The sequence below is a fragment of the Amblyomma americanum genome, chromosome 4, assembly GCF_052857255.1.
Source record: "Amblyomma americanum isolate KBUSLIRL-KWMA chromosome 4, ASM5285725v1, whole genome shotgun sequence".
NCBI lineage: Eukaryota > Metazoa > Arthropoda > Arachnida > Ixodida > Ixodidae > Amblyomma > Amblyomma americanum.
In genome coordinates, this window is record NC_135500.1 from 180,175,667 (window position 1) to 180,428,419 (window position 252,753).

Genomic DNA, 252,753 nt, shown 5'->3' on the forward strand with positions numbered 1-252,753 from the left:
CATCTCGGCGGACACCTGAACCGCGCCGAAAGGAAAGACATAAAGGGGGGACTGAGAGAAGAAACGAAGAGAGGGGTGCCGTAGTGGAGGGCTCCGGAATAATTTGGACCACATGGGGATCTTTAGCGTGCACTGCATCGCACAGCACACGGGCGCTTTTGTGTTTCGCCTCCATCGAAACGCAGGCGCCGCGGTCGAGTTCGAACCTGGGAACTCCGGATCAGTAGCCGAGCGCTCTAACCACTGAACCACCGCGGCGAATAAACGGCCACGTGAAGAATTTGATTTCAGGTTGATTCGATTAGAGAGGAGCAAGCAGCGGCGAACACTCGTCAGAGACCGATAACAACGAGAGCTATCTGCCTTGTTGTTGACGTGAATCATATTTTTTGTGTGTTTTACACCTCCCGCCTTCTTATATGCAGCCGTATTTTCTCATTTTAGGGAAGGCTAGAGCATAAGTCGCAACGCCGTATAAAGCACCGCTCAGATTATAATCTCCGGTTTATAGCTGCCCATGCTGCTGACGGCAGCTCTTTGGGTTCGAAACCGGTCTCTGCCGGCCAAAAAAAAAACATTAATCATCGCAGGCCAAATGGAATACAAGGAGGAAGTTGCGCTCGCCCATTGCCTGTCAACATCTCGTGGCACGCCATGGTCGCGCCGCGGGCATGGGCGCCCACCAGAGCGCAGAATCATTTCTGCGACTGAGAATTTTCCCTCAGCCTTGACGCCGGACGCCTGAGTGTGATCGCATTAGCTCAGGCCAACGCACTGTACAATGTCCATCTCGACAGATAGCTTTGTTCATCGCTTCACGGTCGATCTCATCAAAGCTGCACTCTAGGATATCGTGGCCTTCTTTTACCTTTTTACTCCTTACTTTACATTCTATGTGCCATCGTATTTCAGGCAACAATAACAACTTTGCATTCATTTGCATGAATTTTTGTTCATAATGTGCCATCGTCATCATCATCATCAGCAGCAGCAGCATGACTACGCCCACTGAGAAGCAAACGCCTCTCCCGTATCTGTCTAACTAACCGTTTCCTGTGCCAGCCGCGGCCACCTTATCCCTGCCAACTTCTTAATCTCACCCTCCAACTTAACATTCTGCCGCCCGCTGCTACGCTTGCCTTCTGGAATTCAGTTCGTTACCCTTAACGGCCATCGGTTACGTTGCCTTCAAATTAATTGGTTTAGTCATATAGGAATGAGCACTTGATTATAAACAAAAAGAAGTCGTAAGCTCGAGACATTGTCTTCTTTTTCTTTATTGCCTGGCTTTGGCTCATAACATTTAACCAAAAAAAAACATTCAACAAAAAACACACAAAACACTATGTACATAAGACACTGTCGTGGTCAGCCAGCATGAGTCTTGTCTTCTGAAACACTACATCTGTTGCTCGCATCCGACGCTTACTCCGAACGCTTGTCTACTGAGCCGGAGTACCTGGGTTCGAAGCCAACCGCGGCGGCCGCGTTTCGATTTAGGCGAAACACAAAAAGCGCCCGTGTGCTGTGCGATGTCAGTGCACGTTAAATATCCTCAGGTGGTCGAAATTATTTCTAACTCCACTACGGAACCTCTTTATTCATTTTTTTCTTTTATTCCCTCCTTTATCTCTTCCCCTGCGGCGCGGTTCAGGTGTCCACAGAGATATGTGAGACAGTTACTCGTCATTTTCTTTCTTCAAAAACTTTTTTTCCCTAATTTTAACAAATTATTAATCAGCGCTTATGTTCGGGTGATTGTAGCATATCGAGCGCTCATGCTCATACTTAGCTCACTTTCTGCATTCCAGGTACGCGTGCATCAAACCTGAAAGTAAACTGTATTGAACGGATTTGCTGTAGTTCTACTTGTGCTGTTTCGAAGCCTCAGACAAGTCAATTTTTTTGTTTGCATGCAAGATCACCGTAGCGTGATGCGTGCTAAACAATTGTGCTTACTCAAAGAAAACTAACGATGAGACAACCATAGCAGGTAGCAAACTTTCTCTTGCCTCATCGGGATATCACAATGAAGCGACAATTTTGGTGATCAGGAACTCCTTAGGCCTGAAAACTGTTCGGGTGGTTTTTAGTGTGAAAGCACTTTGGCCGCACTCCCCAGATTTCGGCGTCGTGTGTATGTGTCAAACCTCTGAGTAGCAAGAGTAACGGGCTCAATTGGTCATTGGACACCTCAATCGTGCTTTAAATTAAGGTGTGTGCTGGCGGTGCCCACATGCAAAAAAAAAACAGCGTTCTCGCGCAATATCTTATGCTTAGCAACGCTAAACCGCCATCCATTTTTTGTCTCAGCTCATTGCGAAGGGTGCATAAAATTTTATCTCCTCGATTTACAAATACCACAGCAAGACCATAGCGAAAAGATGTAAACGACGTCCGGAACACATCGTCAATATTCGTCATCCAGCTTCTTTTAGGACCGAAATAACAGCCATTTTTTCTAATTACTGACGCGTCAATAACTATTGTATAATGATGTTCTTACTGTTTAATGAGTACTAACAGTCAATCAGCATTATATAATCATGTCATTCATGCTCATTCATGATCCAGCTTCTTTTAGGACCGAAATAACAGCCATTTTTTCTAATTACTGACGCGTCAATAACTATTGTATAATGATGTTCTTACTGTTTAATGAGTACTAACAGTCAATCAGCATTATATAATCATGTCATTCATGCTCCTGTTATTACCCCTATTTATGTAATCCCCCCCTCACACAATACTCCATGCTTGGAGCCTGTGAGGCAACGTGAATAAATAAATAAATAAAAAGCAGTGCTAGAAACGGCGGCACTGCATCACTATATGAAGTACCAGAAGTCATATATTACCAGACCTATATTTTTTCTCAGCAGGGTGACCTGCGGTGCAGGTCGAAAGGTTGCCAAAGAATAATGACTGATTCTGTGAGTTCATTGTCCACATTGTAGCGCACTTGGTTTGTTCTTTGCATTATTCATCTCTCTGTGACATTTGCATACAGAGCGCCTAAAAGCTAACAAACGTTCGATGATGATATAATTTAACCCCGTACAGATCGACCAAATATATTTGCCTTGATACGTGTAGCATAGTCATGTATTTTAGTCAGCAGTAAACAAGATTTTTGACGAGCTGTCAACGGGAAAAGTCAGTCTGCATAAGATCCTCCCTCTATATATAGGTGCCAGAGTGCACACTGCACACGACTGTTGAGTCTATGCCTTTTATTAAGCTATTCTTACTATAGCGAATATGACTTGGTTACAACCTTGCGCGTTAATCATGAAGTCAAAGAAAACTTCAGGACCGAGCAGCCCGGTCGGCTATTAAGCAGTGCATAGCAATCATGACTAGTTTTCATTGACCTACACAAATTAAATGAAAATTGGTTGTTGTAAAAACAAAATGGCGCAGTATAATAATAATAATTGGCTTTTGGGGAAAGGAAATGGCACAATATTTGTCTGATATATCGTTGGATACCTGAACCGCGCCGTACAGGAAGGGATAAAGGACGGAATGAAAGAAGAAAGGAAGAAAGAGGTGCCGTAGTGGAGGGCTCCGGAATAATTTCGACCACCTGGGTATCTTTAACGTGCACTGACATCGCACAGCACACGGGCGCCTTAGCGTTTTGCCTCCATAAAAACGCGGCCACCGCGGTCGCGTTCGAACCCGGGTACTCTGGATCAGTAGCCGAGCGTTCTAACCACTGTGCCACCGCGGCGGGTATCTAAAAAAGCAAGAAACAAGTCTCAAGGGCTGAGTAAAATGTGATGGGTACATCATTCAAGCATCCGTAATTCGCGTGATAAATTTTTGATTTCACATCGACCTCGTATAAATTCGAGGGGTCTCGCTCAACGCGAACTAGTCATGTGGCATTCATGCCTACTCATTTGACCTTATCCGCCGCTTTAACGCCCGCCAATGAACCTCATCAGTGCGGACGTATTTTTTTTGGGGGGGGGGGAGGGGGGGGGCTAGGCTAACTTCATGACGATTACACAACGCTGTCGCGGTCTACGCAATAGCAACGTTTTAGTGTTTTGTAGACTTACTGCAAGATGTCCTAGATCATAAGCGCGTTCAAGAAAATTTGTGTAAACAGTAAGCCTGCAGCGCTTTGCGATGTTTTGGCGGTTCTTAAAAATCTTTATTCACATCATGTACGAGTACTTCTTGCTTGAGGCATATAAATTTCAATTCATTTCACCCGAGCACACAAAGCGTGGTTTGAAGGCTGCAGCCGCCAATTTCACATTTGTCAACGCTGCTGCGTTTTGCGCCATAGTAACGTTCTGGGTGTTTTATAAGCACCCCGTAAGATGTCGTGCATCACAGGCGCGTTCAAGAAAATTCATTTGCATACTAAGTATATAGCTGCTGCGATGTTCTAGCAGCCCTTGGAAATCTTTGTTTAATGTGAAAGTTGTTCCTAATAACTACTTTTATTTGTGGAAAAGAGACGACTTAGACGCTTAATAGGAATTCATAAGAAAGAAGCCCTATCGGCGATTTTAAATCGAGATATTATAGTCAAAATATGCCGTCTATTGCTGAGCTGAATTAATTATGCAGGCTTAAAACGGGTAGCAGACTGTGGGTACATGTCACCATGAATACATACTTCGTACTTCAGATATGATTGTTTTAAAATATACAGGGTGTTCAAAATTAGTCTTTACGAATTTAAAAAAATGCGAAGAATAATAATGCACAAAAGTCATTATTGTAATTGGGCTAAAATTTATTAATTGATTAATTACCTTTTTCCTGCAGTTAGCACGCATGTTTATACTGTAATGTTAAGAGGCAGTGCCACTCAAAAACTATTCTATTTTGTGCCATTTTAGTAACGCGCCTTTGTCCTGAGATATGCACGTCTAAAATCCATCCCAAGCCGTCTAGTTACGCAAGCGAGACAGCGACACCCAGCATGAGGCTCCTCCCTTGTGCGACGCAGCTGTTGCACAAGGCGCTCCTCTTCACAAGAATGTGGAGCTGTAGGCGACGGTGATTGCTTTTCGTGCTTGGACAGGGAAATCGAAAAATCACTGTGCCGATGGCGTGGAGTGAGATCTGTTCCTTTAAGCGATTTCTTTTAGAGTAAATGTGATGGTTAAACGATTTGAACGATGAACGCCGACATTTTGAGAGCTTCCTAGCGCCATCTGTTGAACCCGGAGATGAGCACAACTGTTGGGTTGCCATTCGGGGCTACACGACACATGGTGCTTATGGGCGCAGCGGCCAAACAGCCCTTTGCAAACGCTGCACGATGCCGTAATTAAATACGTAACTTTTATTGACCGAGTTTATTGTCCTGCGACTTTCAGCGAGGTCACTGTGTCCACTGGCCGTGGGTTTTGCCGGCCCCTTCTCCACTGTCCCCCACCGGCGCAAATGCCTCCGATGGGTGCAAGGACTTCGCATGCGATTTTCTAAAACCGCGTGTTGTTAGAAGTCCACGAAACGATGAGGCAGGTTTCAATGATGCAGCGATCATTCCTACAAAATGTTCATCTGCATGCCTGCCCTTTGCGCTGTAATGCGGGAATACCAGTAGAGATAGCAAGTCTGATATAGTCTGATAGTGAGCGTTGATTTGCTCTCCGAGGCAGAAAAGGATGCTGCATTCGTCAACAGCATCATTGCCGAAGACAAAACATGGTGTTTTCAAAACGATCTTCAAACAAAGATGCAGAGCGCCGAATGGCGGTCCACAAGCTCTCCGGAGTCGAGAATGGCGCGGCGTCAGAAGACCAAAACAAAGACGATGCTGATAGTTTTTTTTTCGATGCCAGAGGTGTCATACACCACGAGTCCGTCCCACAAGGGCAGACGGTGGTTTAGGGGTTTTGCATCCGCGTGCTCCAACACATGCGTGATGCTCTGCGACGCCGTCGCCCTGACTTATGGGCATCTTGACAATGGAGCCTTCCCCACGATAACGCAAGGCCGCACACTGCTCTCGGTGTGAAAAAATTTCTCGCCAAGCACAGCATTACCGTACTTCTCCATCCGCCATACTCGCCTGACTTCTCCCCACGCGATTTTTCCCTGTTTCCTCTTGTGAAGAGAGCCCTAAAAGGTCGCTGGACGGGGAGCGTGGAGGCCATTCAAGACGCCGCGACAAAGGAGCTGACAGCCCTGCTAAAAGAAGCGTTTTCCAACTGCTTCCAAGAACTGAAGGAGTGTTGGAAGCTGTGTATAGACTGCAAGGGAGACTATTTCGAAGGGGTGCTGAACAAATGATTTCAATGTACTACGCATTTTTTTAATGAGCTCCGTCTCGGAACTTTATGGACAAAGGCTGTATTTTCCACACCCTTTAACGAGCCGAAAATGGCTTCTAGTACCGCAAATTTGCACTCGCTGCCGGCCATATGCAATGTGTCGACTTTTGCTGCTGATTTGTTCCTTCGTGCATCAACTTGAGATTGCCTTCGGCATTCCGTTGTGGCTGCACCACCACCCTTTGCAACGAGTCATTTTGAGGCCCCTCACCTTCCCGTCTAGAAAGGTGTCAAGCTTGTAAAAATTTCGTTTAACTCCATATTGTACATAAAGTAGAGTGGCCCATAAAAAGAATTAAAAATAATAGTGCCCAGCCCGCACCGCCATTGAGGCACAACGGGCTCAAACCAATATAAAATAAAATATTGTAGTAAATAAGAATTTGGCATTGCAGAAAAAAGGGGGGAGGGGGGATCTACCATCAGCGGCCCCGCAGCCAGTGGGCGAGCCTGGGTCAGCGGCATTTATTTTTATGTGATTTGTATATTACAAATACTATTGACAATGATTGCTTCTTCACTACTGGCTAACAACTCTTCCTTCATTTTGACGAACATTGTCTTCAGGTTGCCTTATCCTACTGAAGTGCTGGCCTTCCTGGTGAACGTCTGTTCAGGGACGCCTTCCCTGTCCTGTCCCAGATTCAGATGGAGTTATCTCCTTGGGCATCTAGTTGAGCTTGCCCTTATTCTCGATGACCGCACGTATCTGCAAACTCGTGAAAAGAAACTCACAACAAGGATAATTAGTAGAGTGATAGATATACACTTATTACAGTATTTTTACATTAGTTGTTTTTCTTTCCTTCTCGGTCCTCTACCGCATTCTGCCTTCTGTACTGTTTCCTTCCTCCTCGTCTCTCCATCTGGACTTTTATTCTCTTCCTATCTTTCCTGTCCCACGCTCCCTTCCTGTTCTCTTCCTCCTCATCCTTTATTTTCCTCCTCCGTTTTCTTTTACTCTTCCTCGTCTAAGAAAGGTATGCTAGTCTGCCTAACTTGTCGAGGGCTCCTGGGTTTTATCTGGCTCGTTACGCAGCAAGAGCTGAGGTTGCTCCTTTGTTTTTACTATTGTATTTCGGGGCTGTTGTATTGTGAGGGTGTGGTCAAAAAATGGAACTATGTCGTTTTCTTCTTAGTCTATGATTACTCCTGTCATGTTCTGAGTTTGCTCCACTCTGCTTTTTTCCATGTGGTCGAGACTGACACCTGATGCTATATTGCGCTACCTAAGGCGACATTTAGTCTTCTGGTCTAACGAAGAGAATTATAGATATGCATTGTGTCACGGAGGATGATTCCACAAGGCAACAATGAAGTAAAATGTATTAAAGCCAATTAGGGCTCCTAACCGAGAAACATGCCTGTCTAGGGGGTGTTAGCATAATCCACTGGTTAGCCCAGTTTAGATTATGGGCTGAGTACGGTGCCTATGTCCTAGTGCTCAACCATAAGGGAGCTGCTCATGATGAAAATCCGTGATATGGCTCGGGAATGAAGGTGCCATAACATATTTATTTCTTAAGAGTGTTCTAAGTGCCTGTAGGGCTCTCGTGAGGGGCTGGTAGGTGCCACTCTCACTGTTTTGAAGCGTTCCATCTAGGCAAACAGTAAGTTTCTAATGGTGCAGTCAGTCCACTCAACCCGTAGGGAGGACTGTGAGTGCCGCTCTCACTGTGTTTTGGAACGTGTCCCATCCAGACAGACTGGGCAGTTTCTGATTATGTACTCAGTCAACTCAACCCATAGGGAGGACTGTAAATGCTCTCTACAGTAGAGAGGCATAACAAAGAGCTCAACCCTTGGAGAGCACAGTGGGTCAATACCCCTCTGATTCATGTGCTGTACCACATTTTCCTATGACACCCTGTAGGTACGTCATGCCCCAAAACGGCAGTCTTTATGCGTCTCCCCCGTCCAGCGACAAAATGCCAGGTTAGGGCCTGTCAGTTCGAAGTATGTTATCATTAATTATTTGAACTATTTCCTCTAAAACTTTCATTGAATCTTTTGTTTTTATTATTTCTGACTCGTGCCTTGTAATATCTCCTCCAAGACTATTCTTTAGTTGAGCTACTTGGTCCCTAGTTGCCGAGCATTCTCCCAGGTAATGATCAAAATTATTTGCCATTTTTCCACAAAAACACTCTGTTGTGTCTACGATTCCGAATCTCCTAATATAGAATGGGAACCTACCGTGTCCACTTATTGCTTGCGATGAGAGGTGCGTAGTTGGGAATAATTTAGGTATTGTATTGATACTTCTTATCCAGTCATAGCTGTATGTCTGGATCCCTTCCTCCTGCCACAGCTCGTTCCATTTCCTTTTTGCCTCTTGAAACAGTTCCGTTTTAATAAACTGTTTAGTGGCTGGAACGTATGTTGGGATTCCCTGAGTTCTCGCAAAATTGGCTAATTTGTCAGCCAGTTCATTTCCAATTGTACCCCTATGGGCTTTGACGTAAGTGAAGGATATTTGTGCCTTATTTGTGTAGGCTGTTAACTTAGTCTTTTATGGCATGAATGAAGTGCTTACTGTTATTGGCGTTCTCTAGACCCTGAAGTGTGGACAGACTATCAGTTAAGGTTTGGTAGTGACTTGCCTCATTACGCTCTTTAATATATTTTAGGGCTTCTGCAATTGTGATGGTTTCTGTGATGAAATTATCACTATGTTTGGGCAACTGAAACTAAGCCTAGTGGAGACAATTCCCAGTCTTATCAAAGATAATAAAAGCTTCTCCAACAGTGTTTTAATTTGCAAATCCGTCAGTAAAAATTTGATAATCTAATTGAATAATTGTCTTGTTATATTTTATCCCTAATATTTTGGCCGGATGTACTTTCCATTTATCGACTCTTTGAACTATATCTTCAGCTGTACAAGTTCGCTGTTCCCATTGAAATGTATCTAGACAGTGTAGAATTGATATGAGTTTATTCTCATTTTCTATTGTAAACCGGATGGGCGGAATGTTACACATTGCGCTTAAAGCTAAGTTCGGTGTGGTTCTATATGATTTTGCTATATTGATTAGTGCTATTATCTGTATGACCTTTAGTTTCCTGAGTAAATGAGTATGGGTGGAGTACCAAATAGGTGAGCTATAATATATTATTCTTTCCAATCCTCTAATATATAATTGACGTAATTGCCCTGCTGTCATGCCCCAATTTTTTCCTGAAAACTGAAATAACCCGATCGTGATATTTGTGATTTTATCTTGGATGTATCTTAGATGGGGTAGAAAAGATAACTGCTCATCAAAAATTACGCCTAGAATCTTAATTTCATTGACTCTCTGAATGTTGTTTCCATTCATCCTAATAATTGGGGGACGTTCTTGGTAATGGTTACCTATAAGCATATACTGACTTTTCGTCAGGTTGAAACTTTTGTATTTCCGCCCAGTTCAGAATATGACTTAAAACTTGTCCATTGTTGCGTTCTAACTCAACTCTTGAAGAGCCATTGATAAGAACTGTTATGTCATCTGCGAATGCCTGTATTTCACAGCCTGGAGGTGGATTAAGGACCAGGAGCTCAGACATCATGAAGTTCCACAATAGGGGACTGAGTGGTGAGCCCTGCGGTGATCCCTGTCTTAGTACATAATCCTTGCAAAAATTTAACGATTCATATCTTATGATCCTATCGGTCAATGTATCTACTGTTAACTTAAGGATATTTCCCGGAACTTTAGCCTTGTTTAGTAGTTCTGCCACGATATCTCTATTGATATGGTTGAATGCCTTTTTATATATAATGAGATCACAAGGAGTTTCTTTTGATTACTTCATTTAGTATTAATGTTTTCTTTTAAATAACTTAGAGCCATAGTCGCAGAGGTCCTTTGTCTAAAGCCGAATTGTTTTGCTGGGCGGAGATTATTATCTACTAGATGAAAATAAATTCAATTATTAGGTAGTTTTTCTAAGATTTTACCAAAAATTGAATTGATGGCTATTGGTCTAAAATTTCCAACTTGTATATCTCCCGTTTTCTTTTGCCTTTGCAATTAAAATAACCTTAGAAGTATTTCAGCTCTGCGGGAAGTGCCCAAGTCTAAGCGCTGAATTGAAAATATTGAGAAAAAAATTTTTATGTCTGTTATGTATTGCTTGAATGAAGAGAGTCCCCAGCCCGTCTGGGCCCGGTGCTATGTACCTCTTTAAAGAGGACACGATAGTGTCAACCTCTTGCTCTGCAAAGTCCAGGTCATCATTTTCATTCTCACATTGTTGAGGATTGATGTCGTTTTTTCCAGTTTCGATCCTATTCCCGTCTTCATTAGAAATGCTGTAAAGGCTTTGAAGTATGTACTCTACTGACTCCTCTTCAGAACTCGTTCTTTTACCAGACTCCATCGTTATATTGGGTATAATAATTGTTTTCTTAACCTTATTCGCAGCCAGTCTTTACGGAAGACTGAATGGGTTCCCCTTCTCTATCACTCCGCAGTAGTCTTGCCATGACTTCTTTTTAAGCTTTTGACAGGTGCTCGTCCTAATTCTGTACTGCTTGTTTATATCATTCCTTATATCTGTTCCTCACTGGACTGTTTGCTCGCTGATATCTTCTCCGATGAGCATTTACCTGTTTGCGTTCTATCTCTAATAAAGGTGTCCACCAAGAATTCTTTTTGTCCGTTTTATTCTTAACTTTGTTGGTATATTTTTGAAATAATTTTTTTATTTTTTCGTAGAAGTGACTATCTACGTAGTCTAAATGTTTCTTGGTTCTAATATAAGTGGTAGATGTCTCCCTAATCCACCTATCTTCTCCTAATTCTTCAAGAGATTTATGCTTGCCCATTTGGGCAAGTCTCTTGTCCTCGTGGGACTGTTGACGGAATAGGTCTATCCTTAAGTACCTATGATCACTGTGTGAAAAATCCTCCAAGACCTCCCAGCTGTGTGGGTGGGGGGTCGAAAGATCCGAGATCAGTGTTAAGTCGATCCAACTTTTCGCATTACTTGATTCGAATGTGGGAAAGGTGTCTGAGTGATTCAGCAAATTTAGATGAAAACTCCCATTGAATTGTCCCTCCCCAAATGGTATTTTTTGCTTTAATGTCCCCAGCTGTGATAATTGGTTCTAATCTGTGAATTTCAATTAATTTCTCTAATTCTCTAAAGTTGGGATCTAAATCCTGTGTTGGCGGGAAATAATTAATACAAATTAAATACTGTTAATGCCATTTAATTTTTACTGCAACTACATTTTGTCATTTGGTCATATTTTGACATTTTGTGTCAATAATAGAGGGAAAACACCAATCCCTTCATTGCGGAAACTATTGCATACTTAGGATTATTGTGACCTGCTAAGACTCTATGTTTCAGAGGGAACCCTATTGCAACGTTTTGCAAGACGTACGGTTCTTTGATGAACGTAATATCTTGTCGGGTTGCAACTTGAAAGTTGCTTTAATATTGAGTAGCTTTATGAGCCTTCTCTAAATTAATCTGAATGATTCTTAATCCGGAATTATCCATGTTTCAGCTACTCTTCCCTTTCTTTTTTTCTCTCTCTCTTTCCTCTTCTCCTTTTCTTCCTTCCTCTTTTCCTACCAGTCAGCCTACAGCTGCGCCACAAGCCGCTTTATCGTGCGCAGCTGAGCGGTTTTAAAGGTCGGGCATCCAAAGCTCCAAAATGAGTGTCTCCGTTTCTCTGGTGCCACACCGTCTTTTTCACATGCCTTACAGCATTTTGAGGAGCTTCTGCACTGTCGAACGTGGTGCGATTCGCCACAGTCCACACACCTAGGTTCATTGGAGCAGAACCTTTCAGTGTGGCCAAATTGGGCGCAGTGCTTACACCTAGGCACAAAGGTATTATCATAGAAGCGGCAGCGATTCCACATTATGTTCAACTTTGTCCTGCCCCTTAGGACTTCAAGGGCTTGTTTTCTCACCTCCAGAAAGGCGGTCTTTCCTTCTCTTCTCTTCCACGTCTTTACCAGAGTGAAATCCTCCTCGTCGCAGGGGAGATCATTTTGCGCGATGATCCTGTCTACAATCTCATCATCTAAAACATCCTCCGAAATGCCCACCACTTTCATCTCAGGGAACTTTTTCGTTGGCCTTTTAGTTTGGACCTTGTCTCTGTGGCCACGTTCTCTTCTAGTTCCTTCTGAAGCTTAGAAATTGTCTCAATGAATGATGAAGTGATGACCACTTTCTCGCAGGACGGCCGCATCTCAACATCCTTCAATCCCAAAGAATAGGGATCGACACTAGTTTGAATTAGCTTTGCTAATTTGTCTTTGCCATGAGTATCTGAAGTCGTACAGGGAGAGCTCAACGCGCTGTGTCCCCTTCTCCCCGACCGGGCTGTGTGTTACCCCCTTCCCTTCTCCCTCCGCCCTCCCAGTGCGCCGAGATGTGTCCATGATATTCTAGGCTCATGTCCTAATGGTTTCAGTGCCGAGAAGAATGATAGAGAGACAGTTTTGTGGTTTAGAAACACGAAGGTAATGAACACACGTAAAGATAACGGTACTGAAACACATGTAATTCAGGCAACGTGACCGACAAAACGCATTAAGTATTCTGAATGACCTTGTTTACTTTAACATCACACTTCTTATAGTTAGTAAGACTTATTAACGCTAAATCTTCTGGCACGTTTAAAGCGTGCGCAACAGACATACAGAATTTCTCTGAATAAAAGAGGGACTTGCACATGGTAGCTCCGAAATATATATAAGTAGCAGCTGATCATCTACTCTGATTCTCTAAAGCTGTCGAGATTTTGGCGCCGAGATTATCAGGTAAGAAAACACTCGTGACCAAAGGGCACGAAAAAAATTCAGTTAAAAGCATTGCGCCGTTTTGTATTCCTTTTAATTCATTTCGAACAACTTCTTCAGAAGCAGCAGAGTGTGCATTCTTTGCTGGTGAAGGGAACACCTGCAGCTATTCGAACTTGGGCGGAAGCGGAAAGATGTCCTTGATGCAGACCAGAATTTGAGGAAAGTAATTTTTACGCCTGCGGCATACGCAGTTTGGTGCACATGGTTTCCCGTAGTCGTTGGGTCTACACTGTAAGAACAGACATTGATATAAAATAAAGCGCTAACAACTTCTACATATTTATTGCGCTATAATTACTCTAAATCTTGGCAATCGCTGCATCAGTAATGCTTACGTGTCTTGTGCAACTTTTCACACCTTCTTGGACCACACTGAAGGCATTGTTGCAAAATATCTCTCTTCGCTCAAGCAACGTCTGCCTGCTACACGTTATAGCAATACGACAAGTTCAGTAATGAGAAGTATTTTTGTTAAGAATTCTATTTTTTCTAAGCCCTGTATTTCCGTGCTCTGTCACTTTATGGGAGAGGTTCCTCTTCACTCAATATCGAATGGAATAGTTTCTTGCGACGTTTATAAATAAAATTGTCAAAATTATTTGTTACCTACTCTTGTATTTTGTGTGGTTCCAGTTAGCTGAGGAAATAACAGCTGAAGCATTTTTTTATACCGTTGGGACATACGCACTTGTTTTTCGGTCACTAACTTTGTCCTTGGCTGCAAGAGGCTGTTCGCGCGACAAAATATCGTCATACCATCAATCGAGCGTGTATTCACAGACCATGGTCAAATTTTGACATAGTTTGACGGATCATTTTGTGTGTACACGACTCTTCTAATTATCATCAGCGCCAAAAATGCAGCAAAATGTCAACAGTTTACATTGTTTAAGCAAGCGAGAAGAAACGTGTGTTATGTAGCGATGGGCACACTTTGGCGATGATACAAATTCTCCGTAGGCAGTAGCCGGGGTCTTCGTCGTGCCTGTCTAATTAGTTGGCAAAATGTTTTTTGCAGCATAGATTTTACACTTAGTGAGCTGAGGAAAATGGACCAAAGGAAAAGAGAAACCAGTTGCTTTAAACTTCCAATAGAAGAAAGAAATGTATCTGAAGTTCCGGCTAAAGCGGTAGGAGAAGATACCCTTCGTTCGGGAATCACTTGATCGTAATGTCATGTATATGCACACTCGTTTCGCTGTCGCGCAAAATGTAATAATGTCGTCAAGGGCAGCTGCTTAAGCACCTTGTTCTGATTTTCTCAGGAAACAGGTTGAAAAGTCCCAATTGAAACGGGTCCAAGTACAATTCATGTCTCAGACATACTGCAACCCCTCCAGCAGCGCAAGATGCCTTCGCCACCCTAGCTGCATTTAAATACCTTGTGTCACTACGGCATGCGACGTGTCTTTTCCGCGTCTTCGTTGAAAGGTTGCTTTTGCACGCACCCGTTTTCCTCAGCATCGAAGTTGATTCACATGTCGCAATAGGAAGTAGTGAACAAAAAGATGATATTTTCAACTTTTTCCCATAAATACAAAATATCATGGATACAAAGGTCTATTTGCTATAATACCCTCTTCTTGCGTCTGGAGTTTTTTGGGGGCGTAACTGTTTAACTTCAGTTGGTTTTCCGTTTTGTTCTTTCGTGTGCGCTTCTCACTGCGTTCAGTTTCAGTCTGTTCTAAATTATTAAGTTGCTGTCACTTTCAGGTTACATATTCAGCGGTTACACGTATTACTGCATATTTTGATAAGCAATGGACAGAGTCTGAGGTTAATTAACATAACGCCATCAGGACTCCTCAGATAGCAGTTATCTAGAGCAGCAACGATGTGATGAAACACCAATAAATTTCACTGGATTTCAGAGCAGCGAAGCCCACGCCTACAGAAGTTTTGAAGAGATATGGGTTCAGGGGATGTTTGGTTTCTCGATCTGCGCAGGAGACACGTCAGAACGATCAACCAAGTTCTTGAGAAAGGCATTGTTCACGTGAGCATAAAAAAACTCGATACTAACTTTTATCGACATTTCAGAATATATGACCCTGTTATCAGGCTCTACAGTAACTCTACGGACTATGAGACCGACTGTGAGACGACAAGAGCCCAGATCAAACCCCGCTTATCTATGAAAAGAATTGGTTTCCAGGATGATGTAGGTAAAATAGCACCCGGTGTGACTAGGTCACGAGTGAAAAAGAGTGATTTAATTACATGAATCGATGTTCTTGTCATGCGGAAATAATGAAAATCCCTTGTATACGTCACTTTTAACGCAATTTATATGGACCTCGCTGTCAGCTTACCACAATAAACCACATAGGCGGGAACTTAATGGCACAAGGCTGATTCTCCGCTCGTGGAATTTGTCTCCTTGAGTATACTCAAGGTACCATGAGTGAAGAGGAAGATCAAGGCATACTTGAAAAGGTGATGGTTCTATAGGCAGGAAAGATTCTGGGATTTGGATATGTGTTTCAAAAGAATTACGACCTGAAGCAGTTTTATACGCTTGTGAATGATTGAATGAAGAAAAAGACAGTGGACCTTATGGAGTAGTCAAGCCATCCTACTGAGATTATTTCAGTTTAATATATTTGGATAAGCATGGTGCGTCGTCTGAACGAGAAAAAAGACATCAGAGCATAGCATAAAGTTGAGACGCTGCTGCAAGAGTCAGAACCCTGAGCTAGACGTTCACTGACAGCTTCCCGGATTTAGTGCTTCGGCGGGATCAAGCAGTGATCGCCGAAAAATGGTTGCGTGTGAAGTATTGATGCAATAGGTTATTGTGAAAAGGCATTCTTGAAATTGTTACCTCATTTCTAATAACTTATAATCGCCTGTACTTTCGCTCAGCGGACAAAGCAGTTCAATAAATTTGCTGTGGGGACAAATTGTTGCATAATATTATGATAAAAATTGGTTGCTATTGTGTAAAATGTCTTTTATTATCATCCCACCAACCTCGTGGGAAAATTTTGGTTTGCTAAAAAAAAGTCAAATTCGAAAAACCGAAATATCATATCTACTTGTTCACTACTTTGTATATATGAAAACGAACCATATATTATCAATTATATCGTATCAGGGCGCATAATATAAATATCTTCATTTTACAGTCTGCACCGGTCTTCCCTGGCGCGCACATATTGGCGTCGCACCATCTGCAAATGAGCTTAATTATTAATGTAACCTCATCTTCGTCATGCTCACAAACACGTGAAACTGCCGGCATACAAAACACTTATCAGATCAAAGCTTAAGTACGCCACTGCTATCTGAATGTACCTAGCACTAAATATTAGCAAAATATAGATTCAAAAGTCAAAAAACGTGCCGTTTTTATTTTTTAGTCCGCGTATTCATATACCATCACAGTGTTATTTATAAAAACAAAACCTTCCCTTCGAAGCCATCGTCACATCACCAGCCTTTGCTTTATAATTTTTTTCCTCAGTTCACGACGTCAAATCACTTTGCTCATCTCTCTTGCGTATATCACCACATTGCGCATATATTCCTGATGACCCGGTCACTTGCTCGCGCTACAACTTTTTCAGCTTGGTTTTTCCCCAACAGTCGTAGAGTGGAGTACCCTTCTCATGTCACCGCCGCCATCACGTGTCTGGATGCTGTGACCGCTCATATTTCCAAACAGTGACTAGTAATAACTGTTCTCAGTCTGTATTCTGCCCCATGTGCAATAGCCCTTGCAGAAAGTTTTAATGAAAAATAATGAGAAAAGTCACGGGGCATGACAGCTAAAGTATTTCTATGAAATATTTCCTAAGTTCAAGACCAAAAATTATACATACAACTGCAGGACATTCGAGCCTTATGGATGGTGTCAGTCCTGGTGGGTACCCTCCCCTGTAGCAAACAAAAATAATATTAAAACACTGGTCGTCAGGAACGTAACAGTGCTGTATTTATCATTTCTCGATGGACTCCTGAACTACTGCGTAAGGAAACAGATGAACAAAGCAGTGAAAAGAAAGAAGAGAGAAAGATGAGCAGTTATGGAGGGTTCAGTATTGATTTCAACCATTTTGTGTTGTTTAATGTGCGGTGAAACCGCACAGAACACGGGCCTCTTCTCTGTTTCCCCTAGATCAAAATTTGGCCAGAACTGAAGTCTCATCCTCGGGCTCAGCAACCGAGCCGCCTAGCCCCTGAGCGATGAGTTACAAGTGCATAGTTACAGTGATGACCCATGCAGTGCCTATTTCGTGCGTGTAAAGAGTTTTAAACTATGGGCATTTACGCATAAAAACATTGTCGCCAGTTGGTAGTTACTAATAAAAAGCGAAACTTTCTAGGAAGCTTACATTTACTATTTAACACAATATTCCGCTATCTCAATCAGTGCTGCTAGAGTAGCAACGAAATGAAAGAAAAACTACCTAGAACGAAGGTTTCCATCTGTGCGTCAGCACCCGTTGTTGATATTTCGTGCTTACAGCAAGCATAGAAAAAATTAATCTTCGACTGGCTCAGAGTAACTTTGAACTAATTTGTTGCACTCTGCATACTTATCCGCACACCTTGCTTAGGACCGCCTGCAGTGCTGGTTCGCGCAAGTAAAAACACGTGGACAAGCAGTGAATCTCTGAACGTGTTTATTGTAGTAAATCAGTCTGCGGAGTTTCTCTTTACAGCGGTCAAGGATTCTTTCTAGAGCTCCGCTCTTAGGCGCTCGTTCCCGGGTCGAACGCCGTACCTCGCCGTTGGCGTAACTGATCACAGAGCGCAGCGAAGGATGGAACACTGCGATAGCGAAGAATGCGCGAGGAGGAAATCGGTTGAGGAGGGTATGCGGTAGCGTGAAGGAAAGATGGGCGGCGGCGACCTGCGGCACCAGAGTGGCGCGCGTCATCGTCTTCTCGCCAATGACGTCATCGGTGAAGCAGGCACCGCTCGGCAGAGTAGAGCGGTCTGGCCGTTCGCCCTATGGGGAACTTGCGCTGAAGTTTGCGGTGCCGATTGCAGCGCCATAACACACTGCCTATCGAGAAGAGCAAGCAGTTTTCGATAGTACTCTTAGTACTTTTCAGCGCCACCTTCAGGCGCTTATTGGCGTGAGCCTCCGCGCTCTGTCGAAGGCGCACGTGCCGTGCGTCAGCTATCTGGGCTACGCCGATAGAAGCTAGGCAATGAATGCTGTCAGCCAAACGCGGGTATCTAATCGCGCAGAATGTGTTCTCGCGTTTGCAGCAGCCCAAGCGGCTGACAAAAGCAGTTTTAAGTCACCGAATGGAACAACTGCAGTGCTACCTTGGCAGCGCAGGTTCCCCATAGGCGAGGCTAGGCTCATCGGCGGCGCAACGCCGCGGGCGCGCTGCCCAACTCGAAACGCAGAGCACCCTCCGTTCGGCACTGCGCCTGTTACGTATGCGATCGCCTACGGCTCTAGTACCGCTGCAGCTGCGCTCAAAAGTCGTGTTAGCGAGGAGCGTAATCGTCGGCTAATTTTTTTTCTTTTCTTGTGGAAAAATATGCCGTTGGCTCAAAACCAGCAAACTGCGGTCATACTTACTCAGAGTTTGCAGTCGTACTTACTCAGAGACAAAAAACAGTGTGACCAAAAGCAACAAGCGTATTCCTTGCGGCGTCATTTATATTATCAGTGCTTCACTTCTAAAATGCAGAAGCAGCTCTAGCGATACGGAGCTGTTCCATTTGCGTGAAAGGCTCAACATTGTCCCCATTTACGAATTCTTTATAAAGCCTGCGCCACCATTTATTTCATTCGAATGTAAGACCACGCTGACAGGTTCTCCATCAATATCCGAGGCGGGAATGCTTATGATCTTGTTAAACATGGATGATAAAAAATTTGATGGACCAGATGGAATCCCGAACAATATTCCCAAGCGGTATGCCGAGCCTGTAAGTAAGTACCTCTGCCTGATATATCAAAAAACAATCCGAGAGTGTATAGCCTTCCCGCTGAGTGGAAAGTAGCGAAAGTAATTGCGGTGCATAAATCGGGCAATATTTCATCTACAGCTGATTATCGACCGATATCACTGAGACGTACATGCTTCAAATTACTAGAGCACATTATTTTGAAATATCTGAAAAACTTTGTCGAAGCCAATAACATACTCCACAGAAGCCAACGCGGATTTCGAGGTGCCTTGTCAACGGCTACGCAACTAGCAGAAATTATTCATGATTTTGGTCAACATCTCAACAATCAGCCACAAATCGATGCCCTTTTCCTAGACCTATTGAAGGCTTTTGAACGAGTCTCTCATATTAAACTCCAGTTTAAACTTAAACCTATATTTGGTGGTGGACCACTGGTACGATGGATTTATAGTTACCTCTCTGACCGTTATCAATTTGTGCAATATGACCATCATGCCTCCAAGTTAGTACCTGTTCTTTCAGGAGTACATCAAGGTACCGTGCAGTTTTAGCCCCGCTGTTGTTTCTACTTTTTATTAATGACAGTTCAAATGAAATTGAAGGAAAAATGCGACTATTCGCGGACGACTGCGTGCAATACCAAGAAACCAATAACTCTAATGACCAGGAAAAATTTACAGTGCTCTAAGAAAAATTGCAGAGCGGTGTAATAATTGGCAGATGGGGATTATTTTCGAAAAAAACGGTCTCTATGTCCATTAGAAGGAAAAAGTGTAAATTAGAGTATGAATACGCTTGGAATAACCGGAATATCCATAGTGTGACTGAATATCGATACTTGGGTGTAGTTATCACTTCTTACTTAAACTGGACTACGCATATTCAAAGCATAGCTAGCAAAGCAATAAACAAGTTATTTTTCTTTCAAAGGGCCCTTCGTCCTTCTACATCTGAAACAAAACTTCCTGCTTCTGTCACTTATCCGTCCGGTCTTAGAATACGCTAACATAGCTTGGTTCCCCCACACTAAAAACAGCATTAAAACACTCAGAATGGTACAAAGGAAATCCGTGCACTTTTTAAGCTGCTATGGCCGCATGCATTCAGCCACAGATCTTTTACGCACGGCAGGGCTTCGCACGCTATCCAGCCCTGCCTAATTACGCAGTCTAAAGTTTCTGTACTTACTGCTTAATAACACATTAACGATGTCTCCCACAGACTCTGTTCGTATAAAGACTCCGAGAGGAACACGTCACAAGCATGCACTCATCCTTGAAGAATATTTCTGTCACAGCAATACTTTCCGATTGTCTTTTTTTTCACAAGTTCTCCGAGATTGGAATAATCACTTGCATCTATCAGACACAGCCCAGCGCACCGTAGACAAATTTATTACCCTGGCTGAGAGCTCTGTGCTTACGTTCCTCTCACCATAACCTTGTTCATAATCTTGTAATACAGCGTTCCTCTCAATGTATTTGTTGTATTCAAGGGCCATCATCAGTCTTATGACACGATTGTTTTATTTATTACTACAATGTGTATTGCATGTTTTTCCTTTATTTTTGGCTCCTGAAAAAAATAGCACTGCACCTGTATTTGTATGTTTTGCCCTTTTCTGTAAAAATCCCAAGAAGGGATTGACAGTATTTCGAAATAGATAAATATTCTCTTATGAGTAAGTGCAATGATAGGGTACCTTCCGGACATCGTTAGTAGCAATTACTTGTGTTATATAAATGCTGTATTATAATCTAAAATGGCATATGACATTGTACAAACGAAATGTCACTACAATTCGCCCTTTATGACAAAGTACGTAAAGAAATTATCCTGATTTTAAGGATAATGAAACTTCGCAAGCTCAAATCCACTGATATTGGGCACAGTGCGGTTGAAAAATACCTACGTCAAGGATCTGTTTAATGAGGGCAATAAGCTCCAAGAATGCGGGAATTATAAATTTCCTTGATACACTCAACTGTTGTCAGTACGCATCTTTTCAATGCGGTAAGCAGCGGAGCTAAGGAAAGCCATACGGAGGAGTTATGACTCTGGTGAAAACTTACACGCCAGACACATCTTCTTTGTGTTCATTTCATCTTAATGCTGCATTACATGTAGGACGACTGATAAAAAACAAATCTATGGTTTCCATGGTAGGGTGAGGTCCTATAATGTCATCATCATCGTCGACATCATTAACCAAGTTACGTTCTGTGCAAGACAAAATCTCTCCAATTATTTCTGCTAACCACCTATGGCGGCAAATTTATTCCAGGAAACTTTCAAAGTGCGCCAGGTTACAGCTGCCTCTTAATTATGTGTACCTTATTTTGCCAAGGGCTGAAAGATTTTTGTCTTTTAACGGGCCAAGCACTGTTCCATTTTATTATGGTAAGAGCAAATGGCGGAGACAGGACGTAGTGAGGGCCCGACAAAGCATGACATCACCCCTGCTTGCCCGGCTCCAAAGTATTAAGGCGAAAGCCTTTAATGGCTCATACTCGCGGCGTCCGTTTGTCCCTGCCCTGGAACGGTGCCAGCTTTGGCCTCTCCCTCACGCATCGGTGCACATCCTCCTCCACCTCAGCAAAATAGGTGGCGGCGCAGCCAACCCCCTCTCCTCGCGCGACGCGGAGGCCACCGCCACTCCTTTCTCTCCACCTGCACCCCTACCCCCCCACCTCCCCACCCCCCACAGCGCAGCGACCATCCGACCATCCCCTCAGAAGAGGGAGATTAATGCACGCACTGTGTTCCCCTTTCCACCCCCAACAAAAACAATACCAACTCGCTGCGCTTAGCAACAGTGACGTCACTCGTGTGCCAGATGGAGCCAGTGCGCGCGTCAGTGGCAGGCGCGGCGACGCTGCCAACGCTGCTTCGTCAATCGTCAGACGTCTCCTTGCAGTCGAGTGAGTCGGATGGCTCCCAAGCGGCCCAGTGATCCCACGGCAAGCGGTTCAGAGAAGCGCCACAGGAAGGCGGATTCCCCCAATACCAAAGGCCGGAAAAAATTGAGACACTTTGTAACACAGTGTGTTCGGCGAAAGCCTGTGGCTATTCGACTGGGGGTGCCATTTGCAAAAAAAAAGACATGGGCATAGTCAGTCGAATGGCCACAGGCTTTCGCCCGAAAACGCTTTAGAATTTCCAAAGTGTCTCAATTTTTGTATCTTATACCGTCGCTCGTGAATTCAGGCACACGACAGAGAAAAAGAAACACACGGCTGCAGTGTGCATTGAACAGTTCCATCTCAAATAAAGCTCACTCCCTTATCACACCGTTCACTATGCTCGCAGTAAATTACTTATTTGGGCATGTGATGTCTATGAGTTAATGTGTATGCACCGAAGCCATCGCTGCCAGTGGTGTGCTGCGAGGCGCAGCGTAAATTGTCGCAACACAGAAACAAGATCTGAATATAGTGACTATTTTGAATGAGCATTCGCTGTGTAGCCGGTACCGATGGCATTTTCTCTCGTTATTTCACTTTTATCACCAACAGAGCAGGGTGAAGGCAGTGAATGTTTCTGCAATCAAACTTGTGGCTGCCATTCTGAGCTGCCAAAGCTCTTGCGTACGGAAGGAAGCATCACGCTGCACACTACTTTCAAGATCCAGAGAACACTCGCCTAGCGGAATGTACCACGATGCAACTCTGGCTGTACACACCTACATTTGGCAAAGGCGAAAAACGCGTGGTAGCAAAAGTTATGCAGAGAGTACACAAAACACTCCACTGAACGCAAACGCAGCTCACAGGGCTGGAGAGCTGGGTCAGTCGGGACTGTTTAATTCTGAAAAAGCAAACATGGCGTAGTTCTCGTCGCTAGCTTTAAAGGGACAACCAATACGGATGTCGACTGAAAAAAGAGACTACGCTGGACTGGTAGATCTGAGAACACTACTAACGTTTTTTGTTTCTTCAATGAAATATTAATGCGCTGCAGAGGAAATCGCGAAATGACGTCCCCGAGATGTCCCGGGTGGCAAATTTGTAACTTAAACCGAGAAGCTTCCTTAGCCTGCACCACTGATGTACTGTTTGCTAAAAAAGAACAATAAAGTGTAAATAATACGACGCGGAGAAAGGAATTTTTTGTAAAATAATAAGATAGACAAAAGGGGGGGGGGGGGGGGGAAGGAAGCTAAGGAGACTGAACTAAGAATTGGGCTGTGGTTCGAGCTGTGATCCGGCTGAAACGAGTCCTTGAGGTGTCTGTAATAGATTTCGACCTTGGCGCGTAGGCTTCGTTGTTGGTTTCATTCTCCAAAGTTTATATGCGTTTCATTCATTGAGCGTATTTAGATTTTTTTATTATAATTGCTCAACATTCGCCGTTCCTTTTTAATAGCCTTGAATACTTGTATGGGGCTGCTTTTTGCGCCTTAGTTGTGTGGTTTGTGCAAACTATAGGAGTTTTCGTATGAGTGGAAAGCACTGAACACCGCAGCACACCCTAGAGCTCTCCGAAGAGTATGTGATAAACCTTGTAGTCTATTGCGTTGTAAAAAGTGGGTGCAAGCTTAGAATGCATCGCAGGAAAGGTGTGCATTCCAGGAAGGCATGAGGCGCAAGCCCCAGCTGTCGCCTCCTTCTATTATTCACCGTAGGCAGTGCGCATGGCCTCTCTGGTTGGTTTCGCGTGCCTTGAGTAGCATCCGCCATCAGCGGCTTATGTTAGCTAGACAACTCACTCGGCTTCTTTCGCCGTTTTGAGGGCTGTACGTGACGCCGCATAAAGTCGCTTATCTTTTCGTGCTGGGCGACACGCTCAGCGCCCCTTGCTGCCTTCGCTATATGACGCGCCATAGCACTCGTCCGCTATTCATACCGACATAAGCGAAGCGACGTGCTCGGCCACCTTCTCACCTTTGTATGTCACTACATAAAGCTGCCGTTGCCGACATAAGGTTAGTCTTTCTACCTCTTGACTTATCCAGCCTAATTGCACAACCACGGCGGCAGCTTTACTGGCTCCGGGAATCTGGAAGCTCAAAATTAACGGAAATGAGCGGAGGTTTCGACCTCCAGATGGCGTTGCACGTTCCTGAAGTCGTTCTATGGTTTGACCCCCATTTAATTATGGCTGCTGTGACTGAGATCACACCCTGTAACGTTGGGCTTAGCATTGTAACTGCATTGCGACTTAACTACCTCAGCGGTTATTGGTATAACTTAGTAGTTCAGGGCATTTTTCTTTAATTTTGCAAAATCCTAGTCAAGACGTTGAAGTAGCAAGTGGAATATTAAGGCCTCAGTAAGCGTACCAGTGTCAGATGTTTGCGCAAATATGGCAGGCAAAATTAAATTGACACTGCGGACAAGATTCAGTTATTGTTCGCAGTAAAAATTGATTCTCTGGCTTCTTCTGGGCTCTTTTTCTTTAAAATTCCACAGTCTATCGATACAGGTCAACTGCAGTTTCTCTTCAAGGTTCTTATTTCTATCCTTTTCCGTCCAGGCCTTCTTGTCCTATCGGTATCTTTTAGTTGTTCCTCATGTTCTTTAGCGCTAAGTACCATGTTTCAGAAAATAATTAATCATAAGCACCAACTTGCCAAACTTTCTCATTTAATGACGCTCCTTTTAAATTATGCTGCTGTGCAGTAGCTCAGATAAATCAAGATAAATATGCATAATTCTTCAGAAAGGCTTCATTAAGAGCAAAGATACACAGATTACCACGGATAAGGTCCCCCATCTATCAAAATAAATGAAGCATCTAATGGTGCCCTTAGCGAAAAAAGCCTATGCTAAAAATGCATTTCGAACACATTGTATTAATTTCATATTAATTTTGCATTTTCTGTCCCTATGCTTAAATTGCAATGCGAATGCTTTCTAAGTATGCTAGGAGTAATATTTTGATTATTCTTACAAGTGCGTCAAAAATAATTTTCTGTCTGCTTAGTATATTTATTACAAATTAAAAATATACTCAAATATACATTAAATACATTATATCACAATAAAAATACACTAAAATCTGCAAATAATACATTAAAGAGGTACTCAAAAATACAATTAATACATTAAAATATACAAGTAATAAAATAAAAATATACTATAAATACACAATTATTACAGTAAAAATATATTCACTTCGGCTTAAAAAAAGGTGTACTAGTCGTATTCACCGGATGGTACTGATCAAGATTGTTCACCACAGACAATACAGCAGTGGTAACAAACGAATAAATCACATAAATGGTGATTAACCGCACTGAAATAGGTCAGTGACCGCAGGGCGAAACGTTTTCAGGATTGCTTACGGTAACAACTGAGCCACTGTTCTTACATATTGGTTCTATACATATATTTTTCTCATACATATAAAAATATAGATTTCATAGTTTCATGTTTTGATCAATTTGAAATTATAAGAGTTGGCATTTTTTACCTAAGAGATCATTTGCCAGGAAGCAGAAGAAAAAGCAATCGCATGCCACCCGTGGAGTCCGACCTCATGAGCTCCGAATGTCGCGTGCTGTGCTCCACCAACTGAGTTCTGGAGTGGCCGTGATTTTGTCGAGCGTGCAACAACTGCTGTAAACGCTGCAGCACGAACGGTCAACTTTTGCTCGGGTATAAAACGGCCAGATTAAAATGTCAGCATTACCAGTTTCGAGCTTACAAGCTGCGGTCAGATATATTTGCTTTTAGCAGATTAAATTCAGGAGGCGTCGTTAGTGCGATGCCTTTATTAGGTGCTCTACTGGTAACAAAATGATAGTGAGACCTGTTTCAAACTTCTGATAGCTGTGGAGCCTGCACGCTGTCACTCGCGCGAGACGCTCGGGCTTCTCTCTTTTTTACTGCTGTTGGGTTGCTGGAACACTCTCCCTACTCTGCTCTGTGCTTCACGCTTTACTGCTCCGCAGCTTCTCACCAGCAACAAGCGAATGTCGCGTACGTAACCGGGTCATGGCTATTAGAAAACCTATAATATAAGCGAACGCCGCCAGAGGCCTGGCCATTCTGGTCGTCGCACAGACAGTGCTATCTCAGTTTGCCCTAACAATATGGTGCCATAAATTCACCCCATAAACAGAGCGGAACTTAATGGCACTGCATGCATGCTCGTCCATCGATGTACGCGTGTTCTGCGCCTAATATGCAGATGGCGTCTTTAAAGTTAGATCTGTACCGTTCCATCGAATCGTGGATGCCTTCTCGACGAAGAAATCGCGGAATGGAAGTGAGAGTGTGGACTGGTCAAAATTTAAGTATAGTCCATTCCCGAAATCTGATGTCTGAACATCAATGGTAAAAGGAGGTGATAAGTTGAAGGACACTAGTCGGATCCGCAGAGCATAAAACATCGAACAAACCAAGTAAGCAATTCGTAAATGCATGCAGATTTGAAACGTTGTAGTCCGATTCAGAACTCCCACTGAATCCACCTGTTGCAGAATGCATTCAGGGATTGTCCGCTTAACCGGTCGCTCTGCGAACAAAAGAGTGAAGAGAGATGGAGAAAACGGTAGGCTGAGCAGAAGGAAGAGGGCGGATAACTAGAATGCAAGAGCGTCGCTACGAGCTGCTGGCAGCTTCCGGCATAAATGGACGGAGAAACCCGCGGCGGCGATGTGAGTGCCACTGAAAGCGGCTGAAGCCTCTATACAACTGCGCATCTTAAGAGGTCGCGCCGCCAACCACCGAGCGAGGAGGGATCAAAAAAAAATAAATGAACGTAGATTTATGTATTTAGGCGAAACACGATTTAGGTGCGCTAGTACTTCGGTTTTCACTTTGGTTCGGGTGTTCGGATAGGGATAATGGGTTAATAATGCCCATGTAAGCGGAATTGGCAGTTCTCTACTTTACAATAACAGTTATCCGTACCACTGCTGTCGTAGTGGTGCAGTGGTCAAGCGACGCGCCACTGCTCCGCGATGGCAGGTGCTGCCATATAGGTGGAGCTTGTGAGACACAGGTTGCTCTTCCGCTACCTCTCGAGACCAATCCCTACTTCAACTGCCACCTCCCACGGTTGACAGGTATGTATGTGTGCGTGTGTGTGTCCATGTATGTATGTATGTACTTACGTGCGTGCGTGCGTATGTATGTATGTATGTATGTATGTATGTATGTATGTATGTATGTATGTATGTATGTATGTATGTATGTATGTATGTATGTATGTATGTATGTATGTATGTATGTATGTATGTATGTATGTATGTATGTATGTATGCATGTATGCATGTATGCATGTATGTATGTATGTATGTATGTATGTATGTATGTATGTATGTATGTATGTATGTAGTATGTATGTAGTATGTATGTATGTATGTATGTATGTATGTATGTATGTATGTATGTATGTATGTATGTATGTATGCATGTACACACACCTTGGCAGGTTGCCGGCAAGCCGGTGGGCAGGTGAGCAGCCTGCCATAAAGTAGGCTTGAGACAAACAAACACACAGACAGTGATTTTGGCGGGCCAGTTGGTGCACGAAGTCCAGCGCAAACGGCGCAAAAGACACGACGTGACACGGTGACACAGGCGCGGTGCAGTCGTGTCACATCCTTTCTTTTGCGCTGTTTCCTTCACTTGACAAAAAAGACACAACGGCTAAATGCGGGAAATGGCGACATTAAGTGCTAGCACACTAAAATTAAATGGTTTTGAGGAGATGAAAGGCGTGGCAATTGTCTCACAGTTTTTTATGGCGCACTAAAGGTGAACGGCGGCCTGGGGCCCGTCACCTTTATGAGCGGCCCCGTAGAGCGCTGGTTGTCGACAGACAAGCGATTTTCTGGTCTGGCGTAGAGCCCGCGTTGCGATCCCTATCCAGAAGACGCTTCTAGCTCTCGTGTAAACGGGCTTCATTTTTCAGCTAGAGCTGTTCTGATGCCGACCTCATTCAACATGAGAAGGATCCAAAGGCGCACGTGCTTACGAGTAAACGACACAGGCTTGTCAACTTTCCGCTTCCAGATTCAAGCTGAACCTCGTTTCAAAGCCCCGTCTCTACCGTACGCAACCACACCATCCGCAGCCCATTGCGAAATCCCACTCCGCTTGTCTCTGCCGCCCTCAGCCGTCTTTTATTTTAATGTGAAAGCGTTATGTGTCCCAGTAGCACAAAACCCGTCCTGCTCTAGCCGTCCTCTATGGCACCAAATTCGGATGATGCGGTACGCCAATCTACGATGTCATAACACATGTAAGCCAACAAGTACAGTTGTATACTCATGGAGTATGAAACATAACGCACTATGACCTATGAAGTCATGACGCATAACTGAGCACTTCACAAGTAAAGCAATGTAAGGTGTATAGAGTTTGTACAAAGTATGGGTAGCCATGACTCATAGTATTTCTGCAATGTTGCATGACTCAGCACTTTATTGCTTTCGCATTTCCACAGGTAAGCAGTTCTAACTATCTACATCGATTTTTTTTACAGTACCCTGCGAGTTTTCATTGTTCGGCCACAAGATCGGGCGTGGCGCCTTGCGAGCAATTGCGAGATTAAATGACTAATACACACCGAGCTACCCCCTGACGCCGGCAAGCTCATTCGGACGGAAACTTTCGCCAAGTTCACCTTAAGTTCTTCGTCGTATTCTCCTCCTGTTGTGCGTAGTGATCTCCCTATCGTTGGAGGTCATTGGCTCCTTCCCTTTCGCCGCGCTTCCCGGACGGTGTCCACCTGAGTTTTCCGAGAACAGGGGGCCAAAGCTCCTCATGCTTAAAACTGATCCATGCTGAAAGTATCTGATGAGGCGTAATGAGTGCTTGAGCTGTCAGCGCTGTATAGAGCAGGTTTGAAGGGCGTGATGCTCGCTTTTCGCTCAGGTACCGCAGTGCCGGTACGCACATTCGAAACAGAGTCGAGTAGCATTCGGTGATTTCTGCAGAACCCGCTCGCCAGATTATTTGCTTTTCACAATAGCACCGCATTTACGGCGCGTAGGCTGCAGAAAACTCTACTTATTCACACAGGAACAAAAATATGGCCAGAAAAAGCAACCGACTCCCGTGACGTCTCATCCAGATTACTCGCACAGCAGCCCCTGCAATACGAACCAATAATCATGACCGGAACATGGCAGGGCTTTTCGAGTGGTTTCAGCAGAGTAAAGCTATCAGTTTCTTACGAAAGCTTACTGAGCGTTTCTTTGTTTTATCATTTGCTTAATTTCTAATAACATAGTTACCTGCCTTCATTATTACGAGTTCTTTCCGCACCTCACGCTCTTTCTGCCGCGCTTTAGCTGCTGGCCCGGGTTTATGAAGTCATCATCATCATAAGCCTGACAACACGCACTGCAAAGCAAAGGCCTCTCCCGCATCTCTCCAATTAAATCTTTGGCTGCTCCTTGTATCTGTTGTGCATGCCGTAGTCTCACTCGCCGATTCGGTAGCTATATAGACGACGCCTGTTGCAACGCCATCATTTTGGGACCATCTCTCAGCCTCGAAGACGGTCGCCGACGGAATTTCGTCTAATGGAGCTAGTAGCAAGGCTTTCGCCTTATAGCGCTGATTCGGTCCGTCCGAAGTACCCGGAACAAAAACGTGCGTGGTCCGTCCGACGCATCTTTAGCCACACGCAAGAAAAAAAAATTTTCCTTGACCCCACTTCTAGCAGTTCGAATATTTTAGCCAGGGCGTTAGCCCTGAAGCTCTTTGGCCAAGTTCTCTTGCGTCATTAAAATCAAATGATAATCGCAACACAAACAATTCGCACTCGACGTTGCGTTCGAGGGCCTCGATCTAGAAACGAATCCTCACTAAACAAACATTCCGCAATATCTGTATCGACCACGTCTTCAGTACGCACTGCAGGGCAGCTGAGACCAGCAACAACGTCCCCCCCCCCCCCCCCCCCCCCCACTGAGAAATAAAATTTGGGCTAATTTGTTACGGTATAAAATGGGAGGCTTTCTAGCCAAAGAAGGAAAAAGAAAGAAGTCGGAAAATTATGCGATCTGCGTATGCTGTCAGCCTTACTGCTGCGCTTCAAGTCAATATTCAATGTAAGTCCAGCGTTTTCATCGTCCGTGTCTTTGTGTCATCGTGGATTAACTGCTGGCAAACGCCTCCCATTTCGCCACCACCCACCTCTTCTCCAAGCATGAAGCGGGTTTCATTACCTTGGCATATGGCGGAAACGTCATAAAATAAATATTCAGAGGCCCTTTCAAGATTCTGCTTCCTTGGTTCGCAGTATGTCTTAAGTCGAACGGCTGTAACGACAATGACGATTCATCTACGCGGCAGACGCAGTGTCATCGGTAAGAGCGCTCCTCCTGTTGGGCTTTAACAATAAGTGACTGCCAATTGGCGCTTCTTATTAACTTGTAAATAAGCTTCGTTCCAGCATAATAGTTCCAGAGGCATCAGCTGGCGCTGTCGTTCACTGCAACAAGGAATGAGCGTAGGTTTCTTTTTTTCTTTACTATCGTCTAATCTAGGTTTTCGTCCATCAGTGTTGAGAAATATGCAATGAACTGGAAGCCCGAAACGTAGATTTGACTTTTAGGCCTGCATCCTACACAGAAAAAGCGGCCATAAATAGACGAGGAATGGCTGCTGGCTTGGTAGCCTCAAGGCAATAACACCTTTGTTGAGAAAGCCAAAGCTCTTCCAACCTACTTCGGTAAACCAGCTCTAAAGGAATTCTTCGCGTGCGGGCTGGTTGCTGGCATACTGCCAGCCTTTACTCGAGACACTGACGTAACTGTCGCGCAGCATTGCGCTTTCGAAGTGGTCGCAACAAGAGAAACACGAACTAATTACTTTTTTTATGTCTGCTTTATTGGCGCCACAAAAAGTGCTTGTCTAGTGCGTCACTACGCTTTACGCCGGAGGAATTTGCGTACGCACCGAGAAATAGTACAGTGCTGTTATTGGGGTATTTATAATCAAGCGCGTGATGCTGGCATGTCGGTAATGTCAGCAGAAAATAAATTAAGAATGGAGTCATAATGCCGCTCGGTGTACAAACATGGGTAAGTTACCCTTAAAAGACGGAGCGGCAACTAGCAAAGACTGGTGGCTCTTGGGAACCATGAGAACATGAACCAACGAGATAAACACTGGAAGGAGGATGCTACCTGCATCTCATTTCGAGTGAATAACTTTGCGGTGATCAAACTACTGAAGGTACATTTGCAGAACTACGCAACAGGAACAAAGCATCATAAAATATTCTGCGATAGCAGAAACGCTTCAGGTACGGATGATCAATGCAATACTACTAGGAAAAAGTTAAGGCCTTCGGCTCATCCACTACCGATCTCGCGATTAACGCATCATGTCAAATCCTTCCCTGCTTTTGGTGCTGTCTGTCCTGATTGCCTCGACTGCGGAAGCTAGAGCTGGAAACACGGAATTCGTCCTCGCTAAGCTGCGAGGCCAACACAAAGACCGGGCGAGCAAATTCCCGAATTCGAGCGACTAGTGGGGACCGCCACATGCAACCTCACCGACATCATCGAGCCACTGCTTTCTTCAAATTTCTTAACAGGGCATGTCGGCTGACGTCTGAGCGGCATCTATCAAATTCTTTTCTGCTTTTCGTGCAGGTTAATAGCGACGTTTCTACAGTCAAATCCAATAACCCGCGCTTTATCCAACTGACTTGCCAGCGTAGTGTGTACGGAGCTTATTTCACTGCTCATGACTGTTTTGTCACTGCTCATGCTGTGCGGTTACATTGAGCCTAATCTTGGGCCACCCGCTCAACAGATGCTAGTTGACCTTTTCGGAAGCCAGAAATAGATCCAAGAAGGTTGTGTGAAATGTGTGAAATTGCAAAAAAAAAAGAGATGATCAGTGCGACTGATGCAGCAGAATAATCGTTAGCATTTTTGTTCCGCTTGGTCGGAGCAGCCGCCGCAGCAGACGGGGTTCAGACCGCGCGAGTGAGTGGCGTGATGTGTCAGTCACCGTGCACGCGGCCTTAGCCGCGCTACGCTCTCCAGATCCAATCCAGCAATAAGAGTGAGACACACCATGCCCGTCTCACTTTCCCTCACCCGCCATCCGTCACTTCTCACTCTCTCTTCATCTTCCCTCTCTCACTTACGGAGAGATGATATCTCTCGCTCTCTTTAGTTGGTAACCTGCTAACCGCGGCTTCAGACGGACCGACAGATTTTTCCAACATAATAATAGTAATGATAATAATTGGTTTGGGGGAAAGGAAATGGCGCAGTATCGGACTCATATATCGTTGGACACCTGAACCGCACCGTAAGAGAGGGGATAAAGGAGGGAGTGAACGAAGAAAGGAAGAAAGAGGTGCCGTAGTGGAGGGCTCAGGAATAATTTCGACCAACCGAGGATCGTTAACGTGCACTGACATCGCACAGCACACGGGCGCCTTAGCGTTTTGCCTCCTTAAAAACGCAGCCGCCGCTATCGGGTTCGAACCCGGGAACTCCGGATCAGTAGCCGAGCGCCCTAACCACTGAGCCACCGCGGCGGGTTTCCAACATGGGTGGTTTTAATATTAATGCATTCAAAAGTGGTAGAGTCTGCATCAGCTATAAATTAAGTTAAATATTTACTTATAATCCAAAATCACTAGTCAGGAGCATGGAAAGGCAGCTTGTCAATCTAGAAGATCGTAACAGACGAACTAATTTAATTATATTTGAAGTTCTTGAAAAAATCCCTAGAACTGTCACAATGTGTGCTGAAAGACGTGTTATCATCATTTATTTACTCTTAGGGACCCTTGATGGGGCATTACTTTCAATGACACGTGAGACACGAAAGTAGTTTCCGCCGAAAGAATTGGTGGAAACGGTCGCAAGCATTTTAAAAGCCACAGCCCTTTATCAAACTAATTAGTCATCTTGTTGAAACACTGCTCCCTACTAAAAAACTAAAGAACAACAACAATACGCAAATAAGGCGCGTCAGATTCACAAGAAGCCCTGCGATAGCTCTGCGATAGCTCTGCGTGCGGTGAAGGTGGGGCAGATAGTAAGCTTATCTACAAGATAAAAAGTTAGTAGCGTTCTGTTCGCTTGGGATGACATGCGCAACTAAGAATAAAGAGCGTGAGCGATTATTTGAAAGTGCACTGAATGAATCACTTAGATGCATTCAGTTCAACGCCTGCGGCGGTATAAAAAGGCTTGAGCACTAAGCGAGCATAGCAGTGGTGCAAAACTCTACGTCACAGTAATCACCGAAACTCGGCTGCATTCGTATATCTGTTGCGGCGAAGTTGCACCGCTAGGATGCAGCACTTACCGCAAAGACGCGACTTCCCGCCGTGGCGGTGTCACAATTCTTCTCCAGAAACCTGACAAGTGCTAAGGTTGCTTGGCATATTAGCTACTGAGCGCGTTATTCTTAAAGTAACTCTAAAGCAAGATTCAAGAAGCGGCTGCGTTTTTATGGAGGCAAAACGCTAAGGCACCCGTGCGCTATGTGATGTCAGTGCACGCTAAAGATCCCCAGGTGGTCGAAATTATTCCGGAGCCCTCCACTGCGGCACCTCTTCCTTTCTTATTTCACTCCCTCCTTTATTCCTTCCCTTACGGCGCGGTTCAGGTGTCCAACGATATATCAGACAGATACTGCGCCATTTCCTTTCCCCAAAAACCAATTATTATTATTATTATTTTTATATTATTATTATTATTATTATTATTATTATTATTATTATTATTATTATTATTATTATTATTATTATTATTATTATTATTATTATTATTATTATTATTATTATTATTATTATTATTATTATTATTATTATTATTATTAAGATGGTGAGTTGGGTGAGTTGCACATTATTCATCTCCAAAGGAAAGCGCGAACTAGACAACCACAAAAGGGAAGGAAGAAGACGACGCAAGCGCTATTTCGCAACTAAATTATTTGATTGAAAAAACGCAGTTTTGTACCATGTCAAGTAACAAATAAAAAAGTTCAAACCAAGAACCTCAAGAAAACAACCGATAAAAAAGCAAAATCTAATCAAGCCGTAAACTAGAATAAAAGGTTACAGATGTTAAATCGCAAGAAAGTCAAGTTCTTTCCTATAGAAAATAATCCGAGGCTCACTTAAACAATCGGGTCCTTTGTTTGCTCTGTGGAAAGCTTTGATTATTTCGTGTGAGTGCTTGTCCCTGTGTGTTGCCAAAATAGTCGTGTCTTTCTTCTGTTCTTGCCAGGAAAAATGAAAAGGAAAGTGCACAGGCCTGCCCACTGGCTCAAGCTGAGCCACAATCGCTACCACGTGCTGAAAGTAGGAGAGTTTAAAGATAGGATAGAAAGATAGGATAGAAAAGACGCGCGCTATAATGTCCTAGGCCGATCCTGGAGGCAGTGCAATACCGGGCCAACCGATGGCGGAAGTGAAGCAACCTTCAAGCACACCGCCACATTTCCAAAAATCAGTTTAATATGTTGGGTTCAAATGGGACCCGTATCAGATATTCTATAACCGAAAACGGCCCACGGGGCTTCGAACCCATCCATATTATATAGTCGTGCCATTGAAAATGGGCTCATGATTTACAATCGAAGCAATGATTTGGTAGATGCATATGCTCTGAGTCAGACAAATATATTTCTTGTTCTTTTTATCTATAGTTCATGCAGCGCCCTTCTTGTTAGACATAACACTTGCCACATCTCAAGGGCACGTGATAAACAATTTCAGTTTTGCAACGCACGAGCAAAAACTGATACTTGACGTTGCATCCTTTACAGATTCACCCTTGTGAGAGTCGCTAAACGATCAAGCAATGCTTTGGCGGTTCTTGTGACGGCAGCCATTAAGCCTTATTTATCAAGCATTCTTTCTCCCATCACTGACATACTGTCTCACAGTTTGGGGAACGACGACCCAGCACAACATATTCAAAGTAATAACAGCACCAAAGCGGGCGATTAGACTAATAGCAAACGTATCGTGGCACACCCACACGCATCCATACTTCATTAAATTTGGCATTCTAAAGATCACTTCTTTGTTTCCTTTCAGATTGCTATCAATGTACAAAACTGCGGTTATTACTAACAGTGAAACCACTCTCTCGCTTCTAAAAATATCTCGCTATTCAACGGTGTATGATACCCACTCTCATTTTCTTTAGTCATTGCCTCTTTGTCGCACCAAATACGGTATGCAATCATTGTCTTTTATTCTTTCAAAATACATTAACATTATAGAAAATAACAACATATCGCTAAGAGGTATCACAGTGAAGAGACTAAAAACCATTTTGTACCTTTTTGAAGAAGTTTAGCTTGAACTTGCTCTGAACTGTAAATAAGATTATAACACGGGTAAATTCTGCTTATGTTGCACACTTGGATGATGTAGTGCTTTTGTTTTGTAGTATTTACATTGCTTTTCGTTGATTGTGATGCTAAATGTTTAAATGTTGTATTTAATTCATGTTGATACTTTAGTTTTTGTTTCGACTGCCTCACCTGTAGCTGTCTTGTGAAAAACTGAGGCAATACGCTGCCTCGGAAATGTGGGCGTAGGGTGCCTCTAAAGCTGCATTCAAGCAGGTTTTTTCTCTGCAGCCTCTCTCTCCCAGTGATACCTGTACCATTAAGAGCGAGAAATAAACTTCAACTTCAAAAGAAAAGAGGTAAAACCAGCACTAGTCACTCAGCTGCTAAGATAATCAATTTATTTTTGAGTGAGTGCAAGAGATGACTTGCTCGCGCACTTTTCTTGCTTTTCATGAATCAGGAACGCTTCAACTACTTCCCGCGTGCGCTGGTCTCTATGCCTGTACAAAATTGTTGTCGTACTCTCTCTCTCTCTGAGCGCGGCCTCTGGAGCGAGTCCCAAAGTCCTACCAAAATGCTGCAATGGGCAAAGGCCATTCGGCAGCCGGAGCGGAGCTGTAGCCGAATAATAGTGATTAGTCATGCAGCCTCTCTGTGTTACCTGAGGCGGGGGAAATGAAAAAGAAGCACACCTAGGGGTGCTCCCAGTGGCTGCGAAGAGGCAAAGGCGATATGCCCGAATCGCCATAACTTCGAGAACTGTGACGTTGGTGGTCGTCATCACAGAAGGATTAAGGAAGCGTGAGCTGTCGATTCGTTACCTTGCGCGGTTCGGGTGGTTGGCTGAGGCACTCCTGTGATGATCCGGTCACGCTACCTTCAGCACTGGTCGAAGAAACCTGACCCAACCTGCCTAATCCTTGGAGACTTAGGTCTCCTTCGATGCTGCACTTGTGTAGAAATTCACTCACAGGTATTTAGAACGAAAATATTCATCAGCTTGCAGAACTACCCAAACCTATAAAACACATTACAGTGCTCCTGTCCTTGTATTCTTTCTCAGAAAACGCATGGAGAAGAACTCAGTTTAGTACCGCTGTTCATGTATTTCATCTGAACAGATATGAGAACTTTACTGAAAGCGCAAGTCTGCCATAGACAGAACAGACGACGGGTACGTACTGCAGCCGTCCATGGTACGACGGCTGCACAGCGTAATAAACGGGACTAATACTTGCATTAAGCAAAACCTACAGTTGGCCAAGTTGGTGTACGTTCTTGATGAACACTAGCGCGAAGGTAACACGAAGGACAGACAGGACGACGCAGACAAGCGCTAACTCGCTACTCACATTCTTTGCTTAATACGCACCGCGATCGCCACGATCAGCTGGTCAGTATGCAAGTCTACCGCATTCGGAACTCTCCAGATCAGTGTATATATAGCCAGCACTCAGTCACCATGGCAGATTGTGATTTTCTGTTCTTAGTTACAGCTACCCTTTTTAGTCCAGTGCCAATCAGGGCGGTCGGAACGGGTTCGCGGCTGGGCCCATCTTGTGAGGGTTACAATCGCGAGGAGAGTTGACAGCGTACTCTCCGCGGTCTTGTGAGCGGGCTGCAGCCCACTATGCCCGTTGCCAGATGCGGGGGCAGCTCTGGAGGGGTGCATACTGGACCCGAGGAATACTGCTTCAGAAGGTGACACAAATCCAAAAGTCAAAAATGAGTATGGCGCGCGATCTCCCTCTCGGTGCGAAGGGCGTACCACCCAACCGCGGCGCTTTGGTTTCCGGCTCCAAAGAGCTCGGTGCATCGTGGAGGCTAGCAGCTGGGCGAACCATGCTTGTTTTCTGAGGGACTCACCTTCGGCTTGAATCCGCGAAAAGGGTCCCTACTATCAGTGAGGCCCGGGAACCAGTAAGCTTTGAAGCTCGGAAACGGCCGGCGCAAAAAGATTCAGACTATCTTGTCGTCAAGAGTAGATGTAAACATGAATTGCACAGCAGCAATGGCGTAGCGTATTCTAGGACAGCTCATAGATACCAACAGCCGCACTCGACTCTTGGCGAGCGTCCATATCAGGCACTTTTCTTTCCTAAGGTTTCCTTCGAGAGTGACAGCGCACTCAGCATTCATTGACGCTTTTTAGAATGGCGACCCGCGCGACCAGAGCTGGTTATTGGCCGTGCTGATGGATGGCGCCTCTTAGTGAAAAAAAAAAGGCTGTGGTAACAATGTGTTTCAAACATATTCTATCAATTTCGTATTAATTTTGAATTTTTTGTCCGCATACTTACATACCAAAACGAATGCTTTCTAAGTATGCTAGGAGTAATATTTTGAACATTCTTAGAAATATGTCAAATTACAACTTTTGCCTGTTTAGTATATTTATTATACATTAAAAACAAACTTAAAATGTACATAAAGACGTCCATTACATCAAAATACTCTAGAATATGCACTATAAATACTTTACACTTTATTAAAAAACACTAAAATATGCATTCAATACATTACATTAAAAATATATTAAGTTCGACTTAAAAAAGGAATACTATAGTCGGCTTTATCAGATGAGACTGTCTAAATTTGTCAACGGCAGAAATTATGACTGACCCGCTGACAGAACGGTTTGGTCGATGACCTTTTTAATGCGATAAGTATAAGGAGCCCCATCGCTATGAAAACGCGGCGTTGTCATTACTCAAGCGCTCGATGAAGGTCACGTGATGCCACTTAAACGGTATACATGTCGCTACACCGAAAAATGCCGACAGAAAGGGACGTCAGCAAGCTGGAAGTGCTCCGACAAGCGTAATACTTGGCTTGCCTATATACACCCGAGAGACGACGCATTATATTGCCCGGTGACGCGTTTCTGGCGCAAGATTGTGCTCCCCTAAGTTGTCGCACATGTGCTGCACGCAATTTAGTGCATGCACGATGTACTTTGCAATCGTAGATAGGTGCAAAAAAATGTTTACCATTTATGTAAACGCGTGAAAGCAAACTACTCTCACGCAGTGGCCTTCACTGTCCATGCTGATATAAGCGACACCAATAAAATTCAGTTAACGACCAGTTGAATAATCGGTTTCCACGATGTGCCGACTCTTTGCGGACCAAACCCGATGACTGCTTCGTCAACGAAATTATTGTTCATGACCCACGCTGCAGAAATGAGCGGTGGCTCCCGCGAAAGCGAGTGCAGGTAGCGGTTCCCGTCGTATCCGTGCGGGTCTCGTCGCAATCTTCGCAGTTTCGGAGATCATGACCACGAAACCAAACACCACCGTAGTTGTCGCAGCACCGACATCACTAACACATGAAGGAACACGACGCCAAAGCGTCTGTGACCGGCGCCGTAAAGCAGGCGACAGCGCCTGCGATAACGCGACTTAGAGTTCTTGAAACACGCAAACGATGCGCGGCGGTTAATATGGCCGCGCGGGCCAGAAATTGGAAAGTGATAGAAAAATAGAGAGAGACAGAGATATTTTTCTTCTTTTTTCCTTTCAGAACCTTCTTGAGGTTAGATCTTGTTCTTCACTATAGCGACGATAACGCCCATTCCTCCTTCAATTACGTTCACAACGGATGGTGTGCGGAGTTACGGCTTCAGCGGACGTCTCTCCAATTAGCAGGGACGGAAGTGGATCGCGCTTTCCTCCCCCTCTCTGTACTCTCGCTTATCAAGTGCCACCAGGACTGCGCGTGCGTCTTTCGGGCTGCAAGCACGACTTGTGTTTACCACCACGATTATGTTTACCACCACGGGACCATGGAGGCGCTGTTTTTGACGCATGCGGTGCTCCGGCAGCAGGGCAGCACATAGGCGCCATGGGAGCATAAACTGAAAGTTTCGCCAGTCTTCGTTTAGGTTCTGCTCTGTGCTATGCTCTTTTCTGGCACCAAGGTCACCCGCGATGCGCCGGCAACGGGATCCTAAGTAGTGGCTCGCAATCTCTGTGAAAATATCATCTAAGCGAAGTCCTTCAAACCTGAATAGCCCTTTCGTCATCCATTTAGTGGTGCACACCCAGCGTCATCAAAATTAGGCAGCTCTGTCGTGATCTATAACGAGGCGCGCCACACGTAAGTATCAAGGGCGCACGTGAACGAACGGAGGGGTGATTGCATGAAATGACTGCTGGCAGGGGTTCTTAGCTCTGCGTTACAAGCAGATGTACACGATATCATAGACTGTTGGGCGAGTTGGTGCATGTTGCAAGAGAAGTGCTCCGCAAATACAACAGCAAAAGAAAAAGCACGACACATGCCCTCGCTACCAACTCTTTATTTGACAGAAGAAAGGAATATTTAAGCCGAATTCAGGAACGTGACACATCGCATGATCGCTCCGAACGCAGTCATCAACGCGAAAGCTTTCAAATCCGTAAACAATAATTCTATGGGCGCAGAACCATTCTTATCTCTTGAGCATAGCACTGCTATTGTTGTCTTAGAAAGAGAGAAAATATTTCTTAGAAAAAGTAGAGTCCAGCTTTGGTGGCAAAAGCAGTGTCATACAATCAGATCAAAAGCAGTCAGAATACTACAGAACTTAAAACTCAATAAAAATTCTATTAACCACAAAGTCAGAAGCAGCAACAAACAAAACAACAAGCAACATTTTTTCGGCCCCGCAGCCCAGCAACAGCAAGCGAACATTTCTTAACGGGATTATGTCACCGGAAAAAAGTTTCGCACGAGGTTGAGGCAGGCTCCATGACGGCGAGCACTGTCTAAAGGCGGGTGCAAACTGGGATGGCAGGATAGCTTAATGGACATCAATGATTTTTGCAAACGCTGTTCGCGGCCTGGTAATAGGAAGGCTAGCAAGGGACAGTGCGTCTGGAGTCCGCCTCGGCGGCGGAAGGTTGTTGGTTCGAAGCTAACCGGTAAGAATGACTACAAGGCTCCCCCGGCCAGCGCGGCTTTTAGCGCGATAGCATTACGGGTTCCTTTCAGCGGCTACCCGGGCATTGGCGTGTTACGAAAAGCAGGTGGCCCACTTAACACCTAGGTAACGTGACCTTGTGACATCATCACAACCTGCCCACCACGGCAGATGGCAGTTAAATTAATTATTGGTCGCGAAACGTTGCTCAGCAAGAGCAACCTATAGCTGTGTCTCGCAAGCCCTGCCAGTGGCTGTGCTTGAAACACTCATCTGCCAGTGCAGTGGCACATCGCTTAACCGCTTCACCACCGCGCCAGGAGTGGTATCAGGACTTCCCGTGATCTATGAAACTAGAGTAGACAATGAACAATTCCTCATATATGGGCATGTAGGCAGAACCTAGGCGACAGAGGAGTACTTGAGTGAGATGGATCTCCAATGCTATTGCATTGTACTCTCAACGGCATAAGTTAAGTGTTATGTGATGGTGAAAGAAAACAATGTCCGTTTCTGAGAAGTGATACGCAAAGAGGACCCCAGGTGTCTGAGGGGACCCATTGGCGCTATGACGCCATACCCTTAAATTGGAGCTTAACTGAATGTCCCCAGAGATGTGCGCTTGGAAGGGGCTCCGCAAACCGCGCTGTGCTACTTCGGGCGCGAGCCCAGTTTCGAACGCCACCAGTCTGCAAAGGTGGTTTTCAATTCAGTTGTGATGCAAGCATGGCAAGAGGATATGGCGTATGAGGGGGAGGGGAGTTTACGGGATGGGTCACTGCAACAAACAAATCTGACACTAGAGAGGCTTCTAGCTGCAAGGCTTTTCTTTGACTGCAGTGCTGATTTGTAAATAGCAGAAGTCACAATTCGCAGGGAAAATAGTACCGATATTTTCCATGTACAAGATCTTTCATGTAGGCGTCGCTTCTTTCACTTCTTCGATGCCCCCCCCCCCCCTCCCCACCCTTTCCTCGTGGTTATGCACCATCTTTTCAAAGGCACGTGAATACTGAAAACCTTTCTTATAGCCTGTTGGCATACCCTTCCACTGTACTGTGCAGTTTCTTGTAAAACAGCGTGCAAGGCTGTATTTAATTTTTAGATAAAAACAATAGTGCCCGATTGCCAAATTCAGCAGCGGGTTTCTCAAAAGATTTTGTTGCTCTGTTTTGGTGCGGAACAAACATTTATTTATACCTTGGCGCCATACTCTCAATTGTGATCGTGCACAATTTTCGTTTCTAACAAAATTATCGCTTGATTTCAGTTGCCACGATTTGTCTGAGGCACTCGAAATACCGCGAAGTAGGAACTCTTTTTTCGGCGACGCCAAGCTGTTATGAGGAATAACTTTTTAAAAGAGAAAAGGGGTGGGGGGTCGGAAGAGCTGCGAGTTCACTATGAGGAAAGTTGTGCGCTCACCATCTGAAAGGATTAACATCGCGTCTACGCAGAGCTACCCTATGAGTTTAGTGCATGCATGCTGTCTAATTTTCGCGCGTCGTACACGCATATTCGTTAGAGCCACACTGTGCTGACGCCTATTGTCGTGTCCCATTACCTTCGCACGCCGCCACGCCTTTCATTTCATTCAGTTCCGGGAGCTTTTAGGAGAGGGAGCTAGCAGCGCAAGTCCACGTGCAACGGGTCTTGGCTTTGAGAATTCGGCGCGCGAATGACTGAGGATCTCGGCTCGTGAGGAGTGCGGCCTCGAAGAGCTCTCCCCGGAAGCACCACAGCCGCAGCAAGAACAATGTTGGGACTTCTGCAGAAGAGGAATGAAACAAACTTCACAGTTTCCGTGCTAGCTGCCGATGTGACAACACAAAAAATAAAATGCATGTGTAACGCTAGCGTCCATGCTGCGGCACATACTTTCCCCATTATGGCAAAATGGTTCTGAAAAGTGCGTTCTGGTTGTCCCAGCATCTCCGTAGCACATATCTTCAAGAGTTTTCAAGCAAGTCAGAAAACTTAACACTTAATATTCTTCAAGCGAACTTAATTTAGCAAGTTTGTAGGTAATTTTTGGTACTAAAAATTTTTGTATATTTAACAGGGAATCAATCGAGTACATCGGGAAGTTTTACACGCAGCACTTCTTGAACAAGTCATGAGGAATACAAAAGGGTGAGCATCACAACAGTCTCAGGTCACGCACGGTGTCAGGTATGTGATCTCTCCTACCAATTCCAGCTGTCTTCGTGCCTTAAGAGCGTTTCCACAAGTGTAAAGAATAACCTTTCGCAGTAAAGCATCCAGCAAAAGACAGCACTTCGGGGGTTTCTTTGGGTGCTGCAGTGTTTTTTAGCCTGAAGTGCTCTCGAACTAAAAAGTGCAAAAAGTATCATAGATCGTAGCGGTTTTAAGTCGTTATAGTGTTAAAATCCCACTTACTTCCGCTAAGCAGCCGTCACCTTAGTTTTATACTCACAACATAAACCACAATTTATTTCTTTAATTGGATTCTTCACGGATAAAAACATGGTGTGTCTTCATTATTAGTCTTTATATACTGTGGCTCGCGATTGTTGACAGCCATCAAACGTAAATTTTCGGTTTTTCCTCTTGACTTGCCTAGCGTGGAGCCAGCAGGGTTATGGTTTAATTTATTATTTAATTTACAGTCTCATGGTCCCTACTATGCGCTGCTGATTATGTTTTCACTGTTGTAAAATTTACGACTGTTGAGGAAATTTTTCTGCACATTTTATTTACAGGTGAATGGGCCGTCATGAATTATACATTGATTTATTCTAATTACCATGACTGTTCATTTTTTCGCGTTTCTAACATGCTTCAAGGTGAGTACAACATGCAATGAACAACGCTTGACGAGGTTACAAAAATATTACCCCTGTCATACTACTGCTACTCGATAAGATTTCTTGCGCAAGAAACTTTACTAAAAGTATTTTAGCTGGTTAATATTGCTGTGGTGCCACTAGCCAACTAAAGAGACGTGCGACCAGCACGAAAGAAGCTAAGGAAAACATGCGCTTTCTGTTCTTCGATGACGCAACCTTACACTCCCAATGAGCAGTATGGTGGCATGTAGCGGCATATAGCAAAACGCATAAAAATCACAGACATGATACAACATCGGCCCTTAAAGCAAACGCCGCATCTCTTTCTGCCCCTACAAACCGAAGTCGCAATTCGATGACAGCTCCCGAAATGCCGTGACGAAGCTGGCCCGGATTCTCCTGGAAGTTGAACCCATTGTCCAAATCGGTGGTGTTCCGCGACGACACTCGTGGAAGCCGTGTAATGCGCCTTCAGCGCCTCTATTTCTGTGTCCAACTCGTTTCTGCAAATAGCCTCATCGCCAGAAGCAATCTCCATGGAGTCTTGCGTTGAGAACGTATGGAAAAGACGTTGTCCTTTAACTCCGAGACAACGCAGGAGCGGCGCCTTGCAGTACGCGGGAGATAAGGTATAAAACCCGGAGTCCAGAAAAATGTTTTCGAACATGACCCCCTGTTGCTCCCACAATATAGCCGTCTTGCAGGCGCATCTAAAATTGACGGCGGCGGATGCAGAGTCATTATCGTTTACATTGCAGCCGTTGAACCCGTAGACTCGTTGCAGTCCATCACCCTCGTCGCCAAAATGTAATGGCGTATGCGTCGTCGTCGGGCCACGTGGCAGCGGCGACGCGGGAAACGCAAGTTGAAAAGCATAGCACACATTTTCTGAGCGTCGATGGCGCAATACTACGCCCACGATAATGACAGCATCGTAACATGTAGCGTGATCTAACAACATGTATAACATTCACACGCACCATGTACAACAGGTGGCGTTCATGCACGTTCCTGTTTTACAGAAACATTTCTTTACATTAAAAACATAGAAACATTTATTTTATGGAAACGGCTCTGTGGCACACTTCTTTATGCAGTTAGAGAGCATGCACACAACACAATTACAGCAGGTCATCGCACCGAAAGTCACTACATATCTCACAGCTTAATTTTGGATTTCATTTTCAAGAAAAACTGCAGGGGACGCTTAAGCTCCGCCTTAAGGGCATGACACGATAGAGTAATAGGTTAACTGCCATATATGCAGAAGGTTATTATCTACTTTACGTTCATAGATCCCTGGGAGTCACCATACCCCTCCTGGCGCAGTGGTGCAGCGATTAAGCGATGCGCCACTGCCCTGCGATGGCAGATGCTCCCAGCGATGGGCCTTGTGCGACCCAGGTTGCGACCAACCAATAATTTAACTGTCACCTGCCACAGTCGGCATTTTGCAACATCTGGTGGGCAGGTTGTGATGACGCCGCAAGGTCACGTGACCAAGGCGGCCCACCTGTCTCCTAGGTGACTCTGCGCCACCTGATTTTTCGCTCACAACGACGCTGCCAAATTTTCTGGCTAACGGGGCTTTATCGCTATCGCGTTAAAAAGGATTCAAAATTACTTATTCGAGCGCCGCTAATCTTGAATGGCAGACGCTCAGACTATGTTGACATGACTTCAGGGGTCCCACAGGGATTGGTCCTGAGACCACTGCTCGTCCTAATTTATATAAATGATATCTCACACGATATCTTTTCATTTACGTCTATTTGCAGATGACTGTGTTCTATATAGAAAAATCAACACTGCTATTGATGCTGCTCATCTGAAAACCGACTTAACGCTCATCCATGCTTGGTGTTCAAAAACGGAAAATGTATCTGAATAATTTTGACCCGCCGCGGTGGCTCAGTGGTTAGGGCGCTCGACTACTGATCCGGAGTTCCCGGGTTCGAAACCGACCGCGGCGGCTGCGTTTCGATGGAGGCGAAACGCTAAGGCGCCCGTGTGTTGTGCTATGTCAGTGCACGTTAAAGTTCCTCAGGTGGTCGAAATTATTCCGGAGCCCTCCACTACGCCACCTCTTTCTTCACTTCTTCTTTCACTCCCTCCTTTATCCCTTCCCTAACGGCGCGGTTCAGGTGTCTAACGATATATTAATAATGACAGATACTGCGCCATTTCCTTTCCCCCAAAACCAATTATTATTATTATTATTATTATTATTATTATTATTATTATTATTATTATTATTATTATTATTATTATTATTATTATTATTATTATTATTATTATTATTATTATTATACCTGAATACGGTAAAGTGTGCTCACCTTTGTTTTTTACGAAAAAAAAGCTCAAGCCCAATATCACATAATGAATTGCTTAGCCCGAGATGTACACACAAAAACTTTTATATTGGTTTTATATTGCCGAATGGCTGTTCATGGAGTTGGTATGAGGATTACATCGTTACCAAAGCTGGTAGAGCGCTGAACTTCATACCGCGAAATCGAAGATGTTCACAGCTAAACCTGAAGTAAATTGATTTTCTGTCATGTGTTCGACCTATCATGGAATATGTCTGTATTGTATGACACCCTGCACACCAGATATTAATTGATAAACTGGAGAAAATTTACAACAGAGCAGCAAGGTTCGTCTTGTCTTGGGCGGGTACGAGCGAAGGGGTAGTTGTACAGCAATTAAAAGTGATTTGCAGTGTGAAAATCTTGCTTCTCGTACAAGGAAATTTAGACTACGGTTGTTGTACTTAATATTTCGCGGAGTTTTCTTCTGAAAGTTACTTTAAACAGCCCTTTTGAAGTTTTGGACGACATTACCATTCTTGTAAAATTCGAGTACCGTGCCAGGACCAACTTGTCGGCGAATTCATTTTTTGGTAAGACCGTCCCAAAAGTGGAATCGGCTTTCGGAAATCCAACAGATACTGCGCCATTTCCTTTCCCCAAAAAACCAATTATTATTATTATTATTATTTTCGGAAATGCAAGTGTGTTTTGGTAACGAAGACGTGTTTTTCTTTTTCAATCTGTAACCCCTTTGCTTTAATGACTTCTGATAATGCGGGATAATTCTTGATTAAATTATAAAGAATGAATGTAAAGCAGACTGAACAATTTCGCTGACATGGGCATTAACCCATTATCGCTATCCGAACTTCCGTCCGTGAACAATGAATCCGAACAACGGAACCGATGTGAAAACCGAAGTGCTAGCGCACCGAATTCGCATCTGGCCAAGCCACGCAAGTCGGTCGTGATTTTTTTTTCTAACTTCTTTATATCACATGTTAGTTGTTCTTCGGTAATAATAATAATAATAATTGGTTTTTGGGTAAAGGAAATGGCGCAGTATCTGTCTCGTGTATCGTTGGACACCTGAACCGCGCCATAAGGGAAGAGATAAAGGAGGGAGTGAAAGAAGAAAGTAAGTAAGAGGGGTCGTAGTGGAGGGCTCCGGTATAATTTCGACCACCTGGGGATCTTTTATTATTATTATTATTATTATTATTATTATTATTATTATTATTATTATTATTATTATTATTATTATTATTATTATTATTATTATTATTATCTTTAACGTGCACTGACATCGCACAGCACACGGGCGCCTTAGCGTTTTGCCTCCATAGAAACGCAGCCGCCGCGGTCGGGTTCGAACCCGGGAACTCCGGATCAGTAGACGAGCGCCCTATCCACTCAGCCACCGCGGCGGATCTTGTTCTTCGTTCCCGCTTTCGATTTTGCACTCCTTGAGAACCGGATGGCACTCTTCCGGCCTGCCCTCCAAAGAGTGTTCGGCAAGGTTTTCTTTGTTGTTTTCAAAGTTTTCTGTCACGTTCTCTAAGCCTCTCATTCACAAACCAAAGACGAGCCAACTCGCCCGAACAGCCACGCTGATCGTAGTTGTCGTTTCTGTGCCTTACTTGTGCCAGATTTTACAGGAAGTGGGTGCATGGTTCTTCTCACTAATCCTGCCAATGACTTACCAAAGTGGTGCCAGAGCATATACAACAACTCCTGCGGCAAATACTATGAATTTAAAAAGGTGCATAGTGAGAACTGCGGACTGAAGAATGTTCCAGGCGACTCCACTATTTGAATAAATCTGTACTTGTTTGTGCATTGGCAAAAAATCTCGCGTCTGGAAAAAGGAGCAAAATTATGGAACATCAAATTTGACAGTTGATAACAAGATTACAATGTTCTCAGTCTATCTTTCGGTATGGTAAGAAATAACATATTACACTGTAAGGAATGCGCAGCGCGAAAATTATACAATGTCGGGTTTGGCTCTTACTTAGCTAGCCTAATTACTGATTTACTCTACACGCCTCAGCAATTCCTTGAAACGCGTTGTGAAGGCCCAGTCGTTTGAGCCTGTCCGTTGACGTGCAAAACTGAGGAAGAATGTTCGACAAGGAAGAGAGAGAGAGTGAGTGAGTGAGTGAGTGAGAGAGAGAGAGAGAGAGAGTGTGTGTGTGTGTGTGTGTGTGTGTGTGTGTGTGTGTGTGTGTGTGTGTGTGTGTGTGTGTGTGTGTGTGTGTGTGTGTGTGTGTGTGTGTGTGTGTGTGTGTGTGTGTGTGTGTGTGTGTGTGTGTGTGTGTGTGTGTGTGTGTGTGTGTGTGTGTGTGTGTGTGTGTGTGTGTGTGTGTGTGTGTGCTTGCGTGTGTGTGCGTGCGTGCGCAAAGAAACCTTAGATTTGACTCGCGAGTTTGTGCAGCTTGTGATGACGTGAAGACGTCAATAGCTCAGCAACTGCCAAAAGCCTCGTGTGTCCCGTGGAAGAGGAGGCTATCATGCTACATAACGCTGCACACTTCGTTACCACCAAGAAACAGGAGGCAAGAAATGCTTGGCAGCCTTTCTTTTCTCGCACGGAGTGTCACAATACCAATGGCACTACCCGGGACCAAACTGGAAGAAGACAGAACAATGAGACCCACGAAAAACTGTGCGCACTGACTACGATGGTGCCAGTTGTTTTAACACATTTTCTGTTGGAAGAAATTGCCTAAAGTGTCCAAATTTTATCGTACTTTCTACTTTACCATGTCACGAAAATTCTGTAGCGATAGCTACGTTACGGTAGGATTTCGAGCCTTCAGCGTGACCGCGCCACGGTCACTTGGTGCGGAGCAGCTGCTGCTGCCGGCGGCGCGGCGCGCCGGCGAAACCGAGCTGCAACAGCTGTGCTCATGCACCATTTCAAGTGGGACGAAGATGAAGAAGGAACGCCCAGCGAAACGGAGCGGCGAAAGACTGACTTTTCAATTCAACTGAGCAAGTTCCACTCGGCCAGCTGTAGCTATCGCGTCACTCCTGGTTTAACCAGAGCTAAACCACCACCATATTTTTCCTTTAAGAAAAATAGTCACCCTCCTTGGTATATCTGACGTTTTTCTATATTTTTTTAGTTTCAAATGCATAATAGTTGTTACGCTTTTCGCGTGTCATAACACTTTGTTGCCAAGGCTCAACCCACTGTAAGACAGTATCAACGTACATGTATGATATTGGTGATGTGTATTCGTTATCTCTGAGTTTTGCCAAAGCGGCAAACGTGATAGAGCAAACGGGCAATAGGACACGGTGTCGCGAGTTCATCCACTAGTAGACCCCGAAGCAGGAGAAAAAAACTTCACTGTGATTGCGTCCACCGATTAAGTGGGACTGCACGAGCCCTGCGTCAACGACACACGTCATTATTGCTGTCCATTCATAGATACAGAAAAAAGACCGCCTATTCAAGTCATTTATTGCATCCCGAATGACGTGATGCTTCAAAGGCCGCTGTTTGTTCAAAGGCTGAGTGTCCGTGCCAGGCACGAGATCACGTCGAGGCCGTGAGGAGGTTGCACTGTTCCGTGCCGGTGGAGTGCGTGTACTTGTCGATGAGGTCGGCGAAGAGCGCCACCCGTGTGTGCAGCATCGGGTGCTCGCCCACTCTGCAGCCCTTGGCGCCGCCCGACACCACTCCGTGCAGCGTCCACGCGCCGTCCACTTTGCTCATCACGGGACCACCCACGTCGTGCTACGGAGGGAAGCAGTGTGCGCGAAACGTTTCTTCACATAGGAAGCATCTCACGCATTTAATGGTATTCGTGGTAGAAATTGTAACAGCAAAAAAAAAAGAATGTAGCCAATTTCTGAAGCCAAATACGAAACACGGGTGACCAAAAAGACAACACTATTCAAGCACCTCTTTTTCTTTCCAACTTCCACCAGGAAAATCACTGCAAATCAGGGGTTGATCGGGATATAAATACGAAAGCAGGCAGCAGTGTCAAATCACGAAAACCGTTGTTCCAAAGGCTGTTTCAAAGCCAGTAGCATTTGAAAATGTTCTTTGAAAAATTGTTGGTTTCTTTCGTATAAATATACAAGACAAGTAGTTTTATGCAGGAAAGAAAACTTGACCAAACGCCATTTTTTGTTCGAACGAACCTACATTTCTCTTTCTACAGGCAGCCTTCACATCATTTGTTTGCTTTTTTTTTTTGCTACTGAGTGCTTTCTGGTCAATACTCGCAAGAGGCGATTATAGACGAATTACCATCTTTGCACTCAAAAGCGAGGCGGTGACGCAAGTTTAAATGTTCCGAATTAAAAACTGTATTTGAACAAAAATGGCGAACTTATTACCCTTGAAGTTGACGGATTGCCTAAATAAATATAAGGGAAAAAAACCGAGCATGGTGGAAACAGCCACCATCTAGCTTCAAAGGAGATGCCCCCAAGTTCCATCAATCCTCGGCATGATTCTTTTTTTTTTTGTCTCCTGGCTGTGTGTGCCGTGCTGCTGTCTAGAAGTACCGAACGCCAGGTTCACTTTTAGCGCAATCATTTGTTCTCACCAGATGCGTGCAGCTTTCAACGATTGTACTTAACTTCAAGAGCTCTCACGTCTTAGAAAACGTACAGCGTACGCCAAGAGCTCTCAGGCCACAGGTCTTCCTTTTTGGCAACATATTTCGGCACTTCCATCGCCTATGAATCTACCAAATAAGGCTCTCAGTGGCGAGAATAGCACTTCCATTACCCTCTGCAGAGATTTTGCGGTTCAGGGATGTCGAAATGTCCTACTACAGGGCTCAAAAGCAGTCCCTGCGACCTGAGAACTTTTGGCGTACCCTGTGCATCAGCTAGCTGGGATAAATCGTTGCCGACAGCGCTGGCATTGCATTTAGTGACAAATGTTATCTTAGTTGAGTGGGGGCATTTATATGTTTTTGCCGCCCCTCTGACAACAACTGCAGCGGCATGCATGTCGATGGGTACCCTTCCTTCTAGGTATGAAATATATTTATCAACTCATCGAAGATATACGTGCACAAAAATTGGTGACCATTCGCTATACTTTTGTGGTTTGCACATCGCTTAATGTAATCCGATTTCTAGCATCGAGAGAGCCGCGCTAAAGCTTGTCGACAGCACCGACCTTGCACGGGGATCCATGATCGTAGACAGTGCAGAAGACGCTCTTTGGCACCTCCTCGTCGTTTTCGTCGTAGCACATGTTGTTGGTCACAGTCTTCACACGGGCCTGGCTCAAGCCGCTCACTGGAGAGTCGTGGTCGTCTGTTCAATAAAACAGCGCGCAGATATGAAGAGGCCTGCCGTATGGGGTGAATACTGAACTGTATGACGTGAACGTTCACCGACCTCAATGCGTTCAGCACTGCACAACGTTAACACCAGAGAATAGATTCAATGCAACCGCGCTATAAAATGTTCCTGAATAAATTTTCGACCACCTCCGAAGCACTTCCATTTTAGCAGAAACTCTGCTTCACACCGCTCATTGCGGCTACGAAAACAAGTCGGGAGGACATTGTTTGAATTTATGAGCCATATCCGTCCCAACATAACGTGAACGGGCAGAGGGGTGACAAAAATTTTGGGGGTGCAGAACGCCCGCAGCGAAGAGTGCACTTCTCTTTGCTGTCTGCACGGACTTCACTTCACAAAGCGGTACAGTCCGCTTGCCTCAGTTTCAATGTCGTGGCGTCGGCGATCGTGACATGCGATTTTTTATTAATGTTTCTGCCCGTAAGATGGCGACGAAGAAAGCGCAACGATTTCCTGCGTAGCAAAGAAATAATTCATTTGAAAAATCAATCATTAGCATCAAGTATGCTTCCCTCTGTATACTCGTTCTCGCCGAGGGAGCTCGACAGACAAATGATCTGCACTTTCGCCTACTACAGCAATGCGCGTTCTACGCCTCTCTGCGGAATTCTCTGCAACGTTTCGCAAACGGCAAAACGCAAAATGTCCACTTACGAAGGTTGTCGAGTAGATTTAAAAAAAGAAACCAAGTCTATTGGAATTATCTCGGGACGTTCTACATCAACATCGGCCGCGGCCTACGGCTTAAAGGCATTTGACAGCACAAATAGGCCGCTTTCTTCATGACGTAAGTTTATGTTCCGCAATGTAAATGTCAAAAGCCGTGATACATGATCGATACTCACGGTGTGTGTGTCCGTAGCCGGTGGCGTACACGTTCCATCCTCCGACAACGGGCGCGTTCTTATCAGGAAGGCAGATAGGCTGAACGGTGTCGGTGCGGTTCAGCGGCTGCTTCAGTCTCAGGATGGCGATGTTGTTCTTATCGGGGGAAAAAGTGCAGTTCTTCACTGACATGCCCGTAGAAACGCTATTCATCATGAAAATTTCTTGTCTTTCGAAAGGCACACTATAAAGAAACCATTAGCTGACAGGTCGACCTGATAAGTGCCAATAATCTTGCGACCTCGAGTACGCTTGATAAGCCCAAGAATGATTTGCGTAATCACGCGACCATATTTTCTGCCGTGTGTAGTCAGCTGATTTTGTTATGCTATTCTTCCTTTTATTCCTTTATTACTCTCTTGTTGGTTATCATAGATCAGCGCAATTCAACCCTTGAATATTCGATACAGTTCTTACTTTTAACAGCTGCATTGATCCAGTGTTTGCAAGAGCTGTTTATTCAATTGCTATCCCTTTGTGTTTAATACTATTTTATTACCTCTCAAGGTTTGCTAGATTACTGATTCTCTGTGGTGCGAAGCCGAGACAATGTCAAACAAACGCTTCAGTTCCGTCGCATAGCTTTTGGCGCACAATGCTCACACCGGGATCATAATGCTTTTACGAGGAATGCACGCAAGCTAAACAAGCTCAATTTAGAATTAAATGACTCATTAACGATTTGTTTTAATGTAAGTACGACGGTAGTAAGTAATATTAATGTTGTAAGTTCTCACACTGCGTTTATACTCAAATAAAAAAAGGTAATTCACACCCAATTCCACGTTACAGCGTACACATAAACACTAAAGACATACTTATCTGGATTATAATGTACAACTTTCATTTCTTCCCATTAAGCTTTTTTGAGATCCTTGTCTCTAGATATACACTCTGACATGATCAACAATTCTGGGCCCTTTCAAGCAAACAAGCTACAATTAATAATAAGATGTCTTTCTTTATGAAGCCATGACTGAAAAATCTGCAATACGTAAAAACGATTGTTGAAACCGCTGTACTGTGCCTACTTCTTAAAACAATATTGCACTCCTATAGTAAGGCTTCCGCATAAAAACTTCATTAATATCTATGTGTTTAAATCCAATTGAGTTTCGGAAGATAGGATACCTGATATGTGTTCACGTTGTAGACGACAGTTCGACAGATGAAAGACTTAAAAAGAGAAGACACGCAGACGACGCCTGTTTAAAACCGATGTTCTGGCTTACCACGTGACCGCCTTTGTATCCCTTGTACACACAAGCCTCCGCGACGTCAGCGCTCATCTCTCCCTCGGCGACCGAGTCCCTCGAGTGCGCGCCGGCGAGCACCTTGAGCACTCCGACGTCCTTCAGTTTCCTGAAACCGCAAAGAAGCGTACCCGCTCGTGTGTTCTCGCAGACTCAGCTTGGAATGGTTCGAAACGGCCTGTTAGCTGAAGGTTCCGCGTTGAAAGCAACGGGATCAGTGATGCGCCAAAATGTACCCCTGGACGCTGAATGCAACGCAACGCAGTGTGGGTTTCTAGTTGGTGGTGGTAGCGGTTGTTTCGTTATTTTCTTTATTTAATAAAAATGATAAGAAAAGAGGGTGACGGCAGTTGTAACTGCCATACTGCTGGTGTATAGTAAAAGAAATAAAATGGAGATAAATGCATGGAAAAGGGTGCTAGAAGGACCGAAGATACGAGTGTCTTTACACGATATAAACAAATAGGGATACACACACACAAACACACATGGAAATGGGCTCTAATGTGCAAGACTTATTTCTTGGTTATTTTTTTATTTATGGACAAATAAATGTGTTTTATAACGCCAAACTCTATACTTATTAGTGAACCAATAGTAATTTATGAGACCAACGCTCATAAAGGAAAAAGTTTTTCAAGAGACCTGCCAAGATGCAAAAAATAAATGCTGCAAAGCCAAACAGAACTTTCTTCCACATTAATAACATGCAGGTGCTTATTTATTTATTTATTTATTTATTTATTTATTTATTTATTTATTTATTTATTTATTTATTCTTCAACTTGGGGGCACGGTTGCATGATCTTCAGACGCAAGCAGCAAGTATATGAAGGCAAACCAGTATATAGGGCTGCTACAGTGCGAGTAGGCGTACAGACTGCATTAATATACAATTGGTCTCTAAGCTTCCGAAATATGTGGAGTCCCATGGTCATGCAGTACGGCAGACTGCTAAATTATGGCGTGTTCCAGCAAAAACAAACCAATGAATGTAGCAAAAATAGTTTTTCTGTGGCTGTAATTAAATTTCGCAGCTGCAGTCGCTGTGACGGCAGCGATGAAGGGGAAGCTTTCCGGATGATGCAGCGCACATATCTAGCATGATCGCGCGGGGGCCAGCGAACATCAGAGTACTGAGCAGTGTATACAAGCATCCCACTGACAACGGCTGCCAGAGTTGGATAACAATGCCTTGACTAACCGTTATCTACACGAAAACGACGTTCTATTCACGTGTACATCCATGTAAAAGTTGCGTTCAGGGATCAGTTTACGTGATGAGTTAGGGATGAGTTCACCTTTCCAACCTTAGCATTATACGATTTTCGTACTAAAATATTTTGTTACTACCGAAAATTCTGACTATGGAAAACAGCTAGACAATTGTCTTTCTTACCATAGAACTTTGTAATGATTTGCAGATGTCCATTAAATCGCGACTATCCTGTCCGCATTTAAAAAAGCTTTTCAAGATGCTTATTTTGCAGCAAGTTCCTGTTAATCCCTGTTTGAACCAGGTTTCTACTTATTTTTTTCTTTTCCTTTATGTCACTTTACGAGTAGCTTTTCGTACTTGAATACAGCGAATTTCTCCCTTTTTTATGCTTACTTTCTGCCTCCCTATTTCGCAGTTCGACCACTTCTAGGACGCGATTCGCTGTGTCCTTAAAGAAGCAATAGAAAGAGTTGAGGAAAGCAACCTTTTTTTTTTTTACATGAGCATCACGAAGGACTAAATGGCTGAATTTCAGCCTGGGCTTATAACCGGGACGGCAAATACGCATGATATATGTGAATATTAAAGCAGAGATAGGTATTGTTTGTGCTCATTCATCACCATCATTGCAGTATTTGTTCAATACGAGGCGCGTGCCTTTTCTTCCTTAGATTTGCAAGACGGCAAAGTGAAAAGAAGTCATTGGTTTTATTACACGTTCCCTTCGGAATGTTACCATTTACCCTGCCTTGGTGCATGTCGCCCGGCGACGAACAGTGAGCAGATTTGGCTGGTCTGTAAGAACTGCAAAACACTGAGAGCCTGGTTGACTCCGCCTTAAAGTATTGCACGCTCAGATTAAGGATTGCCGCCTATTGTTTCCTGCTCGAAGTTTCGTGGCTGGCTTCTGTACCCTATCTGACATCATGCTGGTGTTGCATAGCAGAACAGAAGCTCAGTGCAAGTTTCCTTTGGAAAGGTATTTTTCACATTCCTGAGCGGGCACTTAATTAAAAGCACTTGCGCTCCCAATAGGCCCCCATCATTACCAGATGCATTGTGCAGCCGTGACCACATGCTCGTCGTCGACCAGTGCCCCGCTGCAGCGGTGGTGGCCGTCGCGCATGTTGACCTGCACGTGCCAGGGCCAGCTGCCGGGCACCGCCTCCTTGCCGCCCTCGATGCGGTCGCCAGCCTCCAGGGAGGGCTGGATGCGGGGCACGCCGCACTCGCCTGCGTACGTAAGGTTATATGCATGGGCTCAAAACAACACTGTCCACCAGATTCGCACTCTACACGTAGAACCATTTGTAAATCCATCGCAAGCAGACACAGCAGTCAGTTCCAGGCTCCCACGGGTTGCTACCATATGCTAAGCCAGCCGAGCTTCTAGTGTGCAGGGTCGGCGTCCATGGCGCTTCCCTGGCATTCTCGCGAGGCTGTCAAAGGCTAGGAACAATGCTAATGTCGTCGAGAAGCATCACGGGGCGCTTCTGATAAATTTAAACACTATTCAGGTGGGTCTTGCAGTGGGTGCTTTGGGAGTGTTTCCTGCTTGGCATGCGATTAATCTAAGCGTACCTGGCCGAGAACGTCGGAGTGGAAGCTGTCATTATTAAGGAAATCGGCGCTTGTGGGAGGCAGACGTTTTTCGACACTTGACTAACAAGGCTATACTTTCTGCGCCTTTTGTGCGGCGACCCCACAGCGGCCGCCGTCATGTACCTTAGTTGATAGCGTGAGGGGCTTATACATTGAGTTGCTATTGTTGTTCACAAGGGCAGCAACACCCGAATACATGTTATTCCAAAGCATGCATTGCCTTGTTCGTTTACTTGTGTGGCGCATGCCCGTGTTTTGCATATAAGCATGCAAGTTTATTGCTGATGTGAACGAAGTAAGAAACATTTTCATGCATGCTCCACTCAAATGTGACTAATTCACACCATTTTGATTCGCTTTCTTTTATAATTTCAGGCTATTTTTCAAGAGCGTTTTGCCACTTCTATTCACAGCAATTAAAAATGCATTCGTATCCGCCCTTAACGCCGCCCAACCGCTGAGCATTTTACGATTACACCGACCCGTTCAGTGCCGGGAACATCATCAGTATTCATTCTAATTACAAACATGACCAAACATGTGTATATACTGAAGCCAGTTCTTATTTCCACTAGGGTAAGGCTAGGCAAGAAAGATTTTCCATTGTAACAAAAAGCACAATGCTTGGCTCTATATCTAGTTCTCTTTTAAAGCAACGTATACATTATATATAATTATTAGCCGAGATTTAAGATGCTCACACTTAGCGCGCGTGACTTTTGCAAGGGTAGCTTCACGAGAAAGCGTGTATGCTTTTTCTTTTGTGCATGCATCTTGATGTTCGCGTTGATTTCTCATAGCTGCTTCTCTATCGAGCTGCTTCTCGTCCGCTTTCAGCTTAAGTGTGAAGGTCCCACCTCGCATTCCTCAAAGCTGTAATTTCCCACTTTCGTAAAATCCAGTTATTTCGCCTTAATTACACACACTGATGATTTGCTGTCGCTCTACAATCGACATCACAACACTGGATAAGCTATAAGTGCAAACGATTGGGCTTCTCTGTATAACAGCCACGTACGAGGAACGGATGAACGATTTCTTTACCGTTCTACTTCCTCCTCTGTATGTCTTCATCCTGAATAAGATACACCCCACAATACACACACCCTCACGCCCATGTTGCTGAGAGACAGCCACACTATATCGCACTATATTGGGCTGCCAACGCAATCCGGCGGTTTCAGTCATTTACAATGCCACGCCGAAGCAGTGGGAAGCAGCGCTGTATAAGTTGGGAACTCGGAGATCATCTTTCGCTGGTCGAACGGTCGAACGGGCCCAAGCTGCCGCAGCCGCCGTTGGAGTCTCGACGCGGGACTCCACCCATGAAAACTCTCAAAACTTTCGAAGAGTAACGAATAAATGTTTTTTTTTCTCTTTCTCCATAATCTGGGCAGAGATTTCTTCTCTGGTTATTTCATAAAAAGTAGTTCATTGTTCTTTGTAAGTTTTTTTCAGCAACACATCTTTTGTTCCCATCCGTCTCACAGCTTGGTTGTAAAAAATTTCTAGTTGCATCAAACATTTTTCATCGTTTCTGGATTTAAAACTGGCGAGGATTAAGCGAGCAGCTGAGCCAGAGGAGCGGGGAGGCGCGACTTTTTCATTCGTTCAGATGGCCGAACCAACGCCGTCGCGGAGAAATGTTGATGGTCTTACCGACGTGATGCGCGACGGCCGTGCCCACCAGAAGAACCAGGCAGAAAAGAAGAGACTGCATTTTTAAGCCCATCTGTGTATACCGTCAGGACAAGCACTCTGATATGGGCGAGTACTGGTATATATACCGTCGTCTCTTGTTTACTTCCAACTCCGTACCGATAACGGGAATGTCCGGACACGTGCTGCGGCGAGCACAATCGGCTTGCACCACGCTGTCATCATCAATGTCTCTTCTTTTTACTTGCTTCCATTGTGTTCTTCTGCGAGATAGGCTCCCTGAGCCGGCAGTCTATTTAGCTGACGCTGCCCTATTTAGAAATATAGTCGGGGGCGCCAGACAGACAGAGAGGCAGGGATATGAGATAAGGAAATTTCCCAGGATAGGGTGGCGGCGACTGGAACGGCACGCGGCTGGTTGAAGACTGATGAGAGAGGCCTTTTGCCTGTAGTGGGCGTAGCCCGGCTGTTGCTGCTGCTTCTGCTGCTGACGATCGCCTGTAGTACGCTCCTATACTAGCGCGCATGGCGCTGGTAGTATTATCATTTCTATTAGGGCGAACATGGTTACGACATCGTTTTGAGAGGATGGCATGCATCACTTTCGAGCTTTTTTTTTATTTCACACTTCATCATCAATGCCTAGCAAAAGGTTAGCCCCGCAAGTCAGTCTCTTTTGCATCGCTGTGCAGTTGTGTGAGTAGGACAGACAGCTGGTTTTTCCACATTGTTCTCAAAGTCGTCTTCAGTATGCCGTCGCTTGAAGTGTTGCGACTCCGCGGACCCGCGAGTACACACAGGTCAGGTCCACCAGCCCCCCCGGCCGGAGATGTCGAAGCCGTCAAGGACATTTTCATTTATTATTAAAATATGCTTTAAGCTCATTGTACAAAATTCATGTGAGCACAGAAGCTAGTTTTCTTACTTAAATAATGAACACCTCAATATAACTTCTGTCGTGGCATATCGGTATCAAATATTCTTTCTTTCTCCGCCTATATTGATTGTTCGAACTTCAGTCCCGCTCCAGTACCACGATGCCTCATAGTTCATGCGTCAACAGTGCTTGTAAAGAGTTGGAATGCAAAAAGCAGAATATTTTCTTATTTTAGCATATCACACGCACACACTGTCAAGTCATCTTTATTTTACTGCGCATCATATCGCAGTTAACAGAGTACCATCAAGTAGGACATCGGTAACAGCTGGTCGAAATGGTAAATTCCAGCCAGCATAAGTGCGGCTGTATGTACACCCCCGTCAAAAGTCTACAGGCCGCAAGATTTGCTTTTCAGCCGTGTAGTGAAGCAATCAAGGCAGCCGTCAAGCTGTAAACTTCTTTGCGGCGAGAAGGACCGTTGCACTAGCCTTTCAATGCCCTTTGGTCTTTACGGGTGCCATTGATGTTGCGCTACGTGGCTCAAAAGCAGGCAATGTGGCCGAAGGCGTTTTACTAAGACTGTGCTTTCGAACCCCTTCCACTTGCAACTACGCGCTATCATAAGTTTGGGCTTTTCGTGGTCTAATCGCCGCCTGAAAATGTGTATAACTTGTTACAGTACGGTTGGAATATTATCAGAACGCCTCGGGAGAATCCTGATGAGCCTTAAAATGACGCTGAGGATAATTCCGCAAACTTTTTGCTCTTAGTAAAAATCTATTATATGCCTTTTTGTAGTTGTGTTCTTTTCATGTCATTCTCCTGGCGCATGTCTGATTACTTGTGCACATATTCGATCAAAGACAATTAAGAGATGTTCTGGAATACAAATGCGCTCCGAGTTGGAAAATTTAGGAAATGTCAAATCCCTCGAATGTCCAGATCTTCTGGACGCCAGGGCACCTCTCATCTACGGAAAATGAGGTGGGCAACACTGCTGCTCGAGTTCTTTTCCTACAAGCATCTGGCACGCAGCCTCTCTCTGACACCATCAACAACCCTAAATAAGCTGCGCAGACATTGCGGAGTACTATAAGATCATAAGAAGGAAATATCCTCTTCCTCACAAAAGCCTTAGTAAACTTGAACACATCATCCAGCGACTACAAACTATTACTCTGCCCAATCCACACATAATGAATAAGTGGTATCCAGACACATAATCTTCAGCTTGCTCCTTCTGTGGAGCAGTTTGCACATTATTTCAAACAGTTTCGGAATTTCAGTAAAACCCAGACTTGGACAACAATCCCCATCCGACATATGAGCGCTCGCATGCAATTCTTCATAGCCCCAGTCCCCTCGACCAGAAATCTTTGGTTGAGAGGGGCCGGATTATGATGGTGACTAATGCGTTCTGTTCCTGAACCCACCGGTAATTAGTCTCTTAATAAATGTTTTTCCTCCCTCCTCCTTCCCGGCGTTACATTCACGCACGTTACATTACGTTACATTCTTGCTGTAAACACATCGATCTAACTGTAACAAAGCTCTTTGAAGGCTCGGATATTTGCGCCTTACTATGCGCGTGTTCCACTAGATACAAAGTTACTTATATGCATAACCCATATCCGCCTACGCGATCAACGCGAAACTTTTTTTCTTTATAAAAAGACCGATGGTGACGGCACCTGTATTTCATTTCCAGACTTTTTCTAGGTTATAATAATAATAATAATAATAATAATAATAATAATAATAATAATAATAATAATAATAATAATAATAATAATTAGTTTTTATGGAAAGAAAAAGGCGCCGTATCTTTCTCATATATCGTTGGAAACCTGAACCGCGCCGTAGGGGAAGGGATAAAGGAGGGAGTAAAAGAAGAAAGGAAGAAAGAGGTGCTAGTGGAGGCCTCCGGAATAATTTCGACCACCTGGGGATCATTAACGTGCACAGACATCGCACAGCACATGGGCGCCTTATCGTTTTTCCTCCATAAAAACGCAGCCGCCGTGGTTGTGTTCGAACCCGGGTTTCAGGTTATAAGAATTTTGTTTTCAGTGAAAGTAGATGTTTGTCATTAAAATGAAGTAATTTATTGATTCAGGCCAAATTTAATCATCCCCCAGTGTCCCTTTAGGCTGGGCGTTCTTTTTAACTTAACATCGTTAATTAAATAGCGCCTTTCTTTTTACATAGCTGGCTTTATGCGAAAGTGAGACTACTTGTTCTTCGTTTGTATTACCAACAGCTAGCGCTGCTTGTGACGCCAGTGACTGGAATGCAACTATTTAACATCCAAAAGACTAAAACTGCGCAGTGTTGTAGATAGCCTCAGTTATCGCCCGCTGATGGAGAGAGGCATCCTCTCGCGGTATTTACAACCATCATCACTGAAAAACTTCCCAGGTACGGTTGCGCTTCCTGAGGACGTCGTAAACACGTTTGTCAGGTTGTGACTTTGGAGCACAGAAAGCCTTAACGGAAATCCTTGAATCTTGCTTCAACCCTCTCAATCCTTTTCTTCCCTTACACCTCCTCTTTTCTTTCCTCCAAGGTAATGAGGGTTCGTTATGAGTATGACATACATATGAAGGAAGCCTGCAGTCTTTGAAACCAACGAATGCAAGGGGAATGTTCTTATTTTTTAATTTGTGGTGTTGTTCAACGGGAAATTAGTAGAGTGATCATTTTTACCTGAAATATAATTGATTAGAAAGTAGACATAAAAACAACCACAGTATCATATAACAAAGCAGAACGCTCATATAGTTAACCTGGTTGCCTTTCCTGTACCTTTCATCTCCGATACGTAGTTGTCATTGTCGCTGAAACAGCGGTTTTCTCGCTCCGGCCACCGTTTAGATTATGTCGTTTTGTAAACTGACATACCTTGTCATAAGTTTCTTCAATTCCCTCGCTTTAAACGTGTCTTACCCTTTTCTGACCCACGGCATACCATGATTTTGTATCATTTGTTATACGATATTCTTGCAGCTGCCGCGGAAGTGCACAGCTGCCACTCCAGTCTTCTCTAGACCTCTCGACGGCCAATGCCGATCCGCCTGCCGTCGAGAGCTAACAGGTGAAGCTTGCGCTCGAAATAATGCGCAACAACGAGAACGTCGCAAAGGACATCGGGAGGAACCAAAAGGCGAAGCAGCAGCCGTCAATCCCTCCGCCACACCTAAACAACGCTGTGCTGCCACTTGGCATAGAGTGATGAACGAGTTTGACAATCCGTTTTGCTATTATAGCTAAACCACAGAGATCTACAGTACCTAACCCATAAGCAACAGTTTTCGGTGAAATTTGACCATAACCAAAACCGCAGATTAGCTTATCCAGCCTTTTTTTTTCTTTCTTTTTCTTCACCTGCCCCGCCGCGGTGGCTCAGTGGTTAGGGCGCTCGACTACTGATCCGGAGTTCCCGGGTTCGAACCCACCGCGGCGGCTGCGTTTTTATGGAGGAAAAAAGCTAAGGCGCCCGTGTGCTGTGCGATGTCAGTGCACGTTAAAGATCCCCAGGTGGTCGAAATTATTCCGGAGCCCTCCACTACGGCACCTATTCTTCCTTTCTTCTTTCACTCCCTCCTTTATCCCTTCCCTTACGGCGCGGTTCAGGTGTCCAAAGATATATGAGACAGATACTGCGCCATTTCCTTTCCCCAAAAACCAATTATTATTATTATTATTATTCTTCACCTACAGCTTCTGAGTGGGTGCAGCGGGAAAAGTGATCTCACGTGCCACTGGAAAGAACTGCCTCCGTTATTCACTTCGTCGTCTAAAGCAAATACACTATTCTGCAAACCCTACTTCATCGTCCCTGATTTCAAACGTTCCAAATGCATTTTAGTTTGCAGTGAGTTTCACGGCAACATTTATTTGATAAAAGTTAACTGGAAGTCCTCCATAACGTTACTGTGTGGCGCGCGTCGTTTTTTTTGAGCGAGCAAACCTTCCATATCAATTTTAGAGCTAGCTGTAAGAAAGCTGTTCAAAAACCACTACTTTTAAATTTAAAATGCGGCAAAGTAAAACTGCTCAATGCGGTAGCGTCCAGGAGCAGTGTCGCGTGTTTTTTCCACGTGCCCCAAAGATATGGCCCAGCGGGATGTGCAGACACAACCTGACCTCCGCTAGACACTTTGCCTCACTTCGATAGCGTGATTATAGGGCCCTATCACGGCGTCCAGCATAGAATTCGCGACAAAGATTATCTCGGAATTCCCCGTGCGACACCGATACTGACGTCAAGCTGTAACAATCGACAGGTACTCACCAGGGCCAAAGTGCTTGATAACGCGCATTGTGGGCAGCGGCTGATGTAGGATAGGCTTAACTGGAACCAACTACTGTGACTTTGCACAGTGACTTCAATTCCCTGCTACTCTCTTCTCTCCATCTTTTTATTCCCTCACCCCTTTCCCCCGTGCAGGGTAGCGAACCGGTTATTCTTCAAGTTAACCTTTCCTCCTCCTCCTCCTCCTCCTCCTCCTCCTCCTCCTCACAGGAAGATGAGTTAATTGGTTTTTTGGGGAAAGGAAATGGCGCAGTATCTGTCTCATATATCGTTGGACACCTGAACCGCGCCGTTAGGGAAGGGATAAGGGAGGGAGTGAAAGAAGAAAGGAAGAAGGAGGTGCCGTAGTGGAGGGCTCCAGAATAATTTCGACCACCTGGGAATCTGTAACGTGCACTGACATCGCACAGCACACGGGCGCCTTAGCGTTTTTCCTCCATAAAAACGCAGTCTCCGCGGTCGGGTTCGAACCCGGGAACAGGAAGATGAGTTTGTCCTGCGGTATACGTAGTTAGGCAGATGCTTATCATGATGATGATGATAGTGATGGCGATGACGCTGATGATCTTTCTAATAAAAGCGCGCACTTTTTTCAAACGCTTCCGACTTGTACTTCGGTAACCGTGCTGGCTGCTGACTATTTCTTTCATAATAATGTACGTCCGATTCGCTGATGACATTGCCTTGCCGAGTAACCCAGAGGCCGAGTTGCAAAACATTATCGAGGACCTAGACAGGCGAAGTAGTATGGTGAGTCTAAAAATTAAAAAAATGCCTGCCGGTTTAGCTTTGCTAGGCACGAAATGTGCGAAAGCACAGTTTTTGGCAGGTGGCCACCACCGCCACGTACCTCAAAGCGCGATGTCTACAGAGGAACTTATCGGGTGGTGGTGCAAGCATGCTGTGGCAAGGCGACGAGTGCGTGTCACTGGAGCCCCGCGAGGACTTGAGCTGCATTTTGGTGCCGATGGAACGGCAAAAAATTATTTGCCAAGAATATTGGCTCTCGTGGAGTGAGTAATAATAATTCGTCTTGGGGGAAAGGAAATGGCGCAGTATCTGTCTCATATATCGTTGGACACCTGAACCGCGCCGTAAGGGAAAGGATAAAGGAGGGTGTGAAAGAAGAAAGGAAGAAAGAGGTGCCGTAGTGGAGGGCTCCGGAATAATTTCGACCACCTGGGAATCTTTAACGTGCACTGACATCGCATAGCACACGGGCGCCTTCGCGTTTTGCCTCCATAAAAACGCACACTCATGAATATACGCGAAACACGATAGAACCTAGGCAGCATTGTAAACCGCTAAGAATTTCAGTGTATTATTGCTGCAGAGCCGGGCATCTGCCGGAGGTCCTCGAGTATCGCTTAATCATTTATTTGCTTTTACATTCAGCTGGCTCAACGTGCTTAGGTCTTTCCAGAAGAAGTAAGCTCGGCAATGTGCTTATTTAGGTCAGTTGGCAGCCTTGCCGACAGTCGTACTGTAGGCATAAAATCTGCCGGGAGTAGATACAAGTAATGCACCATGGAACGCCATTAGTTAACAGCCAAGATCAGCAGGCTGGTTTATCGCTCAAGGTGGATACTCCCTGCGGGTTTTTCACGATGTTCGCATGTATGATAGCTCCGGTGATTGTTGCTACTGGCATTGCCTTTATGGAGATATTTTCTCTTCGCGTACAACTGTTCACCGAAGAAAATTTGTTTTTTTTCTGTTCCTCCTTTTTGTCGCTGGTGCACATACGATACACATCCTGTCTGCTGCCCTTTTAGTTATTGATTTTTTTTTGCCTACTGTGAATAGAGAAAATGCTCGCGAGATGTTAAAGGAGATGGTTCGACTATCACGCGGTCTCGTCTGTCACGCTGTTTGTCGCAAGGGAAGCCACAGTGTGTGGGGCTCTCGGCCGATTGTTTCTTATACCGTTTTGCAGGTACAAGATGGGCCTTATGCTTGGTTTCTGGTGCCCACTTTACGCACGGCTGTTTCCACGGGAGAAAAAAAGGGCGAGGTGACAGGGGAGGAGGGCAAAAATTTGAATCACAAACGGGTGTTTCTATGTACTTGCAGCTTACGCTGCGATAGCATCCTTTTAAGGTGTTCGACTGAGAGGGTCCACAACGTTGTTGTATAGTTTACGTCACAAGTTCTAGTAATACATGGAAACTACGAGGGCGAGACAACGGCTTTCACGGGACTTGACGCAGAGCATCCTAATTCTTGACGCTGAGAAATCATTCCATTATCCCCAGGATACTCACTGCAGTGGGATGCAAAAGATTAGAGCATGCCATGCATTTTTTTCTAAGAGCGTTAGCTCGTATTCATCACGTTTCTCTATTTCTTGGGGTCTGCTACCACCTCCTTTCGGCGTGAAATTTTTTAAGTCCGAGAAATTCAAGATGGCGGCCTCCATAGTTAATCGATATAGCAACCCAACTGGTGGTTAAATGGTGACGTCATTAGTATATCGAATTAGTGATTGATTGATGAGGTCACTGATTATGTGGTCATAATTAACTAGTGAAGTGGCTATGCTTAATCGCTTATAACTCAGTAATTAATGAGGTCATCATAAAATGAATTGAAACTTTTATTATTATTTTAATAAAACCACTTACATATTTGGAATCCTCTAGATGAGTAGAACACGGTAGGTGCCAGTATTAACTAATGAAGTTAATATTTAGTTATGACTAGCCTTAAAATTAATTGCTTACAATTAATTAACCGATGTCTTCATGATCTAACTAATGGCATATTCGTAACGGGCTCGATGACTATCACACGTCAGACACCAATATCGCCTAATTATATTTATATTTAGTTATGGTTAGGCTTGCCATGGCGGCCGTGACGTCAGCACTCGGCAGCTCACAAGGCGGTAGGCGCCAGCTCGCCGTGACGTGTGGAAAATTAGCCTAATCACGTGGTAATGCATTGCATGGATGCTAAATTGCGCTACCAAACAGCTAACGCTCGTTATTTCAACGTCTTCCAGACGGTGACGGCATAATTTTTTGCGTGTACATTAAATACTAATTGAAAGAACGTCACTTGAACGACCCTTTGCCAAAACCCTTGCCAAAACATCATTGCATACTCTCCAAATAAGTTTCTGTTACGCAAAATTTAGCACACTGCAAATTTCAGTCTAGTGAACACTTTGAAAAGTGCTTGAAGGTCAGAGCGCGTCATTTCGGCAGACGGGCAGCGAAACCGCATACAATGCAGTTCCGAAACTGTGAGAACTTTCGCAGAAACATACTTCCCGTTGAAAAACTGTGGGATGTTATGTCTAATTTAGATTGGCATGGCTACGCTAAGGGATTGTAGCCTGGTCATTAATCAACAAAGAAATCCTTCCTTCGCAACGCTAATAATATTTGTTGACTAGTTCAGTTGCCCTGGTTGTAGTCGCGTGCTGGTGCCTAGTAGAAATCTTGTTTCGTCGAGCGGAGCAATGACTTGTTTTTGAAACGTTTGTTGTGTTTTCATTGTTGGTGTGTATACAAACTTTCAGCAGAAAAATTACTGGATATTATTGAAAATGCTAAGTAAGTTCTCATTATTGTGAAATATGTGCTTTAGAAGACATTTGAATAGGAAAGAAGGAAGGAAGGAAGGAAGGAAGGAAGGAAGGAAGGAAGGAAGGAAGGAAGGAAGGAAGGAAGGAAGGAAGGAAGGAAGGAAGGAAGGAAGGAAAAGGAAGAAAGGAAGGAAAAGGAAGGAAGGAATAGGAAAGAAGGAAGGAAGGAAGGAAGGAAGGAAGGAAGGAAGGAAGGAAGGGAGGAAGGAAAAGGAAGAAAGGACGGAAAAGGAAGGAAGGAAGGAAAAGGAAGAAAGGAAGGAAAAGGAAGGAAGGAAAGGGAAGAAAAGAAGGCAGGAAGGAATAGGAAGGAAGGAAGGAAGATAGGAAGGAAGGGAGGAAGGAAGGAAAAGGAAGAAAGGACGGAAAAGGAAGGAAGGAAGGAAAAGGAAGAAAGGAAGGAAAAGGAAGGAAGGAAAAGGAAGAAAGGAAGGAGGCAGGAAGGAATAGGAAAGAAGGAAGGCAGGAAGGAATAGGAAGGAAGGAAGGAAGGAAGGAAGGAAGGAGGGAAGGAAGGAAGGAAGCAAGGAAGGAAGGAAGGGAGGAAGGAAGGAAGGAAAAGGAAGGAAGGAAGGAAGGAAGGAAAAGGAAGAAAGGAAGGAAAGCAGGAAGGAATAGGAAAGAAGGAAGGAAGGAAGGAAGGAAGGAAGGAAGGGAGGAAGGAAAAGGAAGAAAGGAAGGAAAAGGAAGGAAGGAAGGAAGGAAGGAAGGAAGGAAGGAAGGAAGGAAGGAAGGAAGGAAGGAAGGAAGGAAGGAAGGAAGGAAGGAAGGAAGGAAGGAAGGAAGGGAGCAAAGAAACGGAGAGGGAATATATTAGGTAAAAAATACACACGATTATCAACCAGATGCATGCTGGTGCTTGTCACTGAGCCTTGAATGCGCGCATTCTATTATCACGAGCCAATGGTTACCAAGCTGTCGTCGCCGAGGGTGGTTCAAAGCAAAAAAAAAAAAAGGTCATTCGGGAAATGGCCAACAATTTGTTTGTATATAATCGTAGGTCTAGACAGAAGACTTGGGCTTTGTTCAAGGGGAAATCAACGCAAAGAGATGCTCTTCCGTACGTGAGCCAACCGGTCCAGAAGTTCAGCCGAGGCCAGCCCCGTTAGCTGGTGAGGAGGAGGGCAAATTAAACAAGGATGGGAAGATTTAAATGTCAACGCAAAAGCCCGAACAATTTAAGTGGGCAAAATATGGACCAGTCGTTTTTTTTCTTGCAGTTTGTGACGACCGATATACTCTGGAGAAAAATAAACGTGCCTTCAGTAAACGTCCATGAATCCAGCTCTCTCGTAGCATTTTATATCGTGTCATTAGTGTTTCGTTTCATAGCGGCAGTCTACACATAATGTTATGTCAAGGGCGGATTTATTCATTGCACGCACAGGCTATAGCACCCGTCGTACCCTGAAAGTAAGCGGTTGTTGTTTTTATCATTCCATTTATAACTATGCAAATAGCCCTCTTTTTTTCGTTTGCGCAGTTGACTTAAATAAATAGGCTTGCTATTGCATTTGTCTATATGCAAGTAAATTATGTGTAACGTGTGGCAGTAGTGACTCCGAAAATTTCAACCAGACGCTCTTAACAACTGCCGAAAATTGACCATATCTCTTGTCACACCTGCGCCGAGTGCCAGAGCGTAGACATCAGAGATATTTAAAAATTTACTTTTTGGGGGTAAAAAGTTGATGTTTTCTCGAGCGGCAAAGGACTACAGAATTGAAAGAGACAAGAAGTGTTTTTAGTAATTTTTTTCACTGCAGTCGCTGCCATTCTTCTCACATGTAACTTGCCGGGTCGGCAGCATACTCAGGGCCGAGGCTCGCCACTTCTGCCAGTCCGTTTCAGTGTAACGGCGGAGAACAGCCACCATTCCATGCGCCGCTGCTCCAAGAACAATCGCGCTTTCAAAAATCTATAAGCCCCCGTGACTATTAACAACAGCCAGCTGCTAGGTACAACGACTTGTCTATCTGGAATAATTGGAAAGTTAACAAGTGGGTCTTAGTTAAAACCGAGCTTACTAATTGGCATTCTTTAGCTGCTTGCAGGCGTGCAAAGCCGCTGGTCGCTTCACTACTACGCCGAAACTATTTGTTTACCTCGAAATGCCTATTTTTAAAGCTTACAGAAAGGCTGCGCGCAAACTCGGGGTACAGGCGTAACAGAAAGGTGGTTAAATTTAATGTTTTCACTTTTTTTGTTATTGTAGACTACAAACATGAGGACGAATCAAGGCACGGAGCACAGTCATGTTCCGCCATGTATGTTCTTCATGCTGGGAGGGGGCACCGAGTGCTAGTGACATTATGCCCGTCAAGGCAGAGCTATGTGAATCAACGAGCAAGTAAGCATAATTAGCACAAAGGCAACTCCAGCTCGCTGTTGAGCCATTTCTGTACATTCTGAACTCGGTAGGAGATTTCACTCGCCCCAGGATGTTGCGGAGTGCCAGCCTTTGCTTGCCATGAAACTAGGGTATCAGCTGTGAATAAAGAAGAGTGGAAGAGTTTTAACGTAGCTAAACCGAGTAGACGCGCGAAAGCATGTGTTTAGCTTTTTTTGGCTCATGGTTTTACTTTGCTGAGTCGTCGGCACGTCTGGCGACGATATTAAACTCAGGCTATAAGTTCTGATCGACATGAAGCTTATCTGATCTGTTCGCGCCACAGACCGAAGTTGATGAAGACGACGATGTGCAATGAACAGCGCGGGAGCGTTTTGCAGTTCAACACTGGGAGTCATCGTCTGCGGCGAGAGCATAGTGCCCTCGCGAAGTGGCCAGCGAAGCTGATCTTTTCGCGCCGCCGCTGGTTTGAAGCAATATTTATTTTATTTCTGCACGGGCTGTTGCTATGCTAGATTGTGCCAAGGTCCCCTTCAATGTCAAGCTTCATACAAACTTGGTGAGCCGGTTAGACCTCGTGAAGCACCACTGCTTTCGCACTTAAACGATACCAGAATGATTTCGAGAAGGGGGCTCTGCAAAAAGCATTTATGGAATTTATGTCCTTCCATGCTTTATTGTAGAAAACCCTGACGTTATGTTGTGCGGAGCCGTTTTCCACTGCGTTGCTTGGCACTAAATATGCTAACGCCGTATCCTTCAAACGTTTTCTCCTACGGAGGAACATAGTGACTACACTCTCCCTCTTCATGCATTAAGATAACTGCACTGCAGCCCTCACTCCCTCCTACTCGCTGCTTCAATCACAATCTCAGCCCTGCATCCCGTAGCTACATCTCTCTATGTGGTGGGCTCAGCCACGGTGTAGTCGGTGTGGACGCCTATTGCTGAGTGACATGAAAGATTGCCGCCTTGGCACCGGAGAAGAGCCGGTACTTGTCCTAGAGATAAGGGCTTTCCGGGTAACTTTCACTCAATTATGCAATCATCTTACCTTTGCCCCTCAACGGCAAGAGGTTCTCCGAGATCTTGCTCTCACGGTTGTCGTACTCCGTAATTTGTTTTCCATCTGCCCTACAAATCGTGTTCAGAGTATTACGTGCAAAACGAGACAGGTGAAGAAGAATATGTCAGCTCGCCATGACGGGAGAAATTTCTGAGCTGCTTCCCGCAGAAATAGCGCCTTGAAGCTTTTGCTGTGTGTGTTATGCGCTGTAAGCATGGGTTCATCCTTTGAATGAGAGAGAGTGAGAGACTTAATTTGCAGGGCATATATTTTCAAAGCCGTCGCATTTATTTTTTTTAGCTCCATTATCTCACCAAACGTTTCCAACTTGCGATTCAAACTTATTTCATTGCTGTTTTTGTTGTTGTGTTTTGGGGCTTGTTTTTCTTTCTGCCAGATGCGGGGCATCGCACTTATTTACTGTATGTCTTTGTTACGTTAAACTCAGCGATTCAATGCACGAAGTACTAACTCGCGTTAACTTGACCTGACAGCTAAACGCTATCGTTGTTGTTTATATATCCCACTGGTTTTTAGGTCAGAGAAAAGAAAATTATATGTCTGGCGAAACTCTGAACAAGAATTCTTGATATTCATTTGATGCATATGTTTAAATGCCTGAGAATTTGATTTCAGTAATTGGTGCTCTATTTTGAAGTAGACGCTGTTGTCCGTAGCACGCTGGCAAGTGTTCCAGGTAAGCTTTATAAAATTCTTCGTCGCCCACTATTTATTCTTGCTGAACATTGAACTTGCCGTTCCAGAACACGTACCGTAAAAAAAAAGAAAAAGTACACTCCGTTGGCCCGCTAAGCCGGTTTTACAGTTGAGCCGAGCTTCAAGTGTTTCGCATATCTGCCGAAAGTGGACGACGCGACAGAAAGGCACGAGACACGAGGCAGATATGCATCAGCATCGTATGTCGCCGTTCCCGTTCGGTTGATACAGAAACTCTAATTCAAAACCAAATAGCTGAGTTCTTGCATCTTGTTCACAATGGAGATGTAAAGAACAAAAAAAGCCCGACCTATAGTACTGGGTGATTCCTGGATGAAATGCGGTAGCATGTTTGAGAAGTTTGGTGTTCTCTCTGATTTATTTCGCAAGCTCTGAGAGGCACTTTGTTCTGTAGATGCGTTAGGTTCCTGTCAACTCTTCACCCAATTTATTTACTTATATTCAGAAATGTTTTTGAATTTTATTGCCAAACCACTAATTAACACAGTTCCTACTAAAAATTGTGTGTCAAGCCTCGGAGTAACTTGGGTAAGCTCGGGTTATTAGTTCGGAGGTTCGGGAGTTCGGAGGAACTCCCTTTGCTTTCGCATGTCTGCTTGGTTTAAGTGCACAAAAACCCTACCACTGTTTCATTCCAATGAATTGCCCAACAAGTTTGGTTACAACTTTTCGCTTCACGGATTCACTTTCTTTTAGCGCTTTCTTCTTCAAACAAGTGTCCATGCCACCAAGCTTTTGAAAACTGATCATGAAATGCACCGTAGGAACATAAAACACATACGCATACATTATTCTGCTAGCTGTTCATCGACAATGACACCGGCGAACGGCTACGGGCGTCACTGCCACCGCATCTTCCCGACGTCGCATCGCGAAGCAAGTGCACATGGATTTTCACGACCCTCGGGGCGACCGGTTTTGTGGGCCATGGGGACAGCGTGGGGGAGCTTAATCCTTTACTCTTTCCTGTTCTACGATGGCGTGTAACATGCGCCCATTACAATCATTAGTAATACAGGTTGCGAATGGGCCAGCCGTATTCGATACGGTGTGCCAATGTCATCGACACAGAGGAGGCTGCCCTGGCACTCAACCTCGGCAACCAATCGGGCCACCGCTCACCATCGTAACAGACTCCCAAACGGCGTGCCCAAACTACTCAAGCGGCAGAATTGAACAGACCGCGCAATGCATTGCGCGCAGTCAGCCACCACGGCATACACATTTGGTAATTTGGACGCTAGAACACGAGGGCATTTTGGAGAACGAGAAGGCGGACGCGACGCGATAGCTCGAGGATACACAAACCAAGCCGCGGCCTCTTACCCCAGTCCTCTGTTCGGCCACTACAACGAAATCCTGGACTATTGACGCGCAAGCGCTACCCCCTGCCGCACAAGGGCCCAGCTGACCAAATCAGAGGTCGTGTTGTGACGCAGACTGCAAAGGAACTAATATCAGTGCCCGCACATCGCCAATAAGACACAGCCAACCGTCTTCCGGGGCAACTGCCCTCGTGCGGAGGCAAACCGACGATCTATCATATAACATGGGAGTGCCCAGAAATCACAGTAATCCCGCCCATACGAAACGCAACCACAGAACAGTGGGAAGCAGCAGTTTCGGACCCGGCTCTTGAGACCCAGCGTTAGTTTGTTGACCCGTGCTGTTCTTGTTCTACGAGCACTGCCCGTGTCTAACATGGCGGCATTCTTTAATCTCTTCTTGAAAAGGTTTTCTCCTGCGCCATTATTTCTTGCATTTTCTCACAGGAACAACTTTTGTTTATTTTGTAACTTTTACTGTTTCTGTCTTCCTCTGGCTTCTTTGTGCTCCTCTTTGTCTTTCCTGAACTGGCGAGCAGCATCTCCAATCGAAATGGAACCGCGTATTTTCTATTTTACAGGCGACCGCCAGTTATGGGGACGTCAGAAGACCCGCATACCATATGGGACGTGCGTGGAAGGAACATCACATGACATATACACGGCTAGCTGCCCTCACAAAAATAGTCTATAGACAGTCTATAGACTCCTTACAGCCTCTAATGCCTTCCTATAGATATTACTTTTGTCTATTCATACTCTATATACTGCCTATAGAGAAAAGTCTACTAAAAGTGAACGGCCATAAATATATAGACTGTCTATAGACTGTCTATCGGATTTGTATTGCCTATAGACTGTTCCCTACGGTTTGTCTAGGGAGACTTTATAGACTCTATAGACAAGTCTATGGACTACCTAAAGAAATTTTTGTAAGGGTGGCTGGCTGGTCGTTCGTTCCGTGGGTCGGTACTCGGGCCCTCAGACCAAGTAGCCACATTAACCTTGCAGAATGAAGTCTCGCTGAGAGTTATATCGGGGACTTGCACACACACTGAACGCATTTCGATAAACACGGGCTAGCACATTAATTCAGAAATAGGATGAGGAATTCTAATAGTTATTTCCGTTTTTTTTTTTTGACAGTCTCGCTCGTCCTCCCAACCTAAAATGACTTCACTGCGCGCATTTTTTTTCTGCAGTGAAGCAACTTAATTCACATCGTTTAGTGAGGAGCCGCAGCGTAGCCTAAAAGCCCTTTTCTTTTCCAGCTTTTAATCCCACGCGCTGCTGATCGGAGTCCTGATGATGATGATTGTGGATTTTTATGGCGCAAGGGCATCTACGGCCAAAGAGCGCCATGGCACAAGGTATTCTCCATTTCTCAAGGTGGGGTCAAAGACCCCATTTCCCAAATATTTCACCCTAAAGAAGCCGACCACCAGACCAATGATCGGAGTCCTGTTTTCCCTTTAATACGGTTTCACAACTCAACGGCGCGAAATTTCGTTAGAGTATTGGCATCATCAAAGGAATAATTCGCATCAAAAATTTGAGAGGACCCTTAAGCTTCGCCTTATGGATATGTCGCGATACCGTTAAAGATTCATTTTGGGTAGAAACAGCGTGAACATACTAAGCACCGAGAACAAGGAAAGCACACAGACAAGCGCTGTCTACCCGGCTATCCATTCTACTACAGCGTTAATGAGTTAATGCCCATATACGCTGAAGTGGTCACTCTCAACTTTACATTCATGTGTCCCCTGGAGTCCTCATACCACTCCTTTCGCAATGGTGAGCGGTTAAAGGATGCGCCACTGCTCTGCGATGGCAAGTGCGCTGCCACCAGTGGGTCTTGTGCGACCGAAATCGCTCTTCCCGAGCGACCTCTCGCAATCAGCCGCTAATTTAACTGTCACCTGCCAGTGTGGTTAGTTTTCTCACAATCTGGTGGTCAGGTTGTGATGACCCCACAAGGTCACGTCACCTAGGTTGCCCACCTTGGTTGCTTCTCCAGGGGCGGCTGCCTGGACCACCCTATACGCCACCCTACTTATCGCTCAAAACGCCTCCAACGCCGGCGCCGGACTTTCAGCGCAACGGGGCATTTAATGCTATCGCGTTAAAATTAGGTGCCACGCAAAAAAACGGCCTTATGCAGAACTGTCCCCGATATGTGTGCCAAGCGCTACACGTAACTCAACTATATATCTCAAACGAATTACATATATGTATGGTGGTCTGTTCCCAAAACGTAGTCCTCGCCAACTACTTCTGTTTGTTTTTTGCCATTAGAAAGTAGTATCCGTGAGGATCAGATTTTAGTTCGTCTACTAGTAGATAAGATCCTCAGAATCTGCGCGCTATGCCACTGTATAGAGTTCATAAGGAAATCATCGACGCGCTAGACACAGCTCTTCCACCCTGTTGTGTGTGTGTGTGTGTGCGTGTGCGTGCGTGCGTGCGTGCGTGCGTGTGTGTGTGTGTGTGTGTGTGTGTGTGTGTGTGTGTGTGTGTGTGTGTGCGTGCGTGCGTGCGTGCGTGCGTGCGTGTGTGTGTGTGTGTGCGTGTGTGTGTGTGTGTGCGTGTGCGTGCGTGCGTGTGTGTGTGTGTGTGTGTGTGTGTGTGTGTGTGTGTGTGTGTGTGTGTGTGTGTGTGTGTGTGTGTGTGTGTGTGTGTGTGTGTGTGTGTGTGTGTGTGTGTGTGTGTGTGTGTGTGTGTGTGTGTGTGTGTGTGTGTGTGTGTGTGTGTGTGTGTGTGTGTGTGTGTGTGTGTGTGTGTGTGTGTGTGTGTGTGTGTGTGTGTGTGTGTGTGTGTGTGTGTGTGTGTGTGTGTGTGTGTGTGTGTGTGTGTGTGTGTGTGTGTGTGTGTGTGTGTGTGTGTGTGTGTGTGTGTGTGTGTGTGTGTTTCCAGCCCTGTTATGAAGACGAAGTTGCCACTTATCACCGCACCTTTCGGTCACGTGGATATTTATGGAGTCGTAAGCACGCAAGCATTCCGCGGGAATGATCAGGAACGCCGGCGGCCAGTTCATTTCGCCGCCTACAGAAAAACATCGTTTGTTTCAAGATATAGCCTTTGGCTGCGAGTCGAAGTGACTCAGCTGGGTGTTATTGTTCTCTCGGAAACTACGGATGTATAAGTTATCGTAGAGGCCGCAGTACTCGGCCTACTGCCAGAGCGCTGCACACAATGCTTAACAACAAATAGCACGAAGATAAGAGGCGTATCCGCTGAAAACAGAACACACTTTGGCAATTTCCATGTATCTGTCAATCGCCACGGTGCTGGTACACCTGCTGCATGCTGGGCAGAACTGAGCCCGACTTGTCTTAAGCCTATCGTGTACTAGACGAATGGGACCCGAATGCTTTAAATTAAGTTTCAGCCAGCCTTTCCTGTATGGCTAGGCAGTATTGCTTAACTTGTGCCAGCCGCAACTAATCATTGGATCTTTGTGCGAGCAAATTCTGCACGCTCGCGCTGCCTCATCGTCCCACCATTGAAAACTATTTTGTGTCCGCTGTGAGCAGCGCTCTTCGGAAAGTGCCAAGCTTGCGTGCACATTGGCATTTGCCCGAGAAGGACGCGTACGTGAACTTTCATGTTTATTTTATTCCGTGAACAAATTGCGTAAATGAAAATTGGTTGTTGGGGAAAGGAAATGGCGCAGTATCTGTCTCATATATCATTGGACACCTGAACCGCGCCGTAAGGAAAGGGATTACGGAGGGACTGAGATAAGAAAGGAAGAAAGAGGTGCCGTAGTGGAGGGCTCGGGAATAATTTCGCCTACCTGGGGATCTTTAACGTGCACTGACATCGCACAGCACACGGGCGCTTTTGCGTTTCGCCTCCATAAAAAACAATGTGCACAATGTGCACAACGATCGGCGCACAAGAGAGATAACAGAGGCCTTCCATATCATAAGAAAGACAAGCAGTTGCGTCAGCACACCTTCAGTAACCCTAACCTCCAAGGAAATGAGCCTGTTGCACAGGGGATAGCATATCGGCGATAACTGCACGAGCCTTTGATGCAGTGTGTTTTTATTTGCATTTTTAAATGAGTAAATCTGTGTTTGACCATGCGCATGTGCGCAGTTCTTGTGTACGTATGAATTGACCTGCTTACTTCAAATAAAATTTAGTTGTAAGATCAGCGCCTTTGTGTGTGTTCCCTTCTTTCTTCGTCCTTGTTGCTTAGCGCTTTTTTAAAATTATGGACCATTTCCAACTCGCCCAATCTGTCGTTCTTCTATAGTTGTTATGAGAAGCCCTGTGCCCAGGATCTTGTAAAATGCGGTCGCCCTGTTCTTGGCCGATTATCAAGAGCTTTTACAAACCGATGACCATTTTCTAAGCTATAACGATGTCTTTGAATTAGTGACTGAACGTGAAGGAAAGAAATGTCGTGCCATTTGGAATGGTCATCAAGAATTCGTTTCATTTCTTTATCACTATTTGATATTCTCAGAGAGGTTGATAAAACCATGCAGCGATGAACGTAGTGTCGTAGGATTTCAAAAATCGTCATGTGTCAAATCAAGTGGTTTAGAGCTGTTTTATCAGTACTTAACTTCTAAGCTTTCCTCCTGAAACAATGAAATCTACCTGCAAAAGCAGAGAATATTCATTTGGTCGAACATTACCCCCTTTTTCTGGCTTGACATGGAGAAGCGGGCATATTAGCCCGCTTCGCTGCCTAGTCACTGTAGTAAGCTTTTAGGATACCTGAGTGAGTAAAAGAGGAATAAGAACTTTTAGATTTGAGGACGACTATCAGATAAATCTCTCACGCAGAAGGGAATAGCTTCACCCGAAATTGTGACTGCGTTTCATCCTTGTTCAGTTAGTGAGTAAGACCCATAGTCTCAACGTGAGCAGCCGAAAGAAAATGTTACCGGAGTCCTAGATCCAAAGCCTTTTATTCTGCAAAGATAACGTGTTGGTGTTACGAGCCCAGGGTTTGCAAGGCACCTTCGTCCCTTGATTAGGTCCACTTGTAGCCCGTAAAAACGTGTATGGCGGGCCTTTGCTTTCGTGCTTCGCTTCGGAAGCCTTGCAAACTCGAGGTGGTGCTCAGTTTTTATGCTCCGGCCAGTCTTTCTTGTGACAAAGAGGTTGCTTTCATCGAAGCGGAACCTTCATAAGTTAAAAAAGGGGGAACAATGGCAGTCATTACCATAAGTCTTTTCCCTCGACTGAACTGCGATGACGTCAGAGGAGATCATTCGTTGCGAAGAGAAAACTATGGTTTACGAGCCTGGACATAAAGGTCTTCCCTTTGTGCCCGATCTGTGCAGAACTCGAAACGATCGATCACATTTTGTTGTCCTGCCGCCAGTTACCGTCTTTAAGGAGGCGTGTACTAAAAGACTCGTTTCAACAGCTCGGGGTTTGTCTGCCGGGGTTGTTCGCTTCCCTTGGGGCTTCAAGGCTTGGACGCAGCAGCAGGAATGTGCGTTCCGTCATTCGAAACTTGTTCTTAGAAGCGAAACGAAATAGTTGTGATTTCTGCTCAAGCACAAAATTCGTCCGTAATCAAACCGTCCAACATTCTGCACGTAAAGCCCTCATTCCGTATTTTTTGACCCATCTCCCAGGAATCAATTTGTACTTAATTTTAACCTTCCGGTGTTCACCGAAGCCTTTTCATGAAAAACGCTTTCGCGCTTCTGTCAGTCGCCGCCTGTTCAATCCCCTGTAGTGGATATACGCGCCATTTATCCTCCGAGGACAACAAGTACCTTTTGTTTCGCAACCGCCAAAGGGCTTTAACGGGCAAGGAAGGCGAACAGAAAAACTAAGTGTGGAAAATGAAACAGAGCGAACGCACGACCTTCGACACCATGGCCAAAGCCACGAGTCTGAAACACGTAGTCGCGGGAATAAACACGATTTAACACCATGCAATTTCCTCCGCAGTGAAACCGTATTTTTGCTGGTCTAAAAACGTTAACAGAGGCACGAAAAACTCAGAAATTGGATTTCACAGATTAAAAAGACAATTGTTCCTTTGAGATGCCGCGCGGCGCGGGGGATCGCTGTGACCCGTAACTTCCACAGGAGTTTGACGCGACGGCCGTCGTTACGCACAACCGTGCCATGGTCATGGCGCTGCAGTAGGGCTTGCCTCTATGTCGGCGGTACCTCGCCCGCCGGCTTGCGCGCATTTATACTACTGAACGTGCGAGCCTTGGACAATTCGAATCGAATTTAAACTAATATCCTGCCAACATCGCCTTACTTAGGCATGGATCACCACCCATTTAAGTCCGCCATCATAGATAATATTGAGCTGTTGAACACCGTACTCAGGACCATCTCTTTTTAAGTGCCCTGTAGATCCTTTGAGGTGTAGTAAAAATGAGAGGAAACTATACAACCGCGACCCAAGGCGCTGTCTCAGTCAAGCTGAAACGTAACATGCTCTAGATTGCGCATTTCGCCTGAGCTTCTGAATGCTTAAATCGATCTGAAACGTAGATGCTCTCACAGCCGTAGCTTGCGCAAAGCGCGCTAATGGCTCCAGCATCACGCCGCTGCAACTTTCTAATCCGTGGCTTTTGCCCCGAAAAGCTATCCATAATCATACCGGTATATTTGTGTGTGTGTGTGTGTGTGTGTGTGTGTGTGTGTGTGTGTGTGTGTGTGTGTGTGTGTGTGTGTGTGTGTGTGTGTGTGTGTGTGTGTGTGTGTGTGTGTGTGTGTGTGTGTGTGTGTGTGTGTGTGTGTGTGCGTGCGTGTGCGTGTGCGTGTGCGTGTGCGTGTGCGTGTGTGTGTGTGTGTGTGTGTGTGTGTGTGTGTGTGTGTGTGTGTGTGTGTGTGTGTGTGTGTGCGTGCGCGTCAGTGCGTGCGCGCGCGCGCATTCATGAGTATGTGATGCTGTCAAGCTTCTTGCTCCATTTCCTGCATAATTAAACGCACACAGTTAATTGCAAAACAAATAGCGTGCTAGTTTTATAGCGTGAGCCAAGTCTCAGCTCAGCCTTTCACCTGCGTCTTCATGGATGACTTTTCACGTAATTTTGATCCTACTTAAACCATTAGTGAGCTAACATAGAATCAGTAAGTGTCATTGCCCCTATCGTATGAAGCCCGATGCAAGAATACAAAATCAAACAGCTGTTCAGAACGCCACAATAGAATCCGTGCAAAGCAGCGCAGTGAAACAGGTGCTCGGGAAAGAGACGGAAAAACAAAAACAAAAGATACGAGCGAGTAATGACAGCCCTACGTTTGCGATCCAGCGGACAGCTGCGCGCCCTCTTCGATGCGACAGTCATGAAGCCAGCACAGCTGTTTCGGGCTCATGGCTCCGCTTACGCGTGTTCAAAGAGGAAAACCAACAAACGGGTAAGGAGGAAGGACCGCCCATGAACTCTTGAAGATGCACGAGGAAAGACAACCGTAGATGAGCAGACGACGTCCGCTCTACAGATTTTGCGGTGGTCCTGTGTGCTTGCGCTGTTGTTCGAGCCATCAAAACATATCCTGCCATATAACATAGGCCGCCCAAATCTTCCGTGAATGTTTAAAATGGGAGACACAACAAAGCAAGCTGTGCCTTTTAGACGATTGGTTAGCGAACAGCAAGGCCGGCTGTATATATATATATATATATATATATATATATATATATATATATATATATATATATATATATATATATATATATATATATATATATATATATATATATATATATATATCGTTGGACACCTGAACCGCGCCGTAAGGGATGGTATAAAGGAGGGAGTGAAAGAAGAAAGGAAGAAAGAGGTGCCGTAGTGGAGGGCTTTGGGATTAATTTCGACCCCCTGGGGATCTTTAGCGTGCACTGACATCGCACAGCACACGGGCACCTTAGCGTTTTGCCTCCATAAAAACGCAGCCGCCGCGGTCGGGTTCGAACCCGGGAACTCCGGATCAGTAGCCGAGCGCCCTAACCACTGAGCCACCGCGGCGGGTGGACCGGCTCTCACCTTTCAGAAACTTGAATAACGCAGACAAGTATTTTTCCTAAAAGTAGAAGGCACTCCACTTGTCTTCGACTGTGTCTTACACATAAACAATAAGAATACATAAGGATTATAGCCGGCTCCGAATCAAGGTGCCGAAATATTTTTTTTTTCTTTTTTTACAGTGCTACCGCCTGAAATGTGAGACATCGCTGGGTGGACATGATAATAGTCGAATCACCTGCAATGCAAAAATACACACATTACACACATTATACACAGGCAGTTGTATAGGGCGAAGCCAGGGGCGGCAGGGCCCATGGCTAACAAGAACACTGCTGGGAGGGGAGGTTAAGCATGATTTCGGGAGGTAGGGGGGCGGGCCACATCACATCAGTAGTCACATCAGTCTGCATTTAGTCGAGTTCGTTTCTCTTCTACGTGGCTAGATAACAAAACAAAAGGCGGGAATGAAGTAATCGATCAATAAACTGATTAGTCGTTTCATTTCTCGTATACACATATAAAATTAAAATACATAAAGGAACAATCAAATGAAGCATCTCTGCCTGTTCTCTAATAGCAGACGGTGCAAAGAACTTTTTTTTTGGTTATTTATATACCTAAAAGCCCTTCAATGCTTCGAAGGACTTCATTAACTTAGGCAGTCCTTGTTCAACGCTGTCGTTTCCTGCAACATTAGTCTTATCTCTTCAGTCTGCTTAGAATGCTACGTAAGTAACCGCCAAGTTAGGAAGTTAGTTTATAACCTTTGTTTTAAAACAATAAATATAAACATGGCCATATTGAGAAGCACAGCTTGAGCTGTCAGCGAACTCGTAATGTCACGGAGTGTTATTTTTAAGCAAGTAAGCTTATATGTCAACGGTTTAATACATTTCAGAAAAAAGGAAATGTTGCGATATGTTTCATTTTAAGCACGCCATACTGAAAGGCTCCGGATTAATTTCGACTACCTGGGATTCTTTAACGAGCACTGATAACGTTCAGCACACGAGCGTCTTTGCATTAATTTCGCCGTCGAAATGCGGCCCCCATGACCGCGGTATTTAATTCTGCTACTTTGGGCTTAAACGAACGCTTATGGCCACTCAGCCGCCCATTATTTCATGCGTTAATTGCCAAATAAAACTGCCCTTATTGTTCATCGGCCTTTCAACATATAAAACTTGCTCTAACGGGAGAGCGGACAAAAACTGAGCAGTGGTTTGGAATAACAAAATTTAAATAAAGGCGTTTACAAAGAACGCGTCGATACGTTCAGAAGTTATCTACAGAATACGTACATATAGAGTGCGCAAAAGCCGAAATTATATGTTCCTCCACGAAACCAGTGAACAAAGGTAAGGAGCTAAAGTAAATGCAAACTTCGCTTGGCTAATTTCGAAGCATACTCGGCAAGAATTAAGCTTTCAAAGCACCTTGATTAAGATGCAACAGAGCTAGACGTCAGTAGCAAGTACTTTCTCATATGGATTCTCCACATTGTTAGGTACTTGATAGTATATAATACTGCAGTGGGCACGTATTTCTGGTCTGTCTACGTGGATATTTGAACGATTTGTCAGTTCTGCTCACGTTCAGAACGACAAGCTTTTATTGCCTACTATGGCAGAATAGATTCCTATGTATGTAATATACATTAAGAAAATGAATAAAGTACGTCCAAAAGAAGCTCAAGCTTACTCTTTTCCCAGCTCAGACCAAGTTTAAAACTGGCACCGTACCGTTGCGAAAGCCGCGGTTACGACGGCAAGTTCCCAAATGCTCAGGGGGGCTCGTTTTTTACACAGCGTATCTATAGATGCGTCGTGCACCGACCGCTGCTCGGAGGAAAACGCCGTGTGGAGGTTATACCCTTTCCGCCATTCCGTTTTAGACTCGTTCCTTGCTGGACACAGTATAAATATAGGCCTACAAACAAACCTCCGCTTTCTTCGAAGAGCAGCGTATGGCAAGGAAAAATAACGCAAACTTCACGATCGCAGGCGTCTGTGCGTGCAGACAAGGCTGAAGGTCAGTTCTGGCTCAGCATTCCTACTTTATTTATTTTACGGTGAGTTTGTATTCGGCGCGTAAAAGCCAGTTCTGCAACGCTTGTCATGTGGCGTCATCTGTACCTGACACGAGACACCTCCAGTGGCGTTGCAAAGCGCCTGCCCGGAGTTAAAAAATATTAGCACATCTCACTTACTCATTTACTTACTCAATTACTTACCACCGCCGGTTGTCTAATTCGTGGTTGTGCTGGAAGCTTGCTGACGAGCGTAGTGGTCTAAAAAATTCGTTTACTCGTGAAGCCTGATCGTTGCTGTTGCACATCTAAGGGACTGAAAAATGCGCCTCTTTCTTTAATTTTTTTTTGTGCGTGACTGGCAGGCACTCAGGAACCGGACAGAGTTATGATCCATTGCCATTATACTCAACTTCGTTATCGATCGTCAAAGGGAATAGCACTGGCAAAACGCAGTAAAATATTTTTTCAGAAGCTAGCCAGAGATTCTTATAGCAGCTGGATAATTAGACGAGACGGAAAAAGAAATGTTTTCTTTCTTATATATATAGGCTGCGCCTTCGACTAATGACTGCTTAAACTGATTTTTGTTCAGTATAACTCTTTCCAGCAACACAAGAGATAAATGTCCTTACCGCTAGTAAGACCCACGAAACACAAGAAGGGCTACGCAACGTGTAAGAAACGTACATCTACAAAAGTATACGGTAATGTCCAGAAGAAATCTATTATGAGATGCTCTGCAGACAATGAGGCAAAAAAAGGTGTTATATGCCTGTTCGCCAAAAACGATCTAGAAAACTTCCTCGTAAGAACTCGTTAAGAACATATTTAGACATTTTTATTTTTTGGAAATGGCTGCTTATATGGAGCCTTCAAGATCAGTATGCTATATATTTAGAACCCTCTAAAATCAACCAGTTGGATTTCATTAGGTTTAGTGCTCATGCTTTTTTTTAGAGCTGCAGATTTTGTTTTCTCAGATATGTGCAGTATAGCTCGAACTGCAAAAGGCAGGTAGCTGCCCTTTGCAGCATAAATACACACGCAAATGAGGCAAGAAAACCCGCTTCATCAGAGCATAGTCGTTGAAATTGTCTCGCGCTCTACTAGGTACGGTACGTCCGACACGCACTCTATATTGCTCTTATTACTCTTATTGTATATTGACTTCGAAGAAGAATGCTATTTGCAATGCTCGTTGCGTGGACATTCCTGCTGCCAAAGCGGCCGTGCGAAATTATCCTAAGTTAATTGGCACTGAGTCACGTACATGACTAGCTCAGTCGTCACTGATCACCGAAATAAAAGATGCATAAAAATTCATGATTGGGCTTAGGTTCACTGCGGCGTTAGCTCACATCTACCGACTGTTAGTGTCAAGTACTTGGTCATACATGCGAAGATACGTTCGGAACAAACTGGTGTTAAAAAACCTCGCTAAATCGTTCCCGCGTAAACTTCTCGTCAGAGGAATTTTTAAAACATTGCGTGCAAAACGTATATTTAGAGAAGCTTTTAAAACGTTTGTGAATAAACCTCTTTTGTGAGCATGTTTTTAAAACGTTTGTGAATAAACCTCTTTTGTCAGCATGTTTTTTTGAGACGTTTGTGAATAAACCACTTTGTCAGTATGTTCTTTTAAAACGTTTGTGAATAAACCTCCCATTGCTGAGATGTTTTTTAAACGTTTCAATCTAGAGTTAGACGTTGCTAGATGTTTGGAGTTGTTTCAAGACGTTTTATAGAAGTTATGTGTTTCGCGGGGTGGGCTCCTCTGAAAAAGCCTGCAATATTATTGTTGGTTCTATGGTGTAATTAAAAAATGTTATGATAATAAATTGCAACTGAAGGCTATACGCTCATGTAGGTTGCTGAAATCCGTCAAATCATCATCATAATTTATTGTACCTTTAAACGGCCCGGGTGGGGGATTACATCAACGTACATCAAAGGCGCATTAATACATTAGCGTAAGGTCGTTACTTGTCAATGGCCTTCCATTAGAATATTAAAAGAGAATACAATGCTAAATAAGAGCTCTTTCTGAAGACGCGAACTAATGAGACTATTCGGTGGTGCTGCAGGCTCTTGCGTATGGAATGAAAAAGTCCCATTTCTGGCTGTGTCACTTCGCCCCGTCAGCGCACTCTTCCAGCTGCACCTCTCTGCCTAAGTAGCTTACAGATGAATTTCCAGCGTTGTCTTTAGAGAATACTGAGCTGTCAGAAGCCAGGCTGTATAGTGGGGCCGAAACACGTCCATTCTTCTTATGTACGTGTCGCACACTGACGAAGCAAAACCGCGATGCGTCTATAAAACTTCAAACCAATGCCTCCTGAAGAACATGCCTGAAGCGTCAGGAGTTTTTCTCCCCGCCGTAGAGCGCACGTCCGCCGTATGGCGGCGCTGTCAGATGACCCTCTTGGATGTGGAAGATGGAGTAATTAACCTTTTAAAAGATATATATAAAGGTACCAGAGTGCTTATAAAATGGGGAAAAAATGTATCAGAGCCTGTAGAGATACAGCGGGGGCTTAGGCAAGGATGTCCTCTGTCTCCTTTGTTGTTCATGTTGTACCTACAAGGGTTGGAGACCAAGCTAGAGAGGAGCGGACTAGGCTTCAACCTTTCTTTTTTCAAGCAAGGAGAATGGATTAAACAGTCATCACCGGGACTAATATACGCCGATGATATAGTGCTAATGGCTGACAACAAGGAAGATTTATAGAAGTTGATAGACATATGTGGTACAGAGGGAGATAGATTAGGTTTCAAGTTTAGTAAGGAAAAATCTGCAGTCATGATATTTAATAATGAGGTTGGCGAGCGTAGAATACAGGAGTTCACGCTAGAAGTAGTGGATGAATACGAGTATCTTGGGGTGTGGATAAATAAAGGTGCTGAGTATCTGGCAGAGCATGAAAAATATGTAATGAATAAAGCTAGTAGGAATGCAGCTGTCATGAAAAATAGGGCACTGTGGAATTACAATAGGTATGAAGTGGTAAGAGGGATCTGGAAAAGGGTGACGGTTCCTAGCCTGACTTTCGGTAATGCGGTCCTTTGCATGAGACCAGATGTTCAAGCAAGGTTAGAAATTAAACAGCGTGGCGTAGGGAGGCTAGCTTTGGGAGCACATGGCAATGTGCCAAATCAGGGGGCACAAGGTGATATGGGATGGGCGTCGTTCGAGAGCAGAGAAGCTAGCAGTAAGATAGCATTTGAGGAGTGATTGAGAAAAATTGGGGAAAAGCAGTGGGCTAGAAAAGTTTTCAGATACCTGTATATAAGGAATGTTGATACGAAATGGAGAAAGCGAACTAGAAAATTGACAAGCAAATATCTGGACAGCAGTAAGGGGGGCAAATCAGCAATTATCGGTTAAGAAAAAGGTTAAAGAAACAGAGAGGGCTCTGTGGAAAACAGGAATGCTGACGAAATCAGCACTGAGAACATACAGGATTCTTAAGGTGGAAATTGTCAAAGAAAATATCTATGATAATTGTAGGGGAAGCTCTTTGTTGTTTGAGGCCAGGACGGGAGTTTTGCGGACTAAGACATATAGAGTAAGGTACCACGAGATAGACACGTTGTGCGTTGCGTGCGGAGAGGAGGAGGAAACGGCTGAACACTTGATACTTTTCTGTAGAGGGCTTCACCCGACAGTGGAAAGCAGCGGGGCTGATTTATCCAAGGCATTGGGGTTTAACCTAGGACAGTGAAGGGAAAGTAGATTTTAAGCGGGTAGAAGTAACCAAGCGAAGGTTATCTGATTGGTGGCTAAAATCAAGAGAAAAGTAAAATTTCGTAAGTCATGGCTAGGTGGCTTGAGCCACCGCCCGATTTAAAGGGTTCAGCCGTATCCATCCATCCATCCATCCATCCACCCACCCACCCACCCACCCACCCATCCATCCATCCATCCATCCATCCATCCATCCATCCATCCATCCATCCATCCATCCATCCATCCATCCATCCATCCATCCATCCATCCATCCACCCACCCATCCACCCACCCATCCATCCATCCATCCATCCATCCATCCATCCATCCATCCATCCATCCATCCATCCATCCATCCATCCATCCATCCATCCATCCATCCATCCATCCATCCATCCATCCATCCATCTAGCAGACGACACGCAGGCAGCACAGAATTTTCTTGTGACTGCCGTTGCAGCAAAAAGTATGCCTTCTGGTGCGCTGTTTCTTTATTATTAGTGTGGTGTGTTTAGTGTTACCGTTTGACAAGTGACGCGTCGATCACTGCAGTTGCTGGAGGGAGTAGCGAGCGAAAATGCGTTGCTGTTGCGTTCCGTTTTGCATGTCCTGTCAACGAAACAAGAAGCCCGGCGTTTCGTTCCATAAAATTCCTGCCGACTTAGAACTCCGGGAAAGACGGCTCAAGGTAATTAGAGGAAAAAACTGGCAGCCGTAGTTTGCATTTCTGGCAGCCGCAGCTTGCTTCTGCAGTTCGTAGCTTGCATTTCCAGCCACCTGGAAATGCTACTGTAGACAGTTTGACTGCCCACCAAGACAGGGGTAGACTCTTTTGCCCGACGTCAGCGCTCCGAAAAGTGTTACATGGCCTCAAGAAGTTCGTTGGTATCATGCTCAAAGACCGAACGCATCTTCAAAGGCCACTGGACACATGCTTGCTCTACAATTAGTGTGAATAAAATCGCGGGTTTGCTTGTCCTGACCTGTGAGAACAAGAATAGCAGCCACAGGGAAGCACTGCTGCATATTATATGCAAGAAGTTCACCACCAAACCGTTGCTAACAAACCATGCACTTGACATAACAGACAAGAACGCGGTTGCGAAGATGTACAACAAGAAACCTCTTTCCCGAAAATTCTTGAAACGGCAGTAAGAAACGATTTCAGCCGCCTTCATCACACCGACGCATGCCATTTTTCCTTGTAAGTGCGCATGTGTGTGTGTGCCTTCAAGCGCAGTTTTTTTTTTAATATTCACAAGTTGCTCCCCATGTCTGATACTCCCCTTGTTCCAGTTGCCATTTCATCAACACACGTGCTTGTCATTTGAAGAAATCCGGTCAGTCAGGCGTGCTGTGTTACTCCCAAAGTCACTGTGCGCGTGTGCACCACACAGGAACCTAGTGAGCTGTGTTTCTTGCGTAAAGAATAGAGAAGAGGGGCATGGGTTTATTTGTAATTTCTTAACGTTATTCAAAGAGGTACCACTCGGCGAAAGCTCGTCGAAAAAATGACCAGAAACAGCGCAGGCTGGTCCTTCCAAGAGTGCATCTTGAAACCGCGCAAAGAAGACAAGGGACGAGGAAGTAACCAACAGGACAGAGCGCGCGGTTTGCGCGGTTTCAAGATGCACTCTACTAATAGTCACCAACTAGCCCGTCTCTCTCTATTTCCTTCCAAGATCTGCTTCACCCGATCGAAACATCTCTCGCAATGCTCCGCAGCAAGATTGTAACAGACGCGCGATTCGCTAAGTTCTAAGAATATTAGAAATGAGGGGTGTGCCCCCGCGGGCCACCGACTCCCCAGGCAGGTTACCGCGACGTCTCCGGCTTCCATCCATTGAGCGCCATGCAGTCCTCCTTTCCCACGGGTCACCTCTACATTTGAGAGCTCAGGTAATTCCGGACTTCCTCCTGTCCTTAGTCTAGCTCATGGACTATTTTCCCTTTTTGTATGTACGAAGTAGTTATTGATTTCTTGCCATGGCAGCAGTACAATCTACAACCATGCATCTTGCAGTGTAAATACTTATTTTGCGACATTTCTAGCCACTTCAAGCACTTGCTGCAATATTGATGTTTCTAACATGTTCATTTTGTTGTAAACCGTCCAAAAGTTTCTGGTTATGCAGCAGACAAAAGGTCCTAACGGCATGATAGAACGGCGTGCACAGCACGCTTTCAGATTTCGAAAACGAAACTGATGATCCTCTTTCAGTATTATGGGGAAGTCAGCTCAGACTTCTTAAGCATTTGCTGCACTCTAAGGCCTTGAAAATCATGTTTTTTGTCATTAACAAAATAAAAGTTGTTGCTCAAAGCCTGGAAAAAGGATGAAACAGCATGATCGGACGCCGCGCATCACAGTCTCCCAGCCATTGAAACCGAAATTGAGGGTCATCTTTTAGCGCCGCCTAGCGGCCAGTCTGCGCAATGTTGAGATGATCATGGGGCCCATTGAAATCGAGCAGACGCTTCAGGCATGTTCTTCGGGAGGCACTGTTCAAACTTACCGCCATAGGATCATCTGATCTCAAAGTTATGATCCTGCACTCAAAAACATTTTTATTATTTGAACACGTCATAAATTATTATATGTTTAACAATAAAATTCAGTGCATTTTTATATAACAATTACGAAAAGTTTAAAAAGTTTGTCAAATATTTTCTGCTGAGCTGTCACTTGGGGCCGTATACGGCTGACGCCAAGTTTCACTGTGTGAACTGTAATGTACTCGCTTTTGTGGGCTCCCTGTGAATTTAGTTATCAAAATAACTCATGTGTCTGTGCCGCATTGGTTCAAAGTTAACGCCAACTTATGTAGGCGCGCGTCTCGGCCGCCGGTCGTCTACGCCGATAAAAACATGAACTGGCTGCGCCCGCGCTGCATCTTTGCCGTGTTCCTATTCTCGGAGCTTCTCGGCGGCGTACTCGCTCAAGAGCGCTCGACAAATGCACTCACGAGCGACAAGGATGCATCGGATCCCGCGCAAGGCAGTGCGCCTACGGCCGGCGAAAAAGGTAAACTGGAAAAGTTCACCCCGCTACCTTAGGTCCGCGCACTGGCAAGAGCTGTCCTGCGACATTTGGAGACACCGAGGCTGTGGGTCCGAGGCCCGAGCAAGGACGACTCGCGATACCGTTCTCGGCCTACTCGCGAAGTCAGCCGAGCGTTTCGCCACTTGCTACGTCGCCTGCCGGCCGGTGCGCAAAATTGTCGCGCTTAAAGTCTCTATAAATATTGATATAGCGCACCGCATTGTTCCATGGGGCGCACAAGTCGAACCACTGCTGAATCGCAAGTGTCTGCCGCGCAACGTCAAGTGTGACAAGCGACTTAGCTCCGCGCGGCGCCGCTGATTCTGCTAGCTTAATATGCAGGTTTCAATCCCGATCGAGCCGCTGCGAGAACAGTTTCAGAAATGTAATGCATGCCACGCTATGTGTTAAATTATTTTACACTTGTGTGCTTTGCTAGAGAGCAGCTTGTAGCCACTTTCTCTTTTTTCGTATGTTTATGTGCGTTTGTTCATTGTGAAAATTCGTATCCCAGCTCTCTAAGCAGCGTGTGCAATTTTTTTGAACCACTTTATCAGCGCGCGAGGTATTCGTAGACCATGTCACGGATTTTCGTGGTTAGTTGCGGAACGCTTTCTCACGCCCCCTTCAGCAGCACTGTGGTCTTTAGGCGCTTGTGGTCGGCGCGCCGATTTATAAAGTGCTGCGGGTTGCTCGTGAGTAAATGAACATGACAACCGCACCACCGTCCGAAGCTTCCTTCTACCTGTCGTTTAGTGCGCCAACAACAAACGTGGGAAAGCGCACACGTGTGAACAAAAGCGTGATTCCGGTGCCGCTTCTAAGTTGTAAAAGCGCGATTGAAGGCTGCCCTCGGCGTGTGATGTGAGGGACTTCGGGCAAATGTCGGGGGTCGATAGCGAAAAGAAAGTAAAAGGATGTTCGTGCTGTTTCCGGTATCGGTAGAGAGGTTCAGTGCAGACTATCGGCGACCTTGAAAACCATCTCGCGACGTTTGACGGACCGCGCGGCGGCCGGAGCGCCTTTAGCCGCACCGCGATCGTGTGTGTGTGTGTGTGTGTGTGGGGGTCGAAGGCAGCGTTCCCCGAGCGACGCAACGCATTCCGCCACCGGTCCATTGGCGCGTTACGTCACACTTGAAACAACAGCAATTGAAGAACGGGAAGCCACAGGAGTGACTGTCAGGCCCCGGTCCGCAGCAGACCGAGGCGCGTGCACTTTAGACAGCCTTTATGCGTTTTGAAGGCCAGCCGAGTTGCGGCGCTCATAGTGGGGCTTCAGTTTTATTCCGAGAAGCAATCTTTGATTGGGGTGTGCCGTGATGAGCTTGATTTGTGGCTGGTTTCGTTTTTCTTGAATGGGGCAAGCAGTTGAGATGCATTGCATTGAATGTCTATATTAGAGGTCCACTGTAGTGAAAACAGCTAGGAGTGCTTGAATACGGCAGTTTTAAGGGCAGGATTGCAGTCTGGCTTCGCTGTAGTGTATTGATGATTATCATTTTGTGAATGCTGCAAATGGTTTTCCAAAAGTTGCTTTTGTAACTTTGCATTGCTCGTAGTAACACAAACGTGGGAAATTTTTGTAGGTTACAGCAGTGTTCCAGTGCTGTTACAAAATTAATGAACAGATAATTTTGGGGGGAGGAAAAGTGCCACACATTTGCTGCCTTGTATCTGGCTTTGCTTACAGTGGTGCAGTTGAAAGTTCAGATTTGCTAAGTTCTTTAACCACAGGCTAAACAGATCGGGCGTGGTAGAAAAATTTATCCATATTATCATGTGAAATTTTAAAAGGGTCAGAGATTCTCTTTTTTAGCATATAGATACCTCTTTTGGGATGTAAACTTCATCATGGCATTTTTGGTGGGGTACTCAATGTGTAAACTTGTAGATATGTAGATGTTACTATACATCAGTAATCAGGGCTTTAAAAAAAATTTTGATAAAGAATGGAAACATTTTACCCATACGATTATCTAGGTTACCTGCTTGTATTCGTTCATTGATTGTTTTGCCCTGTGTGCATGGATTCAATTTTTGTACGGCCGCGTATTTAGATGCTTAACCTTTTGAGTAACTGATTCACGAGTCCAACTGTCCGGTATATTGTGTAATTTCATCTTGTAACTGCAGGGAGCGCAACTACTTGTGAGAAAGTGAATGCATGTGACGACCTGCTAGGCTACGAGGCTATCCAAGCGCTACATCAACAGCTGGATGACGATGACAATGGCAGTGTAGACATTGCTGAGACGGATGAGGTTTGTCTTGCCTTCAACTTTTTTCACAGCTGATTGTCATGCTGCATTGGTAGTTGCGTTGAACAGCTGCTACTGTTGCTCAGAAGGTCATGGTTCAAAGGATCTGGCAGCAAATGTGACAATACATGCTACGTGTTGCATTATCAGAAACATTGAAACGTTTGCTTGACCTCATTGACATTTAAATCTTGTACACTTTTTTTTTGCGTGTGTGTGTGTGTTATGCAGTCTGCTTCACGCACAAGAAACAAAAGCTTCACATGAAAACTTCACGTAGCACAAGCAATGCAGTGGCCTATTTCACTTGAGAACTGTCTGTCTATCCACGCCTGATATGAAAGGCCACTCCAGCAGTCTCTCTCAAAAAAGTAGAACAAGTGTGTTCTTTCAGATGTGTTAGTTGAACTTATAAAGGGGCTTGTAAATGTATAATTTTAGCACAGAAAGACAAACGGCATTATACGAAGGTTTTTCTTTTTGTCTGGATGCCTAGTGCAAGTGATATGTTAGAGTGCAGTAATATGGCATTGACCTGCAAAGTCGAAAGAAATGGTAGGACTTTTTTCATTGCATTGATAGAAGCACCAGTAGTGTCCATACCCATTTTATTCATAGTTTATAAGCAAATGGCATCACAAAATTTATTTCATTCTTCCCCAAATGTGGTTATAGCATGCTGCCGAGCCCAAAGACACGGGATCAAATCTCAGTTAAGGTGGTTGTATTTCAGTGGAGGCGATACATGAAAGACACCTGTGTAATGTGCAATGTCAGTGCACTTCAAAAGTTAAACCCCAGGTGTAGGAAATTAATCCGCTGCCCTACACTGTAGCTCCTCTTTCATCTTTCTTCTTTCACTCTCCCCACCAGCCCCCCACCCCTTCCCCCCTTCCGTCATGGCGCATTTATTTGGGCAGTGCATCAAAACTGCACTTCAAACAAGTACCAACATATTAACTCTCCAATTCCTTCTCAATTACTACAACTTTTTTAAAATTTGGAATCAAATTTTTGCTCTCAACTGTATTTCCTTGTTTCTGGTAAATAGAGTTGAATGAATGAACGGACAAACGAAGGAACGAATAAATGAACAAATGAATGTAGTAAGTCAGTTACCGCACCTTTCCTTTCCCGATAACCAGTTTTATTTTTTTTTTTCCGAATGAGTGTTACTTGCAATGAATGGGTGATGAAAGAGAAACAAACTTCTGTATAGTCGGATACAGCAAGTCTGCAGTGAAGCTCCGCCCACATTCATGACCACCGCACAGAATTCCTCCATGACGAAAAAAGTTGTCCGCTGTTAAAGCTTTTCTTTAACTTAAAGAAGAAGCTAATCACAAGAAAAAAAATTATAAGGTCTAGAATTTTGATACCTGTCTTGCTTAGTCAAGTCAAACATTAAAAAGCTGATTTCATTTACTATTGATATTTGCTAGCGGAGTAATACAGGACGCCACATACCGTGGCCCAGTGTTAACAACTGCTGTTTTTTTTTTTAAGTTGTATCCTACTATAGAATGAACTATTTTCATGTTATATCAAATGCACTTGGTTCAAATGAAAAAAGAATGCTTACTCTTCGTTTTTTGCAAATATAATTATATAATTGAATTAGTGATTTCTCTCTGAGTTCAGGTTGCCAAATGCTTGGACCTATTGCGGTATTAGTTTTGGTATAGAGATGGACTACTTACCTTGCATTAGTTGTCCAGCTCCAGGTGTGCCTACCATTTACTGCAGCTTCTCTCGCTCAGAAAACGACAGTTCCCTTGCAGAGCTCATCTATTTTCATACTGTTCCAAGCTGTAACAAATTACTGTGACCCTTTGAAAACTTGTTGCTTTAGGTCAGTGCTAATGATCTTGTTCTTCATTGTCACACCAGTTTTCATCTATGTGAAAAAATTATTCTAGTCCTCAGAGAATTTCTTTTCATGTTATTCAGCTGTACAGTGATTTACAGTGGCCTATAGTAGTTGGGCTTGACTAATTTCTGTCATTGGTTTTCACTGTTTTGTTCACAATATGCACTAAATTATGGGCACTCTTTTGGTATACAGAGCTTGACACTTGTCTAAAATTTCAGGAATTATAAGACTTTGAAAAACAAGGTAATTGCTAAGAACCTACCATACGGTTCAGTGGGTCAACGAAAATTACAAAGGCATCCGTGATGTGCAAGATCATTAGCATGGACTAACTAGTGGACCACTGTGCTTAGTGATGATGCCCGGCATGCATTGGGACTTCTTTTTTTTCATGCTCAGTGGTCATCACTCATCACTGCGATAAGTCATGAAGTGGTCTGTTGCTCGGTTTCATGCAGAGGCTAAGAGACAGTTGTAGATTTGTCTGTCTCTGCAAGTTGTGCTCAAGCAGCCTTTGTTAAACCCCATTTCTTATTTGTATTTCAACTGAAATGAGCAAACACAAAAGTAGTTAATTTGTTGTACACATTGTTCCAGTTAATGTGCAGCTTATTATCACATGATTCGTTCTAGTGTGCAGGTACTGAGGATGAGGAGCTTGTGTTTGTTACAAGTCATTAGTATGCGAGTGCTGTGCCATTATGTATGATAATTGAATAGCTAGATTGTGCTTTACATGGCCATGTAATGTATTTATAGTTTGTGTTGTGTTCTTTGGCTCAAGCTTTTTGTTTGCATTGTATTTCTCTGTGTTTCAGTGCTGTTTTGTGCCTTAATGAAGAATTTTCTGTCATACAAAACATTAGTGGTAGTGCTGTGGGGATATTTGAGCCTGCCCTTATGATAAATAGTTTGATTATAAAGCTCGACGCATGAAGCCACACTAAGAGAATATTTTGTGCTGCTAGTTTTGCTTGCTGTGTGACGTGCTTTGTTGTGCACTGTGCATATAGTAACTGTGTCATTTCCATGTCCAGTTTCTTAGAGATGAGTTGCAATATGAGAATGGCTATGAGCGGCAGAAGAAGTTTCACGGCAATGACAAGTACATATCTCTTGAGGAACTTTGGCAGTCCTGGCAGGTTTCGGAAGGTTAGTTCATGCCTTTTTAGTAAACCTGCATGCAAGTCTCTATTCTTTTTTTTTTTTATTGGGGTATATGGTTGTCAGATGTGGTTTAGGAATGTCTGATACTGTGTAAACACCTGTTGTCCGTATATGAACAGAATTTTGTGCGTGATTGTGCGTAAACTTTTTTTGTGATAGTTTAATGGATTGCATGCTTTATGTGTTTTGGCAGTGAAGTTGTGTGCAGTAGAGCGCAGTGCATACTTGTGGAAGTTCTTGTACATCTGTGTGCTGAATTTTATTGAAGCACAGTTTTTCACACTGTATGAAGAATAAGGTACCTACCCAGCTTCAGCTGTTAAGGCCTCCACTCAGGCACAAACAAACCCAGAGGCGTGCACATTACGAAGTGCTTTGCACCATTTACAGTTTAGCAAGCAGTATATGAAAGTTGTTTTGAGTTTGCTATGTTCATTGCAGAATGATAGCAGGTTGGATGTACGAGTACATATTCATGGCAAAAAAAAGGGGGGGGTTCGTGTGACAGGAGTGAACAGAGGAGACACAGGTTACATTGCTTTCCTTATCACAGGCACATGCACGCACATGGAGCAATCTTGACATTCTGCTGTTGTTCTGTTACATCAAGAACTCATGAAGCTTCAGTAGTTCAGTCTTTGCCAAAAGTAACCAAGCAATGGGGTTTGATTCTTAACTGTGTTGCAAAGCACTTATGGCTTCCCTTGATCTCTAAATCTGTTTAACCCTTTCCGGCGCTGTTTGTTTTGATTGAAAACAAATATTTTTTGCCTTAGTAGTATATTCAAACCTCAAGAAAGGGAATTTGCTAGTTTTCCAGAGTGAGAGACCAATGGGTAAGTTATTACAAGGATATCGTATATTTCGTACAAAGTGTCAGGTTGGTAAGAAATAGTAACATAGAAATGGCAGGATTTGGCAAGTAAGCACCCGACGGATCGTGGAATTACACTTGTTTCGAAGATGCACATTACTCTCGACGTTGAGCAAAAACAGTCAATGTGATCACTGGTGGCAAAAGCTGTCTGCATATAAATGGCGGATGACATACTAAATATTTAGCTCACTGTTTTGTGAAATATTAATTACTGAGTTCCCTAATGGCACAAAGAAAAAAATTTTTTTTTTGCAACAAGAAGGACACCAAATTCAACTGAAACAATAAAATCGCTGCTAGGTGCAGTACGCTCTGTTCAGCTGAAGAAAGAAGCTGGTGTATGTTGACAGAACTTGCTTGGCATGCTTTGCTAGATGGCTGCATATTGGGTTTCAGAAGGAAAGATCAAGTAGTTGAGTATAGGCTGTGTCCTGTTTGACTTCTCTTTCGTGCTCCTTACAGCAAAATGCGTACTGTTTCTACAGCCTTCTCCGATTCACAGTTCTTGTGCAATGTCGTCTTCTCCTCCCTCCTGCCTCACTGTGCAGTGCATAACTGGACGGTGGAAGAGACGATTGAGTGGCTGGTTAGCTGTGTTGAGCTCCCCCAGTACGCAAAGGCCTTCGAAGAGAATGCAGTGGATGGCTCAACTCTTCCCAGGTAATAAACATTTACTTGGGCTCTGTCGCACTGAAGGGAAGGCCCCCTTCTCTTCAGTGCATCCGACGCACTGTTTGATGCGATCTTGTATTTTATGTGTAAAGATGCAGAGTTGTATGGTATGATAATACTTCAGCTGCTTAATTGCTCAGGGTTAACGCTGCACAAAAGAACATGTAGTTTAGCATTGATAACTGAGTGAATTTGGATACAGACAAAAAAAAATCTGTGCTTAACACTTTAAGACCTTTCACAGCGGTTCAGAGCTGAGCTTATGAAAACTAATTCTCAGTAAAGGTAAACAAAAACATATTATACTCAGAAACAGCATTCTGTTGCTATGCAGTGGAAACTACGAGTGCGCTCTGCCAGCTTACAGGCTTGTTTCTCTGGCTGGTGAGTGTGCAAGAATAGTGTTTGTGAAAGCCGACGGCACGTGCTCATAGCTTCCACTGCAAGGGCACAGAAAGCTGTCCCCGAGTATAGTGAAAGAGCTTGTCTCTTTCTGGCAAATAAATTTTTGTGCAGTGCAGGCTAGCACTGAGGAGTTTGTTTTCATGTTTTCAAAAGTGCTAAAGCATGTCATGATAAGACATTGCTCCACCTGGATTTGCTTTTGAGAGGCATTGTCTCTTTTCCTAGTGCACATGCATTAGTTGGATGTTATTTGCATTGTTACATATCATGCATGTCCTGCTTTTATGACCGATAATGGCCAATTGAAGGCTTGTCCTCATTCTTTTTTTGTTGCTTTCATTTGAAATGCTCGCACTCCCATGGTGTATCTATCATTTCAGCTACTCAAGCAACATGTTAGCGCCTAATTTTTGCGCACCACGGGGATGTGAAAATTTTCATTGATCTACATGCCAGTGCCGCAAAACTTTGACTTTTAGGCTGAAATTCCCCAAGCCTTTAATGAAAAATGCATAGTAAGCTGGCCGGTTTATCTTTGGACAAATTTGTTATTCTGTGAGCGTTGATAATGCCTTCTGGTACATTCATATTGAGGTGCTTGCTAGTATATCTCCAACCTTTTCTTTGAGGATACCCTAAATTTATGGGTAGGATTTTTGATTTCCTTAACTGTCATTTCTTTCTTTTTTTAAAATCAACCTTCGAAGTTGTCTGACCTAGATCTTGTATATGCACTTTCATTAGACACATCAGCATTAACCCATTTTGACACGGAATAGTTTCCTCTTTTAATCATTCGTAACCCTGTGTTTGGAGCATGGTAGTCTTAGTCGCTTATGGATCACAATACCCAGCACAGTTCAGCATAAAAGATGTCAAATTATGCATTCTCAATTCTTTCAGTGTGTGGTCATTTTTGATTTCATCGATAGACTGAAGTAGCACATCGTGCCGCTAGTCCAAATATATTGTGGCAGTCTTGGTTGCACCTAACACTTTTGCTCTTTATTCTGGCCTTCTTTTAGGGGCCACGATTTAGTATCATGTCTTTACCAAGAAAAATTAAGAAGAGCAGTTATTGTAGGGTGGACACTTTGTGTGAACTTGGACTCGAGCAAACCTAGGCATAGGAACTACAGCAAGCAAATGCTGTTTAGTCACTTCATGCACAACAGTGAAACAGGACAAACCAGAATGATAAATCGGGAAAAATTTGCAAGCATCTACTTTGCTGATGTGCACACATGTTTTGTTTTGACACACCAGATTGTCACCTTCGACTGCTTGTAAATGTCATCATGTGATCTTTCCAGAATGGCTGTGGCCAACAACAACTACCTTAGCAGCGTGTTGGGCATCAAGGACGTCATCCACAAGCAGAAGCTTACCCTTAAGGCCATGGACGTGGTACTCTTTGGGCCACCAAAACGTTAGTACTGCATGCACACAACATCCTGCCTTCTTGCATCTTTTTGGATGACATTTTCAACATTGTGCCCACTCTCTCTTTAGCTGCTAGTGCTCTTGCACCCTTCAATGCTGGCAGTTTTGATAGCCCTGTCATGGTGGCTGTATTGCTGTGGTGCTCCGCTACTGAGCGTGAGGTTGTGGGTTTAGTCTTGAGTTGTGGCGGCTGCTTTTCAGTTTGCTTGAGGTGCAAAAATGCTCTCTCATATATTGTTGCATGTTCATGAGCCCCAAGTGGTTGAAAATGATCCACAGTCCTTCACTATACAGCAACCATCAGTGTTTCCTTGGCTGAAAAAGAAAAATCTATTAACTCAGTTTTGATGGACTTTATTTCTCTTTGTCTACTATTACATCCTGAAGCAGGCATTGCTAGGGTTGCTGCATAGAAAAAAAGAGAGAAGGAAATGGTGCTTCATTCAGAAATAAAACTAAGACAGTTTTAGTTCATTCATCCCTATCTGCTATTGTCTTTGTCGTCCTGTCATGTCTTAAGGGGTGTCCAGACTGGAAATTTCAAAGGCTAGCAAAGGACGCAAAATTGTTCTTTGAAATGTAGGGGTGCCTTCCAACATGTTTCAATTGCAGGCATTGAATGGGACAAAGCTTAACACAATTTTCACTATTGGCTGGAGAAACGCACTGACATTTCATCCACTCTGAAATGAACATCATGTGGCATGCCATCTGAGCAGAATAAAGTATTCTTACTTCTCGGTTGACCATCTGTGGATATCATGACGCGGAACTTCTTGGGCTGCTTGCTAGTGAGTGGTGGATGTGCAATTAAGCAGGCTTCTCCTTGTGTCAGTGATTTGAGAATCCACATACATTGTCGCCAATGTTACAGCAGCTCATAATAGATGTCATGCAAAAACCATATGCTGGCACTGACCACAGACAGAACTGATGAGAAAAAATTGCTGCAAAATAATTGGTCACACTACCCATTTGTGGTCTGAGTTTATTTTCATGATTACCATGCCTTTAGTTATCTTTCAAGGCAAAAAAGAAAAAATACACGCAAAAGCTTTCTCTGTACCCTTCTAAGATTGGTGCAAATATTTTAATCTCCTCTCGTATGCAATTGAAGGTCCCTAGAACTATGCCATTGCTAACCTCAAGGAAATTGGCTTGCGACTTTGATATGAATCTGTTCTAGGGTGGAATGCAAAAGCGCCCATGTTTGGGAGCTTGTTTGCCAACATGCTTCATGTGATTGAAATATAATGTGGAACCTTCCATACTGTTTTCTTATTTTAGCACATTCTGTGGTCTTGTTTGTATTTTTTTATGGTCCATCTGCTTTTGATGTCGCATTCAGTAATGTGCAAGGCATCCATGTACTGTGCGGTATCAGCACACGTTAAAGAACCCCAGGGAGTTTAATGCGAAGCCTTCCACTACGGCACCCATCATGGCCTTTGTGTTGCTGCGGGACATTAAACTCCGTATACCATATGATATTATTATTTATATTTAACTCCAATATGAAAGGAAACACATTATCCGCATTTAACCCTTGATTACTCGATAAGTATGAGTGAAAAGCACAGTTTTTTTCTTTGTTTTATATTGTTTTCATCTGGACTAATAATGCCCATGAGACATTTTCAGCTTTAGCACATAACAACAGGGTTCATTCTCTTGTAAAAAAAACTGATTGTTGCTCTTCATATTGAAGCTGCATGTACGTAATGTAAAATTGAAACTCTGCAGTGACTCAAGCTTTCCTTTGCTTACTTGACAACATTGTTGTGTGGTACATGGGATGAATATCGATGTCTGACATTTCCTGCATTGGTTACAAGCCTAGCACCTAGCTTACTGATTTATTAAATTTTCTAGTTAAGAGAATGCATTTGTACTGGTTTGTCATTAGGCTGTGAAGCCCACTGAGGGAAGCATTACCTGTGTTACCGCTACATGTTAAGATCATATTAGATTGTTAGAACAATTGTTGCATTTATGCTGACACTGAAAAAAAAAAAAAGTTGAATTTGTGGCACAATTGATTTTTTAATATGGGAGTAATTACTTAGCAGTATCCCCCCATATGCAGCCATAGCAGCTGAAGGGGAAATAAATGTAGCCATATGGCTACCGTTCTGGCAGGGAGTTATCGCTCGTTTTTTAAATTTACCCCACCTCGAAGAAGTACTCGTTTGGTCTAAACTTGTTGGACAATTGATTTTAGTTTATAATGTGCATTTTGTATGAATGTTTTTCTTTTCAAGGGTACTGCTTGAACAGATTCACTGGAACAACCGCGTGTTTTCTGCTTTGTGTGTCTGCACAGATCACAACTACATCAAGGATGTGCTCTTAGTGCTGTCACTGGTGATAGCCATTGGTGGCTGCTGGTTTGCCTACGTGCAGCACAACTACTCCCAGCTGCACCTGAAGAAGATGATGAAAGACATGGACAGCTTGCAGAGGGCCGAGGAGCAGCTCTCGGAGCTCCAGAGGGAGTGAGTGTCATATCTGCTTCTTGCAGGGGGAGCTCCTCTTGGAAAGGGCTTGCAGCTTGCAAGTTCACAAATGCTGAAGACGTCTGAATCGCATTCCTCATATCATCCTTCGAACTTCACATCAAAACTATGTCAGCCTCTCCCAAGCCTTTCCACATCTTCCAAGCTTGGTTCAAGTTACCTTGAAGGCAACTTATTTTTATTATGCGTTATATGCAATATGGCTATTTCATGTCAGTGGCTTGGTGTCAGTTATCAATGTTTGCCAAGTCAGTTCGACTAAAGTTCTTAATGCAAAAGCATTACTAGTCTATGTCCGTGAAAGTGTCTGCAAAATGTGGAAGCAAAATGTAAAAGATGAGATCTGAGAGCTTCTGCCCTTTTCCTTTTCTCAAAAACAAAATGTTTCCTTTCTTCAAAACACATGCTTTTGCGGGGCTGAGGTGTCCAAGGAGATGTCCCAGATTAGAGAGCTACTGTTCCCTCCTCAAAACACATGCTTTCATGGGGTTGAGGTGTCCACGGAGATGTGGAAATCTGAGAGCTACTGCACCCTTTCCTTTCATCAAAAACATTTCCTTTCCTCAAAGCTTTCACATTCCTCCACTCTTCCATGTAAGCAGACTTAAGTGCCCTCAGAATTTTAATGAAGTGCTGCATCCACATAATTTAACATGGTAGCTAGCACCTGTCCTAGCAAAACGCATCCAGGTTGGCAGGCTCATCAGTCATTATCACGCACTGATTAGTGTGCACAGGTATTTTGAACTGTATGGGTTACACTGAAAGGGCAGCCGCAAGGACTAGCTACTCTGTGGTGGTAGCATTTGTAACAGTACTGTACTAAAGGCTACGAGCTTTCAACATGGCTGAGATACTGCGTAAAGGAAGTATGTGATGTCCACTCTTGTTTAGAGAGAAGCTGTTGGTGGTTGTCCTTCTACATAGAAAAGGAGTTTGTTTATTTAAAAAACTATAGACAATTTTGATCTTATGTGGAAGTCATCTAAGCCACTGCAGTGGTGGCCTAGGGGTTTGAGCATCTGCCTTGCATGCGGGAGATGGGGGTTTGATACCCAGTGCCACCATGTACATTTGGTGCGTCCTTTCTCCTGGCCTGGTGTTTGGTTTCTCTGGGATAGATTGCTTGGAAAATGAGTCTTTGTTCTGTACCAAAAGATACCTTGTTCTATGGTGCTGTCTGGCCAAAGCTGCTCTTGCACCACTAAAAATTCATCATCATCAGAAGTCATCTGAGCGCTATAACTCACAAATTGGTTGTTTTTTTGACTGAGTTTAACATCTATGTCTTTTAAGTGTGCTGCCAGGCCTCTGCTGAATAAGTATCAAGTGGAAAGAACTGTAGCCTTTTAAACTGTCAAAATCTAGTCTATCATCAATTCAGCTCATTGAGCTTAAATGCACATTAAATGCACAGATTTACTTTCTTTTATTTTTTTACACTGTATTGCTTGATCTTCTGTGCGTGGCTTGTGTATTACAAGAGGAAACTCACATTTTCCGAATTCTGCACAATTTTTTCCAACTTTAAGTGAGTGACTATGTATGCATAAGACTGACATAAAGAGCACGTGTGACGTCTGCTGTGGCAAAAAATGATGAAGCCATGAAAAATATTTTAAAAAAGCCCCGATAATTTTTTGTCTACGCTTTTAGTGCCCTGTTGGAGATGAGGGGTCCTTGAGTGAGCCGACTCTTTCAGCGCCGCAGGTCCCTTCTCCGAATGACGTTGTCGGACTTGGTTATGAAGGAAACTGTACAGGGGGTTTATTTACATTATTTACAAGATTTAGGAACCCATTGGAGGGTGATGGGGGAAGGTCGGAGGATCTGAGATCTGAGGATGATCGAGGATTCCTCTCCATGGCACTCGTCGTCCGTTTTTAAAAGGGTCCAGTCCCTAGGATTCCCCAGGTTCGAGAAGGTGTTCGCCAGGTTGGGCGTGGCCTAACTTGCGCTGTCGTACACACACACACACCACTTCACATAGGGACACGCCCCATCACATGCCTCGCCGGAGAGAGAGGGTGCTGCTGGACAATCGCCCCCACCAGAGAGAGCGTTGTCTTCGCGTCTGAATGGGCGAGGCGCCGGAGAGCAGGCACAGTTGAAGGGGTGGGCCACCCCTGCTCGGTCTTGGCGGTCGCTAACTGCCTCCGTACTGCACGGTCGATCTACCGGGAACAATGTTGTTTACAAACAGCAGCAGAGTCCTCTGTCTCGAATCCAATAAACCAAGCGGGAACTGGCCGTGGGAACCAAGATGCCTATCGCCGTGCAGTGACCCCGGCTGCAGGCGTCCCGGGCCGACTACGCAGCTGAACCAGATGGGCTGTCGCCAGAAACCTTACAGCCCGAGACATCATCCCTAATTCATTAGATGCATGTAGCTACGTTGTTGATATCAAACAAATAGTGACATCTTGTTCACTGCTATGGTGTCACCAAGTGAGGCAGTGCTTCAGAAAATTTGTGCGTATGATAAATTTATCTCCTGATAAATTTATCAAATTTATTAGGAGACACATGCACACAGGAGTTATTAGTATTTATCAAAAGTATTGTTTTGTTAAAGCTTCTACTGCAGCTGTTATTTGGTCTCAGTCGTTCTGTCAGAAGCATATCGGGAGAGCATCCTATTTTGGCACCAATATCGTTTTTCGCAGTGATGTGGGAGCATTGTTCGCCCATTATCGGGCTGGACATTGTACTGCAACAACTCCGCATTTAGTGTGAACTATTTCACACATTGATCTTGTTCAAAACTTTCATTCCTTTTTTTTTTACTTGTAGGCTGGACAAGGCCAAAATGGAACAAGAAACGGCAGTCATATTGAAGCAGAGACTTGAAGACGAAATCCTTGCTGCCAAGGTTGGGGATACCATTTATTAAGCACTGTGCCAGTACTTTGCGGAATGCCTTATACTTAAGTTGTTCTTGGCCAGTTGTTCATGTTGGTGCCAGCTTCATTCTTTAATTGTTTATTGTTAGCTGCATTACTTAAGAAAGATAAGTTGCATGTGTTTTCAACTGCTGAGACATTTATAACTTCTGTTGAGGAAACAGTGGACAAAAACTTAGATTGAACACAATTGGGCAGGTTGAAATGCAGGTAATTGAGAGATTTCTGTTTTTGAAAAAGAAGCTACAGAGACTGCATGTTTTGAAAAAATTCTGCACAGCATTGTTTTGTGACAGCTTTGTCAGCACGGAAATTTGTCTTGACACCTGCACACATTTCCCACATCTCATGATTGGTGTGTATTTCCTGGACGGGAAAGTGCGTTTTGAATTTTAGCAATGTCCTGTCTGCATCTTTTTCTGCCTAGCATGAATGCAATAAAGAGTATGCAGAAACACAGCCCCTCAAAAAAATCCCCAGATTCAAATAAGTGACTGGCTTTATAGTGGTAGTCTGGAATAAGCAGTTAATGTCGTTAGTTCCAAAATTATTGTGGGTAATGGAAAGGTGAAGGTTGAGGCTACACCCAAAAGCGCTACGCCATGCGTGAGAGTTCCGTAGAAGCCAGTTTGGCAACACCTGCTGTGACCTGCTGGGCTGCAGGCTAGTGCAACAATGCTCCCAGCCTCTAATCTCTTTCTATGCAGCAAGAGCGCGAGTTGTGGAGCTCGGCCGACCCTGAGCAGACTCGGGCCGTGGTTGAGTGCCTACAGGAGGAAGTGCGCACGCTGCGCGAGCAACTGTCTACCGCACAAGCTGCCCTCAGCTCGGCTGTGCGGTCGGGGGGTGCGGGCACCTGGCTGCCCCCACCATCCCTCCAGCACTGGCTGCAGCTGACTCATGAGCTGGAGCAGCGGCACTACAATGCCAAGAAAGCAGCCGCCGAGAAGCAGCTGCTGGCCGCCAAGGAAGGGGTAGGTTCTGCCTGAATTGTATCCAGCAGCTCTTGACAATGGGCAAGCTGGTCTGCCTATGTGAAATATTTCTTGGGCTTCATTTCGTTTGTTCAATTTAACGAACCCTTTTGTGGTATTACATGAGCAGTGGGATTATTATTATTATTATTATTATTATTATTATTATTATTATTATTATTATTTGATGGTAATGATGATTTGCATTTTAGAAGTTGCGGTCGTCACAAATGTCAATGGGCAGGTGATGGCAACAACGACGTGAGGAAGGCCATTCCAGTTGATAGCTGTTTTGAGGAAAAAATTAACCAGCAAGCATAGCAGTTCTGGTAAGGGGTCAAGCAAAGTAAAAAGGAGCGCACTGTGGTGGGATACGCATGACAGTAGGGTTATGTGCAGGATGATTGAGCGAACTGTGAAATACATTATGAAACGGGTAAAGGCAAGCGATGCAGCAAGTGCCAAGGTTCAAAAGTTTGGATTGAAATTTTAATGCTGTTCAGCTGGTATAAAAGGAGCAGTCAGAATGAATTAATCTTGCAGCAGGATTCTGTAAACCTTCATGTACATTAGATAAGTTTGATGTGGGTGCCAGATTGGAGATGCGTATTCTAGCCTCGACCTGCAGGGATTTATATACTAGTAATTTTCTGTGCCATGGTGCATTTTATCGGCGACTTTTCAGAAATCCAGGAGATAAGTTTGCAAATGATATGGCCTGAATTTTCCACAGGTCGTGGAAAATGCAAGGGATGCATTTTAGCAATGCGCAGGCAACACATATTGCCCTACCCTTGTTGGTTTTTCCGTTCGGTTGTGTCCTTTTTTTTTTTTTGTAAGCCTCTTCAACAGGTTGTCTATTTCATATTGCACTAGAATGCATAACAGGGAGCCACATTCATGAGCCAACTTGACAACAGTAATCTTTTTAGTCAGTCAGTTTTACTGCCATCATTAATAGGCACTGTGAAAGAAGGTACGTGCAGAAAAAAAATGTCAGGTTGCGGCTTGACGGGCCAGTCACGACTGTCAAGAAATGTGATGGGCTGCAGTACTTGGGTCTTCATGTAAAAAATAGGAGGTGTGGAATGTATGCACAAAAATGTAGCAAGATCTTTCAAATATGGCAGTTTCCTGAAAACAAACTTAAACTTAACTTGGCTGAAATATGTGTGCTGTGACCGCTGGGATGTGGCCAGCTGCAAGGTGTCTGACCACGTCTTGACACTAAGTTTATGCCACTGGTTGGAGGGTCTTCTTTGAGGGGATTTGCCATTTTGTCCTTCAGTTGTATCTGCCTATTGTATTTTTGTTATTTGGAGCTGATATGAGCATTCCACAGTCTGGGAGCCCAGATGCCAATGAGCCATTGAACCCTATGAGCTAATGAACCCCAACCGTGGCTGAGCATAACCATCATTGTGCCTGAAAGAATAACCCATTTTCTCAAGAGTGCAAAATTTTATAATGGGGCCGTATTACTGGCTTTCATTGCTACCTTGGTCAAGAGGGGTCTTTGTGTATGTGTGTGTGCATGTGGATTTCCCACATCTATGCTTAGCATACCGTACACACTCGTGTAAGGGCCGGAATTTTTTTTCCGCGATTTTGATGGTGTGTGGCCTTTCCACAGAAGTGTGAAATTTTTGTTCAATATTCGATCCACGTATCGAAAAACCTGTTTAATCGTGCCATATATACCTAACAATAGGATATCTGGCGTCTAGCTGCAGACATCCTCGCTAGATGTCTTCATCGGTGCCTTTTCACGCTCTGTGAGGTGGCCACGAAAGCTGTCCAATACAAGCAGGGCCTTCCGTCGCAGCAGGCGTCCCGGCCGGTTAGCCCACACCGTTTTCACCCAGTCCACGACTAGTTCATCTGACATTCAGCCCTTTTCTTGCACTCTGACGATGATTCCATTCGGGAAGCTCTCCTTGAATAGCATCTTTCGCTTAAACACTACGTACGGGGGAAGCTTCCTTCCGTCCGCTGTGACAGATAGCATTACAGTGCACCGCTGACGCTCGGCACCGGTCGTGCGCACAAGGACGCTCTTCACGCCGTTTTGGCTGACCGTCGTGTCCTCAGGAGCATCGAACCAAACAGGCGTTTGGTCCGCATTTCCTATCTGGTGTAGGTGGTACTTGTGCTCCGCTCGCAGCGCATTAACAAAGCGGTAAAACTTGATCGCTTTGTCATCGTACTCACGTGGAAGTCTTTGGCAGAGTGTTGTCCGGCGGCGGACGCTGAGTTGTTGTCGCTTCATAAATCTCCGAAGCCATCCCTCGCTTGCCTTAAAATCCGTAGGTGAAATGTTCATGTGGCGTGCAATTGCAAGGGCCTTGACGCGGAGCATCTCGGTTGACAACACGTAGCCGTCTATCCTGATGTCCGTGATGTATTTCATGAGCTCCTTCTCAAGTGTTGGAAATTTGCAAGGCTTGCCGCGGAATGCTTTCCTAGTCTTGTTTGTTGCGGCCTGCTCTTCCTTTTGGTTGCACCAGCGACGCACACACTTGTCGTCGACATGGAAATTCCGGCTGGCTGCACGTTTTCTATTCTGTTCGGCATATGCGACAACTTGAAGTTTGAATGCAGCATCATATGCGACAAGATCTCCCAGATAGTGCCGCGCGCCCGAAGCTCACAGATAGTGCTGCGTGACAAAGCCACAGGACAGCTATTGCCATTCGGTGGCTCTCGCGAAATGCGCCGTACGCGACGACGCTGCCGTTTGCTGGCGAGATTTTGTTTTTTCAAAGTTTGGACTGCCAAAATTGGAGGGAGCGGCCCTTACACGAGCGCAGCCCTTAGTCGAGTGCATACGGTACTCTGCTGGAATAAAATGCATGTTCTGTGCTTAGTGCATTGCATTTTCCTTCACAGTGCGAAAAACTTCGCAAGAAACGTGGGAGCTTCATGGGGTCATTTCGTATTGCACATGGTAGTTCCATCGACGACATCGACAACCGAATCCTTCAGGCCAAGTAAGACTAGTGAAATCACCTTTTTTTATTTTTTCCAACACTATGCCTTGATTGCACATGCACTCAGTGCAGCATGCGAGCAGCATCCAAGTGGAAACTTTTTCTGTTTTGTTGTGTAGGGCTGCGCTGTCGGAGGTGACAAAAGACCTGCAGGAGCGACTGCAGCGTTGGAAGCAGATAGAGCGGCTCTGTGGCTTCTCCATTGTGAACAACCCCGGTGTGGGGTCCTTGGAGAGCATGCTGCGAGGTTCTCTCCTTAATGGCAGTGCCACCTCCTCTCTACCCCACTCTTATTCTGTTGGTGTGTTTGGCACTTATTGTGGCACTCTCAGAAAGGGTTCGTGCACCCTCCCCCCACCCTAAAAAACCTTGCAAAGTCTCTTCTTCGCTTCTGTTGTCTTTTGACGATGCTGTAACTGTGGCCATTCTGCTTGGGGGCACTGATGCCATGGGGCTGTGTCCTTGAATAATTTTTTGACAGGACTGTAAACAAGAACTACAGTAGAAAAAGCGAAATATACCCGAGTGCACCTAAGTATTGAAGTTCAGAATGTCTGTTGCTGTTTAAATTTGGTCACCAGAATGGATGGGCTGCATTTGCAGAGATGAAAAAGCTGTGTCGATGTCCAGACATTGCTCCCTCTTGTCGTAAGCAGTCACCATCCTTAACCCCCCCTGGCGGACTTAGATGAGCCAGGCTTGTCGTAAACCTGCTGTCATTTCTTGCTCCCGATGAGCTCAGCTTGTCGTGGGCTTTCTGGCTCGGTGTGTCCAGTTTAAGGCAAGTAGGGCTTATCCAAAGCATTTTTTTAGTTTGCCGACAGACGGCAAAGGGTATTAAATGACAAAGGTAATTAATGACAATTTTGGTGCCATTTTCTAAAAAAAAAAGAAAAAGATGCGTCTTTGGGGTTGAAGGGACACTGAGAACACATTGAATTTGGGCCTGTATTTCTAAATTACAGCATTCTAATGACAGAGACACTACTTTCACCACTGAAAACGGTGTTTTTGTGAGCTTGAAAGTGCAAAGAAGTGAGGTATGGGTGTCACCATCACCGGTCGATTTCACAAGTAAACTGCGGCGCATTAAATTTTTTTTTGTGCTCATCCCAGGGATGGGGCTACATCCTTGTTCACTTCAAAATGGTAATAATGGAGTCCTTTTAAGTATAGGCATCACAACACTTGAGTTGAGGGCGATTTCCTTAGCAATAAGTACATCTTTTGCCCAGAAATAGACAACGAATTGATTTTTACCTTGAAAAAAGAGTGCATGGAGTTAACATTCTGTTACATACAGAACAGCAAGCTTCTGTTAGAACAGAATGTACTGTAAATTCCTGTATGTAGTCCGTGGGCTACGCAAGTTTTGAATGTTAACAATTTGTGCTTTTCAAGCTGTCTGTAGGTGCAGGCTATACAGCATTTTCTTCTTCAGTATGGCCTAATAATAGCATAAAATGCCCAACGAGATTTTGTGTACCAGTCGTGGACAGTACATACCAGATGTGGACTATGGTTAGTTCTGATGATGGTACACTGAGTGCACACTGTATACTAGAAATTGTGGTACTACTTTTAATTTCTCATTATAATCTGAGAAATCAGGTGAACTAAGCATAGTATGGGCACATGTTTATGGGCACCCAAAGAAAGTGGAGGCTTGAATACACAGTGGTAACCCAAGTGAACAACACATTCTTTAACTGAATAGCTGCTTGCATTTGTAACACCAGTATGACTTGCTAATAGCAAGTGCTCATAGGCCATTGCAAGACCTCAACATCAGCCTCTCAGGCATGGAATAGTAGTAGTTAAAGTGGTGCATCATCGCACTTTGCAATGCTCCAGCAGTCATTGGTAGTGCTGATGCAAGTAGCTGCGTTGTGCTTTCTTTAGGTACTGTATGGTCCTTGTATGATATGCACTGCATTGTCTTGTGCCAATCGGCACACTGGTAGCAATGCTCTTCAGTGCAGAGCACATACTTTTTGTTTCTCTTTTTGTGTGCCTGCCTGTTTTTACCACTGAACCACAAATTGTGAAGTTGGCACTAAAATTGCAACATATAATGTTGAAACATGGTTTGAGTGACATGTGTAAGATGTAATTGTATGTGACACAGGAATCTGTCGGGCCTATGTGTAGATTGTAGGCAAACGAGAATCCTTAACCATGAAAAAAAAAATTGCTTCAAATAACATGCTTGCGTGGGGGCCAGTTGCAAGCAGTTTGAGCTAGTATTTGGGAGCGCATGTAGGGCTAGAGAAAAGTTTGAGCTGTTTGTGTGTGTTCAGTGGGGGGGTTCAGCATAGCAAGGCGTTGTTGCATGATTGTCGAATAGCAAGCTGTGCTTGCATTCTCTTGATGTGAAGCTGCCTATAAAAATGTTCCCTGGTCTTTTAATTTTGCTTGGCTGAAAGCTGGCCCCTCTTTCAGGCAAGAAAATGAACCGTTCAGGCAGCGAGGGAACTTTGGCCGAAGAAGAGTCACCCTATGGGATCAGCGCTGGTGAGTCTCCACCACTGCCACAGACTTCAATGCTTGAAATGCTCTGCGCTGAAGAGGGGGCAGATGGGGTTCATATGTTCCGATATGCCATTAAAAGCACTTTTTTTTCAAACTGAAAGAGGAGTTATATACACTCATATGGCGATGCCACTGGAGTTGAGTTTTTAAGTTTGAGCCAAGTCATATTTCCTTTATGTAGTTTTTGCAATATGTGTTATTAGTAGATTTATCTGTGTGGCCATGGCATTGTAGGTGACATGTTTGCTTATCAGAGACTGTAAGGCTATCCTTTGCTTCCTTGCTTGCCTCAAAGGGCCGCTATCTCTTTGACTCTGTTGTTGCTTTGCATCTTGCGCTGTTGCTAACGTCACTCATTTCCTGTTTTGTGGCGCCCTAATTGGCTTGCAGAAGTGTGCCCTTCTGCATCCTCTTGCTTTTTCCTGTTCCGTGAGCTGCGCTCTAATTGCCTCTTTTCTCCTTGCTTCCCCCCTCCTTCCTTCTGGATTCCGGCGCCCAAATAGTGCAGCAACTTGTGCACAATTCGGCCGCTCTCTTTCTCGCCTCTGTGCCGCCAGCTTGCGACTTTGGCGAGTGCACGCGAGCCGCGGCCGTAGCCGCAGGCTTCCCTCCTTTGCGTGTCGTGCCTCTTAACAGCACTAACCTTGCTCAGTCCGCTGTTGCTGCTGCCACCACTGCTAGTGCCAGTGTGCCCGCTTCCATGGCCTGCCACAATGGTAAGTGCCTGCTCAGACTCCTTTTCTCCCCACAGCTCTTTGCCTGCCGATTTTATCCCTTTTTGCCTGCCTTGCACTCAGTCATTTCGATACTCTGGAATGTAATATGTAGCTACTACAAAAGCCGCGTAAATGGAAAGGGGAGGGTGGGGGGAAGTTTTAAACAGTACCCAGCAGGTCTTGAAGCAAAAACGTGACGCCACTTAAATAGTCTCTAAATGTAAAAAGGAAAATGAGGTCCAGTTCTGTAACGCTTGAATGCAGTTTAACCTCCTCTTTGTTGTCACCTAGGCAGACAGCTTCTTAGTTTAAGTGTCTAAGGTAGAGTTTTGGGCATGTGCAGTTTTTATTATTTTCTGGAAAAATGGAAATATGGGCCAGCCGCTACTGCCAGAACTCTCTTTGTAGTCACATGCAAGTCTTCTTTTCAGCAGATCAAGATGACAGGTTTTAGCAATGTGCTGTTCCTTGGCTTGTGATTGGACATAAGTTCATGTCATATTACGGCTAAGCCATGGTGCTATCATCTTTGAATACAAATTTATTATAATTTGTTATGCTTAGTTGTCTTTAAAGCTTCTTTCTGCTGCGGTAATGGGGTTTTTGCTCACAACAGTTGTATAAACTGCATAATAAAATGGCCCTGCATATGACTCTTTGTTTTATGATATATATGTGTGAGGAAGGTTCAGCTGCAGGTAACCACTTTGGTTTGGGTTCTTGAAGAAGCCCATAAACATTTCAGATGTGACAAATAAACTTACCTAATCTTGAGGCCTAATCTTGAGGACATGTAAATCAAATGCAGAGTCTCTTTGTGCAGTGGAGGACTCGACAGCCTCACTCCAAAATTCACTTTCCATTTCCTGCATCTAACTGAGATCCGTGCCTTTGAATCCACTTGTGTGCTGTCATTTTTACTGCCATCACTTTCAGCATCATGAACATCGGGTGCAAATGCAACTAGAGCTGCGAAAAGAAAGCAGGCCTAGTGAATGCAATGAGTTGTGCCACTAAGCTGGCAGTAATTGGCTCACGCGCGTAAGCAACGAGAAGAAAATGTAAAAACATCTCTTGACAGAGCACAGCGAGTGCCTTGCAAATGCTGGCATTTACACATAGCTTCCGGTGCATTAGGGATACCAAGAGGACAGGGAAAGCCTCGCGGACACTGAGGGGCAGTTCTTGATCATTGGCAGGTCTGCCAACACAGGGCACTTTGAAAATTCCTGCCTTAAGACCGTTCCACACACACAGTTTTCCTTGATACCATACTCATCAGGTTTTGCAAGTTTGAGAAACAGTGTTTTAGGCTCTGTTTAGCACACACCTGTTGTCATGTGTCTGTCGTTTCTTCGCAGGCTCAGTCTCAAGTGTTGCATCAATGTTGAGCTTGCGAAGCCCTGAGCGTCCTAGTACGCTGCCCCTTGGTGCCACTACCAAGTCCAATGGGGCCTCCTCCCAGAGGTTGGCCCTACTTGACGAAACCGACGACGATGCGGAAGAGTTCGCGGACTCCTCTCCGCCAACTGCACTAGCAGGGGGAACCTCGGGGCCCGCTGCCGTATCATTCATGGTCGGGGACAGCAGGTTAGCACTGATGTTTAGAAGGTAACTTCACAGCTGTCTGCATTTCCTTGGGAACTGTATCTCTTGTTATTAGTTGACCCTCAGCACCAAGTAAGCATAATGTTTTAACCCCTTAGCAGTTCTTAGCCAGCTGAATTTGTTATGAGCTGTTTGTTCTGTGCCAAATAATTTATTTGTAGGAAGGTTTATTTTGTATCATTTGTTGTAATTGCATTGTATGAAAAAATAATCATCGGGCTGCCCTCCACCTATGCAGTTCGGGCAGAGCAGTTGAAAGCTTCAAGTAGCCACTCGGTTGCATGAACAGGACAGTCCTCGGCTTTATAAAATAAAGTTTGAAAGCTAAGGGGTTAATGCTGATGCATGCTTGAGCGAATGAAGTGATGCACTCCTGTTGAAAGAAAGGTGTAATCCGTGTCAATATTATCTATTTCTTCTAAAGTCTAGCCTTGTAAAAGAAGCCAATGAAAACCAAGGAAAGCATAAGGGACTGTCTGCTCAATGGTGGTTGGTGTTGACCAAAGTTCAGTCCCACTTTTATGAGTGCCGCCATTAAAAAAAATAAAATGAAAAGATTCTGCTATGCTTTCTTAATTTCAATGGCTCTCTCCTTTCATATGCATTGTGATGCTGCTGTTATATCCTGTCACATGGGTAACCCCAGGGCCCACTGAGTCCATTGCCACCGAGATTTTTGAGGGTCATTCAAGTGTGCCACTCCCACACAGCACCAGCAGTTGTCATTGAGAAATGTAGTACATGTGATCTTATAGATGGCGCCAGGCATAAAAATCATGGTAAGTTACAACCGGGAAAAACACTTGGAGTGAGGCAGCAAGCAAACTAAAAGGTGCATATTAGCAAAAGTGCTATATTTAATTTAAAGTTGTTTGAAAATAAAGTGTGTATATGTGCAGTAAAACCTCTCCAAGGTGTACTCTCTCAAGTGGTAGTTCCACTTGATGAAATCTTTAGGAGAATCCCCCCGGGTGGACTAGATTTGTAATTTGGGAGTAATTACACATTGCCATCCACCCAAAGCGCAGCCGTACGGCTACAAAGGAAAGCTATGGACCTCCTTCACCCCGCGACGTCACGAAGATGCGGTGGCGCTGATGTTAGCAGCGACTTTCGCATGGTAGGCAAAGCAGGTTCCGCTTTCCCGTGCCTACCGCAGTTCCCGCAGTTACCTGCGGCTGCTTCAAGCCTGTGCACTGCAGAAGTAGCATATATTGACCAGCTGCGTCACTGCTGGATCCGCGTAGTAGCATAAAAAATATTACATCAGCCTCGATAGGTTTCTCGCGCATAAATGCCGCATTCGGAAACCGGCTAACAGGCCTTGGGCCACGGTAGTAAAGCGCGAAGTCTGGGAGTCGATAGGCACTGCCACTCAATGCACTTAATAGCATGCAAGTTACTGCGTTCATTCACCTGAACTTCAGGATAGTAGGCTGATAATTGCTCAAGGAAAAAAAAGACATATGTAGTTGCACACGTACTTACCACCTTTAGCCGGAGTGCACGGGGCGCCGACAGGTTCACTCGCCCCCAAGGAATGCGTTTTTTTGTTAATAGCACGCCATGTTTAAATGGCGCGTTTTGTGACATTTAATATTTACTTGAAACTGTTTCTTGATATGACGACGTAATTATTTCATTCGAGTAGAAAGAAGTCTGGTAAGTTGTGTCAATCTTGCGCGGTCGAGTCTGTGTGCTTAGAATAGCGTACCTTAAGTGTGCTAAACGCCATTTTTTCATTGCATCATGCATGTGTCATGTTTCATGAGGTAATACATGATCGCGAAGCTTGTTTGGAAAGAAGCAGCCGCTGGCGTGCTACAACAGACACGTGGCGAGATTGAGAGGGGACGCGGCATGAAAAGTGTTTTCGTTATTCATGCATGCGATATGTAACTAAACTTGGTGCAAATATGAAATTCCTACGCTAGTTTCAGTCATTCCTTTTATTTATAGCTATACCTGGTGGAGTTCTGGGTAATTATAATTAACACCGTCGTCAAGTCCCCCGAAGCTAGGTCTCAAATAATTGAGTAGATAGTACGCAGTTTTTTTATGCCAGCATGTGCATAAAGCCCTGTTCTGTATGATGACGCGATTAGTTCTTTTTCTATATGATCAGTACTTATGCATGCATAGTTACATGAAAACGTTTCTTACAAAAAATAACTAACACAATACTGCACGTGTAAAGAAAAAAATCGAGAGATTTATTACGCTCCTCAACGTCTCAGAAATAGTTTGCGACAAATGGAATCATTTGATTTTCATGCGAATTACTAAGGTGAGTGATCCAGTCGCAGAAAATGTGAGAGGTTAGAAAACGAAGCTTAAAGTTTATTCCCTCGTTTATGGCATCTTCGCTTTCGCTTTGGTCAAAGAAATGCGGCACTGAAATCAAAGAAATTACCTCACAATTTTTGACGACCACACTTCTAAAAAGCCTAATTTATAAATTTGTACTCAATATTTTGCTTTAATTTTTCGTCACGAAACTAGACTTCAGGGCTAGGAATGAAAATAATTCTAGAAATCAAAAATTTTCATCAAATCGACCAGCTTAACAAGAGCACAAGTCGGCCTGGCTGGTCCGTGGTCTTGCGGCTAAAAATAGCGCTAAGCGAGACAGGAGATCGGGGACACGACGCTGTCCCCACTTTTCGCGCAGCGCGACACGTACGTATGTCAGCAGACGATGAGCGCATGTCTGCTCCGACGAAACAACGCCAGCACTTCCCCTCACTACTGTCCCGAAGTAAAATCATTCCGGCTAGTGCAGAGTGTCAAAACTTGTTTTATTCAATGCCTAGCGCATAAATAAACGGCAGGAACGCTTTCTACATGTTTACTACTAACCATATATACAATACACAGTGGCAAACTATTTCTCTTTATAGGCCGCACGTGGACAACGCGAGCTCGTGTACTTCGACAAATTACTAAGTTGGAAGCATCGACCATTACTATGATTCGCATGAAACTGTAAACGCGCCTACAAGCCTTGAAAACCCGCGCACAACACCTATCCGCGACGCCACTCCCCGACCTATTGCCTACCACGAGCTCGCTAGCGACTGCAGCGCCACCTCGTTTGTTTACAAACATGCAGGAGGTCCATACAGCTTTCTCAGAAACTTAGCAGTTAAAGAAAAATTCGTCCTGGCCCGGGGTTCGAACCCGGGACCACTGCTTCACCAGAGCAGTCGCTCTACCAACTGAGCTGTCCGGGACGGCACGCTTATGGTAGGGCGAGAGCGAATTGAATTTCTCTAAACATTTGACCAACACTGTTCCCACTTCGAGTTATTAATCAATTAATTCACTCTCACCCTACCGTAAGCTTGCCGTCCCGGTCAGCTCAATTGGTAGAGCAACTGCTCTGGTGAAATGGTGGTCCCAGGTTCGAACCCCGGACCAGGAAGAATTTTTCTTTAGCTATGAAGTTTCTAAAAAAGCTGTATAGCTTTCCTTTGTAGCCGTGTAGCTGTGCATGGGCGGATGCCAATGAGTATTAACGTATAAACACGTGTAACGGCTGCACTTTTTTTTTCCAGATTCGAGGGTCAATTTTCAGGATGTGGCCCCTACAAGCGATGTACGAAAAAAAAATTTCTTTAAGTAAAAACACACTAATCAGGGCATGAGCAGCATTTATTCTACATTCAGTCGTCACTCGCAGAGTTCTCAGACTCCGAGCTGGTGCTGTGCTCTGGTGCACACTCATCCCACAAGCAGTCGCGCAGCGTGTCCGCTGCCAACACGTAGCCGCTGTTCCACGCTTCCATCACTTAGCTGAGCAGCTCTTCTTCCAGTTCGGGGAACTTGCACGGCTTGCCTCGGAAAGCGCGCTTTTTTTGGCTTGTGTTCCTCAATGCATCCTTCTGGTTGCACCATTGTCGGCCACACGCTTGCCGTGTTCGACAGCAAACTCCCAGCCATGTAGCTATTAAGGTATTATTAAGGCAGCTATTAAGGAAGCTATTAAGGCAGCACACGAAATCCACAACTATGGTGCTGGAGCTGGTGACACTGATGCCGATATGGATAGCAGGAGCTCGCAGCAGAGGAAAAAGCTGACGATGGTGATGAGCCGCAGCCTCAGGCGCCATCCGTGGGCGGCACCAGGAAACTCCTGTGCGCATGTGTCTCCTCCGCGGTAAAGTGCACTGTTGCTCGCAGCTGGAGCTGGTCGCGGAGGCCATGGCACGTGCATTTAGAAGGCTATTCCGGCGTGGGTCTTGGAAAATTTGGGTGCGGCCCTTACATGGGTATTATTTTTTTTTTTGCATTTCCTTTGGGAAAACAGGGTGCGGCTCTCACAGGCGTTTATAGGGTACTCCCTTATTGGTAGTTTCACTTAGGATGTAATTGCATGAAATCCCCAACTCAGCTTCCATTAAACCTCACGCATTTGGTGCCCACTGATGACGTAGTAGCTTATCACAAATGCCTCAATTGGTCACATTTCAGTAAAGGCAAACGTAGAAATGCTCATGTAAATGCAACTAAACTCGGGCACAGCAGTGGCCGCCATGCCGCCACTTTTTTCCTGGCGGCTTCATGTTTAGTGCTGCACAGTTGTCTGCTTATTCGCCCCTTTTTGCCCTTCCGTACTCCTCACGGAGCTTTCACTGCCCTCTCATCCTTCTCAACGGCCCGAGCCGTTTCTTTTCTATCTGTAGCAAGCAACTATTTCATGCCAGCGCATGCTGCGCATTTCACCTTGATGGTCCAAGGTTGTCGAGAAATTGTCTTCTCCCCACAGCTCAATAGCCTGGTGCGTGGGTTAGCTGTGGGTATCTCAAACAGGTGCAAAAAAACTTTGCCCTGTGTTCATAGCTTGGTTTGGAATGTATTACACTAGGTGCTTTCCGAAGCACATGATTCGGGGGAAAAATTTGCTTTATATTCATGAAAATATGGTAACACTGCTTTCAACAAGTGCCAGTAACGTCACTCCTGGAGCTTCATAAAAGTATGCGAGCGAGTTGCTGCCAGAGCTGCAGCGTTTGATATGTTAGCTTGCTTGAACAGAGGAGGTGCAAGCGTGTCAAGTTATTAGCATAAATGCCCTATTTTACCTTGCAAAAGATTTCAGACGATTAAATTAGACATTTCTATCATTCTATTATTTCTACTAATGTCCACAAACACAACATCATCACAAAAAAAAGAGAATGTGGCTGCTAACTCACGGTTCCACGAAATGTGCTAAAATCTGCGATTTTTTGTGGAATAGAGGAAAACTAGGGGCCTGCTGTGTGTGGCATGAAGGTTACATTTAGAGACAGGAAATGGTAGCTGTGTGTGTATATGAGGATTACATTTAGAGACAGGAAATGGTAGCGAGTTGGGTTTTGTTGATTTGGGCATTCTGGGCAGAGAAGTTGCAAAGTTAGTGTATCACAGGAAAGCTTGCGATTTAGACCCTTCAGCAGCATCCTTAAACACTGTAGCATGCTTTCTTCTTCAGTGCTGCATTACCTATTCATGTCCCTGGATGGGAACCATTAAATCAGCCGTAGCGAGTTTTACTGCTTGTCTGATGGACCAGTACACTGGTGTTATAGATCAAACTGCCAATTATGTCTTTCTTGGCAGCCCATCAGAACCGCCACAGCTGACACGGCCCAAAAGCAGTCAACTGCTGAACAAGGCCATCAGTGCAGACGACGCACCACCTCGCCGGATCCTGACATCAACTGAGCTCATGGTCCAGACCGAGCCGTCTTCACCAACGACATCAGAAAGCACCACCGCTTCTGAGCCACTCCTGCTTCCACGACCGCCGCTCACATCCACGTCTTCCCTAGAGCGACGCAAAAAAGCGGGCAACATTTTGGTGAATGCACTGAAAGGCAACTTCTCTGGCGCCATCGTTGATGAAGAGAACTCTACAGACTCAAACTCAACAGCTGACGACGACAGCTTAAAAGAAAAGAAGAAGACAAAGGCATCCTCTATCTTCCAGCCACTCAGGAAGAAAAAGCCGAAGGCGTTGTGATTGTGGAGGAAAGAACTGACCCTGTTCCTTGTATTCCCAACTCGGCATACTCCCACTGGGTAGTTTAGCTGCCGAGTAGTGTCAGCAGTGATCCGCCTGTATTTCCATTTGTTGCTTTTTCTTTGCCCAACTTTGCCAGTGTGTCACTGAGCACAAAGTGTTCAGCAGGATTTCTTGCGGCTCTGCTTTATTTCTGCCTCACCTGTAGGTTTGTTGCAGGGCAACACAGCTTTGTTTATATCCAAGCTGTTGTGGTGTTGTTCAAAAGGAGGCCATGAAGGTCTGCAAAGTTGCAAGAGAGTGGTCCCTGTGCTTGCAACTGTGCATCATTAATGCAGTTCATAAGTACCTTGTTTCATTTTCCTTCATGCTTTAATCAGCATGTGCTGTGCAAAGCACAGTGGGAGTGAATGAAAGTTGTCGTGTTTTTGGCCTCTTTTGTTATCAGCCATGGTTTTTTATTACTGTGTGGCTGCACACATCCCTATGTCTGTCCCGTGTTTTTTTTATTCCTTCCCTATGTGCCTTCTTTTTTTCTTTCATTGTTTTGAGAGCCACTTTCCTTTGTTATTTTATACATCTGCATTTCTGGAAGGCACGGATTATTATATATACATATACTTTTTTTGCAACATCTCTTGGCAACAAAGATGCGACTTGCACGTGAAGTACTGTATTTTTCTAACTTATATTTTTTGATATGGCATGTGAACTGTATTGTTTGTGCTAGAAGCCATTATCTGAAGGTGTTGGCATGCACATTTTAGAGTTTTTGTTCATTCTTTTGCACTGTGTTTGGTATCGTTCTGGTGCAGTCATTTGGACAAACAGTTTATGACTGATAGGATTGGCTTTTCTTTGGTGTTCTTGGTTGTAGATTTTTGAATTAGTGAGCACTTGCACAGTGACTGAATAAGCAAATGGAATGCTCTCTCTTGAGTAGACCATTTTGAACTTTGATTTGTGAGCATTTTTCTATCAGGAATTTTTTTGTGAACACCTTTTTAAGCATGAAATATTTTTTCCTGCTTTTTGTGTGCTTCTTTTGCTGGCATTGTATGCTTTTTTAGTTTTAAGTTGATATCCCGGCTTTTCTGCCTCTTTATAAGCCAAGTGCACCATATGTAGGCCACTTTTTTGTAGTCAAGCTCGCTAAGAATATTTGTGGGGTTAGGCAATTCACTGCCCTTAATAAAGTATTTGAGCTGGAATGCTGGCACGAAAATAATGGCTGTTCGCTGCATGTACGGTTAGGCTACAGCACTGGCTCCCTGCTGTCTTCTGAATGCAAGGACTTGTGATAGCTGTTGAATCAAAGCAGTTTACCACCCACCAGAAACTGTAATCTTTTTCTCAAGAGTTCAATGAGGTGTTAGCTTTGTGGTCGTCATGCTCAGCCGTTAAGTTTAACTGCTTCAAAATTTAGCAGTGTTATTGCATGTTAACTTTGGATCTATGACGTTCTTTGGTTGTTACTAGAGTAGCCACATATGTAAAACTGGGTATTAGCCTTATAACCACATATACATGGCATAAAGCTCTATCATCTCTTGGATAAAACTTGATGAGCTTAACATTACTGAGTAGAAAAAATAGCATCACTATTATTGCTTGCTAGAGAGAATGTAAGACCAGTGTGTGCAAGTTGCCCAATTTCTAATGGATTTGTGTTGTCGTTGTCCGTGAAGATAACCAGCATTTTCTGTGTTGTATGCATGTTTTGGTGCACTTCGATTGTTTAGATTTTTTCGTTGGAGAGTTTTATTTTCTGCGATTTTGAATGTTGTCGGTCTGCCATGATCTGTAATCATTCGTTCGTAACCTGCGATGTGAGTGAGTGTTGCTTCCACTCTGTCCCCTTGCTTCAAGCCATTTGAATGTACGCTATGCTTTAGACTTGGAGGATGAGCATTGCACTTGGTGTGGTGCCGGATGCACTGCTTCACGATCTGTGATATCGGCTGAGGGATCTCTTTCTGAGAGCTTTGTGTCATACATACGCAATACAGGATGGATGTCGCCATTAATGCAATCTTGAACCATAATCGCGCTCATTGCTTCTCTGGAAAGGGTAATACTAGAACTGTTGTGCATGTCACTTCAAGCAAGCCAGGGGCTCCTCAGGAGCATTTGTTTTCTTGTGCTTTTGTCGCCAAACTTAAATCTGTGTTTCAGCCATGCACATATAGGCTCTGCAGCTTTTAAGGGCAACTGCACCGCTTTTTGAAAATTCTGCAGTACTCCAGGAATCGAATCTGTGTAGGCTGTAGGTAAAGTGTTTTTCTGCACTAGCATTAAAATGTTGACATAATTGATGATCAAATTGCAGGCTTGCAAAAAATGCTAGATGCGATGTCACCAACGGTAAGATTTCAAATTTCTGCTGCTGTCTGCCACACCCAGCTATGCTTCGTTGTGTGCTCCCAAACAACTCTCAGTGGGCATTGCCTTCAGTGGTGTTGGTTTTCTTCCTTTAAAGCAAGCATTTATGCGTCTGAAATGTACCTGTATTGTAAATTAAGTCATTATGCACTCCCTATTTGGCGCTGTGGAAAAGCTTGAAGGCTGTAGGGATTTGAATCTGCGATTCGTCACCATTTGAAATGCTTGCCCAAAAGGACTTCGCATGCTTTACCTGCAAGTTTCACACATTCAACCCGTTTAAGCTTGTCAAATTCTAAAACCTGTGCAGTTGCCCTTTAAGTGCACTACACGGCAGAAAAAGAATGCCTGGTCAGAGGCACAGTTTTTGTTACCCTTTGCATTTATTTGACCTTGGCATTTAAGGGCATGCCAACGCAAGAAGGCTGCGAGTGTTTGAAGCTTTGCTGCAAGATATGGCAGAATAGGTGTTGTGCAGCCGTGTTTTGAGGCGGGGCGCATACAAGATCTGCTGATTGAATTTGTGTTTTAACCTTTGTTGTTAACTGTTAGATTTGTAAAGTTCTTAAATTATCAACACCTTTGTAATGAATTTCAGACATGTAGTTAATTGATGCAGTCTTCTTTTTTGAAAGCTGTACATGGGATAGCTTTGCTCAGCAGGTGAAGTGAAGGCTGCGAGCATCTTGCCGCCTCACCACCGCGTCTGCATTTTGTTTGCACAGTACACCAATATAATATTCCTTGGCACTGAGTGCTTTTACTTGTATGGGATGCCAATCAGCCCCCCTAGGTCTAGACATTTGGTCACTCCAGAAGCGATGATTAGGTGGTTCCGAAGTGTGCATGTCCATAAGCACAGCCTACTGCTCACACTTGGCAACAGGTCCTGAACAAAACAAACACCCAATCAATTTTGCTTCTCCGGTGCACCAGGAGCTTCTGCATAAGTATTGTGTTGCACATAAAAGTGAAGACCTGTATCATCTGTATTAATTAACCTGCAATATGTTTGCTATGCCAGTCATGGTCTTGCTGAGTAATGTTGCTCCTTTACAGCCGAAGCCTTTGGCCTTCTATTTGGTGTGTGAACTCTGTCTAGCATAGAGCTTGTTTAGAATGGCTGTTGTTGCAGCCAGCTTCTGCAGAGCAATTACAGGGTGAGGGTAAAGAAGTTTACTAAACTTTTATCTTCGTTTACACAGTGTGCTATTTTGTCACTGGATACAAAATGGCTGATGGAATAAGTGGTGTGCTGCTGCGAAATAAAGTCAATCCTTTGTCTTTTTCATTGGCGGCATTATTCATGAAATTGAGGTTTAGTATGCGTTGCAGTGACACCTAAGCTTTTTCGCTGTGCAGGATTAAAAAGGCAATTGGGGAAAAAAAATGCGTAGCGCTAAACATGCTTCTAGTGCTGCAAGACTGTAGTCAATAAAAGAAGGTACCACTATCTGTAAAAGGTAATAAAACTCTGCTATAGTCGGATACAACTCAAGAACGAAGCAGCTTTTCCCCGTCAAAAGAAGCCCCTTCCAGCCAATGGCATTGGCAGATTCTCGAGCCTGCTGCGCGACAATGCAGGGAGTGGCCGATAAACGGGGATAGTCCCCTCCTTCCATGGTCGGGGATAGTCCCTTTCCTGTATTGTCGCGCTAGCAGGATCATGAGAATCGGCCGACGGCATTGGCTTGAATGGGGTCCTTTGACGGGGAAAAGCTACTTTGTTCTTGAGTTGTGACTATATATAGGTGCCTCTGCATTTAGAGCGAGAGCTCTGCTCCTCACGGCAGAACTTTAGATTGCGATGTGGATGAGAAAATGACCTTCAGTGCCTCACAAGGTCAAACCGAACTTAACTGCATGGTGGTATGACCCAAGCAATAGTAGTATGACCATTGGGTACTTGACCTTGACATTCGATTTGAGATTGTGGGCACCACATTGACAATGACCTTCAGTGCCTCGCAAGGTCAAACCGAATGTTGGTATGGCCCAAGTTATGGTAGTATGACCATGTGATCATATGACTACGACCGTTGGGTACGTGACCTTGATATTTGATTTGAGGCAGTGGAGACCAGGCTCAACAGCTTTCGCTCGTATAACTAGCCTCAAGCCACTTTGAACCCCAGCCATTTCTTGTGTTCAATTTCTTCAAAACGTTCCTGCCAACCCTTAGGCAGTGCTCATTTAGAGGTAAATCTGGCTTAATAAACAATTTACGGCAGATAAAAGTCGGTCCCAAATGACCTGTGCTTGTGCCAGTTCTCCCTCTGGTATACTCGTTACTTTTACATACGCACCCATCATCCGAAGGTCGTGCATAAAACAGATGGCAACTTCACGAACGGGATTAATTGTCACTGTCATTCTATGCGCTGACACTGCTAAGTTCAAACTGGGTTGCACCACGACGGCCAGGATTGGGTGCGCGGGGATCCAGGCGGCTGTGGTTAAACGCTAGCCGAACGCCCTGCGACTACTGATAAAACCCAGCCGCGGCGGCCGAGTTTCGATGGAGGAGAAACGCAAAACACGTGCGCCTATGCGTTGTGCGCTTCGGCGCTTCTAGCTCGCTCCCCCTGCAACCTTTCTCTCATTACCACTTAACCCTACCTTAATTCATTCAGTGGTTAATAATAATAATGTAATAATTTTATTTAGCATTCTTGGTGGGTGGCTCAGGCATGCATGGTTAGCAAAAAGCAATACTGCCCATACCACGTAGGCTTGCTGATCCTGACCCTGACCTAGAGCACTAATCTGAGCTGAAGTAACCAGGTTCGAACCTGGCCGCGTTTGCGAAACGCAAAACGCGCCCATGTTTTATGCGACGTCTGTGCACGTTAAAGATTACTGCACCTTTCATTTCCGGAAAAACCTTTGTTTTTTTTTCTGTTGTCCACCGAGTGTTTTTTTTTACTCCCTCCTCTATCGATTCCCTTACGGCGCGGTTCAGGTGCACGCTTCCATACTGCGTCTTTTCACTTACACGCGCCGACACTTGTGTACCCCGCCTCGGTGGATCGGTGATTAGAGCGCTCGGCTGCTGATCCGGTGCACCCGGGTTCGAACCCGACCACGGCGGCCGTGTTTCGATGGAAGCAAAAAGCTAAGGCGCCCGTGTGCTGTGCGATGTCAGTGCACATTAAAGATCTCCAGGTGGTCGAAATTATTCCGGAGCCCTCCACTACGGCACCTAGCTCTTTACACCTTTCTTAGTCCCTCCTTTAGCCTTACCCTCAGGTGTCCGCCGATATGTGAGACAGACACTGCGCCATTTACTTTCCACAAGACACCAATGTTTAATTTTCAACACCCGTGAACATTTTTTTGTCACGGTTCTTGCAGCGGTAACAACCAAGCAGCGAGTGAAAGCATTTGGGGAGGGAGCACGGAAAGGAGAGGGAACCAAATCATTTAGCCATGCGTTTCGCGAACGAGGGGATCCGACCTAGGCGACACCTGTTGATACCTTCGGTAACTGTATCCTGTAAAGGAGGCGCTGCCCTGTGCCAGACATGGCTAGGTGGCTTGAGCCACCGCCCGATGTAAAGGGTTCAGCCGTATCCATCCATCCATCCATGCCCAATCGACTGATGCACAAGACTGCCGCAGCGTGTGCTTGCTACCTGCTACCTGTCCATTCGTAGTTGACAGGTTGACTGGCTAATAGCTGCTTCTGTTGCGTGGGCTTGTTGAGACGTGTACTGCCACTGTGAAAATTATGTCAATTCATGCGATTCGTGTCACCGCAACGCTTCACCTATGACGATCGGTGAGTGAACGGACGGACTTGTTTCCGTTACCATGCGTAGCGGCGGTCATTGCGTCGCTGTGTGAAAGTGCGCTTGGTGAAAGTGGCCAGTGCTGCATTAGCGGCCGCAACATTTTTGAACGCTGACTAGCCCAGCGATTAATCGAGTGTGCTGACATCTGCGCTGTGTTCGGCGTCGGGGGTGTGTGGTGCACTGTGTTATGTAAAATATCACTTTCACTTCAGGGCGCCTTTTTGTGTTGTGAATCATGCTTATTTGGAGCTGTCCTTCACCCCTTTTCACCAGGGCGCTTCAGTAACCTCCAAAGTGCAGTGCCCATTGTATAGCTCCAACAAAGGCAGGTTCACTTGGGTTCACCGTGGAGTCGTGGGCCGTTCAGACCGCGGCGAGGTAAATGTGTGTGGATTTCACACGTGTGCAATCGAAAAAACGCCGTTGTGGACATTAGCAGAACAACATCTGCGAAGCCATTCACTGCGTCAACTGCAGGAGCTCATTTATGTCTGTTTCAGATTACATTTGTGCGCCTAAAATGTTGCTGAGTTAAGGAAGCTGAGGCTCGAAACAGGACAACACGCACATGCTCGCATGACATTTACAGCCCGGCAACCCCGCTTCAGATAATACTATCTGACAATATTATCTGATTCAATTTCTATAGAAAAACACAAATAGGCGAGGTTTGTCATATAATAGCAACTGCATGGGAGCACAAACATGAGTGACACAACTTCGAAAGTTTTATTGATATCAAGGTGGCTGAACTCTACAATGCGACCATTCAGCTGATTTTCTGGTGTAGTACTTGCGCTGCCATGCCTGTTATTTGCTTCATTAGTATCTTGCATTGTTGTTGGTGTTGGTAGTAACAAAATAAATATTGTGTCAACTAATTATTTAACAGTTCTAGGTTTGCATGTGGCTAATATATCCCCAGTAACTTAAGTGTCTTGCGCAGGTGCTCGGGCTGTTAATTTTTATGCTTTACTGAGCTTTATTGGTCTTCATATATTTTCATCACAAGTCTTGGAGTCGGGGCTATAAATGTATTGAATGACTAGGCACTGTATATAACAACACTCTTGTCAGAAAAGCAGCAGGGGAAAGGCTGATAGATAAGAGAAGGGTTTCTTATCTACTTTGCTGGCCACAGTCAGGACTGATGCCGTTATGTGGTAATTTGCCATTCCAGGTGATGCATATTTCTCCACACACAAACGTTTTCACTATACTCCATTTCATACATCATGTGCAATCCTATCAAGGCTAGCATTCTTGTTCGCACTGCTAACATCTGCGATCAAAAAGTAGTGCGTCCATTGCCTAAGCAAAAAGTATTTAACTACTTTGCCTGCAGGCTTATTACGTCATACATTTTTCGTGAGCTTGACTAAATGCGTTCTCATTGCTGACAAAAAGCTGTCCTTTTCTCATGCCTTAGACCATTCAGCCGCAGCACAAGCGTGTAGTAACGAGTCTCCCTTTATTTTCTCATGCGGACTACTACTGTACCTTTCATAGCACTGCACCTAATGTACAGTATAGTGATGTAAAGTATAGTTGCACCTTAAACTGCTTCATCATTCTGTAGAAGTTATACATTGTCATTCAGTATGTTCTGTGATAGTTGACCTGTATCCAATTATTTTTTTGTTCATTTTATTCTTTAACATTATTTTGGTGCTGATTTCTTGTACATGTTTTTAAAAATTTATGATTTCTCAATTTAGCACTGCATTGTGAGTACATGTTCTAAGCACTGCCTACTGCCTGTTCAGAATGGAAAACATTTGTTATACTGATATTTAGTGAGAAAGGTTGCAGAGAAAGCTTTAGCGTTTATGCGCTATATATTGATGCGACAGGAATTTATCTATAGCTTTCACGGTAAGGCATCTGTCTTGCCCGGTCCATAAGATTAGGCTTTATTTTTTAAATAGTTGTTTTGGTTGGCTCTGTGTGCTAGTACATTTTTTCAGAGCAGTTCCCTGCAGGTCTTGACATGACACTTCTGATGCAGCATTCATTTTGTTTTATCCATTTGGTTTTTGGTTTTTGCTATGTGCGAGGTGGTACTGGAGCACATTTTCATTGCTTTTCTCATCGTCGCAGGAAATCATCGACTGTATGCTGTAGCAAATAAACATTATTACAAAGAGGACAGGCACATACTTTCCATGAGGATATGCATGGATCAACTACATGTCAGTAACCAGCACCTGTGTAACAGTAAAGTACCATTTGCCCATCTGAGAACACAACAGATGTGGTAGATTTAATTAAAGCGAAGCAGTTACTCCGACCAGCTTCTCGTGAAACTATAGGGGGTATTCACGTTATCATGGGGCCGTTTCGGTGTACATTGTGCGGCTTCAGCGATGGTGGCTGGAGCAGGTGGCAACAAGCTGTTTAGACACGCATGTGGCCTTTCACCTTGCTCTATGCATACTTAAATGGTGGCCGATGCGACTTGAATGCTTGCCACCTAGCACACGATAGTGTAGAGCAAATGCCTAGTATGCCACCCCACACTGGGTAGGGGAACAAAAGGAGGAAGCAGAGTGCATTGTACTAACTTCATGTATTCACAGTTTTACCATGTTCACAGTTGTACTTTTATATTTTCATTCCTGTGATGTTCTTCATGTATGTACTATAGGTGTGGCCAAAATATTATGGAGTGCACTTTGGCATTTGAAATTTTCTCATGTGTTTTGTAAAGAAAATATAATGGTTTCTTGTGTCGTGTGGAAGCGCACCAGTGGCATGTGCTAATATATGTAAAAGTATTTCCTAACTTTCATTAGGTAAGGCATGACTAGAGTCTGATAGCTAAAGTGTGCTCCGTATTATTATGGCCGTGACTGTCCATGTGTATGTTAATGGAGAGGGCTGATTTCTTCTGCACCTAAACTTAAATCAAAAGGAAGTAACGTTTATTTTTAATTTGCAAGCTGTACCATCTATGCTCTGTGCGAGCTTGAAACTTAACATCAGAATAGAGGGAATGCCTGTGTAGCTTCTCTGAAAAGCTGGTTTCGAAACACGATCGTTACGCTACTAAATACTTACCTGTATAATCTGTGATCTCTATCTATATACAGGCATCCAGCTTATTAAATTAGTTTTTAGTTTTCCATTAACCATCATAAAGTAGGTTAGATTGGGTACCGCAGCGGTGGTCTGGTGGCTTGAGCATCCACCACACATGGGGAGGTGCAGAGTTTGATCCCCGGTACTGCTGGGTATCCACCAGTGATACAGTGGATACAAGCTTTCCCTTAGCTTGGCGCTCGGCTTGTCTGGGGTGAAATGCTTGAGAAATGTGTGTTTGACCCCACCTTGAGTAGATAAAAACACCTTGTGCCCTTGCTCCATAAAAGGTCATCATTATCATAATAATAACCAGATTAGTTGTTAGTCAGATGCATAAGTGGAGCTGACGTGTGCATACTTATTAGTGTGACCATTTTGAGTGAATGTGACCTACTTGTGTTGTTGCAACACGACTGTTATTCCAGGCACCTACATTAAAAGAAAGTATGCTGTTTGTTCCTTGTCTTGCAGCAGATCAAGTGCCAAAAAGCATTATGCATGAATTGGACACTGCTGAGAAGATATGTCTCAAAAAGCATCGAGACTCTATTGTCGCAGATGTGGAGGCCAAGTTTGTGCTACCCCACTTTGAACAAGCAGGCATCTTTTCTAAGGAGGAGTCTGCAGATGTCCTGAGACAGGTAATAACTGCATTTATGGGCTGATTCTGGCATGTGAGCCCTTGCACTGGGCTGAGTGCTGCTTAATATGCATACTTGCTCGGTTTTTTTGTAAACTGTGGATAAAGTGAGGTTCTTTCAAGTTACATTATTTAAACATCAGTTCCTGGTGCTCTCGTTTAGCTGGTGTGGCTTCTGAGCTAAGCAGATGTCACAATGGCACAAATGATACTTATTTGACCATTCCTGCTACAATTATATGAAATTCTACTAGAAGAACACTGTGCTGATGCCTGACTTCAATGCCAAAGCTTATTCAACTAAGTCAGGAATATTTTTTCTCGCTGTTAATTTCTGAAAGCATATTTAAGTGGCAGTCAGAAGTATCCACATCTTGAGTTACAGGAAACTCTAGCAAATGTGAATGAAATTTTGGTGCTCTCAACTTTACACAGTTGTTTACCTTGTGGCTTAAAAGCGTTGGAACAAAATTAGTTTGGTACAAGCTTTCCCCTGGCCTGATGCTAGGCTTCTTTGGGGGGAAACACTTGGAAAATGGGCCTTTGACCCTGCCTTGTGTAGATGTCAACGCCTTGTCCATGGCAATTTTTGGCCAAAGCTGCCATTGTGCCATTAAAACTTATTACCATCATACATTTGAGTACAATTGGGAGCATGAAGCTTCGAGCACAAGCCTTGTAGGACTTTTTAGTGCACACCTTTTCAAGTTTGTGTGCTTGGGTTGTCTGAATCACATTGAAATGCCAGCATAGTAATTACATTATCATTGTGCAGTGCTAGTAACTAGCAGTGGGGGTAATATATGCCTGCATGCCTGGATGACAAAAAGATGTGTTGCTTTGGCAGTTTTTTTTCATGCAGGGATTGTGTGTTGAAAAGTTTAGTAGGAATCCGTTCCTGTTGTTGCAATTAACCTGTTTGGTTTTGCCTGGTATCATCTCAAGTTTTTTGTGTCGTGGATAATAAAGTCATGAAAAATTATAAAAACTGCTAGAACGCTTTTGATAATTATTTTCATTCTGTCTTTGCTTGGGGTGGTTGTGTTGTCCTTTCTGTTACTAATAGAAATTCAAAATTCAAAAAGCAGTGGCTGTTTGGCTGCTCAGCCCAAAGTCGCAGAATCAGATCCCGGCCACAGTGATCACATTTCAATAGAGGTGGAAGTGAAAAAAACGCCCATGTGCTGTGCAATAGCAGGGCATGCAAAAGAACCTAGAGTGGTCAAAATTAATCCAGTGCCCTCCATTATGATGTCTCTTATAGCCCGACGTACCTTATCATAAATTTATACTCGTGATGCTTCCACCCCGCTTTGAAGGCATTTTGAACCTGGACGCATATGCAAATTTCAATCCCTTTGCTGAAGCAGCAGAAGCAGAAGCAGTTACGGTGCTCAGTTTCAACATAAAGTGCACTTGAGCAGTGACACCGTCTGCATTCATGTCCCTTGGCTGTAGAAAACTTAAACCTCACAGCAGTTGCATAAACTGCCTTTTCGAATTAAAACCATGAAACACTCAAGAACAAAATGATATGAGTTGATAAAATCGTCACCACAATTCTGGTAAAATACACCTGGAAATCTATTTCTCTTCATTAAGGAAAAGAAACAATTGTGTGGTCACTGCTTTTTAAAAACCGCATCTGCTGTGCAGTCATGGTGACATCACATTGCCTTGCTGTGTCATGTTCAAAAGAATGAGTGGTGGTTCCAGAGGTGGCATGAATTTGAGAGTATGACTTAGTGCAGGCCTGTCTGCAGGGGGCTGGAGGCCAAACAGCAAGGAATAGGGTTGCTAAATCAAGTGTATGCACATGTCGCTCTTTGCAGCTAGTCTGGTGATGCTTTGCACTGCATCTAGGCATCTTATTATCTTGCGCTGCTTGAACAATCGATAAGCTCTTCCAAGGATAACTCCTCATTAGAGTATTGAGCTTGCTGTTTTATTTAGACGATGAACAAATCTTATGGCCAAGCTGCTATGCCTTATTCCTTTCTTGTACGCTGCTTCTTGAAGGCTTCCAGATATCTTGTCTGTATATTTGATAAGACCTAACTGCGGTGTCCTTCCCTATATCTAGGAACTTGGAGAAACTCCTTCTAGTCTTTCATTCAGACAACAGACAATGCTTAGCTAACAACAGGCCCGTTTTCTTAACATTGTACTCTGGTAAAACTCTCAACACAGGCTTCATAAGCATGTTATAAACTTTTAAAATACATTCTCTACTGTCGGCTGTCCAGCATGGTTACAGGCCGGGTTTCAGTACGGTGCCTCTACTGAGTATGCGCACCGTATATACACCGTATTTACACGATTGTAAGTCGACCGATTTTTTAAAATTTGAAAATCCGAAGTGGGGGGGGGGGGTTGACTTACAATCGAAACGAAAACATCGCACTATAAGTAAAGGCGAGACAAACGAGATATCAGGCATGCTACAGCGTGGTTGCATTTTGGCTGCGCGGCTCCCTCGCATTGCTCTCGGTGCTGGCTTTGAGCAGCTGTTATGTCAACGCGCAGAGCTGGCATACCCTCCCCGTGCGCGCGAGCGGCAACCGATGGCGGCTATCGATAAACAGCGAACTGGCACTTCACACGTGGCTGCTGACTGCGGTCGCTGATAAGCGGCAGCAGCCCAATAACGCAATCGCGTTCTACGGAAAGCTCAAGCGTCCAACAAGTTTTCTGTTTACTTTCAAATGTGCACTCGGCGCTCAAAGGAGCATTGATAGTTGGTGGAAGGGCAGCTGTTCCATTCGAGGCGGCACCTCCAGTCGGAACGGCAGCGGTTCCGGGGAGTGTTGATAGCCGACGGAAAAGCCGACATCACATCATTCACGCGTAGTTTCTCTTTGGCTCTTACGCATTTCACTCCTGCCGGCCCCGTTTCACAAGTTTTTGAATGTAGTGCTTCGTCAGTCATTTGTGCTGCAGGTCCGGCAAGCGACCGGCACTCGTTCACTGCTGCATTCAAGATGGCTGCCATTTTTTACGCGGAAGAAACGAACAGCCGCGCGCCGGGTCGCAAGTTCGACGTTCGCAACGGGTGATACAGGTGTGGCAGCTGCAGCGAGGAAAATTTTCAGCTATTCCATGAGATGTCGTGATGTGGCTGTTTGCGAAGTGCGTGATTTTGCTGGACGACGACGTTAGAACGATGTGCTGTGGGACCGCAGCAGCGATCACGACAGCAGCGCTAGTGTGGACGAGTAGTCCAATGACTAATACATTTTCGTTTTGGAATATGCTCACAGGCACGCCCACGGGCTGCAGCCAATAGCGGCTGGCGATAAACGGTGGCCTCTGGATAATGCTATCGCGCTCAGCTATTCAAGGCCAAGCTTAAACAAGCTCGGAAGCTTTTTTTTTTTTTTCGAAAATGTGATTTGTGGGGGTCGACTTACATTCGAGTCGGCTTACAATTGTGGAAATACGGTACATTGTTTCTCTAGTATGGTCATGAGAGAGCAAGCTGATGCCATTTTTATTGATTTTTCTGAAGCATGTAGTAGAGTTCTGTTTCCTAAGCTTATGTTAAAGGGACAGTGACAACTCTATCAATTTTTTTTTTGTTAGCAAAATCTGATAGTTCGGCATTTCATGGCTTTGTTGCCGCTTGTCCGGGAGCGAAAGATCCATTTATTTCAAAGAAATTTGGATTCGAAGTTGAAAAAGTTTTTCCCGCCCTCGCATTCAAGCTCGGCGCACTCTTATGACGTCACGGCGACTCTTATGACGTCACAGGACGGAGTGACGTGAAACGTGACGTAAACGCAGACTCCGTGATTTCTGGCGGCTAGCGGTGCGGTTTAGCAGCAGCCGAAATGAAAGCTACCGTCGCTGCACGTTGAAGGCATCTACCAGGGGTCGCTACTGTCGCTTCGTTTACATTTGCACCTTCGTCTTACGATGGATCCCGTTCCCGAACCCGCCAACGAAGTTCTCGCAAAAACTCTGGCCTGCATTTCAGTGGCCTCAGCCCCACAGAGCGTGCGATGCTTTTGAGGGAGCACGGTTATGTTAGGCGCCGGCGGGTCATTTCCCCCTTCCCCAGTGAGCAGCCGTTGCTAATTAAATGTCTTAACCCCAGTGCGGGGAGTCGCGAGGGGCGAGGACACAGTCGGCACGTCGCGCCCATCGGAGGCTGGCCGAGGCTTTGGAGCTAATGGATCGTGATTCCTTGAAAGGCGCTGTTGCACGGTGCAGCAGGCGGCGTCGAGGAGGTTTCTCACGGTTGCAACGTCCAGGTTATTTATTTTTTTTTTGCCACAAAAAGACGGATGGGTGCTCAATTGCGCTCACGTTTAAAGTTGGACGGTTTGAAAGTAAAGCCGATGCACGACGCTTCAACGGGTTTTGCGTGTTTCCGGAGGTACGGGGTCCACTGGATCGGGTTCTCTCGCCCACTTGCATGTATACCTTCAGATGTGTACTGTGAATGGATTAAATTAGCCAAGAGCTCGAAGAGAACAGCTTCGCCCAACTGCCGAAGCTATTGAATGGAGCCACAAACAAACGAGTTGGAGGAGGGCGGAGTCACGGTCTCTGCAGGTTCCAAATCTCTTTTAAAGCGAAAGCTTTACTGGCCGCAAACTTGCGATTTCGCCATGGCGGTGCTCTGAGGAGGCACATGAGGTCACAACGCGCACCTCGCCGCGGAGCCGAACTGGTCTGGCCGGGCCGGCGGCGGCTGGCGCACTCGGCGTGAAATAAAGACGTGCTCCAAGTCTCCGCCAGAGTGATCAGAGTGCGCCGAAGCCGCCGAACGCGTTGGCGGTCAACGCAGTTGGAGTATAGAGGGTCTCGCTTTGGCCGACGTGACGTCGCCGTGCAGCGTGCGCGCGCTTTACATCGGAGTATAAACGCGCCTTAACAGAGCCTGCGCTTAACTGCTAACTAACGCATTCGGTGTTGGCATCTATGGGAGCCACTGAAACCCCCCGCACACTCAATGAATATAAAAAAAAACAACCTGTGCCAAGGCACGGAATCGAACCAGGCCCTTTGGCGTTTGAAGCGGAGACGCTACCACTCCGCCATGACGGCTCAAGCTTTAACCATGAATAAAGGCACATCCAGTGAATGCACTGTTCCGATGAAGAAGTCTCCGCGCTTTCGCATATCCTGCCCTAAAAGAGCTAGGCCATCAGCAGTTTTTTTTCTTAACTGCCTTGTATCTTGTCTCCCGTCCCTAATAAACGATTTCCGTTAAGTAGTTCGAAGTTGACTGGCACAGCCGGGAACGTTTCACTGGGCGAGCATATGAAGACACAAGTGCTCTTTATACAGCAAACTACCTTGTGCGATCACCGATCATTTTGCCATCATAGTTTTTCGACCGTGGCGATCATCTGACCAGCCTTAACAGGCTTCTTCAAAGGTTAACTAGCACTTGAAGCGGCACTTGCAGTTCCTCTGCTGTTCGGTGCTTGTAAATCGAGGCGTGTCAAAAACAAAACCACGGGGAATGCAGAGCTCATAGACGCGAAGCGCCATAACAAACCGAAACTCTCCTGGCCGCATGTGGCGCCACCAAGCATCGGTTTTCTTTGCTTCCAACATTCAGGTTGTCTTTTGTCTTTCTTCCTTGTGTGATAAAAGTTCACTATCGGTTTCAAAACAAAACTTACTTCAATATTGAACCACGCAACCTTCCTTTGTCAGCCTCAGAGATTCATGGCTTCGGTGGAGTAAAAAAAATTCTTCCAAAGTGGCGTCTCTTGTCTTATGACGTCACCACGCTTGTACTTGCGAGACTGGCCTGCGGCGGTGATACTTGTATTTTGGTTCTTGCTATTTTCTACTTCACAAGAGCTTTGTTTTCAGTAAGAGGGGCGTTTTTGTGATCAGGAGCTGGTATTCTAACGATACAAGCCAGCTTCAATTTCTCCTCAGTGTACCTTTAAAATAAAATGCAATACCATGGTCTATTAGTTTTCTTTGTAGTGGATCACAATTTGTGAATTTTAATTCTATGGACTGCGGCGTTGCGTACATACCACAACTCATTCCTCAAGGCTCATTCGTTGGATCTGTTTCATTTTAGTGTGAGTCATTGACCTCTCAGTAACATTACATGTAATTTCTGTTTGCATTCTGGCAATAAAATTCTGCGCCATATCATTAGCTCACCAGAAAGTTCTGCATATTTATTTATTTATTTATTCAAGTTACCCCTAAAGGCCCTCCAGAAGAGGGTATTACATGGGGGGGGGGGGGGGGGGGGGGGGGGGGGGGGGGTACAATCATAAGTAATCGCGATACATTTCAACAAGTAAGTGTAACAAAAAAAAAACGCTAATTAAAACATAAGGCATCACACAAAGAAAAATTGAACACTAACAAAAACAGCAAACATTTACACATTTCCGTCACAGCGAAGAAGCTAAGCTTTGCAAAAATGCACCTTAAATCTTCATTAAACTCCTTGTGTTTCTTGGAACCGTTGGCTTTGGACTGCAGCCTCAGTTGTTCATCTCTTGAAGGAGTAGTTGAATATGAGTATTTTTGTGTTCTCCCCACATATTTGTCTTTTATCACGCCCATCAATGCATTTTGTAATAAAGCACAATTGAAATTTCCCTACTTGTGTCGTGCTTAAATCCGTGCTTCAACAGGCTACTGTCATTTGATAACCTTACACATATTGCGGTACTAGTAAAATAACCAGTATACTAAGGAAAGTTTGCTTCGGATTTCACTGGTATGTCTGCAAGTTTTCAGCTTCATCAACCTTTTCTTTGTGGCAGTTAACCTTTCTGTCTTCATGTGACGTTTTTGAAGTTAAGATTTCTCCACCGCATGATTAGATCTTTTTTTTTGCTTATTATGCTTCATTGTTTAAAATTAGCTATGCCATCCAAAACTTTTCACTATCACAAGCGTAGCTTACTTCCTTAGTTCCTTTAGTGTACGTGCTACCACCCTCACATCATCATCACATCATCATCATTGTTTATTTTACCCGTAAAGGCCTCTATTGAGGCATTACATAAGGGGGGACATAGTAAATACGATTGAAATAGGTAGAATACAACATAATACAGTAAAATGGAAAGCAATACAATCACAATACGATGTTGGTCAATGCTGATTAACAGAAAGGCTGTATTAGGCGGTAACAACAACGAGAAGAATAAGTGTAACCGGTTGAAGAAGATTGAGACGAATGTAGTTTCTCTCCACGGAACTATGATCACCGAAATTCATTGCCTCGTGTTATTCGCTCACCATCATTAAAGCAGATGCAGGTATGCTTCACATCAAATTGATATTTAATTTATTTTTCCTTTCAGTCATTGCCATTGCTTTACTTCTTGCTTTGTGCTCAGTTATGCTTATTGAGTATTTTGGGCTAATATATTGTGTCTTAGTGTATTGTGTACCGTTTTTCATGCACTGTTGTTGCTGCATTCTGTGAGGGGCCACTATGTATGCAAATGAACAAACTTGGAAATCTGCTGTTTAATAATGGAAAACATAGTGTGGCGCATCCTGAGACTTATACTGTGTGTGTGTGTACTGCAGGACTCTGTTGAGAACAAGGTGCGACGTCTTCTTGATATTTTGGCCAACAAAGGCGAGTATGGCTATGACGTATTCATCAAGGCCTTGAAACATGATGATGCCTACAGCTGGATTGCACGAAAGCTTTGTGATGAGCACAGCAATATCAAGAAAGAGAATGTTTACGTGCACAAGGTAGGGTTCCTTTTATGACCTGTTCAGAGTCAATAAACTTGAATTTATCACCTTTGGTGTGATGGAATGTAAGCTTTAAAGTGTGGCCCAAATCCTTGTTGAGCCATGCTGAATTTATATGCACTTTTATTTTTTTCCACATGGCTCTAAGTTTTGTGTACATATTCAATTATTTGTTGAGTGAGTGATTTTGTAAATGCATAATTCGTGCATATGTAGTATCTCGTTATGCGAATGCTTCTCTTTGAGTCTTCTACGCAGTAATAATAAGAGGCCCCATTACAGTTCTTCATAACCCTTTTTCTGAGTGGTACCCACCGATTTGCAGCAAACTATGTTATTCAGACTTTCGACACGTCAGTAGACTTTCTACTAGCCATCATGTGAGGGGCCAGTTGGGGTTCCGTGCCGAGATGCACCATTTTTGTCTGGGTCATCATTCTCATTGCAACAAGGAGAGAACTGCCAGCAGTGGAATATGTGCATGAATACTCTGCTCATGTTGCCTGTTTGTGTTGAGCAGCTGTAGTGTGCCTCTGTGTTCACTATGCATGATAGCATTCCTAGACACTGCACACCTCTCAGTGTTTTTCTTTCCTTGGTGAAAAAAAGATAAGAGGTTCCTCTACTGGTTCACTGAAGATGCATTGCACCGAGTACTTTTTACAGTGATGGTTGCATGTAGGACTCTCTCCATGGTGTGTGGCATTTTTCATTGTGATGGCTATTAACATAGCATGTTGTAATTGTAAACTCTTGTGTTCACCTGATGGTCAAAAGGTGTGCAGTCGAGACAGACCTGAGCCATCTGGTTTTTAGAGCAGGTACCCTTGAGAATATGCATTCTGTGGTCTTGTGGCCCCTGGAGGTCTGGCCACCCTGAGCCTGCCTTGGGTGCTTTGGGTGGGTGGAGTGTGTGGTGTAGCTCTAGCTGTCACTTTTTCACCCCAAGGAGGGACGACAAAAATCTTGGAGCTTAGTTATTCACCCCAGAAATCTTTTAAAAAAAGTAAAAGTTTTATTTGGGAGGATATCTGGAGTTGACATGCTGTCATTGTCATAGTTTGTCATTGCCAAGGGCTGCAGTGCCCACCTGCTGGCTTATGAGAATGTGCCATCTGTGGTCTGTGATCGAGACGTGCCATCTATGGTCGTGTCAGTTGTGACATCACCATATGTCCAGGCCTGAACCTGCTTTTGGAACTAATGGGTGTTTGGCAGTCGGCTTGAAACCAACCAGCTCCCTTGCCATTTCAGCCCTGAATTTTTTTTTGCACAATCCTGGGATCTTTTTTGGGTGGAGGGCCTATTTAACCCTTTTACCACCCATATAACCAAAAAAGTATGAAGTTATTGCACACATACGCGCATACTGAATAATGGGACTGTATATGCCAGGGCCCAGTGTTTGCAGTAGGCATTTACTTGGCACATGATCGTTTATGCATTCCGTTCAGCGCTCAAATATTTCCACGGGACGAAACCGGTGTTGTGGTGAACTGGAGCTTAAAGTGAAGCTTGGGGGAGCAATAAGCGCACGCGAAAAGCTTTGAAGCAGTCTTTCTTTAATTGCTCAAGCATGGCTGTGTATACCCTCTATTCCATTGATCGTGAGTGTTCCGGTAAAATATTCTAGCGTGTAATGTTTCTGCTTTGTGGCTGCTAATAGCCAGTAGTAGATTGGCTCATAGAGAACCCAAGATGAAGTTCGCTGTGTCGATTGCAGCCCGGTAACACTCAGCCTAGCAAGAGGACCAAAGCGCTCCTGTCTTATTTTGCTTCTTTTTCTATCTTTACATCTTCCACTTATTCTGCACATTTTACAACTTTTCCCGCAAACCCACACCAGAGAAAAGAAAGCTGAACAGTTTTATGAAGAGGCCTTTGCTAGCTTCACTTGCAGTACAGGCCAACTGCCAAGCCCTGACGTTCTCATACGAGGAAGTGTGAAGAACTGTGCACTACATATTGTCAAAGCAAAAAGATTTTACCTATGTTATCATCTCCAGTAAACTTGCAGAACATTAAACAATGATCAGCCTGCCCAAGAAAGTTCAAGAACAAACTAAGGAACAAACTTTTGGACATGTACATCCTTTAGTTTCCTTGATTTGTGTCGTGCGTCATCTTCCTTGTCATTTTAAACCGCAACAAAATGAGTGAAAAGTGGGGCCCATATCTATAACAGGGCCTTTTTGTACCATTTTCACTTTTGATCTTTGCGAGTTTCATAATATATTCATATATGAATATTTCATATTAAGCCTATAGACACCAAATTTTAGTTGCATGTTTTTTTTAAATTATGTGTTAGACATTAGGATACATGAATTTCCACGTGGTATTCGCCTACAACTGCTTAGTAATTTATAATTGAATTTATTTCCTCGTGCATTTTCAGTTTTGGTTTCATCAATTGAACAATGGCCGTGATATGTAGTTGACCTTTAGGCCACGTGATGCACAAATAAAACTGCAATGTTAATTCTGCTATGGTGTTTTAATTCACTACAACACTTAAACCAGCCTGCTTCAAGAGTTGGAAAGACAATAAATGAGGTATCAATTGTTGTATTACCGTTTTTTCTTGCCTCGCGTAACCTAAAGGCGAACTACATGTCGCAGCCATTGTTCGATTGATAAAACTGAAACCAAAACAGCATCGAAAAGAAATTCAATTATACATTATTTAGTGGTTGTAGGAAATATCATGGAGTAATCTGTGTACATGAATGTCTAACGCATCATTTGAAAGAAGAAAATACGCGAGCAAAAATTTGTTGTCTATAGTCCTTCAAAAAAAAAAAAAATCAATTATTTCTTTGCATAAGGATTTGAGAGGCAAAAGGACTAGGTAAAGTTTGTGACGAAATCCATATGCTGCGACTGGGCTGTAGTTTGATGACTGTGTGACACACGGCTTCCCAGTGGCATTGAGATCCAAATGAGATTCATTGAGATTCAGTGTCTCTGCTGTACAAGTTAGATGCCCATCCACTAAGGCATTTCCTTAGCCTTCTGTTGTAGCTCTCGTTGCTGCTGTGTGACCAGAACTGTGAAAGCGCTGCACCCAAACTGCTGAAGGTCATGCGGCTAACTGTCTCTCCTTTGCATATATTAGTCATGGAACTGGGGGGATTTGTATTTATCTTATTCAGCGCATTTGTTGCTTACAGAATTACTGATACCTCATTTGTGTTCTGGTTTTATTTAAAAGCCATGAAAGAATGAAGTCATCCCAAAATCATTCTCTACAGCCAGGGGTGCAGTTTAACATCCGTCGTCTGTTTACTTTAGTTAGTTCTGCTTAATGTTCTGCACGCGTATTATAACATGTAGTCAAGCTTATTGTTATTTCTTGTTGCAGATGCTCCAGAATGGGGGAGTCCCATTTCGCCCGGCACACCTGGTGAAACGTACTGAGGTGGTGCAAAAAATTCGGCATGCCCTGCGGTCTTTGTGCTCACAGGAGCATCGCAGCAATGGAGCTGTGGTCCTGCACGGCATGATAGGCTGCGGCAAGTCAATCCTGGCTGCAGAGGCCCTGCGGGACTACAGCCTCATTGCTGAGTGCTTCCCAGATGGCGTCCACTGGCTGCCTATTGGCAAGCTGCGTGAACCAAATGATGTCCTGCTGAAGATGCACCTTCAACTTGATCGCTTGAACCTTGGCTCACACAAGGACGTCGGCACAGTGGAAATGGCTACCTGCCGGTTGAAGCGATGGTGCCTCAATGATGTGAAAGTTAGTGTAATTTGTGTTGCATTTTTGGAAGCAAAGGTGTGACTTGTGAAAGATTTGTTATGGGTGAGAAAGGTGTGAAATTAGCAATAGGAAAAACAAGTAGGTAAGAAAACAGTACTTGTCATGATGCTGCTGGAAGGGGATGTGGTTAAATGTCTATTAATAGTCAATCCTCAATATAACAAATGCGGATATTATGAATTGTTGGCTATATCGAACTCTTTGTAAGCGTTTTTGACAAATGCATGCGATTTCTACTTTATAGTATATTGAACGCGGTTGGCCATCAAACTGATATATCGAACTCCCCAGCGCCAAACTTCGCTCGTTCGCATGGCAGGCGGCAGGCTTCGCCGCACCGCATAAGTGACTGGTGGTGATGCGGCAAGAGTTTGCTCCAAAGTTTGCACTTTTATCTCGCCAACAGCGGCGTGTAGGGTTACACTCCTGCAATCAGCATGTGTTGGCACCTCTGGCATCCGTCGTAGCGCCCTAGAAGCAGCACTGCACTCGTGTCGGCTGTCACGGAGGTGGTGAAAACAGCGATAGCTTTTGCCCTGACATGCCGCTTTTCACGCGACATGACTGTTATGCGGGGAAGCCAACCTAACTGGCGCTCAGTTTTTGCGGTCTTCGGGGTAGCCGCTAGCGCCTAGTAAACGCTGCGAAAACCTCGGAAAACGTATCTCCGTTTCTCTAGTAAGGATCGCCAGAATTGCTGTCCCTTCAATGACTAAACTGCGCCGCTCTTGTGTGCATTTCTGAAGGAATTTTTTTCCTTCGAATTTTGGCTATAATGAACTATTTACGATTTTTTACTTGTTTGCTGTAACCAGGATTCACTGTATTTAATGACTGCTGTCACAGCACTTTATTTCGTACATGTATATACTGTAATTTCTCGGATACAGTCCTCACCTGGCATACAATCTAAAGGACTCAGTTCTCATTGGGAAAAAAAATTTTGTTCACACCTCACATCTGTAAATTTTGCGTACAGACCGTGAACACATAAGGGCACTGAAATTATCTTTCTGTTTTCTTTGGCCACTATACTTTTTGTATTCATTGGTACGAAAAAATTATGCAGTCTCACAACCCATCAAAATCTTCATTTTTCTGACTGTTAGAGCAAATAAGATCTGTCATTCCATATCAACAGAAAGCTAATCTTCGCTGACTTCTTTGCTCTGATATTTTTTTACAGCGGACCTCTATCCCTGGCATGAAAGCCTTCATTCCTGCGAGGTGAAACATATAGCAGAACGTTGCACTGGTCGTTTGTGATACTAGTGTGGGGTGCCATTTGGTAGAAGGACGAATCCCAACATAAAATGTAACAATTGTTTATTAGCGACGGCAGCGGACGAGCATACCCACGCTACGCTGGTCCGGTAGCAGAAGGAAAACAGCCGCTCTTCCTAGCCGGGCAGCCTGTTTTTGTAGCCGCCGTTGGTGATGCATGCTTCGGGTGACACAGCGGTGGCGCTGTGCTTTATCGTTAACATGGTCCAGCGTGTAGCCACGTTATGCTGGGCCGAATGATAACAAGGTGGGGGCTGCGCGGAAATGTGCGCAGTGTGTGTCGCCACATCACCCCCCCCCCCCGCGTAGCGGAGAGCCCTCAGGGCTTGTAAAAATCAGATGTGTCAAGAGTCGTGCAGGCCGTCCCGGGGTCCGAAGACGTGGCTCAGGAGGCCGACTCTGGCTGTGGCGCTGCGGCCGAGATTTCGAGGTGCATCGAGGGACGTGGAGCGGCAGGTGAAGAAGATAGGTCAGCCTGCGAAGTGGACCCAGTGTCGGTGGTTCAGGTGCAGCAGCTGATGGCCGGCGCCTGAGGGGTGGGCAGCAGAGGGAGCTAGGTGTGTTGTGAGTCGCGAGATTAGTGCAGATGATGCCGGTCCGAGCTGCCCCGGCACCCAGAGGGGGGGCTACAGGCGCATCGAGGTTCCAGGCAGGGTTTTGGCTGTGGTGGACGGCATGGGGCTGCAGGGACACGCTCACAGCCAACCTTGGAGTGATTGGTTTCAACGTGACGGGCGGCCGCACAAGTGGCGTCCTTGCCACTGGCACCGAGCCGTGCACATAGGAGGGCGCCGGCGAGGTTGCGGCAATCGGAGGTGCCTGGAGTGGCGTAGCTGCCGGGAGGGTCTGGGTCGCTGGGAGGGCCGGGGCTGTCGGTAGGGCAGGGGCCGTCGAGAGGGCCGGGGCCGCCGAGAGGGCCGGGGTTGCCGAGAGGTCCGGGGCCGCCGAGAGGGCCGTGGGCACCGGTATAGCCAAGACTGTGAGGATGGCTGGGGGCACTGGGTGTGCCGAGGCTGCCGGGAGGGCCGAGTCTGCCGGGAGGGCAGGAGCCGCCGGCAGGGCTGGCGGCGCCGGGAAAGCCAGCGCTGTCGAGATGCCAAGGGGCAGCAGGAGGACAGGCACCGGTTCAGCATCGTTAGGCAAAATAAGGCGGGTGACTATCACCATGCGTGGTGCAGCTGTCACCGGTTTGGCCTTCTCATCCTGCTTCGGGGGATATTTGGTGCGTGGGGACCATTGGAGGGGCTGGGGCTGTGAATAGCAGGCTGGGGCTTGGCCGAGAGCTCGTGAGTATCAGCCGGCCGCGGCTGCGACAGCGCTGCAGAGGCCTGTTGTGGTGAGCCAGACGGAGGTGCCAAAAAACGCGTCACGCAGACGATCACAGAGCCTTCCTCGTCGGCAGGAGGCTGTGGAGATAGCGACAGCGGTGGGCGAGAAGGTGGGGACTGGGCCAAATGTACCTCTCGTGTGTCGTGGAGAGGGACGGTTGGGCCAGAGATGCTAGGCAGGAGTGACGGGGAGGCGGCCAGGGGTTCCCGAGGTGGGCAGGGTTCCGACGAAGGCTGCGTGTGCGAGAGCGAGGCTGGAACAGCTGCTGGCAGCGGCTACAGCGGGTCTGCGGCGTCGTAGAGTGGCAGCGGGCAGTAGGAGACGCCGAAGTCCGCCAGAATGGCAGCGCGCAGCTTGTCGTGCGGCCGGCTTCCCCAGGGCAGGGCAGGAGATCTGGCGCAGTAGGTTGGACGGAAGGATATAGCAGAGGACCATGTATGAACGGCTGGATGGTGATGCCGTTCAGGTACATCGCAGCTTCGAACTGAGCGAACCACCCGCCGATGCCTTGAGGCCGGAAGCGGCGAGTCGTGGGCTGGGTCCTGCCAGTAAGCCATCCAGGAACGCAGCAGAGGGAGAAGATGCGGCTCGACGGGTCACCATATGTGGGATGCCATTCGGTAGAAGGATGAATCACAACATAAAACGAAACAACTGTTTATTAGCGACGGCAGCGGACGAGCATACCCACACTACGCTCGTCCGGGTAGTGGAAGGAAAACAGCCGCTCTTCCCAGCCGGGCAGCCTGTTTTTGTAGCCGTCATTGGTGACGCATGCCTCGAGTGACGCAGTGGTGGCGCTGTGCTTTATCGTTAACGCTGTCCAGCGTGTGGCTGTGTTACGCTGGGCCGGATGATGACAAGGTGGAGGCTGCGCGGAAATGTGCACAGAGTGTGTCGCCACACTAGCTAGGCTACGCGAATGCTTTATGAAATCAGCAGCCAACAATTAGCCTTGTGTGCTGTACTTTTGCTGTGTCTACAACCACTAGACTGGACGATGGCAAGAAACATAAATATAGCAGAAGTATGACAGTAAAAAACCTTGTGATTGTGAAAATTGTATTGGGCAAGGCACGTTACATTCGACAATTAGGAAATGGCTGTTGTAATGTATACAGTCTGCGGACTGTATGCTGGAAGTTACAGTAATGTGCATTTAGATACAGCCACATTCTATCTACTGTACCTGCCCTTGCATTATTAGATTACCTCTCTAGTTAAGCCACCGCGGTGGCTCAAAGGTTATGGCACTCAGCTGCTGGCTGACCTGGAAGACGCGAGTTCGATCCTGGCCGTGGCGGTCGCATTTCAATGGAGGTGAAATGCTAAAGGTTCGTGTACAGTGCGACGTCAGTGCACATAAAAGTACCTAAGGTGGTCGAAATTGTCCGGAGCCCTCCACTATGGCGTCCCTCCCTCATACCCTTCATTGCTTTGGGACGTTAAACGTCATAAAACCAAAACCAAACCTTTCTAGTTACCACAGTTACCTTCTCAGCTGTGAAGCTTGCATATAATGCAAAGATAAAGTTCAGCAGCACCGAATTCGGGCAGTGCACAATGTACGGGGGACCAGGTTTTATTCACAACCCATTATACCGATTTGAGCTCATTACATAATTTGTCATAAATTTACGCTGAGCCTACTTCGTAAGTATTGCTATACAAAGAAGCTGCATCCTTTTTTCCTAACATAATCTTGCATTATCCTTTTCTCTTTGTCGCATTTTCACATGTAGAAACTAATAGTCAGGTTTACTTACACATGTAATAGAACCTCATTAACTTGGAGCTCGTTGAACTGTATGAAACATTCAAATTAAATGGGTTTTTGAATTATCTGAAATTGAAATAGAATGCAGAAGGCAAGTACAAAATGTTTTTTACATTTTTTGAGTTGTCGCTATTCCACTGAGTAAATCTGCGGCTGACATTTAATGACAACTCCTCATACAGCGGTAGCCTGTTCAGAATTTCTGTGGTTGCCACATCGTTGCTGGTTGCCCAAAATTTCGCCGCACTGGTTTTGACGTTCACAGATGGTCACACATCTCTCTCATTGTCACTCAGTGGTTGAAAAGAATATGGCCACATATCTCTCTTATTGTCACTCAGTGGTTGTCAAGGTTTTTGTCGTTCACTGGCACTTTTACACCCTGAAATTCTCGGCACCTGCGAGGGCGATAGCCAAGGTTTAGATGTGCCAGTTAATGGTTTTAGTGCAGCCCTCAGGAGCATGTGTAGAGGTATTTGCAATAGGAACAGTTGTCCGTTGAAAAGGATTAATGGAAAGACAGAGCACATGGCCCATCCGGCCAATCTAGGGCTAACGCAGTTTATTTTGTATTGATGAGTTCAGTGGTATGCACAGCAGGATCTTAATAGAAATTGTTTTGTGTTGGTACCGGGGGCAGGTCTGAGCGTGCTTTCAGTACCGAAAACAGTAGCAGTCCTGTGTTGGTGAACTGGAAAGGGTCGCTTTGAGCAGCATGGCGTCCTCTGCACTTAGTTGGAGTGCCACTGCTGTCTACGCAGTGATGTGTGAAACATTAAGTGCCCGATGGAGCATTAAGTGTCCGATGCGAGCTTATGCGCCTATTTCATAAGATGCAACACTGCGCTACCAGTTTAACTCTAATGTTCCAGACTTTGTGGCGAATTCGGATGTTCTCATATAACGCCTTAGGTCTTCAAATTAACTGAGCAATTACAAGCTGCCAGCTCAAATTAGTCACCTAAATTTTTTACATTACTAAGTGTGGGACTGCAGAAATTCTGATAATTATCTGGGATTTCAAATTAACCCTGATGTTTTGCACCCAAATATATTGAATTATTGTTTATACCAAACTGTCAGAACTTCCTCTTGAAAATTTCATGCAAATGTACTATAGCACTACTGTTCGTGTTTACTGAACTCCTGTTCAGAGGAACATTCGGTGTATCGAGCAGTGCACTGTGACTTTGCAAGTGGAACTTCTCCTAAGGGCGCTACAACGGTCACTTCGTGCGTGAAACTGTGTCGGCTTTACGGCCTTGGACACCTTTTGGCAGTGCTAGCACTGTAAAACTGCATAACGAGGTGAACTTTTGGTGTGTTTAAAGGTAGCTTTTGGTCTTGAAAATTGGTTTTTGAGGAAAGGAAATGGCGCAGTATCTATCTGGCATCTTGGACACCTGAACGGAGCCAAAAGGGAAGGAATAAAGGAAGGAATGAAAGAAGAAAGGAAGAAGAGGTGTGCAGAGGGCTCCGGAATAATTTCGACCACCTGGGAATCTTTGACAATCTTTAGCGCATGATAGCCTTAGTTGCTTATGCGCCACTAAACTCAACTCAACTCAACTTTAACGGTGCCTTTTGCGTTTCGCCTCCATCGAAACGGGGCCGCTGCGGCTTTTGGTCTTCCATACTCGTTTTTCATGCGACACCGCTGTCATGCAAAAAGCCTTCATTCTCTACATCGCTATAATGCAGTGAAGCCAACCTAAATGAGTGATACCTGGCGGCAGCTCTCACCTGGAACGCTTCGCTCGTTTGCTGCCGCAGGTATTGCAGAAACCAACTGTGCCTCAATTTTAATGCGAGGTTAATCTACTCAAAGCATACCGGTAGCAGGATTAGACCTCTTATAATCGGCAGTGGGTAGTTCCGAAGCGCCGTCCACTATGGTTTCTCCGCGAAGGAGGCCAGGCCTGGTGACGTCTGGTGAGCAGTCTGCTGCCAGTACACTGGCAGGCAGCACGTCGCTGCAAGAAGTGTGTTGCTAGCAGGGGTACACTGTATTCTTGGTTCTAGGTTACAGGGAAGCATACCTATTGCCATGTTTTTTATATTGAACTATTTCACAATCTTCTTCGAGTTTGGTTCATTGGGAATGGACTATATATAAAATTACCGAGGTTTTGATGTAAATCCATGTTTTTGTTTATAGCAACATGAATTAATGTGCATCTCGTTTAGTGGTGCGATGTATGCTTTCAACATCTCATTATGCAAGATAACCAGCCATTGAGGAAAGTTTATTTTAATTGGCTCCACAGGAACTATCCTGATCATTAAGCATAAGACACAAGAATGGTAAGAACTTACAACCTTTGTCCGTAAAGTTCCAAGACTTGAGTCCATTTAAAAAAAATGCGTTTAACATTGAAATCACTTGTGCAGCACCCCTTCGAAATAGTCTCCCTTGCAGTCTATACACAGCTTGAAACGCTTGTTGAGTTCTTGGAAACAGTTGGAAAATGCTTCTTTTGGCAGGGCTGTCAGCTTCTTTGTCGTCGCGTCTTGAATGGCCTTTACGCTTTCCATCCAGCGACTCTTTAAGGCTATCTCCACACGAGGAAACAGGAAAAAAATCGCAGGGGGAGAGGTCAGGCGAGTATGGCGGATGGGGAAGTACAGTAATGCTGTGCTTGGCGAGAAATTTTGTCATGCTGAGAGCAGTGTGCGGCCTTGCGTTATCGTGGAGAAGGCTCCATTGTCCAGATGCCCATAAGTTAGGGCGACGGCGTCGCAGTGCATCACGCATGTGTTGGACCACGCGGATATAAAACTCCTGATTCACCGTCTGCCCTTGTGGGACGAACTCGTGGTTTATGACACCTCTGGCATCGAAAAAAACTATCAGCATCGTCTTTGTTTTGGTCTTCTGTCGCCGCACCTTTCTCGACGCTGGAGAGCTTGTGGACCGCCATTCGGCCCTCTGCCTCTTTGTTTAAGGATCGTATTGAAAACACCATGTTTCGTCTTCACCAATGATCATGTCGATGAATGCAGCATCCTTCTCTGCCTTTGAGAGCAAATCAGCGCTCACTGATGCCTGCGTATCGTTCTGCTCCTGTGTGAGGGAGTGCGGCACGAGTCTGGCATTCAGATTTCGTTTCGCCAAGTTCTCACGCAAACTTTGGTGGCATGTTGTCTTTCTAATGTCGAGAGCATCTAATAGCATGCGGACTGTAATGGTGCGGTCTTGCTGTACGATTTCCCTGAAACGAGCCATGTTGTTTTCATTCCGTGTGGTTGAAGAGCTTCCCTGCCTTTTGTCATCTTCCACCGACGTTCTCCCTGAAACGAACCTCTTGTGCCACTCGAAAACTCGCGCCCGCGATAATGTCTCGTTGCCGTAAGCATCACGAAGGAGCTCATTCGTCTGTGTGGCCGTCTTGCTAAGCTTCACGCAGAATTTTATGTTTACACGCTGTTCGAGGTGGACGTCCATCTCTCCAAGTTCACTCACAGTAGAATGCGCAGACGACCAATGACAACGTATTATACTACATGTAGTGCCGTCTAGCGGCTGCCACAGCAATTAACATAAATAGCTCAGGTTAGCCCGAAAAGATGGCGCTACAGTATGCACCAACAATATTTTGGGGAATCATTTCGAGAGAAGAAAATAAATCAATCTCGAAACTTTATGGACAAAGGTTGTAGAAGAACCATATAAGATGGGAAAGTGCTGTAGATTTGAGGTCCCACATGCTTTGTGCTAGCGTTATTGATACAGTTTTTTTCGTGTTACCGTATGTACTCTCGTAATTAGCCTACTTTATTTCCAGAAAATTTGACATCAGTTTGGAGGGAGGGTTTATTACGTGGGGAAAGAAAGTTTCAACAGATTTTTTTCGAAGGGTTGAAGTTTCACATACCTCTGTCTGTCCTTCCGCCATCAACAAATACACCGATCAGACGCATTCTTGCCGCTGGTGTTTAGTATCGTTCACTCTGACGCGATCCGACAACTTTGTGGTAGCCGGTGGCACCAGCCAATCGCGGCAAGATAACGCTAATATCCTGAACACCGGCTCTGAAGGTAAGGTGTGCGTTTTTTACGCGAGGTTAAGAGCACACAGGATGGTTACGAGTGTGTAATGCGAATGTTCAAACCTTAGCTTAGAGCACATAACGTCTTGGCGCTCTGCCAAGTTCGCCGAGCGCACCGCACCCCCCATCCCTCTGCAGGAGCTCTCTTCGAAAGATAAACAAGCATCGATGTTATTGGCGGGCAACGTCTTTCGTTCCTCACTGCAAAAAGGTAAATGCTAAAAAGGAACTAAATTCTGGACAACAAAAGTAGGGGGCGGGTTCGTTATGCGATGGGTTCATTACGCAAGTATATACGGTACCTTTGTAAAAGGGGTTCAGTCGGCTGGATGCCAGATAATTTTCCGAGGCAAAAAATCCTGGAGCTGGATGGAGCCTTATGGACCAGTGGCGTTTTCAACCACTTGACTGTTTGCTGTCTTATCTGAAGTCACCTTACCTGCAAGACCGCATATGGTCTTTAAATGCGCACTTGTTTGTCCCACTTTCCTTTGCATAGAGCCACTGCGGTGGCTTGATGGTTATGGTGCTTGGCTCTTGACCCGAAAGATGTGGGTTTGATGCCAGCTGCGGCGGTCACATTTCGATGGAGGCAAAATGCAAGAGACGTGTGACCTATGCGATGCCAGTGCAAGTTAAAGAACCCCAAGTGGTCGAAATTATCCGGAGCCCTCCACTACGGCATCCCTCATTAACCTAAGTTGCTTTGGGACATTAAACCATATAAAACCTAAATCCCTTGCGTAGTGTAGTCTGCCAGGCTTGGGCCTGGCCTGTACCCCTGCTTTTCCTTTTTCTTCTCTGCCTCTGTCTCATGCCTGCGATTTTGTGCAGGCTCTTCTGGTGCTCGATGATGTGTGGTCTTCGCGGGTGGTGGAGGCTTTCACAGTGGGCTGTCCCCTCCTGGTGACCACCCGGGACCACACTGTTGTGGATGACATCCACATGTTTACGTACCCTATCCAAATCGAGGAAGGGCTGACTGTCACTGAGACTCAGCAGCTTTTCTCTAGTGTCCTTGGTGTGCCCGAGCACGAGCTGCCTCCGCAAGTTGAAGACATCTGGCAAACTCACAGAGGTATTGGACTTTAGTCAGTGTCACTGTCAGTGTTTTTGTGTGTGTCATAATTTCCTGCCAGTACATCACACGTGTATAGTACATGGTTGGTGCACACTTTTCTTGGAAAGGGTTGGTGTGTATACCAGGACCTTTTGTGATGTGCATCTCTTTGCATGCTGTTAAGAAGAATCATTGTTTGAAAGTCATATTTTACGTCTTTGCGAAGTTGTTTCATTCTTCTGCAATTCTTGCTTACTTTTTATTCCAACGCCCCTTGCACTGCCACAAATTAAAGAGATCTGCATTATAAGACTAATTTTAGCAGCTAATATGGCAACATAAACTTTTAGTCTGGGGCCAAAGGTTAATCTTTAATCCCAGCTTAAGTTTCTCTAAAGAAAGGGACTGTATTCATAGGTCCACACAGACATTTTAAAATGGTAATAAAGTTTTGACCTTTGGTGTTTCATTGTTGTAACCTTTAATCGTCTTTTAAGTCTTGTAAACAACATATTTTGCTACGAATATCACTTCATCACATACTACAGAACATCAAAATGTGAGCAGTTACCTTATTTACTTGCTTAATGAACCCGCTTCTTTTCCAGAAAAGATATCAATTTGGTGGAAGGATTCATTACACGAGGAAAAAAAGTTTCCGCCTAGCTAGAGTCGAAATTTTGTATACATCCGCCTGCTCACCGGCTCGTCTCTCCGTTCATCCATCGTCAACAAAAGCACGCGGTCAGCTGCGTTCATGTCGCCAGTGTTTAGTGACGGTGATGGCCAGTCACGGCGAGATAAAGTGAACATGCTGAACAGCGGCCCTGAAGGTCAGGTGCATGTTTTTTGCGGTTTAAGAGTGATTCTGGTTTAAACTGCTGCACTCCTCTCCAGTGCTCAAACACTCGCCGGCTTTCTGAGCACACACTGGTACAGCCGCGGCACGCAGCAGTGCGCCGAGCAAGCCACCGCCGCCGGTGCTCCTGTTAAGGGTGCACAGTGTCTTTTGTGCTCTGCCAAGTTCACCAAGCACTCCACCCCCACAGTAGCTAGAGATAAACACGCCGCGATGTTATCGGCATGCCGCGAAGATCTGCACTGCGGATGTCGCGAAACTCAGGAACGCGCCTGGAAAAGCGAACGCTTAAAAAAAAAAGTAAATTCTCAATGACAGAAGTGGGGGGTAGTTTGTTATACAAGTTGGTTCATTGCATGTATAAATACAATAAATTCTCTGACAATATCAGTTGAAAACAATATCTCGAAATTTAATTTTCATCATCATCGTCATCAGCCTGACTACGCCCACTGCAGGCCAAAGGCCTCTCCCATGTCTCTTCAGTTAAGTGCGCTCGCCTTATGCCCGCAAACTTCTTAATCTCATCCGCCCACCTAACCTTCTGCCGCTCCCTGCTACGCTCGGCTTCTCTTGGAATTCACTCCATTACTCTCAAGGACCAGCGGTTATCTTGCCTTCGCATTACATGCCCTGCCGAAGCCCATTTCTTTCTCTTGATTTCGACTAAGATGTCATTAACCCGCGTTTGTTCCCTCGCCCACTCTGCCGGCTTCTGGTCTCTTAACGTTACACCTATCGTTTTTCTTTCCATGGCTCGCTGCGTGGTCCTTAACTTGAGCTGAACCCTTTTCGTTAGCCTCCTCGTTTCTGCCCCGTAGGTGAGTACCGGTAAGATGCAGCTGTTGTGTACTTTTCTCTTGAGGGATATTGGTAAACTGCCATTAATGAGCTGAGAGAACCTGCCATATGCGCTGCACCCCATTCTTATTCTTCTAGTTACAGTCAAACCCACTTATAACAATACCACTTTTAACAATATATCGGATATAGCAACGGACAGCCGCGGCACCGTCACCTTTGCAATGTGTTCTATGGTAAAATAAACCGCTTATAACAATGCTATCATACTAGATTGTCGGTTCTAACAATTAAATGTAGTCATTTGGAGCCAACCCTCAAAGAAAAAAACCCGCAAACGCTGCTACCACGCCAGCCAAACTACGCTTACGGCGCAAAAAACGCGCGCGCGTATGCGGAGCCGCCCGCACAGTGGCCACAGCGGCTGCGATAAGATCACGTGACGACGCATACGAGGCAAGGCGCATGGGGTGAGCCGGAGAAGCTTGTAGACTCGGAGGAGGAGAAAAGACGGGCACTTTCCTCTGGGCAAAGGTGGAGAGGGTAGGGAGGCGCTTCCTTTTGTTGCTTTTGTATCCGCGCGGGGAGCAGTCCATTTTGAGGGTGCGCCGCCCGTTGAAAACGCGTCGCGGCATTTCAGCGTGGGCTGCCCCATCTTTCCCACTTCCTTTGGCTCCAGCTTCACGAGCTGCACATGTTCCGAGGGCAGCGTACTGCGTCAAAGCACGTGCGTTGCCAGCGTCGTTTTTATCATCTGCCATCACCGGCCTCATTCCTGCTGGTTGTGCAAGCCCATCGGATTCCTCCCCAGAGTTCAACAATGGACGATTCTCCTTCAGGAAGCGCGGCCAGCGTGACTCTACCGGATCAACTGCCACAGAAGAGAAAGCGAGCGGCAATATCTTTGGAAACGAAGCGGAACATTTTGAGAGAGCAGCGAGGTGGTGAAAAAGTGTGCAACTTAGTACGCAAGTACGGCCTGTCACAGCCACGGTTTCAACCATTATCCGCAACGCACTCAAGATGACTGAAAACGAATGCCATGCTAGTGCTAATCATGCTATGGAGGACGGCCGGAAGAGGATTCGGCATGGTGCCTACAAAGACGTGGAGGAGGCACTGCATCAGTGGTTCCTTAGTGCACGTGCTATGAACTTGCCAATTAGTGGCCCGATTTTAACGGAGAAGGCGAAGCACTTTGCGTATCTCCTTCAAAACACCGATTTCCAGCCTGGTGGTGGCTGGATTCAACGCTTCAAGGAGAGGCACAGAATCGTCTACAAGGCAGTCGTAGGCGAGGCAGGGTCGCTCGATGTCGACGCTAGACGGAAGTTGTCTGAAGAGACACTGACGTACATCTGCGAAGCATATGCAGACCGGGACTTGTACAATGGTGACGAGACCGGGCTATTCTTCCAAATGCTTCCGTCGAAGACGCATACACCCAAAGGCGATCCCTGTAAGGGTGGCAAGCAGAGCAAATTGCGGGTGACCGTTTTCCCCTGTGCGAATATGGACGGCAGTGACAAGTGCCCCGCCTTCGTAACTGGAAAATCTAGGAATCCCCGCTGTTTCCGTGGTGCTGCGAGGATTCCAGTTCGTTACCGTCATAATAAGAAAGCGTGGATGACGCGTGAACTTTTCCACGAGTGGCTGTGCGAGTTCGATCAGCGGATGCAGCATGAAGGCAGGAAAGTGGCGTTCGTCCTTTATAACTGTACTGCACACCAGACTGCCCAGAAGCTGTCGCATGTGAAAATTTTCTTCCTGCCGCCGAACACGACTGCAGGCTTGCAGCCCATGGACGCAATCGTGATTGTGTGCTTCAAGGCATTGTTATCGCCGGCATGTGTTGAGCAGGCTTGCTCTTAACCTGGACATTGCTGTGCGTGAATGCCGACCCGCTCCAGACTTTAAGATTTCGCTCCTGATGGCTGTTCAATTCATTTTTGGGGCATGGGCAGAAGTCAGCTCCTCCACCGTCATGAATTGCTTCCGAAAAGCGGGCTTCGCCGGGGATATCAGTGACGCGGAGTGCCGCGAAGCTCCTGCCGATGGAGCGATTACAGAACTTTGGTCTAAGGTGTGCGGTGATGACGGCGACGCGGAAGGGCTTGAAGAATTCTTGCATGCCGACGATGCAGTCACCACAAACGAAGAATTGACTACCGAGGCGATCGTTGCAGCAGTCACCGGCGCGGAAGACGATGACAGTAGTGATGACGAAGATGAACCGGAGCCTGTACAAGTTGTCTCTCATCAGGGAGTCCCTGCGGGACTTCATTTTTGCAAAAAAACCTTACACTCGGACATGTCCAACATTTGGATACCCTCCAGAACGATGTCAGCAGGATTGCCGCGAAGCAGTCGAAACTCACCGATTACGGGTTTGTTTTCAGCAAAAAAGTGAGAAGTGCAAGCTATTTTGCCCTATTTAAATGCTTTCAAGTTTTCATGTTTTCTTTGTTTTTTTTTTTCCGGGCACTAAGGGATTTTTCAAGCTGAGAGGCAACCTTCTCGTATTTTTTACAATGCCCCTTTCGGTGCCACCAAAACGATGCCTCGGCGGAGCTCGCATGTCACTTGCTTTCCGTGACCCCTCTTTGCAGTTGTTATGCTTTTTTCGTGCAACCCGTTTATAACAATTATCGGTTATAACAATGGAATTTTCGTGGCACTTGAACATTGTTATAAGTGGACTCGACTGTATTTCCATCTCATGATCCGGATCAGCGGTCACTACCTGCCTTAAGTAGACTTATTCCGTTACGACTTCCAGCACCTCGCTACCAATTATGAACTGTTCCCTTGCTAGACTGTTAAACATTACTTTGGTTTTCTGCTTTGGTTTTCTGCATGTTAATTTTGAGACCCACCGTTCTGCTCTTCCCTATTTATTTGGATCAGTTACCATTGTGCTATACTTGCAACTGACACACTTTTATTTTGTGGAGCTGGTGTACATAATGTAGACATCATGCCAGTTTGGCTTGTTGTTTAGTACCTGTGCTGTTGTGATAAGCAGCAAGTTTTCCCTGCAGAAACGAAGCTGAAACTGTTTCATGCTTCTTCAAAATTTTCAGTATTGTATTTAGGGCATATGTAGGGAGCTTCAAAGAAAGCTTGCAAGGGTAATAAAATTATTCGAAGTAAAAAACTGCTTTTGAGTGGACAGTTGTTTATGGTCTCAGCCAACTTGGTGCAACCTCACTGCAAGAACCAAAACTCTACAATGAAAGTCAGATGTTGATACACCATAAATGATGAACGACTAACTTCTTTTTTCGTAGCAGTAGGGTGTAAGGGCCAAGCCCAGTTGCACTGCTATGCTTGCGCTTCAGCATACTAACTGTGAAGTTGTGTCGTGGATCTTACTCTTCCTGCAGGAACACAAACTGAAACTGTTTCTGAAGTACATTTCCTGCGCTAGCTTTATAGATGGACATATGTTTCTTGAAAGTGTCTTAATATCAGGGAATGAAATCAGTCACTGATAATTGATGTTAATTGGCATTGTAAAGGAAATCAACTGCAAGGTGTTCCAAACCTATTCTTTGTGCATAGCAGAACACTCAACTTTAGCATTGCAGCCACATTGCCCCATGTATCTGTTTGCATCAAGATGCTGTATCTTACCGGTTCTCCACCTATGGGGCAGAAATGTGGAGGCTAACGAAAAGGGTTCAGCTTAAATGAAAGACAATGCAGTGAGCCATGGCAAGAAAAATTATACAGTAATCCCTCGTTATAACAAAATCGCTTTACTCGAAATATCGTTTTATTAGAAATTTCTTCCGGTCCCGACCCAAACGCATGCATTTTAGGTCGCATTACTCGAAGTGTATGAAGAGCTTGACCCGCTTAAAGCGAAGTGGCGAGCGGAGGCATCGCCTTGGCGAGCGGAGGCATCGCCGCCGCGGCGGCGACCCTTTTGCACATGCAGTGTCAAATTAATACAGCCGACGAATTAGTCTCAGTCAGGCACAGAACAGGCCACAAAAGTACCAAACCTACGACCGATGATCTGCCTAGTAACGAGTACCAAGCAAGTGCCGAGTGCCCCCAGCTGTTTACAGCGGATGTGGACAAAAGCGCGCCCGAACCGGTCGCAATTGCGTCAATGGTGTCCCCCGTGATAGAATCCAAACGAAAATAAAATTTTCGTGACGCTTTGTGATGCCAGACAACCGTGGTCTCTTGCATGTCGAAAAGTGGCCAAAAGACCGCGGGCAGACTTGCGACATAGCATTCCATGGGGTGAGCTCGGTGAGCAAAATTTTCCGCTTTAAAGAACATTTCTGGCGTTGAAACGTGCGAAAAAGCACAAAAGAAGTGTCCCTCCGATTATGAGTCCATTGACGCTTGCGAGTAGCGAGCGAGGTGAGCTTTCGGCAACGAACTTTCCGGCAACGAACTTTCGGCCAGAGCAGACGAAACTCTAGAAAGTGCGCGAAAACATCATTCCCGAGAGTTTTCGCTTCAAACGAGAAGGCGACCCACAGGTCGCGCTTGCAAGTGTGAACAACGGTGTTGTCGAGCGTCGCAAGCGACTGCTGGTCGCACGCCCTTTGCCGGGTTCGACGCGAGGAGCTACATTAACAAATCGGGAAGACGACTTTGGGGAAGCCGGTCTAGAAATCTGCTTGCCGTTCGTCATAATCGGCCTACAGCGCAATAAAACACCGCCCCTAGCTTCGTTGCACTTTTGACGGTGGAAATAGATCGATAACTTGCCGAAAACACAAAAAATCCGAGCGTTGCCAGCGGCGAGTCAGGCTGTCATCATGGTGGGTCTATGCAACCACGGTGTTTCCCTGGCGATTTTCTCGAGCCGGTCATGCTGAATTAGCACAGTGTCATCGACAACGGTGCGCCGAAAAACTCTCGCCGAAAAACTCAATTGCAAACTTCACAGCTGTACACATCGGGGAAAAAACTGCCCAGTAATTATGTGAAGCCCCTATTGCAAAATCGTTCAGTTTTCACAATCGCGCTGCGTACCTACAATGGGCAGCTAATCGTTTCTTGAGCACAACAAGCACAACCTCAGACTCGAGCCACGGCATTTCCGAGACCCCCCCCCCCCCCCCCCCCCCCCCCTTCATGAAAGCGGCCGCTGCCTTCGAAATACCCCGAAATACCCCCATAAAAGCGGCCACTGCCTTCGCGATTCAAAATACTCCGAAGGTTGAATGCATGGGTGGAGACCGCGGCCTCGTGCAGTGCTTGGTCAGGTTAGAGCAAGTGTTGCACGCGCCAGGTAAGAACTTGAAACAGCCAAAGCTCACTGCCTTTTTTGCACCTGAATGAAGTTTTGCTTCACTGAATACATTGTATTTTTGACTTCCTCGCCGTTGCGGCGCAATTAAAGCTCGACTGCTTTAGATTTTCTCGGGTGGTCGTTTATATTGAATTACCGCTTATAAAGAATTTTTTTGCCATCCTGCTGACTTCGTTATAACGAGGGACTACTGTAGTTATAACATTAATAGACCGGAAGTGGGCAGAGTGGGCAAGAGAACACTCGCGGTTTAATGACATCCTAGTCGAAATCAAGAAATGGGCTTGGGCAGGGCATGTAATGAGAAGGAAAGATAACCACTGGTCCTTAAGGGTAATGAAGTGGATTCCAAGAAAAAGCAAGCGTAGCAGGGGGCTGCAGGAAGTTAGGCAGGCGGATGAGATTAAGAAGTTTGTAGGCATAGGGTGGGAGCAGTTGGCACAGGACAAGGTTAATTGGAGGCATTTGCTCTGAAGTGGGCGTAGCCAGGCTGATGATGATGATGATTCTTTAGTTTCTTGAAATGAGATCTCAAGTTGTATCAAGCGTTTGATGACATGCCATCAAGCATTGGCTTCAAACTGGACACGCGTTTGAACTTTGGCTGACAGGTGAAAGTGGCCATGTGATGTTAAGTTTGGACTGTTAAGTGATGTTAGTTTGTTGTCATGAAGACGACAATTTCCAAAGCACAGCTTGAGAGGCGTTTTGGACTGAATTGTGCATGGATGAATGTGAATGAAGACGATTATTTCCAAGGCATAGTGCTAGATGCAGGCAACTTAACATATGGAGGGAAAGGCTGCGTGGATGGCCAAGTAGTCTAGAGCAGTGGCCAGTGAAGCTTATGTGTTCACATAATCATTTTAGTGCTCACGCATTAATTAATGTAAGTGAACTTATCTTTCCAATGTTAACTCAAGCCCCAGCAGAGAAACATTTCGCAGTTGCATTGATAACCTGACTGCAGCAGCAGCCGCCACCATCTCCGCCATGGCTTGCTTTACGCTGCTCCGCGTGCGGTGAGGAGAGTGGGGGAGGCAGGGGGGAGGGAGGCGTTAGCATCTTCGTGCATATCCCATCTATTGGACTGCCCAGCTATTGTTGCCCTAAAAAACGAACTCTTTGCCCCGTGTTGCCGCCGCACTCTGCTGTTCCCGCTTCTGGCATGCGTCAGCTGTTGGTGCCTGTTGGTGCATCAGTGTTTGTCCCATGCCTTCTTTACTGCATCCTGTTGTTTTGTGCAGCTTTGAGCATGAGCTATTGCAGTGCAACTTGGTGCTATATTACGAAAGTGAAAACTGCAGATACTGCTGTGTCTACCACGTAAAGCTGATGGTGCTGGAGCATGATGCGTTGTCAATTGCGTTCACTTGTTGTGACTGCAGACATTCCTATTATGGTAATTCTAGTTTGTGTGTTGCAAAACCGAGAAACTTCGTAATATCGAGGTTTCCCTGTTTGCTGTCCCCTCACCTCATTCATTTCACTTCTTCATACTGCCTGCTATCCTTTATTTCCGCTGCCCCAGCTCAGGTGCCGCCGCCACAGTGATGGCAGATGCCGAGGTTAGCAAAAAATCTTTTAACTTCCATTTTTGTTATTTTTTTTAATAAACACTTACTACTACTACTACTACATATCGAGGAATTCAGTTACAGGGAGGTTCGTTACATCCAGGTTTACCTGCAGCTACTATCGCTTAGTGCTTCAGGTTATCATTTGCTTTGAATGTTTTTCTCATTTCTCTGTTCTTTCATAGACTCGTTAGGCTCTAGCCGTAGTGGCTGTTGGAATCGCACGATGATGGCCTGACTAAATTCTCTGGACTAATTGCTGACAGACTTTTCAAGAATCAAATGTGGTATTGGTATTAAACAGACAGGTTCTTTGTATGATTTTATCCAGTACCTTGAAAAGCCAAAGTTGAGTGAAACATGTCGGGGTACTTGCCACGGCAGCTCAGTGACAATTTGTTCCCTGCTTCTGAGCATGATGTCATGCCTTTGGTAATCGGCAATTGTAGCCGCATTCTGTAGGAGACAAAATGCAAAAAGATGCCTTTATGTTGAGCTTTCAGTGAATTTTAAAAAACCTCAGCTGGTTGAATTTAATTTGGAGCCCTCTGTAGCATCAAAACCCTGCAGTTTAAGTATAACGTTTAAAGTTGAAAATCCATACATATAATTCTTCACCGTCTCGAAGTCTGAGTCCTCTGTAAGCTTATCCCGTTTGTTTTCCAGGGCTGCCACTGCTGATGGCCAATATAGCAGCAGTGCTACGCCCTTACCCCAGGCGGCCCGACAAGTGGAGGCCGTACATTGAAGAAGTTCGTGTGAGGGGTCGTGCACGACACGGATCCGGCAGCAGCTTTGACTCGGCTCTGGAGCTCATCATCAGCAACTTGGACCAGGAACAGCTGGAGTGCTTCCAAAGCTTCGCCCTCTTCCTTGAAGATGTTGACATTCCGAGCTTGGTGAGTGTGACTGGCCGCTTTTTTGACATAGTTCCAAGTACCACATCTAATGAAAGCTGAGGTTGTAGTGACTGTATGCTTTCACACATGGTGATGAAGCAACTAGCTTGTTATCTTCGCTCTTCGGCCTGTCATGTTGCAGTTATTCTCATTTTGACCTTGCTTTAGCCACCGCAGAGAAGTAAAATTGCTTGGGTTGGGACAGAGAAAACATGTAGTAGCAGCTTTGCCAGACCCATAAAGTGTGGCAAAGAGAAGGCAAATAATTTGAGGTGCGAAAGTTCTTGGCTGCTCATTACATTGTGCAGGTTCTGTGTTGCACACCGTCACATGCACAAAAGGGTCTATATTTTGGCCTCAAGAAGTACTTTGGTTTGGGGTAGTTGGTTCATAGCTAAGGTTGATTCTGAAGACGGTACAAAAGGAACAAGCCTTTCTTGTCCTTGCCTCTTTTGTGCAGCCTTCAGAATCAACCTTAGATATTTTGACATCAGTCTCCCACTGAGACCATTCCTTCAGCACATGCAGTGTTCGCTGAAGAAGCACAAGTGATGGTAGCGCACATTGCTTTCTGAGTGTTGGCATGACAACTGCTCTTGCTTCCGTTGGCTTTGCAAGTTTGTAGTTGTGTTAAATTTTATGAACATTTTCATTTACACTAATGAGATGTAGCACAGTTGCAGCAACTTCTCATTTCTCACAAACTGTCACAGCTGTCCACTAGTCAGTGGCAAGAGTTCTCATGAATATTCAAGTTATAATACCAGCTCTGTTCTTAACTAAGTGAGAGATGCTGATAAAAACGTTTCTAAGCCAAGTCAGCAATCCTTGTTTATTTGTTCTTATATGGCTTTCTTTGCTTTCCATGTGTGGTGTGACTCTGTTACCACTTTATCCTCTGAGACCTAAACGCTCTGGTGGCTGCTTGCAGGTGTTTGAGCTGCTGTGGGACATGGATGCAGTCAGCGTGGAGCATGTCATGACAGGCCTTGTGCAGAAGTCTCTAGTGCGTATGGAGCCCGTGCACGACTCCTACATGTATGGGATTCATGACGTCTACCTCAGCTTTCTCAAGAGGAAAGCAACATCACTTCAGGTCTGTAGAGCCTGTTTACTCATCTCTACTGCCTATTATTTTTTTCTTCTTGCTATTTTTCGATTTAACTTCAAGTTTGATGGCACTATGTTCACTGTCACTGAAGGGGCATTGAACAAAATTCTGAAAATATGAGGAAGGGCCACATTTGCATTCATAAGGTATACAGTCATCATTCCGGTTATTTTTATGTGCATGGCTGCATTTTTGACTTTTTGTGAGCAGCTGCCGGGCTGTATTCAGAGCACTCCTTGCTACAAGCTGGCGGAAATGACGTCATGCCTGCCCTCAGTGGCACGGTTGACATGCTGGGTGGTAGTACACAGTGCACGATTCCCCCTCGTGTGTCATGTTTTTGAGCGATGAGCGTTGTGGAATGCGAAATATAAGTGAGATGGCACAAGCGTGGAGATGACTACTCAGATGCTTTATGATCTATCTGGTTAGCGACCACGTCAGCAATGTGCCGCAATCCCCCTACGTGGTGCCAATGGAACCAGGACTTAAGTGTGGTATCATACTTGGAAGCCGGATGAGTGAAAGCAAAGCCAGGCGAAGCATCGAAGCTTGTTCCATGCTCGCTCCTCTGCATAACAAAAATTGGAGGAGACACTTAAGGGTCGCATTAGGGGTATGACACGATAGCATTAATGCGTTAATTCCCATATATGCAGAAGGTCATTCTCTACATCCATGGATCCCTGGGAGTCCTCATACCACAGCTGGTGTAGTGATGCAGCGGTTAAGCGATGTGCCACTGCCCTGCACTGGCAGGTGCTGCCTGCCATTGCTGGAGCTTGTGAGACCCTGATTACTCTTCTCAAGCAACCTCTTGCGAAAAATTGTCGATATAACACTACCTGCTGCGGGGGTCAGTTTGCTCACAATCCGGTGGACAGGTTGTGATGACATCGCAAGGTCACATGACCTAGGATGATGTGACAAGGTCACGTGACTGGCCCATTTTTTTTTACCATGGTGGGTTGCGGGAGGCCAAACAAAATCTTGTGCCCCAGGTTGGCCATAGGGTGGCCACCCTACCTCAGCTGATTTTTTGCACACAAGGTGGATGCTGCTCGATATTCTGCAGAAAGGGCAGAAAGGGAGTCTTAACAGGCAACCGGCTGCTCAATTTCTCCAGCCTCAGTTGTGTTACCGTGCTGTGCATGCATAATCACTCATTTGTGCTATATTGCCGGATATCTTCCGCTGTGCGTAAGTCCAGAGACGTCGGCGAGTCGGCCACACATGTGCTGGAGGTGGCACATCAGCTTAAAGCAATTGAAGGACATGGTAGCTGTGGTTGGTACGGGTCCTCGCGTAGACCAACTTCACAATGCTGCGCATTACGCTGCTGCGAGTGAAGCTGCACTGCTGGCATGGGCCAGCACAAGGCATGAGGAGATGCGTGCGGGCTACATCTATTCATCATGGAGTGCAAGCTTCAGTGGAACGATTCTCAGCAGAGTCCTGCGTATTTCAATGAGGGAAAACTCCCGATAGTTCGAACAAGTCGGCATCCGCAACGGTTAATTCGAACTAGGAGCCATTGGCTGACACCGCTCCTCGTAGGTAGAAGATGATCCATAGTGAGTAAAACACTCTCCAAATTTACCGGAGATGTAAAACAATGGAAAAGAAAAAAGAGCTGAGTGCTCGGGACTCACGGAACTCGCATTCCGGTGCATGCCGGGGCAGGTTTTCGTTGCCGGAGCGCTCGCCCACACCGTTCCAGGTTTTCGTTGTGCCAGTGTCGCTGGGTTGTGATCACGTGGTGTAAACAACATAGTATGACGGTTCGGGCGATGCCGGCTTTTGTTGGAGCCCTTGAGGGATGCTGATATAATTAAGGCTGCATGCTCCCAACAGACGTCACAGGGCTCACGTGCGGTGAGAACAGCCGACAGTGATGAGCCCGATGGCGGTGACTAGACTATAATACTGCCAAGCACACATGAAGTAGCGTCGGCTCTTGATGTTGCAGCACGCCACTTCTCTGTCAGTGAGAACTCTGACGTTGCGCAGGAGCTTTGGGCAAGCTGCAGATGATGCTGATGCAGTCTCGGCAGAAGAAATGCAAGCAAATGCACTTCGCCGATTACTTTTAATTTTGACAACCTTACCCCATAAATAAACACGTTTTGGAGCATAAATAGCGTCATATATTCCAGCACTAAAGCTTGCTGCTCACACGAATGCATTCCAGTACTTGTTACTGGCGCATAACTGGCTGATCAATTTATTTCATTTCCTACAAGGACCGGATGAATTTAATTCTCAGAATATGCTCGCCACAAACGTATAGTAGCGACTAGCTCGCGATAACGAGTCTAGATGTGAGTGCTTTGGGTTCTGCCCACGTGGCGGGGGCTTTAACCACTCATTCTAGCGCCCATTCGATAATTCGAAATTTGCTTAATTTGAACAATTTTCTGGTCCCCTTCGAGTTCAAGTTAACGAGCTTTTACTGTATGGGAAGGGTTGTTAAAATTAAAAGTAATCAGTGGTATGCATTTGCTTGCGTTGCCGAGACTCCATCAGCATCGTCAGCAGTTTGCCCAAGAGCTCCAGCGCAGCGTCCAAGTTCTCGCTGGCAGAGAAGTAGCGTACTGCAACATCAAGTGACGGCGCTACTTCACATGCACTTGGCAGTTGCATAGGCTCGTCTCCGCAGCCGGACTCATCACTGTCGACTGTGCTGACCACACTTAGCCCTGTGTTGTCTGCTGACAGCATGTAGCCTCTATTATATCGGCATCACTCAAGGGCACCAACGTGAGGCCCGTGTACTGTGCGATGTCAGTGCAAGGTAAATAACCCCAGGTGGTCGAAATTTCCGGAGCCCTTCACTACGGTGTCTCTCATAGCCTGAGTCGCTTTGGGACGTTAAACCCCCATAAGCCAAACCAAGGGCTCCAACGTCTCCACACTGCTGTCCACGTAGCTCGCGGTACCAACAATACGCATCACTGTGGCACCCGAACCGCCATACTGCGTTGTGTACACGACGTGATCGCGACCCAGCGATCGTGGCACAAGGAAAACCTGGAACGGCTTGCATGCTCCGCCAGCCCCGTGTGCTCGGCTATTTTCCTTTCCATTATTTTACATCTGTAGTAAATTTTCAGCGCGTTGTATTTGCTATGGGTCAACTTCTACGAGGAATGGTGTCAGCCAGGGACTCCTAGTTAGAATTAACCGTAGCGGATGCCGCCTTGTTCGGATTATCAGGAGTTTTCCCCCATTGAAATAGTCAGGGCTGTGCCGGGACCCGATCATCAGTTCGAATTAACCGTAAGTTCGAATTAACGAGCTATTGCTGTAGCAGCAGAGCATGTGTGTTATGTATTCCTATGCCGAGACCTCGAGAATAAGAAAATGGTGGTATTCTTCAAAGCGAAGATGCACGCCAGCATCAAAATGCTTTGCAGTCCTGGCTTTCTCATCATGGTACTTACAGTAACTGGCATTTATCCTCTCATCTAATTTGAGCTGTTGAAAGATAAAAATAAGAACATATTGCCGGGTTAAAAGTAGGTTTCCAGCTGCACCGCAACTATGAAAGCCAACACAGTGGAGCTTTTTTCTCGGGCATGTTGGCAGTTTTGTATTCCTGGCCTATCGTCTTTGACATCCGTTTCGGGCAACCCTGCTGCAGGCGCAGTGCATTTCCCGTTGTCAAGTTCTTGCTTTCGCATCGGAGGTTTATTGCATCTCATACGCTTGTTGGCAACATGCTGCTGAAGGCCACGTTTGGGGATCCAGCTGCCATGTTGTCGTCTGTGCACCGTGACACGTATCTTTGTCATGGTGGCACTTTAAAGTCCTCCAGCCTCAACCGCTGGCTTGTTTGCTTGGAAACTGCGCACAGAACTTGCATGTTGCAATAACTTTTGTCTCATACAGTAAAAGCTCAATAATTCAGCTCGGTTAATTTGAACTTAGTTTAATTCGAACTGACGCCCGGGTCACGGCATAGCACTGTGTATTTCAATGGGGGAAAACTCCCGATAATTTGAACAAGTTGGCATCCGCCACGGTTAATTCAAACTAGGAGCCCCTGGCTGACACCGCTCCTCGTAGATAGAAGATGACCCATAGTGAGTACAAGGCACTGCGAATTTACTACAGATGTAAAATAATGGAAAGGAAAATAGCCGAGCACACGAGGCTCTTGGAGCGTGCATGTAAAAGCAGGTTTTCATTTCTGGAGCACTCGCCCATGCCGCCGATGCTTCGGCGGAAGCCATTCCAAGCTTTCCTTGTGCCACGGTCGCTGGGTAGCGATCACGTGGTATACACAACGCAATATGGCGGTTCGGGCGCCACAGTGATGCGTATTGTTGGTACCGCGAGCTATGTGGACAGCAGTGTGGAGATGTTGGAGCCCTTGAGTGGCGCCGTTATAATTGAGGCTACGTGCTGTCAGCAGAGGACACAGAGCTCACATGCGGTGAGCACAGCCGACAGTGTACTGTGGTGACTGTGGTGACGAGCCTATGCCACCGCCAAGTGCATGTGAAGTAGCGTCGGCGCTCGATGTTGCAGTACGGTACTTCTCTGCCAGTGAGAACTTGGACGCTGCGCTTGAGCTCTTTGGCAAACTGCTGACGATGCTGATGGAGTCTCGGCAACGCAAGTGAATGCACACCACTGGTTACATTTAATTTTGACAACCCTTCCTTGTATATAAACATGTTTTGGAGCATAAATAGCGTCCTGTATTCCAGCATTAAAGCTCGCTGCTCACGCGAATGCATTCCAGTACTTGTTTCTGGCGCGTAACTGGCCGATCAATTTCTTTCATTTGCCAATAGAAACGCATGAATTTAATTCTCGGAATTGCCCACCACAAACGTGTAGTTGTAGCACCTAACTCGCGATAACGTGTCTATAGTCGGATACAATTTATGCCTGCAGCAAAGCTCTGCCCACATTGAGGACCGCAGCACAGAACTCCTCCAGGACAAGAAAGTAGTCCGTTGTTAGAACTTTGCTCCTCACCTTGAGAAGAAGCTACCTAATCGAAACTAAAACCATGGTTAATTTTTTTTTTTTGTGGCGCAAGGGCATTTGTGGTCAAAGAGCGGCATGGCACAAGGTATTTTCGACTACTCATGGTGGGTTCAAAGACCCATTTTCCAAGCATTTCACCCCAAGGAAGCCAAGCACCAGGCTAGGGGAAAGCTTGTACCCATTGTATCACCGGTGGGTTCCCGTCAGCACTGGGGATAGAACCCTGCGCCTCCCTCATGCGAGGCTGATGCTCAACCGCTAGGCCACAGTTGGGGTCTCGAAAGGAAAAAGTTATGAGCTCTAGAATTTTGATACCTGGCTCGTTTAATGAAGTCAGACATTAAAAAGCTGATTTCTTTTACTTTTGTGACTAGCTAGCGGAGCCAAACAGTATATCGTGGACCGTGGCCCAGTGTTAACAACTGCTGTTTTTTTTTAAGTTGTATCCTACTATAGATGTGACCACTTCGGATTCTGCCCGCACGGCGGGACGCAGTGACCGCTCATTCTAGCGTCCATTCGATAATTCGAACTTCGCTTTATTCGAACAATTTTCCAGGCGCCTTCAAGTTCGAATTAACGAGCTTTTACTGTACAAGTTTTGCAATACATACCTGGTTCGGCTGCATATGATGCAAGCCCGGAATCATCTGCACCTTTGCAAACTACAAATGACGCCACCACCACGCCTTGGCAGCTTTCAGTCCCGCGATCTCAGCACAGACAATTCTGGGCTGAAGGCGGTGACGACGGTTAGTCGTCACCACAGCTTCCCCGCAGTTCATTGGTGCAAGAGGATGAAGTATCGAAGAAAGAGGTAGAGATCCCGGCTACCTCTGCCATTGCCGTTGATGAACTTGATGTGTTGTGAAGTTGGTTTTTTCCGCGCTGAATACAACGCGAAGCCGGACTGAATATTGCAAGCACTGTAAAGAGAGCTTTTCAGACCTTGTGCCAAGAAATGCTGATCGAAAATTTTTTGTAAGGAAATTATCAATAAATGCCTTGGTATCTCATTGAGCAGTTGCATTTTTCATTATCAGGTGATTTGGATCATTCGTCTTTCTCGCATTTAAATAAAATGTATCAACGAGGTTTTGCTGTAATTGGTCACTGATTGTTTTGGGGGTTGATATTTTTCATTGTTTGTTGTGAAGCCCGTGGGCCGTTTTCGGTTATACTAGAATATCTGATATGGGTCCCATTTGAACCCAACTTATTTTTGGAAATGTGGCGGAGTGCGTGAAGGTTGCTTCACTTCCGCCACCGGTTGGCCCGGTATTGCACTACCTCCGGGATCGGCCTGGGGCATTATAGCGCGCGTCTTTCCTATCCTATCTTTAAGCTCTCCTACTTTCTGCACGTGGTAGCGATTGTGGCTCAGCTTGAGCCAGTGGGCAGGCCTGTGCAATTTCCTTTTCATTTTTCCTGGCAACAACAAAAGAAGTAGTTTGTTGTTTCCATTAGTATAGATAATACTGGTGGGCTGGTTAAAAACTATGGTGAGGCAAAAACTAAACTTCTAGTCTTTGTGAAGATGTGTAGAAATTGCAGCATTCTGCAAGAGCTTGAATGAAAGTGGCTGAATCCATCACTAAGAATTTTAGGCCTAAAATTCAAATGAGTGTTGTGAAAACCACTTGTTTTGTGCTACTAGGAGCTCCACCGGCAGTTTGTAGAAAAGTTGCTGAGGCGCTGGGAGCCCTGGGAAATGCCATGTGGCCGCGGCTACCTCTACTGGTACCTGGGCTACCACCTGGATGAAGCAGGGATGGGCCAAAAGTTCCGGGAGATCTTCCTTGACCTCCGCTTTGTCGAGCGCAAAGTTCGGTGCAACTACCCCAGTGACCTTGTCAGTGACCTCCAGCGCTACGAGCGCCACTTCCATTGTGACCCACAGGCAAGGCTGCTTTTATTCTGCATCAGAGTTGTTGTGCTCTCCTTGTTCTCTTTTACTTCTCACTGGCCTATACCTCTGAAGATGTGTGCTAGCAAGATTTTCTGAAGGGCACCGAAGTAGTTATGGCTGTATGTTGCAGACCATGGTGTATCAACGAGCTTTTATTTCGTCATAAGATACAAAACTGCACGGGAGTCTTAGGGAATTTAAAATTTGTGCATTTGTTTTCAGTTTTGAAATTTAACGAAGTCATGCTGTGGGTATCGCTTGGTATCTGTGCTTGCAGGGGCCGAGCTACTTGTGTATGTGCAGTTATGAACCTTTGGCTGTATACATTTGGGGTCTTCTTTAGGTATTTGAACACACAACCACGGCACTTTCTAGTGATCATGCCATGAACTGCCAAGTGAGGAGGACCGGAGGGACTGAGACCTGTTGACTGGCCTCTGTCACTGTCATATGCGTGCAGAATAGGTAAAGTAGAAAGAGGGGAAAAGATACAATGCTTGTAGCAGCCAAAGCGACTATAGTGACTGCATACAAGCTATTGTTTTGAATCCAGTTTCAGTAGAGTAGAACCTCAATATGGGGTGGGGGGGGGGGGGGGGGGTGCCGCCTTGGTGGCTCAGTGGTTGTGGCACTATGCTGCTGACCCGAAAGACGTGGGTTCGACACCGGCCTCTGTGGGCGAATTTCGATGAAGGTGAAATTCTAGAGGTACGTTAAGGAACCCCAGGTGGTCGAAATTTCCAGAGCCCTTCACTACGGCATCCCTCATAGCCTAAATTGATTTGGGACATTAAACCCTCGTAAACCAAACGAAACCAAACCAGAACCTCAATGATACGAATTCCGCGGGACCCGAAAAACAAGTGCTGGAATGTATTCGTGTGAGCAGCAAGCTTTAGCGCTGGAATATATGATGCTATTTATGCTTCAAAACATGTTTATTTACAAAGGGTTGTCAAAATCAAAAGTATTAAGCGAAGTGCATTTGCTTGCGTTTCTTCTGCTGAGACTCCATCAGCATCATCTGCAGCTTGCCCAAAGCTTCTGCACAACATCAAAGTTTTTATTGACAGAGAAGTGGCGTGCTGCAACATCGAGTGCCGACGCTACTTCACGTGCACTTGGCAGTGGCATAGGCTCGTCACCGCCGTCGGACTAGTAATCACTGTTGGCTGTTCTCACTGCACGTGAGCCCTGCGATGTCTGCTGGGAGCATGCAGCCTCAAATATATCGGCTTCACTCAAGGGCTCCAACATCTCCACACTGCTGTCCATGTAGCTGGCGCTCACGGCACCAACAAAAGCCGTCATCACCCGAACCCTGAACCGCCTACCACCATACTGCGTTGTTTACACCACGTGATAGCGACTCAGTGACCGCGGCACAACGAAAACATCAGCGGGCGCGGGCGAGCAGCGAAAATCTGCTACGGCATGCATCGGAACGTGGGCTCCGTGAGCCTCGTGCACTCGGCTTTTTTTCTTTTCCATCGTGTTTACATCTCTGGTAAATTTGGAGCGAGTTTCACTTGCTAAGCTATCTACGAGGAGCGGATGCCAAATTGTTCGAATTATCGGGAGTTTTCCCCCATTGAAATATACGGGGCTGTGCCGGGACCCGGGCATCAGTTCGAATTAACGAGCTTTTACTGTAATACTTGTTTGCACCTCCTTAGGTTCGATTTCGCTGGTATGCCCAGCCTGAAAAGCATAAAATTGTGCCGCAGTTTCATCGCTCATGCTGCCGACGCTTACGGTCAAACATCATCAAAGTCGTTGAGAGTTTCTGCCATCGATAGCGTAGGTCACCCGCTGCTTCATCGATGTCGGGTGACGACAGTTCATTTGTTCCATCAATCGAACCTTCAATGATCCTTAACCCTTAAGTCGCATCATTGTCGTCTACGGTGACAAAGTCATATGAAGAAGCTGTGTGCAGCGTCTCGCAGCCTTCAATGACCAAATCCTCGTCGGACTCTTCGCCAATCGGTGGTGTGACCAGTGCCGTCGTAAATCCACATTTGCGAAAACTGTTCGTGATTGTGTTTGTGGTCACACTGTCTCAAGACATGGCCAGAAAATGAAGTGCATCTAGGAGACTAATCGGCAAATTCTCATCTTTGCAATCAATCTTCACGAGAAGTTGCCTCACTAAAAGCCCCTTAAAGTAAAGTTTTACGTTACGGGTTATTTCGGTGTCCACTGGCTGTAGGCGACTTATCATGTCCGCAGGCAGGAACATGAAGGTGACATTGTTTTTTGATGTCACTTGCTTGGGGTGGGCGGAGCACTGATCGACGAAATTTTTCTGTTCTTTGATTTCCGATCTAAGCTGATCAGAAACTCTCAGAACAAATCCGTGGTAATCCAAGCTTTCATATTTGCTTTATATAAAAGCAAGGTGAATGTCCAGCCGATCGAAAGCATCTTGTTTGCTTAGCCTTACTCATGATGGTGAGCTGCATTTTTTCTATTCCGTCAGCATTGCAGCAAAAAAGTACAGAAATTCTTTCCTTACTTTTCTGTCCGCCCTGGCTAGCCAGGGCCTTTGCATAAACTCTTGTCAGGTTGCAGGTTGAAGCTGGCACCTGCCTCATACGTGTTAAAAATATCGCACGGTGCATACCCCGAAATCAGCACCGGCAATAAATTAATCCAGCCATCAATAATCGGCTCATCCACTTTCTTGCCTTCTCCGCAAATGGTTTTATAAACAAGCCCGTGCCGTCCTTTGAAGCGGCGCAGCCAACCTCTGCAACCTTGCCGTCGATGACACTGACTGCCCTCACCTCACGAAGCCACGGTAGCTGAACCTCTTCTAGCTCCATGTGCGTAGCCATCTTCGCTTGCTTCGCATTGATGCTATAGTGCTGGACATTCTTCAACATAACGTCCCACTGCTCAACAATAATGCAGTGTTGACAGCGCTAGGCCTAGCTCATTCGCCAAGTTGACACATTTTTCTTTCAGTTTTCGTTTCTCCTCAAAAGAACTGTCCACTTCCGAGACATGTTGGCATTGAAAGTTCTGGCCTTCAGGATGCACTTAGCTAGAGCTCATCAGGCACTCAGAGTTGATATTGCACCTCATGAAACGTTCGAGGCTGCAGTATATGAAGGAATGTATCGGCGGGAGCAGTGGGAGGGTGGCGGCAGCAGCAGCAAGCTCCGGCAGTTTTCAAGACTCCTTTTCAATAGGCCAATCAGCAACTGGGTGACGTCGCCACCCAACTCGCCTTGACTGACGTGAAAGGACATGGAGAGAGAGTGTAGCTGGTGCTGCAGGAGTTGGGGGAGGGGAGGGGGATGCTCTGCTCTCCGAGACCAGCAGCACGGGTGGTTGCTCATGCGTTTGTATCATCCACTCTGGCTAGAAAAAATTGGCAGTGGCTTAGCTCAGATAGGTCAGGATATGCGGAGCGAGAGCTACGTACGCACACTTAGCCCTTCGTGCTTCATTCTTATGCTGATGGGCCTCTTCACGCCAAGCAACGATTTCGGGCTCGTCCGAAGCAGCTTCTCTTAGCTGACAAAGGTGCCACGCGCTGTACACGCGCTCACCGTCAGCTTCTTCACCCATGGAGCACCTCACTGGCAATGTGCATAACCTCAGTGCTTTAATACGTCAAGCTCCATAGCCAGGCGCAACTGCAACACCAGTGAAACGCATAGCTGGTTGCCATGGTAACAGCGCATGCTCGGTAGTGAGGCGTGACGTCACGCCTCACTACTGCGCATGCGCCGTAATCTCTATGTAATGTGGTCAACTAGTGACATCGTTGAGATTTCATCTGCACTTGCGATGATATCTGTTGCTCAAACCAGCGTCCTCGAAGCGATGATGCACTGCTCTCTTTCCATCATTCTTTACTTTACTAATCAACTCATTTTTTCTTTGAGGAAAGGAAACGTTTTTGAGGAAAGCAAAGGGCCTAGTAGCTCTCAGATCTCAACATAGGTGGACACCTCAACCCCGCGAAAAAAAACGTGTTTTGAGGTGCCAGGTGGCGATCAGGCAAAAAGAGACGCTGGTGGTGCTCGGATTGAAGGATGTTGAAGTTCGCCGTCTCCCCTCCTGAAGGATGCGCTGCCAAGATGTCGGGTCCCTGTCTTGTCATTAACACCGGGACAAATCTGTTGGAGGTGGGATCGATCCCATGCCCCACATCTTAACTGTTAGCCGGAGCTCCAGCCCTATACCTGTCGAGATGCCAGTTCACAATGCCAGCCACCAGCTTCGAGGCTTACCACCCGAGCCTTCACTATAAGGTGTGTCCACGGAACAACTCGGCATCACCCCAACGCCTGGCACGACCACCCCATAGCCTGGCGCAACCGCCCCCTACTTCACGCTCCAGAATCCCCGCATCCACTCCTGCGCCTGTCGAACTCGCAACCCCCGACACGGACGATGACATCAGTTTCCTTGGGGCGTTTCATTCTTCTGATTTGTGAACCCAGCAGCATGCCGATCCAGTGTTGAGACCCCTCATCAATTATTTAGGTCAACCAGCCACCGTTCCTAAATGTTTTTCTTGGCACCTGTCGTCGTTTTCCCTGAAACGAGGCGTGCTTTATAAGAAGAACCCTGGTTCCAGTTCGGGAGCTTACCTCCTCGTTGTCCCCACAACTATTTGAGAGGAAATCCTTTCTGCGTGCCAACACGAACCAACCTCTAGCCATTTGGAATACTCTCACACACTTCCCAGAATGCGCCAGCTGTTCTACTGGCCCAAACTTGCCACTGTTGTTAAACGCTATGTCCAGAGCTGTCTGCAATGTCAGCGCCGTAAGGCCCCGGCCTCCAAGCCTCCGGCACTCCTCCAACCTATTGCACCACCACGTGCCCCGTTCGATCAGCTTGGCATGGACCTTCTGGGCCCTTTCCCTTTGTCCTCAGGTGGCAACCGGTACATCATTGCCACTGACTACCTCACTTGATACGCTGATACTTCATAGCACAGCATCCAAGGTTGCGGATTTCTTCATGAATCAGATCGTACTCCGCCATGGCGCCCCGACCTGTGTCGTTACCGACAGAGGGGGACCACCTTTACTTCCCAGATGATGGCCAAAATTTTTCAACTCAGCGGTATGACCCATTGTAAAACTACTGCTTACCACCCGCAGGCAAATGGGCTGACAGAGCGGCTTAATAAGACCATGGCGGACATGCTGTCGATCTATGTCGATGTCCAATACAGGACTTTTGACATGATCCTACCGTACATGACATTCGCCTATAATACAGCAGTTTAAGAAACGACCCGTTTCACACCATTCCGCCTCCTCTACGGCAGGAAGGTTCAGTCGATGCTTGACACAATGCTCCATTGCACATCTGATGACCAAATTTCTGCTGACGCTGAGCAGTTTGCCCAGGAGGTCAAGCATGCTCGTCAGCTAGCACGAATTCACATCGCACAGCAACAAGATAGACTCTCGCCGGTACAACCTCCGGCACAGACAAGTCTTCTACAATGCCGGTGACCAGTTTTGGATGTGGATACCTGTTCGACGGCAAGGCGTGTCCGAAAAACTCATTTGTTGCTATTTCGATCCTTATAAAGTCTTGCGGCACGTCAGAGACGTTAATTATGAGGTACTCCCGGACGAGGCACTTCCAGGAGAAAACGTCGACTACCCCATGCAGAGGTCATCCATGTTTTACGCATGAAGCCGTATTTTGCGCGGTAACCCCCCCCAGCTTCTTCGAAGCTTTCTTGTGTGCTTATGTGTGCTTGTATGCACACGTTCTTTTCTAGGAAGGGAGGAATGCCAGATGGCACTCAGGCAAAAAGACATTGGCGCTGGTGGCACTCGGATTGAAGGACATTGAAGTTTGCCGTCTCCCCTCCTGAAGGATGTGCTACCAAGCTGTCGGGTCCCTGTCTTGTCACCAACACCGTGAAAGAGGAAAGGAATTGACGCCAAGCAACGATTTCGGAGTCGTCCAGAGCAGCTTCTCGTAGCCGACGAAGATGCCATGCACAGTGCATGCGCTCACCGTCGGCTTCTTCACCCATGGAACACCTCACTAGCAATGTGCATACCCTCAGGGCTTTTATACGTCAAGCTCCATAGCTAGGCGCAACTGCAACACCGGCAGAACAGCGCAGCTGGTTGCCATAATAATGGCGCATGCGTGGTAGTGAGGCGTGACGTCACACATCGGCGCAGCGGTGGAGACCGGCGCAGCGAAGCGCCGAACACCCGTGGAACTGCGCAGCTGATTGCCATATGGTAACGGCACATGCGCAGTTCTGGCTCTGGCTGATCACACGAAATGCGGCTCTGGCTTGCGTAGTGTAGCTCTCGCTACAAAACTGTTTGTATAATATCCTGAATCGTAACATATTCTGTACGATATAGACCGTCAGAGAAACTTTCGAAATTCGACTTGACCGTAATTGTATCAATCATTGAAATTCTGCCGTAGTGTGAGTGTTACAGTGCATGTGTGTTGTCGTGTAGAATGCACAGTGATGCTCAAGTTACTGTTAACATGCGGTAAAAAAAAAATCATGTCCTCATTTTTCTAAACATTAATGCATAATATCACTGAAATTTAACAACTTAGCTAATGTACAATAATAGTCTCAGACTGGGCTAGTTGGCATCAATGTCCTGGTTTGTTTTACCCTTGGTCTTGTCAACGTTTCTTCAAATGTCCAGGAGCATACTTCTGAACAGTTTACCCTGCTAGTAATAGTGCTGCAAATACAGAGAGTACCGCGAGAGTGCTAGTTACTAGTGCTGTACATTAGTTGGCACCAACCTTTTCGTTCAAATCTGGATGGAGAGAGGAATGCTATACTTAGAAAAAAAATTCTAAGGATTATAAAACAGATTAGTCACGTGCTATTTATTTACCCTGTCGCAATGCCGCCTGGCCGTGTGGTAGAGACAAGGTGCTGCAGGAAGGATCGAGCTAGGTGACAGTTACTGTGCCCTTTGTTGTCTCTCATTTGAGGCTTCACACCAGTTACTGAGTGGTGACTACTAGAGTACATCTGATTATCTCGAAATAGACTTCCCTAAGGCTCCTGGTGCTGCCAGGATATTTTCTATTGAGCTAGAGAATGGAGTTTCAGTGGCTACTAGCCTGAGTCATGATCATTATGACACTTTCTGGCAGGAATGACATTGCTTGCTGCTTGAACTCTGGAAATCAAAGATCCCCTTAGTTCTTGGGAATATATCACCTGCTTCTGGTTAAAGACGCTTGCTTCATCTTGTGGTAGTTCAGAAGATGTGAGAAAGCTAAGTAGACCTCTGTGGCTTTTATTTTTTTTTTTTAGGTGAGCTCCATTGACCTTCTGTTGGACATGCTTCTTTGACATGCATGGTTAGGAGACACTCAGGCTCTGTTTTGCACATCCAGGTTGCCAAGGAGAGGCAGGACATGCTGAGGTTCCTTCAGCCCAATGCACATTTGCTGTCCAACCGCGACAACAGTGTGATTCAGCTGGCACTGAGCCAACCACGAGGCTCCACCGTGCATCACAAGGCCCTGGCCCTAGCCAAGCAGCGGGCTCGGGAAGGCTATGAGACACCATACTTTGTGTGGACGTAAGGCTTTCGGCTTGTTTCTTACTATTTGTTTGCTTATGCTTGGGGAAGTGAAAGAAAATGTTGGAAATGCAAACTGCTATCCAAAAGTATAGTGGCAAAACTGTGCTGAGTGGTGGAGATGACACACGTTTAGGCATGTGCGAATATTCTGTAATTTCGAATATTCAGTCAAATTGTAAATTATTCGATATTCGATTTGAACCGAATGTTTGGTATTCGAGTTCTCGGAGTATTCGTCTCGAGCGAACAACGTTTCTGGAAACCTTGCTGCTGGTGGTTTCGCATACTTCCTCTGGTATGGTACCGCGTCATGCGCGCTACCAAAGCCCCCACTCCGCATCTCGTGCATGCGGTCCCGCGCCTATGTTGGAGCCGGTCCGCGCATGCTCCCTCCTAGCAACAGACTTGAGCAGGCGGAAGGGTGGCACCCAGATCTGCATCTTCTGGGTGTATGCGGCCGCACAACTGACGGTGCGCAAAGCGTCGTAACCCGCATGGCCACGTGCGTGAATAGAGAGCTTTAGCATAGCTATCCCGATGCGCTTTGCGCGCCTCCAGTGTGCAAGCGCTGGTTGGCACCGACAAGACAAGCGTGCAACAGCTAGCCAGTGCCTGGCGCCTTGTGGCGTCCTCAGGGCAATTTGCACATGCGAAGTGGCTCCCCGTGGAAACGGATCGCGCTATGTTAAATGTCTTTAATTGGAGGTTGCGCAGCTCCCTTGACTTCCTCGGAACAAGTCTGAACTGACTGCAGCTCAAGCAGCCACTCGTCCGTGGGAAATTCACTAAATGGGCATGCACGAAGGGGAGCTAGCACGAGACATGTGGATATGGGTGTCCGCACATGGGGTGGCGCTGGGCATGCGCATGTTCCTGTATATGCTCATGCAGGGAGCAGAATTGCGTGACTTTTCCCCGTGCCACTCGTAACACTCTTCGTGGAACGGCGATCACATGATACCGCTGATATCAAATGTTGCTACAGTAAAGGCTCGTTTATTCGAACTTGAAGGGGACCGGAAAATTGTTCGAATTAAGTGAAGTTCGAATTATCGAATGGGCACTAGAATGAACTGCACCCCACTGCGCGGGCTGAATCCGAAGCAGTCACGTCTAGACTCATTATCACGACCTACAAGTTTGTGGCGGGCGATTCTGAGAATTGAACTAATGTGGTCCTAATGGCAAATGAAAAAAATTGATTGGCTAGTTATGCACCAGAAACAAGTACTAGAATGCATGAGCAGCGAGCTTTAGTGCTGGAATATAGAACGCTATTTATGCTCCAAAACATGTTTATTTACGAGGAAGGGTTGCCAAAATTGAAAGTAATTAGTGATGTGCATTTGCTTGCATTTCTTCTGCCGAGACTCCATCAGCATCGTTTGCAGCTTGCCCAAGAGCTCCAGCGCAACGTCCGAGTTCTCACTTCATATGCACTTGGCAGTGGCATAGGCTCGTCGCCGCAGTCAGATGCCACAGGGCTCACCGCACGTGAGCCCTGTGGCGTCTGCTGACAGCATGCAGCCGCAATTATATAGGCGTCTCTCAAGGGCTCCAACGTCTCAACACTACTGTCCATGTGGCTCGCGGCACCAACCAAAGGGATGACGGTGGCGCGCGAACCGCCATAATTAGGGTGCCTCAATGCCAGCACCGGCATTCAGCCTGGTGCCATCCTTTGACTGCCCCCACGCTGCTTCTTTCTCGCTGTGCCACCATTTTGAATCACTGTGGGCGGGCGCAGTTGCTCGGTGCACGCAGCTGAGCTTGCGTTGTTCCAGGCACAGTGGCTGCAAATGACTCGCTGGTGGTTCTGCTTGTTTGAGAGTGTTCGACTGCATGACTGACGAGCTTGTCAAGTCCACAGAGCCATCATGATGGCTTGTTGCGTGCCAATGTGCTCCCGGTCAGTGCTTTAAGGCCTGCATTGTTTTCGCTTCCCATGGGACTCAGAGCAGTAGTGAAGCTGCAGCAGTAATGAAGCTCAATTTTTAAGTAGCAGTTATTTTTTCAAAAACCTAATCTATCACCAAACCAATTTTGCAGGCAAAATAGGAATTGCACGCATAAGCATCCTTAAAAATTGCAGTTCTTTTAAACTAAACCGTTTGTGGTCGGTTCTTTTTCACAAAGCATGACTTTTCAAAGTCGGTCACTTTTATTTCGGATTTAAAATTTTAATAAAAAATTACTGCTGTTACTTAATGACCTCAAGTTCACCCTTTTTGTGTAGGTTTATGTGGATGGTTTATTAATGAGTACAGATGGGCTTGAATAAAATAAATACAATGTAAAATTATATGCAGAAATCGGTTTCACAAACTGAGGAATCGCAGCAGAGCAACCGGTGCGCATGTTCATGGCGCAAGCGAAGTTGAAGAGCACTAGCTCGGTGTTTGTGCGCCTGTCCGAAAAATGAAACGAGTGAAAAACTTGCAGTAATTCTTTATCCTATTGCCAATGAGGGGCAATCGGTTTTCATGGGCCTCAAGAAAGAAAACGCAGGTGGAGTGGGAACATTGTTGTACGGTGGCATCGTTTTTATATACCAGTGCCCGTCTGTAAACAGATCTAGTTGCACCCATGTGAGCAATAAACAGGCGAGCAACTCGCAGTTACACTTTGAGAGATTAAAAAGCAGGCAGACATTAGCCTTTGCGAACACAACAAACGGAAACAGCCCGCACAACGAAAGCAAAACCAACTGCAGCGCGCGAGTGGCTGACAACGTGTGGCTGTTATCAAAGCGCAGGATTTGAAGAACCAAAAACTACGTAGAAATAGAAAGAACAAAATTTCTACCAGTCGCACGGAGCGGAAGCACCTGCTGGGCAGCGGATCTTTAAAATACAGTAATCCCTCGTTATAATGAAATCTCTTTACTCGAAATATCGCTTTGTTCGAAATTTCTTCCGGTCCTGACCCAAACGCATACATTTTAAGCCACATTACTCGAAGAGCTTGGCCCGCTTAGAGCAAAGGGGCGAGCGGAGGCATCACCACCGCCGCGGCGACCCTTTTGCTCATGCAGTGACAAATTAATACCGCCGACGAATTAGTCTCAGGCAGGCACAACACAGGCCATAAAAGTACCAAACCTACGACCGATGACCTGTCTAGTAACGAGTACCAGGTGAGTGCCCCCAGCTTTTTACAGCGGATGCGAACGGAAGCGCGCCCGAATCGGTCTCAGTCGCATCGCTGGTGTCCCCCGTGATAGAATCCAAACGAAAATAAAATTTTCGTGGCGCTTTGCGATGCCAGAATACCGCGGTCTCTTGGATGCTGAAAAATGGCCAAAAGACCGCAGGCAGACTTGCGCCATAGCATTCCAAGGGGGGTGGTCGGTGAGCAAAATTTTACCGCTCTAAAGAACATTTCTGGCGTTGAAACATGCAAAAAAGCACAAAAGAAGTGTCCCTCCGATTATGAGCCCATGAACGCTTGTGAGTCGCGAGCGAGGTGAGCTTTTGGCAACAAACTGAGTTGCTCCCTGGCTGCTGTAGTCGTCGCTAAGCCTAACCGTTTCACATCGGCCAGAGCAGACGAAACTCTCGAAAGCACGTAAACAACTTCATTCCCGAGAGTTTTCGCTTCAAACGAGAAGACGACCCGCAGGTCACGTTTCCAAGTGTGGACAACGGTGTTGTCGAGCTGCTGCCTGGTCGCACGCCCTTTGCTGCGTTCGACGGGAGGAGCTACGTTAACAAATCGGGAAGACGACTTTGGGGAAGCCGGTCTAGAAATTTGCTTGCCGCTCGTCATAGTCAGCCTGCATCACAATAAAACACTGCCCCTAGCTTCGATGCAATCTTGACGGTGCAAACCGACCGATAACTTGCCGAAAACACGAAAAATCCGAGCGTCGCCAGCGGCGAGTCAGGCTGTCAACATGGCAGGCCACCGCAACCACGGTGTTTTCCCGGCGATTTTCTCGAGCCGGTCATGCTTGGTTCGTGCCATCCGACTAGACAAATGGTCTAAATGCATGGTAGGGTGATTGAATTTTGTTCCTACACATCTGTCAACGGCGCCGATGTGATGCTGCGCGAGCACTGACTCTTGAACCGTAGAATTAGCACAGTGTCGTCGACAGCAGTGCACCGAAAAACTCAATTGCAAACTTCACAGCCGTACACATCGGGAAAAAAAACTGCCCAGTAATCATGCGAAGCCCCTATTGCAAAATCATTCAGTTTTCACGATCGTGCTGCGTACCTACAATGAGCAGCTAATCGTTTCCTGAGCACAACAAACACAACCTCAGACTCAGCAATGGCATTTCTGTGACCCCCCTCCCGCCTCCCGCATGAAAGCTGCCACTGCCTTCGCGATTCGAAATACCCCGAAGGTTGAATGCATGGGCAGCAACCGCGGCCTCGTGCAATGCTTGATCAGATTAGAGCAGGGGTTGCACACGCCCGGTAAGAACTTGAAACAGCCAAAGCTCACTGCCTTTTTTGCACCTGAATAAAGTGTTGCTTCACTGAGCCAATTGTATTTTGACTTCCTCACCGTTGCAGCGCAATTAAACCTCTACTGCTTTAGATTTTCTCGGATGGTCGCTTATATCGAATTACCACTTATAACGAATTTTTTCGCCATCCCGCTGACTTCGTTTTAACGAGGGATTACTGTAATAGCGTTTTTTCAAACCACAGATGGCACACATAATTGTTCAACCTCGACCACTCGGGGCCCTAAAATTAAGTCGTACAAGAAAACCGGGAATGCCTTGCGCCGAAGCATCAGCGGCATGGGCGAGGGCTCCAGCAACGAAAACCTGCTTCGACATGCACGCTCCGCCTGCCTTGTGTGCTCGGCTATTTTACTTTTCATTAATTTACACCTCTAGTAAATCTGCAGCACATTGTACTCGCTATGGGCCTTCTTTTACCTATGAGGAGTGGTGTCATCCAAGGGCTCCTACTTCGAATTAATCGTAGCGGATGCCGACTTGTTCGAATTATCGGGAGTTTTCCCCCATTGAAATACACAACGCTGTGCCGGGACCTGGCCGTTAGTTCGAATTAACGAGCTTTTACTGTATTCGGTTCGGCTCATACCCAGTGAGTTGGAGGGAGCCAGGCACCCCCAGCTTGAGCACAGCCTTCTTTGTTATTTGACGGAGGGCATATTGTATAGTCACTACGGGGAGAAGGAAGGAGTCAGCCGCTGCCATCTTGAGCGCAGTCTGCTTTGTTATCCCACTGAGGAGCTATTGTATAGCTACCACAGGGAGGAGGAGAGGTGCCTGCAAACTGCCTTCTTGTTTGGGAGAAGTGGCTTGGGAACATAATAGTTTGCCCTTTGCACAACTTTACTCCCTGTGGGATGATGTACGGAAGCACTATGCAAGCGATGCGTACGCCTATAGCAGGTGTCATGAAGTCACTGCTTAAAAGTAACAGCTGCGCAGTGACGCAGCAGCAATTAAAAGCAATAGTTGGAGGCTCCAGATATGGGCCTCACACTCCACAGTTACGTCGGCACCGCATCTAGGTCGGCTCCCCCATTTTCGGATGGCCATTTTTGCAGAAAGTCGACGCAGCTTCAATGAGTGTTGCAAAGTTCAATGCACTGTTAGTTTTTTTTCATGCAGTGGCCTTGTGTATTAAAAAAATGCAAGCTTTTTAAGATGCCTATTTTACCGTTTAACCTTTTTCGTGTGCCAGAAGTATTCAAAACATTCACTTCATAATTATTTGAAGAAAATTACTATTCGTTTGCTTTGCTGCTTACCTCTTTCCTTACCGTTTTGCTGATTGCATGTGGGCTGAAGAAATGACGGATGTCTGCTGGCTTGTTGTCTTCTCAGGAACGTGCCTGACAACTGGTCCCAGGCTGCAGTCAGGATGAAGACTCTGCGGGGTGGGGTGAACCATGCAGAATTCAGCCCGGATGACAGTGTGATTGCCTCAGCTGGCGAGGACAGTTTTGTCAGGGTGAGGGCTTACACCTGAAATAACATCATGCTGAATTTAATTGTGCACAATAGAGCGTTGCTCTCCTGAGTATTGGTCAGTGTCTTTTAGCATTTCCATTCTGATCTGGATCAAGTTGTTTGCATGCTGCTTGATAGGCTTGTTGAGGCTGTAGCAGTTTCATTTTGGCTGTACTAAATTTCTGTACTAAATGCACACAAAGTAGACTCTCTGAAATAACATTGAGCTGCAGCAATGTGGCATTAGAATTAATGTTAATACTACTGTCTGGCAGATTCCACTGAAATTGAATGCGGCATGAAAGGATACGGAACTTTGCATTTTAAGCCTCATTAACACGACTGTAGTTGGGAAGTCCTAGAGTGCGCTTGTTCAGTTGATTTAAAAGAAAACAAGAAAGGGAAATGGCTAAAGGGAAAAGTGTTTCCCCTTTCAAACTGATGAGGTTTTTGGGCGCCTGCAACGGGCAAAATGGTTGTGCTCTTTTTTTCTTCTGCTTCCCTTTGCCCCTTCTGCCTTCTTGCTTTCCACAAGCTTGCTAATTGATCTTTGGATGTGCTTTGTCATTCGAGTTGCATGGTGTGGCTAGTTCTGTCTACAACAGAGATTGTATCAATTGCCTTTGTTCTTTAGACGTTAGGAAAGCATGTGGTACTGTGCGTCACTGATTACTGTGGCAGAAGGTTTTTTTTTTTTTTCATTCGGGTGGTATGAACATCAAATTTAAGGTTGCAAAATGAGTGTGGGTAATGAACTTTAGCTACCAATCAAATTAAACTTTTCGTTACTAAAATACTTTTAAAACCAAAATAAAACTGAAATGCTGTTTACAACACCTGATGACCAAGTGTGGGCTATGAAAAGCTGCCAAAAACGCTGATCAGGTCCTGTCAGCTCCTGTTGGCATGCTTCAGTTATTGCTTAGAGAGTAAAAAGCAAGGTGCAAAGGACAAGGAGGCGGCAGGACTAGTGCTCTTGGCCTGTCGTCTTCTCATTCTTTGTTCTGTGTATACAGTCGATCCCGGATATGTTGAACTCGAAGGGGATTGCAAAATATTTCGATGTATAAAACATGGCAACAGATAAACTTATCCGTAACCTAGAAGCATGAATGTGGTGCTCTCGTGCTATGCGGAGCACTTCCTACAGCGACATATGCCACCCACCGGCGTACTGGCAGCACTATGCTTGCTGCATGTCGCCTAGCTTGCTTAGCGTCAAATCTGCAGTGGAAAGTGCTTTGGAACCAGCTACCGCCTATCTTAGAAGGTATAATCCTGTTACAAATGCATTAAAAGCACAACTATATCTCGTTAATGTTAAGATACAGTTAGTTTTCACAGCTCCTTGAGCAGTGAAAGAGGTCACGCGAGAGCTTCAGCAAGCCTGCAGGCAGCTGAGTTGACTTCACCACAAGGTAGCTGGTGCACTGAACGCCAGCTTTTTTGCATGGAAGCAGTGTCTCATTAAGTGCGCCAGACCAAAGGCTATCCACAATCACTCCCCGCGTTCATCACACAGTTTTACAGCGTTTTTACATGGTTAGCGCTGCCAGTAGATAGATGTCCAAGGCCACGCTGCTGACTCAGCTGCTTGCGCAAGAAGTGATCACAGGAATGTCGTTAGGAGAGCCGCTACTTGCAGGGGCTCGATGCACTGTCTGATATATCAAATTTTACGCTGAACTGGAGTTCGATTAATGTGGACAGTGGTGCAGTAGTTTTGCAGGAGATTTTCAAGGAGATGCTTTGACAGTAATTCGATATATCCGGGATTGACTGTGTCGCATATACAGGCAGTTGTTTGAGGCATGCATTGTGGACGTACCACCGGGCTTCAGTGAACTCTAATTTCTCTTTTGTTTTTTACTTTACTCAACACATCAGAATACAGTTTTGTGGATAGGTTGTTGAAGAGCTGGGAATTGAATTCAACTATAATCTGCATAGATGCTTTTTGTTAAAAAATTATGGCTTTAGTTTTGCATCCCTGCTTTAAACTATGCGCAAAAATTAATGCTGCAGAATTATCAAAAAATCCAAATTCATAACGTGTACAGTAAAAGCCCATTAATTTGTACCTCAGCGGAACTATGCGATGTGACCGCTCTTGGAGATGGAGCGGGGGGCCACCTGTCCGTCGTCACGCCTGCGGTTGAGTGCATGTCAGAGGTGTGCTGGTGATTTTGCAGCATGGAATTCATTTTTGAGTGGGACTATTGGGATGATCGCTTGCTGCTCCAGATATACCTGTACGTACATGACCTCCTTTTGGGAGACCTGTAGCATCCGAATTGACGAGAGCGCGATGCCATAGATTTAGATAGCGTTGGCCATGACTGCGCCGACAGTTTGAAGTATCCAGATGTTCGAATTAACAGGGTTTGAGCACATTTTTCACAAAAGTGCCTATTGCTATGTCAAAATCTCATCTTTAGGTTTGCAAGTCTTGCATGTTCATTATATGGTGCAGTCTTGAGGTGTTCCTCATCTCTTAGTCTCATTCACATTGTGGTTCACATTGTCTGCGATGAGCACATGCACGACCACTGTTTTCTCTCTCTCCACATGGTGTTTATCATTGTTTCTTCTCTCTTTGTTGCTGTTTTTTTTTTTTCACTGCAAGTAACTTGACCCGTTATAGACACAGTGATGCATGTGTTCTCACTGTTTTGCCTCCATCTGTGCCCGCAGCTGTGGCAGAGCCACTCTGGCAATGAGCTGCAGGTCCTGAGTGGCCACACAAAACCAGTCAACTTCTGCACCTTCAGCCCTGATAACCACCTGCTTGCGTCAGCTTCTTCTGATGGACTTGTCTACCTATGGAATGTTGGTGAAAGCATCCAGACTGCCCCAGGTGAGCGTTGTGCATGGAGCATGCCTTACAGCTCCTTCTGTCCACCTGTCTTATTCTGTGCAGATAGAGCTTAGTTCATTATGTAGTACAGTAAAAGCTCGTGTTAATTCGAATTCCACGGGGCTGCCAGGCCAGTTCGAATTAACCAAAATTTGTACTAATGAAAGTGAGCAAAAATGGACGCGTTTGATGCCCGGAGGGCACGAAAAACATTTATTTAGCAAAACAATCTGTTATCATCTTCTGCTTCTTCTCTCTGAGGGCTACCGTAGTTACTCGGTCTTCTAGCGCGCGAATGCGACGCAGGCAGTCTTCTTCCTCCTCTTCAAAGCTGAAGAAAAGGCGCGCGACATTCAGCGCTCCCATAACCTCTGCCGTGGACGGACGCACGGGCTCTTGCTCCTCGTCGTCGTCCTCGTCTTCTGCCTCTTCTGGGACAGATTGCTCCCCAACAATTTCAGCGACAATGTCCTCATCACTTCGGGCACCGCGCACTGCTGCATCGCTGTCTACTTCAACGTAATCATCAAAACTAACGTCCTGCAGCACAGCACGCACAGCCGCAGGCAGAGGCTCTGGACTCCCATCGTTGCCACTTTCTTCCATACTTCCGGCAGCAAAGCCACAGTGGTGGAAGCAGTTTGCAATTGTGGACGGCGGGACCTGCTCCCATGCACGTACCAACATGTGCATTGCTGTGAGCAATGTGATGGTGCTGGTCTTCTGGTTTCCAGTGCACAAAATCTTGCGCTCGATCATGTGGCGCCTATAGAAACATTTAATGTTTCTGGTCACCCCCTGATCCATTGGCTGCAAGGCCGCATTCGTGTTGGCGGGCAAAAGTACTAGCCTTGTGGCTTTCAGCTCGGTGTCGACTTTGTGTGCCGAGCAGTTATCCACAATGAGGAGAACTTGACGCTTCCCTAGCTCCATCCTCCGATCGAATTTCAGGAGCCATTTTTTAAACAATTCGCCCGTCATCCACGCCTTGCTGTTGGCGGCGTAATCTGTCGGCAGTGTCCTAATGTTCTTGAAACACCGAGGCTTCTGTGCCTTTCCGACAACAAAAAGAGGGACCTTCTCCGTCCCGGTCATATTAGCGGCGACCAGAACAGTAATCCGCTCTTTGCTTCGCTTGCCGCCAGCGCAGCTGTCCCCTTTAAATGTTACTGTTCTGCCGGGCTGGAGCTTATAAAACAAAGCCGTCTCATCAGCATTGAATATATCTTGTGCCGAGTAGCTTTCTAAGTGCTGCTGCAGAGCACCGCTTCGCCACGTGGCACAAGTTTCTGCATCCACTTCTTTGGATTCTCCGGACAACACTCGGAAGACAAGATTATGTCTGTCTCGAAAGCGGTGAAACCATCCTTCGGAGGGGACAAAATCTTCCACATTCATGCGCAGGGCGAAATCGGCCGCCTTCGCCATGATAATTGGGCCGCTCAGTGCAATGTCTGCGCTTCTCATTTCCTTCACCCACGTGATCACAGCGGTCTCAATTTCCGGATACTTGGTTAATCGGAGCCTTTTTCTGTTGCTGGCGAAATCTTTGGCTTCGTAGGCATCCTCGATGGCCTATTTCGGACGTAGGTCGACAACATGCTTGGTGGAATCCCGTGCTTTTTCGCGATTTCCACTTTGCTGGCCTTCCGTTCATCCACCTCGCGTAAAATCGCCACTTTCTCCTTCACCGTCTTGGCGCAGTATTTCCCACGCGAACACATCTCGCGGACACAAGCTCACAGCAAGCGGCGTGCAAAACGAGGGCTAAAACACTAAAACGTCGTTCCTCGAAGCAGTCGCGGCAGGAAAGACTGGTTAGTACTTGTTCCAGCACCCTAGCGGTGCCCCGATGGTTGTGCCATCTATCGTTCTGCCGTGAAAGCTTCCGACGATGGTTTTCAACAGCTGCGCTTGGCAGCGCGCAGTTCGAATTATGGGTGGCGGCGCCAATTTTTGAGTGAATTAGCGAGCTGTTACGCACATAGACTTGTATGCACTGCGGACCGGACCACGATGACTATTTCGAATTATCCAAAATTTCGAATTAACGAGTTGTGAATTAACGAGTTTTCACTGTAGTGACCTGTGAGTGACTTTTGGCGTACGGCTGCTTGAGTAGCAAGGAATGCCCATATTTTCTTCTGTAGTGAGCACTTTTAGTTTTATTCTTAACGATTAATAAAAGTATCGGGTACATGCATTATTCATGGTAATGAATATTAGCAATAATTAAGTAGCTCGACAAACAAAATGCTACTGTCTGTGCTCATTGCACAGGCGTGTCCTGCAGATAGGACTGAATGCCCTATGGCTGCGAAAGAGAGCTGAATGGTGTTTATGAATTATTGTTGGGCTGTTGGGCATGACCTATGAACATTGGTGATCGTTCTCAGCAATATTTAAGTGAGCCTTCGTTTTACATACAGAGGCTTGAAAAATTGCGCGGCTGTATGCCGAGCCTGACGTTGCCGAAAAATGTGTCAGATACTGACGAAAGCAGCAAGAGCGATGCCTAGCTTTCCACCCACCCATATAAGATCACTACCATTCATCTTACGACATCGGCGACATTGCAGATGTTAAGGCTGCCTGCTGAATTTTGATAGACTGAAATGACATCATCCGTGCCTTACATTTTCAGTTGCGTGTTCCTCGGGATGAAGCGTTGAATTTACGTTCTGTACGCAAGTGCTTCGTCTTCTGTGCTGAGTTTCTTACTGCAGCGCTGCCGCCGCTCTGATTTGTGTGACGTGCTGTACCAGCCGCCTTAGTTTTATGTTGGCAGCTTGGAGTTCCTATTAGATGCCTCTATATTACTTTCCAAATTTTTTCTTTTCTTCGGTAGCCGAAGTTAGGGGTCTTCTTTACTACCTCGGCATAAGATTTCATTATAATGTGGATGGTGGCTCTACACTTCTGTTGTCATTAAAAAAGTGGCGTTACGTTTGAGTAAACAGGGTGTCTTGTTTTTTGCTGCATATAAAAAAAAATGCAGCAGCAATACTGTATATTTCACCAAGCATTTACAACCATCTGGCATTACAGGAGTATTGAAATTTACTGTAAGCTTACATTTTTCTTAAAATAATGCTGGAAATCTCTCGCTCTAGGGAAGAATATCAGGGTACTTATTACTATCTCTAAGAATGAATCCTCAGCATTCCACTGAGCGCAGCAGGTGTGAGGACTCGCGGCTGTTGGCGTCTTGCAGCATCCCCTATGAGCGTGGCAGCAAAGGCAGCAAACCGGATAAGGTCACGTCGGAGCTCTCGTTCCTCGAAGGCGGCACGCGTGGAGCACGGTGCTCCAGTGCTCTGCTGCACTTTCTCTCCTGACGGGAAGCTGCTGGCATCTGGCGACGAGCTCGGCTTTGTCAAGGTAAAGTGACTCCTCTCTGCAACATGGTGATGTACTGAGCCACCATCTTGCTGGTGGGCTTCTGAGCAAGCAGGCAGTTCTGCTCATTGTTCAAGGAAGACGTTGTAAAACTGAGAATGTGGTTGGTGCAATTTTGGGTGATTTTTTTTTTCCAACAAATTACATTTTATTAAGGGGCTGTTCAAGGAAGATCTTTCACCTGAGGGAATCGTAAAAAAGCTTTGGGGAGATAATTAGAAGATTGACTGGTGCAGAAAATGAGTAATCATGTAAATGATATTAAGGTCGACCTCCAAGGAGCGAAAGACCCTTGAATTACGCGAGAACTTCACCCGGCGACATTTCTGCCGTGTGTGCGGCATGAAAACCGGCTGTTCACTCCTGATCTACCCAGTTGCCGGTTCCCGGATCGGTCACGACGGCCGGCCCGCGCAGCGGTGAACATCAGCCAACCAGTGCACAAAACTGGTTCTTGTCCGTGCCCTCCACAATGGCCGCCTTCGCCATAATTTAAGCAATTTTGCAGCAGTTGTGAAAACAAGTGTTTCATTTGGCATGTATCTTCACTTTTCTGATAAAACAACCAAATCTAGGATCAAAGCTAGCACGTGTCCTTGAAGCGCCTGAGGCATCGTTTGGAAAAGCTGCCGACGCCGAGTGTAGCGTGACGGCTTCTCAAGTGAAGTGAATGCAAGCTTTACCTCTCAGCAATGATTCAAAGGCTGGCTCATTGTAATGCAAATAAGAAAAGAAATATTTAGAATCAGTCTTCTCACTTTAGTTTTAATGCAGAAGCATTTACGGGATTCAAAAACGAGTAAATGCGCTTTGGCAATTGTTAAGTCTGTTCGTGGCATTTTGCAGTGGTGGAACTGCTGCGCCAATTGCGCCAAACTGTGGAAAATCAGAAATCCTGCTACATGCTGCTACAAAATCGATTTTTTGCCTACTTTTGCGCCACGTCTGCGCCAAAACGTCGCTGAATAACTCTGCCGAGAACAAAACCGAAATCCACTGTCGCGGAACCCGACATCTGCCGGCAACACTGTTCAAAACCTGTGCTGATTGGAAGAAAATGGCGCGAAGAAAGTGTCCATCTTCATCCATGCTGGTCATCGCAGCTCACGAGGTCTCCACCCTGATGGATGAGTTTAGTCTTTGTGTCTCAGAAGATATTAGCCAGACAATCCGAATGACTTGATGACTTCTGGCAAAAATTTTTCGAACTCAAGCAAGAGGATGGGGCTCGAAAATGTTGTTGGCAGCACTCGTAAAAGCACTTCTGTGCCTCTCGCACAGCAATGGTCATTTGGAGAGGGGCTTCAGGGAAAATCGGTGAGTGCTAAGAGGGCGGTTGTCCTTTTCAATACAAAGTGTAAATGGGCTTAGGTCTGTAATGACATATTCCCAGCGTTTCGGTCGAAATCCTGCTGCCATTCCTATGACACAACGATTAATCAGAGCGCTGAAAGTATCGCGGAAGTGAAAGCTGCAGTGGTTGGAGGCAGATGCAGCAGAAGAGACACGTACAAAACAAGCTAAAAAAGTCTTATGTACCGGACAAGGACACCCAGAAAAGAGGTCAGAATGAAGAGAAGGTACTGTAAAAGATCAGGCTGGCCAGGAATATGATCACCAATGCTGAGCTGCTTTTCGCAAAAGGCATCAAGTCTAAAAATTTTGCATATGTTTCAAGCCCTTCTGAAGAATGGACAGGAAAGGCTCGCAGCGGCGCTGTCTGAGCTGGAGTCATCAAGGAAAGAAAAGAAATAGTACCTTAAATTTGCAGTTTTAAGAATGGTGTAATTTTTTATAGATTTGTTGCATATCTCGTTATGTCGTCCATCTGAATAAAAACAGCTTTATTTTTAGCAAAATCTTCTGTTTGCATATTTTTGCAGCTTTTTAAGGAAAGAACAGACTTTAGACTGAATTTGGGCTTAAAGCTTGTTTTTGCATGGCTATGGTCGTCATAGACACCTGAGCAATTGACTGTTCTAGAAATAAAACAAGCCTTCTTTATTTAAGTGCTTCGAGACATGAAATTTTGCTAAGAAACAGTTTTTTTCCTCCTACAAAAGCTCAAATATCTGCTACAAAATGCCATTTTTCCTGCTACAAAACTTGAAATTTCTGCTACAAACTGAGATTTCGTCTGCTACAAAAGCTGCTACGAGAAGCCAGTTGTCAGTTCCACCACTGATTTTGTCTCTCATACAGTATGTTTGGTTGTTTGCTGTTGCTGGAGTGTGTATAAGCAGCGTAGGGAACCATGCCAGTTGTATGGCCTCATGTGAACTGATGCCTTGTAAGGCTAATGTAAAGGAAAAGCTTATGACAGATATACTACAGTAGAATATCGGTGATACGAACCCGGTTGATACGAATTCGCGAAATTCCCCAGCCAGAGTGCATTGTGTACGATGTGCGGAGTTTCGGACGTTCCGAACCCTCTCCCTCGCCTCTACAGATGATACGAACGTGCGAGCCGTGACCACGCCATCGAGCATTAAGCGTGGCCCGCACATCGCCGACGTCGCGGTCGCTAATCACGTGGTACGCACCGCAGGTAGCGAGCTGTGGCTGCACAGCAGTGATTAAATCCTGTCAGCTGTGTACAGATCTATGTAAATGCATTTTTCATGCTTCTGCATACGAATTTTGTTCAAGGGAACTTCTTGTTTGGCTAGTTGGTAATTGATCATTGTAATTTAAAAGTGCCAAAACCACACACACACATACACGAGAGAAGAGAACGGGACAGAGCGCCACTCACATCTTCGTTTTGTTCATTTGGATAATACAGAATTTTCGATAATATGAATTTTTTCGTGACCCCGTGAGATTCGTATCACCGAGGTTCTACTGTATAAACAAACTCCTGCGACAACAGCCAAGATACATAGCAGCTGGTCAAGGCAGTGACCTTGCTGCTCAACTGCTGCTCAAAACATGCAGGATGCAATGATCACACTTTTGTTTCTTTACGCTATTGTTTGGTTTGGTTTGGTTTATTGGGTTTAACGTCCCAAAACGACGCAGGCTATGAGGGATGCCGTAGTGAAGGGCTCCGGAAATTTCGGCCGCCTGGGGTTCTTTAACGTGCACTGACATCGCACAGTACACGGGCCTCTAGAATTTCACCTCATTGAAATTCGACCGCCGTGTTCGGGATCGAACCCGCGTCTTTCGGGTCAGCAGCCGAGCGCCATAACCACTGAGCCACCGCGGCAGCTTTTACGCTATTGTGTCGTTTTGTCTGCTCTTTGGTCGTGTTCTGTAGCCGTTTCTTTTACGCCCCGCAGCCACTGCGAGTAACGACAGCGTCGCTGCGACGGCTACACAGTGCGCCTGGCACGATGGTGGTGCACACCGGCGGTGTTTGCTCCTTCCTCGCATGGAGGATTGTGCAATGAATTTGCAGCAGCATGCCGCGCAAGACTTTTTGCCGCGAGAATTTCGCAGTGAAACTTCGCCCTTTGGAGGTCGGCCTTTAGGAGAAGTAGCATTCTTCAGAAGTAAAGGCACTCAGACCAGCAAGAATCTTTTCTATGCAGTTGAGCCCAGGTGTATCAAACTCGAATATTTCAAATTATTGGCTGTATCAAACACACAGATTATCCACTTGGAAAAATCCTGCATAAAAATATAGGAAAGTCGCGTAGTATATCTAACTCCAATTTCATCGGTCGTTCGATATGTCGAATGGCGCGGCGCACTGCCATTCGATATATCGATTTTATATTTGATATATGTTGGTTTTCGTAACAAATAATTAGCATTGCAAATTCAAATGTGCAACTTTCGAGTTACACAGCAGGAAGGCCTGAGCAAGGTGGACGTTAAAAGCAATTTATTTCCTGAGAACTGTCTCTGAAGCTTATATGCATCATTTTCTGAGTAAATTGCCTTAATTTTTGTATTTCATTGAGAAGAACTCTAGCGGCATGCAGGTAGTAACTTGAGGATGTAGGTGCTTTGGAATGCATTGGGTGTCTTCTGTTCCAGATTCACCATATCAACAAGGCCGAGCTTGGGGATGAGCTCATGAACGCAGTTCCCAAGCAGGGTGCAGCTGTTCGCAGCTGCTGCTTTACGTGCGACTCTCGACGGCTGGTGCTGGTTCTGGACGGCGAGAATGTAGTCATTTGGAAAGTCCCCAGTGATGCTCGCACAGGTGATATCTCCATTGGATGGGCTTCATTCTTGCATGTGCTTTTAGCATAGTAACTGGCTTCGTGCAGGAGTGCTAGTTGTACCGATTGTGACTGTAGCTTCACAGTTTGTGCACTGTTCTTCTAATTTGCCATGTTCTTTTAGTTGACACCTTTCCTATCCAGTGTTTTGAAATGCTGTTTTCTTGTCAGATGATGTTAAAAAGCTTGCATTCTTTATGGCTATTATGGTGCTGTTTCTGGATTAATCCTGTGTTACATGCATGTGTGCATACTCATACATACTGTATTTACTAGCGTAATTTGCACACCCCTAATTTTTTACCCGGATTTTGAAAAAAAACTTTTTACTCGTATATTTTGCACTCTCTTTTGTGCCATACTACGAAGGGGGTGGACATTTAGGCAGCAATGCACAGTATGCATTGCGTGTTATGACCTTTGTAGAGTTTGGTAGGACGTGTTCACAAAATTTCCACTTAATTTATTTACCCCCTTTTTGAAGCCTTAATTTAAAGAAAAAAATGCGCAAATTACGCGAGTAAATGCAATAGTTATTTGCTTTGAACTAGAACATCTTTCGGAGAATTCTGTCTGGTTGGGTTTGAAATAAGCCACCAACTAATATTGGTTGGTGTCAGTATTCCTCAACTTTTATAGTTATTTGCTGTGTGTATTTGCACGTCTCTCTGCTTGGATATATGTACTCAGGCATACTTGTTTCTTATGCTTTACCAAATGTTGCATTTTTTTTCTTTCATAAAAATGCAGGCTTTGTGAAGCTGGGCAACCGGCAGCATTATATTGCCACATGTATTGTTCTGTGTCGCGCCTCTCAATTCTGTCAGGCATGCTGGCACATTCCATCTGCACAGGCTGGCACGCTCGACAGATATGAGAGGCACGACACAGGACAATATGCCTGGCAGTATAAGGGCATTGGAAGGAAGACAGGTTTTAAGTTGATTAGCTGGCATCTAGCAGCTCATGTTAAAGTTGCCTTTGCAGTAACCTTATTAACTTGACTGGCGCAGTCATGGGCTTACCAGTAAGTCCTATAAAAGATATTGTGTAGGCGTGTCATGATTGATATGAAGGACAGGAGCATGAAAATATTCACTGGACGATTATGATACTCAGTAATGCAAACTTTGAGCTCAGCAGCTGTGGTATGTATTTGAAACAAAGAAGATTAGAAACGGAGCATGCTGTGCCGAACGGCAGCGGTGCTTGGGCTTGGCTTCGGCCACTCACAGAAATATAAATCTCCAATGTGTCACGCCGCCTGCAGATAGAACATGGCTTCGCTCTTGCCTACCCCTACCGTATCATCCTCCTCCACTTCCCTCATCATGTTCTCACTGCACCCTCCTCATTTTATTTCCTCCTCACACTCTCTTCACTGTTGCCGTATTTTCATCCTCCACTGTCTTCTCCGTTCGCTTTGGCGGTTACATCCACGGAGACATCAATGCCGCTCAACCCAGGAACAGGCCCTTAGGAGCTGTGCTCTAAAATATGCTAGTGTCCTGTCTGATTACAACAAACATGAAGGTGGCACAACAGTCAATGCTGCATTTACCTCCTGTACTTAACATGATCTATCTTGTTCATGTGCCGCATTTGTTGCACCAAGGGGAGCTAGCACGTGGCATATGGAGATGGGTGCCCCTTTCCGACGCCTCTCCTAGGATGGCGCTGGGCGTTGAGTGCACGGTGTATATGCCTAGCAAGTGTTCATGGAGTTATCACTGCACAGCGACACAAGACCAGCAGTCGGGGGTCTCGTGATTGGGTCTCACGCCACAAATATGTCTGCTCCGCATGTAGGTCGACTCTCCCAATTTACAATGGCCATTTTTGCAGGACGTCAACACAGCTTCAATGAGTGTGACAGAACTTGCATTCTCTCATTTTTTTCATGTCTTCATGTGTGCCTTATGTGTTCGAAAAATACACAATTTTGAAAATGCATATTGTACCTTAACTTTTTTGTTTGCCAGAAGTATTGGAAATATTTGCTTTGAAATTATTAAAAGAAATTTACTATTCGCTTTCAGACCAAAGAGACACTATTTGCACATGCCTCGTAATTTCATTTTTGTACATAGTATCTATGATGGGTAATGTGCGCACTGAACGGATATGCTAAGTGTTTGTTCCTGCATTGAAATAGCCTTCCTCACTACAGTTGAACCTGGATATATCGAACCCACATATTTCGAATTATTGGCTATATCGAACACAAAGATTATCCCCTTGAAAATACTATGTAAAAGGATAGGACAGTTGCGTAGTACATCGAACTCCAGTTTCGCCAGCCGTTCGATATTTCGAACGCTGCGCCAGGCCCCTGGGAGGTGCGCTTTTCCCAAAGACACTTGCATCTCCGGATGTACAACGCACAGCACGGAGGCGAGTGGCAGCTTTTGCAAGCCATGCCTTCTCAGGAAAGAGAAAACCTGTCGTAAGTGAGGGCAGCGCCTCCTCGCTGGTGAGGGAGACGAGAACTGGAAAGAGCCAGAGCCTCCGCGATAGAGAGCGCGCGCCGCCGCAGCCGGTTACGGAGGCCACGAGCTAGGCGGTAGTTGTGCCCGCAGCACCCCACGACTGGCACAACTAGCACCAACGGTGCATTTCCGCTGAGTTTTCTCTCTCTCTCTCTCTCTCTCTCTTCATTTTCTTTAGTGCCTCCTTGACAGATGCCAGTCAACTCCATCGGTCAGTGCGGGGCCTGTCGCATTTTTCTTTCGTGTCTTTGTTTCAACGTGACTGCTGTCATCTAGTGAGCTATGGCATCTACGGATGTAAAAAGGAGAAAGAATCTGGACTTCGCAACAAAGCTTGAGGTGATCCGGCGCGTCAAAAATGGCAAAAAGAAGTCCTTCGTGGTACACGCATTTGGCATTCCGCGGAGCACTCTTAAGCACGCTGTTAAAAAACAAGCAGGACATCACACTCAAAGCAGGTGAGCAAAGTCGCTCGGGAGCATGTCGTGTGCGCCCTGCTGCTTTTGACAAAGTTGAGAAGGTGCTGTATGCATGGTTTCTCGAAGTCCGAGCGAAAAACATATCTGTGGATGGCCCCATGCTAATGGAGAAGGCCAAATGATTTGCCACGGCTCTTGGTGAAAATAACTTTTGCAGTGGCTCTGAGTGGCTGCAATGGTTTAAATACCGCCACGGCATTTTGGGAAAAGCCATTTCAGGCGAAAGTGGGGCTGTCAGCAGCCAGGAGATGCAGCAGTGGGTTTCAGAGGAGTGGCCAAAGATCGCTGCAAAGTTTTCGCCTGCCGAAGTCTTCAATGCAGACGAGACTGGTCTCTTTTGGCAAATGCTGCCGAATAAGACACTCAATCTCCGTGGGAGCTCTTGTCACGGCAGGAAAATGAGCAAAGTGCGTGTAACGGTTCTGCTTGCGGAAAACATGGATGGCTCGTGCAAGCTGTGTCCGTTTATTTATCGCAAAGAGAGCGTCATTGGCTGCCTCAAGAATTACAAGCAGCTTCCCGTCCGCTACGGCTGTAATAGAAAGGCCCGGATGTCACGCCAACTTTTTGTTGAATTGCTGCAGGCTTGGGATGCCGAATTGGGCAGGTCGGGCCGCCGAGTATGCCTTCTGTTAGACAACTGTTCGGCCCATCAAACGACTTGCAAGCTGCAGAACACTGAACTCAAATTTCTGCCGCCGAACGCCACAGCGAGATTTCATCTCATAAACCAGTGTGTCATAAAGGCTTTCAAGGTAGGCTGCAGAAGGCGACTTCTTCAGTGGCTCCTTATAAACCTCTGCATGGGAACTGATCTCATGATTGACCTGCTTGATGCCATCCAGATGATTACCGGCGCTTGGAATGACGTAAAACAGGCCACGGTAGCAAACTGTTTCAGCAAGGTAGGCCTTGAAGTGGCTGGAGATGAATGTCCTGAAGCTTTGGATGACGACGATGAATGCTTGGAGGACGCGTTTCACGACTTGTCCCATTTTCCCAACGTTGTCCCGTCGGAACTTACCGTTGAGGACTTCATCAACGCTGACAGCGAAGTTCAGGCTGTAGATGACCTCATTGATGAGGACATTGTGGCCAGAATAGCTAGCGCCCATGAAGGCAATTCCAGCGACGACGAGGACAACTGTTTTCCAGAAGAGGTGCGCCCGTGCGCAGCCGCTGAACTGGCATCAGCGTTCAGCCTCATTCAGCATTGTTGCGACGAAATGGAAGGTATGGGGCTGCCGCACCTGGACAGTCTTGAGAAGATCCAAACTAGTGTTTTCAACTTCATTAATCACAGCAAAAAGCAGTAAAAAATTAGTGAGTGATTTTTTCTATGAAATAAAGTGCTTTCACATTGCATGCCCGGACTTTGCAGTTCATGACCCTTGCGATCGGTAAGCCACAATTTGTCATGATCTCGAGTGCGGGTTAAGCTTCTATCTGTACAGTATCGAATTTTCACTATATCGAACTATTTTCCGATTTCCTTAGAATTCGATATATCTGGGTTCGACTGTATACCAACACTATACAGGTAGCCCCATCATGTGCCGTGTGACAAGCCCTTTGATGTATTTATTAGCTTGTTTTAAAGATTAAAGTACTGGATTCATTTGTGGTACAGGGAGGTGTGGCCTTACCTTGTACTAACCAGTTTGTTGTATTCACCACTGTTTTGCAGCTCAAGAAGATCAGCTGGAGGAGCCGCAAGTTCTTGCTCACACCGATGGGGTCGTGGGCTGCTGCCTTTCGCATGCCCAGCGGGGGCCATTCAGCACCAAGCAGCAGCTTATATCGGCTGCTGGGCAGCACATTTGGACCTGGGACTTGCACACTCCTTTGCCCAGCATTGCCAAGCGCTACAATGGCTTCTGGTCGAGCTACAATCTGACCTGCTGTGCAGTGTCTCCCGACAGAGAACTCATTGCAGCCGGAACATCATTGCATGCCATCTTACTTTGGAATGCTAACACTGGGGCCGCTTTAGGCAGTTTCAAAGGTGTGTTGGATAATCATCAAACTGTTGAATCCCGTTATACAAATCTCACGGGATCGCAAACATTGTCGTACTATCCGAAATTTGTATCATTCAGAAACAAACAAAATACATATGTAGAAGCACAGGAAGTGCACTCACATGGATCTGTTTACTGTGAACGAGATTAACTTACAGTCGACTGGTGAACACAGTTTCACTGGTTGCGGACAGTGCTTAGTTCTCGAGGGTGCTGTTGCAGCTCATTCATTCATATCGTCCATAGCGGCGCGGGAGTGTTCAGAACACCTGAAATTCTGCATATTGTATGCAATCAACTCCAGCCACAGAATTCTGCAAATTTGCATCAGCTGTAATTGTGGATTCTACTCTATATGTGTGCAAGCTACTCAGAGCTACTCTTGTTTATGTAAAGGGTAATAGCCTTGCAGCCTGAGCAGCTTTCTTCTCTGCACTTTTGCACAGGGGACGCTGAGGATGTGAAGTCGGTGCGCTTCTCTCATGATGGCAGCCAGCTGGTATCCTCCTCTTCGGATGGCACAGTGGTAGTCTGGGATGTCTTAGAGTACAGGAGGTGCTCGCGAGTGGCACTCATGCCTCTGCTGGCAGTTGCTTTTGAGGACCAAGGTCCCCTGGTGGCCACCTTTGATGAAAGTGGTGTCTTGCAGGTAGGCTGGTTAGGCTTGTCCTTTTTTTTCTTTCGTGCAGCTGTTGTTTTAATGGAGCAGTGGAGGGAAAATCGATTGAAGTAGAAATTGTGTTTTCTGTGTGACATAGCAGTTTTGGGAACATTTTGAACTGGTTAAGGGGTGACACGAGGATTAGATCGCAGAAGTCCTGAAAAAAAAAAAAAAAGATTTTAGAAAAAATTAGATTTAGTATCTGTAAAGCCTTTTTAATGACATCCCAAAAAATTTCCCTGAAACATCCCAGAAGTTATTTCAGAAGTTGTTTTTGTGACCATAAGTAGCAAAAAAACTGGTGGAAATCTCTGTAAAAATGGCCAATTGATGTGCGAGATCTCTGCCTCTGCACTACCGCTCGTAACAGATAGAAAGAATGGTCATACAATTGACATTTTTGTTTTCTTTCATTTGCGACACTTCGTAAAAAGCATTCATATCGACTGGTTACTCTTTTTTGCTCAAATTTTGTCATTCTGCTCATTCTCTCTGTAGGTGGAGCTCGTGATAAATGGAACATATTCTCCTGATTCATTGAGGTTCCATTTAAAGAGGCCACCGTATACATAGTCTTTCTTTTTGCCCCAAGCGATTTAGAATAAGCTGTAGAATAAGTGCAAGGCAACCACTATTTTCCGTGCAGTGTTTGTGAGCTTTGTGCATTGTTAAACTGCACAGTGTTGAAAGGACAAGGGAAGGGAAAAGAGGGGCTCGTCTTGACATACATGACTGAAGTCCTATTACCCTATTAATTTTCCATTTATGAACATCGCAAATAAAAAAAAAACATCCTTTATGCTTGTTGGTTTCATTGACTGTTGGCTTCCGTCATGTATGTCATAACAGGCCCCTCTTTTCCCTTTCCTTGTCTGCTCAGTTGCTAACGAGGGCCTTGGTTTTGGCAGTCTTGATGTCATAGGTAGCATAAGAGGGTTCTTGCACAGTTTCTGCCCTTGTCGTTCAATCGTGCTTCATGTTTCATTATGACGTTTTATTATATTTTGCTGCTCTGTCAGCTGTGTTGCAAGGGTCTGCAGCAGTCAACAAAGTAGCTGTGAAACTTTGCTATGCCAGGAACATCATGCAGCTGCTTGTGTTACCTGTATCAGTCTGTGATTGCAGCTGGCAAGTTGCTGCGTAAGAAATTATAAGCAATATCTACATGTCTGCCTTATCAAATGTCACGCTTTGACCTAGTTACTAAAGTGCCATTACGCATGCTCAATAGTACCGTATTGTAAGTCTACTGGAATGTAAGTCGACCCCCACGACTTCAGATTTCTGAAAAAGAAAAAAACTTGGAGGTCATTTACGCTTGGCATTTAATAATGGAACACGATAGCATTATCCTGCGGCCTCCGCTTATCGCCAGCCGCTATCGGCTGCTGCGCCCATTCGATCGCTTTGTCATGGTAGCGAACGCAGTGCAGCATGTCAAAACAGCGCACCAGCTCAACATCACTCAGCGAAATGTGGCAGCCAAAATATTAGCAAGAGCGGTGGTTGCCAGAGCTAGTGCGCGCATTTTCGCGGGCCGCCACTAATTCTCGCAAAGGGAGAGGCGCTTCAACTTCCTTGGTTGTCCAGTCCGCTGGCCGACAGCACGCCTCTCAATTTAGTGACGCACGAACACGTGATGTGCGGGCCGCGGCCGAATGGTCGTCGTGTGAATCGGACTTTACCGAACCCGGAGCACAAATGACAAAGCATTACATTAAAAACTTGTGAAACGCGGCCAGCATTAGTCAAATGCGTCAGAGCCAAAGAAAAACTACGTGTGAGCGGCGTCGGCTCTTCCATCGGCTATCGACACTCTCCGGCGCCGCAGCGATTGGATTAGTGGTGCTTCCGTCAACTATCGACGCTCCCTGAGCGCCGAGTGCACGGTTGAAAGTAAAAAAAATATATATATACTTGGACGATGCTATGATGAGTAGGAGTAGAACGCGAATGCGTTATCGGGCCGCCGCCGCTTATCAACAGACGCAATCTGTGGCCACATGTGGGAAGTGGGCTGGTGCCTGTTTGCTGCTTATCAACAGCCACCATCGGCTGCCTCGCGCGAGGTGGGCATGCCGGTTCTGCGCGTTGACATAGCAGCTGCTCAAGGCCAGCACCAAGAGCTTTGCGATAGAGCCACGCAGCAAAAATGCAACCATGCTGTAGCATGCCTGATATCTCGTTTGTCTCGCCTTTATTTATGGTGCAATGCTTCGGTTTTGATTTTAAGTCGACCCCTTCCCACTTCGGGTTTTCAAATTTGGAAAATAGGTTGGCTTACAATCGTGTAAATACGGTAGGCAGTGCAGAAATTATCCAAAATAAGGCCTGTACACAGACTGAAAACAATTAAAATAGTGAGCACACTCCTTCCATATTTTGTCCGCTGTGCCTAAGCCATCTCTTATCCCTCAGACAGTAACTTTAGGCGTGAAAAAATGGTTGCTGGGCATCATTTAACAAATGTTTTCCTAAGAAGGAAACAGATGTGCTGGGTATCCTTTCTGTGGCTTTCTATTTCTAAGCATTCCAAGTGCAACCTTCAATATTCAGACTGGATTTTACATTTCTTTTTAACTGTTGCTCACCCCTGCTTGATTCGAACTTGACTGATTCTAAAAAGTCTGTTTGCACACTCCTATTAATTATGGCCACTCATGCTTTTTTAGATGTGTGTGTTTAATTGTGTTTTGTCTTTGTCACAGGAAAATACATACGCATGTTAGCTTGGGTAGCTGCATCTTGTGCTGAGTGCCCTCGTGCTTCGCCTTTTTTGTATTCACACGGAACTGTGCACTACGGCTAACAGAAATGTGCTTGCTGCTTTGTGGGTAGGTTTCATCGGGTCTTGCAGCCAAGCAGCAAGCCAAGCATGCTTTTGATGGTGCCGAGAACAACAACAGGTGTGAAGAAGTGTCCTGCTGTTGCTTCACTTACGACAGAAAGGCAGTTGTGCTGGGCACCAAGAATGGCCACGTCAGTGTGAGTGATCGCTGTTCATATCCTTGCATTACAGAATGTTCCTTGTATGTTGCTGTTTCGCCTTTTTTAGGCTCATAGTTGACAGGTACGGGTTTGTAGGTTCTTTGGGCTCCTCGAAGTCTGTCTACTTTTCTTAGCTGGATAACAAAACCAAACAGACCTGCTTGTGCATATCGAACTCTGCTATATTAATTGAACAAGGCCTTTCCTAAGCATGTGTATTTCGAGCCCAGTCCTTTAATATAGTGGCACGTTACACAGATGCACAGGCACTGCTGGTAAACCAGAAATACAAGAAACATATAGGAAGAAGAATTTGAAGCGAAATATGCAATGAACACGCTAGAAGATAAGTATGCAATTTCGAACCGATCTTTCTGACTCGGCGGGACCAGAAAAATGGTCTGAATAATCGAACGGTCTAAAAATTCTTGAGCTTAAAAAAACTCTTTGCTGTGAAAGGCCTGCCTTGAAAAAACATGGATTTCCCTAGATCCCATGTTGTGCTTGTAAGCAGTAATATTATCTTGTGTTTGAGCCGGAGCCATGTCTTTGTCATGTCTGTGCTGTACATGTCTGCACCACCTCACATTACTAATGCCAGAATGTACGAAGCTGCTCTGCAGCCATGTTGGCTCAGTGGTTAAGGTGCTCGGCTGCTGACCCGAAAGATGCAGGTTTGAACCCGGCTGCGGCGGCTGCATTTCGATGGAGGTGAAATGCTAGAGGCCTGTGTACTGTGTGGTTTCAGTGCGAGATAAAGAACCCAAAATTATCCGGAGCCCTCCACTATAGCATCCCTCATAGCCTGAGTCGTTTTGTTAAACCCCATAAAACCAAACCAAACTTGCGGTGTGTCAGGCCACGAACCATATGCTAGGAGCCGATTCTGCGGAAGCGTGCTGCAACGCATTCCCCTTGCTGCCCCTTGCCGCCCAACACATGCCACACGAGGCAAGGACAGCATCCGCGTGAAGACTTGGAGAGGTGGAACCTGCGGGAAGAAGTGAGCGCCTCCGGCTGCCCCTCCCCCTTCGGCCCCACTTCGGCTTGACGTCGCGGCAGACACTGCCGTTGCCTCGTTACAGTAGAACCCTGCTGTTATGTTCCCAGGTGCTGCTTTTTTCTGGCTGCTGCGTTTTCGTGAGCCGGTCCCATCCAAGCTCCCATAGAAACCCATGCAATACAATCTCTGCTGTTACGTCACTAGTGAGCCAGCTTTCTTGCATGCGCTAGGCCACGATTGTCACTTTGCATTAGTGGTTTACCCCATTCTGACATTTTTACAGCCAACGTTTAGCACGTGTGAAATGGCAAGGGCATGCCAGCAAAAGTGGAACTCGAGAGTCCACTGCGCTTGGGCGCCACTATACCGTGGTCGGCGACTCCTGGCATGTTGCACCCACACTAACGCCGAGCACACTTACGGGCGGGGTGAATATTGTTGCAGCTTTTGGCGCAGTTTAAATGCTGCTGTGGCCCGAGTGCGAACAACCAAAGGCACAAAAGTGAAACTGTGCCACAGGAAATGCCGCGCGGGCAGCACTGTATGAGATGCAGTTGAACAGGTTGACTCTGAGGCATTTTTCTGTCATCCGCATTTTCCTTGTCGCTTGCAGCTTAGAAATGCAATGTCGCGATTGCAATAGAGGACTTATTTATTTATTTATTGTGCACCTCAAATGCCCCTTTTACAGCATTATAACGACTACAGTGAGAACAGTGCAGAAACACTCACACGTGCCCAAACTTTGTCTGCTTCGTGCGCCCTCCTTCACTACTGCCTCTGTTCCACCAACAGCTGCTCAGGCAGACTCAGAGCCATCGCAGGGTGTTTAGGACATTCTGTGCATGCAAATGGTTGCGAGAGCAACTAGACATAGCAGATTCCACAGAATCATGCTGCTCTTACTAAAAGCAAAAAAAGAAAAAGCAAATAGCAATTTACTTTTTTTTTAATGCGCTCTTCCCGGCCCCTACGTTTCCCGGCTGGTGCATTTTTCTTTTTGCGATCTCTTGAAATACGTAACAGTGCAGTGCTGCTGTACCAATATCCGGTCATGTGCCCAGGTTAGCACGCTGTTCTTCGTAGGCCGCCTCAATCAGAATGAAGAGCTTACTGTTAACTCGAGGGGCAACAAAAAGGTACATAAATTTCCAAGCCTTGCTAAGCCAATCCGTTTGAATTCAAGATGGCTCCTTCCAGTGGCAGAGTCAGCTTGTTGTGGCCGTGATGCTCGCTCTCATCTGTTAGGCTGAAAAAAAATTGAACCTTTGGATTCTATAGAGACTTGCTCATGTGTGTTTCAGTTCTAAAAATCTTATTTTTTGACTCCACCGTGTTTGAAATATTAGTCGCGAATAGGTACATTCATACGAGATGCGTTCCTTAATACGGTCTGAAATATCGCGGAGGTCAAACAAAATTGTTGGGATCTGAAAATTGGCCAGCTTCTGTATTTAGAAAACACACAGCACCGGCAGTCAGTCATTCATTTGTTGTAGTGAGTGATTGAATAGCTACGTTAACTGGGCCATACAGGACCAAAACATCATTTTCATTTCATTTTCATTTTGCATTTATTTCAGTCATGTACAATGGCTGAGGAGAAAGGAAAAAAAGCCGCGCACGCGGCTTGACAAAGCTTCCATCTCCCGTAGCGGCTTGGCACGGCGATGACAGGCAGCAGTAAAACAATAACAAGAGAATGCATGAAATAACAAATATGTACAATATCTTCATAACAGATCACCAGAATAGTCTCGGTACTGTTATACACACGCAAATGATAGTTTAATCACAGCACATGGATACTTAGTTTATTTTACCGTTGGATATGATTCATTGTTTTGTAAGAACATATTTCTGACAGCGTTATATGAAACGGAAAGAATGGATTGATTAGTGAAAGCATTTCTATTAAGGAAAGATGGCAACACATACCTGAGTGTTTGAACAGACATGCTACTACTACATGTAGGTAGTGCCAAAGGGGAATTTTTCTCAGTAGCTGCTCCTTAACCAAACTGAAATGGTTCTTGGACAAGTGGAAATGATAAAAAGCATGTGGCAGCTCGGTGGACTGTCAATTCCAGCAGGTGCTAAAAACAGTCGGCGTCTATCATGATGCTAGAAGCATTTTAGGTAGTGTGATGATGCCTCCATAGGCGCTAAACTTTACCTCATATTTTTGTTTTTCGTCCTGGTTGAGATGGTGTTACAGTGACCTTGGCCTTGCATACTCTTCCTTGATGCATGTTCCAGCCAGCTTCCTATGTACGATGCAGTGAACTGTGATGCTGTGGCACAGATTTACGCACATTAGGCTAGGCTCCTTTGCGATCCATGACGTGTTTACCATCATCAAACATATTAGTTTGTGTGCCAAGCAACTTTGTGTATTTCAAGCCTTAAATCATTGCTGATTGCAGTTTCATGATTCAGTCAAGCTGTGGTTGCACTGCATAGATCCCATTGTGGCAGCTTACTGTAGCTTAGTGCAACCTGTTTTGTATCATTTTAATATTTTGTGCATGAAATGCTTTTAGCTCCCATTCTCGACATATTAAGGTGGATGTCATCCGAACCTGAAGCCATACATGAGGGAGACTCTTGCGCCATGTGCATAACTGGAAGCCTCTTGCGCTGAGCTTTCAACATCGTCGTCTTCATCATCTATCATCTGCTCGTTCTGTGCCACAAATGTTTGCGAAGGCTGCTAAGATGAAAAAATGCTTTTGAGGAAAGGAAAGGCACAGTCGACCACAGAGCCAACATCTGTAGTGCATGCTGATGCCACCTCCTTTTCTTTGGAGGCCTGCGCTGGTCAGGTGGGTCGCCGCTCACCAAAACCACTAAGCTAGCTGAGCATGCTGCCACTGTCTATGAAAGCTAAAAGAGTAGCTAATGGCGGAGGCTCCAAGACTAATGCAGCTAACACCATCAACGAGCCACCCTAGAAGGCGCTATACCTTTTCTGCAGTGCATTCATTCTTACATCTGCCCTCGGCAATGAGATAGACTGCATTCGCCCGATGTCTACCACTCATGTGTAAGAGACTAGATGACATTTTTTGTTCATTTGTGGTTTTCAGTGGGACACTGCATGGCTTGTTTGTTGCTGCTCGTTTTCGCAAACTAGAATTAGAATGGAAACAGCAGCTTGCAGATATATACCAGTATAACGTGCAACAGAGTTATTAGTGGTTACCTGCAGGTGGACCATGGGGATTCGGTCTCTCAGCCAGGCTTTGAAAAATCCGTAATTCATGAGTGCAACAAGATGAAAACACGGAACAGAAGACAGGGAAGAGTTGGGCTGTTTCCAACTGTCAGTTTATTTTTGGGCTGCACATGTGTGCACCTTGTGTTCAGCTTGGCACAGAATTCAGCTAACTTGTCTTGAAGAGAGTTCACAGTATTCTTTTATTATTGTTTTTCTTTATGCTTGTAATCAAATCAACTTTATTTTGAAAGCATAAAACTTGAGGAGCATGCATATTATTGTACAGAATTGTTATAACAAACACAGTTCCTAGCCATAATCTGGTTTCCTTAGTTGCCTTCCCGACGTTAGTGCTTCTGCTTCTGCTGTGGGTTTCTTATGGCATATTTATGGCAAATAGCTGCAGCTTTGTAGCTTACTTTATCTCCTGCCTTGTATGTTAGGCTTCTTAGTTCCTTCACTCTTCAGAAATTAAACAGCATGAAATAAGGTGCGTGACAATAGATAAAAATTTTTGCACATTTTGCACTAGTACAACATGGGTTGCACCATGTTGTAGTGGAATGCTAGGAGGTGAGGTCTTGTCAGTTGAATAAGTTGTATGCTGCCTTGCATACACTTTTTCAAGTTGCGTTGTTTGCTGAATTTGTCTTTGTTTTTGCTTGCAGCTTTTTGATTTGGCCAGCAATGAATGCAAAGCTCTGGGCAGCCACAGTGGTAGTGTGACATCGTTGCTGGGATGGACAGAAGGCCTGGCTATCTCTGGCTCCCTGGATGCAACAGTGAAGGTAGGTGTCATGCTCTCTTTCACTGCCAAGGCCTAACTAGCACCATGTCTTGCATTATGGGCACACAAAACCACCCAGACAGAGTAAAAATCTTGGATGTTGACATGCTGTGCATCTCAATTTAGTGTATGTAACATCATCAGCATGAATTTGCATACATACAACGCATTGAAAACTGATGTGGACCAGGTTGGTTCGGGAGCAGTGTATTTACTATAATGGGAGGGCTTGCTTCACCAAAGAGACGACAAATATGTAAGATTTTTGTGCTACCAGCCTGCCTTCAATGCGTGACACGACATCATGGACTTGTCCTATGCAGCTTTTAGGTAACTGCTTGCTTGTTGTTCATTTGCATTAAAATTTCAGGTCACATCATAATTAGGGCTGTATGAGTGTTTGATATTTCTAATACACATCAAATACTGTGTTTGTTATTCAGTTCATATTCGTCTAGAAAATTTCCAGATATCCATCAGCGACTTAATACTGCCGACTTTCATAAATTTGACCATGGCAAATCCACGTTATGTATGCAAATTATCCAAAGATCGAGTTTAAAGTGTCAAAAAAAAGTACAAAAGTGTCCTCTTCGCTTCTGTGTCGTTTATTGCATGGACTGGTCATGTTCGGATGCTGGCAGGCTTGGACCTCATGCGAAATTCCACTACTGGGCTTCCCCACATACCACACTAGATGAATATTAAATGGCTGGCCACCCGCTTCGAACAGTCTCGACATGAAAGCTTGCGTTTTTGTTTGTTTGATCCTTCTGTAATCTATTAAATACTTGACACTCGCATCTAATAGCACTCGTCCTGTTGCTTTAACAACTCTTCTAACATGAGCTTTGCCGCCTCGTTTTGGTCAGCTGTGATATGCGGGAGAGCGCACGTGTGGAATTTCGCATCAGGCTTCCAAAGGGAGTCAAATTGGGGTGTTAGTGACGGTGCAAGTGGTCGTGTATTGCGCCTATTTCATGGTGCATGGAGGCCTGTGTACATCTTTCATGCACTTGACGTCAGGCATGACGACGATAGGAGGGCTTCTGTCGCTAGGCCAAAATATAGCCTGGCTATGTGGTTTCGGTTCTGAACTTCGCCGTTCTGAACTTCGCCGCGAGCCGGCGGCGATGGCAGTTCCCGGCTGCGAATTCACCAGCTGTCTGAACCCTGCTGTGTGCTGCTTTCGAATGCCGACTGGAGCATTGTTGGCCATTTAGTATATTTCTTTTTAGAAGATGCCTCGCTTATTTGGCGCGAGTGGTTGTTTCCTGTCGCTTAGGCCCATGTTCTTTCCATCATGCCAAAACTGCTGTCTCCTCATCGGCTGTTCACTGTTTGTGCGATGCAGCCTCCTCATAAGGCTTCACCTCATTTTGCCATTCTTGTTTTTTTTGTTTTTTCATGGGCTTAGGGAAGGGGCATCTTATAACTCGTCTTTCAAATGATTCAGGCATCTGTCTTGGTCCTTTGAAGTCCAAATTATGTTTTACTACCCATCATGCTATTTATTTAAGTTGCCAGTCATATGTCAGTTCATAGATTTCATTTTGTCAGTAGAGCGGCAAGCTGGGCTAGTTGGTGGTTGTTCATATTTGAAATGGAGTAACTGCACTGGAAGAAGAAGGATAAGAGTGGGGTAGGGCGCATACGGCAGGTTCTCTCAGATCATGAATGGCAGTTTACCAATATCCCTCAAGAGAAAAGTACACAACAGCTGTAGTGTTGAAATCTGGGTCAGTTGGTACATGTTCAGGAGTAAAACCAGTAAAAAAACGGGAGTTTTTCCTGGGAGTCTGTTTTCTTCTAACAAGCACAGTTGCTAGTCCAGTCGTCGTGTGTGTGCCTCGTCTCTTCGCTGTGTCCCGTTTTTTGACTGGTTTTACTCCTGAACACAACAGCTGTATCTTACCAGTACTCACCTACGGGGCAGAAACGTGGAGGCTAACGAAAAGGGTTCAGCTTAAGTTAAGGACAACGCAGCGAGCCATGGAAAGGAAAATGATAGGGAGGGACCCCGGGTCAGGGGGGGGGGGGGGGGGGGGGGGGGGGGTGCGGTGCCCCCCCCAACATTTTTTTTTTTTTTGAGGGGGCAGCGCCCCCCCAGTCTCCAATTGCTTGTACTTGAATCAGATTTCTGACAATTGAAACACTTCAGTTCTAGGACTCTTTTAATGCAAAGTACAGTGAGGCTGAGCCACCCTGTCCCAACAGAAGCAGACTGTCTGACCCGTGTACATGATCATGATTACCAGAATTTAAACAAACCATGCACAAACTTTTTAAATGTAATTGATCACTCCTCGTGCATAAAGCTTCCCATTTCAATTCGTTTTATATTCCCGTGAATCTTTGCGTCGTTTGTTCGTTTGCACTCAAAACCGCCAGCACGCGGCTTTATTATTTGTTTTGTAATGTAATAACGAGAGGAAGAAATGTGCTTGGGCAGTGCACATAATGCGAAGGCACGATAACCGCTGGTTTTTAAGGGTAATGGAGTAAATTCCAAGAGAAGGCAAGCATAGCAGGGGGCAGCAGAAAGTTAGGTGGGCGGATGAGTTTAAGAATTTTGGGCGGTACGGTGGCCGCAGCTGTTGAGTTGAAGGACAGGGTTAATTGGAGAGACATGGGCCTTTGCCCTACAGTGAGCATATTCAAACTGATGATGATGAATTGTAGTGCTGTAATTTTTCATGGGATTTTCAAGAGGATGTTTGAACTGTTCGATATGGGCAATGCTAGTTCAACATATCTAGGTTCAATATATCCGGGATCTACAGTAGTGCATTGAGCTTCATGAGTAGGCACATTGACCTAAGGTTACCAGTCTGTAGTTTTGAACAAGGTGTTATATGTTCAACTGGTACCATAAGCGAAAAAAAAAAAAATAGGGGTGTTCGAATATTGATATTTTCGAATATGAATCGAATATCTGTTCAGTACAAAAAAAAATTCAGAAAATGATAAACAAGCAAATGTTGTTGCCCCCCCCCCCCCCTTTTTTTTTTTCAAAATAGTCTATGGTCTTTGCAATTAAAATAACCAAAACTAGACTGCCTCACTACCGTATAAAAAATTGTGCGCACAGAAATGTATACCATTGATGAGACAGCATAACAGTATCCAAAACCAAAACCAGTTGTTGGGCCAGTTGATAATGGATCACCGGATAACAGTATCCAAACTGTAATAAGGTCATGCAAAACAAGATTCATAAAATGACAAGACTGGCAACAAAAAATAGCATGATGACTAGTAAAACCTCATTCATTCGGAGTTGAAGGGACCGGAAGAAATGCTCACTTTATACGTCGGCCTAGGTTTATAAACTTCCCCGTGCCACGAGAAAAAAAAGAAAACCTGCCGAAAATGCGAAGATGCAGTAAGGCCTTATGGGACAGCTCCATTGTGCTAACACCTGTAAGCCCGTGACGAGCCGCCTGTTTTGGAGAACAGCACAAATGAAAGCAAGGGGCCGGGGAACACATACTGGCGTCGGAATGGCGAGACTGCTTCTAAAAAAGAAAAAAAAACACCTGCGACGCTCCAGTCGGCGTCCAAAAGCCGCGCAAAGCTGGGATTGGACTACCGGCGAATATGCGGGCGCACAGTTGCAGTTGCCACGGGGCAGCGGCGAAGCTCAGAAACCGAAACTACGCGGCCAGGCTTTTTTTTGACCTAGCGACAGGGGCCTTCCGATTGTTGTTACGCCTGCCGTTATGCCCGCTAAAGAGGTGTGCGGGTTACAATGCACCACACAATAGGCGGGATTTTTACAGGATCGTTTGCCCTATTGTGACAACTCGACGCGCCCCTTCAGGAGGCTTCCGCGAAATCCCGCAAGTAGGCTTTCCTGCATAGCGCATTTTACAAAACGGAATGGCGGAGGTCACGTTCGGAGGCTTATGAAGGCGACAGGATGCATTCTTGGAATTTGGGCATTAAATGTGTAACGTATTACAGAAGGATTGAAAAAAAAAAACGCGATTTTGCGTTGCGATTAATCGAAGCAGGCAGTCGGGCATCTTGTTCACGTGTGGGAAAGCCCACTTGCGGAATTTCTCATGAGGTCAAGCCTAGCGGTGTCGGAATGTGATAGGACTGCGTGATAAACGACGGAAAAGGAAGGGAATGGGACCTCTGTATCGTTTTCCTGGAATTTTTAAATGGATCATCTTCTAATTTGCCCAGATATTGTGGTTTTACCACGGTCGAATTTATGATAGTCTGCACAGTATACGATCGCTGGCGAGTATTCGGGAATTTTCGAATATTAGAAAATTCCCGAATATCAATTCCCCGAATACGAATCGAATATAAAAAATATTCGATTCGTATTCGAAATTTTGAATATTCGCACACCCCTAAAAAAAATCCTACAGAGCCAGCTGTTGCTGCTATTACAAGCTTTGCTTTTGTTCAAAACTTGCTGTGGTCAGGACTGATGGCTAATTCCTTTGCAGATCTGGTGCAAGAATGGGTCTCACATCACACTGATGGGCCACCGGGGCCCAATCACTGCACCATGCCGCTTGTTTACGGACAACTACAGGCTTCTTTCCTCCTCAGACAAGGGCGAGCTCATGGTGAGGGACCTCACTGTACAAGCAAAACAGCTTAAAGGGATACTGAATAAAAATTTGAAAACATTGAGAAAGTGGCATTTGTATAAGGAAGGATTACACTAGCATGCAGTCATCATTCTAGTTATTTTTGAGTTGGTACCAGTATTTTTGACATTTTGTGAGTGGCTGCTCGGTTACACTCCGTGCACTCTGGGCAATGAGCTGGCGGATACGACATCATGGCTGCCTTCAGCAGAGCCGTTAGCTGGCTGGCAATGTGCGATTGAGGATTCCCCATGTTATGCCATGCTTTCAAGCATTGTAGAATACAAAGTATAAATGAGAGGGATGGTACAAGCGACCACATAACCTAGCGTGCATGATAAAAGTGTAAGCTTATGTCAGCGATCCACCGTAGTCCCCATGTGTGGTGCCGAGAGAGCCGGGCCCAGCAGTATGATGTTTATGCTGAATCTTGCATGACCACATGGTGGCTCCATAAGATCAAAAAGTGCTTTAGGTGTGATATCGTACATAGAAGCTAGATATAAATGCAGTTTCTGTCGATGAGGTGAAGCATCGCAACCTAGATCCTGCCCGGAGCAAGACAGCACTCGTCCCTCTGGTGGATGCAAGATGACGCCGCTGGCCCGTCTCTACAGAATGCTCCGTTTTTGATTCTTGGTTCATCATCGCTGCAGATGATAGGGATTTGCGATTAATTCCGACCTAATCAGGCACATACCCCATCCAAAGTATACCGTATTTACGCACATAATTTGCGCCCTCACATAATTTGCGCACCCTTAACTTATCACCCGGGTTTACAAAAAAAAAAAAAAATTTTTACTCGCATATTTTACGCACCGCGCTGCGCTAGACCACCATCATGCATGCGGGCTCTACCCTATGGCACCCAGTAGCATTTGCTATTTCGCGTGTTTGTTTGGAAGGCTTTTTGAATCTTTTGTGCACTGGGCGTTCATGGTGGTGTCAGAGGCCGCTGTTACAATCGCGGCAGCACCAGTGGCATCGCCACTCGGAACGGCCAGCAGTGCTTGCGAGGAGGATCGGCAGCTGATAGAAGAGCCAACACCGCTGTTTGTCTGGTTGATGCATGTGACTCGACTGCCGGCTACGCTTTTCTTGGTGGCTCTGACTGCTTGTGTTTGGTTGTTCGGTCGTGCCTTGCAATGGGATATCACAACTATACGGCAAGTTTCAAACTGCTTGTCAGCGCCTTATCACGGCGCGGAGCGGCGAAGCCAGCGAGAATAACCGCGTGCGCACAAGTTTGCCCATAGACGACAATCGCTGTGTTGGAAAACTAGTGCGCTTGTGGCTATTCTCTCTGGCTTCGCAGCTCCGCGCCGAAAAGCAGTTTGGTCGACGCTCGCGCGGCACTGTTAAAGAATTGTGTGGTGTGATAATTGATTTATTGATTCGCGCTTGCTATCCCGAACGAAGTTGCGAAAGCAAACTTACGGAATCCGGAACTATCGAACAATTGGCTGGGCCGCAAGCGATGACGCTGTTTTAGCGTCTTATTCAGCTTCATGCACGCATCTTCGTGCCATCTCGCTAGGGGGAGGGGGTGCGCGGCTTTTCATTTAGAGTTGTGGGGACCTGCCCTGCAGCCCCCTGAGTTTGCTTTCCCGCGAGGCACCGTGCAGCGGCAGTCTCACTTCGAGGCTGAGCGCATTCCCTTGTCAGTTACATTAACTGGCAAGAGAGGGCGCCAGCATCGCTGCGCACGAGACTGCCAAAGCCCGCGCGCGGGAAAGGGGCTTGGGCTGGGATCTTCGGCCCGAGCGGACGTGTCGCTCGGGGCTCCGCTCTTCGCCGGCGGGGCGAGGAAGCGACGGGGAGACAGGCTCCCGTACTCGTCCTGTCCGGCCTTCGGAGTATATATCCCTTGCCCTAGCGCGGGCGAACATTCGCTCGGAACCTTGCTGGTGAGTCGGACGACCTCGATTCATTAGCGTACCTTGTTGCTAGCTGGCGTTATTGTTGCTGTAGCAATAAATGCCTGTTTGTGTCAGCCAATGTGTCGTTCCTTTGTTCCCCCAGAGCAAGGCCCGCCGTGGTCAGCGAGCGCTCGGTAGCGTACGCGATCACGGGGTGGGGTCCGGGCGGCTTTGAACCGTGTCAGCCGCGATTGAGTGGGGAGAACGTACTTATCTCCCCAAGTCAAACCCCACAGAGTGAACTTTTTTTCGGGGGGCGGCCAGCGTGGGGTGCGAGTACGGGTGCTGACGTATACGCAGCGACATACACTATACCTATATTGCGCTTTATGACCTTTGTGGAGTTTTTTAACTCGCGCTCGTGAAATCCCCGCGTAATTTGCGCACCCCCTTCTTCGAGCCCTAATTTCTGAATAAAAAGTGTTCTAATTATGCGTGTAGATACGGTAGTTGCCAACCAATTTTTCAGGCTTTACGGGACCCGTAAAACGGTCCGAATAATCGAGCAGTCCTAAAGATCCGTAAAGTTAAAAAAAAAATCACTTTGCTGTGCAAAACTGCCTTCCAAGATCATGAACTTCGCCGTTTCCCAAGTTCGATTTTCAAGTGATAATATTCGAGTGTATTCAAGCCAGAGCCACGCTTTCGTCATGTGTTCATCATGTCACGTCATCAGTACCAGGCTATGCAGGCAGTGCAGCTGTGGGTCATGCAGTGAACACGTTTCGATGCACACCTCATGCTGCGCAAAGCGAGAACAGAGTGTTTTCCAGGGCAACAACAGTTGCAAAGACCATGTGAGGGAACCCGCTGGAAGAAGCAAGATGGACATATTTCCCTTTGTTGCCTGTCTATGCCTTTGACTTCTGCTTTAAAGATGCAGCAACAGCATTTCGGTGGGCACCGGTTTGTGATAATTGTCATGATTGTTATATTTTCTATTTCAATGTGCTTAGAACCACAAGGTGTTAGACTGCTGGTGTGATTAGTACCTTCCTTATCATTTAGTCATGCTTGGACATTGTATTCATTCACCCATAATTGCGGTGTACTTTGGTGACAGTGACAATGTGATATTAAACTTTTTGGTTTGCTGTTTTCATTTTCTAGATATGGAATCTGAAGTGTCATGACCAGACATTTGCTCCCATTGAAGGTCACAATGGCAATCCAATCTTGTGCTGTGATGTTTCATCAGATGGAGCATTCCTTCTTTCTGGATCCACTGATAAAACCATTCAGGTGAGCCATCAGATTAATTGTCTGTTGTCTCATTGATGGTGTGAGGCTCGTGTATCATTGCTGCATTTTTCCTACAGTTCTTGGTAGTATTTTAGTATTGCAGTTAAACCTCAATGCACCGAACTTCAGTTTAATGAACTCCTCAATGTAACAGAATATTTTTGCTCAACACGAGTCTATAAAACACCCTGTGCAAAACACCCTGTGCTCCCTGGCCCGCATATGTCGAGCACGTATGCAAATGACGATGATGAGGCTGGAGCACATAAAGCCTTTTGATAATATGAAAGTAACGCTGCACTTTGAACCCTTTTTTATTTTTTATTGCAGAGGAGCTTTTCTTTCAAGCTTGCACTTTGAAGGGCTCATCGGTAACTGAGATCTAAGAAATGCAAACTCTGAAAAAAGCTTTTTTCTATGAATGTGTTTTTGTGCAGTGGATGGGCAAGTTTTTGCATCGTTTTAACATGAGGCGAGACCCTTACAGCTATATGCTCGATTACACAGCCTAAGCCGACAATAATAATCATCTAAATAAGATTTAAGCTGTGGGGTCTGTTGTTCCAGAGCACCACATGGCTTATGAGGGACATCGCAGTGGAGGGCTTCAAATTAATTTAGACCACCCGGTGTTCCTTAAACATGCACTGACATTAGCACCACCTTGGTGAAGAGCCTATAAGAATGCTGTGCATGTTCAAGCACTGCATACGGTCGCACATGTAGACATGCCACAGGGCCATCAGGAGCGATCCATGGCCATGGCATCCCATATTGCACCTAAACACACAGACGCACTGCGAGTGCTTGAGCGAGTACTTCCCTCTGGTCTGCTTCATACAATTGTCACGTCGCTGCACTGACAAGAAATCTGAACTGACATCTAACAAAGTTGAATGCGAGTTTTCGGGAAAACTATTATTGATGGTAAATAAAGTGCATAAGTAACATACGACTTTCACCAAAAATAAAGGCTTTTATCGTGAGTGATCTGAAACATGTTTGGAGAATTCTTTGCATGTCAGGATATGCATTTCAATTTTGTGAAGGAAACTACAGATTTTACTAACTACAGTATATCGAGGTTTAACTGTATTGCAGCCTTGGACTGTTTGTGTGTGTGTGCTTGCAAAAGTGTTTGGTATGCATCAATCCATTGTCCAGTGCTTTTCTATGAAATGATTGCTTGCACTAGTCACTTATCTTTGCTTATTTTTTATCTACCTTTTTTTAGTAATCCAATCTTGGACACCTGGTTAGTGTGTGTTGCCCCGTCGCTTCTACTTCTGTCATATTTTTTTTCATGCATTCGCATGTGATTAAAAAGGGACCTTGCACTTTTTCAACAGCTGTGGGATGCCAGAACAGGCGAGCCATGCATCATCCAGACGCTTGACGACTGCGTCCGCTGCTGTCGGTTTGGACCAAGCTCAAGGGGTGTTATTGTGGCAGCTGGCACCGACAGTGGATCTGTCTATGTGAGTAAAATTAAGAAATCTTGTTTTTTGTCTGTGTACTATGTTGGGTTGAGTCCTTTGATGCTGATTAGCCTTACTTTATTTTTTTTTACCATTCAATTACCTCTTGCACCAGCTGGTCATAGTTGCTCCTGATAATTGTAGCAGTATAGTACAGTTGAACCCCGTAATAATGAAAACCGCAAGTACGAATTTCTCGACCGAACGAAATATTTTCGTGGCCCCGGCCGACGTTCATAAGATTCAATGCATTTCATTTCTCTCAACAACGAAATGCTTTCTGACTTCTGTCTCACAACAACGAAGGTTTCTGAACTAGCAGTCCACACATTTTCTTCAGTCGTAAGCCATAACAGGAAAATAAAGCGCTGGAACACATTCTAGTACACTGCTTTTAACATTTTCGGCGCTTCCACGCTACCAACAAGCACATTTACGGACGCGCCATGTTTGTTTACAAGTTGCTGATGATGATGACTGCGCACCTGTCGTATGAAAAAAAAAAAATCCTTTTTTAGCGGGCTCTGATTTGTTGCGAATCGGTTCAAACAGGCACAGCCATATCATCATCGCGGATGTTTGTGTTGGTTGCGGCCCAGCAGGCCACACATCCAATGTTTTCTTTTTGTCTGGTGTGTCGACGTGCTGAGAAGATGCCTCCTCCGACCAAAAAGCGGAAGTTTTTGACGCTTCAGGAAAGGGCGGAACTCATCGCTCAAGCTGCTAAAGGAAGGAAGAAAATGGATATTGTGCAAGAGTTTGGAATTCCATGCAGTTCGCTGTCGACGATATTGAAGTGCAAAGGCAGCATTTTGGCTGCTGTGGAGAATGGAGCACGTGCGCAGCACAAGGCTGTGTATGCCTGGTTCTTGGAACAGACAGCAAACAAGGTGCCACTGTCCGGAATCTTAGTGCAGCTTTAAAAAGCCCTCGGCTTCGCGTGCCAACTAGGGCACGACACATTTAAGGCGAGTGCCAGTTGGCTGAGCCATTTTAAGGCACGGCATAGCATTGTTGCCAAAGTACTCTCGGGTGAATCGGCAAGCGTCGACACAGAATCAGCATCAACTTGGATGTGAAAAACGTACGAAGACATCTAAGCCGCATACAAGCCCTGCGACATTTACAACGCCGACGAAACTGGCTTGTTCTACCAGATGCTGCCATCAAAGACACTGGAACTGAAAGGGCAACGATGCCATGGCGGGAAGCATAGCAAGAAACGCGTTACGATTTTGCTGTGCTCCAACATGGACGGCTCTGATAAGCGTCCGCTCCTCGTCATCAGCCGAAGCAAAAAGCCTCATTGCTTTAAGGACAATCGCAGACTGCCCGTGCATTACACAGCCAACCTTAAGTCATGGATGACCCGCGCCATCTTTATGAGTTGGCTGGACGCATTCGATGGTGACATGCGAAAAGCAGGAAGGTTTGTGTGCCTGTTCTTAGATAACTGCAGTGCGCATCACGTTGATGACACGACTCTGACAAACGTTCGCCTGATATTTTTCCCCCCGAACTGTACCTCCGTGATTCGGCCCTTAGACCAAGGTGTGATACGTAGTGTGAAGTGTACATGCCGAGGGAGGCTTCTTCAATGGCTGCTATTGAGCATCGAGATGAAGCGCCCGTTGGAAGTGGATTTGTTTATGGCCCTGGAAATGGTGGCCACGGCGTGGATAGCAACAAGAGCAACCATTATTCGGAACTCGTTCCAGCACGCGGGGTTCGCTACTGAGCAGCTCGCCGCATCGCCAGAAGAAGAGGCCGCACTGGTCAGCGCATGGCAGGAGCTGCGCGGTGTCGACGAGACTGTGCCGGAGGCATTGGACGACTTCCTCTTTGTGGATGAAGATGAAATTGTCCATGAGGAATTGACAGATGACGCCATCATCAAGAATGTGTGTGGCATGACCAAGGAGAGCAATGACGAAGGCAGCGACGATCAGCTCGAGAAAAAGGAGGCATGTCCGCGGGATGTGCTCGATGCCCTCTACACCAAACGTTCGTTCATCGGCACTCACGACGATGATGTTGCAATAGAAAGCCTGCTAAGTTGCGAGAGCAGGATTTTGATGCTGCTGCAAAGCAAGAAAAGGCAAACGATGATCACAGATTTTTTTCAAATAAAATTTCGCTACCGCTGGCTCATGTTCGTACTTATTCATCTGTACAGTCCCGTTTTCACGATAACGAAATTCTCGCGAAAACGAAAAATTATCTCGCCCCCGGCAATTTCGTTATTGCGAGGTTCAACTGTATTGCTGAAGCTGTTGGCAAATAAGAATTGGAAATAAATCATTGAGAAGCAGCAATCCAAATTCCATACGTCATGTGTAGGTCTGGCGAGGTTTCATTGGAGCGTTCAGTTGTAGCTGACATGCAGATTTGCATAAACTGCTTCTTAGTTTCCTTATTTCTGGTCCTTATTTCTGGTCTTATTTGCTTATTTCTGGTTTTAGAAGCACTTCTTGTCGGGCGAGTTGGTGAACGAGTTGAGCTCTTTTCATCTTCATCGTTTTCCTGTGTTTGTTTTTTATGTGTGTACAACTGATTCTTAACGATGCTGTGCTCCAAAGATATAGCCTTTGTCAAAAGTGTACAGCCCACACCCTGTGCTTCTGAGCCTTGTAGTGGTGCTGTTTTTTTTCGCACCCATGCAAGCACTAGGTTCCAGATGGATGAGGACGAAGGTTTCTCACTTTAAATATGTTTGGAATTCTGACAGTGCAAAAAAAGTGACAGTGCATGGCAAATAAAGAAACGCAGTGGGCCATATATGTGGAAGGACCCATGAGGAAGATACGGTCATGGCCTTTCAGCCTGCTGATGCCAAGTGACTTCCTACCAATCTCCATAACAGTTCTTGCTGTTGGTTTGAGAAAGAACACTTACTCCTTCCTTGATTTTGGAGGCATAGATGCCTGGTGATGTGGTAATCTACATAACCCACCAAGAAGCTATGTTGATGTCAGTACTAGTGAAGGTGCTGATGTTATTTTCTTTAATGGTTTCATGTTGCTACCAGAGCATATCGGTTTGGGCTTGCTACTAGCATTCACTCTTTTTCCTTGGTTGTGCTCACTATGGCGACAGTATTTTTACATTGAGTTGGCCACAACATACCCCTTTGTTTCTCCCCTACATGTCAGCCCGTTGTGCCTCTGGCGGTGCAGTCCGGGCAATTTTCTTTTAGTTCTTTTTTAACTGCCCTTTTTACTCTGTCCCTTGTATGCGAAAGCATTGGGGCTAACTTCTACATTTTTACATGCCTTCATTCTGCTCTACATCTTTCTGTATACTGACAACCGTACTTCTTCGAGCTTTTGCTTGTTTGTTAAACAAGTAGCAGAAAAAGGCTAACAGTAGATAACGAAATCAGCAGCCACGGGACCCGGAGCAGTCTCGCAGTGCGGCTGTGTGGGCAGAGCGAAGTGAAGACAGCAACAGGTACTGGCTGGTACGGACAGGGAGGCATTGTGTCGTTGTAATGTAACCAGGGAATCGGCCAACTGACGCGCTGTCAACTACGAGCCACCGGCACAGACGTCTGGTGAGCATTTCCATCGGCGTAGTGTAACAAAGCTAAATACAACACAGAAACTGTGTTGGCATACGCAGCATGCCAACTGAGATCGGCCCAAGCAAGCCGCTTGGTTTCAGAACACGATATCATTCCTCGCCCGCTTGGCTTTGCTCAGCATATTGCAGTACTGGTGAGCATTTCAAAAGGCGCTGGTATGCACAGCTTGTGCATGAGAGCAGACTATGCTGCAGTCCATGTGTTACTACTTTTGGGGCCCACGGGACCAGGGTTGCCGCTCTTCCCTCGGCGTGGTGTCATAACACACCTTGGCGCCAAGAAGCCTAAACCGAAATCACTCAGTTTAAATAATGCAATAAAAAACTGCCGGGGGCACTTAAGTCTCCTTACGTGCTATGAATGCAAAAGTTTCTTGGGTTAATGCCCATGTATGCAGGGTATGTTTTTCTCTACTTAACATTCATAGCTGGTGGCGAGTCCTCATACTACTACCAGCTCAGTGGCACAGCGGTTAAGCAGTGCCCCACTGCACTGGCAGGTGGCTGTTCCTGTCACAGCCATTGGTAGGGATTGTGCAACCAATGTTGCTCTTCCCAAGCAACTTCTTGCGCAACTCGCATGACGCTCCTCCGAACTTACCCAAGCTTCCTCTCATTGGCTGCAGCTTGCGTGGCGCTCCTCTGAACTTACCCAAGCTTACCTTCCGTGGATGCCACGCATGAGCCAAGTAATGCTTTCGCATTAATAAAATATTTATTGTGCATATATGACTTGCGGAGCATGCATCATGCACCCTGTGGCAATACACAACGTTTGAAACAAAGAACATGCCAACCAAAAATTTGGTTTCTCCACTTTTTAAAACGCAAGAATTTTCAAGAATGCTCTTTGGCACTTGTAGGTATACACTTGCGGAGAGGACACACCACTCAAGCTTGGGCAGCACAAGCAGTGGGTCTGGGACCTGGCATTCTCCCCTGACGGCCGGCAGCTTGCATCCCTTTCAGAGTCCATTTGCTGGTGGTCTCTGGGCTGCCTGGAAGCCGAGGCAGCATTGAACTCACTGGATGATGCTGGAAGCATAACATCCATGGAATCGCTCGCACAGCAGCATCGGTCTCAGCATCTGCTTCAGAGATTCCAGCTGCGCAGCTCCAAGGCCGTGGCCCTCTTTGCATCACCTGACTTCAGAACCTTCGTCACAGTGGACGACTCTGGCATGCTGTATGTGCTCAACAGGCTAGCTGTTGAAAGCACTGTAGAGAGTTGATCGATCTTGTTTTAGGAGAAGGACAGGAAGGGAAGAGAAGTGCGTGTGAAGTCTGCATTGTGCTTGCCCTGCCCACACGCTGAATGCTGTTCTTCCATGTTTGCACTTGTTATGTGCCATATCTGGCAGATGCAAGGCCAAGGGCTCTTCAGCTCAAATTCTCAAAATGTACCACTACCGGAGGAGCCTTTGAGTAGCATTCACTGCAGTTAATGGCAAGTGCTAATGCCCTCCTCAAAGCCATTGCAGATCATTCATAAACTTCCAGCCCAATCATGTGTACACCTGTCATAATCTTGCATGATGAAACCTGAGCTGTGCCTAGGTCTGCTGCCAAAGAGCAGCTCATGTCATGATATTGCCATGTTTTTAGCCATGAACAACAGTGGTCTTCTGTTTGCTTCTTCCTTTTTTTTTTTGCTATCACTGTTGAAAGCCACATAACCTAGTCTGGCCTGTCTGGCTATGCTTTTTACTCTCATGCAAGTGCGTACCTTTCAGCATGTTGATAGAGGAACCATCAGTGACAAACTTTATAATACCTGTTTCTCAGCCATGCAGAAACATATCAAATGTGTTGGCAGATGTCGTTGGAACATTTGTGCTTTGCAGTTCTCCTTTTGAGGAAAAGTAGTATTCTTTGAAACATTAAATGAGAGCAAATACCTTGAGGGGAACGTTTTTCAGTGATAGAGAGTGATAAAATAAGCATTGTGCTCTACCTGTTAGGTGCGTTCAGGACGGGCTTCAGATAAATTATGCAACTGCAGTTGTGCACCTTATACATGTTTGGCAGCCTGAACTGAGTACCCTGTCATGTGTACACAGCAGTACAAACACAACTGATAGCTAGTGCAGAGCACCAGAACAGTTTACTTTCAGGCTGCAAAAGGTTCTGACAGCAGCAGCAACTTGGAAAAGAGGGCAGCACTATCTGTACATAGGCATAGCTGTACCAGAAGTGACTTTCTAGCCCACACACGGCACACATTGCGATGTCACATTGTGCTGGAAGTGGCGCTCAAGTTGTACAACTTGTGGTGATTCTTGGCCTGGTGCACCGTTTTCTCACCTGATCTCTCATCTTCATTTTTGTGAACGGATGATTCAGCATTCCACATCTTGCTCTTTTCTTTACCATTAAATTTTCTTTTTGGTTGGTATCTCGAACATGATTTTGGTGATTTTTTATTATAGCGATTGCTACACCAGTCAAAGAATTGTAATCCACGAAAGATAAATTTTTAAGGAATGACTGTGCCATAGTATTGTATTAAATTTTAATCTTTTTTTTTTCACTTGCATTCAGAGAAACGCATAATTCAAAGTGATCACAGCTGTTCACAATTTGGGGTAATAAAGCACTAGACTTTTGCTTACGCAAGAGATGAACCTTAGCATGGCACTCAGGACATTAAGAAAAAAAAATGTTTGCTTGAGAACTTTGTTAGTAGCATCTAACTGGAATACCTTAGCACAGGCATGTGTAGCGGTTGCAAGTGTGGCATAACAGTGAGCTGTTTTGACAAGCATGGTACTTCTACATTGCTTGAAATGTTAGCTAAGGTTGTAGTCTGACCAGTATTTATTTCTTATGGTGCTGTATATGTCCAATGTTTCACAAATAGAAGGTGTTCTTTTTATTCTGTAGAAGTGTTCTTGGTCGTCTTCACATACCTTAGCTTTTTTAGGTGAAAAATTTTGGCCTGACCAGGTAGTTTATAATTGTTCTTAAAATATGGTGTCAGCAAGAAGGCTATCCTAAAAATAAAAATTTACCTCAGAAGGAAGTGAAAAGTTGAATTGCTTTTTGGTAAGCTTAGAAACATTGTTCGTAGTAAAGTCACTGGGAGAAATTTTAAAATAAAACCTGTGGTGCGCACTGTGTTTACGATGAGTTCTAGTATTTTCACTTGTGATTTCATTTAGGATGTCTTATCAAAGTTCTTCAGGGTGATTGGTCTAAATTTTATTGAGGGTTGAATGCCACGGAAAGTAAAATAATTTAAAATAAATAATTGCATTCAATGTAACACGTTTTCAGAAGCTGGCCTTGGGCATGCAGTGTGTCATTGCTGGAATCAAGAAAGTATCCCATCCTCACCAGTGCAGGGTCTCTCGCTTGCTGAATACCTGCGACGACATTCATTTTCCAGGGCTATTTTCAGGATTGACATGCTAAGTATGGCTGTATTCTTTTGGTCATGGTGCACAGAATTTGTCAGTCTGCATCATACTGTTTGTAAGACATTGGGGTGCTTAAATGAGGTCACTTGTGGAGTGACTTGAGAGTGGCATTTTCCCCTTCACTTGTACAGATATGTTAAATGTTAAACTTGTCTTGTTTTTAAAGATGCCATGCACTTTAGTCAGTGCTTAAGTACAGGATGATGAGAGCTAAAAGATATGCATTGTTGGTTCTTTGTTTTCATTTCATGGTTTCAATGCCTACAGGATGGGATTGTACAAGTCTGTGCATGCAAGGTGCTGCAGCCCAAATTTTAAAATTTTTCGTTTCACATCTGCTGCAATGCTCTGCATATTTAAAAAAAAAAGCGGCCTTGTTTTGCCGTTAGGCAAGTGACGCATTCTTACTGTCGCTTTTTGAGTGCATACATTTACTGTGTACTGTGCTAAAGTGTGTTGGTAGCAGTGATTTCAACTGAGATATTGAACAGTTTTCTCGCCTTTAGAACATGCAATGCTTATACATGTTTTTCACATTTAAATATGCAATATCATGATGCAATGTTGTATAATGATGTGCAAGGCCATATAATGCTGTCTGTGCCATTTTTGGCTGATGTTTGCTATGTTGCATTGAACAAAATTTATGGGTTACCACGAGCCACCAATTTTAATTTACAATATTTTTTACATTATGAAGCCAACCTTTTCAAATGCAACTGCATGGTGGTTTTTACTGCCCCAGAAATGTCTTCAACAGGGCTTCAGGCTTTTTTGTGCTTTCTTTATTTGAGCTGTGGCTCTAGCACGAGTTTTCGAAGAATATTTTTATGAACTGCGTCACTTTTGTGCCTTGTGCTACCCAAAACAAATAGCAGCTTAAACGTTCAGGGGCCAAACAAAGAATATTTGTAAATACTTGATGTGCTAAGTTTGGCTACGCCTTCAAGAAAGCGTTTGACTGTGGGCTCATTTGTTTTGCTTAGCTTTGCTTTGTTGGTTGTTGTCATGCAGTTTGCATTGAGGGAAAAATAATCGCCAAGCTTTTAGGATCTCTTACAAAACTGCTTTCTCCCATATGTTTATCATTTCTGCCAAAGGATTCAGAAAAATCTGTGCTTAGTACTATACTGCTGTGCTGATTTCTTTTTGATCCTATGGGTGCCTCTGACAAGGGTGATGACATTTTTGTTCTCACTTCTGCTCAATACGTGTCAGGGGCAAATTTTTTGCATGATTTTAAATGTTTCTATACAACAGTGTGCACGTAGCCGTTGATCACTTTTGTGGTCTAGTTGCATACTGTTTAAACAGTGTGAATAGTAATTTAAGTATGACATACGAGCTTCTGTATATAATGTTATTGTGTAGTGTTTATGGTGGCACACAATATGTGTGCAAAAAGCTGCAAGCATCACCAATCAGTGGGCACAGGTGAAAGCCTGCATATGCCTCATAAGTCTGACAGTGGAATATTTGGGCTCATTTTGTTGCAAGAAGTATCAAGCAGAGCACCATGAATCTGATGCTTTGTTACAATTGATAAACAATGAAGCGATGACTGACAACTAGGCTTGTGGCAGTGCACTCTTAAAGAGGCCATGACATGGTCGTTCTTCCTATTGCAGTTTTGTGCTTCAGTAACTAATACAAGAGCTTATGATTCAGTTTCAGAAATTTGGCTGCCCTGGACGCGCTGTATATTCCAAAAAATGCGATTGAAATTGAGAACGGGGAACTCCTCCCACCGGCAGCGATCGCCATATTGAATGCTCTTGTGATGTCACTAGGGCGTGCTCGGAGCAACGTCGTCTGCTCTCATTGCTGCAGTGTGCGCAATGAGGTCTCATTCCTTCCTGCACATTGGCAGGCGATCGAAGTAGCATTCGTCTCTCATATATGAGTGACTGGTGCCACAAAAGCGCTAATAACAGTAACGCAGTTATTCTTTGGTATAGGTAGGGTCCGGTCACAATAGGCCGATGCGACGGCAATCGGCGGTCGGTTGGCTGGTCGGTATGCAAATGCCGTCGCTGACGCACCGTTCTGTCACGCTAGAGTGATGACAACGCCAGCACGACCAATGACCCCGTATCGCAGTAGTGTAAAGAGTGAACTTAGTGGGAACTGGCTGAGTGTGGTGGGGGACTAGTTGGTATGACATTCTATAAACTTAAGAACTTTAAAACTTATTGGACCTGATCATGCTAGCCACGGCGACATACACGATGTGTGTGCACCAGCGAAGATGTGCTTTCATTCGGTGCCTGCGCATAGAACCTATCGGCGAGACAAGCGACGCGGGCAGAAAGCGCCGCACGATGGTGCCGCTTGCCGCCATCGCCTGGGCTTGTGCGGCTGAGTGAAATTAAGCTTCACGCCCGGTGAATAGACAACCCGAAAAACTGTGCTCGTGTACTTATTCGTATCGAAAAAAGCGAAACGAGTGGCTGCATTTCATATCTTCACACTTTTTTACTAATCAGCGGCGAACTCTTGCCAGATTCTTGAATTTCGGTCAACGGTGGACCGCCGGCCTCTTTCGAGACGAGGCCTAGCGAGTACGCAGGACTCGTGTGTGTGATTTCGGCGATTGCGGAGAGCGAATTCGCAAGTTTTAGTGCCTGAAAATACCTGTCGAGCATAGTTTTGGCTACAGTGCCCTCAAAGCAAAGACTGCCTACATCGCAGGGCGCGAGTACAATAAGGGGGAAGTGTCGATATGTGACCCGGTCTTCACAGCATGTGCTGAAGGCAGCTGGCAGCAGCCGTCGGCGTCAACTGTGGACAACAAATCTGGTTGTTTTCATTCATTCAAGTAATGTCCGAACGTATTTTAGCTAAAGAGATTTAAAATAAAATATTGCTGACATAAGAGGAAGCTGATACAATTAAGCAGGAAGTGCCAGTCCTACGCGAAGCATTTCTCAAGCAGGCGATATAGCATCAGCGGCGCTTAATTATTGCAGTGTTATCATAGTATGTAAATGAGTAAAACTACAATTTGTGAGCCCACCTAGCGTTTTATGCCACGCAAACGAGCAGTACAGTTTGCGCACAACTATGTAAACATCCCCAGCGCGGGGCTGCAGTTGTCGTAATCGTCACATTCCTGGGCCACAATGCGTGTGCACAGTAAACGCTAAATGATCTACTATTATATTCAAGCACTCATTTAGGCTGCGGCAACTATTCATCGGTGCGGGCAGTGAAATCATTCGAGTCGCGTAGCGTTTTGCAAGCGGCTTGGTTCCTGCAAAAAGGTTCTACGAGCCGAAGGGAATGTCTGTTCGACTTACAAATGCACACATGCATCGGGGAAGTCGTCTCATTCAGCACTTTTCCCTCCTCCTTTCGTGCTTCAAGGTTACTCTAGTGCCACCTTGTGATAATTTGATTTTAATTATCGAGCCGATGAATAGCGGACAAGAAATTGGTAGCCAGCTACAAAACGCCGTGGCTTTCACAGAAGGCATGCACGGCATGTGCTGCTTTTCACATATGGGAGCACTTGACTGCTCAAAAGAGACCTCACTCATAACATAAAAATAACATGTTTCTGAGCGTAAATAACAAAGCAGGGCTCCATCGATTTCTGTTTCCTCAACAATCACAAAACGGGCGCCATGAGCAAGTCCGCTTTCCCAGGGATCACTTAGCTCGTGTACTAAGCTGAAGGCTTCCGAAAAGAAAACACGGCAAATACATTTTATTTTGATAAGCTAAAAAAAAAGAAAACTTTTCGAGTGACCGCCGTCTACGTTGTGCATGCAAGCACCTCAACAGCGCGCAGCAGACGACTCGGGGTGGGTATGTCCCTGTGACATCAGCGATCAGAGGTTGCCAGACCAGCAAGCAGTTCGCAGAAGAAATGGAAAAAACTTGTTTTTAAAATATTTACTGCACAGAATCAACTGAAACTTGAGAGAACTTTAATTTACCATGTTGAGAATTAAATGCGATAAGCAGGGTATGCGTGAAAATAGGCTGTCATGGCCCTTTTATGGAGTGCTCCAACATGAACAGTTAGTCAGTCCACCTACCAAGCCCCGAGCAGAGCTTTCTTTAAAAAAAAAAAAAGTAGTGCCTTTGGATTTGCTGTGGTACTTTGTGTCTGCCAAGTCCCTCTTTTTATTGCTGGAAATGCATCTGGACAAAAAATCTAAAAGATGGGCAGTCATTTTTGCGACATAGAGGAGCAGTGACTGAAAACATTTAGGCACACTCACTAACCTTTACATTCACAGCAAGCATTTTTTCTGGTGGTGGCTCTGCAAGGAACTTTCTGCCATGTTCACCTGTAATTCATTCAGCTTTTTAAAAAAGCTACTGCAATGGGAAATCAAACTGCATGCACAAAGAGGACGGCCCAAAGGGATGCAGGAACAATACCTTGTCTGTGTGCCCCTTTTTATTGGCCCTTTCGTGCTCCTTTTCTTTTTCTTCGTAATAAACGAATCGGTTTAAGCGAGTGCAGTATTCACAATAGTAAATTAGCCTTGTTTCATGCATATGTAGCAGATAGGTATCTGACATTTGTTAATTTTGATTGTGCATGCAAAAACTGCTGCCTATGGAAATTTTATGTGGGGCGACCATTTACTCGTTTTCTAAGGCATCGAGTACTTAGGTGTGAGGATGTCAAAGAGATCGCGTGTTGCACGCAGTGTCGGTAATCCTGTGCATATTGGATGCAGGGTTTTATTACAGTGTCAACTAATGTGTTCACTTCTTTTTTTCACCTTTTTGAATGTTCCAGAGATGCTTGTGAATGTACATGGCACCCAGATTGTGGCACAATGCATAAGTGCAATAAGTGATGCCACCAGTATTCTTTATGTGCAATCTGTTTTTAAGCAAAACTTGTCGTCCTTGATCTTACTTTTTTTATCCTCTGGAGCTTAATCGGCTAGAAGTTAGTGCAGCTTAAGCATGGGGCATTGTATGCAAACAAAACCTTTAGTCGTAATCTTTTAGTCAGCCATAAAGTCTTTTTGGAATGCATGTTGCTTGCTTGTGTATCATATATTTGTATGGAAACTATGTGCTGTTGAGTAGCTGTTGCTTATTGAAGGACGATGCTTGCAGTTTATTTCTACACGAGATAAATATGTTTTAAGTGGTAGCCATTCAATGGGCCACAGTGCTTTTTGGAACACGTCTTTAACTTGTGTACTTTACATTTGTGTGTTTGCTATGCACTGTTAAAAGACAACCAAGTTGTTTCTTCATTTTTGTACAATATGCATTTTGAATGTGGTCTTCATGAAACTGAGAGTGTGTTTGCATTGTGATGTTTGGATGGTTTTTATAAAACTTTATAGCTTTTTGCTGGTATGCTGTACTTTATATTGTTTATAGAATGGGTGACTAACATACTCATCGATGCAGATATGCGCTATACAGTTGCTGTACCCTCATATCCTACAGCTGCTCGCTTGCCATTCTGCAGTGTTAACATCCACCTGTCTGGCACAGAGGGACAGACCTGTAGCCCATTTACGATGTTTTCTCTCTTGTTGGCTTCAACACAAAAGATAAGAGGTGCTTTTATGGCATTTGCAAGCTGGTTAGTTCTCAGCAGTCACCACAGCTAGGTTGGGGCACTAGACTAGAACTGTGTGGAGCTTCTATTGAAAAGAAATCTGCACGCAGGTTCTTAAAGATGCCACTCTGCAGCATCTTGGCTGTGCTCATGGAAATATTGCCATTGTTCTGTGCGCTGGAGAGAAAGCTAAGACGAGAGCACGTCATGCCATCTTATCCAGAAGAGAGCACGTCAGCCATCTTATCCAGTTGTGTCCTACTGAGTGCCAACACTCACTGTCATTCACTTGTGTGCCCAACACACGAGATGTTCACAGGAGTACAGGAGGAGGCTTGCCATCTGCCATTGTGCGTAACCAATGGAGTACCTCTGGGTTCAGTTTGAGGTAGTAAGTAATTGGTTTTTGAGGAAAGGAAATGGAGCAGGAGAAGGGAGACTGTTACTGTGCCATTTCTTTTCGTCAAAAATTAATCATTCACTACCTTGGTTTTGTTTTGTATCAGGGACATAGCTGAAATTGGTAACACTCCCAATATAATGAATGATATTTGTGACCGATACCAACATACTTTTTACTTCACTGACAGAATATGAACACATGCCTCTTCAATAATTGTTACTGATGTGTGAATATTTAAATTCTCTAATCCGAATCGAATACAAACCAAATGTGAATATGAAGAAAAATGCCTTCAGATATTGAATGTTCAGCGTGAGAAAACAATTTCAGAAAAACAGTTATTTTTTAATATAGTGCATGGTCTTCAAAACTTTCGGAAACAAATATAGGCTGACTCAGCACCATAAAAAAAAAAAAGACATGCACAGAAATGTGAACTGCTTGATTACACAGCATAATGGTATGTCCCAGTCAAAAAAGAACCATTGGAGCCAATTGGATTTCTATCTGGTTCGAATTGGACCAGTTCGGTTTCCAACTGGTTCTAATCGGATAGTTCAAATGGTCTTACCAATTGGACCAACTAGGATTCCTGTTGATGAGACCAATTGATCTTACTCATTGCATCCATTTGGTCTGCCCAGCTGCACCGAGTGTATTCATATGAATGTTTGCATATTTGACAAACAAGGCAGAACTATCTGGTTCTGAAATAAGAGCTATGAGCAGCTTCACCTACTGAATTGTATTCATCACCTGCACCACTACTGCGGTCAAAATTAAATAACTGCGCTCGGTGGGCAAGCGCCACTGGCCCCAGCATGAGAGCCTCATAAATGGGATATATAAGTTGGAGCAGAAATATGTTCTCTGGGTGTACATATTGAATTAATATATGCACTAAAATCTGAATATGTAGTGTTTCTCATGTGTGATGTATGCATGTCTGTTTGCCTTGATTTCCATCAAAGTATGCTAATTTCAATTCCACAGTAAAAATGTTGATTGGCACCAGGCACCGTGTCTCCATGCAATCCTCACAAATCAGTTTTCCTTTTTTCACATTAATAATATGTTAAGTTGTAGAAATATTTTTTGCACTGCATATTTTCTTAAACTTAATTGTGAGTTATATTTTGTGAATATTTTCTGGGTGCAGTAACTGCCTGGCCTAATGGGTTGGTCCAGTTGGAACCAATTGGTCGGGCGGCTAAAAACACAACTGGAACCAATTGGAATGTCCAGTTGGTTCCAATGCTCTTTTTTTTTACTGTGGTAACCTGTACTGCGCATACAAAATAAGCAACAAAATGAAATCTATGGATGACGCATGACTGGTGTTAACCCCCCCCCCCCCCCCCCCCCCGTTTCTCTGAGAAAAAAAAGTGCCGAAAAGTTGAAAATCCGGTAGCCTTGCGAGAAGGCCTCATCGCACAAACAGCGGAAAGCCCGTGACGAGCGCGAAGTTTGGGCGCGCTGCAGGAGCAACGTGATGCACGCTCGGTGCGCGTTTTGAAAGCTCCCGCAGCGCACATCGATCGATGGCGCACTAAACGCCGGCTATGATGTTCTTAGTAATCACAATGGCAGGCAAGCTTTTTTGGAATGCGACAGTAGCACCCAAGGTCGCGTGCCGCCAAAACGAAGCAATGGCTATAAGGAAATCTTCGGGGCCCGGAAAGGGGGGGGGGGGGGGGGGGGGAGCATTCGGCTAGGAGAAAGGCGAAAGCAAAATACATAGAAGAGAAACTGGCGGTCAAAGAAAATCATTATATGTTTATATGTGGACGCGTCCAGATATAGAGGAGACGTGAGAATGGCAGTGGTAGCACTCAATTGGGAGGGCGCAGAATTTGCTAGCGCATCCATTAAATACGGTACGGTTGATGAGGGCGAGGAACTCGCAGTTGCTCTAGCGATCGCCGAAGGCAACCGGATCGGAAAATCTTTAGCCATCCTAACGGACTCGAAAGAGGCTTCAGGAACAATATGAACGGAAGGATAGGTAAATGTGCAAGACAGGTCCTAGCACAAGTGGCTCCAAAAAAGAACCAGGTGAGGCATGTTATTTTTGGGGTACCCGGACATGCGGAAGTATGGGGCAACCTCAGGGCCGATGAGACCGCTAGAGCTTACACGAACCGAGCCTCTCATCCACTCAGGCCGGAGAGGGCCTCAGAAAACGTAATGCCCACCTTCTCAGAAATCACCAATTACTACAGGGGGGTAAGGAAAAGATATCCGGAACCGCACCCTAGCCTGACTCAGGAAAAGGCGGTCATATGGAGGAGGCTCCAAACAGAAACCCTAGCTAATATTTTCATATTAAATAAGATGTATTCAACGCAGTACAGGGACACGTGCCCCAAATGCGGAGGCAGACCAACGGTGTATCACACAACGTGGCAGTGCAAAGACAATTATTAATTATATGGTTTCCATAATCAAAGAACCGTGTTGGGAGCAGTGGGAGGAAGCGCTTTCCAGCCACAATCCAGCCTTCCAACGAAGGCTGGTACAACATGCTGTGAAAGCTGCCAAATGCAATGGGGCCCTGGAATAGGGGCTCCACTCGCTGAAGAGGGCTAAGACATCGCAAGATGAAGACGACCTCTGCACTCTGAAGTGTATGGAAACTAGAGCAGTAAAGTTTATCTAGCTATCCTATCGGGGCCCTTTCGATTTCGTTATGACGAGGTTCAGCTGCGCATGGGCAGTAGTTTCGATCAAAATGCTAGAGCAGTAAGATCTACACAATCATGCTTTGTATGCCTTGAGGGCCGCCGATCGCAGTGGCCGCAGTGCGAGGATCTTACTCGCCCTCAGAGGGTGGGGATCGATGCGGTCTGGAGCACAGCAGACCGTTTGTCTTTTTGCGCTGAACACATCGTATTCACGAAACTGATGCTTTGTCTCGTCACAGCCAGACGTGTCACAAACTGCTGTCGGCCACGTCAGTGTGGGGCGTGTACCGGTTTCTAAAACCAGCTTCGAGTCATAAACGGCAGACTAAAGTCGCTTCACGCCGCGGTAGATAAGGTGGCCGCCTTATCTAATGCATGACGAAGGTGTAGTCCAGAGTGCGGTGAATTGAGGCGAATGTTGAAAAATTGGCCCGAGTTCCACGCGGCAAGCGTAAGCTTCCGCGCAAGCCTTCGAAGCCTACCCGCTACGTCAGCCTTTGATATTGGGAGAGTCACATGAAGGCTGTCGCTGTGGGCAGATCGGGCGGCTCCGTACAAGTGGTGGTTTGCTCTGATGCCGCACTGTACCGGCCGCCATTGGAAAAGCACTCCCGTCTTCTGGTGATTGGGCCGTGGTCAACTTCGCTGATTTCTGAGGTTAGTTGTTCATGCGATCTGCATAGTAGTGCACTTGCAGGCCTTGGAGGGTTGTTGTAGGATAAAAAAAAAAAAAAGAGGACAGACCATTCCAGTGGGTTTTCTTTGCTGATGAACTCAATGCCAGTCCTAAGGGCAGCGAGCTCCGAACCCGTCGAGGAAATATGGTACCTTTTTTCACGCCTTGATAAAGACTGACTTTGCCGGGAGGACCACAGAACCTGGAGAACTGGTGTAGTTAACTGAGCTGTCTGTGGAAACATGCAGAAATTTTAAGTGGCCTGTTTGAGAGCCGCCGATAATGCTCCGGCTTTCTTCCTAATGCGGGATGTAGAAAGGAACACTCGAGGTCGATGCACACCCCATAAAGGCGAGGAAGGTCTCGAGGCCGGGGTAAATTACGAGGGCAGAAAGGCGCGGTGAGCATCGAGGAATTCGGCGAACGTAGTATATATGCGACCTGGTAACAGGAAGGGTTGCAACTTGCGAGATGGCGACTGAGCACGGGAGTCGACCGCAGTGCGTGTATTAATGACGTGTTCCCGGACGGTGGTAACAAGTGCTGCCATAAATGCACATTTTGGCAGGTCTTTGGCAGGTTTTGACACGTCCGGAGAGCTTGCGCATGCGCACAGTAGAAAGATCGAATGCCTGTTTTCCTGATCATGATGAAAGTGCGGGCGCAAACGAAAAGGAGACGCAGAAAGAAGACCACAGGGCAGACGCCTTTTTCACAACTGGTTTATTTTGAAGGGAGCAAGTCTTAAGTGCAAGACTATACCAAAGGCAGTGATAAAAACCAATAGTTGACTCGTCATGGTTAAAAAAGAAAAACTGAAGCCTGCGCAGATGCCCTATTTCGCTCTTAGCGAGATCGAAGGCTTGCTCACGCAGCTTCCACGCTATATATAGGCTATGCGGAATGCTTCCATCACCTCTTCTTTGTTCCGGATGACGATACAAAACCTGTGTGGCCTCAAAGATAGGACGGCAATTGTTGCATTCTCGGAGATGCTCACTCACCCCTGAAGAACAGTCATTTTTGTGCCCTCTAAGGTGTTCGTTTCGTTTGAGCCCGCATTTTCATCATGAACAGCGTCCAACCAGCCCAACCTTCCATTTTATTGACTTCCTAATGATAAGGGAGGCTGCGCCGCAGGAAGCCTAAGATTAGCGAATTGTACAGTGGAAGCATCGATCGCTGTGATGAGCCCCGTGACTTTTCCCGATAAAGGACAGAACTTGGGTTATGGCGGCCAGCCACTTTTTTTTTTTTTTATGTACGGGAGAAGAGGACTCCATGGGAGATTTCAGTCGATGATAACTCAAAGAAAACAATGGCTTGTTTCGATTACTTTACCGTTTATGTGTGTATGGTATAAGATTGAATTGTTTTGTGTCTAAACGCCTCAAGAGTGCATTTTTCGGTTGAAATCTCTGGGCCTTGCAGACGAGGGTAAGATGTCAGTATTGATGCCACTTGCTTAAGTGTAGCGCGTACCTGGCGGCGTGTCACACTTGATGCCAAAATACGAGTAAAGATATCGACCGTGTATACATAGAGGTGGGCTGGCTATGGCAGTAAGGTGACCCGGTCGAAGAAGGCAAGGTGGAAGAGAAATCGGTTCATCACTCAACCCCGTGGTTGAGTGATGAGCCCTTTGAGGTAATAACAGCGACCTGTCAGATGCACCACTTCGCACCCAGCAGAACATGCGAACACTGATATCGGCAGCGTCCAACGCGTCCAAAAATGCCCTGATGTATTCAAGTCCAGCATTTCAAGATGTTCCTTCTAACTGTCTGGCAATAGTGTAAGATTCTGTTGTGAACATATTGACTGTAATGTTCTAGCCTTCCGATGCGTACCAAAATATTGCTTTTAAACTTTCTCCTGCGCTTGCAACCACTAGTTGAGACTGCCTTAGAAAACGAGCGGGGTATGGACAATAAATAGCGGAAAACTACAAGCGTCCTTAGGAGGGATCTGGGGATATATTGATTGTTATGGTACAATCATATTATATTATATATATTATATAGTATAATATATATATGTATATTGTCGCATACGCCTTTGTCGTCAAGAATCAGCACCATGGTCAATCGCTTCGAAGTTTTTAGTGCGGAGGACATTGCAAGGTCAGCCACATTGTCGACAGACGAGCGCCAGCGTCGGAAGCTGGGCATGTCATCTTTATATATTTGGTGACACTCTGAATACCATTCCATGTGTGTAAATGATATCCTCTCTATAACTTTGCCTAGGCAGCTGGCGGGTGCAGGTGGATCGTATATACGATGTAAGTTCTAGTAGTGACTGTCAGGTTTTAGGGAAAGGGCCAGACGACAGGTTTTCCATTCGCTAGGAATCATAAGAGTCGTTGATGTGGGGACTGGCGACGAGCGCGATGTGCCGCCTACTTGGAGCTGGTGTACTTGGTGACAGCCTTGGTGCCTTCGGACACGGCGTGCTTGGACAGCTCAGCTCTCACTCAATGAATTGTTATAACGGTCCACAAGAGCCCGTAGATTCTCTTAGCCAATGTTTGCAAGTCTTGCAAAAACTTTAAGCCATATCTGCTAGCTTTAGCACAGTTACAGGGCGGCTTGTTGTTGTCCATGTCTACAAAACATCTGACCCGAAACTTCCATGCGTAGACGTTTACTGGACGTTAATTGGCCGTTTTTGTGTTTTGTCGGAAAGACGTGTAGCTTGTGCACTTTCTTGCAAGTTTTAGCAACGTTTTCGCGGGCAGAATAATTCTACAAAAACCAATGTTGTGTTATACGCGAGCGTAGGGGCAGTAAACGCGAAGTAAACGTCCCCTTATTTTATTTCGATAAAGTTCAGTACCCAGGAGATGGCGTTAGCAAAGCAAAAAAAAAAAGCTTAACAGAAGAATGTGCTCACCTCTGATTTCGAAATTTCGCCGGGAACAATCTTGGGGCGGCCAAACCGCTCCTCGCTAAGCGCTGGAAATGTACACGAAGAGACCGGGAGACTAAAATGAGCGAAGAAAACAAACCCTCATGCCGGGGCTGACCAGCGCCAGGCCGGAGGGCTTGGTTGTTGTCCCCCACCCAGCGCCTCCTGTAGCCTGCGGACGGGGCGACCCTTAATCCCATTGCGGTGCCAGAGTAAACGGCGTTGCTGCGGCGACAAACGGCGACCTGACAGAAACTCGAGAGCCGCGCTGCTGCTGGGACGCGCCCAGGTCGGCCCGGCGGACGTGAGCGGAAGGCGCGATGGCCCCGTTCTCCGGCGCTGCGCCGTCGCTCAGTCGGAGGCGCGTCGGCGCCCTTCGAAAGCCCGCGGGGCATCTTACCTCCGCGCTCTTCCTGTCCCTTCTGGGGAAAAGGGAGGGGTGTAGTTTATCTTTTTTTTTTCTGGCCATGTGTTTACCTATTCGGCCGCGCCCAGGAAACTTTATGCCCTACAACAGGAAGAGGCGACCGGACGTTATTTGGGGAAATAAGTTTCTTAAAAGGAGCAAAAAGCGCTTTTGATAGAAAAAAAATCTGGTGCCCTCCACCCAACGCGAAGGTCATCGAAGCCAACACCTCGTACTTGTGACGAGCATGAGCCTAGAAATACTGCCGAACTTATAGTGACAGGACTACTTTTGTGTGTGTGTTCATATATCATTAGAGCTGGTATTAACCCGTGGTGACTAACCGTGCAGGCAGCCGTTATGGCGATGACTTTCGAAATTGAACCGTTGCCTTGCGGGCAAAACACAGGGCGCACTGAACTGCCAACGACGATCTTTTCAGACCATCTGATTCTAACCAGTCGGTACCATTATATGGCCGCTGCTATCATGAAACTGAATTGGTTTTTGGGGAAAGGAAATGGCGCAGTATATGCCTCACATCTCGGCGGACGCCTGAACCGCGCCGTAAGGTAGGGGATAAAGGAGGGACTGAAAGAAGAAAGGAAGAAAGATGTGCCGTAATCGAGGTCTCCGGAATAATTTCGACCACCTTAGGGATCTTAAACGTGCCCTGAGATCGCATAGCATAGCCTTTGCGTTTTGCCTCCATCGAAACGCGGCCGCCGCGGTCGGGTTCGGACCCGGGTGCTCCGGATCAGTAGCCGAGCGCCCTAACCACTGAGCCACCGCGGCGGGTTAAGGAGGAGGAGGAAAAATGAAAAAAAAAACGCACCGTAAAGGAAAGGATAAAGCCGGAGGAAGTGAAAGAAGAAAGGAAGAAAGAGGTGCCGTAGTGGAGGTCTCCGGATGACTTCGACCACCTGGGGATCTGCACTGAGACCGCACAGCACACGGGCGCCTTTTGCGTTTCGCCTCTAACGAAATGCGGCCGCCGCAGTCGGGTTCGAACCCGGGTACTCCGGCTCAGTAGACGAGCGCCTTAACCGAAAAGACACCGCGGCGGGTAGGAAAATACTTTTATTGGCAATCTTAACATAGACCAAAACCTAGAGGCGTCATACCTGCAAATGTTTTCAATGTCGTGATACTTCGAAGTACAGGGATATTCCGTAAATATATTTCAATGCTCTGCCTTTGCGCCATAAAAAAATCATCATAATTCAATGCTTGCTGAAGCAGTGAGTTTTTAATTTTTGTTATCTGATTTTGGGCAAGCATTATTTTTCCGGAAAAAGAAAAGAAAAACTGCTGTTCAGATCCACGCTGCCAATTGTGGCAGTAAACCATGGCGGTACCGCAGTGGGTCAGCACAGCTTTGTCTCCGTGCTTTACCCACTGCCAAATGGGACTGCCCCACTGTATCCTGTTCTACATGCACAAGTATTGTCCAGGCTGAGAAAATGATGTTCTTTCGACCCCACAGTCGCACGGACGCTTCTTGGCGCTCTTGAAGATGAGCTGTTTTGTCATCACCGTCATCATGACGTAAGAGGGGGGGGGGGGAGTATCAGGAAGTCATACATATACAAAAATGCAAATAATTATCAGAACAAAGAGATTAACAACATTGTCGAGAGGAGTCAAGTCAAATAATCAATTCAAAACATAACAAAATACGGCAAACCATTTAGCAGCGCGGGAAATTTTAAAATAATGCAGTTATTACAGGCAAACTGGACTGCAGTAAGCGAAATGTTGCAAAACACGCAGAAATACAGAAAAAATAGAAGATAATGCGATAATTAAAGAAAATCGGATCACTGGGGAAGGAATAGGAGTGAAAATAGGTATTCTAGACTTAAGCGGCCAGTTAGCATCTGCATGAAAAATTAGTCTCAGTAACAACGTTTTTGGAAAGGTTAGTCTATTCTATGAAAATGGGAAGGAAAGATTACTTTAAAGCACTGGTTGAACCGTGCGAACGCTATACGTCCGAGGAGTTAAGAATAAGCGTCGAGTTAAGCAGAAAGGACCATGCAATAAGTGTTCACGAAGTGCTGGAAAGTTAAAATATAATTTGTGCAAAAGCAAAACTTCGATTTTTTTTTGTTTTGGCGGAGAGCTACAGATTTGAAGCCAAGCTATGGTTTCATGTTAGTAACACTGAACTGAGGTGTATAATGGGACGTGATGAAGCGGTTCTGTATGGCTTCGCGTGAGTGAATCAAGTCCGGTAGAGGACGTTCTATACTGCTGAGACGTATTCAAGTTTAGAACGAATGTGTGTAGGCTAGTTGTCTGATGGATGGAGGGAACATAGCAAGTGAAATCCTGATAAAGCCAAGCGGTCAGGAAGCACTAGCACTAAGTTCGGTGATGTAGTTCGTCCAAGTAAATTTCGTGACAGCGCCACGGATTTCAGGGAGTGCGGGAGATCAGTAATGGAGCGTTTGAGCGAGATAAACATTCGTTCGCATTTTGAAGTATTAAACTGCACGAGCCAGTCGGAACACCGTTCTCGGATTCGGTTTAGGTCGTCTGGTAATCTTTTCAGATTAATATTATTGGAGATGCGGCGATAAGCGATGCAGACGTTCGCAGAAAGATGGACCGATGACGAAGGTGAGTAACGGAGTAATAACAGATCCCTGAGGTACGGATCCGCGGATAATATTATAGGGTCAAATGGCAAACGAACGTGCGAGTTTAGACATAAGATATTGGTGAGGTACGCGATTAAATGCTTTTGAAAAATCCAAGTAGATGACATCTGTCTAAAAAATGAAAATTAAAATTGGTTTTTGGGGAAAGGAAATGGCGCAGTATCTGTTTCACATATCGGCTGGCACCTGAACCACGCCGCAAGGGAAGGGATAAAGGAGGGAGTGAAAGAAGAAAGAGGTGCCGCAGTGGAGGGCTCCGGAATAATTTCGACCACCTGGGGACCTTTAACGTGCACTGACATCGCATAGCACACGGGCGCCTCAGCGTTTTGCCTCTATCGAAACGCGGCCGCCGCGGTCGGTTTCGAACCCGGGAACTCCGGATGAGTAGCCGGGCGCCCTAACCACTGAGCCACAGCATAAGAGTCTAGATTTAGGGGATGATCCGGAAAGTTGTGTATCGCACGAGGAAGCCGCACTAAGACCAGGTTGATCAGGAAAGAAGGTGTTATGATGGCGGGAGATGCATTATGGTAATATATCCCCGTCAGACACGAGCAAAACTTCAGCCTGTCAGCGTTAACCTAAATCTGGCAGATGCAGGCCCAGCAGTTCTTCCTTTATGAGTTTTCGGCATGCTCTCTGCTACGGGCATGCTGGGCCTACATAGACGTGCAATATCTCTTTATGGCGTATATTTAGCTAAATACATTCACGCGAGAATACGTATTTAAATCAAAATTACAAGATATTACAAGACGAGAGACTTGAGAGCTGTTTGGCCGCTGGGAGCAGGAATCTGGTTCAGACAAATCATTCAACTTGGGAGGCTGCTTAGAGCGCCCCTATCATTTCAGACTGGTTGAAAAGTTTACTGCGCGGGAGCACAGTGAGTACTCTGTGAATTTCAAAGGCACTTAGGCTGCAGGAGTGATGCCTTTTTTAAGACTTCAGTAAAATACAAATGTGCATTATAATGTAAGTGGGGTCTGAATAGAGCAAGCTCTAAGTGTTTACATGAGATACATGTTAACAAAATGGAACGATAATTTGAGGAGTCAGTACGGTTCCCAACCTTGAAAATTCTCCGCCAACACTGCATCAGCGTTCAACTTAAGAGCGTTAGCTACGGGAGCTTCAAGTGTTTACATCGGTGTGCGCAGCAAACGTGGAGAAGACTAAATCCAAACATCCGCGGATGTTCAAACATCCCTTCTAAGACACACGGTCGCGGTGGTTCAGTGGTTATGGTGCTCGGCTGCTGACCCGAGAGACGCGCGTTCGATTCCGGCCGCGGCGGTCGAATTTCGATGGAGGCGAAATTCTAGAGGCCCGTGTACAGTGCGTTGTCAGTGCACGTTAAAGAACCCCACGTGATAGAAATTTCCGGAGCCCTTCACTACGGCGTCCCTCGTAGCCTGAGTCGCTTTGGGACGTTAAACCCCATAAACCCATAACCCAACATTGGACGGACAGACAAATGGACCCACCCACCCACCCTCTAAATCGGGCGGTGGCTCAAGCCACCTAGCCATGACTCGCAAAATTTTACTCTTGTATTGATTTTAGCCGCCATAAGATAACCTTCGCTTGGTTACTTCTAACCGCTTAAAATCTATTTTTCCTTCACTGTCCTTCTAAGGCAATAGCAACGCCATCTATATCATGAATTTCGGGCTATTTGCAGCCACCTTTGCTATAAGCGGTATATTTCTTCATTATATGAGTTAACAAATTTATAAACGTGTGCATCGCAACATGACGAATCGTTTGACACCATCCAGAACCTCCTGCGACAAACGGTTAGGCCGCAGTGGGCCGTCTGAAGCTCATCGGAATGCACAGTTTGGGGGCGGGAAGGTCATCGTTGTGAATCCCACACATATTTTGGGCTTCATCTCAATTAGTAGTTTTATCCTCTGGAACATGTCAGGTCATATTACACCACTTCGAACATTCTGCGTCAAAACGAGTGGCCCCCAAAATTTATGCAAATAGTGGTCCCGGGAAGAGGGGGGGGGTCCCACCTTGATGGCTGCTATACTCACACATGTATAACGGATCGAAAGTATAGGTATCAACTGAAGTGCTACGCGCCCACTGTTGCTATGTGGTATAGTGGTGTCACGTGGTTACTGTTTTGGCTAATTTGACCTTCATTGACGACAGACGCGTCCTTGACAAACCTAAGTAGCAAGAGCTGACGCTCTTAAAACTGGCGCCACTCTGCTTTATTTCCAGTCACATGAAAATTTACTGAAGTTGAGAGATTGAACTAAGGTGAGCTTAAGGACGTGGCCTTTGAAATGCTTGTTCCTTTGAGCATATTAGCGGGGACGTAATCAGGTCCAGGTGGAGCAGACAGTCTGAGATTATCACTGAGTTTTCCAAGTCATCAGTTGTTATGGTAACGGGTAATGTTGGAATAAAATTTAGGTAAGTTAGGTAATGCTGTTTTCTGTTGGATCGCGGGTAAAAACAATGGTGATGTAGCAATTCATTGTGTCCGAGCGCTCTGAGATCAGAATGTCTGCCGTCTTGTCTCCTCAACGACATGTTTTCGAAGTGATTGCTCGGTTCATTGCTGATTGGTTCTTTCTTTCCTCGCACAGTCATCCTGTGGGACAAGCTTCATAATGCTATAGTTCGTTGTGAGCAAGACAACATCCCGTTTCTTCTGCAAGAAACCAGAAAGAACAACTCTGCCTTGTTTGTTGTTTTTTGCGTCTATACTGCATTCTTTTGTTCTTTTTTCATTTTTTGTTAGGTTTACGAGGCGCTATGATGTATATTTTGGGGCTCATCGTCACTGAAATTGTATCTTCGAGCCGTAATTCCTTGCGATGGAGCAGTTTTTTTTAATAAACGAACGGCAGCAACGAAAATAAATAAATACAAAACAGATCTATGCCAGGGCCTAATGGAGTTACTCCAGGTGGTCGAAATTAATCCGGACTCCTCTACTATGGCTAGTCGTGACTCTTCCGCTCTTCTCGTTTTACCTTCATCTCATATCGCTCACAGCGCAGTTCCGCTGTCCGTCCTGAGCGGCACATTTACTACGCCTTTCCTTTCCTCCTAACCATTCACACATGTGCGCAATCAGAGAAAGAGAGATCTGATTCGTCGACAGCACTCGTTTACTGGGTGATGCATTTTCGGAGTTTCTCTGTACCTTAAGGAATTCAGAGTTAATTCAGATGCGGTACACAAACTTTGTACATATTTTACTGCAGCAATACTTCCAGTGTGTCAGGGCCTCTAAAAGGACATGTGTTTGTTTATTTGAAAAACTCAAAGGTTTCTTGGCATGACTTTCGACGAGATTGTTCAGAGGATGACCAACTGTGTTAGCAGGGTTTTTCGAATGCGTTGTACATGTTGCTTTGATGCATCTGAACATCGTTAAAATACGACTTACGATGCTTGCACACGTAATGCTGTACTGATGTCACTTTACATTGATGTGGCTTCGGTTTGCTTGTAAGTTGACAACCCTGTGGTTGGCCCGCGCTTTTTTCACATAACATATAGTGACGCCATCTTTCGGCTTGAAAAAATACATTACTCTCCTTGTCTGAATATGTCGCCGCTTGGTTTGGTTGCATAGCGACACACAAGGACGCTTTACGGTCCACGTGAAGTCAACGCTCTGCACGTCACATGTGACGTTTTTTGAAGACAAAGTAAACGATTGTAGTCTATCGCGATTTGAAAATTATCACTTTAGCCATAACATCATTCGATTAAACTGATCGAACAGGGTCTGTTTTCTCAAGGCTTCAACGAATACATGAACTTAGCTAGCCGAAGAATTCCTGTATTCTGCACTGTCATGTGTGCTGCGGATTAGGTGACCGTCACGCTAGGAAAAAAAAAATCTTGATCCGTTTCAGCCAGAACGAACAAGACAACCTTCAAATCGCGCATGACTGTACTCCGGTTACGGTCAGACAGCAGCCGTACTCTGAACTCATGCACGACGAAATACTTGAGCGTGCGCACCATATGATGCCTTTCTATTAACAAAAAATGCGCAAACATAAAGACATGAACAGGAGGCAAGGTTGACGGGACGACCATAAACTCTCAACTGATTTTATTGCCTTCAAGTTAGAGCGTGTGTAGGCATGACCAAAAACGCCCTCAAAAGAAACAGATGGTGAGTCAAGTTTGCGCATGTCAAGCGAAATGCCGCGACAGGCCGGACCTTCGCTTATGAATAAAGTATTCTCTCCCTCTCTCCTCTCGATATGCCAAAAGGGTAGGAGGCTAGTACAACACCACCATATGCCACGTGTGGAGCCCGTGTACGTGCGAGTCTCGCGATCGTCAGCCGTTGGTACCTGCGCTCGTTGTTCGTTTATTTTCTCCGTCACGATGTGTTGTACTCTCGTCGTGTTTAAGGAAACCGGCCAGTATAGCTGTTCTATTTAATTACAATAGCGGAAGACAAAACAAGCAAGGAAAGAATGACAGAAGTGATAAACGAAAGATGGTGGCACAAGAGGCTCAGGTAGCAACCGCATTGGGGGAGGAGGGGCTGGTTGTAGTGTGCTGTCATTTCTTTAATCAGCATACCCTATTTACCTGCTTCTAGTGCAAACTTTTTTTACGACAGCGCAGCCCCGGTTTTTTTTTTGCTATCACAATATGCCAGTTAAACATTTCTGCGCAGGTATATTACATGATTGGTAACTTGGAGACTTTAAACTGAACTACATATGTTGGCGTGTATAAGACAACCTTTGGTTTAAAAAGAAAATTACCATAAGAAATTTCGAGGCTCAACCGCGCGTTGTGCGCGCCCCGTGTCGTTGCCGTCTAACGGCAGGATTCCTTGAGCTGCATGTGCAAAAAAAATCTTAAGCAGGGATGCAAATAAGCTCCGCTACGTAAAATCCAAACTTCACGTTTTTTACCCACCTTGCTTGAAGTGGCGGTCGCTTTCCCACACGAGTGGTGTGTAACGCGACAGAAAACTCCGGTTAGTGACTTCACTTCTAGTAACCCTCGGAGCGTGCTTCGCATCTGAATCCGAAACAAATGAGCCGTTTTCACTCCTGTTCGCCGATTACCAGGCGAGCCAATTGCGCCGCACGCGACTGTGGAAGACATGAAGGTGCGCTGTGTTATCGCCATTGATGTCCATTTAATGCCTCCGAAAGCTGACCTTACAACTGCATTGCTACTCGGCTGTTGCTTTGAGGTGCGCTAGATATTGCTAAAGTGAAGAACAAAGCCCAAGAGAGAGACGAGGAGTAACGCAGAAGCAGGCATGAACGTCGCTTTAGAGCTGTGCACAAAGTTGCGCTTTTTTTATTTTTGTCCCCATGAACATATGATGCACGTTACATTCTCGTAACTGCGCAATATTTCGCTGTTTTCTGCCTCATGCAGGAAAGAGCCGAAAGAGGTCATTTAGGCTCTCCTCAATATTGTCAGGCAACGGACTCCACCCTCGCCCAATTTCACTTCACGCATTGTTGTTCTGTTGAAATTATCAAATCAGTTTCAGATTAAATCGGTCTATTTGCCACACAGAAATTTCCAGACAGATGGGAACTGCAAGAAAAGGCTGCCCATGGGCCGCTTGACTTGCCCGCAGCACCCAGTTTGACACAGCGGCAACATTCATTGCAAGCTCACGTGCACACTTAAGAAAGATAACGCAGAATACAGCGTTGCAATACAATAAGGTCAGTAATAACTGAAACCTTCAAGCACGAACGCGCACGCGCACGCGCGCGCACGCACACGCACGCACACACGCACGCACAGACGCACGCACACACGCACGCACACACGCACACACGCACGCACACACGCACACACGCACACACGCACACACACACACACACATACGCACACACACACACACACACACACACACACACACACACACACACACACACACACACACACACACACACACACACACACACACACACACACACACACACACACACACACACACACACACACACACACACACACACACACACACACACACACACACACACACACACACACACACACACACACAGGAAAACATTAAAATGTCACAAAATAAAATACAAATAAAATTGTGCTGCATTCATGGATATTTTACAGCACTCATGGAGTTCACAGGTAGCAATGATCAAAGTATTAGTTACGTAACAGTGTGTTCGTGGAGAGCACGAAGCCATTTATACGTGTACGAAAACAGGTAAAAGCCATTCAATTCATACTCGTTTCGTATAGACGGAAGAAAATAACAGAGCCCTTCTTTTACCAAATTTAGGCGAGGAGCAGGCACGAGCCAGGACTCTTTATGTCTAGTTTTATAAGCGAACTCTCTTTTTTGCCTTTTGGCGCTTCTGTGCAAGTTGTCGATATTTGTCTTGTTTCGGTTTTAACTCTCAAGCTTACCCGATATTTAAAAATATTGAATATTTTATTATTCTTCAAGCGTGGAAATGGTTCGCACTGGGCGCTGCATAAGGGGCGTTGTATGCCGGGTGTTACAAGGAACACTTTAAGTAATTTTCAAAAATAAGATTTTGAGGCAAAAATATCGCTTTTGCGGCCTCGTATTGCCAGAGTTGGCGGACGCCAGAAAACCGGTGAATCATCTTAACTGGCAAGATGTTTAACTAATTTTCACTAACTATTTAACTATTAGAGTTAGGCGTCTAGTTGCAATTAGAGATTTGGAGCCGGCCGTTAGTAACCGCTGAATCAGTTGTTGATATTTCTAAAACACGATTACCCTCGACAAAGTTTTGCTGCATCGTGCGAAAATATATGCGTTTTCGAAAGCATGCAGGCAAAGCACACCCCCCCCCCCCCCCCCCCCACTCCCCACCCCCGCCCCTCCACCCCAAGTGCACGCAACTAGTCGAAAAAGCGAAATTTTGTCGAGCTACAGAGCCAAGGGCATCGCGTTTTCGAAATTCTAGAAACTGATATGGCTATTACTAACGACCGGCTACAAATCTCTAATTGCAACTACGCACCTATGTCTAATAGTTAAAAAGTTAATTATTAAAAATTGTTAACCATCTTACTACTTAAGGCGATTCACCGGTTTTCTTGGGTCGACCAACACTAGTAATATTATGCCGGAAAAGCCATGTTTTTACCTAAAAAATTATATATTATATATATATATATATATATATATATATATATATATATATATATATATATATATATATATATATATATATATATATATATATATATATATATATATTTAAAGTACTTAGTGTTCCTTGTAACACCTGGTATATGACGTGTGTATTTCTTCTATAGTAGGTGAAGTGAATCGTCTGTAGAGTAGAACGTGGTGCCGTTCCCCAAACTAAGTGAGAGTAAGATAGGAGCAAAACAGTGCGTTGTATTGTAACAGTTTCACCTGTGCAGGAAGTAGGAATCGCATGCGACCTATAATCCCAGTAAACTGAGCTAGCTATTGTGATACATGATTGGCATGACCATCTCGCGACATATTGAATGAAAATACCACCATAAGACATTTAAAGTCGTCCACAATATCAATTGTACATGTAATATATATGAATTAGAATAGTTGACTCACGCAAAAATAAAATAAAATACTATGGGAAGCTTGTTTGTTTGTTCTGGTAAATATTCGAACGATGCGTTTTCGGATACTTACAACTGCCGTCCGTCATCAGCCCAGCTCGTAAAGTTGTCTTCACCTCACTATTTAGCATTATACAGCAAAGCATGCTTTATAGGGGCAAAATAATATCCACAGTGGTCTGTCAATGGTGGATGAGACCACTGCGAAACTATGCGCCTTTCTTCGCTTATCCTATTTCTCATCGCATGTTAAGCCAGACAAAAGGAGGCATTTCCGCCACCTGCTGCAGTGTCTAAGTGGCTAGAGCGTTCAGCTGTTGGGCCCGAGGTCGCGTGCTCGATCCCAGCCGTAGTGGCCGCGTTTCGACGGAGGTGAAACGCAAGACGTCCGTGTGCTGTGCGATGTCAGTGCACATTCAAAAATCCCAGGTTATCGAAATTATTGCGGAGCCTTCCGCTACGGTACCTCTTTCTCTCTTTATTATTTAACTCTCGTCTTCCTTTGTTACCTCACGGTGTGATTGAGGTAGCCACGAAGAAGTGAGACCGTTATTGCGCCTTTAATTTCCTCGAAGCCATTTTTTTTTTCTGGGTTACTGCGACCTTTCCTTTCCTCAAAACCAATTTTCACAGTTTTAGCTTTGCACAATGTCAGTGCACGTTAAAGATTTCAAGACTGTCGAAATTATTCCGAAGCCCTCCACTACGGCACCTCTTCTTTCCTTTCTTCTTTCACTTGCTCCTTTATCCCTTCCATTACGCCGCGGTTCAGGTGACAGCCGAGATGTGAGACAGATACTCCGCCGTTTCCTTTCCCCCCAAACCACTTTTATTTATTTTCGCTTTGCGAGACAGTTAGCGCACCTTTTTCTCTCGTCATGGCCTCCCCCGCCTTACAACAATAAGCGCGACCGAGCCCGAATGCTAACACGTTTTTCCTCTCATAGCCTACGCAAACGTAGACGCTAAATGCATTCCTGCGCTTATGAAGACGTATAGTATATTACAATGCAGCTCACACAGAAACCCGTGCAACCTCTCGAGGCTATCTTATTCTACAAGGTAGCCTAAAAGACACTTTGTGTTCAGAAAGAAAACCGCAGGCATGACGGACACTGCGGCCCACGGATATAGACGTTAGATGTCTTCCAGCATTTAAAAAATTGCATTATGCGAGATGTGGACTACGTGAAGACAGAGAAAGCGAAAAGCTACAAGAATAAAAGAGAAAACGACGAAAAACGAGGTTTCGGCACACAATATTTCCGGTCATTGAGAAATTTCTCCTGCGGGTGCATAGCTACGGTTTCGATCCCTGTTTCTATATACCTATAAAACAACTCTTTCCACCAAGTATACAACCATCTGTGGCATATTGTTCTATGAAGAGGCATTGTAGATTTGAAAAAAAACTATCGATGCTGTTGCACTATCAGCGGCTCAGTCTAATCGACTCAGTCGCACATTTGGGCAGAACGGCCTACGAGATTAGGTGATCTGTGAGCTGAGATTAGGTGGTCGATGGAGGCCTAGGCTACGGCCGTGAACATCCATAAACAATGCAAAAAAACACTAGTTAGTTCCATAAAAAGTGTGCACTCCGTCATCACCACCACGTGACAATTTGCGCTTCCAGAAGTCACGCGAAAATTCTGAGAGGATGATGGTAATGAAAGGCAGATAATGGGACATCGAGCATGAAAAAGAAACAAATTCCTAGAAGATGATATGAAGCACAGACTTTTATGAAGATGCTTGCAAAATAATGTCACATCCACAGAATCTTAAAATCCAGTGCACATGCCCAGAGTACAATCTTATGACCACATCGTAGGTCAATGGCTAAAATCTCCTTCACCCCGATAGCAGGCCAACTGAGACAACAAAAAAACACTAAAAAACACGGAAAAAAACCATACACTAAAACAAATTGTGTTGACGAATAAAGTAATCCCTCTACTGACTAGCAATAACGGGGGCTGGCTGACCCATTCATCATGTGTTTTTCGAATATGGTATGCTTCCATTAAGGGAGTTAATGGAAACTTTTTCATAGAAACTTCCTTAATGGAACTCCCTTAAATTAAATTAACTCCTATATATATATATATATTAGCAGACAAGGTAAAGTAAATGAGGGGCCCGTTTCACAAAGTTATGAAGGGAGCTAACAGTCACCGAAACCAAGGTGCATAGGGGAACGCTATAATTATTTTTTTAATGTGTTGTGCTTGTCAGTGGGATAATATTACTTAGATTAATAAATCGCTTAAAGAAAATTACTTATAAAGCAGCAGAAAAAACAACCATGCCTCTGGTGGGATCCGAACCCACGACCTCCGAATATCGCGTCCGGTGCTATATATATATATATATATATATATATATATATATATATATATATATATATATATATATATATATATATATATATATATATATATATATATATATATATATATATATATATATATATATTGCAGTTGGAAGTTAGCGCTCCTCCCGACAACCTCGTCTTCTGTGCATGTCTTTGTTTGCGCATTTTGGTGTTAATAGAAAAGAGTACCATACGATGCGCACGCTCTAATATTTCCTCGTGCATGAGTTCAGAGTACGAATGCTGTCAGACCGTAACCGGTGTAAATTCTAGCACGATTTGAAGGTTATCATGATCGTTCCGGCTGAACCGGTCAAAAAATTTTTTTATTCCTGGCGTGACAGTCACGTAGTCCGCAACAAACATGACGGGGCAGGAAAGATAAATCCTCTGGCTAGCTAAGCTCATGTATTTGTTGGAGCTTGCTTAAGGAAATAAACCGTGTTAGAGCAGTTTAATCGGAGGAGGCTACGGCTGATGTGATCATGTTCAAGTCACGTTAGACTCTACAACCAGCAACTGGAACTCCGTTTACTTGGTTTTCACAATATGTGAAGTACATGTGAAATACAATGCGTTGACTTCACATAGACCATAAAGCGTACTTGTATATCGCTGTGCAACCAAACCAGGCAGCAACATATTAATACAAGGAGAATAATGTATATTTTAAAAGCCAAAATGTAGCGTCACTGTATGTTATGTGAATAAAACACGGGCCAAACACAGGTTTGTCAACTTACAAGTAAATCACTGCCACCTCAATGCAAAGTAACGTCAGCATATCTTAAGTCGCTTGCAAGAATCGTAGGAAAAGGTACAGCGCAAAAAGACAGGACTAAAGGAGCTGACAGATAAAGGCGCTGTGTCTGTCCGTTCCTTTAGTCCTGTCTTTTAGCGCTTTACCTTTTCCTGCAAAATGTACCGTCTAGCCCGGACTAATACCCTTTTGCACGCATCGTAAGTCGTATCTGTCCAATGTTCAGTGGCATTAAAGCAACATGTGCAACGCCTTCTAAAAACCTTGTCAACACAATAGTACAGTATGTTATCACCTGAACAACACCGTCGAAAGTCATGGCAAGGAATCTGAGTTTTTCATTTTTTGTTCACTCTCATCAGATAACTGAGTAGATGTTCTTTCAGAGGCCCTGACAGACTCGAAGGCTTGGTGCAGTAAAATATGTGCAAAGTTTGTGGACCGCATCTGAATTAACTTCGAATTCGTTACGGTACTGAGAAAATCTGAAAATGAATCACTCAGTAAATGAGTGCTGTCGACGAATCAGATCTCTCTCTTTCTCTGTTTGCGCACGTGTGTGCATGGTTAGGAGTAAAGGAGAGGCGTAGTAAATGTGCCGTTTAGGACTAATGACAGCGGGACTGCGTCGTGAGTGATATGAGATGAAGGTAAAACGGATACGAGCGGAAGAGTCGCGACTCGCCACAGTAGAGTAGTCTGGATTCATTTCGACCACCTGGAGTAACTCCATTAGGCCCTGGTGTAGATCTATTAAGTATTCTTTCTCTCCCAATGCCACTGAGGAACTGAATAGGCTCTCGGAAAACGTAAACAGCGTAGTAAACAGTGCGAACGGACAAAGGACCGAGAACAAGGAAACACACAGACGAGCGCTGGCTCTCAACTACATTTTTTATTCAGGAAAAAACATATTTATAACTAACAATCATGTGACCTAATAGCTCCAGCGCACATGCCCAGGGTACAATCTTGTGACCACATCATAGGTCAATGGCTAAAATCCCTACACCCCGATAGCAGGACAGCTGGGGCAACCAGAAAACACGAAAAAACACCGAAAAACCAAAAGCACTAAAACAAATCATGTGTTGTCCAGCAAAGCAATCTCTTTACTGACTAGCAATAATGAGGCCTTACTAACGGATTCAGCCTGTGCTTTTCGAATATGGTATGTTTCCATTAACTGTCTTAATGGAAGCATTAAGCATTAAGGGAGTTAATAGAAACATACCATATTCGAAAAACACAGGATGAATCCGTTAGTCAGGCCTCATTATTGCTAGTCAGTAAGATTGTACTCTGGACATGTGAGCTGGAGCTATTAGGCCATATGATTGTTAGTTATAAATGTGTTTCTTCCTGAATAAACAATGTAGTCGCGAGTCAGGGCTCATCTGTGTGTTTCCTTATTCTCGGGCCTTCGTCCGTTCGCGCTGTTTTCTACCCAAAGGGAATATATACCAACTAGCCCGACTATTCATTCTACTACAGAATCTAACTTCTGACGCACCTCGAACATCTAACAACGTAGGTGTTTTGTGTTAGAGAAAAGCTCAACTCTTCGTGCCAAGGGCTGTCTTTAGACGTAATAAGCCTGAGGTTGAAATGCAGCTCGTGCGCTTTCGTGATAAAAAAAAAAGATTAAACATTTACCGCGCTTTTTTTCAATATCACAAACGTTTATGGAAGGTTTGGACAGTTCTAACATGTCACAAAACTTCACAGGTTCCTTTTTATTTTAGTCAACATTTTCATCACTGCTAAACGCAGCACCTAAAGATTCCCGAACTTTTCCCTTAAACATATCAACTAGAAAGACGGCACGACCCCCTTTTTTATCACTGAAGAGCAGGCACAACCCGTTGGTTTTCAGATAAGAGGCCGCCCGATAGTAAAATTTGCTGTAGGAGGGGAAAATGGCAACGCATATATACGCGTTAGACGAAATGTTCGCTGTATTTCTCAGGGCTGTCTGCTTGAGGCAGTTTGAAAATAGAAAGGTTTGGTTTGGTTTGGTTTATGGATGTTTAACGTCCCAAAGCGACTCAGGCTATGAGAGACGCCGTTGTGAAGGGTTCCAGAAATTTCGACCATCTGGGGTTCTTTAACGTGCACTGACATCGCACAGTACACGGGCCTCTAGAATTTCGCATCCATCGCAATTCGAACGCCGCGGCCAGGATTGAACCCGCGTCTTTCGGGCCAGCAGCCGAGCGCCATAACCACTTAGCCACCGCGGCGGCCTCCGAAAATAGAAAGGCTGGCTTAGGTTCAGCGAAACCTTTACATTCCAGGACAGCGGCAGGACCTTTTTTGATGGCACATGATCAGAGTACAGCTACGTTTTTTTGACAGTTTAAAAAAGAGGTGTCCAACTAATATAAACAATTTTTAAATGTAGAATCACGTGTAATTTATGCAGTAATTTGTCCGCGGAGAGAAAATTTTTGACATTCAAGTACGGACAGTAAGCGCACACCACCACCACCACCCCTATAATCATCATCATAGCAATCATCATTATCATCATCATTGCCACCATCAGCCTGGCTACTCCTACTACAGGGCAAACGACTCTCCAATAATTCACTTAACCGGGCCCTCATAGATTCGAAGTAACACAGTGCGCATCCCTATGTGCATTAGAGTACCTCTAGCGTAGTAAGTCCACGCGATAAGCTATAAGAAAATCGAAAATCTTTTTTTTTATAATACAAAGACGCCTAAAGAGCGACGGCTAGTTTACGGAGCCGACAACTGTCTAAAGCGTGTTTTGATATTATTAAGGAAATAAAACGATTTTACCTGGTATTGAAAATCGAGTGGTGTAGCGTCGATTAAGAGAAGATTTATTTTTATTTGATATTGAACGGTGCACACAAGAAGCTGATGGGACATTCTGCAGTGAAGCATGTGTCCATCATGTTTTATTACGGCCTACGGTTTCTTCAATCCGTCTATCGATGAAAAACGACGCTTTCTTTGCATCCCCGATGATGCGCCTTGAGTTGCTGTCACTGGCGCCAAAGTGTTCTAGATTTTTTTGGTTTATAAGGTAGCAACGGTTCACTAAAGTTATCGTGGACGACACCTACGTCACTGTGCCGTAATCTCTTCGCATGTGCGAACTCAAGTGGACGCTATACGCTACACTAAAACTGTCTATTTCCTAGTGGCTGGGCCATCACAGTTCTTGGCTCCTCACTTTCGGCAGCATGTAATTGCTATCGCACTCACTGCCCATGGTTTCCAGCATGGAGATACGTTAGAACGATAGCATCTATTGATCGAGAACTTCTCGGTAAAAAATGTCTACGGCGCTTAAACCGCTGCAGTTGAGTTGAGTTGAGTTGTTGTATGCTACAGGTGGGATCAGCCTTGCTTATTCTGCCGGCAATTGCTCCACCGTAGCGTCACTTATATGTTAATAATGACCTAAAAACTGTCAGATCTGCCCCACTATGCGCGCAGTCACTTATAATAGTACATATTTCACTCCCTCAGTCACCATCTGTGCACACATTCACTCACAGCAGAACATAGTCCACTCCAAAAGTCACCATCTATGCACATATTCAGTCACCGTAGAACATAGTGCATTGCAGTGCCGCTGAAGTATCGGGCACGCTGAACGCTAAGCTTTCCGTTGCGCCGAAGAAAAAATTGGGTACTTAATATTTAGTTGTTGGTTCCTTTAAGTGAACCCATTAAGTTCTTCTCATTTTACTTAAAATTATACATGAATTATATTTTATGCCCTGAATTAGGGTGTCCAGTGGCAAAATTGCCATGCTATCGTAAATCATAATACAGTGGTATTTAAAATGGCTATGAAACAGCTGCAGTACGATCCAGGTTGATATTAATCTTATCCTCAAATGCTGGGTCCACACAAAAGTTTGGCAATGCTGCTCCGTGAATCTTTTTTTTTCGGATTCAGTGCCGAAATTACCCGTTCTGTTATGGCTACCCGTGTACTGCCGTTTCATACTCAGCTTGATCTGTCAAGAAGGATCAAGTTCAGTTTATTAATCGATTCTTGAATTAAGTTTTAAATAATGCAAATCGCACGTGTTCTCGTATAGTCTATGTTGCCATTTTGGTTACTACAGAGTTCGCTTATATGAAAACAGTCGTTCTATCAACAAACACCTTTAGTTTTTTTTTGTAAAGTTATTCTCAGTCTATTTTGGGCATATCTGACATTTAAAAATATAGTTCACAAAAACGCACCGTCAGAAACCCACTGAGGACACAAGCCTAATCTCATCAATATTTTTTTCGTGTGTGTCTGCTCTCATGCTGCGCCTGTCTCGTCAATGGGGCTCCTTCAAGGTGTGTTTTTGCGCGCGGTTATTTCCTGAATATCTGATGTCTAACAGCTTGTTGTCGAGTCTAGCCTATCACCTCTGCTGTTGCAATAGTACTGAGCTTGCTGAATGAGCGAAGCACTACGAGAAACAAGCGCCGAAGGACACGACGGGACGAGGTCGCGAATGAACCTTGAACTTTGTGCCAATGTCGTTAGAACCTACTGCAAAACGGAATCATTTGCTGCAAAACGGAATCATTTGCTTCTAGAGCTCTTGAGATGTTTTCCAAGGCTATCAAAGCGCCCGAGAAAAGTGTTCGAGTAACGTCGCCGTATTATAATTGCGAAAGATGTACATTACGCTTGCACAACTGCACAGCAAACAGTCTCGATTCAATTGTGCTCAAAACGATGAGGTGAATTCAAGAGACAGACTCTCAGGATTCGCTTGATCGGGCATGTTTGGAAGCTCGTTTGCTCGTCTCGATGTTCCCTTTAATGTTTTCGGCTCGCCTCACTCAAACATGATATATTTTTCTTATTTTTCTGTATTTTCCCACTTTCACAATGAACCTCCGATAAACCTAAAGGAGAGGTGTTTGAACAGATCGACAACGAACGCGGCACCCAAAGAAGGTAGTGGCTCCGATGAAAGAGAGAAAATTAGGCCTGGAATAAAACTCGTGAAAAATGACTTCCATCCGGCTGGGCGAAGCCGATTTCGACATAGTAGCAGCAGCACCAGCGACAATAGCTGCGAGAGAATATGTGCATATATATTTGCGCAATTTATTAATGGACTGCGCGGCAAAACTGGCGCACTCCTCCGGAAAGCGCCCGGGGGAAGTGTTTGCTTTGCACTGAATCAGGGGCTGGCGCCAAGTCGCAGCGCGGGCGCTTTGTTTAAGCGAGTCTAATTCTACTCGATGCAAGACCTCGCCCCCTCCCTCCCTCCGGCTTCTTAAGCGGACCCACGGCAGAAACGCGAGAGTAGAGTGTGTGCAGCGTAGACGCCGGCATCTGTCCGCTATTTATCTTGCGAGGCTGCTTCGCAAGGCTATCTCGGAAGATGACTCGAGCGTTTAGGAGAGGCTGCGCCACAGTCTCGTTGTGAAGCTTTCCTACGTTAGGAAGCAGAGAAAGCGGAAGGGGAAAAAATGAACCAACGAAGAGTCGTACTAATACCTTCGTCTTTCTTATCCTTTCGAAGCGAACAACTCCCGGAAATTAATGATGTGTCTCTTCCTCCTCCTGGCACAGGATGTTTCTGCACATCCCATGAGTAATTTCGGTTCCGTGGGGTATAGAAGTACCGCCCTTCGCCACAGATACTCGCGTTGCCGTGTGTTCGCCTTCTTTAGTAGACACTGGTTTTACTCCAACTGTGAACGAGCTTTGGAGGAAAATCGTCCGAGCGATCAGGCCCAGAACGGAGGGCAAAATGCGAGCGCAGAAAAGAATGCCTATGCAGCTTCGCAAAGAAAATGGCCGAGCTAGCTCTCGTAAACAAGGCGCAATATATGATCAACAAGAAAAGAAAGAAAATTGAAGAAATTAACTTCGTAAGTGCTCGAAGTCTTGGTCCGCGGAACTTCGTACAATTTCATCGCCTCCGGCGACTGTGCGGGCGTAATGCACCTAACGCGTAAGAAATTCCTTGCTCTCGTAATTCGCCATTTTTCTCCACACACTGGAGCACTCGTCAGCAATCTGCATAACGGGCGGCAAAACGCTTTGGAGCGTCGCGCAGCAGCGAGTCCTGCGGGTGGTGTATATTGAAATACCCGCTCGAATCAGGTCGCCGCCGCAGAAGCGCGGAGCTTGTCGCTGGGAGCGGCGGAAAATTTTGTCGTCCACCCTCTTTCATCTCGGTCGCTGATTGCCTGCCGGCGACGCGAGTAGCGCTCTGTTGATCCACTCGAATCGGGCTCGGAAATTGTCTCACGCCTGCTTCTTCCTAGTTCCGGCCCAACTCCACGCCCCCCCCCCCCCCCCCTTCCCCTCTACCTCGGGTCCTCCCAACCGTCTACTTTGCTGTGTAAACAAAGCAAACAGGGCCTTTTTTTTGCAATATCAGCGGGCGTAGCAAACTGGGTCGCCAGGCGCGAGAGCTCGCCGGCGGCGCCCCCGCATTTGCCTGCGAGTCGCTTAAGTGGTGCGCCCTCCTCGCCACGGTGGCAAGGCACTAGTCACTGAGAGAGGCGAGATTTCGCGGCGCCTCTTCTGGTTCGAAATTAAGGAAACTTCGCCCCGGGGCTGGCGCGGGCCGAAAGGCGCGCGGGTAACAAAAGCCGCCCGCAAGACGAATGCGCCGACTGCCTGCGCTGCCTGCGTGTTCACCGCCTCCCCATCCTCCGTCCTCGCTCGCGTCGAGCAAGGCGCGCGTCCCGGCGGAAGAGCTTGCCGCGCTTTTTTCCCCGAGCCAGCACGCGCGAGAAAGTCGAGGTGGGGCCGGCTGTGGGCTCTTGAACCGCGGCCGAGGCGGTGCGGAGGCGCCCTTGGGTCAGGAGAAGCGCCTGCAAGAAATACATTCCGCTCGCTTAACTGCGCGCAGCGGCCAGTCGTTATCAAATAAATAATGCCCTCCCTCGTCCTCCTCCCCACCCCTATGCGAGCAATGCTCGGCGGCCCCATTACTTCTGGCGGCCAGGGAGTTTTCCCCCGTCCCTCCCAGTTCGTCGTCACCGGACCGCTTTTTGGTTCTTTATTCTCGGCCGCGGCGGGGCCCGCCCGGCCACCGGCCACTTTCTTCGCGTCCGCTGCTTCGCCGCGCGTCGCATAGAGGAAGAAGGGTGGGTTGGAGGGGAGGGGGGTGGTGCAAGAGCTCTGCTCCGCCGCTTCGCAAGCGCCATAATGCCTTTCAGGAGAGTAATTAGGGCGAAGCTTTGTGGGCTCGCGCTATTACTATTATTCGAATAATGATTGTATTAATTAACGGGCTACTTAAGGGGCTCTCCGGAACCCGCAGAGGTGTCAGTCTTCCTCCCACCACCGCCCTCACTCTCACCCT

General features: G+C 45.4%; 3 protein-coding genes, 1 non-coding gene and 1 pseudogene across 23 annotated transcripts; 2 read left to right on the plus strand and 3 right to left on the minus strand.

Moving 5' to 3' along the window:
- Nucleotides 1-34,310: 34,310 nt before the first annotated feature.
- On the minus strand, nucleotides 34,311-34,446 carry LOC144130725 (U2 spliceosomal RNA; annotated as a pseudogene).
- A 14,297-nt stretch (nucleotides 34,447-48,743) lies between these two features.
- LOC144128774 (chymotrypsinogen A-like) lies at nucleotides 48,744-57,411 on the minus strand. The gene is made up of 6 exons (XM_077662449.1): nucleotides 57,255-57,411; nucleotides 55,043-55,226; nucleotides 52,754-52,883; nucleotides 51,482-51,617; nucleotides 50,446-50,585; nucleotides 48,744-49,038 (listed from the first exon to the last, which is right to left on the minus strand). The coding sequence occupies exons 1-6, from the start codon at nucleotides 57,325-57,327 to the stop codon at nucleotides 48,838-48,840; spliced, it is 864 nt and encodes a 287-aa protein (XP_077518575.1). The 5' UTR covers nucleotides 57,328-57,411; the 3' UTR covers nucleotides 48,744-48,837.
- Nucleotides 57,412-87,928: 30,517 nt separating this feature from the next.
- Stim (stromal interaction molecule) lies at nucleotides 87,929-120,911 on the plus strand. Of its 18 annotated transcripts, none has more exons than XM_077662452.1 (14): nucleotides 87,929-88,277; nucleotides 90,431-90,558; nucleotides 93,466-93,580; nucleotides 95,021-95,132; nucleotides 96,863-96,978; nucleotides 99,316-99,487; nucleotides 102,302-102,380; nucleotides 103,119-103,385; nucleotides 106,275-106,375; nucleotides 106,495-106,712; nucleotides 108,818-108,889; nucleotides 109,411-109,623; nucleotides 110,985-111,234; nucleotides 116,836-120,911. In XM_077662452.1, the coding sequence occupies exons 1-14, from the start codon at nucleotides 88,121-88,123 to the stop codon at nucleotides 117,236-117,238; spliced, it is 2,403 nt and encodes an 800-aa protein (XP_077518578.1). In that variant the 5' UTR covers nucleotides 87,929-88,120; the 3' UTR covers nucleotides 117,239-120,911. The 18 variants fall into 18 exon arrangements, with proteins under 18 accessions (XP_077518578.1, XP_077518590.1, XP_077518579.1 ...); XM_077662464.1 differs by having other exon boundaries at nucleotides 116,844-120,911; XM_077662453.1 differs by having other exon boundaries at nucleotides 110,985-111,213.
- Nucleotides 114,390-114,465, minus strand: TRNAT-GGU (transfer RNA threonine (anticodon GGU)). The gene has a single exon. It is a non-coding gene; the product is annotated as a tRNA-Thr (tRNA).
- Nucleotides 120,912-123,116: 2,205 nt separating the features above from the next.
- Nucleotides 123,117-224,743, plus strand: LOC144128779 (apoptotic protease-activating factor 1-like). 3 transcript variants are annotated; one of them, XM_077662471.1, is made up of 21 exons: nucleotides 123,117-123,401; nucleotides 126,970-127,139; nucleotides 134,672-134,845; nucleotides 138,213-138,590; nucleotides 147,886-148,129; nucleotides 157,296-157,528; nucleotides 158,460-158,624; nucleotides 165,298-165,540; nucleotides 172,933-173,120; nucleotides 178,945-179,071; nucleotides 181,765-181,927; nucleotides 185,142-185,308; nucleotides 189,317-189,485; nucleotides 194,160-194,477; nucleotides 194,940-195,142; nucleotides 197,993-198,139; nucleotides 203,034-203,153; nucleotides 207,619-207,741; nucleotides 210,798-210,929; nucleotides 212,279-212,407; nucleotides 216,853-224,743. In XM_077662471.1, exons 1-21 carry the CDS (start codon nucleotides 123,392-123,394, stop codon nucleotides 217,219-217,221), a joined length of 3,972 nt encoding a protein of 1,323 aa, XP_077518597.1. In that variant the 5' UTR covers nucleotides 123,117-123,391; the 3' UTR covers nucleotides 217,222-224,743. The 3 variants fall into 3 exon arrangements, with proteins under 3 accessions (XP_077518597.1, XP_077518598.1, XP_077518599.1); XM_077662472.1 differs by having other exon boundaries at nucleotides 123,218-123,401; nucleotides 126,973-127,139; nucleotides 216,853-220,537; XM_077662473.1 differs by lacking the exon at nucleotides 123,117-123,401 and adding an exon at nucleotides 123,658-123,792 and having other exon boundaries at nucleotides 216,853-219,212.
- Nucleotides 224,744-252,753: the final 28,010 nt, after the last annotated feature.

Bases quoted from the DNA above. Each gene is read 5' to 3' on its own strand.
- LOC144128774 (XM_077662449.1), bottom strand. From the start codon at position 57,327: ATGGGCTTAAAAATGCAGTCTCTTCTTTTCTGCCTGGTTCTTCTGGTG. The intron at 52,884-55,042 runs GTAATGATGGGG...TTGCGGTTTCAG, and splicing joins ACGGCTGCACAATGCATCTG to GAAACTGAAGGACGTCGGAG. The intron at 49,039-50,445 runs GTCGGTGCTGTC...TTCCCTCCGTAG, and splicing joins ATCATGGATCCCCGTGCAAG to CACGACGTGGGTGGTCCCGT.
- Stim (XM_077662452.1), top strand. From the start codon at position 88,121: ATGAACTGGCTGCGCCCGCGCTGCATCTTTGCCGTGTTCCTATTCTCG. The intron at 96,979-99,315 runs GTTAGTACTGCA...GTGTCTGCACAG, and splicing joins ACTCTTTGGGCCACCAAAAC to ATCACAACTACATCAAGGAT. The intron at 111,235-116,835 runs GTAACTTCACAG...CTTTCTTGGCAG, and splicing joins TTAGCACTGATGTTTAGAAG to CCCATCAGAACCGCCACAGC.
- LOC144128779 (XM_077662471.1), top strand. The intron at 198,140-203,033 runs GTGAGTGATCGC...TTTTGCTTGCAG, and splicing joins CCAAGAATGGCCACGTCAGT to CTTTTTGATTTGGCCAGCAA. The intron at 210,930-212,278 runs GTGAGCCATCAG...CTTTTTCAACAG, and splicing joins CCACTGATAAAACCATTCAG to CTGTGGGATGCCAGAACAGG.